The 288358-nt window shown below is 32.3% G+C and overlaps 5 protein-coding genes and 1 non-coding gene across 9 annotated transcripts; 4 read left to right on the top strand and 2 right to left on the bottom strand.

Annotated features, from left to right (window-relative positions):
* The first annotated feature begins 1887 nt into the window (after positions 1–1887).
* Positions 1888–53466, top strand: LOC149484172 (uncharacterized). The gene is made up of 23 exons (XM_089701864.1): positions 1888–2076; positions 30928–30976; positions 31542–31570; positions 31866–31928; positions 32328–32465; positions 32818–33012; positions 34826–34978; positions 36909–37026; positions 37454–37537; positions 39402–39454; positions 39900–40106; positions 40719–40862; positions 41346–41435; positions 41789–42011; positions 42284–42355; positions 43265–43377; positions 43671–43763; positions 45961–46083; positions 47409–47539; positions 48108–48287; positions 51206–51349; positions 52553–52633; positions 53332–53466. The coding sequence occupies exons 1-23, from the start codon at positions 1888–1890 to the stop codon at positions 53399–53401; spliced, it is 2742 nt and encodes a 913-aa protein (XP_089557990.1). The 3' UTR covers positions 53402–53466.
* A 51193-nt stretch (positions 53467–104659) lies between these two features.
* Positions 104660–104778, top strand: LOC149484171 (5S ribosomal RNA). Its single transcript, XR_016316457.1, has one exon. It is a non-coding gene; the product is annotated as a 5S ribosomal RNA (ribosomal RNA).
* Positions 104779–139509: 34731 nt separating this feature from the next.
* On the top strand, positions 139510–141191 carry LOC149484170 (uncharacterized). The gene is made up of 2 exons (XM_089701900.1): positions 139510–141024; positions 141109–141191. The coding sequence occupies exons 1-2, from the start codon at positions 139647–139649 to the stop codon at positions 141189–141191; spliced, it is 1461 nt and encodes a 486-aa protein (XP_089558026.1). The 5' UTR covers positions 139510–139646.
* Positions 141192–157885: 16694 nt separating this feature from the next.
* Positions 157886–285988, top strand: LOC149484167 (uncharacterized). 4 transcript variants are annotated; one of them, XM_089701704.1, is made up of 29 exons: positions 157886–158121; positions 209292–209324; positions 232797–232876; positions 239308–239855; positions 261915–261986; positions 262268–262318; positions 266640–266724; positions 267608–267654; positions 268698–268808; positions 269146–269301; positions 269740–269937; positions 270216–270245; positions 271077–271244; positions 271528–271645; positions 271963–272046; positions 272291–272331; positions 273009–273218; positions 273731–273874; positions 274340–274438; positions 277746–278001; positions 278222–278299; positions 278734–278825; positions 279098–279190; positions 279789–279932; positions 280653–280783; positions 281066–281245; positions 281506–281649; positions 283071–283154; positions 284288–285988. In XM_089701704.1, the coding sequence occupies exons 1-29, from the start codon at positions 158105–158107 to the stop codon at positions 284385–284387; spliced, it is 3594 nt and encodes a 1197-aa protein (XP_089557830.1). In that variant the 5' UTR covers positions 157886–158104; the 3' UTR covers positions 284388–285988. The 4 variants fall into 4 exon arrangements, with proteins under 4 accessions (XP_089557830.1, XP_089557826.1, XP_089557829.1 ...); XM_089701700.1 differs by lacking the exon at positions 278222–278299; XM_089701703.1 differs by lacking the exons at positions 209292–209324; positions 278222–278299.
* Positions 263233–264563, bottom strand: LOC149484169 (uncharacterized). The gene has a single exon (XM_089701707.1). It carries the CDS (start codon positions 264459–264461, stop codon positions 263346–263348), a length of 1116 nt encoding a protein of 371 aa, XP_089557833.1. The 5' UTR covers positions 264462–264563; the 3' UTR covers positions 263233–263345.
* LOC149484168 (cytochrome P450 6B2-like) lies at positions 274872–277158 on the bottom strand. Its single transcript, XM_089701705.1, has 2 exons — positions 275757–277158; positions 274872–275214 (listed from the first exon to the last, which is right to left on the bottom strand). Exons 1-2 carry the CDS (start codon positions 277108–277110, stop codon positions 275039–275041), a joined length of 1530 nt encoding a protein of 509 aa, XP_089557831.1. The 5' UTR covers positions 277111–277158; the 3' UTR covers positions 274872–275038.
* Positions 285989–288358: the final 2370 nt, after the last annotated feature.

The raw sequence follows: 288358 nt of genomic DNA, 5'->3' as shown, positions 1-288358 counted from the left end.
TATTTTTGTTTCTTTGGTAAATGCTGAAAAATGTACAAAATGGTTTTGTTTTAAAAAATGAGCTTTCATTTCCATAATGTTACAGATTTTTTTTACCAAGACTTACGTTACAACTTCAAGCATATTATTATAACAATTTTCGTAATTTTCAATTCATCATAGCTGTTATTATAACATTAGTAATAAAACATTAAATAACAATTTTAGTTCGAATCATCATAAGTCACAAAATATCATCATTTTAAAATAGAATCTTCACAAATATGGATACACTTTGGTTTATAGTTCCAAAGGCACACATACAATACTTAACACTGCGACACGATACAGAAGTCCATTGTGTACAGCAATTTTCCTCTTATGTTACATATATATAGGTTATCGTGTTGCATATAGTACAATGCTTCTCGTCAAGTGTCACCCCTTTCCGTACCGCCATGTTACTTCCGAAAGGTGTTTTTTAGCCTTCACCTGTATAATGTTAATACAAATACGCTATGTATTATTTTTATGCATGTGTAGGATTTTGTTATGGTCCGGGAGCCAGCAGCAGATTTTATGACCAAGTTCCTCTCAAGCGGTAATTAGTAAAATGCATCAAAGTATAGTATTATGAAGCCTCGTGAACGTCAGCTGGAGCTCGGTTGGGGGGAAGAGCAGTTGTAGCCTCCCGTATCAGCTGACGGTTTTTCCACCAAGATACAGCCAGCTGACATATATATTTATCCACAGTTACATATAAGCTATCATCAGGTAAATTTTTGTTTGAGAGGAAATAACGGAAAATAAATTTTTCTTTAAATTTAACTTTCATGTTCGAGACACCAGCTGACGTATAATACACCATGTTGTAACCAGCTGACTATTTTTTTTCGTTGAGATATTGGGTTAGCTACAATTTGACAAATTTTTAGCTGAGAGGAAATGAATGAATGAATGTATTTTTTTTCCTATGTGCGTGGGAGGCTACAACCGCTCACCCCCCCCAACCGAGCGCCAGCTGACGTTCACGAGGCTTTATAATACTATACTCTCATGCGTCTGACGAATTATCTCTTGAGAGGAAATAGTTAACCAAATTTGCACCTGGCTCCCTAACCATTAGGGTTTTGAATCGTGAGTTAGGTAAATGACCAAAACATATTGTGTTGTTTATTTTGAATTAAATATAGACAAAAGAGCATTGATGTTAGAATGATGTGTTGGCTTTGTTTATTAGCGTAGGTATTTGAATTAATAACATTTTATTATGACAGTTACTCTTTTTAACGTTGACACAAAAGCGCTTTTGATTATAACAGACATCACACATTTAATACGAGACTGAAAATAGAAAAAGGATTCAGCACTTCAAAGCATTGCGTGACGTGTTTAAAGTTTCGTTAGCTCGCTTTTGGTACATACTTTCTACATGCAAGCTGGCGCATTCATACCACTTTGATTTATATCGCGTTCGAGATTGAAATAGTTCAAGCATTCCATCCCGCTATAATAACGAATATTAAAGTTTGTATCAAAATGTGTATTATTAACTTTATCCTTAGGGAAAATGGTACAAAACTTCAGCTAAAACTTAGGTAAATAACGTGTAGACCACAAACAAATTAGGGACATTCCGGCGAAAAAATATACGGAAAAATTACACCGCGCGAAATAATTTATCAAACACACGTAACATGAGCTTTTTTAATTTCCGCCTAATCATATTACGTAAGAGGGCACGTATTAATCAATTAACCTTACCTAAAAGTACCCAACATTGAATGAGCACGATATTTAATTTAAAAAATTTCAGTTGGGTGACTTTGGCGCCCAACGTGTATACGAGATAGACTTGTGTGTGCGTGTGTGTGAATAATGTGGAATAGATGATAAGTGGTGGGGACGATGGCGATGGTAATATCACAGACTACGAAGGCGGCGATTGGTGGGTTCCTCGCGCTGATGATTCTGGGCGCAGTGCTGGTAGTTGGAGCGGCGTTTGGCTGGTTCGACCCGAAGAGAGAGGATGAGGACACGCCCGCGAAGATCAGCGCAAGACTGCAAGGGAGAACGTCGTTTGTTACGCATAGAGCTGTGAGTATGGTTTATTTTACTTTAGATAATAATATCATTATTTATCCGATGTTCTAAATAAATAACTTATAAAAAAGTAAAGGTAGGTAAGTCGAAGATTTACTTGATGATAAAGTCATTTAACACTTTGAAGTTTATTTTTAACGATACATTTTTACTTTTTTACTGAAAAAAATACCACCTTCGATTTATAATATTTATAGTCGAATCGCCTGTAAACATTATAATATTAAGAAGCCAGAATTTGTAAAAGACACTTATAATACGCTACTAATAATAAGGCTGTATACATGTATTAGTTCTATAGTAGAGCCATTTTAATAGGCAACATTTGACAGTTCAACAAAATTCAACAACGACGACATAGAATAATATGATATTTCGTTTTGTTAGAACTGCACATTTGCTTAACTTTTTTCAATTACGATAACATATTTATAATAATAATGACCGATACAAGTAATTTTAGGATTTGATTTTACTGATAAACCATTCTAAACATAATAAACAATTTCTGATTTAAAGAACTGACGTTGCTACAATTTTGTGTCAATAAACCTTTTTTCTTTTTAAATACCAGAGACGTTACTCTAAAAATCGAAATCTGACATCTAGAATCGAATGCATTGATTACTTGGGAATAAAAATCATCATAAATTATTGACATGTGTTTCAAGTTCGATTGACAAATGTTTCAAGTCCGTATCGATTAATTCACTTTAATCAATGTTTTTAAGCAGGTTACCACCCTATGAAGATAAAATTGATAGACGTCAAATGTTGCCTATTAAATTGGCTCGACAATAATACTGATTTTTGAAAATTTCATGTCAATAAATACATACCTACTACATAGACTTTTTCCAATAATACTTACTAGAATAATATTATAGCCTTCAAAGTTCACACTGTACGTCGCTACAAATTCGTATAAATTATTTACCACATTGAAAAAGATAAATATGAACTTGACCCAAATCGAGGGCAAGGGGTTACACCCTTGACAAAATAATATGAATTCATCAACTACTCGCAGTCGATAATATAACATCATAAATAGTATCTACCTACTCGTATTTGGTTTTACACGAATACATTCAGGTATAAAATAATAGAATTTATACTAAAGAGCTCTAACGGACCGTAAGGGTGACAAATCAACATCGAGCTATGCTGCGCTGTACTGCGCTGTGCTGTGCTGTGTTTCTTAAGCTACGTTTTTTTAACAATTAAACGATGCTGCGCTGTACTGCGCTGTGCTGTGCTGTGTTTCTTAAGCTACGTTTTTTAACCTTCCTATACTCGCGCGTTGGTCTGTGAGACCGACGAAACACATTTTCGTAATTATTTTTATGCAGGTAAATCCTGTGAAGTCGAGTTCCTTGCTAGTTTCCGGATTTGGGGCTAACTTCATTTTAGTGCAGGTCGCGTGGTCGGCAGAAGTTCACGTGTCATAGCATTTGGCGCCAATCGGTCCATGAGACCGACGCGAGTATAGGTGCAAGTTTTTGTGTAAGTATTAATATTATATATTTTGTACATTTATATATTTTTTCAGACTTTGAATACTTTATGAAGTATGTATAGTAAAATATATGTATGAATGTTGCTCTAAATTACATTTTGTCCAATTTTTTAGGCCATACTTCATGTCAAAATGAACGATGATCAAATCAGATTGTTGCTGGAAGAAACAAGTTCTGGTTCTGCTATGAAGACGAAAATGACAGTGAGGTGGAAGACAACGTGGAGGTACAAGAAAAGACATACGACACCGAGCAAGACGATGACAATGAAGAGATATCTGAAGTTCCCGTGATTTTTACTTGGGAAAAGATGGACAGACAAGGCTCAAAACTAAGCCAAACATAGATAAATATGTGCTTTGATATGTTTATTATTATAACTTAGAAGTTTATTTTGTTTTGAAAAAGAAGTTCTGTTTTTAAAGTGAAACTTTTATTACATCGTCTCAAATAAATGTAATTTTTTACGACATCACATTAGAGACCTCAAAAATAACAGTACTTCTCCACTATTTAATGGATGTTATTATACATATAAACCTTCCTCTTGAATCACTCTATCTATTAATAAATAACCGGCCAAGTGCGAGTCGGACTCGCGCACCGAGGGTTCCGTACAAATAAGTTTAAAATTATTAAAAAATAATATTATGTGATGTAACTAAAAATTTATGGTTTTCGTAATTTTTCCTTTATCTATGCTATAAGTTGCTTAAGACGTTGCTTCGTACCAAATTTCAAGATTCTGAGTTCACGGGAAGCACCCTGTAGGTTTTGATTCCCTTGCAAGTGTTGAAAATTTGCGGCATAAACGGCTGTATCTTTTGATTGCGTTGGCTTAGAAGTTTGATTTTTTCACAGCTTCAAGGGACAGTAGACCTGAGTAATTGATATAAATTTCAAGTATAAATTTAAGGGTCTTGACAGACGGACGGACGGACAGACGTACAACAAAGTGATCCTATAAGGGTTCCGTTTTTTCCTTTTGAGGTACGGAACCCTAAAAAAAACTGCATCAAAATCCGTTGCGTAGTTTCAAAGATTTAAGCGTACAAAGGGACATAGGGACATAGGGACAGAGAAAGCGACTTTGTTTTATAATATGTAGTGATAAGCTCGACACAGCGCAGCATGGCAGAGCTCCATAAAAACATAGCACAGTTCGGCACAGCGCGGCTCAGCATGGCGGGTAGCGCGCCTCGCTCGAGACTGCTGCGTTTTTAAACAGAGCGTAGCCTCACACAGCGCAGCACAGCATGGTTTGTTTGTATCCTCATTAAAATATTAGACGAGCGAGTTGACCAAACACAGCACAGCGCAGTACAGCGCAGCATAGCTCGATGTTGATTTGTCACCCTAACCTTGCACTCTGTAGAGTGCTCAAACGACGGAATAAAATAATATCTATAATATGTCATGGAATATTGAATGGAAACGTTAAGGTAAATAAATAATTTGGAAAATCCAAAAGTGCACGCCTCATAATTTTTTTTTAATAAATATTTATTAATTATTATTTTTGTTTATTTAATAACAATTAAACCACATCGAATCAGACCCTGAAAAATGAAAGGGTTCTATTCCTGAGCATACTCAAGCGTAAGAGAAAAAAAAAGACTCGATTAGTAAAGTATTTCGGTCGCTATCGTGTTAACAAGAAAAAGGATCCGCACATACAGACACACGGACGTCCAAGACAGAACTTTTTTAAACTGTTTTTTAACTAGTTTAAATAACAAAAATGACATCAAAAATATCATGAACGTTAAAAATAGTGTTTTTTCTTAATATGTGTGTGTATGTATTATCTTACAAGTGCAATGTATGATACATAAAGACATTTTAAGTTTGAAAAATCAGATGTTTTGCGCGAAGTGACAGTAGTACCCACCTCAACGCTTCGCTTATGAGGCGTGCAATATAATATTATAATATCCTGAATAGCGATAAAAATCAGTTAAATTGTACGTATGTACAGTCACTTAATACAAAAATCTGATTGTTAAATCACACCATTAAATTTTTCAATTATTTGATCGTGTCGTGCTCTGCTACATTGGACTTTCGGTGCAATTTGCAGGCATTAGTAAGCATTCTGATTGCAATACAGATAAAGCGTAACAAGGCCAGAGTAGGCTATGACCTGAAAACAAATTCTACTTAAGTACGAGTCTACGGTCGGCTCTAGGGTTGCTAATGCGGCGTTATTTTGCACTAGCTTCTTTCGCGTGGATTGATCTACTATTTTTTCAAACTCAAACATTTATTTATTCAATTAGACTTCTTCTAGAAGCACTTATGAATTATTACACCTTTTACTTTTGAATATTTACAACTCCATATTATTAATGCCAAAATAAATCTCTCTGTCGGTAGACAGAAGAGGTATCTTCTTCACGCCTATACCATAGAACCAATTTGGTTAAAATTTGTTACAAAGGTGTTGAGAGACCGAAGAAATAACAAGTTATGTTATATCCTGGAAATCCCACGGGACCGGATCTATGCGGGTTTTCGTTTGATTACGATACTAATGATTACATCGGAAGCCGCGGGCGGAATTCGCATCTACTTATATAATAATACTAGCGGTCCGCCCCGGCTTCTCCCGTGGTACATATGAAAAATAGATGTTGGCCGATTCTCAGACTTACCCGATATGCACAGAAAATTTCATGAGAATCGGTCCACCCGTTTCGGAGGAGTATGCAGACTAACATTGTGACACGAGAATTTTATATATATAAGAGATTATTATTATTCATATTTCAAATAATAGCATACATGTTAAATTAATTTATAAGATAAGCAGTAGTCTATTTAGTACTGATATTGTTTCATACACTACTTGCCAAAGACGTTTAGCTCTAGACTACTTTCGACTACTTGAAAAGAGATACAACTACAATAACAGTAATATTAGAATGTATCTACATTTATAGATACCTTACTTATCTATACATATATATAAAAATGAAACCCGTTTTCCTTGGTCACGGCATCACGCGTGAACGGGTGGACCGATTTCGATAATTCTTTTTTTATTATATTCCTTGAAGTACGAGGATGGTTCTTATGTAGAGAAAATGTACCACGGGCGAAGCCGGGGCGGACCGCTAGTAATATAATATAATCTTGTTTGTTGCATATATATATAAGAAATAGAATGTTGTTAATACAAATTCTTTATGATAGTCTGCTCTACTTCTTCGTAGTTATATAAAAAATTCAATTAAATTCCAGAAATGGACACCCCTGCTAGTAATTTAATAATTTATTCAATAGTAGTATTAAATTTCTAACATATCAAACAGTTTGGGATTATTTTAACGTTATATGGCTTTACTGCGAAGTGCGATGCCTTGTATTTGTTTATATTTATGTAATAAAATTTTACTCATCGGGAACGGCTTGACTGATTTTTATAAAATTTTATCTGATGACAGATCTGAGAATTCGTTGTAAATTATTTTTTATATCTATAAGTGACTGAGAGAACAACGAATGCTGAGTCAGTACTAGTTCATTTAAAAACTATACATTTCTGGTGTTTTGTGATTTCTATTAGGTATATATCTTACTTTCAATCTATTACCTGTAATAGTGATTATTTCCATGCGATTAAATAAAAAAATATAGACACTAACTCTATACATTCATAGTTTATTATTTTTCTTTGGAATATCTAATCCTATAGAGGCTAAAACATAAATCAATACCTCCAGATAAAATAAAAACAACAAAACAATTCTTAAACCCCTACAACAAAATATTGTAAATCGCAAATGAAGCAAAAAGCCTTGAATAAAAATTTATGTTAAATTAATATTTTTAGCGTCCCTTGATTTTCGTGGGGCCGTAAAGATAAGTATCTACGGTAAGCTTTTAAGCAATGTAGCAATTACGTCAACTGTATATTTTTGAATTTTAAACACTTACGGAATAAAACTCGACTCCATTTTATACTTTTTAATAAAAAACTCTATTACATTTGCGTTTCCACTACATTTCACTTTACTGCTAAAATAAATAACGTTGTAAAATGTAAAATAACATTTCATCACGCATAAATTATAGACGTGCTTCAACAATTTAATGAAAATAAGAATTAATTAAAAATTATTTATAAATGAACAAGTTTTTTTGACACAGTAACCTAGTTTTAAACAATGAAACTTAACATCCACATACGACAGTATATTTGTTGGATAGTAGAATGTTGCGTCTATTTTTTTAACGTTTGTCTCGGAATTTCCGTAAAACGATTCTTTAATATGAGCATGATATATCAAAGGGAAATTAGCAGAGTAAAAATTGAAACATTACAATTACTAGCATTTTATAAACGCTTATAATCATCGCCGATATGCTAGAGGTAGTATGAACTTATGAAGATAAATAGACTAAAGATATAATTAATAATAATTATAATAATTATTATTATATAATATAATCTATACTGTATATAATAAATCTGTAGAAGGGTCAATTCTGTACATTGAAAATATTGAAAAAATAAATAGTAGGGGGTGTTACTGGATCGATACCAAACCCAAATATGTGATAAAAAAAATTTTGTCTGTCTGTCTGTCTGTCTGTCTGTATGTGAAGGCATCACGTGAAAACTTACGGTTCGATTTTGATGAAACTTGGTATAATTATACCTTATTATCCTGGGCATAAAATAGGATACTTTTTATCCCGGAAAAATACGTAGAACAAGTAAATTATTAAAAAAACAAAATACCCGACTGCACACTAAAAAAAGAGTGATTGAAATGAATCTAATGATACCGCATACATATTTTTTTAAAGGGAAATTTAGAAAAAATATTATTATGTCTTTATCCCGTGGGACTTTTAGGATAAAATGTATCCTATGACACTCCCGTAATCAAGACAAATCTAACGATACCTCATACATCAAAATCCATCAAGCCGTTTAGGCTACAGGTGGTCACAAAGGAAAAGACATACATACATACTTACATACACTCGAAAAACATTACCCTCCTTCTTTGGCAGTCGGGTAAAAAAAATAAATCTTAATTTTTCCGCGCGGACGGAGTCGCGGGCGGAAGCTAGTTATTTATATATCCCTAAGTCTTAAGTAACTGAAAATTATTATAGACATTAACTCTATCTTGATAGCTTAGCTTTATAGTTATTATTTATGTAATCCTATAACCATAGTATGAACTTATGAAGATAAATAGACTACAGATCTTTGACTTTTTTATCTGTGGCAACAACACAAACAAGCGTTGGAATTTGTATTGAACACTAGTAACACTAAACAACACTATAGATAATAATATAACTACTTAGTACCAGTATCATAATTTAGTGAGAAAAATATTATTTTATTAAATTGCACTGATATTTCTTTCTTTAATTATAACTTTTGTGTTTGCTCATATATTTTTTATTTTCAATATATAGGTACGCATACAAGTCTATAAATAATATACAATTTCATAAACGTGCGGGCCGGAAATAGAATTTAATTAAATTTTAATTATCGTCGAAAACCATTAAAATTTTAATAAAGAGAATGATGTATGAGATTGTATTAATGTTATCTTTAAACGACGTTGTTAAAAATACAATTATATTAATTATAAAACAAAACAAAACTTGGACGCAAAAGCAAACGGACGTGTCACGTATTCTTCATTTATTTTAATTTAAATTCAATTTAAATCAGTATAAAATCAGTGCAAATAATAGGAACGCATAAATTCAAGGAGGTTCGCGTAAAATCACGCATAAGCTTGCCGAGCTACCCCACCAAGCTTCACGTGAGTCACCTGCATAATATTATGTCCATCCTTCTCAAGCTTGACGATTAACCAATCAACATCCGAACCAGCCACTAACTCTGTGCTCCTAGTACTATAACAAAAGGCAAGAGAACACGTCATTGCCCTCTCCTAAAGTATTCTTCAGCGAACTCATTTGTTATTGCCTGCTAATTAGCCAATTGCTTAAAGGACACGCCCCCTGTTTAATTGCAATTAGCGAATCATAATTAACGTGCTAAGACAGTGCTAAGCCACGCCTCCTAACAACACGAATGGTGCGCTTGCGCATCCTAATGTGTGCCTGATTGGATAGATGATTATTACCTCGTTGGATTATAGCACAGGAGCCTGCTAATAGTGTAAGAGCCAGTTTACATTTCGCTATAGAAAGTGCTATTTTTCACTAATACGAATTATAAGCGTTTTGGGATATATTGATACATCCATATATCTATTTGCATATCTGTTTTAATAATCATGGACGTCTCAGGAGATAAGTCATTTTCGGACTCAGAAATTCCCGCTGGTAATACACCACCAAACTTTGTCGCTAAGCGCAATAAGAGAAAACGGGTAACGGAAGAAATTGACTTATCAGATTTAAGAGAAGAGATGAAGCATATGATAGAATCTGTCTTCAAAGCGCAAAAGCAAGGATTTGAAAATAACACCACAGCGCTAACAGAAATAAAACAGACAAACATTAACATTGAAAATGCCCTTGCTTTTTTGACCGCCCAAAACGAGGAGATGAAAAATAAGATCGAAAAGTTAGAAGATAAAATAAAGGAAGACCATAAATACATAATTAGTTTGGAAGACAAAATTGAAAATCTACAACAAGAAAATAGAAAGCCCAATTTCGAATTAAAAAATGTTCCGTCAAAACCAAATGAAACCAAACTTGATTTAGTAGACATGGTTATGTGCCTCTCCAAAACGATTGGGTGTGATTTAAATAAATCTGATATAAAAGATATATACAGAGTACGCGGCAAGAAGCAGGATGCAAAGAATATGCCTATTGTGGTTGAAACTTCTTCAACGATCTTAAAAAACGACATTCTTAAGATGTGCAAGGAATACAATTTTAAAACTAAAAACAAGTTATGTGCAAGGCACTTAGGATTTCGTACTTTTGAAGATACACCCATATACATTTCAAACCAACTAACAGCTAAGGGAGCTCGCCTATATTTCCTAGCTCGAGACTTAGTTAAACAAAAACTGTACAAATATTGCTGGACTGCATATGGAAAAGTGTACATTCGTAAAAATGACACATCTTCAATCATCTTGATAAAGTCTGAGGCACAAGTACAAGATTTAGTGAAGGATAAATGACTATCAATAAGCAACCACTACCGAAGAATCTTTCCAGTATTCTATAGTTCTAAAATTAACTCCACGGTTCTCTTGATCTACCTTCATAATATGTATCCACTACTTAAAATTTTAAGTATAGTATTAAGTTATTCTTTTTTTATAAAATCATTGAAAAAAATTTTGTACTCAATCACACACTCACACATCTCTCACAATTACCCACAAAGTATTATAATATATGAATCACAACCAAACAGTACGACCTCTCGAGTCATAATACCATTCCAAATAAAACACTTTAAATTCATTAATTACCGTCAAATTATTTACAATATATCTGCTGTAAAACACATATCTCTTAAACCTAAGGTGCTTAGTTGCTATATAAAAGCTATCACGAATTATCTAAAACAAAAACTGTATACTTCAACTGGTTATGGATAACTATTTACAAACAATAAATGACATCGACAAAACTAATATAACACTTTCGGTCAAATGCGATATGCATGAATTAGAAAATCATTTTCAAATTAATAAAAAGGACGTGACAATAATTTCACAAAATATTCGAAGTATTTATTCTAATTTCGACGATTTACTAGTTAACCTATCTAATCTCAATTTTAATGCTGATATTTTGGTATTGACTGAATGCCGCTTAAATATTCACAAGAACATTCCACAACTAAATCAGTACACCTGTTTCGAATCCACTAATCACCTTAATCAAAATGACGGAGTCGTGGTCTATGTTAAAGACAATCTTAAGCCTATCATCCAGGAAATTAAATTAATTCATGCATCATGTATCCAAATCAACATTTTAAATACTACTATTTTAGGTATATATCGATCACCCTCCAAAACAAATGCATCTGATTTCATAAACTCATTAGACTCTTACTTAGACACGATTACATCTGAGAATATAATTATAACTGGAGACATAAATATAAATTTGATATCCAAGCAAAATGAAATCTCATATGATACTAATAATAGAGAAAAATATTTGAATATGCTTGCAATGCATGGTATAGTACCTGGTCATAATCTCCCGACTAGAGAAAATAGTTGCTTGGATCACTTTATGATTAAGTTTAATAACAAGAAGTACACTGCTAACATTGCTATTTTTACAACTACTATAACCGACCACTGTTGTACATTTCTAGCACTACGTTCCTTAAAATCAAATAATTATAATAATAAGTCTAATCGAGCAACTTTCGAGTTTACTGATTACGATACGGCATATACAAAATTATTAGAAAAAAATCTATCTGTACTTTTGTTAAGCGAAAATCCGGACATTATTATAGAAAAACTAACTACGCAGATAAGGCATTCACTGACTGAGAGTAAAATAATTAAACATGTACCAAGATCAAAGCGCTGCATCAAACCCTGGATAACACCTGGAATTCTGCGATGTATTAAGAACAGAAATAAATTGCAAGCTAAATCAAAATCGGCTCCTTATGATGAAATTTTAAAAATTTCGTATATTAGATATCGCAATTTCTGTAACAAGTTAATTAAAAAACTAAAACGTAAATATGACATAAAACAGCTGTCTCTGAACAAAAATAATCCTAAAGCACTTTGGAACACAATAAAAAATATAACTTACATTAAAAATAATAAATCTACTAACGATCACTTACTTAAAATTAAACCAACCGCAAATGAAGCAGTCGAATACATCAATGACTATTTTGCGACCATAGGGAAAAATCTAGCAAACAATATAATTAATAATGAGCCACAGATTATGCTACATAACAATAGCCCCGTTCAAAATCGTCACTCGTCTTCCTTTGTACTATTAGATACAAACCCAGCGGAAGTTGAGAGTATCATCTCGAGATTAAAGTCGGAGAGTGCGCCTGGTTGGGACAATATTCCAACAAAATTTCTAAAAATTTCCAAAAATATAATTTCACCTATAATTAGTCATCTTGCAAACCTTTGTTTTAAAACTGGCTCATTTCCCGACATGCTTAAAAGATCTTTAGTAACACCTATTTATAAGGGTGGTGCGAGAGACGATGTCAACAATTATAGGCCCATTTCTGTTTTATCTGCAATCTCAAAAGTAATTGAAAAATTAATAAACACTCGTCTAATAAATTATCTCACTAAATTCAAACTTTTATCACCTAGACAATTTGGTTTCAGGAAAGGGGTCTCAACCGAAAATGCCATTGATTCACTTACAACATTAGTCTCTAAACAACTTGATCATGGTAAAAAGTGTTTATCTGTCTTTTTAGACCTTAAAAAGGCATTTGATACCGTCTCTTTACCCACCCTTATAAACAAACTTGAAAATATAGGTATCAGAGGGACTCCACTTAAACTTTTTAAGAGCTACCTACTAGGCCGTAGCCAAAGTGTTAAAATTCAAAATCTAACAAGTAATTATTCAGACATAACATTTGGAGTTCCACAAGGAAGCGTATTGGGTCCAACGCTGTTTTTAATTTATATTGATAGTTTATTAAATCTAAATATTGAAGGAGGTCAAGTCTTCTCATATGCTGACGACACTGCCATAGTTTTTACAGGTTCATGTTGGGAGACAGTTTTTAATTCTGCTGAAAAAGGACTTTTGGTAGTAGCCAAATGGTTAAAAACAAATCTCTTGACATTGAACGTTAAAAAGACCAATTACGTATGTTTTTCATTAAATAAGAGATCTCAACCAAAAAGTAGCCTAACTTTAAAAATACACCAGGAATGTACAGGAAACTCAACGAACTGCAAATGCGATATCCTTGAGCGATTACGTTCCGTTAAGTATCTGGGAGTCGTTATCGACGACAGGCTTTCGTGGCATGATCAAATTGATTTTGTTAACGGAAGGCTCCGCAAACTTATATGGGTTTTTAAATTACTGCGTGATGTGGCTACAGTAAAACTATTAAATCAAGTATATTTTGCTCTGGCTCAATCTATACTCACCTATTGTATTTCAATATGGGGTGGTGCCAATAAATCTAAAATAATATCTCTTGAGAGGGGCCAGCGATGCTTATTGAAGGTCATGTTCCATAAACCAACTAGATTTCCTACAGAAGATTTATATAAACATTGCGGTCTCTTGTCTGTTAGAAAATTGTATATTTTAAACTCTGTCTTAAAAACTCACAAAAATTTGCTATTTAATCCTTCGCTAGATTTTGATAGAAGAAATGATATTATTAAAATTCCGCATACTAAAACATCCTTTGCTAAATCACAATTCGCTGCTCAATCTTCAAACTTGTACAATAAAATAAATAAAAAATTAAATGTAGGTAAATTGCTCAATAAAAAATGTAAAAAAGTATTAACGGAATGGTTGAAACCTTTAAGCTACTCAGATACCGAAGCTTTGCTCCAATATAAAAAATAAACGTGCTGTCACACACACACACACACACACACACACACACACACACACACACACACACACACACTCGTACACATACACACACACATACACATACATACACACACAGAGATTTTATTGAATTCTTTCTTTTCTTTTATGTTTTTGCATTGTATTCATTCATATTGTATTGTTTCTGTTTCTGTAATCTAGTGTTAAGGAAGAGCGGAACCTCCTGACACAAGCATTTTATTTGCTTACTAGGAGTGTTCCAATCACAAATTTGTTTAAGACGAATGTAAAGGAAACGAAATAAATAATTTTGAATTTTTTTTGAATTTTTGAAAAGCAATAAAAATACTTTTACTTTTGAAAATACCATAAACATGATATAAAATATTTACGACGACGTAATACAATTTTCACGAAGAAATTAATACTATATTAACATTAATTCGGATGCTACATAATATAAAAAAATAAGTTTTTGTTTCGTGTCAGTTAACTATAGCCGTCATGTTGTTTCAACATTGACTTTGCCACAGTCAATAGAAACGCGTCGACGTTCGTTATTAACATAGTTTCACGAAAGAACTGTTAGTATACATAAATTATAACAAGGTATCAGTATGATGAATGATTTGTGTGTAACAATGTTCGTGACTCGAATCGTTAGCGTTTAGGATTCTTAGGCGACCCACGTCGTGACGTCATTATCCCAAATATGGGATTCCTGGTAATGTTACTGCGAATTAAGTACTGATTTGCTATGAATACTTGACGATTTGTGTAATAAAAATATATATGTGTATTGTGTATAAATATAAAAGTATACAAACGTAATACAGATATCCTATCCTATCCTACTAATATTATAAATGCGAAAGTTTGTGAGGATGTGTGTGTGTGTGTTTGTTACTATTTCACGCAAATACTACTGAACCGTTTACAATGAAATTAAGCACACAATATGTAGAGGGTAACTTGGATTAACACATAGGATAGGTAATCCCGGAAATACCACGGGAACGGGAACTATACGGGTTTTTCTTTGAAAACGCGGGCGAAACCGCGGGCGGAAAGCTAGTTATACACTATACAAATATTAATAAAAATAGGTAAGGTGAAAATAAACAGTTAAAAACTTTTTACTTTTCCAATAAAAATATTATAACTTAAATTACACACAGGGAATTGTTAAAAATATTAAGTGCGAGAGCAAAATCGCGAGTAAAGCTACACATATTATATCCAGGGTACGTAATACACATAATATATCCAGGGTTTTGGCAAACACAAAAGATGCGTAAAAATGCGTCATAGTCACTCAGGAGCCATCGAAGTTAATGCAATTCACTTCATAACAAGATTCGCTGAAAACAAGGCAAATCTTCAAAACGGTAAGGATAATGTAATTCAGGGAACCCATGGACGTGTGTATTTGGTTAAATCTATATTGGTATTATTCTAAAACATTAAGGAATATATGAAAATACACTGCAATCTATTATTTCTTTGGTTAGATAAATATTGACTGCTAGGCACTAGCTTATCGCTAACAGTTTCTCCAGTTTAGTCAAAGGAAAACCCGCATAATTCCCGTTCCCGTAGGATTTTCGGGATGAAAACTATCCTATGTATTAATCCAAGTTATTTTCTATGTGTGTGCCAAATTTTATGAAATTCGGTTCAGCAGTTTTTGCGTGAAGGAGTAACAAACGTACAAACATTCGCATTTATAATATTAGTAGGATTGTCATTGGAATTGTCTGTTTTACAGGACATTGGAATAATATGATTTCGGGGAACCGCGATTATGTTTACCTACACAAGTACACAGTACAATGCTTGAGTGGTTTATTTGAAGAGATTTGTTGACATTAATGTACATATTGGTAGTATAGTTACTAGGCTACATTTCTTACTCGTGTTTGTTAAAATGGGGGTAATTTTTGAAATTATTTTGAGAACTAATTTCAATTAATAAAAGCGTTTGAAGTTATTTAGCCATATTATAAAAAAAATACACGACAAGGTAATTGTAGCATAATTTTTTTCTTAGGTAGAATGATTCGAAATGGATTAGTATCAACCAAATAAAAGTGAAATTGTAAAGTCAACAGTTCTAAAACTTTTCCGTGTAAACATACAAATACAATATAATTATAGCCCTTTATTACTTTAGTTCCGGAATGAATGAAAAAATATAAGCACTGGTTTTACCTTGTTTTATAAATAGTTTAATTTCCGGAGGCCTAATAAAGTAAAAATAGGGTTCTTGGAAAAGTCTCGATAAGTGCTGTAGGTGAGAATTTTGTTTAATAAATGGACATCATAAAATATAGAAATAGTCTATGAAATTTTACGCAATAGTAATTTTTTCAACGCTACCAAAATAAGCTAATGTCAAATACTAGCTGTGCCCCCGTGGTTGAACCCTCATTGCTCCGCTGTTGGTCTTAGCGTGATGATATATTATGGCCTTTCTCGATAAATGGACTATCTAACACCAAAATATTTTTTCAAATCGGACCAGTAGTTCCTGAGATTAGCGCGTTCAAACAAACAAACTCTTCAGCTTTATAATATTAGTATAGATTTTATTTAAAACATTTAAATACAATAGTTTAAACAATCAACGTAAAATAAATCTGGAATATAAAGCACTGGCAGAGAGCAGTGGTGGCTCAGTGGTGAGTCACTTAAATATACATTAAAACTAACCTACAAGTATTAATACATTCAAGAGTATCTGTAACTAATGATCTCTTGACCTACGTCCGTCATCAATAACTCCGGTGACAGGTGGAGCCGAAGTTTAGAAAATTGACGAGGTAAAACAATGATAGTCTTTAATGGTTTTTGTATGACAATCGAAAAACTAAATACCAAGCTAAATACTATATTTGAATTTAATGATAACCTACCTTAAATCTCTGTGTATTTTTCTAGGGAGGTGATTCAATTTAGTAGTTTCAATAAAAACCATTTTGTATTTAGAACTAGCTGTACCCCGCGGTTTTACCCGCATTGCTCCGCTCTTGTTGGTCTTAGCGTGATGATATAAAGCCTAAAGCCTTTCTCGATAAATGGGCTATCTAACACCGAAAGGATTTTTCAAATCGGTCCAGTAGTTCCTGATATTAGCGCGTTCAAATAAACAAACTCTTCAGCTTTTTAAGAATATTAGTATAGATTAAGGAATAATACATGATGTGTCGTTATTTTTGATAAACACAAAACAACAGTTGATTCCGATTCTTATGGCTAAATCGTTAAAAATACAGTTTATAGTCGGCTGAAAACCACAATATCGGAATACGTTTAAACTGACCGTTTGAGTTTCTCTCAAAAAATACACAACACATTCGATAAAAGTGGACCATTCGCTTCGTATTCTAGAAAGTTTTTTCCTTTACAATCGAAAGACATTCGAACTTGGATTGTTTCAATACCCTGGCATGGAAGCGTATGAATTATTTATATTATATCTGAGTTTTAGCTCAGGCGTGACTTGCTTTTAGTAAATATTTACGAATATTGCGTGTCTGTTTTCATTAATCTTGTGTCAGCGTTGAAATGTAATGAAAGAGTTTGAAGAAACACGTGGGTTGGCTTGTTTAATTATGTTCGAAATTAATTTTTCCTTTGTACGGTAAAATGTTTCTAAGTGTATACAGGTTTTACTCACATCAGCTAACGTTAATTACGTGTTTCTTTAATAATACTAATTACTCTTTGTTTCCAATAGACTTTCCTGAATTATTGTTGTTATTGTTTACGTTTTTTTTTTATTTACCAATTTAGGAAGCAGTTTATGACTGAATCTATCTTAATCTTAATCTTAATACTATTATAAAGGCGAAAGTTTGTATGGATGTATGGATGTATGGATGTTTGTTACTCTTTCACGTAAAAACTACTGAACCAATACAATGAAATTTAGCACACATATAGAGGGTAACTTGGATTAACACATAGGATAGGTTTTATCCCGGAAATCCCACGGGAACGGGAACTATGCGGGTTTTCCTTTGAAAACGCGGGCGAAGCCGCGGGCGGAAATCTAGTTGTATATATAACATTGTATAAATTGATTTTTACATCTGTTAGTATTTTTAAAAACCCACGGTTTCTACGAACATTTAGTCAGGCTTATGTAATTCGGTCTCTGCACGTAGTGCCTTAAGCTTTCCCTTGAGCTTAAGGAATCACAGTACCAAATACCCATTCAGCCGTTTCAGCAACTTTATCATGGCTATATAACCGAAAGAATCAGGACAAAGTATTAGATTTACAACAGAAATGTGAATGTTACATTTTGTAGTAAATTTTATTCAAAGCATGTATTTATTAAGAATTTATAAATTATAATTAACGTAAAGAAGATTATTCTTTACTTACAAAGTATAAGATAAAAATTTATTTTTGAACGTGTTACGATTAATTGCTATCTCTAATGTCATCTAATTGGTATTCTATTATAGCAACATATTCTTTTCTAATAATTTTTACCATTACAACAAACGATCACCATTCCACGTTAAAAGATTAATACAAGTAAGTTATTATGTCCAGTTTAATTGATCGTAATTCCTTGTCTTATCAGATTACAATCCGTATAAATTATACATTACATCAATTTAGTAGATAAAGCACGATTGATGACCACAAAACAAATTTTTCCAACTTATCTTTGTTGAAGGAATTATACCCAAACTGACTGTTGTCCATCACGGAATACTCTCATTAGGGACTGGGTCAGCCCATGATAATTTGATGATAGTTCTTGAAACTACATTATTGATATTATTGCGATGGCATTTTGTATGTTTGTTTATCAAATATTCAAATATTACTTGCTCATGACGTGGATTACATAACATTGCGTATGTTTGTGAACTTTTATTAAGCTTTTGATACCAGGCTGTATGAGTCATATTCGTACATTCTCGATCAATGCTTTTTATTTTTGATGCGTTACATGTATCTATTTAGAAATTTTACTAGCTTTCCGCCCACGGCTTCGCCCGCATTTTTAAAGAAAAACCTGCATAGTTCCCGTTGTAATCGGTTCAGTAGCATTGCGTGAAAGAGTAACAAACATACATACACATTCATCCTCACAAACTTGTGCATAATATAATATTACAGTTCGTAGGATACGCTTTTTAACGCTAGGCGGACGGAACGGGCGTTTCGAACACTACAATGAGCGTGGTCACGGGGAGACTAGGGTACATGTCTTCAGTCAAATGTTATAAAAATTGTTAATATTTCCTTATTGAATTTGACTGAAAAATAATTTCGTGGAGATATCGGAATATGATACCGTTTATTATACTAAGAATTACGGAGCTTTAACAAATAAGGCAATTAATAAGATGAAATTATTTTCGCTGAGATCAAAGCACAATTTGTATAGAACAGAATTTCATATAATGTGAATTTACTTTGCAGTCATTTCAAATATTTGTATGAGAACGGGACATTACATCTAATTATACTAAATTACATTTTTATGAAGATCTCATTAATAGCTTCTTTTTTATTGTTTTATTTGATGGAATAAATTGCTTTACTTCGAATAGATAAATTGCTTAATTAAATTCTTTAGTAATTGGTGATAATTATATCATACTAGCGGTCCACCCCGGCTTCGCCCGTGGTACATATTTACGTTTTCTCTACATAAAAACCATCCTCGTACTTCAAGGAATATAATATAAAAAGAATTATCGAAATCGGTTCAGCCGTTCTCGAGTTATGCGCTTACCAACACATTTTGCGATTCATTTTTATATGTAAGAAGACTAGCAGTCCGCCCCGGCTTCGCCCGTGGTACATATTTACGTTTTCTCTACATAAGAATTAAGAACCATCCTCGTACTTCAAGGAATATAATAAAAAAAGAATTAACGAAATCGGTTCAGCCGTTCTCAAGTTATGCGCTTACCAACACATTTTGGGATTCATTTTTATATTATAGACTAGCTGTTGCCCGCGACTTCGTCCGCGATTACGTCGTTTTAGGTCATTCGTCGTTTAAAAAAAATACGTGACACTTTATTTTTGAATGTTCTTAATTGTCTCTTAAAAAATTTAACTACATTAAAATTGAACACTCTGAAAATCTTAAAATCGGAGAAAATTGAAAATCTGAGGAAAACATGAAGGAATGTGATTTAAATTCTACATTACTTAGTATTTCAAATAATAATCTAAATTAAATGTAGATTAACAGTTTGAGCGCACCGTTATAGAATATGTACCTAAGTATTAAATTACGTTAGTTTACATAGTAACAAAACAAAAACACGATGACTTTCTTTCGCGCTCGGTACCACAAACTAAGCATGTTAATGGTACGTGGCCCGCGTCACTTGACCCCCCGCGAGTTCCCCTCCTTTGCTATGCGAAAATACATTCGTCGCCCTGCTGTAGGAAAAATTGTAATACTGTGGCCTGGGCGTTATACACGCCCAGGGAGTTCCTGAGTGCCGATAGACGTCCGTCTATCGGCATTTATAACAATCTTATATTAATATCACCATCTTGAGGAAAAGCTTCTAATGTCGATTTAAAACTGCATACATACGAATTAACCTGATGAAACATGTTCTAAAATTGTGAAATGAGTTCAGTTTTAAATTCGAGAAATATTGATAATTCTTGTATTCGACTATTCGTTGTAGTCGAATACAAAATATATTTAAAGAAACTTAGGTTGGCCTTCAGGCAAAAGGGATCCTATCAAATGGTAAACTTGACCTTGTATCTTAAAAGTAAGCATGAAAGGACCTTCTGATAATTGTTGAGCACCAAAGGATCATTTGAAACGCACTACTATAAGAGCGAATATTGTCTAAGAACTGTTTAGATTGCACGTCATGTTCCTCTAAAAGTAGTGATTTCAAAGGTTCCGGTGTATCTTCAAACGAAAGCCGACTCCTTACTCCACTTTAAAGCATTACAAAAATAACATACTACGTTAATATCGCCTATACAGAAGATGATCTGTAATCAATTGTGAGGTTATAAGAAAACCTACTTTTATATTTGTCGGACCCCACCACCGAATTCGTAGATTGATCTTCTATGTTTACCTCTAAGTCATTAAGACTATGCGAAATCTGTCTGCAGTAAGAGGGGCCTCTCGCTATTCGTCCGTTTCCAGAGACCGAATAGTTTCAATTCTTAATCTTTCATTAAACAAACTTAATAATCGTTTTTGTCTCAATTAATTGTAATATTCGCGTCCCTACTCTAGTCATTGCTTATGCTCATGTTCATCTTCAAGAGATCGAATAATATTATGGTGCACCCTATCATTTGTCAAACGGTCTTCATATTGAGTAAAAGTTTCAGATTCTCGAGATAAAATGTGACGGCCGTGATCAGCTGTGAGACGTTATACCCTCTCAGTGAAGGTTTCGGTCTCACGGGATAGTACATGCCGTTCGCGGTCAGCTGTGAGCCGCAATTCTCGTTGTGAAGCGGTTTCAGGTTCTCGGCATAACACGTGTTGTTTTCGGCCTAGAGTATACCTCTAACGATTCTTGAGAACTCTTATTTCTCATTTTCTTAGCTTTGCTCGAATTTCGAGATAAAGATTTTTTAGGTGGCACTGATGCATGAAAATAAAAATTGAGTTAAAACGGACTGAGAGTGTTATAGACAAATATAATCAGAAAGCTTCGAACTCCTAAGCTATCGGAAGTTACACGTGTTATTGTGAGTCAACCATAAAAGATAGACATTTATGATGTCGGGAGATATTTTTTATATAATAAGGAGAACATTTCTTTCATACATGATTTCTGTGTAGCTTTAACCATTAAGGTTGCACACGCGACGAAAGCTTAAAAATGGAGTTACTGCTCTGCTCAGGAATATGAAAAATAATTGTACCAAGTTTCGTTTAAATCCGTCGAGTAGTTTTTGTTTCTATACCGGTTATACGGACAAAAATTTTACTGTTTGCTTCTTTGGCATCAGTGTCGATCCCTAATCACCCCGTGATAGTTATTTAGGAAATATATTTCATGTACAGATTTAATATACCTAAGTATACATAATATATTTAGATTCCAATTTCCATGTAACGTTAAATTCGACTATACAATAACTAACAGACAACGCAGGTTACTCTCGTTTCCGTAAGTTGAGGCGGCTACATATTCGGTCCTCATAACATCACTTTTAGTGAACGAAACGACAGCGCGGTTTAATTCGATGCCAATACCATCAGAAAAAAGGAAATATTTTTAATTGTGAAAAAATATTATGATTTACACTATTTTAATATAAAATATATGGCTGTGAGTGTGTAAAAATAAATCCAGCTAGTGCATAAGTGCACATCACACTTATGTTTATAATTAGCTATACGACATGAAAATATACATATTAATTACCAAGCAATAATCATACAGGTAAATACTGAACAAAAGTATTAACAGTCAAAGTTTATTTTTACTAACATTTAACAACACCCATGTAAATGATGAAGAAATGATAATTATCAACGAACTAACCTTTTCTATAATACTTAACACAGCACATTTTTTAAATAATCTTGCTCAACTCTGCTCAAAAATTTGAGGGTTTTGTTGGAACTGTAATGTGTCAAAACTATGATATATCTAAACTACGATACAACTTGCATGCGGAAATGCTCATTACAATCAGTGAATTTAAAGAATAACTAACAACAACTATTCAATTTTATTGAGCTGATGAATATCTTTTGCCTGGAAGAGATCACCGCCGCCTAATAAATATACTGTGTTTTCTTATAAAATCGTAACATAATTTCTTTTATCTACTAAATTTTAATAAATAAGTTCTTTTTGTTATTTTTATCTAAAAATGATCTTGAGCTTATATTAGGCAAAAGTATACATTAACTTTTTATAATTTCAGGACCGCACCTTAAATGGGGTGCTCGGAAAATATGCCTACGGATTATTAATAGAGAAATGATACCTACACAACAAAGTTATGTTGGTTCCATTTTATTTATAAAATATAATGAAAATGGGCAAATATAAAACATATTATGTAAAATGATTAAAAATAAATAAATGAAGCAACTACGATTCAAAGAAAACATCTTTTTCAGTGTGAAAATGCTCTAAGCAATCCTGGATGATGAGTAGGTATAATATCATGTACTCTCATCCCAGTACGGTCGGTACCTCGATAGCCATAACGATAAATATTATAATCAGATAACAGCAAAGTCAGAATAAAAATCATAACTTGTACAGTTGTGAGTGCAAAATTTATGTTTCATTTGGCAATAACATTTTTTTCGGTACTAAAACGTAGTAGTTTGATATGTGGTTGGCTGCCCCTCCTCTCCTTCCTGAAAAATATCCTCCAAAATTTCCCGAGATACTTCCAATGATTGAACCATACGTTGGACATTAACTTCAGTCAAAAATTGACGAAGCGGATGATTACCTACTAATTTCCACTTAAGGGTGCTATAACAGTTTTTTAACAAAAACCGCTATTTTACGGTACAAGTTTAACTCAAAGCACTTACACGTGAGAACAAAGTAATATCTTAATTTAAAGATAATATATTCAGTTCTACGATCATCTTATAAAAATTGTACGACGTCATACAAAATTGTCACTGAAATACGATTTTCCCAGCACAATGATCGCATAAAATGCAAAAAAATGGGGTCTAAACCGGTACACTTTTAAGAAAATTAAAAGCCTAATCTATCTTCTTACCTATAAATTATTGAGGGATATATAGTCCTTTATAGATTGTGATAATTTTTTTGTATCTAAATCAAAATTTTATTTCAATTATAAGCTAAATTAAAAATACTTGTCGATTTCTTCATACATTTTGCTCTCGCGGGTCGTCAGACCGCGCTCAGAAGCGCTCTTGGAAGGACGGGTGTATCGCTCCTCGTCCCAAAAATAAAAACGAATTAGAAAAAGATTATTGTGCGTATACTGTCGTTTTCGTGATTTGAAATATTTGATACTTTATAAGAGTAAACTGTATAAGTTTCATATTCCAGTTATTTGTAATTTAAAATTAGATATGTTTTAAAAATTATGTTGACTGAGATCCTCTTTTTTTATGGGTTGTTGAACGGATTGGTGGGGTAAAGCAATTTGACAAAACTTAAATCCAAAATGGCGCCGACGAAAATTTGCCATCTTTTCGTCATGGGTGTCATTTTCATGGTTTTTGGGGTAGCTATTAACCAATATGAGGTCAAAAATAAAATCCAAGATGGCGCCGACGAAAATTTTACATCTTTTCATCATGGGTGTCATTTTCATGGTTTTTGGGGTAGCTATTAACTAATATGAGGTCAAAACTAAAATCCAAGATGGCGCCGACGAAAATTTTACATCTTTTCGTCATGGGTGTCATTTTCATGGTTTTTGGGGTAGCTATTAGCCAATATGAGGTCAAAAATAAAATCCAAGATGGCGCCGACGAAAATTTTACATCTTTCCGTGATGGGTGTCATTTTCATGGTTTTTGGGGTGGATATTACGCAATATGAGGTCAGAACTAAAATCCAAGATGGCGCCGGTGAAAATTTGACATCTTTTCGTCATGGGTGTCATTTTCATGGTTTTTGGGGTAGCTATTAACTAATATGAGGTCAAAACTAAAATCCAAGATGGCGCCGACGAAAATTTTACATCTTTTCGTCATGGGTGTCATTTTCATGGTTTTTGGGGTAGCTATTAACCAATATGAGGTCAAAAATAAAATCCAAGATGGCGCCGACGAAAATTTTACATCTTTCCGTGATGGGTGTCATTTTCATGATTTTTGGGGTGGATATTACGCAATATGAGGTCAGAACTAAAATCCAAGATGGCGCCGGTGAAAATTTGACATCTTTTCGTTAAACGAAAGTTATGTTGGTTCCATTTTATTTATAAAATATAATGAAAATGGGCAAATATAAAACATATTATGTAAAATGATTAAAAATAAATAAATGAAGCAACTACGATTCAAAGAAAACATCTTTTTCAGTGTGAAAATGCTCTAAGCAATCCTGGATGATGAGTAGGTATAATATCATGTACTCTCATCCCAGTACGGTCGGTACCTCGATAGCCATAACGATAAATATTATAATCAGATAACAGCAAAGTCAGAATAAAAATCATAACTTGTACAGTTGTGAGTGCAAAATTTATGTTTCATTTGGCAATAACATTTTTTTCGGTACTAAAACGTAGTAGTTTGATATGTGGTTGGCTGCCCCTCCTCTCCTTCCTGAAAAATATCCTCCAAAATTTCCCGAGATACTTCCAATGATTGAACCATACGTTGGACATTAACTTCAGTCAAAAATTGACGAAGCGGATGATTACCTACTAATTTCCACTTAAGGGTGCTATAACAGTTTTTTAACAAAAACCGCTATTTTACGGTACAAGTTTAACTCAAAGCACTTACACGTGAGAACAAAGTAATATCTTAATTTAAAGATAATATATTCAGTTCTACGATCATCTTATAAAAATTGTACGACGTCATACAAAATTGTCACTGAAATACGATTTTCCCAGCACAATGATCGCATAAAATGCAAAAAAATGGGGTCTAAACCGGTACACTTTTAAGAAAATTAAAAGCCTAATCTATCTTCTTACCTATAAATTATTGAGGGATATATAGTCCTTTATAGATTGTGATAATTTTTTTGTATCTAAATCAAAATTTTATTTCAATTATAAGCTAAATTAAAAATACTTGTCGATTTCTTCATACATTTTGCTCTCGCGGGTCGTCAGACCGCGCTCAGAAGCGCTCTTGGAAGGACGGGTGTATCGCTCCTCGTCCCAAAAATAAAAACGAATTAGAAAAAGATTATTGTGCGTATACTGTCGTTTTCGTGATTTGAAATATTTGATACTTTATAAGAGTAAACTGTATAAGTTTCATATTCCAGTTATTTGTAATTTAAAATTAGATATGTTTTAAAAATTATGTTGACTGAGATCCTCTTTTTTTATGGGTTGTTGAACGGATTGGTGGGGTAAAGCAATTTGACAAAACTTAAATCCAAAATGGCGCCGACGAAAATTTGCCATCTTTTCGTCATGGGTGTCATTTTCATGGTTTTTGGGGTAGCTATTAACCAATATGAGGTCAAAAATAAAATCCAAGATGGCGCCGACGAAAATTTTACATCTTTTCATCATGGGTGTCATTTTCATGGTTTTTGGGGTAGCTATTAACTAATATGAGGTCAAAACTAAAATCCAAGATGGCGCCGACGAAAATTTTACATCTTTTCGTCATGGGTGTCATTTTCATGGTTTTTGGGGTAGCTATTAGCCAATATGAGGTCAAAAATAAAATCCAAGATGGCGCCGACGAAAATTTTACATCTTTCCGTGATGGGTGTCATTTTCATGGTTTTTGGGGTGGATATTACGCAATATGAGGTCAGAACTAAAATCCAAGATGGCGCCGGTGAAAATTTGACATCTTTTCGTCATGGGTGTCATTTTCATGGTTTTTGGGGTAGCTATTAACTAATATGAGGTCAAAACTAAAATCCAAGATGGCGCCGACGAAAATTTTACATCTTTTCGTCATGGGTGTCATTTTCATGGTTTTTGGGGTAGCTATTAACCAATATGAGGTCAAAAATAAAATCCAAGATGGCGCCGACGAAAATTTTACATCTTTCCGTGATGGGTGTCATTTTCATGATTTTTGGGGTGGATATTACGCAATATGAGGTCAGAACTAAAATCCAAGATGGCGCCGGTGAAAATTTGACATCTTTTCGTCATGGGTGTCATTTTCATGGTTTTTGGGGTAGCTATTAACCAATATGAGGTCAAAAATAAAATCCAAGATGGCGCCGACGAAAATCTGTTATTTTATTTTAGTTTACTTCTTTATTATTAAGAAAATTACACCTATGACGAAAAGATGTCAAATTTTCGTCGGCGCCATCTTGGATTTTGGTTTTAACCTCATATTCGTTAATAGCTACCCCAAAAACCATGAAAATGACACCCATCACGAAAAAAGTCAAATTTTCGTCGGCGCCATCTTGGATTTTGGTTTTAACCTCATATTGGCTAATAGCTACCCCAAAAACCATGAAAATGACACCCATGACGAAAAGATGTAAAATTTTCGTCGGCGCCATCTTAGATTTTAGTTTTGACCTCATATTTGTTAAGAGCTACTCCAAAACCTTGAAAATGACACCCATGACGAAAAGATGTAAAATTTTCGTCGGCGCCATCTTGGATTTTAGTTTTGACCTCATATTGGTTAATAGCTACCCCCAAAACTACCCACACTTGCAAATGTGTTTGCTACGTAGGAAAAGTTCAGATTTAAGAGTATCCTAGGTAATGTGTTATGTGACGAATACCTATAATTTATTTCATTCCGACTATTTTTCGGAATAACATACATTTACTAAGAATTGTATACAATGCCGGATTTAATACAGTGCCGGTAACATCATATGTATGATAATAATTCTACATTTCTTAAAAAGCTTTGATATTGTATACAATTCATAGATTATTATTCAATGAAATAATGATGTAAAATAGTCACACTTTTTTAAGTTGTTTGAATATACTAACATACTTATTAGGATCGTACCTACTAATAAAAGTAACAAAATGAATTTTTAAAGTTCCTAGTAATCTTCTGGAATCAATTTCAATAAAAATACATTATATCAAAAATTAAAAATAATATCAAGTATGAAGATGGTCTATAAAATGGAATGCGCTATGTTTACGTGAGCGTGATATTGCCGCGAACAAAGTTACGTCGTTAGATACCTAAATTTGAGTAACGCAGATTTGTGACAGCGTCCTTAATCCTTGCTGCCACTATCTTCATCATCAAATCATCAATTTTCAAGTGGTGTTGTAAAATTGTCAGCAGAAATAGTCTTCCAAAGGCGATATAATTTTATGAACATTGAATCTGTAAATAAAAAATCAAACGTTAATAATTGTAAATCAATAAAAAAAGCTACTTACAAATAAAATTTTATCAACAAACTACTGTTCCCAACGCACCTCAAAATCTTGTAAAAGTCAAAAAGAATTCATCATTTTATTATTTCATTCTAAAAGTGTAATATAAAACCATTATAAAACCAATAAAAAACATGAATTGCTATCATTATAAAAATAAATACCTATAAAAGTAACAACTTACCTTTTGTGGGAACGCATGGTGAAAATTCACAAAACACGAAGATTGAATTTGATATTTTTGGTTTTATGACATTTATTTTAATTTTATTTATTTATTTATTCAAATGCTTTATAAATATAAATTTATAAATATAAATTTATAAATAATAAATTTATAAAGAATAGAAACATTCGATCACGAAATTATGTGGGTTCGAGTCCCGCCTCGTGATCGAATTTTTTCTATTCTTTATAAATGTATAAAACACGAAGATTAAAAATGTAACCAATGAACACAATCAATAGTAGATTAATTGTAATGGTGTCTAGTTTGACTTAAAATAATAAACATCTACCCTCACTTTTAAAAATGTAGTATATTCACACGAAATATAAGCGCACCTTATAGGGAAGGGAAGATATGGGTTAAAGAGTTAAATAAATAACATGATTATATTTAAATTATTAATTTTCAACAGTTGTTCAGTAGTGATAACATGTAAATTGATTTGATTTTTACGAAATCTCATAGATGGCGCTGTTTCAAATTTGTCTTTATACTACTAAATTCATTAAACTGTTTCTCTGCCCAAATTACGTAAATGACATAGTTTTTATTTTGTAAAGCTAGATAATAGCATGGCTTACTCGAAACCAACATTTAAACATGAGTCTTTAGATTGTACGCTGTCGTAGTACACGGAATATGTAAGAAAAATAAAGGTTCACAGCTCCTCCCGCGAAGGTGATATCATGATAATATGTTTAAACTATCCTCACCCGACCTCTTAGGAATATTCATGCAAAATTTGAAGTAAATCTATGCAGTACTTTCTGAGATTAGCCCGGAAATACATACAGACAAACAGACAAACAGACAAACCGACAAACAGACAAAAATTCTAAAAACTATATTTTTGGCTTCTATATCGATTATAGATCATGGATCAAGTATTCTTTTAAAAAAATATTCAATGTACAGTTTTGACTTTCCTACGATTTTATTATATGTATAGATAATATTTACATGATGGAAATAGAAAATCGAGTTTAATAATACCTTTATAGGGAGGTTTTATTAAACAAGATTTTGAGGTCAATTAACTTAAGCCAACTAAACTTTTTGGTAAATTTGTTTATATTATTTAGTTAAAAATATGTATTAAAACGTTAAGATAGTTACATATACAACTACGACATTGGGGCCTTCAAGAAAAGAGCTTATTTGTCCATAAAAGGTCGGCAAAGCACCTGTAACACTTCTAGTGTTACAAGTGTTTATGGGCGGTGGTGACCACTTAACATCAGGTGGCCCATCTGCTCCTTTGCTTGCTCTGACATAAAAAAAAATACATCAATGACTTAATGCTTTCAAATCAAATTGATTTACATAAATTATATTATGAAGCTTCGTAAAACCTTTAGGAAAATTACAATATATGGGCGCGTTGTGACCTTTATAAATATAAAGGACGTTTTACATGCGACATTACTTACGTTGACATTCTTAAATTTTATCCCTTAGGAAATGCCGTGATTTCACGGAATATGCTTTATGTTATAACTCATCGTCTTGCTTGACATAAAGACTAGAATAATTTATTATTGCCTTCCCCGAAAGGCTAAACGAAGTAGAATATTAAACTACGTATTTACAAGATTAAGGAAATATTATATTTTATATTATGTCGTTTCTGTTTGTAACAGTTGGCTATCGATAGCTATGTAAATACATACGAGAGCTATGTACATATACCAATATAATAATATCATAAACTTAACTAAATAATAACTAATAAATTAATAATATAATAAACGAAAAAATCTCTATAATATTATAAACTAGTATGGTATAATATTATTGTAGAGATTTTTGTGTTTGTTTGTTTTAATGGATACACTCAAAAAGTACATTAATCCTGAGTGACATCGTATATTTGTTTCCGAACGAACCCGCGGCTAGCAGCTAGTCATTAATAGATGAGACTTAGCTACGGCGTAGCTGGACTAATGTATATAAACGGTATTACTCTCTTTGTCTTTATATTCATTGTTCTGGAAGGCGAGATTGTAATTAATTAAACATTATTTTGTTGAGGAATTCATTATAATCATAACGGATCCTAATAATATGGTAAATTAATACACATTAATATACAAATAACACAATCCTCAATGATTCTGTTGTTTATAGTGATAAATAATTCAATTTTTTATCACTACATATGACAACAAAGTCATCCGTTACATCTGCCTGTGATTGTTCGCAATAAACTCAAAAACTACTGCATCGATTTTTATTATGTTTTTACGAATGGATAGCGTGGTTCCCGAGAAAGGTATATATATATACATATATCATTTGTAAAGTTTTAGAGCAAGCGGGCGTAGCTGCGGGCGAAAAGCTAGTCAAATACAAATAAATAAAATACAATTATTCAATAAAACTTGCCTATCGAAACTTATTCCGAGCGTCAACTTATCAAAAAACACTCCTCGGTATTGGAGCGTACAATCCAACTGATTTGTATTCCGTCCAACATATCGAAATAACCGAAGTGAAATTTAAAGCAGAATAAAAACTGTATGAACAAAAATATTGAAATATATTTTTTTGTTTCAGGTGAATCCAGATGAAAACCGATTACCCGTTATATCCCACTCTTCACCATGTGAGTACTGTTCAGAATTGAATATACTTTTGTTACTTTAAGCCATTTTATGTATTGCTTTTCAATTTAAAACGTTTTAATGCAAAGAGTTCTATGAATGTTTTAAATTCCAAAGTTACTGTGTTACGATTTTACGCTTTACTAAGTCCCATTTTAATAATATTTGCTGCAGAGTTAGATACAGCTAAAGGCATATTTGAATTATATATCTAATAAAAATGTATTTTTTAAAGTGAAATTTTTATTACATCGTCTCAAACTTTTTGGTCTGTGTAGCGCATGTCGCGTGTATCGCGGCTGCCGAGTAGGTATACCTACTCGGCAGCCGACCGACACGCGACATGCGCTACACAAAGCAGTCTTCGGAACCGTTCGAACAGTTTCACTTTTACCGTGGTTTCATAAAACCACACAACATTTTATTTATTCTAATGTATGAAATGTATTACTGGAAGAAACTTGTTTCCCGATACAGGAAATCCTAGTGTTCACATGGAATGCTATTTTAATGTTCTATGATATTTTGGAAAATTAAAATATTGTTTATTGTTTATTATTCCCACAGTTGTTCACAAAGGAGATAAAGGTGACACTGTAAGTATCTGAAATATTTTTATCTAAATATTAGTATCTTAAAATTTCCAGACCTAATTTTAATACGGAATCTCTTGCTTTTATATTATTACTCATATTTTTTGCTTGCTAAAATATCGTAGGTTTAACCCAACGTAGGTGCACCATAAAGTCAACATTTTAACCCATCTTAGATTAGGACTTATATTATCCTAACAAAACAGCCGGATTTCTGGCCAATAAATTCTCGTGAGAACTTGTCTCGTATGTACAATGGAAAAGATGATAATATCGCTGAAAACTCTGTATTGTTTAGAGATTAGCCGACGTGGACGGAGATGTGGGTCCTTCCGGAGATACGAAGGACCGTGCGAACAACGTACGTATACATGAATATATTATAAATATTGTGCAGATTTCGGTGTAAATAGGGTAATGAATCTCATTAGATAAAAATGATGGAGACGTATAATATGTTTTGCAAAGTCTATTATTACATACGTAAGTCCTTATTAATTATTTATCTTAAGCTTTCTAATCTTACTTTATTAGACGACATAACATCATTAAAAACAAAGAAAAAGATAAGAAACTAGAGGTAGTTTTGCTTGACAATCTTTTCAATCACCATCAAGACATGTAACAACTCAGTCTGCCCACAAGTAGAGGCATTGTATAGTTTTCAAAATGTAGAAAGAAATATAATTAGCCGAGCTTTAAATCCTTTAAAATATTTCACTAGAAAACACGATTAAAAGTTAAAATATTTTCACAACAGGTTCAAATATCGTCGCAATGCAAATGCAGTATCAACGACTTATCACAAATGCTTGCTACGATTCCAAGTGTCAGAGGCCCACCAGGGCCTCAGGGCCCTACCGGTGCTGATGGGACCACTGGAGTTCCAGGGAAAACGGTATGAATATGAATTAATGAATAAACAATCAATTGTTTCCACAATGGAATATGTTTTCTATTTGGCTATTAGTATATGGCATTCAAATATTTAAAAAAAATTGACGCCATTCATCTGTATTAATTGTATTAGTGCGTTTGTTATGTAAAACAAGTCATAATAATTAAATGTGGTAACAGAGCAGTTAAGACCTGTCTTCTTTAAATTAAATAATCCTCTTCTTTTTCGAAGTCTTTAAATAGCGTATGATTCAAACGTAATTCAACGACTTTTACTTTTGTAGTTTACTATTATATACCTTATGAAGATATTAAGTTCCACACATTTAACTTAACAAACGTCCACTTGACAGGGTCAAATGGGAGAACAAGGTCCCCCTGGCCCAGCTGGACTAAAAGGTGATAGAGGAGAGACGGGTGAAGCTGGAGCACCTGGTATTGAAGGACAACCAGGGCCAAAGGGTGAACCGGGAGCGGATGGTACACCTGGCCTGCAAGGACCTGCGGGGCCCTCGGGGCCTCCTGGTACCGTTCCTCCGCAATTATTGGTAATAGTTGTTTTTTCTAATTTTATTAAAAAGCTATAGTCAATAGTGTAATAAGTCTTCACTTCTAATTGCACTTGAAGCTCCCAATAATAATATAAGAAGAATTAGTGACTTAATCTAAAATCAAAACCTAATAAAGCCTCAAAATAGAAGCGGAAAAAGAAAAAGACAATATTATTAAGGTCCTAAAAGCAGCAAATTGCTAAATTAAATTTAGCTGCGACCCTTAATGGAAAGTGTTACCATAAGATACTTATAATTTTCGTTTTGCCGGAATTTTAATAGAATTCCAATTTCCACTTATATTTTGTACTAAAAGGTATTTTTAATTGCGTGAGGATACTTTTGAGCCCGGAATAGCAAGTTCTTTAATTATTGACGATGAATGGAATAAAGATCTTTAAATAATTAAACATTATATTTGTTACCTTAGAAATCAGAGAAATCGAATATGAATAATAAGGTTTCATAAATTTTTCATGATGGAATCCTTGTAAGAAACTTCCTCAAGGGAGTAGCATTGTGAAAAAAAATTGTGAAGCTCTTATTTCCGGTAAAAGTAATTTAAAATATGTTTGATTCGGCGTTACATTAAAAATGAATTGTGTACTTTCTTGTTTCTGTATGTTGTATATCAATCAATTTAGTCACGAGAATGGATAATGAAAAAATATTAAGTGTAAGACACCTTTTTTTTATAGAAAAAACTATATGTAAATAACCTAGCACAATCAACAAAATAGAAGGTGATCCTTCTACATACATTTATTATAAGCCTTAATATTATTGCCTCATTGCTATACATAGTAAAAAAGATGTTTATAGTGTTCTCATTTCATTTTCAATTCCCATAATAACAACTGTAGGTACGTACTATTTATAAAAATGCAAATTCACATTTCTTTTCACCGCAGCTGGTCGACCGAGCTATGCTCTCGGGATTGCATCGTTTTTGTGACATTTTTTAGATGAAATCTCAATTTTGTTGTTACCTTCAAAATAATAGGCATGTCGTATAAAATACAGTATGTATAAGACTAATATCAAATCGATATCTTTCAATTACTGATCGATTATCTTATAATAATATATCTAATAATTGATATAAATTGAAATGTAAGGTAATATATACGAGCCTTAATAAATCTAACCTACTTCAAATACAATAATATTACTGTAGCAATACTGTAGAATGAGACATAATAGACACAATATGTCTCTATAGAAATAGTTAATTGAAAGGAGTATTAATTGTTTTATTTCAATGAATACGTCGACTGCTTAATAAGGGCTGATTTTTCAATCCATGGTTAATATTTATTCGTCGAATAACGTATTAAACTGTTAATTGGTAAAAAATGGTAATTTCAAAATTGTATTCTTTGCCCGTCTTTGACAGTTTACGGGTGACATTTTAATATTATCGTGTAATACTATATTGGGCTGATAAGTTTTAACCATGGATTGAAAAATCGGCCCTAAATGAAATCTAGTGTTTTAAATAACAATAGAATTTATAGCTAGTTTAAGTGCCACTTCATTATTATTGAGACCATACATTTGGTGTATAATATGATGTTTTAAAAATAGATGTTATCTGATTTTCAAATTCCCCATATGCACACCAAGTTTCATGAGTATCGGTCAAGCCGTTTCGGAGGAGTTTAACAAGAACTTTATAAATTAGATATTATGTGTAATACTGTTTATTCAGCTAAACTCCAAAACCCACTACCACTATAATATCCTATTTGTATTCATGCATACACGGACCGTTTAACTCCTTCAATCTATCTTACAAGTTTTGATGCAGGAATCAACGGGATTATACGCGGCCGGGGGCGTCCCTGGACCCCCAGGTGATAGAGGTCCGATGGGTCTCCCGGGACCCCAAGGCGAAAGGGGCTACCCGGGCAATAAAGGAGAGAAGGGATTACACGGATCCAAAGGCGACAAAGGGGAACGGGTGAGCCATTTATCATTATGACACTGGCTACACTGGACATGAAATTAATGATTGAGCTGTGAGTTTTGTTTAGTCCGATTTGTGTTGTTTTGATAAGTGATGTTGGCAGTGGCGTGCATTCCATAAAGACATAAAGACACTGCCTACCCTACCATTTACCAAACTCTGATCAATATTTAATATCATAAATGAAATTCACAGCGTCATTAAATTTTATTAATTGCGCAATGTAGTTATGAAATAAAAATATATTTCAAATATATTTTAGATCCATCTATCGGTATTTTGGTAGCATTATTATCTAATTTCTATAACACCGGCTCGGCTCAAGTCACTATTCATGCGCTGCACTAGCGCCGCCACAGGACCCAGTACGTCACGGGACGGCAAAGACACAAACTATCCGTGTCTAAGTTTTTATATGTGTGCTCTGCGTGTCTACGCATATTTTATATGTGTGCGTGCCTATAAACACGGCACACTGATGTAATAAAACCACGCACACAAACACACAAGGTAGGCAGTGTCTTTTTACGAAGATATACGAATTAGGTACGAACCGAATTCGGAACTACATCGAAAGTCGAAACTGAAGTTGAATATGCGACCAATTTAAGAAGTGTGATAATGTATACAATTTTGTAGCGGTAAAGACCATCTGCAAATAGTATCATTATTCGTTTGTTTTGTTTTGGAAATAACAAACGTTTACTTTGAGGTTAAATTTGTTTTTTGAGAAAATTAATAATGTTTACTACGACAATTTGCAAGTGAAGTGTTTTGAGAGTAACTAAATAGATTATGTATATCATCAGTGTATTTTGTAAGATAATAAGGCATACCTAATTTAACGAAAAATTCTTATTTTTGTTTTATGAATAAACTTTTAACAAACAGAGAGTGATAGGAAAAAGGCCGATCTATAAATGGATCTATACCGGAATTTGTAATACACAAAGGTAAAGTTAATCATTAATTACATAATAATATAGAATACTAGTTAGGATATCATTGCTACTTTGACAATTATTTTATAGATAATATGACCTATGTTCGTGATATGTTTTCCATTATTTTGCGGAAATACTATGTATCTCCAATCAAATATCAGTACTGCAATATGAAATATTAGTTTTTATGACTTATTATCATTGCAATATTTCTGCCTACCCTGTCCAAAAACTCTGTGCACGCCCCTGGATGTTGGTCGCGTGTTAATGTAGCACTGACAATGATATGTTAGAGCGTATTTTTTGACGTAGAAATACCAATGTAAAACTTCAAATTTTATCAATATTGGTCTAATTTTATGTTGTGACATTTATCAAAAATATTGTCACAATAACACAGTAAACAGCCAAAAAATCAATGTATGGGTAATGCTTTCTATTCAACAAAGTTGTGGACTCCGATTTCAACAGTTAATAAACAGTATCATTTTTTACAAAACCTTAATTCAATTTAAAAGATCTTGTTGAATAATTGATAATTAAATTCCGTCCTCTCATCCTTTACTTGGCCGAAGTTCAAATATACTTCCGTTTTAATTGCCTCAAGTCTTTGATGTCTAGATCTTCATTACTTTTAAATCTTCTAGAATTTTATTTCTGTCTTCAAGAACGTTAGAGCTTAATTATTATTACATTGTTCTGGAGTTAAAATATTTAGCTGAATCAATTCATTTTGTATTTCGGCACAAAAAGTGATTTATTAACCAATATCTATACCAGCAATCTCGAAATTGCGTAACACAACGTCGTAACAATATAGGAAATCAGAAATCGCAAGTCACACACGTATTCGGGAAATAAACTTCGCAATGCAATAATGGTCCATTTTGACCCTCGTAACGTACCGTTATGTTACTTGGAGCGAAGATTATAACTACGTTATAACCGTGTACCAGCGTTGCGCGTTATTACTGTTATAGGGTTACACGGGGTTGCGAGGGCCGCACGGCGCGAAGGGCGAGCGCGGCCAAGCCGGCAAGGACGGGCTGCCGGGCCTCCCGGGCCCCCACGGCCGACCCGCAGAAAAAGGCGAGAAAGGTAACAAACTAACTCAACCATCAAATTTTATGTTTCACTATGCCTTTTATTTATGCGAGAGAAACGCGTTCGCAACGTTTTAGGGCTTTATTGCAACGATTCGGAAAATCTTTATTTCACTACCGGACCCTTGAGATGGAATTCCGTAGCAGCGCGCATTATTTATTGTAATACTTCGTTTTATATGTTCAATTGTGCCGTTTGTTTTATATTTTGCTTAAAAGAGCTTCCTTTTTCATTTTTTGGCGCATTCCCGTGTTTATGGGAGGTATTAAACGTCTCATTTTCGTGCGTTTTATGCGTCCATGGATGTATTGTTATTCGTTTTGGATTGTTAAATATTTTTTATGTTCTTGTAAACATAAACGTTTGTCATGTATTTTGAGTGGATTGATTCTTGTATTTTTAATGTGGAATATTTTTATAGGTGCTCGCGGTCTACCGGGTCCCCCCGGGCCTCCACTACCGGCTGTGTCTGAGAACTCCGTTTTAGGAGACATCGCTAGATCAGGTTGGAATTAAGTTGGTTCTAGTTCAAATACATCACGTAGTTGATTGCCTCAGTGCAGTAGCTGGAATTTCAATCATGCTTCAAGCGAATTCCTAAAATAGACATAGCATTTACCTAGAAGGATAAAAACTTAATAAAAATAATACACGGTCTCGATAAGTTTCCACAAATCGATTGATGCTTCACACAATTTTCGTGTCAAGTAAGCTAACATTATTAAAACTATGGTTTCAAATGTTAATTAACATCTTTCCGCAACAGCTTCGAATCAAATTAAAAAATTGTGTAGTTTGACCGAGGCCAAAGCTTTTGAAATGAAACTCTGCTAATATACTTTTATATACCTACATAGCTACGTCACATTCATTCTTATTTATAATTCCAATTACTTATGTAATTATCATCGTAAACGTATAATTAATATTGTGATGGTAATAACAAATCAATATGGTACATAATATATCACATAATCATACATTATCAGGAACAAGTCCCACTAAATATACGTGAATTAAATCTATTGAGTTATGGTAATGAATATGGTAATGTTATTAAGGATTGAATTATGCTAACTACTTATTGTATAAAAGCTATGTCACGGGAGACTCGTGTGTACCCGCCCTTATGTGTATTAGTTAATTAGATACACGATACTTGCTTATAAATATAAGATTTCAAAATTTCCTTGTATGTAGAGTAGTGAAAATATTGATTAGATATAATCACATGAATAAGGCGAGTCATTATATTTTAAAGGTCAATAAAATTTGTGTTAAGGTACTCTACGAAGGCCTTATTGTTTTATTCATAAACTGACATCATAATTTTAAGTACTGGCTGGTTTTTATTCTGAAAGTCTCAATTATTTCTATGAGAAGCAAATGAGAAGCTATTATAACGTATTTTTAGTTAGCTAGAGTAAATATACATAATGCCATTTTTACTGATTGTAATCTACATAATCTGAATTTAGATTCAGACTTTAATACTATTTGCATCAATCTTAGCAAATAGTTTTTCATGTAAAAAGCAAAGGATTATTACCAAAGATGAATTAAACTTCTTGAAGCGAAAATAAAACCGAGAAGTGACGAAATCTTCGGAACTTCACGGAGCAGTAAAAGTTTTGATTGCTAGTGTTTTCTATAATAGCTTTGAGTAAATTTTCCAAACTAGTTCCGAAGTTCACGTTCCTTCTATGTCAAATAATTTACTTAGTAACACGTGTTCATACATAATTAAGTTTTCCGGAGGTTTAATAAACTTGCCGTGGATTCATTACAATTCTGAATTATAGGGATAGTTAAATCAAGTTCTGTTATATATTGACTTTTATAATTCTGAATGATTCTTCAGTTAATATCGCCGGAACTTCTTTACTTCTTACATAATGCAAAAAATATTGATCAAAAATTTAATTATACACTGAAATCGTGTAGCCTAGTACCTAAACTCATAAACTAAGAAAATGGAAAGCAAAATATGAAATTTAAATATTTAGGTACGTTCATATTAAATTCAGATCTTCAGCTCCTCTAATTTTCATGTCCCAACACATTAGACATCGGAAGTAGCTTGTTAAATTCAAAATGTTCCACACCACACCGCAAACGCATAATCCATCACTTTACTTCGCCGAATAATGGATAAAGCTACGCTTAATAATATTAACAATTCCCTTATAATTATTCAAAGCGTATTCAATATTCATGAGCATTGAACTTGATGGAAAACCGCAGCCGCTCAAGAGTCAGTAACTCTTCTATACCAAACACGCATGAATTCCCGTTCCCGCACTTTACTAATAACACCCTGTTTTATGAGTTTTCCATAACGTAAACTGAATATAAATGTATTCGTTCAGGGCCGCGGGACGTCGCTAAGCTCAAGGGCGATAAGGGAGACCGAGGCGAGAAGGTAATTATGTGCCAGATGTTACTAATAGCGAGAGATATTTTTTGATGGTTAATATATTTAACTTTATTAAACAGCTAGTCATAATATCATACATAAACTTGGTATATTTAAACAATTTTTTAGTACGAAGACCGAAGTCACCATCTACTGTGATATAATTTTTGATGATGTTTATGTTGAAAAAGCAGAATTCTATGGGCTGGTTTTTCCTTTTAATTTTGTTAAGGACGTTCTTTGTATGATATCAATATGATTCAATCAAAGTCGTAAAGTATGAATCAATACGAGAAAGTCGTCATTAATATTCTTTTAACTTTTTAATTAACATCATTACTTATTCAAACTTTTGAATACAAAAGCTTTGCTAAATTGGTCCTATTAAAATTCTGAATAGTTTTACAGTTCTTGTGCAATTAAGTACTGAGTAAAAATTCATTTTGTTTAGGGTGAAAAGGGGACGCGTGGTATAGAAGGACCACAAGGATTTCCAGGGACTGATGGCAAAGCAGGGGAGCGGGGGGATATTGGGCCATCGGGTTTACCTGGCACTCAGGGGCCACCAGGGTTATCGGGACCAAAAGGTGATAAAGGAGATTCAGGACCACCAGGTCCTGTAGCTATTTCGCGTGATGAAGCTGTTATAATGACAAAGGTAATAGTTATTTTGGATACTCGTAATGACCTAAAGAAAAATCTGTCTGATACAAAAGACATGACTTGGTTTATATTCGCCAATCGTGTTAAGATCAATTCTGTCCATTCAATTGAATACACACAATTGAGTTTCCAATATGTGTTATATTTTTCTGTCACAAACAACCTTACAAACAACATTTTTCGCCATAGCTACAATTTCTGTTCAGACGTAGCCTTATAAAGCGATTGTCAAAAAGGACAAGTTGGCACCGCAGACAATATTTTCTTCGTATAAAGTGTTATATCGCTGCAGTAGTTTCGCAGCAGCGTGGGCTATACGAATGATAAATCTTGCCTCGTTTTTGTCATACTGTAGTCTTTATAGCGGTTTTGATTCAGTTTTATGTTTTTTGTACACACATTGTGACTAAGACAAGTTCAAGTTTTTTTACCATGATTAAGACAAGTAGTTTTTTTCTTCTCAATCAAACAAATTATCTGCATTGTAAAAACTAAAATTAACTTTAATTTCGGTTTATTGTTAAATTAGCACGAAAAATTATCCGTATAGCATATAGTCAGATTTATTATTTATTAACTTCGTTATTAATAATTTTTTATTCATTAGGGTGACAAAGGAGAACCGGGCCCTCGAGGGAAGCGAGGGCATCCAGGCGCACCCGGGCCCCGGGGCCCTCCAGGTTTACCAGGGCCACCCGGAGTTCCGGGAACAAACGGTCTATCTGGTGATATTGGTCTTCCGGGATGGACAGTAAGTTTTTAACAAAAGGATTATAACCTATGTAGTAATTAGTTTAAATTATCCAAAAGTCTAAACCTCTATATTATCTCAAGGTTACATATTTAATGAAATTAATTTAATATCTAGATACTCTTCCTTTTTTCAACAAACGAATTTTTTTTTATTACTATATTTTGGTTTTTATCAATTTTAAATAAAACTATCAACTTCACCCTAGTCTGACCTTTAGTAGATATAATAGAAATAAAATATTATATGTATATTATGATAATAAAAAAATGAAGTAAAATTCTTACCAACCCTTTTCATTGAAAATAAATCCACCATAAACAATTCCAGTAAAAACATTTGTACATTCCCTTTTTTCATTACTTAACATAAATAAAAATCCCTCGCCGATGAAAAAGGGATTACATTGCAATCCATTGATTTAAGCACTTAAGCTAAACTATAAGTCGTAAATCCTAAATCGTATAAAATTGGATTTAATAGGGTCCGCCCGGGATCGCGGGGCCGCCGGGCGCGCAAGGCCTGAAAGGTGAAAAGGGGGAACCGGGCATCGCTTTAGCGGACCTCGAAAAGGTAAATCTGAAATTCAAACACGGTTATCGAGCGGAAACGAATAAATTACCCCACTCCATTAATTATCGCCTTTTTAATGGCTTAGCGTTTATAGCTTTTTAGCGGTTAATAAAGCTAGTTAAAATATAAATTATAACATTGTTCACAGAATATTCTGGGCAATAAATTAATAAATTAATGACTTTATTCGAAAAAATACACTAAAGCTAATCTTAATGCCCTGTTACTAGCATTGGATAATTTATATTTCGTTTTAAAACAATATCAATATTTAATCAAAATTAGGCTCTACCTTTACGATTTTATTTCACTAACCTCTTATTTGTGTCATTGAAATTGAACATATTATTCAGATCAAGGGTGAAAAAGGTGATCGTGGAATAGACGGTACGCCTGGTGGCCCTGGTACGGACGGACCGCGAGGGCCTCCCGGACCCCCGGGCCCTGCGAGCCCCAACGTGCAGTACGTGCCAGTACCAGGGCCTCCAGGGCCCCCGGGGCTGCCGGGTAACGTTAACGAGCATGTTGACACATTGACGGATAGCCCGGGAATCAATCGACTTGAAACCGCTTCCGGTGAGTGTGGGTGTTAATGCCCATTCCGATCATTCGAAGGGCATTTAATTTGTTTGACGATAAATTGAAGTGATTTTGGAGAAAGATGTGTTAAATTGTATGGTAGCAATTTCATTGAAACGCTTGATTTAAACAATTTTTAGCTTTGGTTAATATTATAATTAGTATCTGTTAAATGGAATCCTAATGTTTCCATTTGGTAAAAAAAAAAAATTAAGTACATAAAATGAACGTTAAAAAATATCTCAAAAAAATTATTTTACACTTAACAGGTAAACCAAGGGACCCACTGCAAATACTGAGGAGTATAAATAATTTTATGCAGTTTAGACAGGGACAATATCGTAAGTATTTGTTGCTTCCTTATAACTTGCATTTCAAATTAAGAAATTTTATGGAATATTACAATATATGGAACAGTTTTTATGCCCACGTTCGTTAAATGACTAACTCTATATTTTAGTTTAGAATATAAAAAAAATTTATAACAAAATTAGGTTCATTTTCACTATGATTTTTACCTCTATTTATAGACAAAATTATTAAGTTTCACGATATTTTGCTACTAAGTAATTCAATAATTTTCCGCGCAAAAATTAAAACAATAAAAGCACTTTACGCCATTACAAGCGTTGTAACTAGCCATAATTCACTAAGTAGTGAAGCATTTTAATATGATTAACTGTTACTGAATATGAATGAGACACCATGCTTAGGTTCATCGCATACCGGCATACTACGCATGATGGTCGGTGTTAGAATGGAATTAATTATCATAAACTGTGTCTGCTTGTTTTGATTTTCACAAACGTGTTTAATAATATGATGCATTTTTTTTGTTCTTCTATAAAACCACCGAATAAAAGGTTTTCTGATATACCTACTTAGAAAAGCAAATTCGATTGTCGAATTTGTATCATGAGTGGCGATCCAAGGCTATGCTACGGGTGCTACGGACTACGATGCTACGGATACGAAAAACTTTGATTTATTTTGTCGTATTTTTTATATGTTCGACGTATATAATTAATAATTATAATTAATTAAATATAATTCATAACAATTTTAATTGACTAGCTCCACGTTTATCCAATTTTAATTTTAATACAAAAACTACAACCAGTTTCTAGAAAAAAACCTAATCATGATTAATTGCTTTTTTTATTTATTTTATATAATCTTAAATGCAGTTTCAATATGTACATAGTATAGGTATTTTATGATGTATATTCTTTTGTTTTTTTTTTTATTAGGTCTTGCAGAGCCGCTAGATGTAGTGAATGAAAATGGAGATTACGATGACGAAGAAGACGGGAAAACAATAATCGGCACTATTTTGTTCAAAAACACCGATTCTCTATTACGTGTAAGTATTTTTAAATAGTGTGTCAGTACAAATTCAATAGAACATATTTTAATTTAGTAATAAATTATCAAATTTGATTTGGTTTTGTAAAATGCTCCCATAGAAAATGTAACTTATAATTATATGATGTTGCCTGAATTGTTTTAGTTCTTGTATACTTATATAATATTATAACATCGAGATGCTACGAAGTATAAATAATTTTAATTCACTTTCAAAATTCTTTTTATCTTGAAAATTTATATTGAAAACATAAAAATGTATTTTAATTAAAAATATTTGTGTCAAAATAGTTGGGAGCGAAGAATCCCCGAGGGACTCTGGCGTATGTTATTCAAGAACAGGCATTGTTGATCCGCGTCAATAATGGATGGCAGTATGTTTCTGTAAGTTTTGCTTCTTAATTTAATAATATTATGTATTGAAAGTAGTTCCATTATTTTAATAATATTATTTGTATTGAAATTAGTTTACAAAATGCTTGTGTACACATAATGTAAAAAAAACCTTTAAACATGAAAATATATTCTTACAGTTGAAAATAAGTTATTAAAATTCATGTAAGTTACAAAGAAATCAGAGGCATTAATTAATATCTACATATTAATTAGTTGTGTAGAAAAATCTCTACATTCAAGTCATACTTATGTTCTGTATGTCTATAAGATGCTGAATTGCCTTTTTTAATTTTATGTGATTATAAAAATCAGTTATTATAGGTTGTATTTTCACCACAACAATGAAAACAAAACAGTTATAATCTGAATGGTTATTCTGCAATGCCTTAAAGCAATATCAGTTGTGAATTATGAATTAAACTATTTAGATTAAATACTGAATTCTGCGTTAACCAGATGTGAACAGTAATGTATTACAATTTTAGTAATTTCCGTGTCTAACTCGCTTGGCTGGTTTATGTGGTTTCAATATGTAGTTAATTTGGAATCGTGGCTTGATAATTGGAATGGCAGTTTGTAATAACGGAGGAAGTGATTTTAATTACTAACGTAACGTATTGTTGGCATTTATTTTCGTGCACGAAGAAACTACATAAGTAGACATTTCTATAGGTTATTAGAATTTTACTACAACAAGCTATGTCCTGCGGTTTTATCCGCATTGCTCCGTTCCTATTGGTCTTAGCGTGTTGATATATTATAGCTTATAGCCTTCCTCGATATATGGGCTATCTAACACTGAAAGAGAGTTCCTGAGATTAGCTCGTCCATCCAAACAAACTGTTCAGCTTCATAATACTAATATAGAAGTAGATAACGTTCCATAATAATAAACTACGCTATTCTCGTGACGGAATCAGTAAAGAGTTTTGTTTACGTAAAATATTCGAGGTTCGACGAAATAAAACAGAAAATTTATCTCGACCCAATTACGCAGACATTTTTTCTCAAGTTTACGTAATGCGTTTGTATCATTTTGTCCCAAGGGCACGAAATGGTAAAATATCTGCGCAGTACAACGTATTGTTTTTTGTTATTGCGAGTAATTTGATTTGGATTTTAAGGAAAATACAATTAAAACAAAAACAATAAAATGCCACTGTTTTATTGTGTGTTGTGTAAATCTGAAAAAAAAACTGAAAGTTGAGACAGTATTTTTTAACATTTTTTATTGCGAAGTAAATAAACCTTTAGATAGAATTGAAGATAAACTAATGAAGTTAATTCCTTTATTTATTTAATTCATAACTCTTTAGCGCTTTTAAAATTTAAAAGCGGCTAAGGAGCCGTTTCCGAATCATCATCAAACGTTAAATTTAAATTTAACGAGTTATTAGAAGTAGTTAGCATACTTCGTTAAAAATGGAGTATTGACAATTCAACGCAATAAAACTATATTTGAACACACGATAGTAAATAAACACTTACCTTCGATTATCCGACGATCGCACGATAACTTTCCTTTAATTTGGATTTATAGTAAATTCTGAGAAATGAACATTAATATAAGTGCCTCAGAGAATTCCCTTCGTTCAGTAAACACTCGCATCGCATGTTATATTTCCAAGATATCGGTAATTTTATCAGATAAAAAGGTAAAATCTACTTGATGTTCCATTGGGAAAAGATCCCGTTTCACGGTATAGATTTATTTAAACGAAACCTACGTAAAATCCCATGTGAATAAGTGTTTTCTGTAGCCTTTTTTTGTTTATAAATCATAAAATATAACGTCGCAGGAAAGTAATTGACGGATCACATAAAAATGTTAAACGACACCAACATTTTATAAATTAGCAGCTGTACATTGTACAATGCCACTCTTCACTGTGTTGGCGTAGGTTAGAAATTAGGAATATACATTCTTTGAAGAGGGATTTTTAAGATGTTGATTTTGAGCCCAATTGATAATATATAAGTTAGAGAAGCGTACACAAACTAACTTAACATTTCTTAAACCATAGTTTATGAGTATTATAATATTATTTCATTTAGTATACCAACAGCATTCATTGAGATATTATTTTTACATTTATAGAAGCATTAAAAACTATCATTGCATATGCATAGTACAAATTTATGAAGCAACAAAGTTTATACTAAAATATGATTTCGATCTGAACAGATGGGTTCCCTGCTGGCGGTACACAATCTATCCGGCACAGGGCCAACTCGAACACCCCTCCAGAACATTCTAGGGACATCAAGCTTGGTGCACCAGAAGAATTCCTTGGGGGAAGGCCCCGTGGTACGTATGTTGCATGATAATAAAGTGTAGTGTAATTAATACTTCAAAAATGTCAATATCCTTTGTCTGTGTTTATAGATGTTTTATGAGTAAACTGTTAAAAAATTTGACCTTTGCATTGCATATAAACAACAAGAAAGATTGTAAAATCGTGAATTCGTTGACATAAAAGTGGAAATAAATTACTGATTTTATTCTCATTTATTATCAAAATGTGTAATTTTAAGTACTTACGTTTCAGTCAAAAGTTTAAGTATTTGTGTGCATGCGGAAAACAAAGTTTTTTAAAATTTTGTACACAATTTATCTTATAGCAAAGTAATCAACTGCAAACGAAAGTTCATAATAGATTTGTTGTGAAAAAAAATTCAATCACGGCCAGCCAAACTGCCGTGAGTTGCGTCGTTTTGCATTCTCTTTGCAAAAACCAAACTGTGTCAGCCCAAAGGGGAAAAAGTTCATTCATTTAGAATTTAGATGTATTAATGTTTAGCAAAATAGTACTTACTACACTTGCAATAAGTAGTTTTTATTTTTTATTATTTGGTTCACAAATTGGAATTGACACAAATAGGCTTAAAAACTATTGACATTTGCGGTGTAATCCCTAAATTTGTGGGTACATACATACAATTAAATTGAAAGTTCTATAAAATTATCAATATGTACTAGAATAAGCATACTAAAAATTTCTTACCTTTCCAATATAATTAAATTTTAATTTACCGTTCTTTGTATTCTAAGAAATAGATTGTTATTCTGTTTAATTACGTGAAAATTGAAACTGAAGAAATCACTAGAAGGTCACCTTCGTCTATAAAATTAATTAAGTATGCTTTATAGAGCTTAGTGACTTTTATTCAATACTTCATTATAATGTTAATATTGAACTATTTTCTTATTGCTACAAATTGATTCTCTTATAGATTATTATAATATTCACAGCGAAAGCTTCACTTCAGATATTTAGAAATTAAATTATATTTTTTAGAAGCTAACCCAAAATTTCTGTTTCTGAGCACTTGACATATTGTTTGTATTGTTTTACTTTTTCGTTGTCGTTCATTTTCTCAATTTGACTGTCATCCATCGCTTATGTATCAATTACCTAAAATTATTAATTAATTAATCACCTAGATAATGTACTTTCTGAAGCACAGGAGTGTGCACTTTCTATATTTATACAATACATTAACTATTAGGGCCGGCAACATACTCACAATGTGCATATGCAGGTGCATATGGGCGACGTGGAGCACTTACCAGACGCGTCAGCTCTGTAACCTCCATAAAAAAAAAACTATTAATAATGTAATTGTAAACAGCTCCGTCTAGCCGCTCTGAACGAGCCCCATACTGGGGACATGCACGGAGTCAGCAGTACCAATTACGAGTGCCACAGACAAGCGCAGAGGGCCGGCCTCGATGGCACTTTCCGCGCATTCATCTCGTCCAGGTAAATTCAACTTTATTCTCTTTACACTTACGTTCAATTACCTTTGACAGTGTAGCAACAGCAGAGTCAAAGATTTAATGAATGTTAAATGTGTCATTGAAAGCTTATACATATTCATGCAATTTAGACTTTATGTACGTGAAACGATTTTTACTACGGTAACGTTTTTATTCAGGTGCCGCTTATTTTGTCTGAATTATGATGGATCCTTTTATAAGTATACTAGCGGTCCACCCCGGCTTCGCCCGTGGTACCTACATGTTTACGTTTTTTTTTCATAAAAACTATCCTATCTCTCAAGTTGGATCGAACTGCACATGGTGTGCGAATTTTATTATAATCGGTTAAGTGGTTTAGGAGTCCATTGCGCACATTGTGACACGAGATTTATATATATTAAGATTTAAAAATATCCCTAATTCCCTATATTTCCACACAACTTCTTTCAACATAACCCGTAGCTTCCTTGTAAACAAGGCATTACATAAAGTTTGAATTATTTTTCGTAAATTTTGTCAGAAATCTCAAGTCTCTACGTATAAAAAAACATTCATATTTTTTGTCACAGGGTACAAACAGTGGACTCCATAGTGAGTTGGGTAGACCGGGAAATACCCATAGTGAATATAAAAGGCGATGTCCTCTTCAATTCTTGGAGTGAAATGTTCGACGGGTCTGGCGCGTTGTTCTCTCACGCTCCGAGAATATATAGCTTCAGTGGGAAGAACGTGCTTACTGATAATATATGGTAAGTATTAATGAAAATATGTTCTGTTTATCTTGTGTGTTAGTTAAAATAACGAATGAAGAAAAATGAAGATATGAATACTGAAATTAAAAGCCAAAAGTGTCAAATAGGCCATCAGTGGCTTAATCTGGAAGTGGTGTGAGACTGGCTCGTAAATTAATAAATTATTGAATAAGTTTTTCGTTTTTTAGTTAGACTTATAAAACTAAATAAACACAAGTAATATTATGATAGATTTAAGACAGTATAAGTTTTAACGTTGTTATTGACGTTTTTTTTTTTACCTTTATTAACTAATTTTCGAGAGATTGTTTCTCTGTGTTATTGTGTCGAATAAACTATAAATGACATCGTAAAATACACTTACTTCATTGGTAACAAAGAGATTTCATTTTATAATATTTTAAAATTAATAATTTGTCTGTGTTAGTAATCACTATTCCAGAGTTGGTAAAATTTGAGCACAAAGATTCGAGCGTCCTAGCTCATTGCATAAAACGCGATTTCATACAGCTCATTTGCATTTCCTCGCTAATTTTATATGATAGTCGGAGTTTGATGCAAATTCAGTCCAAGTGCTTCGATGGATGTATTTTTCTTCTTATTTTATACATTTGCTTCTTATATGTAACTACCGTTCATTTATATCTACGTTATTATGAATCTATGTTGATAAAATAGTGCTGTAATTGCTATTTCGGAAATATTAGTTCGTAAATATTTAATAATACGAAGGCATTTTTGCTTATAAAAAATGATATTTTATAGCTGCAGAAAATATTAAATTTCCAAGAGTTTTCAAAAGGAAATATTATAATTATCATCCTATATCTCGATGTGTGAAGTCCCATGTCCCCTAGTGGGGTAAGGGGCAGATGCATTATTCATACATCTGTTTCACTGATCGATTTTCTTTAGGGACAAGTAGGTGATCAGCCTTCTGTGTCCTGCCAGACCGAGACATTTTTTTTTTCTTCGTCTCCACCGGGAATCGAACCCAGGACCCCTCGGTTCTACGCTCACGCGTCAACCACTGTACCAAGGAGGCGGTCGAATCGGTCCTATATCTCGATAGTTCAACAAAAATCAAAGTACATATAAGTACATATCGGTAAAACTAAATAAAATCCGTAAGACAAACCAAAGCTGATGAAACAACTTTATTCAAACGCTTGTTAATCAAAATCTAAAAGCTGACCTCATTCAGACATCCGCACGATAGCTCTTAGAATCGTGAATTCCTCTTTAGTTTGTTGAAAATAGGTCGTGTAAGCTAATTTCCAAATCAGAAATTATTTTCTCTTCCGTCAGTGTATTTGAAATACTGCTAGTATTTCATCATCGTCAAAGGATATTATAGCGAAGGTGTTTTGTTATTAATTCCCTGTTATGGATTAAACTAGATTGACGGCGATATTAACTTCGTGAGATGTGACGTCATTTGGCTGAAACATTTTGCAGTAATAAGAATCTTTCACACATTATTACGCTTCATTTGAATATTTAATCAAATTCTTAACATATACTCGCACTGATTAGAAGAGATAAATGTCCCTTTTGTGAGGTAGATGAATGACTATTATATTTTGAAGGGATCGGAATTTATCAGATGAAATATTGTACGGAATCATTAGATTTTAATTAAGGCTTAATGCTATTGACATATTATATTACTTGTGCTACTTTTGCGAAGCCAGATTATATCACAGTAAGTAATGAGGATACAAAAAGAAATATAATGAAAATTACATTTTAATATTGTTATCCCTTTTCATACTAATTACATAACGTGCATTTCCATGTTCGCGTTTAAATTACGGAGACAAAGAAAAATACTTAGTTGTTTTTGCCGCACTATTTTTATAATAATCCATTTTATAGTCCCTGCGCCCGAAAGCCGTTCGTACGTATTATTATATTCATGAAGGTAAAATTCGCTTACAATTTTATGATGACCCAATTTTGGAAAAGTAAACATTGTACGAGTGTAATTTCTGCTTTGATTATATGTTGTGAGGAGTGGATAGAAAGTTCTGATGACTTGTGAAGTAGGTTCGTATTATGTAACTTAGTCGTACTTTGAAATATTACGATGTACGTGAAACGATTGTTAGTGATTGTATATTATGTATATTTAATGTGGGTTTTTAGGTTATGTTTATGCGTAATTATAAAAAAGTAGAAATGTTCTTTGATAAGAGATAAGCGTTTAATGAACAAGTACTTATTATTTTGATATAATGTTCGGGGTTTTTGTATGTGCTGGATTAACATCTAGGTTTCGTAGTGGTGTTTTTGTTTTGTTTCTGTTTCTAGCTAAACACGAACGTACGAACTCTAAATAGTTAATATGTTTTGATATGTGTTAATAGGTATACATTTCAATCATTTAATCAGTTTTGATAAGCTAAAATACCGACGAAGGCTCTATTGTATTTGTCGTCAATGTATGTTTTTATAGAATTATTAATTGGATATGGATTTCGTTCATTTTGTTCCAGGATTTGCTAATAAAATTAAACGTATCTACTGAGGTTTATGAAAAATTGGCAATCATAAATATTTCCTTACTAACATTATAAATGCCAAAGTATTGATCTGCCTGTCTCTTCTTCACGCCTAAACCACTGAACGGATTTTGATGAAATTTGGTACAGAGTCGAGACGAGGAGGACGTATTACGTAGAGAAAACATTTTAGGGTACTTTTCCACCTTATTGTGCAAGGATGTGTTTGAAAACTCCTATCCGTATCGCTACATTTAGTTGGAATTTTGAAGTGTTTAATGTTTGAAGCGATACTATTGGTTATCTACAAACACATTCCTCACTACACATCCTCGCACATGGTTGGTGGAAAAGCACCCTTAAACATGCGTAGCAACGTTCCACGTATTTAAATATAAATTATGTATCCAGGGCGACTAAAGCAGTATGGCACGGCGCTAGCCCCGGTGGCGAGCCAGCGATGGATGCGTTCTGTGACGCTTGGCACACCAGCAACCCAGAGAAGTTCGGCCTGGCATCCTCGCTTAGATCAAATAAACTTTTAGACCAAGAGACGTGAGTACTTATATAGAGGAAACTATTGTTTCAAACGGTCCTTTTTTGTCAACTAGAGACGACATTTTTTTCAAATTCTCCCGTTATAAGCACAATGGTTGTGTGAGAGAAATTGCTTTTGCAAGATTGCCAATTATTGTGTACTATTTTAAGATATTGATAATTGATTTTAATCACAGGTACATAATTATATTTTAATTATTTTCTTGATAAACGCCGCTGGTTTTGAATACGATGTTCTTTAACTGAAACTTCGAATTATTTTAAAAATGAAGTAGTGAAGAAATTTGGTTTTATCCAATTATAAATATTTAAGTTTTTCATCATAAATCAAATTAAGCTGAAAAACTTTCACAAGAAATAAAACATACACAGTTTTCTACTTAAATAAGCAGATATCCTGAAAAAATTGTTAGAAACTCTCCCTTTGAAAGACGTACAAAGGCAAATGATTTTACTTTCTTAGAAACTGTTCTAGCGTAAATAATTTTTGCACTCAGCTTTGATATAATTGAATATGATTTAATGTTAGCTTACAAATAAAATATTGTTAGGGAAGATATTTATAACATCCTTCAATTAACGAGAATTGAAAGAAAGTATTTTGAATCAAGTACCGCTCGCTATATATTAATTATTTCGACTTATTTTCATTGAAAAATAAATCATTGATATGTTGTAATTATAAAAATGGTTGTGATCGATAGGGCTATATACTACTCAGGTAATGATATTAATCACATCAAACTTAGATTTAACTTTTGTTTTCAGCGGCTTTCTAGTATCTATAAATTAATGTATGTACAATAAATCCATCTATGTATAACTAGTATTAAACTGCACAAAGCCTTTGTTTATCAAGAATATGTAGCTGTCCTCAAATTTTGCAAAATTGGTTCTGTAGTTCCTGTAATAATTCTACCAACAAACAACTAAAATTTCAAAACTTAGACCTCTACATTAGTAGAAAAATCTTAAATATATCGTCTCTATAATCTTAATATATATAAATCTCGTGTCACAATGTTTGTCCTCAATGGACTCCTAAACCACTTAACCGCGGATTATAATAAAATTCGCACACCATGTGCAGTTCGATCCAGCTTGAGAGATAGGATAGTTTAAACATGTAGGTACCACGGGCGAAGCCGGGGCGGACCGCTAGTAATATATAAATATCTGTAAGTATTTTATCTTTTACAGGTATCCTTGCAGTTCAAAACTAATCGTGTTGTGTGTTGAAGCAGCACCAGTTGATACAGTGAGAAGAAAAAAGCGATCCAAGTACGTATTATTATAGTAAAGTAAAAAATATTTATTCAAAAATCAAGCGTACAATCTCCTTGATACTCATGACTATAAGATAAGGCTGTTAACACAGTAAATTGAATATGCATTATTTGAACCAAGATGCCCACACTATATATAACTCGTGGCCCGTATTGTGAGCATCAATACAAAATATAAAGACACAAACAAAACGAGACATGGATGTAAATGAAATGTCGATTTAATAATATCCAAATAATTTGTAATGCTTGTTATTTAGTTTTTTTAGAGAAATTTTCAATAAATACTTTTTTAGCTATTGAAATTCCTAAAGCATTTCGATTAAAGATCAAAAGTCAACCTCTTTGTAAACTTTGTTTAGAATTTGGTAAAGTCTTAAAAGGATTTAAAACGTTATTTATTTATTATCTTTTGGGAACATTAAGATTTCAATTTTCTGTTTCCTTTGTAACTAAACAAAAGAAACTACAATTGTTTTTTTTTTTATATCTCGCAAATTTTCAACGCATTTTATGTCGAAATGATGTACGAATTCTCACGTATGATACGAGCAAGATAACCATTAACCGACCAAATTAAGTGTACTGCTAGTTATTGCAAAGCAATATGAAATATCTTACAATACAATATTTCCGTATTGCTATTAGCATAATTCATTTCAAAGGAAATAATGAAATTCTTTCCTCTGACAGGTACCGCGCAGACAAATTACATTTCCTGAAAGACATCGAACAACGGAACGAAACTAGGGACATATTATAGATGTTGAATATTTATCTGTAAAGTAATCAATTGCCTTTGATATAAAAGATTGTTAAACAATGGCATCCGAGTAGATATTATTTCTTGATTAGTATTGTGATGTTTTAATTGGTTTTTCTTTTGTTGATTGTTTATACATAATCTTTCTTTTCATAAAATAGGATATTTCCTCGTATAATAGTGTTCTGATCTAATAAATTTTATGATTTTTTTTAAGTTGATCGAAATTCTAGATACAAAATTGTTTCATTTTCGATTTAACCAATCATTCAACTAACGCTTTTTCTCTAATATTATTGGTATCTATTATCGTTAAATATCTTAGCAAGTAAATCTTATTAAAATAACTATGTGCTACCAATTTTGCCGATCTTGTATAGTGTTCTAAAATTATTTTAGTGGAATTTTCTTATTATTATTTTTTATTTCTTTTTATAAAATAAATTAAAACCATATTCATAAAATATGCAAGCAAAAACGGAATACGTTGACACGGATGCCATTTTTATTCACAATCTTTAATCACAATGGTAATAAATGAAAATTGTGAAGACTGTAAATATTTTATAAATGTAAGCGATATCTGACAACCCGGTGGAGCATATCGACAATACAAAGCGCTCTTTTATTTATAGCGATCTCCGACTGCGATTTTTTAAGCGACTTTAACGTCTTATAATGTTTTATTGTTCAATATTGAATGCGTACAAACCGATAGTTAACTAGCACAATTTACTGAATACACAATAATATAGTTGCTTTATGTTATTGCAATTCGTCTTTTTATATTCATAAAATACGTTTGTGTTATCTTCTCATCGCAATCTTAATATTCAATTGAATCGCAAAGTCTGTCATTGTAATTAATCATTCCTATCGAACAACGAGCATATCTAAGTGTTATTTTAAAATAAATATATTTGTGACTGTATATTTAATTCCTTCTTATTGAGATAATGATCGTCTTTTTACAATAGGTACTTCAGTGGCCCCGTTTGACCCCTCGTTTGATATTTAAAACTTGGCCTAATTTACACAAACTGACCATTATCAACGTAAACTATTATTTAAACCTTGTTCAACGTTCACCCAGATTTATGTGAAAAAGCTAGATCTTTCAACGACTAATTAATTTCAAGAAACTAGCATTTACTTGGAAGTTTAAAACGTATAGCTCAGCTTTTGGGTAAGTTTAACGTTTTGTTTTGTCCCCGAGGACTTGTGTAGCAACTGCTTCAAATGAATGTTCTTACAAATAAAATACACCGATATTTAACGAAACAAATTGTCCTGTTGGAACTTTACGTACTATTGTTTCTCATGCAAGCAAGACTTGTTTCTTAGCGTTAATGTTTGAAAGGGCTTTTTGTGTTTCTGCTTATTATTGTACATAATATGACGTAACGTATTAGGTATGTGAAATTGGTATTTTCTAATGTTTGATTTGCATAATGTGAAATTGCTTTTATTTTGATAATGCAATGATTTATTTATAGATTAGGTAAGGTATTGATATTGTCTTTGTAAAATATTTATTTTAAATACTTAATTGTTTTATATGACTACTGTCGCGATTCTTACATTGGTTGGCATTTTGCGTAAGAAATTAATCGACTTTACTGTATTTCGAAGTAGTTATTATTTTCGACATGTTTAAGCTATATTAAATTACCAGATAAAATGAAACAAAACAATTTACGTAAATAAACAAAAGTATAAAAGTGGAATTGTTGTATAAATTGCTGACCTATTTAATATTTGCCGATTTCATCGTTTAACTGTAAATACAATGAACGCCGATACAATTACTGAAACATAAAATCTGTAGTCGGAAACCGTACACCATTTACATCGTAAAAATCATTGTAAATAGCTCGCTTAAAATCCATCTTTGTAGATTGTAAATGAATTATTGCTGGGGCATTTTCAAACTTATGAAGATGTTTTTAGAGACTACAATTGAATGTGTAAAATAACACGACTTGTATATACGTCAATATTTTTCTAAATCACCACAGTACAAGTATGTATACAGCCTAAAAGCATCTTTGTAAGGTAATGATGATTGTTTATAGTAATATTGTAGATAGTTGATTGATGCGTACAAAGTGATTTGGAAAGCTCATGGTAATTTTGTTTAGAGTAATGGTTTCATATTTGATTATTGTGTATAGTTTTGTAGGTGGTATTTGTTATGTTGTTATTTATAATTTCCAAATTACTTTGTATGTAAAATGCTTTGGGATAATTTATGAGCATGTAGATGCAAAACTTTTAGTTTTCTTTTTTATTTCCTGAAACTTGCGTTCTTTTAATAATAAATTATATCATTGTATATTTACTTATGAATATTATAATTGAAATAATGTCACATCTAATTATCCCAAGAGGCAATCATGAATGTTCATGTAAATAAAGATTAACCTAGTTTATCGCATTTCAATGTTAATGCTGTTTCCCATAGGTACAAGTTGAACATCTTTGTATTTATCTAAAAGTAACATGAGGGAAAATGGCGGTTGATCCTAATACAATATATCCTTGAAGATTTTTCTAAAATAATTTTATCACATATCATTATATTATGTCAAAATATTCAGTTAAAACTGTGATACGTTTGTTAAGTTTCAAACATTCCTGTTGGTGATCCTTCACGATTATATTTTTACTTTTAATAATACGATGTAATTAATCCAGTGATTTTTATTATAAGGACGCTAGAAGTTTATTGTACCTATACGTACAGATTGTTTTGAAAATAAAGAACTTTTTTAATGTCTTCTTTTATTTACTCCATTTTATAGCTACCTTTAACCCCTCCCATTATGGTATATTCATAAGAAATTGAATGAAATAAGAAGTATAAAATAATTTGGAAAATCCAAAAGTGCACGCCTCATAATTTTTTTTTAATAAATATTTATTAATTATTATTTTTGTTTATTTAATAACAATTAAACCACATCGAATCAGACCCTGAAAAATGAAAGGGTTCTATTCCTGAGCATACTCAAGCGTAAGAGAAAAAAAAAGACTCGATTAGTAAAGTATTTCGGTCGCTATCGTGTTAACAAGAAAAAGGATCCGCACATACAGACACACGGACGTCCAAGACAGAACTTTTTTAAACTGTTTTTTAAATAGTTTAAATAACAAAAATGACATCAAAAATATCATGAACGTTAAAAATAGTGTTTTTTCTTAATATGTGTGTGTATGTATTATCTTACAAGTGCAATGTATGATACATAAAGACATTTTAAGTTTGAAAAATCAGATGTTTTGCGCGAAGTGACAGTAGTACCCACCTCAACGCTTCGCTTATGAGGCGTGCAATATGTTATGATACGACTGTAAATTGACGAAATCCATACTAATATTATAAATGCGAAAGTAACTCTGTCTGTCTGTCTGTTACTCAATCACGCCTTAACTACTGAACCAATTGGCATGAAATTTGGTATAGAGATATTTTGATACCCGAGAAAGGACATAGGATAGGTTTTATCCCGGAAATCCTACGGGAACGGGTTTTTCTTTGAAAACGCGGGCGATGGCGCGGGCGGAAAGCTAGTAAATAAATATGTACACAAAAAGTAAACTTCAACACGTTTACATACGAATAAATCATAGTGATTCTACATTCATAGTCTTCAAATAATACAAACATATTGTTCTGGTTTCTGCATTTATAAGACTTCACTTAGCCTTATAGAGCTCTGTTCTAGTGCCTAAGTGCTCTCATAACCAGCTTATAGTACATTGCAATTACGGACAAAGCAAACACGTCATGTTAATGAATACTGGAGCGCCATTTTAAATAATTAATTACGCATTGAATGATTAATTATTATTGAAGTTCTCGATGTATTTGGAGAATGTTGTTTTTTTTAATAATGAATAAAATAGTACCTAATAGGTAATAATTACATTTTGATTTTAATTTGAGAGTCATGGATTGATACAATGATAGTTGAAGTAGTTAAAGGTAGTACCCACAACAGAGAAAATAGCGTAACGTACCTACCTACATATTATGTAACATGATCCAAAAAAAACATAGAGTTCGTTATAGAATTGAATGAATCGTTAAATAAATTATTATACTAATGAATTAAATCCTCTTTCAGTTAAATTTCTAAACCTTCAAATACTAATCTATGGTCTAAGCAATAAATAATGTAGTCTTATGTTTATATAGAAACTCACGAAGTTTCAGCATTTTCATTACTTAAATCCACGTCCATTACTTATACCTCGTTATTAATATCTAAAAATCTATTAAATAAATCAAATAAAAAATGTGACCGGCTCGTATTCGAAAAACGTTTTTACGACAGGTTTACCCTTTGTTAAAAGCGACATGGACAAACAGACATAAGGGTCTGAGTAATTCATTACTGAATCCGGGACCCATCAGAATAATTAGAAAGGATTTATTTGATATGAATTAATTTGCTCGAAACAGCCTGTTGTTGTAATGGCGTCTCAAAAAATTAATGGCGGCGAGTCGAAGATTTGACGTCCATATTCTTCATTATTAATTGTATCCATTTTTAATTAATAGCGTTCGAGGATCGAGAATACGTAAACTACGTCATTTATTGAATACATTAAATTGTAAAATATGAATAACTAGCTGTTGCCCGCGACTTCGTCCGCGATTCGGTCGTTTTTCGTCATTCGTCGTTTAAAAAAAATACGTGACACTTTATTTTTGAATGTTCTTAATTGTCTCTTACAAAATTTAACTACATTAAAATTGAATACTCTGATAAGAAAATCTTAAAATCATCGAAAATCATAGACATCGAATATCTGAGGAAAACTTGAATGAATGTGATTTAAATTCTACATTTCTTAGTAATTAAAATAATAATCTAAATTAAATGTAGATTAACAGTTTGAGCGCACCATTATAGAATATGTACCTAAGTAATAAATTACGTTAGTTTACATAGTAACTTTACTAAAAACACGATGACTTTCTTTCGCGCTCGGTACCACAAACTAAACATGTTTGTGGTACGTGGCCCGCGTCACTTTACCCCCCACGAGTTCCCCTCCGTTGCTATGCGAAAATACATTCGTCGCCCTACTGTAGGAAAAATTGTAATACTGCGGCCTGGGCGTTATAACACGCTCAGGGAATTCCTGAGTGCTGATAGACTTCCGTCTATCGGCATTTATACCAATTTTATATTAATATCACCATCTTGAGGAAAAGCTTCTAATGTCGATTTAAAACGCATATATACGGATTAACCTGATGAATTAACATGTTCTAAAATTGTGAAATGAGTTCAGTTTTAAATTCGAGAAATATTGATTTATTGTATTCGATTATTCGTCGTAGTCGAATACAAAATATATTTAAAGAAACTTAGGTTGGCCTTCAGGCAAAAGGGATCCTATCAAATGATAAACTTGACCTTGTATCTTAAAAGTAAGAATGAAAGGAGCATCTGATAATTGTTGAGCACCAAAGGATCATTTAAAACGCAATACTATAAGAGCTAATATTGTCTAAGAACTGTTTAGATTGCACATGTTCCTCTAAAACTTAAAAGTAGTGATTTCAAAGGTTCCGGCGTATCTTCAAACGAAAGCCGACTCCTTACTCCACTTTAAAGCATTACAAAAAGAACATACTACGTTAATATCGCCTATACAGAAGATGATCTGTAATCAATTGTGAGGTTATAAGCAAACCCACTTTTATATTATTTTGTCGGACCACACCACCGAATTTGTAGATTGATCTTCTATGTTTACCTCTAAGTCATTAAGACTATGTCGAAATCTGTCTGCAATAAGACGGGCCTCTCGCTATTCGTCCGTTTAAAGAGACCAATAGTTTCAATTCTTAATCTTTCATTAAACAAACTTATTAATCGTTCTTGTCTCAAATAATGGTAATATTCGCGTCCCTACTCTAGTCATTGCTTATGCTCATGTTCATCTTCGAGAGATCGAATAATATTATGGTGCACCCAATTATTTGTCAAACGGTCTTCATATTGAGTAAAAGTTTCAGAATTCTCGAGATAAAATATGACGATCGTGATCAGCTGTGAGACGTAATTCCCTCTCAGTGAGGGTTTCGGTCTCACGGGATAGTACAATATGCCATTTGCGATCAGCTGTGAGACGTTATATATACCCTCAGTGAAGGTTTCGGTCTCACAGAATAGTACATGCCGTTCGCGGTCAGCTGTGAGCCGCAATTCTCGTTGTGAAGCGGTTTCAGGTTCGGCATAACACATGTTGTTTTCGGTCAATAGTAAGCCTCTTATCTCTAACGATCCTTGAGAACTCTTATTTCTCATTTTCTTAACTTTGCTCGAATTTCGATATATAAAGATTTTTTAGGTGGCACTGATGCGGGTGAATAAAAATTAAAACGGACTAAGAGTGTTATAATCTCAATCATCATCATCAATACATATAATAAAATTGTGGAAAAGTGATGTCTGTACAATTAAAATATGTAGAAAAAAATTAGCAGGTGTTATTATTATCGAGAAATCGAGAGAAACCATTTTTTAGGGTTCCGTAGCCAAAATGGCAAAAACGGAACCCTTATAGTTTCGTCATGTCCGTCTGTCCGTCTGTCCGTCTGTCCGTCTGTCACAGCCGATTTACTCGGAAACTATAAGTACTACAGTGATGAAATTTGATGGGAATATGTGTTGTATGAACCGCTACAAAAATATGACACTAAATAGTAAAAAAAAGAATTGGGGGTGGGGCCCCCCATACATGTAACTGAGGGATGAAATTTTTTTTTTCGATGTACATACCCGTGTGGGGTATCAATGGAAAGGTCTTTTAAAATGATATAAAGTTTTCTAAAAAACATTTTTCTTAAAGTGAACGGTTTTTGAGATATCAGCTCTCAAAGTCGTAAAAAGTATGTCCCCCCCCCTCTATTTTTATAACTACGGGGTATAAAATTCTAAAAAAAATAGAGGTGATGCATGCTAATTAACTCTTTCAACGATTTTTGGTTTGATCAAAGTATCTCTTATAGTTTTTGAGATAGGTTGATTTAACTGTAATTTATTATATTTGCTGCTACGGAACCCTTTGTGCGCGAGCCCGACTCGCACTTGGCCGGTTTTTTTCTCTTAAAAGCTCCCCCCCTCCCACTTCCCGAACTCCGATTGACCGTAATTTATTTTTCCTTACATTTTTATCATATCCTTTTCTAATGGGTTTCATCCTACTGCGATTTTTTTTTGTTTCAAAAATTATCTACCCTGGTGTATAGGTAAATTTTCCACATAAAATGTCCTTTAAATTATGTCGTATTATATTTTTAACCCCCGACGCAAAAAGACTGGTGTTATGTGTTTGACCGCTATGTATTTCTGTGTGTGTGTGTGTGTCTGTCTATGACACCGTAGCTGGCTAACAGGTAAACCGAATTAGATGCGGTTTTTTTTGTTAGGCAGAATATTTTCCGACGCTGGTTCTTAGATAAAGTGTATCAAAATTGGTTCATCCACTTATTATACCTACATAGGGGTAAAAGTGGGAATGAAAAAAATGAAAGTTATAATTTATTTTTAAAGATCGTCGGGAAGTTTATGAAATTATTTCTTCCTTTTTCTATACACTTTTCTTCGTCTAAACGGTTTAGTTACGTGCTCTCTCTCTCTTCAGCCTTTAGTTACGTGCGTGAGACAGGAAAGATCTAATTTGGATTTGTTTCTGGATTTGATAAAAACTGAGTATCGATTAAGCTGATCAGTGGCTACTGGCTACACCATAGATTATTAAAAACATCCGTTTAAGAAAGGAAGGAAATAGCATTTGCTCCTCTCCCCCCCCCCCTGGTTCCTAAAAAATAATATGACATAATTTAAAAGAAATTTTACGTAGAATTAGTTAGGCATATCTTTTTTGATTTTCGATATTATATACTAATCATAATTTTTAATTACAATATGTAGTAACTATTTGGTATAGGTTAGGCATTTCATTTCTTGATTTTCTTTAATAATTTGGTACGTAAGTTTTTTAGCTCAGTTTAGTAAGAAATTTTAATAACAATTCTTTTAATTATTTATGGTAGTACAACAGTACAGTATGGTTGTACGTATTTACTCAATAATTGTATGTTAAGTAGTAATTCAGCATGGGCGTAGCCACGGTGGGGCTGGGTGGGGCGCTTACCCTGGCTTTGATCTGGTAGGTACTAATTGTGAAGGGGAGTGGGCGTGGGCGTGGGATTGGGACTGAACGTGGCATATGGCGTGGGAGTGCGAGTGGGCGCGGGAGTGGGAGCATGAAAATAAAAATGATTTTTTATTGTTGCCCCACCCTGAGCCCATGGTCATAGGTCCCATAGTCACTATTCCACGCGAACGAAGTCGCGGGGACAGCTAGTAGACAAATATAATCAGAAAGCTTTGAACTCTTAAGCTCAACCATAAAAGATAGACATTTATGATGTCGGGAGATATTTTTTATATAATATGGAGAACATTTCTTTCATACTTGATTTCTGTGTAGCTTTAACCATTAAGATACACGCATTAAGAACGCACACGCGACGAAAGCTTAAAAATGGAGTTGCTGCTCTGCTCACGAATATGAAAAATAATTGTACCAAGTTTCGTTTAAATCCGTCGAGTAGTTTTTGTTTCTATAACGGTTATACAGACAGACAGACGGACAAACATTTTTGACGTCGATGTCGATCTCTAATCACCTCGTGATAGTTATTTAGGAAATATATTTCATGTGCAGAATTGACCTCTACAGATTTAATATAAGTAGGTATACATATATTTAGATTCCAATTTCCATGTAACGTTAAATTCGACTATATAATAACTAACAGACAACGTTCCGTAAGTTCTAGTCTACTCTCGTTTCCGTAAGTTGAGGCGGCTACATATTCGGTCCTAATAACATGACTTTTTGTGAACGAAACGACAGCGCGGTTTAATTCGATGGCAACACCATCAGAAAAAAGGAAATATTTTTAACTTTGAAAAAATATTATGATTTACACTATTAATACTATTTTAACATTAACACAAAATATAAGACTGTGAGTGTGTAAAAATAAATCCAGCTAGTTTCACATCACACTTATGTTTATAATTAGGTATACGACATGAAAATATATTAATTACCAAGCAATAATCATACAGATAAATACTGAACAAAAGTATTAACAGTCAAAGTATATTTTTACTAACAACATGTAAATGAAGGAATAATAATTATCAACGAACTAACCTTTTTGTATTAGAGTCCCGCCTCGTGATCGAATTATTAAAACACGAAGATTTTTAAAAATGTAACCAATGAACACAATCAATATTAGATTAACTGTAATGGTGTCTAGTTTGACTTAAAATAATATACATCTACCCTCACTTTTAAAAATGTAGTATATTCACACGAATTATATGTATAAGCGCACCTTATAGGGAAGGGAAGATTTATTATGGGTTAAAGAGTTAAATAAATAAATAACATAATTATATTTAAATTATTAATTTTTAACATTGTGTTCAGTAGTGTTAACATGTAAATTGATTTGATTTTTACGAAATCTCATAGATGGCGCTGAATCAAATTTGTCTTTATAGTACTAAGATTCATTAAACAGTTTCTCTGCCCAAATTACGTAAATGACGTAGTTTTTATAGTGTAAAGCTAGATAATAGCATGGCTTACTCAAAAACAACATTTAAACATGAGTCTTTAGATTGTACGCTGTCGTAGTTCACGGAATACGTAAGAAAAGTAAAGGTTCACAGCTCCTCCCCCGGAGGTGATAGCATGATAATATGTTTAAAAAAACCTCACACGACCTGTTAGTAATATTCATGCAAAATTTGAAGTCAATCTATGCAGTACTTTTCGAGATTAGCTCGGACAAACATACAGACAAACAGACAAACAGACAAACAGACAAACAGACAAAAATTCTAAAAACTATATTTTTGGCTTCTATATCGATTATAGATCATGGATTATGTATTCTTTTAAAAAAATATTCAATGTACAGTTTTGACTTTCCTACGATTTTATTATATGTATAGATATTCCAATTATTAAGTAATGCATAAACCATAGAGCTTCAGATAATAAACAGTGTTTAAATATTAATCTTCGTTATAAAACCGAGGCGGTAAAAGAGAACGTGCCGGTCGTGAAATTAAAAGGGATTTGGGGTAAATTAAAGGTGTTAGATTTCGCTGGAAGCAGCCAAAGGACGAGGGATTGCCTACATATTAAATGTATAATATTTTGTGCATATTCTCGTATTTATACGGGTGTTATACCACGGGTATCGTAGTCCATTAATTTTATATTCAGTTTTATTTTTACTGGTTAATTTTTCGCTGTTGCTACATTTTTGTTCATAATGGAAACTCATCTCGTGAATAATGTTTGTTTAAGCACACAGTAAATTTATACAATTAATCATAATATTTTTCTCCTGGAAAATGAAACATGACTATATTATAATATAAACGGACAAAACGAGTAGTAGAGTAGGTATATAATATAATATTTGAACAAATAAAGAATTTAATCAATCCTATAATTAAAATTATTGTAATACCTAACATACATACCTAGCCAACTATACAAAACATGCAAGCTGAACATTAAAATAACCAACAAAATCAACGACTGCCCCAAAAACGCGTGATGTTTACCTTAAAATTCCCAAACCATTTAAGTGCGAGCTAAATATTTTCCGATAAAATTTTTCCCTCCGGACTATGTCACTCCGTCGTGTGCAGCTGTAGTGATATGCAGTCTTTATACCGTATATATTACGTCATAAAAGAATAATGGACGAAAATTGCCAGCACAAAGACACTTTTTGTCCAAGGCTTATGCTGACTTTGTGAGTAAAGAAAGGAACGCTCCGCGATGTTCGTGCTTAAATTAAATAATATATTTTTGTCTTTAACATTGCCAGCTTTGTACAATCCGCGTTATTAATTTCTTTGCTATAATATTATGAATAAATCATTGGTGTAATGTAAGAATTTTAAATAATACGGTATACATTACACCGATATTACAACGGCAATATAAAATTCAATTTCTTTAAAAAAACGTTTTTCATACTGAACAATATTATGGCTATTGCCTTGTCGAGATCGTAAATTTAAAAATAAAGTTGTATTACCCGCTTTCTTTAAACTCATTTATAATTGTTCCCTTTCATGACTTTGTTGTTAGTCACATTTTATTTATGAGCCTTATTAAAATTCTAAAAGAACTCATTGCGTGAAATTCCACGTTACTTTCACAGGCGACCGCTAATATTAAAATTATAAGACCTTATGTGAAATTGTTCGTTCTTCGTTTATTTACGATTCATGAATAAATTTATGGTAAATTGATTAATTTTTATTACTGATTTCGAATAAGCATTGGCACTAAAAATTTAATTTATTAGTCGCAATTATGGAGAATAATAATGAAGAAAAATATTGAAGCGATGTTTATAAAAAGCAACAATAAATGTGTGGTTTATAATTGAATTGATACGGCAATGCTCATACTTCTTAGAATAATAAGTCGAACACTGTAATTTAAACTTGATGTATAAAGTCTCTCAAATATAAGGATAAAAGCTAAAATATTTTCAATCTCTCAATATATCCTTTCTTATGAGAAAATGTCATTCACGAAGTTTTCAGATTCATGACAACCCAGGCTTATGTAGGTTATCTTAGCATACCTATTAGGCTGAGCGTAGCCATCTAGATTTTATATTTATACCTTATACTTTGGACCAAAGAGGGTAGCGTGCTAGAAAACAATTTTCAACGAATTACGTTCATGGATTCGCGCTAAATAATTTGTATTAAAAATTGTTTGCGAGTCTATTTTAAGAACGCTTGTATATTTTAAGCAAATGGAAAATAAAATTTGCAATTGAAATTTTTTTAATCTGTTTTCGTATTAATCCAGCTAGCAACGTCGCTTAGGCTGACTGCGTTTTGTTTTAACTGTAATACAGGAAAAGCACACTTTAATAATTACTAATAACATTTATTTTTATCAGTATACTGTTTCTAAGATTATTTAAGGCTTATTAAGGCGCCATGATTTGCTTTCTTCTGGTTACTACAATGTAGTATTCCACCTGAATTTTCACCTGCGTAATCATAATCATCGCGGTTAAAAATAGCCAATGGCAGTTTTTAGCTCCCTTACTATCTCCAAACAATGAAATCACATCATAAAATCGCTCCGTTGCAACCTGAAAGGAAGACAAGCAAACATTCAAACACACTTATTTATGATAATATTATACTAAGCATAGTAAGTTGGGATGTGAATATTATTTACTTTGCATTCGCAAAAAAAAACTATACCGTACACAGCCAATGTACCAGGGCACCATAAAAAAGCGGGAGCAAAACAATTCCCGCTAAACGCTGAAATCAAATCAAATAGAGCGTTCGGTAAATCGAGAATAGACCCGCGGTACTGTGGCTCTCACGCGTCCACACACAAATTGGATTATACGATGAAAGGACTAAAATGTTGCCACCAAACAAATTGCTTGTGTCAGGTTAATGGTCAAACAGTGGAACGCAAAACAGGTGGGATCGACGGAGATTGAAATTGTTCGAATTCATTTAAGACGGGCTTTGGTTCTTCCGTTAGCGATATTAAAACAAAAGAGTTTTTAAATTTCTATTTACTAATGCTTCTGCAATAGCTTGTAGTAATATTGGTTCCAATCAATCACATAATGAACCGGCACATATTATAACAATATTATCATAGATTGAAATGTGCTTCCCGGAATTATCTTGCTTCGCGTTGAAGCCACATAATATATTTGCCTATAAATATAATATATTATAAGACCTTTTAAATTACGTGGGTAATTTATTATATTGACTCTGATTTATTTATATATTAAATACTCGTATTACTAATGAACGATATCTATTTACATAATATAAAATAGAAAATCAATTCAAAACCCACACTAATAAGAATTCTATATTCATATATCTAAAAAGGTGATGAGGGCGTAGTGTACAGCTATATATAAAAAAAATATACTAAAAAATAGAAAATAGAAAGGTATTCTCAATACGAGTAGGCGCAACACATTACTCTACGTCATTATTTCAGTTTCTTCTGAGAAACTTCATGTGATCATTCATATTTATAGCACTACAAACCCACCATATTCTTAAGCTCTACCAACCTACATTATATTTCTAATACTTGAAGGGAACTCAAAAGAATCAGTTTTATAACCAGTTTCCCAATCTATGCGTACAAAGTAATTGGAGGACCATATTTTCCACGTGTGCACATCAAACGCATAGCTCCAACATTTGACATCGCATAGCTCAAACCTTGATCAAACTCGACGAAGTGATGTATAATCGGTATGCCTTGTACACTCCTGTATGCTTCGAGGTAGCTTCAATGAATTTATATTGTACCGCATACCGCACAGTATCGGTAAGATTACCATCTTATCGAGCACAGATTGAGATTGCTCTGCCATGCGTCGTACGTTCGTGCTTCGGAAAAATTGAAGAAGCATTTATGTTCGTCGCAATTTTAGCTAGCACTGACGATAATGCTTCAGTCGATAGTGCATTTTATGCTCTATATACTTGTAGTATATAGACTTTATGCTTGACGTTATTTACATTTTATAATTGATGAAGAACTGTATGAATAACAATGTAAAACTTTGTATGATATACATGGTAAAAGACCACGTAATGCATAATATTATTATAACTAGTTTTATAGCAAACTTCGACTACTTTATTTGGCCATAGTAATACATTAAAATGAAATTCCGCTATCGCATAATAGTTTTTATATTTCACATGCGAAACATTTCAGAAACTATGTCAGTTCAACCTCAATTTGGCCTCCGATCCACAAAATTAAGCCTCTTACCTGTAAATGTGGCTTTTAGAATACGAATTTCGCATTTAATTCACCTCACCATTCAGGAACGCACGTAACTTTCATAATTTCAATGTAGGAGATTAATCGTCGTTCGGAATGCAGGCATTTAATTGAAACTGCTGTCACTTTGTGGTCATCATTGTCCGTCTGTGAATGAAATGTAATGTGTACCATTAACGGGTTTACATTGCGTTTTCAGTGTAATTGTATGCAATTTTCGCGTTGTCGCGTTGTATTTGGGGTTTCTTTGTGATCTACAGAAAGGACATGTAGGGTCAATTTCAACGTCATCTTACATATTTGTGATATATTTTTTTAACTTAAAGTAAAAATTAAAAATCAAATTTCGAAAGGTTTCTATTTTTCTATCATGTTATAGTTTATTGTATTTTTATTGCGTTATATTATTAGAATTATATCATTGCTAATTTATCAAGTAAGAAATACTCATACGGGTTTGCAGATCAAAGGTTCGCAAATATTTCAACATTTTTATTACCGCTATACGATATGGTTTCCTCCCAAATTTCGCAATAGGTCAGAAAATTCACGGAAGGTTTCTTTGCCGCGTGTCAAAACATGCGACACGGTTGTATATTTTGATTGCATTAAAAACCACAAATTATTTCATATCTTGGAAGTATTTCAATTCTGATTCATCATTAATTTCTTTTTAAATATTTTATTGGATAGATAAAATTATCCTATTTTAGATTGAGGTTTTTGTTGCTAAAAAGTCAAATTAATTTATAATTCATTTTTCACACATACATTTTTTTAATAGACATAGAGCGAAATATTAATGGTTAATATAATTACATTGTTATTTTTTTGTATTGCTATTGAACTTTTGTACTTATATAGTGTATCGGAAAGGCAAAGCCTCCTGAAACACAGCGAAAGCTATATTAGGAGTCTTGTGCAATGTATTCTGGTTCAATAAATGATTTTTATTTTTTATTTATTTTTTTACTATTCAATGAATGGAACCTTTAAAGACTAATTTATTTCGTTGCTAAAAAGCATCAAAAATATATAAAATGTGGTAAAGTTTTCTCGAATGTTGCCGAAATGCATTAAGCTTCAGACACTTCGATTCAACAGCATAGGCAGTATGAGCATACTTTTTTCAATTAAGAGCGATAACTTTTTTAAATATTCGAAAAACTTCAGAACCTCTTGACCCAGTCGCGAATACATTTGATCGAAATAAAATACTAGAGAATATTTAAAAATAATATTGTTAAAATTTAACGGCAATTTATAAAAATAATATACTGAAATAAATATTGCTCTGAACAATCCAGATACTAAAATTGTTAAAAAGTACATAAAAGTATTATTAAATTACAGTTTAAAATATTTTAAAACATATTTTTGTTTTATATAACATGAAAAAACGCTACAAGCAAAGAAGTATAAATTCTTTCCTTAGAATGTAACAAATAGTAGTTAAATATTATTTACTGAAAATTTTGTAAATAGGATATAAAAAACATGCTTTCTAATAACACGTGAGATCATTATTGAATAAATCCCGTGCCACTGGTGGCCATCCTGCAGATGCATTTTGCCCGGCAGCGATCTATTTTTTTTTTATTAACACGCAAAATATAATACTTGCCAAACAAAATTAACTCTGAAACTAAAAGCAATAAAACTCAAATTAAATATTAATAAAACCCAGATATTTTATTACCCGCCTAACCACTGCGTTAATTTATACCGAACCATATGAGCGAACACCTGAGCGGTTTCATTGTTTACTTTTACTACGAGTACCAAATTCGAGCCCAAATAAATGTTCAGTAAGAACTGAGGGACGTTAATTAAGTTCTTGGCTTTTACGGGCTACAACCTAATGAGTATTTGCGGGAGGAATTTTGCTTCGACGAACGGCAATGTACTGATTTGAACGTTATGAAAATGCTGGCCTCTTAGAGCATTTATTGCGTTTTTTGTTTGCTATTGTTAAAGCGGTTTTTAGTGGGTAAACTGAGAAATCGTTGGTATTGATTGATTATGTGTTAACAATAGTTTTGGTATTGGAAGTAAATTTAATTTTATAATTGGGTAAGTAAATGAAATTTTAATTGTGGTAATACATTAAAGTTACGATTACAAATATACGTGATACAGCTTACTAAATATATTTATACTTGCCTACGCGAAAAAGGGAACTTTCCGTACGAATATTTATTTGTATTTTATCCTACAACTTGGAAAATTGTAATACAGATAGAAATGTGTATAAATTAGTCTTCAATTACTTGATATCGGCAGTGAATAATAAATGGCCTTCAAATTAATTTCAATTATATTTTAATAACGGTTTATTTGTATAAGTTTTTCTTTTACACACTGGTATATTATGTACAGCAATGTTAGTAGGTACAATAGATTGCAAGTTACGCTTCGAAACTCAAGCTTCAAAGTTTGTGGAATCAAAAATTTTAGTTTTGGAAAAGCTTCATATTGCGTGGAATCTTCCTCTCAAGCTATTAAAGTTACTCGTTCATCTTTTTCGGCATTAATAACATATTCTTAATAGTGCTAAGTAAATAACAGACAAATTTTGAATTGGCTAGTTATGATTTGATTCCTTAACAAAATCTGCTGCATGGAAAACGTATCGGAAATAATAAAATCAAACGACCGTGAGTAACTGTTTCATTTATTTCTAGAAACATTTGTATCGAAAATCGCATATAGTTTCCGTCTGACATTCAATTTAAAACGTGCGCATAAAGTTCCAATTGCTGCGAATAGCTCGATTTTAAAGTGTAAGGAAACTTTATTGTTTGATTTTACAGTTACATCGCTGGTTATTTTTGTTCCTTTTTGTTCCACTCGACTGTACCTGTGTATTTCGTTCAATAGAAAGCTTATAATGGAAATAATAATGTACATTGTTATTGAAAAATGCATTTTACTATTGCATTATGAGATCGTAGTCCCCTTACAACGAGTAAAGCCCATTTAAATATATAGGCTCCTTAAATATATCAATCGTCATAAAATATAGAAATTAACTTGATTAGTTCAGCTCTACGTAGAGATAATAAAAGTGTATAAAAGTGCATTTTGCATAAAAGTGTAAAAAGTGAAGTCCCATGTCCCCAAGTGGGGTAAGGGGCAGATGCATTATACATCCGTTTCACTGATCGATTTTCTTTAGGGACAAGTAGGTGATCAGAACAAGAAATTTTTTTTTCTTCGTCTCCACCGGGAATCGAACCCAGGTCCCCTCGGTGCTACGCTCACGCGTCAACCACTGTACCTGAACACGGTGAGACACTAACCAATTATGTTTTAAATTATATTAAAACTTTAATAAATCACCCGTCACTATTTATCAAAAGAATCTTATCACCACCGTTGTAAATTACAAAAATAACACCACTACATAAACAACTGTTCTAATTCCTGAACGCTCTCAATAAATCGTCAAAACATTCAATCAAAGCAGCGACACAGTATAATTGGCAATCAACACGTAACCAAATGTAAACTAAGACTAAATATGTATAAATAAAAATGTTTATCGCGATGAACTGCGCATAGTTAAAACCGTTTTAGAAGCGCCCGTAAATACAGCTGTCAGGGGTAGCGATTGTACGGAATGGCATTTAGACATGCGATGAAAAATCGGTCAAGTTTACATCATGTCTTTAGCGTGGCCTTTAAAATTAAACGCATTTAAAGTAAATATTTCAAACAAAATTGAGGTGGGAAAAACCCCGTGTATTTAAATATACGTAGATGTATCGGTATATCGTAGCAGTTGTAGCACCGTTCGTAGGCTTGTAAGCTACGAATGTAGAGCTACATTTATAAAAATTTCACAGTAATAATGTTGTTGAAATGTAACACATGCCATGTTTAGGTCTCAAAATATATTGATATATTTAAAAAACAACATAGTATCCAACATCTTCATGGTGTTCTTCCGTCTCATGGCGCAGTCGTCAGAACACAATATAATATCCAAGATAATTTAAAAAATCCTAGGAAATATTAGATAAATAACGTCAAGCTGCGAAGTATCACATTAATATTGACAATAAATCTTGTGCAAGAAAAATCTTGGGAGCACATAATTATATTAAAAGATTTTCCTCTTAAGATACTCACATATCCAAAGTGAAATATTAATAATTCTTATTAGCAAAATATACTCTCTACTCAAACTTGAGGTTATATAATCTTATTCTAAACCTTACAATGAAGATCCTATTTGCATCAGATAACACAGTTAACCTTTGTATAGGAAATTGATTGTTAATACAACAGAAATAGCGTGCACGTTCGCGATCACAACTTAATTGCTGTTCAATATCGGATTGATAGGTCGAAGGTGCTTCTAGGAAACGCATGTTTTACCTCACATTTATACTATTAACTATATACATAGTTATACACGAGCCAGATAATATGATTATTTCTTAGAAATTCAAATGGAAACTAATTTTGCCTGGTGCCTTGCAAATTGCATATTCTATTTTATTTTCTTTATTGGAAAACATACAGAGACAAAGACAGAGATATATAAAAATTGGTTGTCTGTAAAGTCAGTTTACTGACGATAGTTGAACGTGACAACGGCCGATTGTGCTTCTTTGTCGCTCGTTCCGCGCACTCGCTTGCACTTCAAGCCTTACGGAACGCCTCAGAGCGCGAGGTAACGCCGCATGAGTCATGTTTTTTCGTGCGTGCAGCCGGCTATCGAATTATTAGACGTTGTCACGTCAAAAAAATCTTATGAACTAAAGATACATGAAAATGCCTCCTTAGAGTGTTTTCACTGTGAACATATAATATTATTTTTGCCAATACCCAGCAGTAGGAGAGACAAGGAAAAAACCACAAAAACCAATCGTTAATTAATATTTTCATGTGTACATAAAGACGGAGGTAAATACGTATTTGCAAAATTCGTTTGAAGTATTGATTTATACATCATAGATTTGTATGGATTGTGCGGATTGAAATTCAAACAAGGAATATTTATAGTAAATCACTCTCCGAAATAACATCAATTAATCGGTACATTAAACAAACATGGAATTAATTTTTAAGTCAGATTATGCTACACGAAGGAAGATAGAAATGTAATACACCAGATATAGTAAGTATCATTTCTTAATAGGATTCAAGTCAAGCTACTGACGCTGAGCAAATTAGATATCGTTATTTGTTTATTGAAGTATTGATTGATACAGTATAGAAGATGAGAAGAATATTCATAGTTAAAGACAGGCTCATACATGTAATGATGATGTGTGATAATAAAAAAATCCAATTTCTCCAGTTTACCACTTTTGGTCAGTATTTAAACAATAGTGGTTTTCTTATCGATTACGTTTAAGATAATATTTTAAAATAAAGCATCATAAGATCACAAACTACGTATTGATTGACCTGGTAAGTTAGTTAGGATATTCAATATTAACTGAACAACGGCTAACTTCGTGTATTTAGTACATTGTTAACTATTAGAGAATAACTTCCAACATGCACAATGCATATATTATAACGCATATTATTAAGGTTAAGGTTTTGCCTTTGCTTATTCTATTTTAATGAAATAACAATATAACTTGAAGGTAGCAAAAAGTATAAGATTATTTTTTGATACCTTCATACGACTGAACATTACATGGTTGATGGTACGTATGTTAAACGAAGGAAAGCTTTTTGCGTTCAGTGACGTCAGCGTTTTAAGTTCCTATGGAAATCTAAAGAGATTAAAATCTTTGACAATTACAACGTAATTTGTTATATGTTATAACAATTACACATTTGATATTAATGTAGGCTTTCGCAATATTATATGTAAAAAAATTGGTTGTTTGTAAAGTAGGTTTACGATCGAGATGTTTACATAATAACGTCTTATTGGTGGCAGCGCTCGAGATGAGACGGGAGATCGGTCCGTCTCTCTCTCATTATACCTGCGATCGCGCTCGTGAGGTTTTGGTGTGACACAAGTTTCTGAACATGTCATCCGACTAAAACTATTTTAAAAACGTTATCACGTCAATACACCCTTTATATAACATAACGTATAAAAACGCATAAAATATTATTTTAATAATTCAATTTACAGCATTTTTGGGAAACAAATAAACGTAGATCATTATAAAATGAACGCCAATCAAGGTTTTTATTTATCATGCCTCGTAAATCTTTCGTATAACAAAATGCCTCTCGTTAACAAGAATTTCTTTGTCCTATTTATATATGAGACTAAAAATATTATTTAATAATTTTAAAAGATGGCATAAGGATATCGTTTATACTGAACATTCTATTAACTTCATAACTTTTAAAAAGGAACTGAAGTTTCAAACAAATAATTATTTTAATTCAGATTTTAATGTTACATCTCATAAATTTCTTGTTTAAAACTGAACCTAAAACATAAATTAATACGAGTTGTACATAATATAGACTAATAACACATAGTTATTTGAACATATACCCTTTGACAACAAAATATAAAACGAAACCTATAATCAAATTCACTTCACATAGTACCTTAAATAGTTCTGAATATTATACAAAAAAATTCAAAGTACGGCACGAGAGAAATTCAAGGAATTAATAAGCCCTTTCGTGAGGGTAGGATTTTGTGAAATTTACCACAGAAATAGTCCTTAGAACTTAATCTTTGACTAAGGCATTCGTGTGGGTTGCCTGAGTTGAACAAATATGTTTGTTGGAAACCGTTTTGCATACCACTATTATAATAATATAAGTTTTGGAGCTGTATTTTTACGGGTATTTTAGATATAATAGTTTGTAAGGAATATATTATTTGAGTTGTTGGTTTTGTGACGATATTTTTTTAAATGAACTCTCTTCAAAACTGAAGTATGTGTATGAAGTATATCTATACCTTCTATACTCGTAATATTATTGCTTTTAAAATAAATCTTATATTCTGTAATAATTGAATGGTTTAGCTTAAAGAAAATAATGAAATTTACCGAAGTTAATCAACATTGAAAAATCACTCCTTGAATTTATAAAGGACATCGAATATTATTGTTAAGCATCAATTTTAAATACGTGGCTGTCTAAATATTTTAAAATCCAGAGGAAAATCTCACGAACCTTCAGTAAAATTTTCACTGAAACGCGCGTCGTTTTGACATTCAAATATTCCTTCACAAATGACATACCAACACAAATTCGAAATCGATTCTTTTGAAATACGAATTTGACGTTATTTCATGTTATGGAAATATTCAACTTGTTATCAGTTTATTGTATCTAACAAAGATATGATATTAGATATTAGGTAGGTCCTTACAGAGCGAGCAGCCTTGCGAAGCAATTAAAAGAAAGAAGAAATAAATAAATTAATTGTCATCAACACCTTAAACCACACGTTAAGTACACAACACACACTAACATAACAAAAAACTAGTAATAATGCATCTATATGTTAGATCTGTAAAACTAACCACCGGATTTTGATGCAGTTTTTTTTCAAAGGAAAACCCGCATTGTTCCCGTTCCCGTGGGATTTCCAGTATAAAACCTATCCTATGTGTTAATCCAAGTTACCCTCTATATGTGTACTAAATTTCATTGTAATCGGTTCCGTAGTATTTGCGTGAAAGAGTAACAAACACACACACATCCTCACAAACTTTCGCATTTATAATATTAGTAGGATAGGATAGGATTAGGTTTTAGACAAAGCGGGCAAAGCCACGGGCGGAATGCTAGTATTATAACATCGCAACAACCCTGAGTCTATCAGTGCGGTTTATTTTAAGAAATTCCACTTACTTTATGAGTCTTAATAAAGTGTTTGCTTTATTGTTACGACTAATGAGATTCCGGGTTTAAATGACGTCGATCCAGAAATGTGAGAAATGGGCTTAGTTAGATGATAATGAAATACTGTTGCGAATTCATACCAAAAGTAGGAAATAAAAATCTAAATTTAATAATAATGACTGCGAGTATAATTACTTTTACATTACTTTAAAAATAGGGTGTCTGTTGAGCACACGCGTCAGAAGTGAAACTTCTTTGGCAAGATTCAAGGATACCAAGGTCGTCACCTCCACGACGTGGCGGTATTTCCATGACGCGACTTTGAAATTTTACTTTCATCGCGCTTAAAGAAGTTTCACTTATGTACGACGAATATAACTCGACCTTATGTAAAATCGAAAAAGGTCGCAATTAATTTATAATTTCCAAATATAAACAAAAAATATTTAAATGATACAAATCTAAATTAATGCAATATTATCTAAAATCTCATATAATTAATGAAATATGTCATTAATCCGGCTCATAGTAATACAGTGTAGCGGAATTTGCGGCATGAAACTACGAATACCGCCCTGAAATGCCGAAGTGGTTATCTCAATTTCATATTGCAAATATATGTTTATTAGATTTACTCATACTGTAACAATTCGATCACATATATGTTTGGATTGTTAACACTGTTTAAATGAATGCATTATTGCATAGATTCTGAGTTTTGAATTGTATTGAAGAATATGTAGTCGTGGAAATTCAACGTAATCCTACTTTTTTTTATTGAGAACTAGCGGTCCGCCCCGGCTTCGCCCGTGGTACATGTTTACGTTTTCTCTACATAAGAACCATTCTCGTACTTCAAGGAATATAATAAAAAAAGAATTATCGAAATCGGTCCACCCGTTCTCGAGTTATGCGCTTACCAACACATTTTGCGATTCATTTTTATATATAAGAAGAAGAAGATAGGGAAACGCTTGACCACAATCTCGGCTGATGTTAAGCTAAGATGTGGTCTAAGATGTGGTACCTGTTCACTCTACGCTTGAAGACCCCCATATTGAAATCATCGGGGAACACAGATTCAGGAAGCATGTTCCAGTCCCTCGTGGTTTGGATAATTACTTATATTAGGTATGTATGTGTTAACGGGAAAACCATCGAACGGACTTTAATATTACTTGGCATTATAACTTATGTTTCAGAATAACACGTGAGCTTTAGCCCGCGACTTCGTCCGTTAATTTACTGCTTATTGGTATTGAATAGTTAGTAATTTAAATTGACCTATAAGTATTTATAGTTTATCAAAATTATCTTGGAGAAAGTGTTCGTTATTTGGACTACTCTAGCATTGTTATTCCAATAAAAGCATTAGAATATAATTTCTTGTAGCAGCTAATAAAAGTTAATTTTGTACGTCGAGGAAAATGATTAATCATGAATGTGTGAGATGATTTATTACAAGAACAGCTGTTCCGTTTCCGTACTAACAACTCTTTCATTTCTCAATATTTGCTTCTTTTGGGTTCTTTGTAATATGATATTTTGTAATGAAATAAAAATAATATGTAGATACTACACATTTGTTCTTTTTAAATCTGTTTGTAAATCGTAATATTACTATTATACTAGGTTTCTCCATCCGAAGATATATTTTAACTGTAATGGTTCAAGATATTATTAATATTTTATTTATTTTGTATTAGCGGTCCGCCCCGGCTTTACCCGTGGTACAATGTTTACGTTATCTCTCCATAAGAACTATCTTCGTACTTCAAGGATTATTATAAAAAAAAGAATTAACGAAATCGGTTCAGCGGTTCACGTGTTATAGATAGATTTAGATTATGCTTATTAGATAGATTATGCTTCCGCTTTAAAAATTTGAATTATAATATCCACGATAAAACATACTCATAATCCATTAGCTTCATTGCTTTAGATTTTCAAAGTTTAAATGAACACCAAATCCTTCGTTCCAATTCAGGCCAAATTCGTGTCAAAAGTGATTTATAACGGTGTTTGTTACATGGAATTTATTAAATAAAGGATGTACGTACAGTCATTAGTTTTAATTAAGATGTTCGTAAGGCGTTGTTGAATTTCGTTGCCCATTATATCGGTTATTAATTGATACGTTTGTTAAAGCTAACATAATAATATTGTACATCTAATGTGGCGTAGAATAATATTTTAATATTGTGTGCCTAATTAGAATTTTGGTATTTCCAACACATTAAATAATTTTATATTATATTAGTTTTGCCCCGTGGTTTTACCCGCATTGCTCAGCTTCCATATTTTGTTTTATCGTGATAGTAATATAATATACCCTGTAGCCTTTCGCAATTAATGGGCTATCTAAGTGACATATCACACTAGCGGATTGCGAGCGGTTTCAAAGCGGAGCGGGTGCGCAACGAATACGTTGCGGGCGCGCAACGAACACGCCGCGGTTGCGCAGCGAATTCGTTTCGGACGCGTGGCAGATGCGCAACGTTTACGTCGCAGTCATGTACACTCATTAACAAAATGGAATCCGTGCTGGTTGTTACTTAAAACTTGTGATAGTATAATGATTATGAGATCATTATTTTTTACGAGTTTCATAACATGTTAATGTTTAGGGTATTTTTTTATCCATTAAATCTTGGTCGAAATGCAATCAGATAACTTAATTGCTCATAAAGAAAGTTCATTAGTGAAATAAATGTTAAAGCTCCTTAACTAAAACAGGTCTATCTTATTATTAGGTAAATAGGTAGCAGTGAGTAGAAAATTTTATCAAGCAACCAGCAACTCACTAGTCCTAGTAATTCAATTTTATAGCACCTTTTTTAACAACTCCAGTTGTTACTATTACATCTTTAGTTAAGTAAGTGCATTTCCACAGTACGGTTAAAAAATTGAGTGCTACAGAAACGATGGAAATATTGAATGGAAGTTAGGCAAGGCGGAAGAGCTGGCTTTTGTGCGAGAGTATACAAAATGGCGTCGACGCTTCTATTCGCAGCGAAATCGTTGCGCGTCCGCGACGTGTTCGCTGCGCATCCGCGGCGTGTTCGTTGCGCGCCCGCAACGTATTCGTTGCGCACCCGCTCCGCTTTGAAACCGCTCGCAATCCGCTAGTGTGATATGTCACTAACACTGAAATAATTTTTCAAATCCACCCGTTATTCCTGAGATAAGCACATTCAAGCAATCGAACAAACTCTTCAACTTTATAATATTAGTATTGATAAGAACTTTCCAATTGTTCTAGAACATTATACCATCATGGTCATATACAGAAATATGGTTAGGGAGCCAGGTGCAAATTTGGTTCATTATTTCCTCTCAAGAGATAATTCGTCAGACGCATGAGAGTATAGTATTATAAAGCCTCGTGAACGTCAGCTGGCGCTCGGTTGGGGGGGTGAGCGGTTGTAGCCTCCCACGCACATAGGAAAAAAAATACATTCATTCATTCATTTCCTCTCAGCTAAAAATTTGTCAAATTGTAGCTAACCCAATATCTCAACGAAAAAAAATAGTCAGCTGGTTACAACATGGTGTATTATACGTCAGCTGGTGTCTCGAACATGAAAGTTAAATTTAAAGAAAAATTTATTTTCCGTTATTTCCTCTCAAACAAAAATTTACCTGATGATAGCTTATATGTAACTGTGGATAAATATATATGTCAGCTGGCTGTATCTTGGTGGAAAACCCGTCAGCTGATACGGGAGGCTACAACCGCTCTTCCCCCCAACCGAGCTCCAGCTGACGTTCACGAGGCTTCATAATACTATACTTTGATGCATTTTACTAATTACCGCTTGAGAGGAACTTGGTCATAAAATCTGCTGCTGGCTCCCGGACCAATAGCCGTCAATTCAAACTCAAACTAAACTCAAATATCTATCCTTTTCATATCAATCTTTCAAGGGCTCTTTCAATGTCAACTCATATTGTTTGTTATTATGAAGCCTTATAATTTACTAATTGACTTCCCGTTATTATAAACGACAATAATACACAATTTACTGTATTTAGAACATCCGTAACTTACAATCTGATTAATTATTGTTTATCAAATACAGGCAAACGCTTTTTATTATAATGCTCTTTAAAGTATGTGTTGCTCATTGAGTTACTATGTACTACGTACTAGAGAGGGCATCGCTTCTACACTATTTGTAACAAGAGTTAGAGCCAAGCGTCTCAAACATCGCTTATATCTATGACTAACTACAGTCGCACAGATTTTGTTCGTTGTGTCCTCTCTATACGTAGTAATAATACCTCAATGGTGTTGCTGCCATTTACTACATTGATTCATACTCAGTATTAATTAATGTAGTAAAATTATAATTAAGAGAGGACATGCAATGCAAAAATTAAGAAATGTAATATTCCTAATTTTTAAATACAAGTTCACACTCAAATTTTCAGTGCGTATTGCACCCCACTGCAGTGATTTATAAATGTTTTTAAAGAATATCATATTAAAAGGGGCTACTTGAATTTATATTTCTTTAAACACATAAGTTAATAGGGTAAGGTTTTTAGTTTACAGAAGTTACACAAACTTTAGCAACAAGCATACATTATGCCGTCAATTCGTTAGTTGCTATCACATGCTTCACCTGCATCTGATAGTATCATAATGATAGTTTATTAGCAGTAGCTTTCGCGGTATAAATTAAGATTTAGGGGCCCGGATACAAACGTCCATTCAACCTGTATGTACCATCTAATAACTTCACAAAAATAAATCATTTTACTTATCACTTTTGTGAGAAGCAATGAATATGGGTCCATCAAGTTAGGTTATACATATTATAATAATTATAGTCGGTTTTTTTTTTTTTTTAGTGGGGAAATCTTGCATAGATACCCACGGCCTCCGGGGAAGAGGCCGTGGGTTATGTCGGATTCCTACCGACCAAAACCCCACTGTGTTCCGTCAAGCCGCATCAACGACGGGGCCACGGGTATGTGTAGAATTCATCCGTGACCGGTTAATTAGTTTGCGATATCACTGAAGACGTATTAAAAAGTACGCGTTTTCTTAAAATACAAAATAAATAAATAGCCTTTTATTCAGATCCACATTACAATTATATGATTCTAATACAAATAAAACTTAAAATCTAATGTAAACCTTAATCAAGTCTCTTATTTGAATTTTGCTTATTTTTTGTAGATCTATTTGCCAGTCGACAAAGGCCTCCTCCAACCGTTTCAACTCATGTCTTTCTTGGGCCACTCTAATCCATGTGACGTAAAATACAAAAGGCTAGACCAAATTCGATCGCTATAGCTGATAAGTGAGTGGCTAAGACATTTGTAAAGCGAATAATGTGAATTTCGCCCACCTTACGATTAAATTTCATTTCTATTCTTTATTTTTTTTTTTTTCTATAATATAAGCTTTAATTCAAAGGAGTGTATTTTTATAAAACTTATTCTATTTTATGTTTGTTCTTTTTTCATTACTTTGCTTTCATTAAACGCCTGACCGGTGTTTCTTGGTAATTCTTTTTATTATCTCCTAGGCACATATATATTTGATACTAAGGCAATTGTCATCTACATTAATCTAGGAGCCTAGGATAAAGATAGCATTGTTATCTCTAATAATAAATGTCCACTCTTGTCCCTTAATAGATCTGTTCTTTTATTTCTTTTTAGAACACATGCTATATGTCTTAGGATTCTTTCAACGTTTTTATCTTACTCGCTCTGCTGTACGATGTCTTGAGATAGTGTATTACCTATCACAGATATTTGAGGGATGAGATGTCATTTATAAAGAATAGTTATGAGTTATAGTTAGTATAAAGATGGAAGATAAAAGAGACATTTTTCATTATTATTATTGTTTTCAGAGGTTCGATTTATGACTAAGTTCTTTATAAAATTATAATGTGTACATTACAATGTTACTGCAATTACTGACCAAGTTATTAAAAAATCAATGAAACAACGTAGTAATTATTTTAAGATTTTGATTTCAAAATTTATATGAACTGTCTTGTTTTAATAGAACACAGATTTACCAACGTAAACATTAGGTACTCATCACAATAAATATCTAAAGAAACTATCATATTAAGAACTAATTAATTGATAATAAGGTCCGAAAGCACTAGGTTTCACACAAGAGGCTCACCCATTATCAACAAAGGTTACTAAGAACAATAGCCTATTATCTTAATCGGGTCTATTTACTTCGCCTTCCAAATACGTAGTTAGAGAATTACACGTGATTAAGTAGTATAGTTATGCATAATCACATCGTTAAAATGTTTTTGTGCAAGTATTATTATTTTATTAAATTTATGAAAGAAGGTGTGATTTTCTAGATTGTTTCACATTACGCTATGTGTTAAAATTGGTATTTTATTCATAGGTTCTTTATGGTAGTAATGCATTTAAGTGTTTTAATTTAATTATTTACAATAATTTTTAATTATTGTAAGGATACTTTCGCAATTAAATAGTAAAAAAATCTTTTATTTTGTATGATTTGTTCTAAGAGTCAACTCACAATTTTTAAATCAAATAAAAAGATCCACCCTGTAATTGTATTTACGTTTGTATAATATTTAAATGAATGAAACAAGTAATAAAATTTGCACTCTAATAATTCCATATAAAACTCGAATTCCGTTGATCAAACATTATGTTCACAATTAAAGTAATTGGCCCAATAACTCACGTGGCAGTTCAAAAAGAAAACGACTTAGTTAATAAAAGTTGAATTATGAAAAACGTGAGAAATATCCGCGGACCTTTAGATTATTTGAGCAAATTTAACGATTCCTTCAATATTTGCTTATTCCCATTAAAACTTTTCCAAAGGTAGCTCGGTAATTGGCGCCAAGAATTTTTCACGTCGGAAACAGATGGTTTCATTTAGAATTAAAAGTTTGACTAATTAGTTAAGAAGCTCTTAGGAATAGATTATATTGTTAAAACTTCAAAGGCTAAGTTGGGCCTTTTTCACGGCGATTGCTTGATGAGCTTTAAATTTGTTCGCGGTTATTGTAATTAGCCTATTAAAACATACAAAAAGCCGTTAAATATTAATTCTGCGCTCCGCGGTTTCACCCACGTGGCTCCGCTCCTGTTGGTCTTAGCGTGATGATATATAGTCTATAGCCTTCCTCGATGAATGGGCTATCTAACACTGAAAGAATTATTTCTTTTAAATTTCTTGAGATTAGCGCGTTCAAACAAACAAACAAACAAACTCTTCAGCTTTATAATATTAGTAAAGATGTATTCATCAAACTTAAAATATTGAGCGAGAAACAAGGAAAAGGAATCTTATATTCTTAATTATAGCGAGAAATGCCTCCCCCTTTTTCACAAACGCATATCGTAAATTACCTGCCGCTCCAGTTATATTTCTTTCTTACCGAGAAATCTCAGTATAATTTCATTCTTTATTTACTCAGCTCGCATTTTAAACGAAACTATATCTCGTTTAATTGTAAACGACAAACACAGCGCAAATAAAATCCAACTACAACCATAGTTGCATTATTTAAAACTGTTATCACACCCTCGAGCTTAGGAACAATGAGCGTTGTTAGAAAAATATAAACTTTCAACATTATAAGTATATTCGCTAAAGTGTGCCAAATGAACAACATCTTCATTCTTTTTTACGGCCCGGTTTAAACCCTTGAAAGCAATTTAAGAGATGTTTCAATAATCTTGGGAGTAAAGAGCTTTTAAGATGTGAACTTGAAACACCATTCATCATTCGATCCCTTGATTTTTCCTCTTTTCAGCTTATATTTAAAAAAGGCTTTTTAGTCAAAAATTCGTCTTTGAACCGTTATAAAATGATCATGATAAAAATGCTGGATAATATTGATGAAATTGAAAAAGGAATTCATGATTTATTTATTTGATTTATTTATTTATTTGACACTTCATTACACACATTATTTTATAAAATATAAAAGTAAATAATAAATCACAAAGTTACAGCTTTAATATGTGTAACGGGGCGGCCTTATCACTTCAGAGTGATCTCTACCAGGCGACCCCTCAGGCAAAGGACAAGTGTTTGCTGTATAAAGGGAGGCATCAAAATTTATTAAAAAAAAAAAAAACTAAACAATATTTTACAAACATACATATTACTTAATAATTAATAATATATACCTACTAAATGATAAACATACACATATAAAAAAAATAGTTATTAATTACTAAAGTATTAAGGTCACTACTCGGAGCCATATTCCAGATCTAAATAATATTTATGTATTAGACGTTTATAAGAAGTTAAAGATTGTGCACGTCTTATATCCACAGGTAAAGAGTTCCACAATCTTACAGCGGTTGAAGCAAATGAATAACTTAGGAATTCAGTTTTTTGAGTAGCCACACGCAGTGTGAGTCTTTCTTTCGACCGTAGAGTATAAGTTTCATTCTGGAGGAATTCAAAGTTATTCTTAAGATATGCAGGCGATTTAGGGTCAAAAAGTACTATTTATATGCTATTCAACGATTTATTAGCATACATAACATTATATTATCCATTGAAAGTGTATTGGGATAGCTATTTAAATATATTTATTAGTAAGATATAATATCTACTACTATCTACTTATGAGATACAAAATAAATCAATTGATATAATGTAAATCAGATATCAGATGAAAGTAAACTTAACTGTGATATGTAAGCAGACAGCTTAAAGTTTGCTTTTCTAATTTATTTAGTTTTGTTTCATAAATAAATTATATTCCTTAAATTCTTGACTAAGTTATACAATCGGAATAGTCAAAAGTATGTATTTATTTCTCACTAGCGGTCCTCCCCGGCTTCGCCCGTGGTAGGTACATATTTCGCAATAAACGGTAGCCTATGTCCTTTCTCGGGTATCAAAATATCTCCATACCAAATTTCATGCAAATTGGTTCAGTAGTTAAGGCGTGATTGAGTAACAGACAGACAGACAGAGTTACTTTCGCATTTATAATATTAAGTATGATTTCAGACATGTCCTAGTTACCAAACTTCAATTAACGAAAGCATAATTCGATACAATTCTCATCCATATTCATTCTGAAATAAGAATAACGGTCTAGATTCGAGTAAAGCGAAGAAATAACAATGAAAATCGCTTTTACATACGCGACAATTAATTAAAACTTCGCCAACAATATATCGCGTCGCAGTGGAACCGATAAATTTTCATTAACATCTTTATAGCTTCGATTTTAAAAATGCAAAATTGTTTCTCATTTAGAAAAGAAGCGTTGAATTAAATCGCAATCAATTTTAAGATGAATCAAAGGGAAGTTGGACAAAAAATGTTCAATTAAATGCATTGGATCCAGTTGTACTGATATAAATGGCGAACGACGGATGCAAACTGTTTTATTTCTCTGAATGTAGCTCAATTACCACTTGAATGTTGAATCCAATTTTTAGCGCTTCTGTTTTGGTGGTCGAAATTATGAGTGCAATTATTGTTGTTTGTTCTTAAAATACAGGTGGTTTATTGTTTCTAGAAGTTGGTTCTTTTTTGGACTTTGAGCACAATAAAGTATTTGACTTACACTTTTTAAAGTGTAATAAAAAAAGTAGAGTACGTTAAGGCCACGCCACATTACCGCCGCGTAAAATTCAGTATTCAGTCATCGATTTCTTTCTTTGATTTGCAAAAATTGCCACCCTTATATTAGAAGGATGGATTAAATGATATTGTATTTTATGTTGACGTAAATAAAGTATAGTAGAATAATAAAATATGGTATCATAATATGGACTACTTAATAAGACTTTCATAATTTTATTACGGGCCCCTGCGCCTTGTTACTAACTAAATATCGGCAAAGTTTAAATCCCATGTTGATGGAATGCTAATGGAGGCATTATAGCATTCTTCGGATCTCGCTCATAATGTAGATTCTTAAAATATTTACCCTGTAAAATAATTTCACTGATATACATTTTTATGAGTTACCTATCTGAAGAATATGTATTTTTTTTTTTCGTAAGCTTATTCAATTAAAAAATCAGAAGCTTGACGGACTTTTGGGCATTTAAATCCAAATATCATAATTTATATAACATTAGAATATAAAATTTGTAACGCCCAATTTAAACCAACAAACATAACAATAGAGAATAATAATATTATATAGAAAAACATATTATGCATAAATTTTAGAAATACTGTACCTACTACTGGAAATTCCATTCCTCGAAATTCAAAGCTTTCCATGACCCCATGAAACCGCAATACAATTACTCAACCCATCAGACAAAGAAACGTCAATACATTTGAACGTATTCAGAATCAATGAGGTAAGTCGTATACATTATTGAAGTAACCCATTTATATCCGTATGCACTAAAGTTACCAAACTTGCTATTCTGATGTGGAGTTGCAAACTTGGTTTGCTATAAACGTATTGCCAACGTATTTAGTGAAGTTGAAATGACTTGATGTAATTATCGCGGAGCGTTTGATGGTTTCAAATGCTGAATTAATTAAATACTACGTAATACATTATGGGGATCCTAACTAATGTTATAAATGCGAAAGTAACTCTGTTTGTCTCTTCTTCAGGCTTTAGTAACGGAACCGATTTGAATGACAGGTAAGTACTGCGATGGTTGGAGACCTGAAAGTATAAATAGGTGTTATTTTGAAAATCCCACAGGAACGGGAACTATGAAGGTTTTCCTTTCATATGCGAGTGAATAATATATACCGTAGAATAAGAATAATACGTATAAGTTAGCCTTATGGTATTAGTGGTTATGTTGAGTTAGCCTTATAGTATTAGTATTAGAATGATTCATATACAATGCTGGTAGTTATGTCGTGGTCATATCGTAAATTTGCTCATTTCATGATATGATTGGCCATTTCACGATCAAAATTATTTGATCATATCGTAAAATAGTTACATTAATCATTGGTAGAGGCGCTGCAAGCTCTGTGTTTATGTGATAAGATGGCGGCCGCTGGCGAAAATTTAATTATTCGCAGTTAAAAACTTCATAATTCGTTTAATAACAATATGAAGAAAGTCATAGCAAAGAATTTACGACGGTTCGAGTACTATGGAAATTGTGGATATCTTATATTATGTATTGAAGAAAAAGTGCGTCTTAAATAAAATAATTTAAGACGCATTTTTTTCTTTTAGGATATATATTTATATATCCTACTATAGTATTATAATTATTGTTTGTTTTTTAAAAAGCGATCCGCTTCTGGCACTCGACGGCGGCACGCTCGCTCGGCTCGTGCGTTGTTTATCAAAGTCTAACCTAACCTAACCTGATTTTTATTGCAAAAACGATTCGCTTCTAGCATTCGCCGGCCGCTGCCGCGGCACTAACTTAAATGAAATTAAACAAGTTTTTAGAATATTCTGAATTTTTTTAATATTTTATGGACTCTTTATATTTTATACGATCTGGCCAAATGTGGATGGCCAAATCGTGAAACGTTGACGATTTAACGATCTGATCAAACTATGTTGGCCATTTCATGAAATTTGCGACCATTTCGTGAAATGATCGATCATATCATGAAATGAGCAAATCTACGATATGGCCACGACAGTGACATATAAATATAATTTACTTATTAAGTAACATACACGTGTCTTATTTCATTATTATACCGCTATCATTATTATTTTTATAAAATTATATCTTTCCACAAAAATGTCGTACTCATAAAACCAGATACTGTAAATATTAATCAAATAAATATTTCCTTTTCATGAATATACACTTTATTTGAATTAGACGAGATCCGAGAGATAAAAGAAAAATATATTCATTTCAACATCATTTACTTTTTAGGTAGGTACCTACCTATCTGTATACTTCCTAAAAAATGTAATTGATTTGTATTTGACGTTGGTTAAGTGGTAACTTTTTAGTAATCTGTAGCTCAATACGGTCCTTTTTCCAACAAAGTGATCCCTTGTATCAAAAATTGGCTCAAAGAATATCTACAATGGCCACAACAGACGCTGTAATTCTGTACCTGCTCAGTTTATGTGGATTTCCGCAAATCGCTCCACTGAAGCTTTGTATTTCCCAATCCGACTGCCCAGTAGAGCGTTAAAGACTTTATTTTACCTGAATTATTGTTACTTCAACTATTTTCGGAAGTTTGAATCGAAGATTCCAGAATCAAAAGATTTACAACCACATTCTTAAAGATTCCTTCATCAATATTTCTATTACTATTTATATTTTTTTGTAGAAAAAAGACAAGTGTCGTTAAGGCATTTGACTGAATCAGTGTTACCTCAACTTTTGGATGTTCAGAATCGAAGATTCCAGAATCAAAAGATTTACAACCACATTCTTTAAAGGTTCCTTCATGATATTCATCAATATGTTTATTATTTTTTTTTTGTAGTAAAAGACAAGTGTCGTAAAGGCATTTGATTTATACAACGTTATATAAGAGAGATCTGAAAATAGTTTTCTATTTCACGTGTTTTTCTTCACCTGACAACTGAGAACAGTAGAGTTACATAAACCTTATTTGGCGATAGTCTTCACGTTTCAATTGTGAAAAATGATCCTATTATAATAAAACTATTGTGTTTTTGTTGATATTTTCATCTCTTCTTTATATTGAGATAACATATTTTATGCTAAGACACAACAATTGTTGAGCCTCTATCCAGTTCATGTCTTTATTTATTTATTCATATATAGGATAAACAACAAGGTAAAACTGAGACAGTTAAGACTATTCTTAATTATAATCGTATGAAATTAAATATTTAAATGGTGGTTTAAATCTTATATATAAAAATGAATGTACGAGGATGGTTTTTATGTAGAGAAAACGTAAATATGTACCACGGGCGAAGCCGGGGCGGACCACTAGTCTTATATATAAAAATGAATCGCAAAATGTGTTGGTAAGCGCATAACTCGAGAACGGCTGAACCGATTTCGCTAATTCTTTTTTTATAATATTCCTTGAAGTATGAGGATGGTTCTTATGGAGAGAAAATGTTAACACGTACCACAGGCGAAGCCGGGGCGGACCGCTAGTAATATATAATTTCACTACCTACATACCTTCTATTTCAAATATCCAATCTATCTATATTCTTCTTCAGGCATAAAAAACGCAACAAAAAGATAACAGACAGATCAACTTTCGTATTCATAATATTTATTATTCATAATAGGATATCGTATAAGTTATTCCATTTTACGCTTATTTTTTACAGATATACACGTGTATTAGAAATGAGTAGGTATAATATTTTTCTATTTTAATAGGAATCTATAATTCTTTTGAGCGATGTTCAAATAAATTTTGTAACGAACACAGAACTAATATTTGCTTTAAACTGCATGCTGCATGAATGATAATGCAGCTGAATTGATTAATATGCGTTCTAATAATATTGTGGTAACTAGCTGTCCCGATAAACGTTGTTTTGCTCTATTACCCTTTTTATGTTTTTACTCCATAGGAACCTTCCTTATGACTTAACAAAAATGTTAAAAAATTGAGATATCGAACCAATCTCGAGTTTAACGCTTAGCAACACATTTGGCGATTCATTTTTAGTTCGCTTAAATTAGCTTCACCTACATGTTTCTATGTAACTGACTCCTTTGAAATCTATTTCGATCCACTTTTAACGGACTGATTTAATTCAAACTTTGTATACTTACTACACAGATCGGTGATAATACAATAATTTCCTCATATTAAACTGTATTTTCTACTTTTTTTTAAACATATGTTTTTATTAACATAACATCATGTTAATGATATGTAAAATTTCGAATCTTAATAGAATCTTTGCTATCAAAATATGCCAAAACAAAACACTTCTTCAGTCTCATTATTCATTCGGGCGCTCACTCAAACTTTACGATCCCGAACATTTAGTATGCACAACTTTGCGTCAAGTTATAAACAAAACGTTATTATGACAGATAGGTGAGTTTTGGACAATTTAAAGGGCGGAACTTTTTTAATTCCACCTGTTAATCTATTCGTGTCACATAATATCAAAGGTTGGAAAATATTGCAGAAATTAGAGGCACTTTTTACTTTTTTTGTATGTTTCCTGTAAAGCTTGCGTTTTACAATGGGGTAACAAAATAAGGTAAACAATATAAGGTATCAAATTAGATTAATAAACTAAAATAATCTGCGTTGTTTATTTAACATACCATTAATTAAACGTAATTTAATTTAAGACTTACAAATCCTTCGGTCTTTACAAAAACATTAGAGCAAATGAGATGTATAATATCATCTTTTACAGGCTAAATTATTTCCTAACGCTATCGTCACATTATATAAAGAGCAATAAAGAGTCATTTCAGAGCATATTTGATATTAAAATATGAAAATGATTTGAGTACCTACACTTTCGTTGCCAGGCAAAGCCTATTTATAAACACGAATATTGCGAAAAAAGCTACAATTTGATTACATATTTGTACCAAATCGTTTAATTTATCACAAATGGATTCAATAAAGAAATTTTCGATAGTATATCTTATAAACGATGTCGTAAAACGTTTAAATCGAACAAAAAGCTCTCGCAGCGTCCTTTATTGGTCCTGAATAAACAGTGATAACCAATATAACAAAATGTTAGGTTCGAAGATAAATACCGACGGAAACATAATAGCATGGATTAGGCTACATATTATCTTCTTTTACGTAAATCTTTTGGCTTTGTGTAGAACTCCTTATTATCTTAATATATATAAATCTCGTGTCACAATGTTTGTCCTCAATGGACTCCTAAACCACTAAACCGATTATAATAAAATTCACACTCCATGTGCAGTTCGATCCAACTTGAGAGATAGGATAGTTTAAACATGTAGGTACCACGGGCGAAGCCGGGGCGGACCACTAGTTTTATTATAATAATATGTTTTTTCTTACGTTTAAGCTAATTAATAACCTAGAAAAGATTCAGTTAGTTAATAGCTAATATTTTAGAGATTTTATTTATTGAAGCGGTTCAACTTTAGCATCTGTGTTTCTGACATCTCCTTAAACTATTTTCTCGTCTATTTGTAATTTGTTTGACCTTTGGAAATATTTGTATGAAGATCCAGCCTTTGTTTTCAACAATTATATTTGTATGTTTGCGAAATCCTTTACCGTAATTATGAACATTGCTAATTGACGAACTACCGAACATTCTGGATCCAGTTGTAGCTTACAGAACCGTATAGTTAACTCCACATTGATATACAGCAACAACTACTTCGTATTTATCTTCAACAAAGTTGCAACTAACAAATTCCTCTTTATTTCGCAATTGTTTAGTTGTAAACTGAAATATTCAGCAAGCTATGATATACTCTTATATATAAGAAATATATAAGAGTATATACTTCGTATTGTAGTATATCTAAAATAATCTATATAATATATAAAAATGAAACCCGTTTTCCTTAGTCACGGTATCACGCGTGAACGGGTGGACCGATTTCGATAATTCTTATAATATTCCTTGAAGTACGAGGATGGTTCTTATGGAGAGAAAATGTAAACATGTACCACGGGCGAAGCCGGGGCGGACCGCTAGTGTTATATAGAACGGATTCTGTGTATCTTTTTTCTGCATTTGTTGCGATTTAACTCAATCGCAACAACGATTAAAAAGATAATCACCAAGCAAATCAAACGCTGAAAAATCGACAGCTGAAATTGAGACAGCTCAAGCAATTAACATAGAGACAATGCGAAGCTGGGTCTATAGTTTAGTTTTTACAAACTTCCCAAACATTTAATATTGTACAATGTACATATCCGATTTATACGATAATTCATAAAACATTTAAAGCGGTCGAATGCAGCACTTAAACAGCTGAAACGAGGTGACAAATTTTAATGTTTCAAAAGGGTTAGAGCATAAAAAAGAAGTGAAAAATGTTCGGGTTGGACGTATCATTCATGATTCATAACGGCCTCGGTGACTTCGGGGCAAGGTCTCTTTACATAAGCAAATTGGTCACAATGACCCCTTGTAGCTGGTTTTGTTTAGACACCGATGTCGCGAGGGTTAACATTTTTACCCTCGTAAATAGTTTGCTCTTCTGATAAATTAAGGCGCTTTGAATTTGGTAGGATTATGGCGTGGAAAATAATTTATTTTTGTAAGTGATTCAAAATATATCACGTTGATAATGTGAATTTAATCAAATATAATATTATGCTTTGCATGTTCTTTTTCGCTGCTATACATATTTAATATTAATTAATACAATTCATTGTAAAAAATCCATATTATTTATTTATTGTTATATTATTTAAATTTCCCTGAATAAATAGTGCAATTGCAAAACGATTGTAAACCAAAGCAAATACCTTCACATATGCAGGTATAACCATGCATTAAATCGAACACATTTATAGGAAATTCAATTTGAGTTACACCAATACAGAACTATAGAAATATATTTCGAACGAATTCTAGCAGCGACAATTCAATTTAGTAGGAAACTTCATTCCATACCGCATTCTAACGGTTATTTTATTTAGAATCCCAATTTAGAGGAGGCATCTTCGTACATTGGACCGACTGGGATATTATACCGATTTTATTTTCCTCCAGTTCCTTGAAGCGTATTGCTGTTTCCCCAAAGGGTTTAGTACGTGCGAACAATATTCAACGCGAATCTGATGACAAATCTACATCAAAATACCCATTGTGTACTTGGGTTTACATTGAACAATCTACACTGCAATGAAAAGTTCGATCAGCTCGAACACTGATCAAATACTATCTGACCTCACCTTTACATTGTGTAAAGAAATAGTATGCATTTCTCCAAGCGAAAATAGCTCTCTAGATCAAGTATACGAACCATTGTAATATTATGGATGTCTTAGAAAAGTTAGTTCCAATGTTCGTATGCAGAGTATATAAAAAGCTTGATAAAGATTTTAGACAAAATTAATATTTGTTCGTGTATCTTTCTTAGAGCTATTGAAACGAAGACTTCTCATATAAATTATTCTTAGATAGGTCAAATAAAAACAATAAAACTTTCCGGTATAATTTTCTAGATCGCATTTTTGGCACGCGTGTTGTGGGTACTCTTCTAAAAGAGACTTGAAATGAGAATAAGTGTGAAAGAGAGAGTAGCAAAGGCTTAGAAACAATTCATAGCAATACATCTATATTGAACCATAATATATATTATGCCTTAGGAAAGTTCGTATACAAGTTTAATGTGAAATTTGAATCGAGTTTAAGGTTTTCAATTGCGTTGCTACGTGGCATGGATGGTTTTGTTACATATTGTTCAATTTAAGTTATGCTATTACGTATGAAGTTGGAATATTACATTATTTTAATATCCTTTGTTATCCGGTTTGAATGATTTATTGGTTTTGAGGTTATTTAATAGGTTTTAACTTGATTTACATATATTATAATATTATATAAAATGCCAATCACTGTTTATATCATAGATATAAGTTTTTTGTTATTTATATATATATATATATATATATATATATTTACATCATACAATCTTTTTGGCGTCATGCATGTCGTGCATCATTACGACGTCCCCCAGTTTCGCTTGCTTTTTTTAACATGTGTTAATGAATATTGCTTAGTTTTTCAATAGCCAGCTCCGTGGGGTACGTCATTTTCGGATAATTAAATTTTTCGCGATATTCTTCTTGCGTTCGTGCCGCAACATTTTTGAGCCCCGAACCATGGTCATAAATTATAGGCGTCCTGGATATATTGATCGTGATTTACCTATTGCATCGACTATCTAGCGTCCTCATTGATAGCATGAACGGCATTTGTGAGTGCGACGTTGCCAGATTTCGGTTTACTATATTGCACGCCTCATAAGCGAAGCGTTGAGGTGGGTACTACTGTCACTTCGCGCAAAACATCTGATTTTTCAAACTTAAAATGTCTATAAGTATCATACATTGCACTTGTAAGATAATACATACACACACATATTAAGAAAAAACACTATTTTTAACGTTCATGATATTTTTGATGTCATTTTTGTTATTTAAACTAGTTAAAAAACAGTTTAAAAAAGTTCTGTCTTGGACGTCCGTGTGTCTGTATGTGCGGATCCTTTTTCTTGTTAACACGATAGCGACCGAAATACTTTACTAATCGAGTCTCTCTTTTTTTCTCTTACGCTTGAGTATGCTCAGGAATAGAACCCTTTCATTTTTCAGGGTCTGATTCGATGTGGTTTAATTGTTATTAAATAAACAAAAATAATAATTAATAAATATTTATTAAAAAAAATTATGAGGCGTGCACTTTTGGATTTTCCAAATTATCTTTCTTTTATTAACGCTTGTCTTTTCATTTATACCAATTTAGTCAGATCTATACATATACGGATGCACATTATTTTTATATCATTAAAAAATAATCTATCTACACGTATTAGTAACAATGGATTTTGATAAAGTTTAGTACACAAATCTATACTAATATTATAAAGCTGAAGAGTTTGTTTGTTTGTTTGTTTGTTTGAACGCGCTAATCTCGGGAACTACTGGTCCGATTTGAAAAATTCTTTCGGTGTTAGACAGACCATTTATCGATTAAGGTTATAGGCTATCATCACGCTACGACTAACAGGAGTGGAGTCACGGGGGTGAAACCGCGCGGAGCAGCTAGTAGTTTATAATAAGATAAAGAAAATTAAGCTCCTGTCTGTAATTTTTACATGAAAAATCGCAGGTAGTTGCTAAAATAACAAGCATTTAATTATGTACATGTTTATCTTGTCTATTTTTTATAAATTTAAGACAAGTAGGTAGGTAATAACTTCATTTGTGGGTCAATAGGTATATATAGGTATGATAAAAATCGGGATTGTATCCTACCATGGCCTGAACCAATATTATATATGGATGTCAAATATTATATACGGACGTCCAATATCTATATACGGACGTCCAAAATCTATATACGGACGCCTAATAGCTATATACGGACGCCTAATAGCTATATACGGACGTTCAATAACCTGACTACTTTAATTGTAAAAATACGGCACTATTTGCGGCAGTACTATTTGGCTACTAACAAGCTACTGTATGATGGAAATACTGTTACCAATCGTGTTGCATCACTTGCACCATATTGGATTATTCCCATTTGTCCCCACAGATTTCCCAGGGATCAATGGGAATTATTGGCATTTAGTAGGAAGAAATATTTTTAGAGAGAAGAAGAAAGATTTTGAGAATATCCCACTAGATTTGAATTGAACATTCAAATCTAGTGGGATATAGCAATTGGACGTCCGTATATATAGCTATTGAGCGTCCGTATATAGCTATTGGCCGTCCGTATAAAGCTATTGTACGTCCGTTCAATATAAACATATTATTTATGTTGTTATATTAACTAAAAGTTACGTTCGTGGTCTTTTCGCTTTAAATCTTATGGCTTATAAAGAATTTCACCCACTACCGTCGCTTAAATTTCCTCCAATTTGGTAACATTTTTCATTACTGCTCCACTCCTATTAGCTTTAGCGTGATATTATATAGCTTTTGGACTTCCTCAATAAATGAGCTATCCAACACTGAAAGAATCAAATTAATCAAATCGTACTAGTAGTTCCTGAGATTAGCGCGTTCAACCAAACAAACGAACTCTTCTGCCCCGTAGGTGATAGCTTGATAATATGTAGCCTATAACCTCTTAGTAATATTCATGAAAAATTTCAAGTAAATCCATGCAGGAGTTTTTGAGTTTATCCCGGACGTACATACAGACAAAAATTCTAAAAACTATATTTTTGGCTTTTATATCGATTGTAGATCACGCCTCAAGTATTATTTAAAAAAAATATTCAATGTACAGTTTTGACTTTCCTACGATTTTATTATAAAATAAAATAAATGAATTAAAAAAAAATGTTGTGTGGTTTTATGAAACCACGGTAAAAGTGAAACTTTCCGAACACTGCTTTATACCTACTCGGCAGCCGACCGTCACGCGACATGCGCTACACAGACCAAAAAGTTTGAGACGATGTAATAAAAGTTTCACTTTAAAATTGTTTTATTTCAGGCATGTAAATCCCATATTGTTTTTTATTATATGTATAGATATGGATTTACTAAACATTTTTGGCAGCTTTATCATCAGCAAACTCGGGCTCCTAATGATACGCAACGCGTACACCTCCTACGGCGAATATTGCAGTCAGTGGTAAATATTATGATTGTGATTTATTGTTGCGAACGAGCTGGCAACGTCGCAGTTGTGGACGCCAAATACGCGGAGTCGGAGTCAGGAAATCCCCGAGTTATACGACTGTAAATATACGCGCGACAGCAGCGCCTCATCTGCGCTAAGATTTCTTCTCGAACTTTTTAATATATTATTGCAGCCATTTAAGCGATATTTTGGCATCTAGCGATATTTGTCCTACGGTTTGTTAGGACCAATAGGACGTAAATGCCACTGGCTATCAAAGTGGCGTCCAGTATTCGGACGCCAAAAGCAGGTGGACGCCAGTTTAAATGCATTTTTGTCTTCAGAGGACGGCTGTTTGTTTGAGGGATAAATATATATATATATATATATATATATATATATATATATAAAAGCTACCACTGCACCTCTGCTGCACTGCTGACCGCCTCCTTGGCACAGTGGTTGATGCGTCATCGTAGCACCGAGGGATCCTGGGTTCGATTCCGATGGAGGCGAAGAAAAAAAAATGGGTCGGTCTGGTAGGACACAGAAGGCTGATCACATACTTGTCCCTAAAGAAAATAGATCAGTGAAACAGATGACTTCACTTACCACTGCACATTTGCAGAGGCTTTCAACGCATTCATTCAGTTAAAGGAATGAGGTGTAATTAAATTTATTAGGTAAGTACTTTATATATAATATTACAATACGCTTCATATTTCGTATGAAATCCACTCACAATTTAAACATGTAACGTAAAATTCATCAAATTCCACTTACACAAATAATAATATTCAAAATGTTAACCACATTAATTTCCAATGAAAATTTTCCATCAAAACTTCCACAACAACGATTAAAAGTTGCCAAACATTCTCGACTCATTTCGTTATATCCACTTGATTGCTTTCTACATAAAAATTTAGAGGAATAAGGACAAACGTTCGCTTTGGGCGTTGAATTATTCAAAGTGAGAGGGAAACAGTATATTTACATAAGCAAATTGGGTAGAGCGTGGACTCAGCTTAACTCAGACGACAGGTGTGACCAGTCTAAACGTTGTAAACATTATAAATGGGATATTAAATTGTTTTCTTTCATCTGTTGTGTCAATTTATGTGGAGTAAAGGTCGTCAAACATTTTTAAGGTTAAGTCTTGGTACGCCTAAAGCAAATTGAAGAAGTTAGATGGTGGACGTATTTTTAAATAAACGACAATTATGTATATCAGCCTAAGCCCGTGGTTTCACTTATAAACTTCAAACAGGCTATGTACTTTACATTCGGTAAATTTTCTCGACTAAAATCCATCTCTAAGCCAAACCCATAACCAAACTGAAATATTTATGTAAAATAGCGACAAAACATATTTAATAATTAATAATTTCATAATAGTAATAGAATTTCAATAAAAACAGAAAAATATACTAAGGAAGAGACAATCAACACTATGTCTCAAGAAGTAGAGATGTTTTAATTATATTATAAAGATAATAAACATAAAGTGACCGAGTTCATAGAAATAGCAACAGAAAGAAGCTTGAAGATATCGCACGTGTACATAAATGGTTGTTATACCTGCAGATTCCAGAAACCTAAGTACCTATGTTAAGAGGTATAAGAGCAGTACTTACTTAGTACACTACTAATTTAGATACGTAGCGTATCGTTCTTGAAATAGAGGAGACCTCGGGCGATCGACAGTTTTTGATAGGCTTCTTGATATTTGTTCATAAAATATATTTCATAAAAAAGAGCGTGTGTGCCGAGCACACGTGTCAGAAGTCAGACTGAAGAAACTTATTTGGCAAGATTCAAAGTTACCAAAATCGTCACATTACTCCATGACGTGACGGTATTGCCATGACGCGACCTTGAAATTTTACTCTCAACGCACTTATAGAAGTTTCACTTCAAAAATACGTCTTCCCAGGTTGGTGAAGGTCGATCTCCAACCGGCTCTATATTAAGTGTAGAGTGTTGAAAATTGAGTTTGATAAGAAATTATCCACGATGGGCAAGAAAACAAGTTTTAAACAAGATTTAGATGTAGTAAAAATGTTGTACAGATCCTAAGAATCAGAGCTTACAAAACTTTTCTATTAGAAGTCGATAGTAAAGCTATAAGTCTGGAAAAATTCTGACCAATCTAAGTGTTAAAATTCGTAAAAAATACCTAAAATATGAGATGTGTTCATTTATTACGAAATAAAATTTACTACAAATTAAAACAGAATACTCCAGTCATGCTAACAAGAATCAAGAATTCGCATTGTCTGTTACTTTTTATTAGGTGTTAAACATTCGTTCTGAGAGCCGTTTTTATTACAGCAGACCTAAACATTTCACCGCATTGCGAATCCCTTGTTCCAACTTTCCTAAAAGGCTTTGCTCACAAAAATACAAAACTAGCAATCGATCTTTAAGACAGTTGCGTGCAAGTTATTTAAATAGAGCTACGGTGACTCGACACTTTTCTATGGACGTAATGACGGTCATAAAAGGGAGTAAGTTTATTATAATGTAGATTAAACCAACAATAGCTTAATGGTGGTAATAATTTAGAACTTCCGTGGTGGTGATTGCGTATTTATGTGTTTAATGAAACTATGCATTTTAATTTCGTCACCGTTTTGATTTTTTGTTTCTTTTTATATTGTTGTGGTTCAAATGTATCAAATCTTGGTGATATATTGAATATATTATTAAATGTTAAACAAGTTAATGGCTAATATACAGAAATCTGATCATTTGTTTCAAAATAAAATGTCACTTGACTTTTACATCGTTATTTTTGTAACGCCAAAAACTTTTTTTTGCGTTACAAAAATTTCCTATCATTAAAATCCAGAAATAGATCTTAAAGGTAAATTAGAGTGGAAATAATTGATACGGAGGCTTCCGAGAAAATTGGACTCCACTTGGCTGTGAGAGGCGGAAAAGCGAAACGGTTTCTGAAATTCCATTATTTGTATGAATGAACGTTCTACAATATCTCTAAGCGCCTTCGGTTGTTTTACAAAAACCTTTTCAAGTAACCACACAATGAACTCTCGAGACCCAGGCGCACACCCGTAAATAACAAAAAACCTTTGAAGTGTTTGAATTTTTTTCCGAATCAATAACACGTTACATGACAAAGCGGCTTTCTTTTCCTTTTCAAATCGAATCGAAAGCAATATCGTTGTAGTAACAAGCTGAGGAATATCAACAACGCTGGTGTTGACATGTAGAGACAATCGTTCAGTTAGCATGTATTTTTTATTGCGTCGTATTATGTTTCAGGGACTTAAAATGATACGCATTCTTTTTACACTCTTCCTTGTACCATTCAGCATCTGTGGAAATACAATGTAATAAGTATAACAATAATATATAAGCATAAGCATTACAATTCACAAAGCATTACTCTTACAGAAATTTGAACATTACAAAAATATTATACCAATCTGAATACATCAAAGCTTTTTTATACAACATAAATATTATCAGGATAAAAAAGATTTTAAATCATAAGATTATGATGGAAAATCAAAAAATGTAGAGGGGCTAGTGTACTTATTTTTAATTTTAAATCTAATAAGCAAGGTTGGGCTTTGCACATAATAATTTTGATATTTCGTATGCAAAACTATTATTTGCGAAACACTAATGCTACCTAAATATCTGCTAAATCTATTGGCTATTAACAAGTTATCAGAAACATTACACCTATTCATATGTTTATGCAACCATGCTAATATTTATATGTATAAGTAATACTATCTTTAAAACTGATGATTTGTTTAAAGCCCGTCAAATTATTGCACGAAAATCGCTGTACAGATAAGATTTCTGTATTCCACTATCAAGTTTTGTTGTCACGACAAGACACTTCCTACGTCCTTTTTCAAGACTTGAACTTCACCTACCAATTACATCTTCTTCAAATGAATTTTACTGATAGACAGAGTAACTTTTTCATAATAATATGACTAAGAATATCTTGATCCAAAACACTACCATAAAAAGCCAACCCTCAAAACGTTGCGTAATATTTAATCAATAGCAACACTTCATCCTAAGTTTATAGTTAAGACCGTCTCATATAATCCTCGCTGAGTTAATATAAGGGACAGCCATTGTATAGAGTGATGTAGATTTACCCTTACTAAATTACATGACACACGGCCTGTTAATTTTAGATATTCCGTCTTGAGCTGTGATATGGGTATCAATTTTCTTTAACGTCTATACTGTGTTGCGTAATACACGTTTAACGCTCCATTTCGTGATTCTTTTGGATATTGTTTATGAATAATGAACAAATTGGAGTTCGAAATTATCCTTATTGTTTATTAAAGTGGAAGTTTTTCCAGAACTCGAATGTTTTTTTATTTAATGAATTGTGCACAATTTGTAAATTATTCTGTGTATTCTTTCAAATTTACTTTTTAAAGCCAAATTTTTAATATTTTTAACCGTAAAATCATTTTCCTGTCCCCATTTCTACCAGGCAGTTCATAAAATGACCGACAGCTGAAGAATACGGCATGTTCTACTCTTCTCCTAATAAGACTATAATTATATTATGCAGTGGTATATGTATACATATTTTAAAGTTAGATAAAGTTGGCTAGAACTAAAACAAAATATTATCCATATATTTAAAGATAGATATGCAAAATCCAATCTAAAGATCACAAAGGCCATGAAGGTAGTTTGAAATTAAAGAATCTAAATAAACCCTGATAGAGAGAAAGAATTCAAGCAATGATCAGCATATTCAACTTCGACGTCATAAATACTGGCATTTCACTCCATGCTATTATAATCCTTATTCTTCGACAATACGTACCAAATTCGCGAGAACAGCTCTCGTCCATTTTACCATAATTTGTACTTCGCATTACCTAGGTTTGAGTACCGTTAGAGATCCTAACATTAATTATAGATTCATATATTGTTTTACCGAAATGTATTTGCTCTGGACTTTTGTAATTATGCATGGATGTAATGGAATTAGTGCGATGAAGTCGTTACATTTTATTTACAATCGTGGCAATTATTTTTAATTTTAAACAATTCTGCTCTCTACTATTTAAATAGTTCAAAGTAGAAAAGAGCTATATTTCCATACTTTCTAGTATTTCTCGGAATTAGTTTAATCATCGTTACAACAGCTGCAATTAAGAAAGCGTAATATGCATTTAAATGAAATAAATGGTTATGATCAGCAAAGTACCGAGAAATTTGTTAGCAATCTCTATCAGTAGGAGAAACTTCATTTTAATATTCCAATCATTTACCAGGCTTAAATAATCCGGTGTTCAAGTGAAAAATGTGAAATTCGCTTTAAAAATATTAATCTTTTGATAAATAAGCAGTATTCTGCCATAATCGAAAAATTCCGAACGTACCCCTTTCGCAATTTATCATTGCTCTTTGTCACGGCGGGTCTAGGTGTAAAAAAACTCAGGATAAATTTGCGAGTCACCTCTTCCTCGTTTGTCAAACAAAGGCTTGATATTTAAATTTGCATTTTAATTCGCTTCTATCCTTTTAGCGATAAGAGCGAAAATTGTCTGCAGGTTCGAAAGTGTTGCTTTCAGCTCTGCTGTTTCGGAAATACGTAAGTCTATACAGGCATAGTTCTCAATATTATGAATTCCTTTTTAAAATCGCATCTATAACTTCTGTTTGTCGAATGCTTAGAACTTTTAAATACTTGTTATATTAGTATTACTAATACTAATTTAATTTAATTAGAAAAATGTGTAATATACAACATTTACAATTACTTTAAACTTAGTTACTTTAAATGATCAGTATGTACAAACTAAAGCATTCTAAATTTACAAATGGAAAAGGTTCTTTCATATACAAGGTGACGCCTGTTTTTGCCTCATTGTAATAAATAATGTATAACCCTTCGTCAATCTAAAAACATCCACAACAAGCCACATCTTATGAAACCTTTTACTCAATTACATTAAGTGAGATGAGGGTATAAAGGATGTCACTTGATAACATCCCCAGATTTCTATAAGAATTCGAATTCATAGTAGCTCTGAAAGGTTTGGAAAAACTTGGGAGTGGTGACGGTACAGATGTTTAGAAGTTTTACTTTTTATAAATAATAATAAAATAAATATGCTCTATTTATTTTTCTCTACCGTTTTCTATATTGCCAGTACCATCCTTATTTAAGTTGAATCATAGAAATAAATTAATTGGATTGCTTGTTTCTTTCTATGGTAAAAATATGTAGGGTTTCATTTGATTGATTATAAGAATCAATATTATAATGTATGGATTCGAGTATATTAGCATTTATAATATTTATCACAATACTTACAACTTAACAAACAACTAATGGTGGTTTTATTAAATACATGACTACTTAAAAGTGAAGTCGCGTGTTCCCAAGTGGGGTGCATTTTGCATACTTACATCTGTTTCACTGATTGATTTTTCTTTAGAGATAAGTAGGTGATCAGCTTTCTGTGTCCTGCCAGACTGAGAAATTTTTTTTCTTCGTCTCCACCCAACCCAGGACCTCTCGGTTAGAACCGTGAGGTCTTGGGTTCGATTCCCGGTTCACGTATCAACCACTGTACTTATGAGGTGGTCACATATTACTACTTACTACTAAATAATTATTACAATAACAACAATAATATAAAAATAAGTACTATGTAGCTATGTTTTAAATTGAATGCAGTCTTTGGCAATTATAACCACACACAAATATTCATTCAAAAGCTTAATATAGAAGTGGAAACATTCAAAGCCTTATTAAAACGGAAACTTCCAATTTGTAATTAAAGTGCTTGCTGCGGTTTGTCTGTTTATTTCGCTTTTGCTTATTAATAAAATTTATGTTTTGTTCTGTTAATTTAATGATATTACCAAATAATTATTGCATTGTGAAATATACGTTAAAAATTAATTAGTTACATATCGACTATTAACTATATTTGAAATCACAAAATCACAGCACTTTAGTTACCGAAATCTGTCGTGTTTTTTGAAATCGGAGAGTATTAAGATACTACCATTACAAATAATGCACCAAATATATTTTGTAAAATTTTTCATCTATCTTTCAAAGAATACGCTGATTTTTCTTTCAAATTATTTTACGCCTGTATAAACGAGATCATCTCTTGCATTTACAGATTATGAAAATATGAATGTTATTCATCAACCACATGAAAAAGACTCGAAGGTCTCTGTGGAAATCTTGGCTCTAGAATACTCCATGGAAATGTATATTTATATATTGTACTTCGCGTTTGATTATAGCTGAAAGCCCAAAATATTATTGCAAATTACTTTTCTTGATATTGCTCTATAATATTTTAATGCAACAAACAATACTATATGAATTAACTAGCAGTGCTCCGCGGTTTTACCCGCTTGCTCCGCTCCTATTGGTCTTAGCCTTCCTCGATAAATAGACTATCTAACAGTGTTTTGTGTTGTGTGTTTCTTCAAATTGGACCCATGGTTCTTGAGATTAGCACGTTGAAGGAAACAAACAAACAAATTAACTCTTCAGCTTTACAATATTAGTATTAATGTGTTAATCGTCAAGTTAATTACATGTTTTGTAAAACTATGTTGATTATTATAATATATTTAAAACGCATATTTTCATCATTAAAAATATAGAATATTTTTAATGATGAAGCAGTACAATTGTTAACATTAACAAATTGTTCTTATAATGACTTTCCTCATTATTATTTTTACACCAAGAAGTACGGTAGTATACATATAATTTGTAATAACAGCATAGACATCACGAAAACCTAAACATTCTTCAAATAAAGCTTCTAATGTTTTCGTTAAGTATATGTTCGAAGCAAATGACTTGCGTGTCGGTTTTTACTGGGATACTCCCCTTCTCCAAAATGACGAATCGTTTCAAGTATTTTAATACACATTCTACGTTGTTTTCCGTACAAATCAATACTGTAATTTTTAAGGAGCGATCTTTCATAATAATATGTTTACACTGTTTTCATGAATGAATTTTTAAAGCTTACATCGTCATACTGTTATACTCCAATGATTCGAATTATTATGGAATTTGTAATAAATTACTTACTTACTATAAAAAGACGTGTGGCACTCGGGGACTGCCGCGGTAAAGCTATTGCATAGCATGCCTTCAAGCCACACCTCCGAGCCCGTCGGAGTGGGGAGCATGAGGTTTTTTCGTTACGGAATTTCTCGATTCGGTCCCCGCGCTCAAGGCCCGCGATAGAAGCTAATAAATAGCTTAAAAAAATGCTCCTGCAAATAATCAGCTAGCGAAATTTACGTCATATTTCATCCTCATTCGGCAATCTATTGTTACCACACCACTTTATAGGGATAAAAATAAATACGTGACCAAAGTTTTTATTACTAAAATTTTGGTTCGCATCATAAATAACCTTCGCCATAACTGTGTCGCAGACATTTAAAAATCCATCAATGAAAGTTGCAAGTCATATACGATTCATTTACATCATGTCAGAGAAAGACAGTTCCCTTATGAGAATTAAAAAATACATTTAAGCATTGCGTCCCTTGAAAATGGGAAATAAGGAGAGTATTTTTTCCTCTACGAATACAAATATTATATTATATTGTAGGTATTGACTATGTGATTTAATAGTGATTTTAAAGTTAGGTATATTAAGCATTTTAAAGTATGCTCTTTTGCCATCTTTCATTCATTTACAATACAGTGGTTCCCTTTTAAAATATTCTATTTTAAATTTGTTTTTGAGAATTTGTTGAAAATATTATATTTCCCGAAATATAATTTATAATTATTTCTCCATAAAATATTAAAATGGCTCTACTCATGTATTTTCTCTATATTTTTAGATGAAAAAGGTATCTGTACAACAAATTATATAATATTCCTCCTTTGTGTGTAAATAGGTAAAAAATATTATATGACGCACAATACAGGTATTACATAGCTCAAGTTTACTAGCTAGACAATTGGAACTAGGTCAAGCGTAAGCAAGCAAGTACACATAATATTAAGTCTACTTAGTGAATATTAATTCTAGCTATTCTATATACTACTAGCGGTCCGCTCCGGCTTCACCAGTGGTACATATTTACGTTTTCTCTACATAAGAACGATCCTCGTACTTCAAGGAATATTATAAAAAAATAATGATCGAAATCGCTCTACCTGTTCACGCGTGGACCAAGGAAAACGGGTTTCATTTTTATATACAGGGTGTAATCGTTAAGTGTGTACAGGCGATTATTCCGTAACAATACAAATAATAATTTCAGATACATTATCGCCAACGTCCATACCACGTTGAATACACCGGTTCTCGTCCGATCACCGAAGTTAAGCAACGTCGGGCGCGGTCAGTACTTGGATGGGTGACCGCCTGGGAACACCGCGTGATGTTGGCTTTTTGCCCTTTTTCGCATATTATATCACACAATTGCTGATTTTTATTTATTTAGTTTATTTTTTGGATTGGTTGTTAAAAGCGCTAATTTTCGGAACAACCGGTACGAGTTGAAAAGTTATTTTTTTTGTTGGATAGATAACCATAAAAATTCACGCTAAAACTGATTGTAACGGTGCATCAATGAAAAATTAAAAAAAAAAAGAAACGAAATTTCCTTGAATTCGTTGAGACTAAATTAATTAGGAGGGAAACTTAACTAGAAGTAAAAGCTCCAACTCTTCTATCTTTCTTTTCCGTGGATTTAAAGAATTCGTTCCTAAACTTCCAGGCCATCAATAAAGAGCGTATTTTTATAAATATAATAAATCTTATATAAGTGTCAAAACTAATTAGGTACCCTTCCATTTACGCCACCGTAAATTAATAATGTAGGCGGTGTCGTCTGATCTTCTAATTGTTTTGAATTATTTATTTAACTTGACAAGTAATTAGAACTTCGTTTGTTCTTCGTTTAAGTAAATTTCTTTTGAATTATTCCGTGAGTCAAGTGAAGTTTTAATGTGTTTCGAACTATGGATGAATATGTATGAAGTTGGAGCTTTATGTTTGACTCGCAGCTTATAGATAATTTCGTTAATGATTTCGTGCTAAGAATGTATTTTAGTTGTGATTGTTTCTTTAATTTATTGGTTATATATAAAGTTTTATAGAGACAATAAATAATGCGTTTTTATGTTACAACTAGCTGACCCGACAGGCGTTGTCCTGTCTTCGACCGAACTGTCATGTACCTATAAAATAATAATAAAAAATGCCGTTCACTTGTCATTTATTTCATTAGTGTGTTTTTTAATAACTCAGGGCCCGGAACCACAGACACAATAGAAAATCTATTGTGTCGTGGACCAATCGGGCCACTTGAGGCTCAATGGGTTAAGTTTTTCATTCATAAGATCCTTCGTGAAGCTGTGACCAATAATTACAAATAGTGCGTTTAATGTAGAACCAAGATGTTTCGAACAGCCTTCCTCCTTGCTCTGTGGTCTGTCGAGACACCTATTAACAAGAAACTATTTGATCTTATGATCTAAAAATAGCTCACAAGCAAACGAAAAGTATCAAAAAACTCAATCAATCAATAGTATCCGACAATATCACTAGCCGCAAACCAATTACAAAGATGGATCACACAAACTGCGTAGAGAGCTGCCAATTTGTACGCCGTATATTTTAATCCGGATTTACGCATGTCCAATGAATGAATGGCCCAATTTCTAACGATTGGGGCAATTCTAGAAACCCTGAGAGCAAACAAAGCGCTGTAGGTTGCGTTTGACTTTACAATATCTGCGCAAACCTCCGTGTATGCCTTTCATGAAAGTTTAATCCTGGTTTCTACGCGTTATTGGATTTGAATCATTGTTTAATTTTATAATTGTTTCTTCTAAAGGAGGGACGCATGCTTTACCGCAAATTATATTTAAAATTGGAGAACTTGGTTGAACTTTGAAAGACATTTTTAATTAATTTTTATTTTTTGTAATTATAGGTGTATTTTTACAAGTGGTAGTAATATATTTCATGCCATATAACACCAATATGGAACAGTATTTTTTCTTTAAGTCGTATAGATATTCTCCATGTTGTGTTTTACATATTTGGATAAAAAATTTAAAATTAAAATGCTCCCAAATACGTAATAATGAGCAAAAAGGTAATTAATATATTTTTATTACTTTTCATGGATGAAGTAATGAAACATTTTGAATAAAATTTGCTTTATTTTTCTTCAAGAAATATTCGACCAGACTTCTCACAATCATAATCAACCTATAAAATTCATAACTACCACAAATCTTTGGAAAATTTTAGTAAGCTACATAATATAAAATTCCATGTTGAAGTTCACCTATAAATAAATTCCTCCTCTCAATATGTCACTTGATAATCATTTTCCTGCAACCTCTAAAACTTTTAATGTGGTACATATTAACGCGCAGAGCATTCCGGCACATTACACTGATTTTCTAGCCTCATTCGAGTCCAGTAATGTTCAAGCTATCCTTGTATCAGAAACCTGGCTGAAGCCCTCCTTACCTTCCTCCTGTTACTCCCTACCCGGTTTCCATCTGATACGTAACGATCGTGCCTGCAGGGGCGGAGGTGGTGTCGCTATTTATTTACGCAATCACATACCGTTCACTATTATCAGCTCTTCGCCAGAACCCACACCTGCAGCTGCGATCGAATACCTTATCCTAGAGGTCTGCATTTCCCACACTAAAATTCTTTTAGGTGTTATGTACAGTCCTTCCTCTTCCGTTGACTATTTTCCTTCTTTCGATGATCTCCTTCTAAATTTGTCTCCTTCTTACAGTCACACCATAATTATGGGTGACTTCAATACCTGCTTACTAAAAAATGACTCTCGCTCTAATAAACTATTATCCATTGTAGACTCCTATAATCTTCACATCCTCCCTCTTAATCCCACGCATCATTTCCCTAACTGTGCACCTTCCTTGCTTGATCTTATAATTGTATCCAACACAGACTTCATCTCTAAGCATGGACAGTGTGCAGCAGATGCGTTCTCCTATCACAATCTTATTTTCCTTTCCTACAAACTCCGTCCCCCCAAATCCAAGCCCCAAATTGCTATGCATCGAAGTTTTGGTCGTATTAATCATGAAGGTCTCTGTGCTGATGCGATTAAGATGGATTGGAATGCTGTACAATGCTGTGAGAACCTTAATGAAAAAGTAATGTTATTTAACTCCTTTCTTACGCAGCTGTACGACATCCATGCCCCAGCGCGTCCAGTGAAGCTTAAACACTTGCCTGCACCTTGGCTCACTGAGGAAATTAAATCGCAACTAAATTTAAAAAACCAAGCCAAATCTCAATTAAAATCGTGTCCTTCTGATGAGGCGAGGGAGAGGTATATAAGACTGAGGAATCGATGCAATACTGTGTGCCGGGATGCACAGCGCCGCCATATTCATACATCTATTGAAAATGGTGACCCATGTTTTGTATGGAAATTTCTCAAAACGATTGGAGTAGGCAAACAACCTAAAGCCTCGTCTACGAACCTGAATATCGACCAGTTAAATACACATTTTTCCACTCCTCCCGTTCTGTTTGACAGTGTCGATAAACAGGCTACCCTTGATTTCCTTTCTTCCTTACCTCTTTCTTCTAAACAACCTTTCAACATTTCACCTTTCACCGAATGCGATGTTAAGAAGAACATATTATCCATATCTTCTAAAGCTGTCGGTTGTGATAACATTAGCCGTGCTATGATCGTTCCTATCCTTGACATCATCCTTCCTACTATCACCAACATCCTTAACCACTCTATTTCTTCCAGCACATTCCCTGAAGTTTGGAAAGATGCAAATGTTATCCCACTCCCAAAGAAGTTGAATGCTAGCTCACTGTCCGATTACCGTCCTATTTCCATTCTCCCTTTCCTCTCTAAAGTTCTTGAAAGACTTATCCATCACCAATTAAGTATCTTCCTAAACTCGAATTCCATACTCAATCCTCTACAATCCGGTTTCCGCCCCGGGCATAGTACGGCTACTGCTTTAGTAAAAATAACTGATGACATCCGGTTAGGTATGGATAATAAGCAGCTCACGTTACTAACTTTGCTTGACTTTAGTAATGCATTTAACTGTATTGACTATGACGTACTTCTGAGTGTGCTGCGTTCTATTAATATTTCTGCTTCGGTGTTAGAGTGGTTCCGTAGCTTTTTGTATGGTCGCCGGCAGAGGATAAAGCTAGATGAATCCATTTCATCCTGGAGTTATCTGACTGCAGGTGTACCACAAGGCGGCGTCCTCTCTCCTCTTCTTTTTTCACTCTTCATTAACTCCATTACGAACAACATCTCATCCCGGTTCCACATGTATGCTGATGATCTTCAGATTTATACGCATTTTCCTCTGTCTGATTTGCCTACAGCCATAAACTCAACTAATACTGATCTCGATTTTATCGTTAGGTGGAGCAAGCTGTACGGCCTTAAAATTAATCCCCACAAAACGCAAACCATTATTATCGGTAGTCCGCAGTTCATGTCTAAAATCGTGTGGGATAATTTACCTTCCATTTACGTTGACAACACTAAGATCCCTTACAGTCCGTCTGTCAAAAATCTCGGTGTCCATATAGACCTTACACTTTCCTGGCATGAACACATGAAAAATGTCAGTAAAAAGTTATTTGCGGCATACCACTCCCTTAAGCGATTACGAAACTTTCTTCCGATTCCGACCAAAATTTTGTTAGCACAATCACTCCTTCTCCCTATCCTCGACTACGCCGATGTCAGTTTCTGTGACCTTACTGAGATACAGCTCGATAAGTTTGAGCGATTTCAGAACTTGTGCATCCGTTTTATCTTCGGGTTGCGTAAGTATGACCATGTCTCTGCTTATCGTCGCAGGCTGAAATGGCTGCCTATCAGATATCGCCGGGATGCTCATGTGCTGCATCTGTTGTATGGAATATTATTCGATCCCAGAACCCCACCCTACTTAAAAAACAACTTTGAGTACGCAAGTAACCACGGATTAAATCTTAGATCCAGTGATACTTATCTCCTTAATGTACCCATACATAAAACTAAATTTTTCAATTCCTCATTTACAGTGAAGGCTATTAGACTATGGAATGACTTACCAATAGCTATACGCAAAGCGAGTTCCATTGATGCTTTCAAAAACTTGCTTTTTAATTACTACATATCTTTAATTAAGTGATGACCTTATATATTTATGTATTTTCTCTCATCTATTAGTACGTATTATACATATTTATTTATTCTTTATCTTTTTATTGCTTCAGTGCTTCAGTATACACCACCTACCTGTATTCGTTGTTTTTGTCATTGCTTTCCTTGGTTGGGTTACCTGGAAGAGATGGCTCTGTAGCCATAAGGTCGCCCATTGTGCAATTTATGTGTATTCTATTTTATGTAATGTCTGTAATTTGGTGTGTACAATAAAGTTCTCATTCATTCATTCATTCATTCATTCATTCATTCATTCATTCATTCATTCATTCAATAAATTTAACACATCAAGTTACCTCGATTACACTTCGTCCTCTTTTATAGCCTATAAAGAACATGTTAATATTCAATAGGGAGATTTTATAAGAAAAGTTTTCTCGTTAGTTCAGCCCGCTATGGCTTGCTCAAGCTCTACACACCACATGTTCCGACTCTTTGCAATTAGTTATTTTCAAGACGTGAGAAACATTTATATGGCTTCGGTTTTTCGCAACGGAAAACTATACGCAAATCAATTAAAATCGAGCTACGCATAATTAAAGGCGGTTTGTATTTTATAATGCAGTGTTCTGGTGAGCGAAACTGGTATTTTGAACGCCTATGTATTTTTCAAAACTTACGAATACATACTTGTTTTGTCAATATGTCTTTTAGCATGGTGTTTACGATAGATATGAATATTAATAAATCTACTAGGTACTCTAGCCTCTGTCTTTTATGTAAGTAATAGGATATAGTAGAGCCTATAAAATGTATCGATAGTTTTCCCGCATTTATCCCAGTTCATTGATTAAACCTACAAAACTTAAAATTTTCAACACACTCATTATTATGCACTGATAAATAAATACCAAATAATATAAACCTGAATTAATTTCACAAAACGAAATGAAATAAACGTCGACAGAGGGAATGAAAAACATTTTACGCGTATGCTGCAAATGTTAGCGAATCGTCTGATTATTTGGGTTAATATCGGCCGGACTGTGACCGGCTCATTAGTTTATTTGCCAAACGCGATGTTTTCAGCTAAAACAACTGGCTGCCGAGCCAAATGGTCGGATATGATCATAACCGATGCTAAAATACGAGGTGAAAACGTTCATGACAGATACATTTATTTACGAAGCCCGTCTGTCAGATGGTACGTTTAAGGACTTCACTCATTACAACGTATCATAAATAGGAACGCTACCAACTACAACTTATCATAAAAATACCGTAAAAAGAATGTGTTGGGATGGGAAAGCAACACAATGTACTACGCCCACTAGAGCGTTATAACCGTATCTATGTTCAAAATATTCTAGACGACAATAATTATTATTGACGCTCCGTGTATGGCACGTAACGGTGTTGATCGCTGGGCATAGTCTCATTCATACTTTTCAATATTTTTTTTTGTCTATTACCTTCCTGTTACGGTCATAGTATAATACGTTGTAGTGGGTAGAGTCCTTTAACGACAGGCTAGGGCGCAAACGGAGAAATTTTGGCGGGAAATTTCGTGCCGTTCCACTAATGGAACAGTCCAGAAACTGTCAACTGTAGCAAAAACGTGAGCCTTGTGTTAATTTGTATCTTTTCCTTGCTAATATGCTTATCCTCTATGCGAAAGTGTTTTTGTTGGTCTTTCTTTTTTATCTATCGATTTAATACTGTAATAATTGTAATTTGTAGAAAGAAACTAGTACGTGGTATTTGTATAGGTAATTAAATATAGAGACGAAACTTGCAAGCTTATAATATTATGGCGAGGTGTGGTATTAGCCACTTTTTACCGCATTGAAAATATTGATTGCAAAATCTTTATGCCATACGATTCAGGTACTTTTATTTAATTTATTTACTGGACGATTTGGGCTCTCTCTTGAAAGGATTTTGTTTTCTGGTCTGCTAGACTGTAGTTTCATATCTCCACTGCAGACGTCTGATTATTTTACTTAGAGGTCGTAAAAAATGTAGACTATGATTTTTTAATTTAACGCAAGTCAAAGATTTATTTGACTTGCGTTAAATTACGATTAAATGCTAAAAATAAAAGAAAAGTACTTCTGAACATTTCGTCGAACAGTATGTAATCCTAAACCAAGCAAAGTCATCACTATGGAAACTAGACAATTACTGGTATTTAAAGTTATTTTTGTCTAGTACTGAAAGGTCCTTCATATTTACCCTTATTTTAAGCTTTATGTTATTATCTCCATTATTTTCTGAGCTTAATATTTTCATGTTTTTTTTTCTAAATTTGTCCATAAGCTTTTTTAAATTGCTTTTAGGTCGCTTGGAAGGGATCAGATTTTTCTATATCTGCCATCTCGCACATGGATGCCGGAAAAATAGATACATTTATAGCCATGTTTCAATAGTCAATATTAATTATTATTATATGAAAAACGTAAAGAAAATAATACAAAGGATTACTAGTTTTTAAAGTAGTGTACTAGCTTTATCTTACATAAATTTGTATATTGTAAAAGTTGTTCACTGTATCTAAAGATGGGCGGTCTGAGTAAAAGTTACATTTAGATTCACGTGTGTATCTTATCTTTTTAATATACCAATAGAATGCAATGCTTAAAATATAATATTATCTTGCAATAGTATTGCGTTGTTAATTAGAATATTCATTACTATATTTCCAACCGCGGCTTCGCCTGCGTTTAAAAAAAAATAGCCCGAATAGTTCCCGTTCATCTGGGATTTCCTGGATAAAAAGTAGTTTCTTAGTTATTCCGGGTCTTAAGCTACCTACATATGTACCAAATTTCATTGTAATCGGTTCAGTAGTATTTGCGAGAAAGCGTAACAAACATCCATCCATACTCACAAACTTTTGCATTAATTATAATATTAGTAGGACAAGTTTATTACTAAGAACCCATTTCAGAACTATGTAGGTATTATTAAAATAAACACTATATCGAATAACTAGTTAGTACGTGTTAGTAAATTTCAGGTTTGAAGACCAACCAAGTTTCTACTAGATTTAGGGCAAATACGATACACTTAAACAACTATTGAGAACTAAAACACTTCATGCAATATGAGATGTTACACTATTATTAATTGCTATTAAATATAAAATAATAATATAATAGATATGCTATCTATTATATTATTTTCTATATAAATTCGAAAGTAACTCTACCTGTCTGTATGTCATTTCTTCACGGCTTAACTACTAGACCGATTTGGATGAAATTTGGTACATAGAGCTCGAGATCTGATAAAGGACAAAGGATAGGTTTTCAGAAAGGAACTATGCAAAGGTTTTTTTTAACGGAAAGTTAGTAGCATTTACATAAATGATTATGTGAAAATGAAAAGCAATTTCCTTTTGAATGTTCTCTACAAAATAATATGTCGAGTAACATTTCAGTTCAAAGCTTGTCTGCGTCCATTAAGAGGTACTAGAGCTGAAATGGTTCTATAATATTAGTTTCAGATATATTCCATAATTCACAATATAGTCTGTAATAAATAATACTTAATAATAACCTTGTCATGCTGAATAGTTTGGTTATTTGTATATTAAGCCAGCTTGAATTATTTCGCAAATATAAGCAAGTACAAAAGATTACAATAATTAATTATAATTAAACTATCTAAGAATACTGAGCATGAAAATCTCAGTTTATTATACACTTTCTCAGTCAATATTAAACTCTTGTTCGTAACTACGAATAGCATAGTAACTACTAATTAGAATCTTAACTGATAAAGTTATCGGGAAACGAAAATAACAATATTAAGATTACTTATTGTGCATTAAAATTACATATTAAAGTTTCATGCTGAAGTTAGAACAACATAATTAAGTCCACACACCACGTGAAACAGACATACAATTTGGCAATACGAGTCGAAACACTGACATTCGGAACTCCAATAAACTACATCATTTCGGGCACGCTAATTTAACTCAAACATCGTCAACAAAAGCAACTCCAATGCAGAAGTTCCAAGAGCAAATCTACTTACGTGGCTTCTATAGTGTTTTGTACAGATTCAGTTACACTGGCTTCCCGGCTAACACAGAAGAAATCGATGCCAAGAGCACAAGTTTTGGATTCTGTAAAAGTTAATACGAGAACGCCGTTTTGCTGAGTTAGTACTGAAGGAAGTTGAGAATGAATTGAATTCGCGGTATACGTTTTAAGCACGTCGTTATTTGTATAATTACAATGAAGTAGCTGATTTCAGATAATTTGTTGGTGAAAAATATCTAATTATTAAATAATGTTTCTGTTTTCGTAATTGAACAGCTGAAAGGACTTTAATATATTTTTACACACCTATAATGGATGCAGGCCGCCGGTGAGCGGGCGTGGTGGAAAACCCTGAGGGAGGCCTTTGTCCAGCAGTGGACGTCCCACGGCTGACACGACGACGACGACACCTATAATAATTAACCTGATGATAAAAAGACAAAGTATAGTTTAATATTATATTAACAGACCTTTCGTAAGATATTATACTGTAGAAAAGTTCTATATCAGTAGGTATTTTAAACGTAAAACGAGTTCAAATTCGATAATAAATGAAATCAGGATCAGAATATTTGATTTCGTATACTTAAATCTTAAATAGACATCGGTAAAACAACTCGGAATTATCCTTAAAATTTAAATTCATCAAATTAGAAACCAAAAACGGAAGAAAGTATATCGAAGCCAAATTATATTTTTTATTGCTTCTTCTATCTCAGTGTCTACGAGATCCAGTTAAATTTATTGCGTTTTTAATGACGCCTGAAATTTGAGCAGCTCAAGGCTGTGGTTGAAATAAAAATGTGATATGGCTGGCCTATTTTATATTACGGGGAATATTTTAGTCGTTATCGAGTTCAAATGTATATTTTATTGCATGCAAGCTTCGACTAGATAGTTAAAATAGTGCCTGATTCGGTTAATGTCGATTCTCATTGTAAATGTAGCTTCTTGAGTGCTTGAAATCTACACATATTTACACATTTATAGGGGTGTGCTAAAGATATAGTTGAAATGACAGGAAATTAAATAAAATCAGTGATATTGTAAGCAAACCGTATATACAAGGTTACTTGTAAAACACCAGCAACCTTGCAGGACAAGATAGCTAACATCATTAGTAACAACATTTGTTCTACGACTTTTGATAATTTGTTAGATTATATTTTCATACAAAAATAAATATTCATTTAATTTTCCGTTTGAAAATTATAAACTCTACGTGCATCCCAAAAATTACGTAAAAAAAAGCGAACGAGAGGGGGAAGGGGGCGTCGCGTCGTCTTTTCGATAATGAATAGAACATAGACTTACAAATGTTAGGAGAGTACAATAAAAGCTTAAAAAATCATTTAAAAATAATTTATTGCGTTAAGCCAAAAGTCATAGAACAAAATATGTTGTTAATTATGATGTTAGCTATCTTGTCCTGCGAGGTTGCTGGTGTTTTACAAGTAACCCTGTATAATACATTCATTGTGATTTTATTGTGGATGATGATAGCGTTTATTGCAAACAGCAGAATCTTTATGGACAAAATATGAAATTCCAGCTACAAAAATATTAGCCTACAAAAAATCGTCTACATAATCATACTATGCAAAATAATAAAATTAATTATCGACTCACAAACGATACGAAAAACAATTAAGAAATACGCGGCCAATAAATAACTATTATAAATTGCATCTCCAAAATGGACATCACTTACCACGCAACTTTTGTAATGAATTAATTACTCGCAATATGGACCGGCTCCAATTTTATGAGTAACTTTATTAAAATTTCTCAAAACTTATGACAAAAGTTCATTTTGATCGGTACTAGAGTCCCGCAAATTGGAGCGAATTTTCTAATTTCGCCTGTCATTTGCGTTAATGACGTCATTACGTGGACCTTAGGTGTTCTCAAGATGTTATTACTCAAGTTTTGAGAAAGTTTTATACTGAAAATATAGGGGAATAGTGTTTCTAGCTTGAGTTATGAGAAATTTTCATACTGCGATATGATTTTTACGAAGTTGAGAATACTCGTGTTCTTGTTTGTTTTTTGCGTTTTATGAAAGTATTAAAGTTTGCTATAAACTGCTGGAAATGTGATATACAAAATAAATACAAAATAAAAATAAAGTCTTTAATTTTTGAATGCTCATATTATGATACATAATTGGTACCGGGCCAGTACAATATTTTTGCACGCCTGTCGAAAAAGAAGTTCTTTCCTAGAGACCATCTTAATTATTAAATTAAGAAGTTAAGTTAAGTTATCTAGGTGTGCACTTGGACAATCAGCTGAACTGGAAACATCATATTAAATTATTGTCGTCTCGTACTCGCAAACTTATGGTTATATTTAAAAAGCTTCGTTCAATAGCTGACCAAGATGTAGTTAAAAAGGTTTATTATGCAATATGCCAATCGATATTATGCTATTGTATTCAATCGTGGGGTGGAGCGGCTAAAACGATAATGTTGAAAGTAGAAAGAGCACAAAGAGCGATATTAAAAGTCATGATAGCTAAACCCATATATTATCCCACTACAGCCCTTTACAATGAATGTAAGTTACTATCAATTAGAAAGCTCTTCATACTTATCTGTGTTCTTGCTTTCCATAAGCAGACAAATTGGCATGAAATAAAAGTTGAAAAAAGGCGCAAGGATAAAGTTTTCAACTTACCATTTGTTCGCACTGCAGCTGCAAAACGATTCCATGACTTTTTGAGCCCACTTCTATATAATAAAATTAATAAAATATTAAACGTTCGCAATTTGACCTTATCAGAATTGAAAATTAAAATTACCAATTTGTTACTTACCTTGTCTTACAGCGAAACTGAAGATTTTATGAAAGTTTAATCCCAATCACGCATAAAATATATATAAAGAATCCGCATATTCACCAATCTCTCAAACAACCGAACATACACAACACACACGCACACTCACAAACACCAACACTTACACACACACACACACTTACACACACACACTTACACACACGCACACACAGACACACCAACACAAACTGCATGCCCGAAATGTTATTATTAACCTTATTTAAAAAATCAATTTGTTTCTTATTATTCTGTACTTTATAAAATATGTAAAGTCTACTAGTATATAAGTTAACTAAACAATACTGGCTAAGTCGACTGGAGAGGAAGGCGTCGATCGTCTCTAGCACAGGTATGTTCCTAGTTGAGGCGATCGTCGTGTCTAATTTGTTTTTGTATTTATGTATTGTTTCGAAATAAACGATTTTTATTTATTTATTATTTAAACACTTGGAAGATTCAGATAAATGTTTAGTAAGAATTCAAAATTTATAATGAGACTAGTCTTAGTTGTTAGTATTAAACTTCAATTGCAGTCTTCGTCTTTTGTTTTAGAATCCTTATTCATTGCTGTGCTTTTGTATGTGTAACATTACTTACTACAAGCTTTTGTCTGTTTAAATGCTTTTGTTTACTTTGTTTACATAATATTACCAGAACAATATTTGCGTACACAGTACGTTTATTCCTACTACCTAAATAAATATTTAGAATTGGAGCAATTTGAAAAACTATTTATTTGAAAAGGTTTAATATGAAAACAATTAACCTATACCTACGCTTACTCTTACTTACGCTTACTTTACGAGCTCCTGATTTCTCAGGTATAATATTTTCATATTTAATTAATTTTTATTCCGGGTTGCTTGATAGAAACTAGTTACGAAACTTGTACTTCGAGATTTGAACTGTTGTTCTTAATTATAACATTCATAGAACAAATTAACGTCTTAAGCACATCAGTCATTAGTATTAATTTTATTAATATGCAAATAACATGACTTTTAATTCCATTTGATTTAAAATATATAAATTATTATGTATTATAAATTTGTAAATGCCATGAATTTTGCTCCATCTTCTCTTAAACATATTATACATATCCTTATTTGTTTTCTCCAAAAGCTCTAGCAAGTCCCAATTTAATCTGTTTCGACAAAAACGTAATGTAGCTCTCAACAACCAGGTTTTTGAGTGCACTCAGACTTTATACCAAAAGCAAGGTTACGTGATGGCTTTATTGTGAAAAATTTTCTGCTTTTTCATATGTAGGTAATATATTATCATGCAGCCTTATTCCCAATTCTTATAACTCCTTATGTCAAGATTAAGATTTATTATTATGTAGTATGCCACTTTTGCATTTATATAATAAAGACTAAATCAAAACTTTTTAATTAATTTTCGATTTTTTTTGTTTGCGTTCGTTTCAGACTTTCCAATGCGACCAATCACTAGCGGCCTGAGTAAGCGTAGGTATAGGAGGTATTGAATTTTATTAGGGTAGTTACGATACTTGAACTTTTTAACTAACTACACTAATAAAATTAAATTCCCCGTAAACGCCTCCATGGTGGAATCTGGTTTTTTTTATCAATGATAGACCTAATTATGAGCAATCTATCGGTACCGGTCACAAGTTGCACTTTTGAGTTTTTTGGAAGAAAAAAATAAAAAGATCAAGTTCAGTAACTCAAACTACCCTAATATAATATTTTGACAATCGATTCCTCCTAAAGGCTTCCATGGAGGAATGTGTTTATTTTACCAATTATAGACCTAATTAAGAGCAATCTATCAGTACCGGTCACAAGTTGCACTTTTGAGTTTTTTGGAAGAAAAAAATAAAAAGATCAAGTTCAGTAACTCAAACTACCCTAATATAATATTTTAACAATCGATTCCTCCTAAAGGCTTCCATGGAGGAATGTGTTTATTTTACCAATTATAGACCTAATTAAGAGTAATCTATCAGTACCGGTCACAAGTTGCACTTTTGAGTTTTTTGGAAGAAAAAAATAAAAAGATCAAGTTCAGTAACTACCCTAATCAAAATTCAATTCCCCGTAAACGCCTCCGTCGTGGAATCTGGTATTTTTATCAATGATAGACCTAATTATGAGCAATCTATCTGTACCGGTCACAAGTTGCACTTTTGAGTTTTTTGGAAGAAAAAAATAAAAAGATCAAGTTCAGTAAGTCAAACTACCCTAATATAATATTTTGACAATCGATTCCTCCTAAAGGCTTCCATGGAGGAATGTGTTTATTTTACCAATTATAGACCTAATTAAGAGCAATCTATCAGTACCGGTCACAAGTTGCACATTTGAGTTTTTTGGAAGAAAGAAATATTTTTTGATCGATTGATGTGTAGTATGGGGAAATTGTTTGAGCGAAAATCATTTTTTACTGCGTATAACTCAGAAACGGTAGGATATAGGAAAAAATGATTTAGGTACAACTTGTAGATAATTTTATGGCCTTTCAACTTTTCCTTGAAAGTTTTTCTCTATCATGTACCGTTTTTGAGATTTAAGCGAGAAATGAAAAAATGGTCCCATTTCCCCCCTCCCCCCGCTCCGGGGCTCCTCCTAGTGTCCCGGGGTTTTAGTATGTTTATTACCTAGGGACTCTTGACATGTTTCCGAAAAAACATCTTACGTTACTAACTCACGCACTCTAGAACTTTTTATTCAATGGACTAATATAGGCTTTTGACTAGTCTTTTTCGCTATTGACCATCCTATGCAATACCGATAGTAGAATTATAAAAGTCAAAGCACAGCAAAGTAAGAATGCTTAGCGTACTGTATGTGCGGATTAATTTCATTTAATCTTCTTAGCTTAACCCAATTCACATTGCATGATACACAATAACTAAGGATATTTACCGCATATCCCTAAAGTACATCTAGCCACAGGATTAGTTGAGAATTATCTGCTAAGCATCAAAGTTCGGCGATTAGCGTAAGATGGATTAAATTAATTCCTGAGAATTCTGCAGACAGGATAAATTCGAATCAAACGGAACATCTGGGGACTTAGTCTGTTCTATTATTTACATGAACTTACCTTTAGGTGCATTATTGATTAAATCATTTCCGTGCTTTTTTTGACTCATTAAAACATCCTTGATATTATTATCTATATATTTATCTCTTATTAGGGGTCGGCCCGGCTTCGCCCGTGGTTAACGTTTTCACTTTTCTGTACTTCAAGGAATATTATAAAAAAGAATTAACGAAATCGGTTCAGCCGTTCTCGAGTTTTGCGCTTACCAACACATTTGGCGATTCAGTTTTATTAAAAAGATGTACATTGGTTAAAATTCATGCTAATGTGTTTTTATTCGTATTTTTTAACGTTAAGTTTAATAAAATCTATCTTTTAATGTAAGAGAAGCCTGCAAGAGACAATACATCGCTTAGCGATGAAGTTCCTTAGATATCTGTTCGTGACATTTTCTGCAATCATTCAATAAACTTATATAATTACGCTCTATTCATTTTAAATATCACTTTCCAGCTGTTATGCTCATACCACAATGTTCTAGACGTTATAATATTAAAAAAAAAAAACTTTAAATAGATATTATTATAATGTAACAGATAATAAATTATTCGTCACTTTTAGTTTCCGCCTCGACTAGCGCGTAATCAAGAAATATCCGTTCTATCTAGTACTGAAAAATTCCTATTATCTTGTCACGTCAACATGAAATGTGGGTGAAAAACCCCACAAAAACGTGTTTAGTCGAAACTTCGGTTAAACCATTTTGTGGAGGGTAATGTGATAGTGAGGCAATCATGCCGAGGTCAGCCAATCTGGAAGAGGTGATGTGCTAGTATAAAACCAGATTTTTCTAGTTTTAACCGAAATGACAGAGAAAAGTTAATGTGGAAAAAATTACGCGATTAAAGATGGGAAGTGAGTAAAATGTCTTTAAAAACTGAAGGAGCAATTCACTTTCAAAACGTTTAAGATTTATAAGCCTAATGAGTATAGTGGTTTTGTAAGTGAAATTCTACACAATCTTACAGTACCTACCTAACTTACACAAAATTCATTTCGACTGTTTGCAAAAAAGTTTCTAAAACCGAACCTATGATAAAATTTGATGAAGAGCTTGCAATCGAATGTAATATTACTTAAAACGAAAGTTTTAGTTTAGGTACCTACCTACTGTATAATTTAACGAATGTATGAAAGTAATCACAATATGATGTCAATGTGTTAGTATCTGTTCACTTAACTAAGATTCTACTCAATTATAGGTACGGTTTTCAATGAATTCTTATAGAATAAATTTCATCAACAACAATTCACAAAAAACAATTACAAAATGTCAATATACTTCCTCTTCTTACAAAGCATTTAATATTACATGATACCGATAATCAGTAAAGTTTACCAACCATAATCCTTGAAGTATTTAAGTTACCCATAGGTATCACAAACGAATTGGAGTAAATTACATAGCAACCGTATCTACCCCCGCAATTAGATATGATTTATAAGCCGTGACTTCTGACTTCAAGCGTACTCATTTGAATCGGGGCCTGGGGACTCACAAAGAGCGTGAAATTACTAATTAAGAGTCACGTGTCGTGAACCAGCTAGTTTTTAGGACGTTTATATCTTGCGTTATTTAAATTTTATATTTATTTGTTTTACAATAAGTTTAAACTAGTTTGTGATTAAAGCAATCCTTGTAAGCAAAATAAATGCTTGAGTATGGCGGTTCCGCTCTTCTTTAACACTATATTATTATATTGAAATAAAATAGAACGATTCAATGTAACGCAAACAAAGTTATGTAGGTACCTGTTCTGTATTTTATTTTTATTTAGCTTATTCACAAAGGTGTATTTTTTCCGTTTTTATTTTTTCATTGCTCTTACTGATCGAAATGTATTTATCGGTTAACTAACGCAGGTAATCTTCCTGCATAAATTGGATAGAAAACAAAAATTATGTTACATTTCAGGCTAGTAGGTCTTGACGTAAGTACGTTGAGCCAAAAATCAAATACCTTATTAAACCCGTCAGCTTATATTATGTAGATATAGATTACAAGCGAAAGTACCTATAAAGTAAAATTAAATAATGGAGGAGGAGGAACAGCTTTTCTATTCCAATGTTCTGAAAACATTGTTTTCTTTTTCAGTTACCTTGGATCAGATTTATAAGGAAAAAATATTGCAAATACAGCAACCTATAGAACGTAGTTAATGGAAGTGGAAATCTTTAATGTAATGATTTCTTTTATTAGAGTTATTTTTAACTGAACAGTCTAAAATAAAAATGTTACGTACACAAAGCATGTACTTATTTCATCACTGTATTTCTATTTCAATTCTCCTAATGTAAAATTTTACTCTCGATTTTTCGGTAAACAAATCACCGTCCAAACAATTTCAAAACTAAAAACTTTGTTACTAAAATATTTTAATGTTATTTTTATTTGAAAATGAAACTTGATGAATTTTTCGTTTAATTTATATATTGTTTTATTCCAAGCACGATATCGTATGTCATGTCGTTACCTGAAGATGTAAAAGACAGTTATCTAATGCTAAAGTGGATTCCATAGAGAAAATTTTAAGTTCATAGATAGTGACTTACTTGTAAATCGCAGATCTAATAAATGCAAAATCTGCTCAATATTAAATAGATCTATTTATATACTTTTTAATTCATAAAATATAAATTACAGACGGTCTTCTAAAAGCTCTGTTATGATTTATTTTTAACTTACTTGAGAGTTTTGTGTATTTAGTATCTAAATAATATGTATATGAATAATTTATATAGATTTTATTAACTTTATTTTATGAAAAAGAAAAGTTACGCCTGGTAGAGCAAAATATTTTAAATTTTACCGACATTTACAGATTCATAATGTTATTACTGAAATCAATCTTATAAAAAATTTAAATTACTTTATAATAAAGGAGCTTTGTATAATATTGATATTATATTTACGCCTCAAGGCTTGAGATAACCGAGCTAGTAACAAGAGTTAGAGATACTGTAGGAAGATGTTTGTACCCACACTTATACAAACCATGGATAATCACTTAATAGTTTATACATTTATACATTATACATCCAGAAATTGTTGTATATCATCACTACATCTTAATATATATAAATCTCGTGTCACAATGTTTGTCCTCAATGGACTCCTAAACCACTTAACCGATTATAATAAAATTCGCACACCATGTGTAGTTCGATCCAACTTGAGAGATAGGATAGTTTTAAACATGTAGGTACCACGGGCGGAGCCGGGGCGGACCGCTAGTATTATTATATAACAAAGTCGCTTTCTCTGTCCTTATGTCACTATGTATGCTTATGTCTTTAAAACTACGCAACGGATTTTGATGCGGTTTATTTAAGTAGTTTATAGTGATTCAAGAGGAAGTTTTTAGTATATAATTTATTAGGTTTTAGACAAAGCGGGCAAAGCCGAGGTCAGAAAGCTAGTTTATAATATAACAACGCACATTCACTGACAGGGAATAAGTCTTGTAATAGTATTCATATCCGCAACGTTATAGTTGAATTAATTTAAAGTAGACATAAATAAATAAAAAATACTTTCATCTTATTTTTATTTTTATGTTGGTAGGTAGTAAACCTTAGCTTAAAAATATTATCATTTCTAAATTTAGGAAAACGCCATCTGTCTTAAGTGTAGAGAACTATTATCTACACCCTTCTAAGCGGGTTCAAATTAAATATTATGAATGTATAAAGTCTGCTCTATATTATTTGAATTTCTTTATTTTTATCCATAACTTTTATTTGGTGTGTTGCGTGTTCTCTATATTTTTTTTTTAATATTGATTATTATAAGCACCCAAACGAAGACAATAATTGGTTATTGGAATTAATATTATGCAAAATATTTTCATATAGGTACTACAAGACGTACTCTTTTTACTATAAATAGCAAAATATACAATTTGCTTGCGGTTACACCGTTTACCGTACAACCTTAAGGCTACAATATATAACAATTATCTTGAGCACTGCAATAAAACGCTATGCAACATAATCAAGCTGGCAATAATTCTTTTAGCACAGAATTATTTCCCCCAAGCATTTGCTTCACAATTATCAGACCGGTAACTAACAGTGCGTTATCCGATGGGTAAATTATAGTAGCAAAGATCGCGTCGACAGAAAAATGTATGGAATAACGTGTAATTTTAGCTCGGTTACCATAAATAACTACCCTCTATTATTACAAAGACCTTAATCAAATGATAACATCTCAACACTCTGAGGCGCGACTTAATCCCACCGTTTTCAGCTTACTTTTGCTTTACGAGGTAATTTTGCTTGCTCAAATTACGCGTTATATTTTCGGAAGGGGAGGTTATATCTTTTACTAGCAGTATTATTTGGGTAATCCTGGTAGTATAAAATAGGATTTTGCATATTGATGTTATTACGGGATTGTTTTATGCCTGTTACCTGCGGTCATCGTCATTAGTAGGTATAGATAAGTATTTTAATTTTTAAGGCATATTGTATTAACTTTCTGGTTATCCTTATCGTAACTTTATTGTTACAATTATTAATACAATAAGATAATAGTTATTGCATTATAATAATAATTATGTTGGATACAGACCTTTATAAATAAATTCACATTACACTTCAAACATAAAAACAAACTTCTTAAAGTAATTGCATTGACACCAATGTCTTGGTTTAGCGTAGATTTCCCAGAGGCTTGTACCAATCCAGATGTACAGTCAAATACTTAGAATATTTTAAGAAACTTGGTTACAGTCATAATGCATATTAGTAAAGCGACAGAATTTTCTGAATCTGTTCCGAAAGTTCATAAGATAAGTAACGTGTACTTGCTCTAGGAACTCATTAAACTAATTTTTTTGGTTGTATTGTTCTAAGTGGTCTACACCACTCGAATACCTACGTATTCGAAAGAAAAGGTCGTTTTAACACTTTGATATCAATAATAACTTAATTAAAATAAGGATCCTATTATTATCTATGTTTCTATAAAAACTAATCAATAATTCAATCATTTAATTTTTGTATGTACCTATATTAAAAAATAATTTCGCAAATACTAGTAGAAATTGGCAATTGATAAAATAAATTGCTTCATTAAAGGTTTTATACCGACATATTATAAAACATAATTTTGCTGATCTAAAATAAATAATTATCTATATTAATAACCAAATTCAATGAACGTTAAACAGCAATCCTAATTAGACGATGTCCTACTAATATTATAAATGCGAAAGTTTGTGATGATGGATGTATGTGTATGTGTGTGTATGTTTGTTACCCTTTCACGCAAATTCTACGGAACCGATTACAATGAAATTTAGCTCACGTATAGGGGGTAACTTGGATTAACACATATGATAAGTTTTATCCCGGAAATAACACGGGAACGGGAACAATGCGGGTTTTTCTTTGAAAACGCGGGCGAAGCTGCGGGCAGAAAGCTAGTTCTATATAAATAAACATTTTGAGAGTAATGTATAGTGTAGTCGATGTTTCTGATCAATATTGAGTAATTCTTAAATTAGCGGACATGTTATTTATTACAGCGACCCAGATTTAACGACAGTCGATAAATATAAGTCAACGATTAAAGTCGAGATGAATAATTTTAAAATGCATTACTGTTTGATCCTGGATTTTGTATTTATAGCACTTTAAATACTCATTTTTTAACGTCGGTCAATATGGACAGTGTTAAGTTTTTATTTATAGTATTTATATTATTTTATGGATACTTGAAAGTAAGATGATTTGTTTGTGTGGAACATGCGATAAATGATGAGGTATCACTTTTCTTAAGAGATTGTGTTATGACTGCTTTTTAAATTGAGTATGAACAATTTGATTGACGGTTTTTAAATGTTTTACAAAATGCACATTTACATGCAACGAAATAATGTGTTTGTGAAGAGAGTTACATAAGCAAAATTATTAGATACTAGCGGTCCGCCCCGGCTTCGCCCGTGGTACATATTTACGTTTTCTCTACATAAAAACCATCCTCGTACTTCAAGGAATATAATAAAAAAAGAATTATCGAAATCGGTTCAGCCGTTCTCGAGTTATGCGCTTACCAACACATTTTGCGATTCATTTTTATATTATATAAGATTTATTTGATATCTTAAAATATAGTTCTCGTACAAATATCAAAGTTATAATAGACATTAATTAATTATTTATAATTTATTGAAACTTAACTGTACCTAGCAAAGCTGTTCATGATAAATATTGATTTTATCATCAAATTTTAAAACTTCTAAATTTTGATAATTAAACTCAATTTATAATGTTTATGAATGTTTTATGTTTTGAAAATTTTTAATAATATAAATATAATCAATACGCAGGTGAAACCGCGATGCACAGTTAGTAACAAATAAATGCAAACACAATCACAGGGTTTATCTCGTTGTAATGACATCATTACATTTGATAGGCTCACGATTTATGAAGTGATTGAATGCATTGATTTTGTATTTCTCTAATTTCCCATAAATGGTCGTATGAAGTGAGTCTATGTTGTAGCTATTTTCTATAAAAGGACAAGATAATATAATAAGCAACACGCTGCTTTTTCATGTTTATTAATAAAATGCTATTCTAACTTTTCCGTTGTAATTGAACATAATATGAAAAAAACATAAAAAGCCCGTTCCCATATTATACAATACTAGCTGTGCTCTGCGGTTTTACCCGCAGTGCTCTGCTCCTGTTGGTCTTAGCGAGATGATATTAAATAGCCTATAGCATTCCTCGATGAATGGGCAATCTAAAACCAAAGAATTTTTCACATCGGACCAGCAGTTCCCGAGATTAGCGCGTTCAAACAAACAAACGAACAAACTCTTCAGTTTTTTAATGATAAAGTACATAGATTTCATATTTTTTTTTTATATTTTTGTTCAAATATTTAAATCAGTAGAGATTAGAGCCACAGAGTAATAATTAAATTTGGATTTTTATATTATAAAATCTGAAACGAATAAATTATAATTTTCCTTAAGAAGCGGAAGGGGAAACGGTTATACTATTCTTGGACCCATCTGTTTTAATGCTACACCCAATTATCTATTCCTTTATGAAATAATAAAATATAATATTTTCATAAATTTTCCTAATTACTTAAAATACTCAATGAAGCAAGCAACGCATAAAATAATCGCCGCTCTGTTAATAAAATTCTAATGTTAAACGTTTCACGGTCCCGCAGGACAGGCATTGCCTAGTGCGGGAACCAATGACTTTATTTCCTGAATTTTAACGATTTTTCTTTAAGAAACTGTATAAAGCACTATGTGATGAATGTATGATTTATGTACGTATCTTAAAGAATAGAGAATTATTTATTTATTTATTTATTTAAGTAAGCCATACCGAAACAAAAGAGAAACACTGGTGAGATTTATTAATCAAATATTCTGGTATTGTAGGCAATGAGAAAGCTGACGTTCTGGCTAAATCTGCCATTCAACATGGTACTCTGGAGCATTACTCGAATTATGCCCACGATCTCTCTTCTCTTTCTAAGGATCGCTTGGATCATACATGGAACAGTCAGTGGAAAAATTCAACCAAAGGGAAATTTTATAGAGATATCCAACCCTCAATTCCACGTAAGCCCTGGTTCTTCCGTTTCCCTAATATAGACAAGCCTACTGTTTCCACCATTTGCCGCCTCCGTTTGGGTCACAATACCACTCCTAATCATTTATTTAAAATTCATGTTCGTGACCATTCTCTCTGTGAGTGTGGTATAGACGAAGGAAGTTATGACCATTTATTCTTTGTTTGCCCTAAGCTCCGTATCTCACTTCTGGATATCCTTCCCCCAGATGTTCCCCTCCCTACTAATTTTAAGTGTTTACTTTGCCTTGTCCCTACCTCATTTGTGAATACCCTATCAAAATTTATCAATTTTAACAATCTAAAATTTGGAACTCCCACTGACTACCTATAACCTATTTTATGTTATGCTTTTGTGATGTGTTGTGTTGTCTATAACTAATATTTGTTCTTTGTCAGGTTATACAGCTCCATGTAAGAAGTCTTTCAGTAAATAAAAAGTAAATCATCTCAACCGTGATTTTTCCTCAGCACAGAGCACGCTTAACATGAGCATTAACTTAAACTGACCATCCGTTCAAAACTTGACATTGGCAGAATCCGTCCTCACTGGGATCGGGAGTTACCATTTGAAAAAGAAGAAGAAGAAGAAGATTAATCAAATAATTTGCTTAACTTAAAATAGTAGAAGTACCTTCTTAAAACCATTTGTATTTCATTTTAATACATAAAGAAAACGGAATTTTTAAAAATGATAATACGAATGGTATTTCCTTAAAAATTAAAATCAAAATAATGAAGGTCACCGCAAGGCGCAAACCTTTCTTAAAAAGGTTCGTTAATTTTTGCATTTAATTAGCGGTCAGAATGAGAATGACCATTAAAACGTTGTTTTAAAAAATTGTTTCGTAGTTATTAACTTAACAATTAATTTTGTACGCACTGACAGTGTAATTTTATGTGATTTATGTTTACTGACAGCATTTCTGTAAATATTGGTCAGTGCTATGTAATCAATTTGAGGCTACCTTCAAATAATAATCGATTTAAAATTATTATTAATTAACGTTCGTTTTCGAAGGACGAAGCTCTCGTTATTTTCATAAATTGGTGTGATTTAATAAGATTGAAGCTAGATAATTGTGTGTTATTTTGTAGAGTTCTACGCAATATGGCAATATTATAAAGAATTGTAAATCCATAAAAGAGTCGTTTAAAATATTGCAACATATAAAAAATAAATAATTTAACAGCATATCCCTCAATGAATCTGATGAAGGGTAAACCTTTGGTTAAATATAAATTAACGAATTCCTAAAAAATTAGAAGAATGTTGACCCATTAAAAATGAGTAACGAATGTTTAAAATTAATTTCGTTGGAGAGGGTTCAAATTGCATAGTAATTAACGGCGCGGAAACGATAAAATTCTTCACAACCGATGTGCTCTGGCGGCCCTTTAAATGTTTATATGACGCCCTCCCTAGCTAATTAATTTATTTAGGACAATCTTTAATAACGTGACCTAATATTTCATCATTAGGGCAATAAAGGCATCCTAATTCCTTTGTGTAATGAGTATACTCGTAAACAAAAGTATAGTACCGTTTGTTGTGTTTATTAAAAGGCTAATTGAAGCGGCTTTTTCTCTTTAGTACCTATTTATTTTTTATACGATTAATTAGTAGATAGTATAGAAACTTATATACATTATGTCACAACGGTGGATTTTATGTCAGACTGTGGCATACTTACCTTATACCACTGAGAAAATATTATATAATATTATTATTCCCATGGAATTTCCCAAATTTCCTTTGACAACAGGCACGAAGCCGCGGGCGAAAAACCAATACATTGTAACTGAAAACTAATCAGTTAATCCTGTGTAAGAAACAGAAAGGTATATTCCTTAACAAGAATAACTTTATGTCTATTTAATAACGATCTTATAAAGTAGACGTCAGACTTTAGCAAAGAATCTAAACAATCAGGTGCCAAGTAATCTAGAACAAGTTTCCCCCTGTAACAATATAATATGTATAACAAAGGGAACCGCGATAATCCGAACTATATTAAAACAACGCAAAGTTAATTAACATCTGACAACAATACGCAAAGTTTCGCGCGGTTCAAAAGTATGAAAATTGCAATATTCGCAAGATGCTCCACGGCTCATAACGCGCTGGTATTTGTAAATGTGTGTTTCGTGACACGCCTCGAGAATACAGGATGTTGATGTGAAGTCTTACTGAAATGTTGGGTAATTTATTTCTGCAGTAAGGCAATTGCGGATTTAACGAGTAAAAATGGGTATAACGGGCGTGGTTCAGCTGCTGTCTGGTTTCGGTTTGGATTAAGCCATGTTCCTTTTTATGTACCACTTGGGCATTTAGTCATATAATCAGTACGAGTTAAAATAAGACGTGCTTTGAAAAAAAAATGGTAATAAGGAACGAATAAATGACACAATAACAACTCCACATAGGTACTGCGTCCTGTGTGGCTTTGGCTTTTAATTTATTTTTTGGTTGTTTTTAAATATCAAAATGTTTTAATAAAATGTAATTTCTATCTCGATTAGAATTTTATCCACTGTTCCAGCCTGTTTATTTATAAAACATTTTCCCATTTCAAACGTTTTTCAAGTGAACAATACGGTTTTCAATTTCACCTATGTCAAAGGTGCACTCAAGTCTGCTATAGCCTTAGATGAAATGGCATATTGCCAACACAGTTGTGCCTGTATCGCTTATTGTGTTTAATTGAATATTAATTCAGCAGACGCTGCCAAGTTTATTTAATTGGAAAACGTGCTAAGTTGCTGGTCAATTGATTGTATGAGTAGTGAGTGTACGTATTGATGAGCCTGCAAAGGCAAGTGTTTAACGGAGTGAGTTTCAATGATCTTGGTCTGCTTTTAATAGTGTAAATATGTTATGGAATATCGTAGTTGATTTTTGATAAACAAACTGGAGTAATTAGGATTGCTTTTGCTATTTACAACTTTTGAGATTGAACATGTGAATTCGGTTTATAGTTTTAATTACAATGAACTTGTTTGTATCAAGATTTCATATAGGTGAATGCTGTTCATTATTTTAGTTAGTCTAACTCTTATAGGTTATAATCCATATTAATATTATAAATGCGAAAGTAACTCTGTCTGTCTGTCTGTTACTCAATCACGCCTTAACTACTTAACAAATTTGCATTAAATTTGGTATAGAAATATTTTGATACCCGAGAAAGGACATAGGCTACTTTTTATCCCGGGAAATACGATAGGTTTTTACCCCGGAAAACCCACAGGAACGGGAACTATACGGGTTTTTCTTTGACTGCGCGGGTGAAGCTGCGGGTGGAAAGCTAGTATCTTATATTTTAGCAAAAACTTACTAGTGAAGTAAGGGTAAAATCACGAAGATTCAAAATAGTTTGAAAGTACTCGAATGCATCACTCATCCATACAATATCAAGCTCTAGATACAAAAGATGAATATCGTTAACAAGAAAATAATCGTATGAGCATAGAAAACTTTCGTTCGCTGCAAGATATAAGTTTTAATTAGTATGTTAATTAAACAGAACACGAAAAAGAAACCTATATTCAAAGAAGCTTACAGTATTGTAACCTTAGAAAAAATATAAAATAACTTTTCTGGAACATCGAAAATCATCTTTAGATTAAATATTAAATTATTTTTGGACTTCTACGTAATTTATATCAAAATTAGTTTTCACTGTATTTATTAGAATTCAGTTTTTAATAACAAGGTTCACTGTCAATTTACATATTATTAATTATTTTATATCAAACGTGTCCAAGTTTTGTTAAAATTCGTAATAAGCAAAGTACTTACGTACCTACACACCAATCGCGATTTGCGATACTCTTACTTTTAACAGACTGTAGTACATGTTCAACAACACTAATAGTATTTAATGCTTCAAATTTCGATGTTTATAACTAAAATAATACTCCCGAAGCTACAAATTTGCATCTCCTCCAAATACCAATTGTAAATACACATAAGCGTCTAATAATTGGAACACTTCAGACTGAATAATAGAAGGTGCGGCGGAGTCACATTAGTCCTGTAATGGCAACGTCCTATTTACGATGCATTGGGAACATTGCTATCATATGAACGTCTGTGATGGGAGACTGGGAGTAACTGAAACAGGAGTGCCATAATGTCTATTCGAAATGTAGAGTGGAACAAATTTACTGAGGAAATGTAGTAATAGTGCATCACTATGTATTTCGTAGTTGTTGAAGTGCATTGAAAGAAAGAAATCTTTCATTCCAACTTGAAATTAAGGGAACCGACAAATTTAAGAATAAGAACGTTCAATGAGCTTTGATATCTGTATGACTAAAAAGTAGTCAACTAAGTGTTGGTGTGTTGAAAATTGTTGTTGAAATTGATAAATTTAGATAAACTTGCCCCATTTATATTACTATAACTATAAAACTAATAAAACACTCTTAGAGTCTTTTCAAACAAATAACATAATTATTTACATAATGATCATTAATTACTAAAAGCTTATCTTTGCAATTCATGGAAATAACAATTTCCACCTCAGTTCATTAGTTACACTACACTTACCTACTCCAATAAATCAATATACCTAATAGTTCAAATTTAATAAGATAAAAGCCACTTCATGTACAAGGAGCTTATGGAAGTATCATTGAATATGTAAACACCTCAGTAATATGTTTGAATATATTATTCAGATCACGAATAAGCTAACAGGTTACTAATATCTAATTGATTGTGCGAGTAATGTAGTTAACTCCCAGAGGATTATCTGTTAGATATAGAACTGGTGTGTTCATGTAATTTTATTGGAATTGTAATCATTACTGTTTATGCCAATTATAATAGGTACTAATTGTGTTGTGTTGTTGTTGTGTTTATAACTATAAACATAAACAGCTTGTTTTCACTTAATATAAACTGTTGTGTGTTAGATTTTAGTGTTAGATTTTACGCGAGTAAAATCGTGTTTTAAATCCGTTAGAATCTTTAATTTCTAAACTGCTGTGCTTTTATTGAAAAACAATTGGCTAAAGAGAAATTTTCAGGTGTCCGTAACTTGGTGTATGTTACCTACATGGTATTTTATAGGACAGTCCTTATGTATTGTTTTTAATCGATTTAAAATATTGTCTTAAGTTACGCTTTGTCAATTGTAACACTAGTCAGTGAAACAAACAATCTAAAATGGCAGCTTTAACCCTACAGTAATCGCGTATCTAAAAGTGACGTGTGAGGTCGCGTGGACTACATTGGTATACCATTTTAAAACGAAAAAAAGTACACAAATAAATTAAAAAGTCTGTTTATTTATTTATAAATCTTCATTTCTATATATTTTCTATTTAAAATATATAACATAAATTTAATTATGATTAGAAAAAACAACTGCAACAAAAATACCTTTTATTCAGTCGTAATATTACATAATTCACATTATATGAGATCAAAAAAATATATATCCATGTTACATAAAAATCCTAGTCTAATCTACTGATTATCAAAATACTTTTTGCAAACAAAATAAGCATACAATTTCAAAATGGTTATTATAATATTCTACAGATCCAAGTTAAAAAAAAATCACTACATTCAAATAATTGACAGCATAAATCTCATTCTAAGCTATACCACACCCCGGACACTCCTAACAAAATTATCGTTTTGACAGTCAAACTGTAGAGACTGCAAATGTGTGCGTAAACGCTTTATGGTTGGCACATTTGTGACTAGCGTAAAAAAAAATTCGCGTATTTCTTAATCAATCAATTCTTAATCAAATACATCCGTAAACAGCACAATTTCTAACCATTTTCTACGAAAAACGATAATCACAAATCCAAAATAATAAAATTACTTTAAGTCAATTTGATTAATGTTGTCAATCTTCGTTGCGTATCGTCCACCGGAAGGAAGTTAGCGCGGAAAGTTTATTTTTTTTAATTATTAATATCCCAAAAAATTGCTCCTTAAATGCTCCATCAGAATCTGTAATTGCTCCACTTCTATAAATATTAGTTTATTTATAATTAATTTTTAAAAAATCCAAATACTGAAAACTTGATTTCCCTATAGAATGAAAAATATTCACTTTTCATAGAAAATTTTTTTGCAAAAAAATTGCTCCCGATTTGCTCTATCAATTACAAAAAAAAATTATTTAATTTTGATAATTTTTACAATAGTTGACTGAAAATGTTTGCATAGTAAACTATAACTGCGCTGTGACGTCATCAATTATTGTCGTTGCGACGCATAAGGGCCATATTTACATGTATCAGCACTGCAGCGATATCTGTAGACCTTAATGTGTTTTCTTATTTATATTATTTACTAGATTTCTGCCCGCCGCTTCGCCCGCGTTTTCAAAGGAAAACCCGCATAGTTCCCGCAAACGATAGCAACTTGACACCGAAAGATGAAACAAGCGACTGAAACACAAATTAATTAAAAATTACTTGAAGTTTTAATAATACGAATAAACGTAATATGCGAGTTTAGGGATGGGTAGGGAAATGTTTATAAACATACCTATAATAAGAATGATTTTAAATACATAATAATATCTGTTTCTTTCAACTTTTGCTAGATGAAACTCAATAATTAATTTATGTAATAAGTAAAATTTTTATGTTAAACCTATTGTCAAAAATAATTCTTTATATAATTATAAAGAACTAGCTTTCCGCCCTCGGCTTCGCCCGCGTTTTCAAAGAAAAACCCGTTCCCGTAGGATTTCCGGGATAAAACCTATCCTCGGGTATCAAAATATCTCTATACCAAATTTCATGCAAATTGGTTCAGTAGTTAAGGCGTGATTGAGTAACAGACAGACAGACAGAGTTACTTTCGCATTTATAATATTAGTATGGATTATTTATACTCTAGTGAAAAATTTTCCGGTGATTATATTATAAAAGTAGGGCTCAATTCGCGAACCCTACTTCTAAATAATTACCACTCTTCAATAATTTAAAACTCCTTGACTGAATCCCTTCACACCCTGAAATAAAAAGTGCATATTAATTTTTCTTATAGTAAACAGAAATTCAAATTCAATTATTAATACCAATTTAATACTTTGATGATGATTGACAGTAGAAATATGTATTAATTGTTCATTATTATTGAATAAAATAGTACTTACACTTGTTATTCAATTGTTGACTCAATCACTATCCATACTAATACTTATTATAAATGCGAAAGTAACTCTGTCTGTTACTCAATCACGCCTAAACTACTGAACCAATTTTCATGAAATTATGTATGGAGATATTTTGATACCCGAGAAAGGACATAGGCTATCTCGAGAAAATGACGCAATCCCGGAAATCCCACGGGAACGGGAACTATGCGGGTTTTTCTTTGACTGCGCGGGCGAAGCCGCGGGCGGAAATCTAGTAAATAATATAAATAAGAAAACATAAACATTAAGGTCTACAGATAATAAATAAATTCTTTATAAATTCTTTATTTGACAACAAAAAATATACATGTACATATGCAATTATTATAGGATAACTTACATATAAGTAAAACATAAACCGTAGCTGTAGGTACAATTAATTGCAATATTTGAACAATGTCTCCTATGCTAGGAAATGTCCTGTGTTACAGGAGATATCGCTGCAGTGCTGATACATGTAAATATGGCCCTTATGCGTCGCAACGACAATAATTGATGACGTCACAGCGCAGTTATAGTTTACTATGCAAACATTTTCAGTCAACTATTGTAAAAATTATCAAAATTAAATAATTTTTTTTTGTAATTGATAGAGCAAATCGGGAGCAATTTTTTTGCAAAAAAATTTTCTATGAAAAGTGAATATTTTTCATTCTATAGGGAAATCAAGTTTTCAGTATTTGGATTTTTTTTTAAATTAATTATAAATAAACTAATATTTATAGAAGTGGAGCAATTACAGATTCTGATGGAGCATTTAAGGAGCAATTTTCTGAAATATTAATAATTAAAAAAAATAAACTTTCCGCGCTAACTTCCTTCCGGTGTATCGTCCTTGTAGAAAAATGTGCACCTTTTATAGCCTGATCGTGCGGGGTGAGGTAAGTGTTAAATTTTGGCGGGAGGCGGAGAGTGTCCGTTCTGTAGCGTTTAGCTACTATTATGTATTCTGTGGCTATACTATAACATTCCTAATCCAGACATCCAGTCGTTGAGTCACCAAAGCTTCGCTATAAAGTGAATAAATACCACATTACCATCACTAACATGTTCTAACAACCTCATGTAATGTTAATCACGGTGTATTATTACAATTTATACCATAAAAATTCACGTCTTGTTTGACTGCCTATCTTTTTGCCACTATGTGATTGCAATGTTTTTATATTGCATGGTAATGCGAATACGCTTACTAATAATTGCTAGATGCTGTTAGTCCAGTGTGAGCGAAGCGATGGGAATTAGCTGTTAAAAAAATGTTACATTATTCTCACTATTTTGAATTACAGTGTGGATAGTGTGATTAAACAGACTTGTTATAGTCGATAATTTTTCAATAAGCCAGCTCTCTTTAGACCTCAACCTCTGTTTAGACTAGAATAAACTAGCTTTACGCCCGCGGATTGTCCCACGTATCAAAAAAAATTCCCATATAAATTAGTTATTTCACATAGGAAACCTCGGGGATCTATGGGTAAAAAGTAGCCCATGTTAATTTCGAACTATCTCCAGATACTCGTCGAAACTGAACTAATAAAAATTTTTAAATGGCTCCGCTGCGACGTGAAAACATAGATAATATAAATTATAATAACTACTCTAAATGAAAATAAGAAAAAAAATTAAGCGGCTAAAGAATATGCATCATAATACCGAATAGATAGACTCAAATTAACACTCAATTTTCTGACGATAGAGCTAAGAACAATTTGTATACCTAATCTTTAAAATCCACCATTGTAAAAGTGCGATGAAATGGAAGGTTCACGTCATTTTTTCTGGCGATATTATCTGAGAACTTCACGAGCGCGAGCTTTTTTAAAGTGAAACTTTTATTACATCGTCTCAAACTTTTTGGTCTGTGTAGCGCATGTCGCGTGACGGTCGGCTGCCGAGTAGGTATAAAGCAGTGTTCGGAAAGTTTCACTTTTACCGTGGTTTCATAAAACCACACAACATTTTAGTTTTTTTAATATTGTTACTTTTTAAATAAACAAATCTACTATCTTTCAGTATACACATTACACACGTCTTAAATATTTCAATGAAGAGTCACGTACAAAGCCTAAGAATTTATAGAGCAATACTTAGAAAAATGTGATGTGTATCTCACAATATGGTACGACTACACTGGGCTACACTTATTCGTATTTATGTTTTATATCTGAGCACTATGTTTACTTTTATTACAGAAGGGGTTAAAGAGATACGAAACGGGAGCCAATATGGTGTATCGGAAATCGCTTTACTGTGGCATTTTATGGGCTGAGAAGTTTCAGCAATTTATATTGCCCGAATTATATACATAATATTATGTAGTTTCCTTGAAGATTTAGCACCAATAAGCAAACTACGTAATATTACTGTAAAACTATTGGTTACACGATACCACATTCTTTATAAATAGATATTGTTGATGGTAATTGTTTTAGCCACAAAACCTCAAACTCCCATATATTAACTTTTTTCCATTATTCCAGCCATACATCCACAAATATTGTACCTCATGAAATATTTATAACGTGTACAAGACAGAACAAACTATAACTTTCTGAGTAGTTTCAAAATAAACAACTGATGAGATCGTGTTCTATCGAACGAGCCTGAATAAGCAAGGGAATACTCCGGGAAATATTTTAATAATGAACCCAATAGAGAATAGAATTTTATATTGTTAACTTCAATACTTAATACTAAAGATAATACGGCTTTATTGAATGCATTGAGACATTCTGAGCCTTAGTTATAGTAGATTTACCACATGCTGAGATGTCTGCAGATCTTTTAATTAGTTTGTAACTTAATTAACTATTATTACGTAACTAGTTTTTTATACTTAATTAGCTGTGCCCCGCGGTTTCACCCGCATTGCTCCGCTTTTGTTGGTCTTGGGGTGATGATAACCTTCCTTGATATCTAACACCAAAATAATTTTTCAAATCGGACCAGTAGTTCCTGAAATTAGCGCGTTCAAACAAACAAACGAACTCTTCATAGTATAGATGTGATGTTCAGTCTTCATTACGTCTATCATCAAACTGTAAATAAAAACTGAATTGAAACATTAAAAAAGTCCAACACATGTATTTCTCTTCTATTAAAACTATATCTCTGCATAGCAAAGCTCAGATATAAATGCCATCAATCGTGATGATTCAGTCATGCCGGTCACAATTGAACAATTATATTCAGCTTGATGTTGCATTAACAGCACGAATTACAATGTCCTAAGCGTGAAATAGCTGATATAATCTATCATTTATCTACACGACTACTAATTTTATTGTCCTTTAACAGGGATGTAAGAAACGTTTATTTATTCTAATGTGATTGGATTTTATGAGCCAATATATTTATACAAAGATAAAGGAATAACATTGCAAAAATGATATCTGTTATTATATAAATTGATTATGTTTCATATTCATCAAAAATATTGTAAACATGAATTAAACTTTGAACAATATATCATTCATTAAAATATTGTTTATCTCAATAAAACACTCTTTTGCTCCTGAGTAATTGATCTACACAGTACACAATATAATATGTATGTATTAATAATACATAAATTAATTTTTAAGCCCTTAAAATATTTCAGCCAATATTAGGTACGTATATACCGTTTTAAGGTCACTTGAATTTTTTGGTATTTATTGTTGATTGAAAAAACATCAACAATAAATACCAAAATAGGTCAATGATTCAATAAAAAAGGTTTCCACTTTTAAATAGCGTCGCTGAATCTTTCACCTTTGCTTACAAGGTTACAACTTACAACTATACATTTTTCATGAAGCCGGTATGGCCTTTTACAGTTTATACATGAACAAACTCATACCATACATAATGCAATTGATCACTTGAAAACAAGATAAACATGGAAACTGGAATGGAGAAATTTGTGCTGGTTAATTTATGTATGACACAAAACAAGCCAGCATGCTTGTGAAAATATTGAGGTGTTGCAGAACTACGCGAGTATCAAAAATATATTATTGTGTGTTATTATTGTGTGTTTTCTGAAGAAAGATGACTGATCTTGTGAGTTACGAAATAAATTGAAAATAATAATATTATTGGGCTATTAAGTAATTAAACCAAAATAACGTTGTTATTAGTGCGTTCAAGATCTACATTTGTATAGTTTTAATTATTATTAATCTCGCTCTATTGTAAAAATACGTTTTATCTAAGTACTACGTTTTGATGATACTATGCATTGCCGTAGAGTCCGTAGACATATTATATCAGAATAACATATTTTTTAAAGTTACTTATAGTTAAACTTACTTTCAACCGTGGGTGAAACCGCGTGTCATAGTTTTAAGGTAAAACATTGTATTTATTCTCTATAATAATGAAAAAATTTCATCAGCTGTTGGTTGGATTGTTACCAATGCTTACCACAAAAAAAAAACATATTTAAACTACAAAATAACGCTTTTATTGCGTATCCCTTAGCGTATCCATTGTTTCCTACTATAATGACACGATCAGTTAGTAGGTGATCAATCAAATTTAAATGATATCAACATAGTGACACCATGAATGATAAATTGACTTTAATAGTTTCTTATAGCTCTAATGGGCGCTTACACCAAATTTACTGCTTGAGGCGTGGTTCTAATTGTGTTAATATTCTTCTCAATGTGAGAAAGTTTAATTCTTAACTGTTGCTTTATTCAATCATGAATTGATTTGCGATTGCTTATTGTGTAATGAAATTTATTTACATTCAGATTTTGACACACTGCATTCATTAGCTCTTAAGCTGGTTTAAAGTAAGCGTTATAAGCGGGATACTACAGTAAGTCTAGCAATAATAAATCGATCAATCATATTAATGGATACCACTGGATACTAATACCCTATTTGCAGGTAAAAAATATCGATCTGACCTGTGAAGCAAATGCGCAAATCATACTATGCGATTAAACCAAGAATAGGAATGTTAATGACCTTCATGTGTCATTACAAAAATGTATTTGTCTCACTCTTACATAATTAAAATACTAAACGCTTTGCTTACCTAAATTTTCTACAAAATATAATAGGTATAATATTTCATTCAGTTAAAAAATAATATATTGTTTAATGTACCTATTAGATTTTTTTTTGTAATAATACCCTTTCTCATTCTTTTTCCGTTCGCTGCGCAATCTGCGTGAAAGGACGCTAGCCGCCATGACGCAAGACGCCATCTTGTTGTTAGTTTGCCGTGTAGTGTGCTGAGCACACAACGTGTTTGTGGACGGATATTATTTCTTTTTTAATATTTTTGTTAAATTATTGTTATTCTGATAGTTTTGTTATTATTGGTATTTGTTTTTGTTGTTGTGTTATGCATTTTGCTCAAAAATGAGTAAAAAGGGCGTTGTTTTACATGGAAGAGCTCGGGAGATTATACACAATGTGGACAAATACTTTGAGAACGAGAAACAGCACAATTTAGAATTGATACAACGATTAAAGGAGGCACGAATTCTGTGTGGACCAGAAGGAAATATAATTTTGAATCATAAAGTTTACGTTAAAATTTTGCAAACGCTGCAAAATTCAAATAAAGTGGGAGAGCGAGTTCATTTGGCTACTGGTATAAATAAAAATACGTTAACACGAATCCGACGCGAGACGAGAGATGCGCATGCTAGCAGTAGTAAGATAACGACACCAAAAAGAAAAGTTCGCGGTAAATCAGTAGTTTGCGAAAGTTTTGAAATTGCAGCACTACACAACATCATAAATACAATTTACACGGTTAAAAAAGAAATGCCTACATTAAATAAAATATTTGCTACTGCTAAGGAAGAATTACAGTATCCAGGTAGTAAAAATACATTAAGACGCATATTGGTCGGGTCATTAGGATACAAATTTAGAAGGTGTCCGAGTAATAGATTTGCTCTTATACAAAGACCTTATATTGCAGCTTGGCGTGCAAAATATTTGAGACGTATTCGTCAAAACGATGCGATGGGAGCTGAAAAGAAACCAATCATATATTTAGGTGAAACATGGATTCACGCTCTGTATGCTGGGAATAAATTTTGGCAGACAAGCACAGTATCTGGTATCAAAAAAAATTATAGCGCAAAACCACGTTGGATTATCACACACGCGGGGGGTGAAGACGGTTTCATAGACGGAGCACTTTTCATGTTCAAGTCCGAATTAAAAACGGGAGATAACCAGGACACATTGAATGGTGGCGTATTTATAAATTGGATTAATGAAAGCTTAATACCCAATATTCCGAAAAATTCTATAATCGTAATGGACAATGCACCTTACCACAACATGGAGTATTCTAAGCCTCCGAATATGACCGCGAAAAAAGAAGAAATGCAGTCATGGTTAACAGAGAATAATATAGAATTCGACGAAAACTTCACGAAAGCGGAGCTGTATGAGTTAATAAAAAAGCACAAACCTGAAAAAAACTATGTTATTGATAATATGTTAAATTGCCATGGGTTTGAAGTTTTGAGGCTGCCACCTTACAATTGTGACTTGAATCCAATTGAATTTATTTGGCACCTAATAAAGCGTAGAGTGGCAGCCAAAAACGTAAAACATTTGGAAAGTGAAATGGAGGGTTTGATGCTGGAAGCAATTGCTTCTATTACGAGTGACGACTGGAAGAAAGAATTAAATCATGTTAAACGAATCGAAAATGAGTACTGGCAGAGAGAGATATTGGAAGACGATGATAACTTTAGTTCATTTATAAATACAGGTAACAATGTGCCTTTAATTTTATATATTATTTGACGGTATAAATAAAACAATACCTACATTTATCAATAATTTAATTTTACAGGGGATAGCAGTAGTGATGACGACGGCGATGACTACTCGGACAGTGATGCTGGGATGAGCGGAATTGAAGCGGATTCTGATTAATTTTGTTCTTAATTTTTTTTTGTAAATAAAATTTATTAGAAAAACATCTTGTTTTGCTCACCTTACCTACGTGGTTTGAATTGACAGCTATGACGTCAGAGGATGGCGCAAAGTCGATCCTATTTTTTTGATCGAATAGTACGGGCAATAAAATGACATTGTAATTTTGTTTATAAAATCGTAAATATATCCTTTTATTATAGATTAAATTATTATTAGTGTTCATAATTCGCAATACTTTCTCTGTCATTGTTATACAAAAATAACAATGCTTTATAATTTTCAGCTGCAAATAAATCCAATCTAAAAACACATAACACGAATAGCTCCATTATTATTTTTCCTATCTCGCTGAAACGTATCTCTATGAATAATGAAGCGCCATCACAAATAAATGTGGTGTCGCGTTGCACTAATCCATACTAATATTATAAATGCGAAAGTAACTCTGTCTGTCTGTCTGTTACTCAATCACGCCTAAACTACTGAACCAATTTTCATGAAATTTGGTATGGTGATATTTTGATACCCGAGAAAGGACATAGGCTACTTTTTATCCCGGGAAAATGACGCAATCCCGGAAATCCCACGGGAACGGGAACTATGCGGGTTTTTCTTTGACTGCGCGGGCAAAGCCGCGGGCGGAAACCTAGTATCTTTATAAGCGTATATAAAATTAGACAATGACCTCACTGCCGCTAAATTTCGTACTGAATTTAATTTGCGGTCTCCATGTCCCACGATGTGCCACTTTGATAATTTGAAATGTTTATAGGGTTGTGCTTTGGAACTAGTGCAATTAGTTTTGGCCGTTTATCCCAATCCTCTAGCAAAAAAGCTTTGTACAACCAACTATGAATAGGAATGTCAATGACCTTTACGTTACTTTTAAATGAAAAAATGTTATGAAAAATACGCCTCTTTGGTGCTCATCAAACAAACGTTATTGTTTAGCATAAATTAATGATTGGAATTAGAACTATGACGTCATAATATGGCGCTAAGTCGATTCTATTCTTAGTTGAATCGTATAGTACCTACGAACATAATATTTTACAATCCTTAAAACTTTACGGCGTTTTTCAGTTTAGAATCATTCGAATGTATTATTTTTTCAGTCAGTATGTTAAATCTATCTATTGATCTAATTACATAATTTTGCACACACTATATAATATGTTTATAATAGATACTTTAGATAAATTTGCCCGGACATGTGCATTCTTTTACTAGTTAGATTTAGTTATTAAATAGTTTATGACTATTCGTCGTAAAACTGTTTAATTAAAACGAATTAAAATTCACTAATTATACCAACACCCGCATGTGCAAAGAAGTAGCTACAATATTAATTATTATTATTATTTATAGTAAGACAATAATAACACATTTGTTACATCGTAACTTAATCTCTTATTACCCAAATGGAAATCAAAATATTGGTCTGAAGACTGAAGCGATCACAAAATTCACTCACATTTTCATTGACCTATAAAATATCGGGAACATTGAAGCAGCAAAGTTTGTAACTCAAACAAGAAGTAAATTCCAACATTTCGAAGTACGTAACAAAGAACACATATCCGTGTTTACCGCATTTTCGGTTGAAACAACAATTGTTTGAGTTTACACGGGATTATCTGAAAATTTCAGACCATATTGACGCTCTTCAAACGTTGTTTTACATTACTACAGATAGTAAAATACCTACCATGCTAGTAGGTGCTGAAGTCTTGTCTATTTGGAATTCATATTTCATAAAAGATTATTAAGAAAAAAGAGGACAGAAGATATTATTATGAACTATGGAATTATATTGATAAAGCTGCCACCTTTACAAAAGTACATATTTATTAAACATTCATTTATTTTTTAGCTTAAAATATAATATGTGAACGTGAATCTCTGTTCTATAATATAATATAGGTAGTATGTGTTGTTAATATTTTTCGCCGAAGCCCAAATCATTCAAGACAATCAATTTTAATTCAGTACCTATAGATATAACATGTTATTCCTCACAAACTATTACGATATAAAGTTTGATAATTAATCAGAGATTAGGTTATTAATTTATACCAACCCTTATCCCTTTGAACGTGATTGATAAGTACATAATAATGACTATTGTAATATTAATGTTTATATGTCGCTTATAAATCCGGACGATCGTGACCCGCGTAGTGCGACAATATTGGGTAATACTCAGACTTGAAATATTTAGCCATATTTAGTCATGACAACAAATACATTCATTTAGTTACTGTTATAGAATTTATATTTATCCAAAATAATTTCGATTCAAAACTTCGTCCTTACGAAGTTTTGAATGTTTTGAATGTTGTTATTTGCATATAGGCCGTAAGTGTTGGTCAGTGAATAACATTTTCAGATGACTTTTTATCGTAACCACTACCTATATATAATTTGTGGTCCATGGATAATACTTATGTAAAGTTCAAGACTATTTATTACAAAGAAGGTGTCATTTAGTAACTTCCAAGAATCGCATGTGGACCACCCACAATCATAACGTAAATGAAATTGTATAATATTTAATTATTTGCATCAAGTTTCTGGATTGACAATTGATCATTGATAAAGCTTATGTCTGCAGATACAAAAAAATATTTAAGCAGGAGTTAAGTATGGTTTGAGACGTTCTTAACGTCAAATACTCAAGTCAGAAATCGGCCGTAAAACTCGAAATCACCCAAATTTCTGTAAATAAAATGAATACTTGTAAATTATGAATTATTTGTTATTCATATTTAATTGGATTTTTTGCTAATAGCTTACAAAACCAATATGTTTGATATCAAAACGAAAGTTAAAAATGCCGATTACAAATAATAATTTTCGTAGTTTTTTTTTTCTAATATTCTTTACCTACATACCAGTTTAACGTTTGCGGCATGCAATTAAAACAGTAATTGTTACTTATAATGTTAGTACGAAGCATTTCTCTTCATAGAATGATTCTTCTCAGTAACACCATGTACGGTGATAAGGTAATTCATTTTATCGCTACCGATCTGAATATCAATGAATGCTACATTGTTGTTCGTGGGCCCCTGTCAGTTAGGGCTGTCACTAAATTAAAATATTCAATTTATATTTGGTAAACTTTTCGACGATTTTGTTGTAAAGTTGAAAATGTATTGGAAATATATTCAATTTAATATCACCGATAAAATATGAATTTATTGTTAATGCTTGTTGCGGTTAAATGCGTATTTTACTGAGTATGTTCCTGTACTTTTGTCTTGTATTTATTAACAGTTACTTATTTAAGCTCTAAACTAAGGGTTAATTATACAAATTTTATCATATCTGAATCGTAGTCTTGGCATATTTTTACGAACAATTTTAAATGAAAAATGAATTCGAATTTACCTTTTTTGCCAACCCTATTGTCACCTGTAATAAAAATAATGACTATCAACTACAGGAAATCATAAAACCGAGCAATTCGAACGTGACGATTGATATATTTTACCGTTAGTATTGGAAACAGTTTATAAACTATTACTGCGGATCCTTTGTGCTTTCGTAGTACAGTCAACAACGAAAGTTACTGAAAATTGCAGCATAAAATTATTATAGAGTACCTATTATTTTTCATGCAAAATCATAATAAGTGATTAGTAATGTGAGTTAGATTACACTAACTTTCGAATTAATCTTTATACCTATATAATTAATATAGGTACTTTATAATATTATACATATTGCTAGACTTGATCGGCGTTTCGTAGGTCTTCGATCAAACGGAAAGTGTGATTTTTTCTTGTTATTTTATTAATTTTAGGTTTAATGATTTTTGTTAAAAATGCATTTTTAGAAAATAATAACCATTGCACCCAAATGTGCAGACATATTAAATAGAAGTTCATACATCAATTACTTATCTTTTGTATTTGTTTAATGGAAATGGAAATGTTTTTAAAACAAGTAGGACATAGGTAACAGAAATATGTAAGTCATGGTATCTTTTATTGATACCACGATTATGTAAATATAATATTATCTATTGATAAATCTTACCTATTAATACATATGAAAGAAATTTAAAATATGCTAGTAACGACATAAAAATATAAGTGTCAAAGGCGTAATGACGAAAATCCGCTTACAAGAATGTCCTATTACAATGATAATGAGACGATACACATTCATTAATTGAACATGTCCCCATTTCCTCGATCACCACGTGGCAAGAACGCCATAAAATTTACTATTAAAATTAATCCGATGATGGCATGCCGGCTGTCACTGTGCATTTACCATACAAGTAATCCACATGTGTGCTTGATTTCTCGCGTGATTGTCTTTTTGGGTCGTTAATTCAATGTGTATCATCCAAAAAATTGTTGTCAACAATGAGTTATGCTTCAAACTGCATCAGTTCAAAATATTTATTATGTTATTCTTTTTCGTTCACAAATAATTCTTCCAATTTCTTTTAAATAAGGTAAGACCTACATCTCAGTATCATCTCATCTAATACAATTTTAATTATTCAGCCTTTGCATGAATTCGTAAAGGTATGTGTAAGATGTTTGTTGGTCTAGTATAAAAAAAAAAACCAAATTGTTTAATGGCATATGGTACGTATATTTATCGTGGCCCTGCCTTTTTATCTCGCCTCTATAGAAGCCTTAGCTTCCGCGTACAGCCTGTAACAGTACACCATAAATAAATAAACCACTATAATATCCTGTCACACATAAATTAGAAGCCTGTGTCAAGTAAATACAGTCAGTACATAGTGCATATTCGTGAGGTCGCTTTGAGTAACAAAGGCTTTAATGTCACCACGTTTTCTATTCTTGTTCGACGCTTAATGAGATTTCTCTTAGAGTTAGCTAATAAAACGGCTCTGTTATTACACACTGAGCATATTACTTTTAACCTTTTGGATGTAATAAGTAACTAGGTGACGCATTGTATATTAAGCAAAATTAATGCGTATGAATATGATATCGTTGTGTGAAAGTGCTACACAAAAACATATTATTATTAATTATTATAAGTCTCACCGCTTGAGCATTTTTTTTTCGAGGACAATTTATTTAAATAACAAACAATTTAACATAGGTAAATACATGAGCAGTATTACACAACAAAACATTGTATGAAACTGTATATTAAAGGAACAAATCTGACCAGAAAAGAATTCAATTAAAAAGGCACTTCCAGTTTAATTTTTAAGCTCAAACTCCACATACTTTTTATTCACTTAACACTCTTGTGTAAAGAGCTTTCAGGCTACGAAGCTCCAAAGATCCTGCGCCAAAGACCGCACACCAAGGCGTTATCATAGTTTATTTCTCGTACCAACACGACTAAACAAGCCATCCAGTGTAACTTGACCTATGCCATCTCACCCGCCCATATACATCGGTACGAAGGAATGGTTTATTGTAACGAGCCAAGGGTCTCGCTAGGCTGGTCAGTGTTGGGTAGTACGACAAGGTAGTACATGTTTATAGCACCCGTTGCAACCGCGCATTTGATGTTCAATTTTATGCGATATACACAATGTTACGATTAGTCGATTTTATCATGTGGATAATGGATATTAGGTTCATTATTGGAAACTGATACGTGGTTGTAGAATGATCTGTTAGAACATAGTTACAAAGAGATTAAGTTTCATAACTTCATTTTAATTTATTTTAAAAATAGAACAACGAATAATAACGTACATAATACAACGTAATAATATACACTATCTACGCTGCTCTTGTAATGCACCACAACTTTCGATGTTATCCTTTTTCCGGGAGGTCGGGGGGGGATAGCATAAAATCATAAAACTTCTTCTCTCTGTTTAGTCTACTATAAACATTCACACATAAATTCAATTACATTATTAAAATTAAATCAAGAAATCGTAAAAATTACCACTTCATTTTCAAACAAGAATATTTTCTTCCTCTAGGTTAATTTTAGATTAGGAAAAAAGCATCTATGGATATAATGTGGATGTAATTAATAGAATGAGCGTAGTTAAAATCAGTCACGATGTAATTACATAAATTAGTAATATATAAGAGGTAAAAAAATAGATCAAGAAATTGTTATTTTTTACGTACAAATAATTATACAATATTATAGAAATATATTATTCTCTTGGAGGTAAAAACGAAATAAAGATTTGAAATACAAATTACCGTAATTAACTAAATAAGATTGATCGGAGCAAAAAATACCTCAAGAAAAAAAGTTCCAGATATTAATCGAAACTATTTGTAAATATTATAATATCGCTAGGAGGTTTCGCTAATCTTTAAATTTAACCACTTTGATAAACATACTTAGCTATAAATATAATTTTACTAGTACGTTTTACGACAATATGATGAATCCTAATGCCATGCAAGCTTACAATTTACAAAGTCAATGCTAAATATCTGATCTAAAAGGGAGGCGGAAATAAATTTTAATAATTTTTCCCAGACTCACTTTTGTCCTGATTAGCCTAGTCTTAACACTATGAATAAAGTTTTGCGCATTGTTATACAAAAATATTTGTATTATAAACAACCCAGTCATCATGGTTACATAGTTTATTGGTAAACATCGCAATATGTGTCGATACATGTTAAAAACAACATGTCCATAATAAAACGCATATTATTGCTTTTGTTACGAAATTTACAACCATTAAAGTATCATTTCGACAAACAACAGACTATTTATCCAAGGCAATGTACGCAAAAAGTTATAAACGATTCCACGAATAAAAGCGCAATGATACATTGAGAATACGTCTGATTTCACTCAAGTTAAATCATGTAAAAAAACCGGCCAAGCGCGTGTTGAACTCTCACACGAAGGGTTCCGCACTATCAAGCAAAAATACGAAAAAAAAAAACAAATTTATTGTATGGGGACTCCCCTTAATATATATATTATTTTTTGTATTTTTTGTTTCAGTTTCAAAATTTCAGCTTTATAGATGAAAGACAGACAGACAGCGGAGGCTCAGTGTAAATAGGGTCCCATTTTACCCTTTGGGTACGGAACCCTAAAAATAAATACGATTACGTTTTGCTATACTGAATAAAGAATGCATCATTAACGTATATTTTATTAAGTTTCACGTAAAGGCAGATGACAGTTTTTATTTATTTTGAAAAGATTATAAGTACATGAATAAGTTTCCTTTGCTACTGTATCAACATTTTATTGACACTGTTTTATCGCTAATGGGCTATGTTATATTTTTATTCTAACGAGTCTTTCTATAGCATAAGTAAAAGTTTATTTAACGTTCAATATTACGGATTTAAAATATCCGAATAAAAGTTTAAAATAGTCTGATATTTGAGTCGAGTCGATCTTTTATCAAATTAAAGATATTCAGTATATTTGTTTTTATTTACTTTAAATTTTATTATTTCATACTTTGCAGCTTCGTCTTCGTTATTTATACAAAAGGAACCTAAAGTAATTACTAAATGTAGCTCGCTGTTTCAGATTACAATTGCGTCGAAGCTATCGTAATGTAGGAATCTAATCTTTTTGAAACATGCATCGAATGAGTTGATAGTCATGTTATTAATGATAAGGATTAACATCCAATTCACGACTTTTGTAATGAATCCAGTAAATAATTCTATGAATTATTATAAAAATAACAATAAGATGAAATTCAATGTATCGCAATTTTTTGCCTTGAAATTTTAATTTGCATTATATACAATATCGAACACGATTGTCTCTTTTTTATTGGCAGATATCTATGTCATATCAAGATATACTTGCGTAAAACCAGACTAGAACGTAGAGTATTTTTCGTTGTTCTAAGTGCGTTCGATACGTTCGATCGTGCGTTTTATAATAATAATAATAGAACAACACTGAATACAAGTTAGAACACGAAAGAATGCTCTTGCTCTAGCTCTAGCTCTATGTTCGTTTGGTCTGGCACTGAGAGATAGGATTGTCAAGTCAAATACATATGTATATACAGGGTGTCCCAAAAAGTAGTGATGAACGCAAGTTGGGAGGTAGAGGACCTAGAGGGCTATCCGAATCACCCCCATGTATGTTATGCGATTTTTCGTATTTTCGGAGTTATGACGTTTTTTTCAATTTTTCTGCTATCGCCGAGTACGATGATATTTTCACTCATGGTGACGTGAATTATTGCGCTAGATGCTTAATTTTTTTTGTGTGCTAAGCTGAAAGATAGGTCAATTCAGTATGGTAACATTTATTATCGTTAAATCTTCAAATGGAATAAAAAAAAGAGTTAAATGTCAAGAAAGATAAAATTATCCAGTATGTTCAAAACTTCAAGGGCCCATAAAAAAATAAAATCACATGAAAAAAGTTTTCCATTTGGCTTTTAAAAACTTGCTCTATCTATTGGGTAGCTACCCTAAAAATTTCATTTTATTATTCAGAAGGTTTCAATCGAAAAATTGAAATCTAATGTGGTAAGTGCAAATATTTTATTAACATGATGATCATTAAAACTATTAAATAGGTGTTTAATTACCAGAAATTTTTAAAATAACCCAGCTATGGCTCAATGCAAGTGCGACATCACCTTAAAAAGTTGTCTTTTAAATGTCTGAATGCCCTTTTATCATTTTTAATGGTTTCTTCTGCTACTATGAATTTCGGGGTTATTTCGTCCAAATTGTGGCATTCTTTCAAGTAGCCGAGGTCTTTTTAGTATCCCCATTGAAACAATTCAATGGGGTTTAGGTCGAGGGACCGTGGAGGCCAGGATTTAAGGCAGGCGTCACCGGCGCATGCGCAGGCTGCAACGACCAATCTATCTTTCAGGGTATCTTTGCCCTTTAGCCTGGCCTGCACGGTCCCCGGACATAAACCCTATTAATTTTTTTCCGTGGGGATACTACAAAGACGAGATAATTTGGACGAAATAACCCCGAAGCAGAAGAAACCATTAAAAATGATAAAAGGGCATTCAGATATTTAAAAGACAACTTTTTACGATGATGTCGCACTTGCACTGAGCAACAGCAGGGTTATTTTAAAAATTTCTGGTAATTAAACACCTTGTTATTGGTTTTAATTTGTTTTTATTAATCATCATGTAAATTCAATTTTTTCACTTGCCTCATTTAGATTTGAATTTTTCTATTGAAGCATTCTGAATAATAAAATGAAATTTTCAGGGTAGCTACCTGATAGATAGAGCAAGTTTTTAAAAGCCAAATGGAAAACTTTTTTTATGTGATTTTATTTTTTTACGGGCCCTTGAAGTGGTGAACATACTCGGTAATTTTATCTTTCTTGGCATTTAATTCTTTTTTTATTCCATTCAAAGTTCTAACTATAGTAAATGTTACCATACTTAATAATAGGCCTATCTTTCAGCTTAGCACAAAAAAAAATCAAGCATATTCCGCAATAATTGACGTCACCATGAGTGAAAATATCATCGTACTCGGCGATAGCAGAAAAATTGAAAAAAACGTCATAACTCCGAAAATACGAAAAATCGCATAACATACATGGGGGTGATTCGGATAGCCCTCTAGGTCCTCTACCTCCCAACTTGCGTTCATCACTACTTTTTGGGACACCCTGTATAGTATTCTTTAGCTCTTTTAGTTCAATGTTTAATTCGCAAACAAAATCATTTTCCGCTTAATTAAATTTGTTTACATTAATGTCAAACCCGTAATTCTGTCTGAGTGTTCCCTTGGGATAGCTAAGGCAAGGAAATTATGGTAAAGCAATCGTTTAAACTAATTTATGTAGTGTTTAATTAGGCAATAAAATTTAAATGTGTACAGGATGAGGACATTTAAATAAAAGCATTATGAGACTATATTGATGGTAAACACGTCGGCAAATGCGTACATAAGATTTTTTCAAGTAAAATATTAATTAGTATATCGCTGTTTCAGTAATCAATGTGGATGCAGTTTACTGGGACTTCAATATATAAAATACTTCTAAAAACCAAAGCTTAGCTTATTAATGTCCTTTTTACGATATTAGCTTGCCCTCTATGTTCTGTAAGATAAATTTATTTGTAAAATAATATCATATTAGACGCAGAATAACTGTAGATTTAATTACTGAAGCTCAAAATAGAATGAACTCTTATACATCGCTATAATTGATTACAATCATATTATGTTCTTATTTAATTTGTAGGCTTGTCTCTCTATACATTAATCTTGAAAGTATCCAAGCTTTTAGTAGATTAGTTTTACCAAACTTACTTTTATTTTGTTAGAATTAGTACGTATTTTTAGAGCTTTATTTTAAATATTATTTATCTATGCTGACCCGTGTGGAGACTTGTCAAACGAATTTGTTTTACATTTGGCTTCAAAAGTAACATAGTTTAATAAAATTAACCCCCATTTTTACAAGGAATTTCTAGAAAGTATGTCCTTGATCTAACCCTAACTATAAACACAAGCATGTTGCAATAATTCAAGTTTTAAGTATAATAATTAACTACTTTTGCGCTGTACGTTAATCATTGATGTCAGTTAAACTACTATTAATTATTAAAAATGTGTGGCGAATTTGACCAATATTAACAAAGGCTGGTTTGACAACGGATCAAACGATTCAACCTGTATTAAATACATTTAGATTTTAGAACTATTTAAGGTATACCGGGTGTGCGGTACCGGCCCATGACACGTTTCAGGCCACAGCAATCAAAGTTGTAATTAGCAGCTAGTGAAACAGCAAATTAAACGTCCTTTCATGTGACAAATTTACGCGAGTATCGCACAGGGGGTTTATTTGTGAAGCATGCGTTAATGCGTATTTAAATAATTTATTATGGGCCTTCTCTACAATGGGCAGCGCTGGGCGAGTAGAAGTAGAGGGCCTAAATATCTATGAGCGAAATTCATTGTAGTTGTTTATTAGTAATCGCTGTAGGTAATGGGGGCAAACATCAACTATTCTTTGTTGGGCCAACGGTACCCATTTTGAAGAGGGCCCATGACAGGGAATTGCTCTATTCTAACATGAGCTACGTAAAGATCGATTCATGGATTAAGCAATTTCTATAGAATTTAGTCTTACGGTTAACGGAATTTTTAGCATTGATACCTTTACTCCCATTGCTTTGATGAGAAAGCTCAACGATCGCTCAAATTCAAATTGCCTTTATTTGCTGCTCACTAGTTTATTGTAATAAATATGACCTTTTTTAATTTTTGTTTATTAGGTGTTTTATCTGTGCAAAAGCTTAAAACCGAATTTTCATCAAAACTCTTTACGATAATAAGTTGAATATTCGCATATACCTCTCTCATTGATACCAGCATATTTCGCAAGATTTTATTTGCCATTTGATTTCAATAATAATGTAATCTCTCTCAAAGTAAATGCTTGCTTCATGAGCTTACCAACAATAAGATATGCTTAGCTGTACAATGATTACGTATTCAATTTAAACGGATGCATATATCAGTAGTACTTGCATAAGGTACGTGATTGACTGTTTCGTCAATAGCCCTATTGTAAACGTCGATATATAATAGTTGTATGTTAAATTCCGAACACAATGTAACGGTAAATAATGTCCATTTATGATAATATATTTAGTTACTAGTTTTGAAAGATTTGTGGTGTCATGTATCTTAGAGAGCCGTTAGTTATCTCGTAAATGCTCTGGAAGATTTTATAAAAAAAAAATAAAAAAAATATCCATACTAATATTATAAATGCGAAAGTAACTCTGTCTGTCTGTCTGTTACTCAATCACGCCTAAACTACTGAACCAATTTGCATGAAATTTGGTATGGAGATATTTTGATACCCGAGAAAGGACATAGGCTGCCTTTTATTGCGAAATATGTACCACGGGCGAAGCCGGGGCGGACCTCTAGTTGATTATAAATTAATTTTTAGAAAACCAAAGTTTGACTCTTCGGCATACAAAATCTAAAGATTTTGACTTATTTTTATAAAAGAACGATTTGATCGCAAAAGGAATACACCCGTTGTTATGGTGTACCCGAGGTAGCTAATAACGAATTTTTTTTCGTATCTGGTAAAGCATTTTTATAAGAGCCGCCGAATAGCTTCATAAGCTAATTGTGTTTTCAGTATAATATTGTAGAAATTAACAGTGAAAACATTCATAATAATACTAACTACTAACTAACTTCTTTTACGTCTTTGAACAAAATAAACTACAGTAGTCTAAATTGCATTGCTTAATATGTCTTAGAATGTAAATAATACTGATTGTCAATTTTATTTTCTCTACGTGCTTTTTTTTATGTTATTAATTCTAGTGTTATTGTTGCTATTTTCTTGTCGTGGTGCTTTCATAATTATCTCTTACGGTTCTTTATGTTTTATGTGTGTGTGTGTGTTGTGCTGTCCTTGATAAATAAATGTTTCTTTCTTTCTTTCTTTCTTTCTTTCTAAATCTATCTTGCCAGTAAAAGTAAAAATGATCGCGAAACAATTTGTCTAAAAACAAAACTGCTATTAATGACTCAGGCAGAAATAATAACGCTATCGAGTAATTTGAGAATAACACTGCGTACGCGGTCATGTGGACATTTCAAATCTGACGAGGAAATTTGTGAAATTAGATGCCCATCTAGTATTTAGCTGTGGCAATTGGTTTTATGTTTTGTGGTCGTAATTAGGCACGTAATTAAGCAAACAGCGGTGGGTAATTTTGTGGTGACGCTGATAATGTTGTTGCTAATTTCAATTTTGCTTTGGATTCATTTTGCGAATACTTATTTCAATTTATTTGTGCCAATGTTAATTGAAGTTCAATACACTTTTATCGTAAAAATGGTAACGTAATTTATGTACCGATAAGGTAGACTAATGAAATATAATTTATAGTGTCGTTTAATTTAAATAATATGAAATTGCTTTAAATTTGCTCTTTCTGTTTCCATTAATCTGTGTGTTTTAAACGAATATTCTAAGGATTGCAAATATATAATAATAATTGACGTTGTTAAAACGAGAAATCTTTATTTAATCAATTTCATGTAATTCATCAATTTTGTTGTCGTAATAAGGTTTTCTGTTGAACGAATAAATTTCATCAGTTTTATTAAAATTTTACCAGATATTAAAACAATTCTCTCACGTATCTTCTAGTGTTTGATTTTACACGAGTACATTTAGAAATTGAAGATTTTAACGGATTTTAAACGCGGTTTATTCATTATAATATCATTATTTTCCCGACGTTAAACATTTCTCTCAAAACAAAGGAATCATCGACCTTTAACTATAGGGTTGCCAATAATAGTGCATACATTTCTAACTTCTTTTTGCTAATTAATACATTAGTCATTGGCATAGAACCAGGTTTTTCTTATGATAAAGATAAACAGAAAATATGACGTCTACTAGTAATTGCAAAAGCGTCTAAATACAAAGTAATGCTTGTTATTTCTTTCAGGATTGGGTGATGACTGACAAAAATATGAATATATTTGAATATTATATTCATTTGGAAATGGTCCACGCTGCTGCTTTAAGCGCCGAGTACAAGAGTGTTCACAATTACTAATAATTAATAAAGTTTGCAGGAAAGTTCTGCTTTGTATTGTCTTTTATTATCTTTGTATCAAAATAAATCTATTTTGTTTAGATTTGGATTATCTATTTTATTATATTGTATAGAAAGTAATGTTATCTAGATAATATGAAATAAGAATATTTGTTCTACTATTTCAATGGAAAATTAATTCAGCATTCCGAGCATTATTCAATCAAATTATTCAATTATCAAGTAATTAAAATTAATTAAAAAAAAAAAACAAATTAAAATTAATTACTTTATACTTATCACGGTGTTTCAAAAATGGCTGTATATTGCGTAATTGGTAAAAATATTTCAGATAATCTATCTTCATTATTCATAACCTTTTGTTTATAAAGTCTGCCAGTAAAAAGTTATAGGTATGATTGTATATTACAAAGACTCTTGATGTGTTCTAAAAATTATAATCATGTTTATGACAAACGATAAAGTATTAGATAAACCAAAACAGATACATAAAATTAAACTTAGTTGAAAATTTTAAATCATGCAGAAAATTTATTCGTATATAAAATTCTCGTGTCACAATGTTAGTCTGCATACTCCTCCGAAACGGGTGGACCGATTCTCATGAAATTTTCTGTGCATATCGGGTAAGTCTGAGAATCGGCCAACATCTAGTTTTCATATGTACCACGGGCGAAGCCGGGCCGGACCGCTAGTCGTAAGTATATAAAATTCTCGTACTCCTCCGAATCGGCTGGAACGCTTCTCACGCTTTTGTACGATTTTGCCAATATCTACTTTTCATACCCCTAGTTTTTCGATAAGGATATTATTATAGCCTTATCGAAAAACTTTTGCCGGATAAGCTACTATATAGAGCAATTAATAAAATACGGTAATTGTTGACAATGAATTCGTTTCTTCCGAAACAATTAATATTGGGCTATCTCTTTAACCTTTTACATCTCATAATCTTGTCTACAAATAATATAGATAAACGTTTGTAATGTCTAAACATACAAAAATAAGTAAGTTCTTTAAAAAAAGAGCGTTTGTGCCGAGCACACGTGTCAGAAGTTCTTTGGCCAATCAAAGATACCAAAATGTCACCATCATGACGGTATTGCCATGACGCGATCTTGAAATTTTACTCTCAACGCGCTTAAAGAAGTTTCACTTTAAAACGTATGCATTTACATCAAGAGGTTTTAAAAGTATAATTGTACCGAATCTATTGCTTTTGAGCGTATATTTAGATGTATCTATGAACGACCGAGAATTGAATATTTAAAAAACAATACTCAAGTATGTAACGGCTGCGAAACATCAAAAATAGTTTTTAACCTGATGCTTTCAGACCTAACTATTTACAGCTAGATTACTCACGCGCGAAAACGAAATGTGAAAATACATTTTAAAGTCGTCATATTTTACACAACTTTCAACAATATTTTAATGTTCCTTTATTGCTTCATCTATTTTTTATGTTTGATATAAAAAGCAGTTGCGTTGGTGTAATAGAAATCGATATTCTACTGTTTAGTGTATTTTTGTTTTGTGTACCAATGCTGTATGGTATGTGATGTATAATATTATGTAGTTTACCATTATATTGCATTGATAACTAATTTTAACCTTAATAAATATGTTAGAGTCTAACATAAATCTACATTATAATTAAATGAAATTATAAATTCAATATAGGAAAATACTATGAGTATTTAATTCCGATATACCTACTATTTTACAATTGATGCTTTTATTGGACAGTTTCTACATAGGAAAACTCTTGCAATTATTTTCCAATAACGTGAACATTTTTTATTTTATAATATAATTTAATAACAATCTCAGTATCCTTCAGATCTCAAAAAGATAATTCCACGAATTTTTATGTTTAGTGAAGGTACTTTCTTACTTTACTATTCTAAAGGAGAAGTAGATAATTAAAAATTTAATTAAAATTCCCTTAAACACGAAATATTATTTACTATTTATTTAAATAAATCTATTCAATAACGTTTAAGTACTGGATAATTAAATGAACATTTTACAGATCAAGCTATTGGTTCAGTGACCCGTATTACGCTCGTTTGATTTCATTGCCTTTATTCTTATTCATTGAAATGTGACATCCAGATTTACATTTTCTTTAAAATATAAATAACTAATAAGAAACTAAAAAAAATAAAAATAAAATAATAAATAAACTAATAATTTTTTTCTTTATATTTTAGTGGAACAAAAATTATAATATTTTAATGATAGAGCACGTAAAAATAACGAATTTTATACAACTTTTATTGATATAATACTGCATTTTATTGATATTCTAATAAGCAAATACAATAAATGTTATAAATAACATGCTTTCCCTTACCTTACTTAGGTACCTATTTTAACAAGCTTAATTAAATGCCAGAACTCAAACCTAAAAATTATTATTTATTCAACTTTTTTACAAGAGCTTTTGAAACTTCGTTCGGTTAAAAAGGTAAATACGCATATGAATCAATTTATTTGATTTAAATGCTAAATAACATTTTGTATTACATCCATGGGGAATAATCAATAAATATTATAAAGAAAAAAAAATAAACAACCAAATTGTTTTACCTTTAAAGAAATCAGTCTGTGGCTCTACTTAAAAAAATTACTTACACTTATAAACTAGAATAAAACAATGCTATACATTATTTAATCATAATATTATAATAGATAGGTACATGCATATGTTGTTACAATATAGGTACTGAAGCCCCTTAAAAAGAAATAAAAGCACGTGCTTAGTATCAAAACATCCTTTTAACCCGATGAAAGGCGTCGATCGTTACGCAGCGAAACTTTTTCAATATCATCTCGATAACAATAGCCTCCTTTTTATTTCGCCCACCCGTATTGAATTTATCCTCAGATAATGATATCAATACATCTCAAGCGATTTAAGCGCTGCGGACCAAAAAAATCACATCCACAATGCACTTTTCTTTTCAATATCTCATATATCTAATGACAGTACGAAAATACATGTATCGTCCCATATTCTGGATGATCTCGTCGCGTATCCGAACCAAATTGGTATCTAAATCCGTGGGTGAAAGTCTCTTTTTCCGTATCTGATGGAGCGGTTTGGAAGGGCGGCCGTCGCGAAAGCCACGTGCATCACAACTTGCGTTTAGTTCTTCACGAACTGTGTGGGAGGTTAGTACGTTACATGTATAAAATGTTTCCTTAGTGTCATGCGCTTTATCGTAAGCGATTTCGCCGCGGTCGAGGGCCACGTGATTTTGACAGAACTGTGAAACACCGGTTGATATGACGGTGTGTTGTGAGTGTATCGATAACAATTAGCCAATGTTTTGAATGATGTTCAAGTGATTTGAGGATATTTCAAGTGTACACGATTGTTTCAATGATGGAGAGCGCTCGGTACGTATTTGATTGTTTATTGATTGGTATCACTTTCTTTGTTACGCTCTTGTGTTACAATGGGAAATTGAATTAAATGTTTGCGATCGTTTAATTGATTGTTTACAATTGTTTATTAGACTTGTGTATTAAATTGAACACGTGTAGTTTAAATTAAACATATAATTGTCTAAGATAGAGCTTTCTCTACATTAGAAAATTATGTAGTAATTTTCAGATATATACTTAAATGCAGTAGCTTATTATAATATTAATAACAATTCAATATTAATGAACGTTTGCGAATAAGGTGGCTCATCCTCATTGTTTATAGATAGATATCTTCTGCGCATGCTCGTTACTATGTCAACAAACTTTACACTTAGATATAACATGTATAAATAAATAATTAATTATTACCTAACAATATCTGGACCATACAATTTGATTCTGCAGTTACACCCTTAATCTCTTTGTGTGTATTTGATAGGTATAATCTACATAAAAATATAGTACTTTCATTTTAATAATAGTAAATTAATAATGTTTATTCTTTCCTTTTCCCTTCATTTCTTTCTTTTCTATAGATATTATAACTTCTAATTTGATATATTTTGCCTCCTCACTTATAAATAATTCAAACCCTTCGAACAATAGAGAATTATTAACAATAGTTTTGGTGATTTATTACTACCGCAAGAAATGTTTTGTATTCATTGTCTTAACTCGCTTTTTGCGTACATCCGAAATTACATAATTTGCATATAAATGTTGAATTAGATTGTATTTTTGTTTCCGCCTAGTTTGAAGTGTGAAAAATCAGCGCTAATCCTTCTCGCACTTACGGCTCTATATAAGATAGGTGTTTGATTATTTTACATATTTTATTAAGTACTAGCTACGCCCCGCGGTTTCACCCGCGTAGCTCTGCTCCTGTTGGTCTTAGACTTATGATATGTATATAGCCCATAGCCTTCCTCGATAAATAGGCTATCTAACACCGAAATAATTTTACAAATCGGACCATTAGTTCCTGAGATTTTTGTGTTCAAACAAACAAGAAAACTCTCACGAAAATATATTCAATTAAAACTAATTAATTGGTACACTCATTTCAAATCTGTAAAGATTATTTCGCTGATCGAATACACCGCGCTTTGAATAATTATGTTAATTTAAATGATTTTCCAAACTAATTACATTCTATACCAATTAGTATAAATTACATAAGTTTATAGTAAAACATTTCTTATTACCGTCATACTTGGGCTTATATAGTAAGCTTCTATTTCTATATTCTAGTATTATAGTTTCTTTTTAGAAAGCTTTTTTGTTCAGTATTGTTTTAATGTTCAGTATACCAGCTGTAAGTACAGCTGTTTATGGTTTCTGTATCATATTTGGATGTGTTTTTATTCTTTGTCTGTCTGGAATATTGTGTCCTTGAAAATATCACATAACTATTTGACGACGCGGTTGGCGCAGTGGTAAAGTAACTGCCTACTGAGCCGACGGTCCCGGGTTCGATCCCCGGTCAGGGCAAATATTTGTGTGATGAACTCAAATATTTGTTCTTGGGTCTGGGTGTTATTATCTATATATGTATTTATTAAATATTATATTTATCGTCGCCTAGTACCCACAACACAAGCCTTAATTGAGCTTACTGTGGGACTAGGTCGATTTGTGTAATAATGTCCTATGATATTTATTTATTATTATTTTATTTATTATTTACTATTATCAATGATGATAAAAAGATAATTTACTACATAAAAATGCTTTTATTCCATATTTTAATATACCTACTCAAAAAGGGGGAGTTACGAATGTGTATCTGTTCACATTACTTAGTTTAAATCTGGTCTATGGTATACCTACCTATAGTACCTATACTAACATTATAATATAATATGCAATTAAATAACATTATGGATGGAGTTTAATTGTACCTATATGTATGGATGTAGATTGTATGTATATATGTTTGCCCTTTCACGAAAAAAAAAGACGTGTGGCACTCGGGGACTGCCGCGGTAAAGCTATTGCATAGCATGCCTTCAAGCCACACCTCCGAGCCCGTCGGAGTGGGGAGCGTGAGGTTACGGTCGTTACGGAATTTCTCGATTCGGTCCCCGCGCTCAAGGCCCGCGATAGATCATAGAAGCTATGCAATAGCTTAAAACTTTACAGAAATATAGATGATATTATATCAGAATGATCCATGAGCTATAAGAAACTTGATTTTGCCAGCGGGTTATTCCGCGGGTGAAACCGCACCGCATACCTAGTAAGTATATTTAATATATAACATCAACTTATGAATAGTTTAAAGCCATATTATATTATTACTTAAAACAGTATTCTTCAGTTATTTTCATTTGCCACATCATGTTTTCTACTGAACCTTTATCAAAACTTTGATCTATTATATCCGGGGTTTTAATCTTGACCCATCGCCTTATAAGCTTACATACTATTATCCTAAATAATTTAGTTGCAATTTAATGAGGGTCGAGAATCATTAGGCAGAAGGATCAAAGGACCGCGGCAGACTTCGTAATATAGTACGAAATCTTTTGCAGATTTTTATGACGTCATACAGTTTCTTATTTAGCAGCTCTGTTTTGAAATTTGATATTTGGTTTTATAGAATTCAAATGCTTTATGAATGACCTTTATTGAAGGGCTCGAATCCCGCCTCGTGGCAGAATTTTTCTATTCTTTGAAAATATCTCAACTCAGTTGTGTCTATGATAAACAACGTAACGTAGGTTTTAAACAAATCATAAATCATCAAAATCCTAAAGGAAATGTAAAAACAATACAATGACATTGAATTGAACTTCAAATTTCAGAGCTTTTAATTTAAATATGTACCTACTAAAGAATTAAGCAGCAATCAGAAATAAGATTTTCCTTTGTTCAGTAGTTATGTTTTATAGCCCTATAATGTCAGCACTTGTGTCGCATGCACTAGTTCCATGGTATATGGATCGGTTTCGTCATCTGTACTGTTTCTCACCAGTCATTCGTATTGAAACTAATAACATTGAAATGAAAATGATATATATTTAAGGAAATGGAACGTCGCGGTTAATGAAAAATTTCTATTACGTGAATACGAAGATATTATTTTCATTGTGATTACTTAATATTTCTAAGTAATATAGGGTGGATGGAACACCAAGTAACATACTTATGTTGTTTTTCTGCGAATGGCTTGACTCTCTAAAAGATCGTTATTTCTTGTTTGTTCATCTACGCTAACAAGCTCATTGCTCTTTTCCGACCGCCAAAATAAATATTTTTCACACTAGTACTGAGCTCGTGTCGAATTTAATTGCAAACGCAAATATTCTTGGACAGACTCAAATCAACACATTATTTATAAATTACAGTACTTTTTATATTATGTACTTACAAATCTAAGAACTACAATATTTCACCTCATAAATAAAGGTAGTATTTTGATTTTTTTAATGTAGAGACGAGACGAGATTTTAAAGCAATATTGATTAATAGGTAGTTTATTGTATTTCTGTCTTTTTTTACATATTATATAATAGCTGTATTAGTAAAAATTTATCACTTTGTCTCAGTAAAAAATACAAATAAAAGTATGATCGTGCCTTGACGTCATATTTGCAATACGATAAGTCGATTTACGCGCATTAGCAGCTTTGAAAAATGGGTGGCCGTTTATAAGTAGGATGAAAATTAATCGTTTCCACAAGGCCTTTGCAGTCAAGGTAGGTTAACGACCTTTCACGCTAATAACATTTTTATTAATCAAATAAAACACTATATTTCACGGTATATTCGTAAGTTATATTTGCAATAGATTCGTACCCGTGTTTACAATTCTTGAGATCTTTTAAAAGAAAATAAGTGTGTATAAAATAGAATAGATTGATGTTTTTCCTCATATTTGTCAAAGGTTATCGCCCTACACTCAAGGGTTTTCTAGTGGAACAAATAACATATGAAAAAGGGTAAGTTAAAGAGGTAAATCTATAAAGATGAATCAAGTGTTTACAATTTGTTCTAGACGCTTAATATGAGATGACAAGATATTGATAATAAAGGATAATATACGTGAAGCAACTGACAGTAAATAATTATACCCAAGGTTTCTGTCTGGGCGGTACCAGAGTTTAATTCATCTTCAGATATCTATAAAACAATATTATACCTACGTGTTTTGTTGCGTAATTTAAGTAATAAATTGTTTTATAAAAAACTAATTAGGTATTTTGTTTTCGAGAAAATATTAGCCTGTATTTAAACTAATTTGTAAAACAAATTGAAATGCCCACGCAAAATTATACAATTTTAATATAAATCCTCTTTTGAAACAGCCATTTCAACTCATTCTGTATAATTACAAAATTTTCTTTCTTCGAAGTACCTACTATTACCTACATTCTTGTAATAACGTTTTTTATTGTGATCTTTGATCCGATGTCTCCTATAAGCGTGTGACTAATCAAGGCCTATTATAGATTTGATTACTTTAGTTATTACTGTTTGAAAAAACGTATCGGATGAAATCGAAACTGTTGATTACGGATTACATCTTTGTTTGCTTTTGAATGCCATTGACATTGTGTGGGGGGTGTATATGAACTGAACGAATTGAAGTAATAGCGTTAACATAACAAAATTGTTCGTGATGTTTTTGTTAATTTTAAAAACGTTTTATGTCTATCATATTACCTATAGGGTATCTATCAGTTCTATGTATTTTTTTTATATTTTATTTATTGATTTCTATCAACCATACCGAAATTAAATATGGTAGGTTCAATATTAACACACAATAATATATATTACCCATAAAGTGAATTAGAAACAAAGCTAGTGTCGATGAAGAATAATATTGTTTTTTAGCTATTGATTTTCAGCATTATTTTCAGTCTATCCTATTCATCTAAAAATGTTTGAAAAACCAAAATAAATTAAAATCATATGTTTGTAATTCACAAGCTCCTTATACACATACTTAAACACAGCAATCAAACGTCTACAAGTAGGAAATCAGAACCTCAATTTCGTATGAATTTTTATTTTACGAATTTAATGAGCGCCCAAATGAGATGAGTCAGGTGCCTCAGATGGCGACCCTACGTGCTGCGAATACTGCAAAAACGTTCACGTTACATCGATAAAAGAACGTTATGAAAATTTAAATATATGACCCACTTTATAGTAATGGACGTTTCCGAACGAACTTAAAATAGTGCGCGTAAATCATATAGGATGCGCTTCATTGGACTATTTTTAATGAGGGACTTCTAATGTGCGGTTTTCATACTGATGACGTGTGGTTTGTATTTTAGTGTGTTAATTAACTGTTGTTTATATTAGAGGATAAATCCTAATAATATTAATATTATAAATGCGAAAGTTTGAGAGGATGGATGTGTATGTTTGTTCCTCTTTCACGCAAATACTACTGAACCGAATACAATGAAATTTAGCACACATATAGAGGGTAACTTGAATTAACACAAGGGATAGGTATTATCCCGGAAGTCCCACGGGAACCGGAACTATACGGGTTTTTCTTTGAAAACGCGGGCGAAGCCGCGGGTGGAAAGCTAGTATTCTATAATAGCGCTTTTGTTATAGGATTATATGTATCTGAATATAGTTGAGATCGAACATTTCTATGATTTTCCTGTAAGTAATCATTTTGTGAAAGTGTGAGTCTATAATTGACTATAACGCTGTTATTTTATAATGAATTCCTTATAATTTCAAGTAATAAAGCATGAAATAAAGTCTTTGTTCTATTATTTCTTGTCTTAATTAGCTCTGCGACCCAAACAGAGTCTAGGCTTCGCGACTCGAGTCTATTATTTTCAAAAGCTATTAGTTTATAATGTTTTACATTATAAGTAAATATTCTTTGGCATTCATTAATATATTTCGAAAACTCTTCTTTTCTAATTATAAGCAAAAAATATATTAAATATTGTATGAGATATTACTTACAATTAGGTATTATCATTTAATTAATCTATTAAATTGAATAATAAACTTTTACCGTTTCACGCGTTTGTCCAAACATTTGGTTATTTCCTTCTGAACAGTACCTTCAACTAAGAAAAATGATAGAGAAATGAGAATTACGTTTCGTGAAAACAAGTGAAGTGAGATAATTCAAATCTTCATCTTGTTAAATGGGTGTAAGGGCTTCGAGCTTTGAATTTTGAGTTCCCTCGAGTCGAGTAAAGTTTTAAGTTATAACAAGGAGGTAATAACGCTTCTGTGACAAACGGCGTCGCGTGATATACATAGTTAGTTGTACAATAAAAGTTATATTGGAGTTTTATTGTTTTGCTTTTCACGTATGTTGTGTATTGAATTCAACGGTGCTGTTAAGTGTTCACATATACATAGATAGCTAAGAGGTGTTGTATCTTTTATCAAAATAGCATTTTCTTGTTTGTCTTTTACGAGTTAACGTTCAATATACAAACAGCAATTTAGGTTAATAGACGATATTATTTAGATTTGTAGATAGGTATTATTTCAGGTAATAAAGCATGAATTTACCTACGTAAGAAACGAAGTCGATTGAGTAGTTACTAAAAGAATAATAATTATCTACTCACAAAAATATAAATAGTAGGAGTAGAAACTGAAGGACACTGCTTTATACATATCAATTGAAATATGTGGGAATATAATAGGGCCCTTATATTTTCACTCCTTTGACATATTATATCAAAGAGTTTACCTTTGTGACACTAATTAAGAATGAACCTCTTGAAATTTATGGAAGATTACAGCAACTCCTGAGATTTCTTAAACGCCCTAATTTCGTCTTTCCAATTGTCAAATAACATGTGCGATATATTATAACCTTAGATTATTACAAATATAATTATTATACGATGTGTGAATTTCATTATTTGGTACGGGGCGTTTAAAATTAATGGAAAGTAGTCAAAGTAAATACTAAACTAATGAAAACATAACATGCGTATTCGTTATTTTATAAGAGCAAAATGGTAGCTAATAACAAAAAAGTGATGGTTTATTCTATACGCATTTTTACTTATTAAAAAAAACAATAATTAGACTTCATATGAGCACTTTTGAATCGTCATACCTTCTTTTCCGTAAAACATAACATAAAAGCTTCGTATCTATTTAGTATAGTGCAAAGAAGCTAGTTTCCCTCATTAGTTCTCTGGCTAGGAAAAATGTGCGGAAAATTTTGAGATACTCATACTTTACTTATGTTACCAGCTACCACAAGTAGGTCATATGCATTGTGGCCGCGTTGAATTATTAAAGTAGAACAAAACATTTCTTATAAACTACGTGCATAAACTCGTAGAAAAGAACTACAAAACATGCAAGAGGCAATCCGTAATGAAGCGAAGAAAAAGGAAATTTTCAACAAAGCAAATTATATTGTAGCTTCGCAACTTTACGCTGTCTCAACTTTATGTTGCAATAATTATAATAAATAACACACTTGAAAACTAAAATGTTTTATATTACTATTAATATGAAACAGATATTACATTTGCTAAGTAGATGTGTAAGATAAATGATTCAATCTGTCTATTTTATTATCAAAAGTTCTTCGAACGCGTGAGTAAGCTAGCAAGTGTAGGCAATGAGCGTCACAGCGTTCGGTCATCGGTAAGTTTGATTCATAAACAAGATGAACTGAAACATTTGCGCAAATAGTTTTATGGCTCAGTACAAAAATGTCAGACCACGAAACAGGACCGTGACGTGCATACCTTTTTAATTATCCCAGTTCAATGCCTCCGTTTATTTCAGGAATGTTTTCGCGAACATTGACTCTAGTTATGATTGTAAATATGCTGAGGCATTTTCCATCGGCTATTAATCATGTAGAATCGGTTCCTGGGTTTGGTTCATTGATCTATATGTATAAGTAAATTATTTCTGTACACAATTATTAGTCTTCACGGAGCGCGCTAATATTTTGTAGGATTATGCCCATTGTGTTCTTAGCGTACCCACAAAAAATTATTCGCTCTATATTAATTATTGGCTACGACTGGGTAATCAAATTAATTTTTAGACGACACACAAATTTTATATAACCTTGTCCTTTTGTCTGTTTCGTACTTATATTTATTAGCTTAGATGTTACTAAAGCAATTGCTTATTTCCAAATTAATTATTAATAAATTTATTTCTAATAATATAAAGACAGCAAAATAGTAATGCTTTCGAATGTCAAATGAAGCCTGATACTAACGTATTTTAAATGTATCTAGCTTATTAATTAAAAAATGATATTATCTAACAAGCGGTCCATAAAATCTCCATTTAAATTATAATAACAATCAAAATTTATTTCTTTAACCTTTTCAACGTCTTCACGAACAATTTATCTCAAATATGTATCATCAATAAGAAAGTTAAGAGTAATTAAATGCAATCATTACGTTGAATAAGTATTAATTATTTATACGCCTACTTGATTTGAAACACATTATACTACATCCCACGCGTTCATGTCAAACTTCTGTTATGCGGGCTACTCACATACCTGCAGCAGGGGCAATATTGGAATTGCACCCTTAATTGTGATGTGTATTGGCAAGCAAGGACAATTTAAACCGGCAACTCACCTACCTGCAGCAGGGGCAATATTTGAATTTCAACCTTCATTGGCTCCTTAAATGTGATGTGTATTGGCAAGCAGGGGCAATTTAGAGAACAGCTGAAATTGCTTCGACTGCCGTGCAACCGAGATTGTTCCAATATTGCCCCTGCGGCTGGTACGTGAGTAACCGGCTTTATTATATTAATATTCTATCAGATTTTATGCGTTTATGTAAATATTTTATTAAATGTGGGCGCCATTGAAAATGTGTGTGTATTGATACCGATTTTCGGTCTCATTATCAAGGATTAAACTATTGGTTTGAGATTTAATTATGTTAAATCGGTAGTGAGGTTAATAGTAGAATGAGTGAAGGAACTATATTATGTAATTAATCTGGTTCATAACATGATGTGGCTCATTATAATTCGGTTTATTGACACAGTTGGTTTTCAATGTTAAATCCAATTTGAATATAGTAGAATAAATACGATTGTAGTCGTGAAGAAAAGCTTGTGAAATTATGAAATTATATAAACAAGTCTAACCAGAGTTTGAGTCGCACACGCTGATATAATTTGAACTTTTATTTTTAGTATTTGGTATTATTTAAAACACAGGTCAAAAAAAGAAGGCGAAAGTCTTAAAATAGGTAATTAAATATTAAAACCATTTGTCTATTGTCAAAAAAGCTTGCAAACAAATACAAATAATATCAAACTGTTTGTGTAAAATAATTATAGTTGTGTAAGAAACGATACTTTACCACATAATTTATTACCAAGATACAAATTGAAATATTTGGGTTATTGTGTTAGTGATAACGACTGCTCTCTCCAATTTTATCATCACGAGGACGTTTGCTTATCTCCGCATAACTAATACGAGAAAAAGCTTTTGCAAAACAAAACTTAAATATAAATGACTAATATTTGAATAATTTATATAGATATTTATTTAATTATTTATCTTTGACTTACAGTACAATACATACCAACACGCACAAAAATAGTACATAATATTATTATAACTGTGACATTAATATACCCATCATATTATGTACTACGTTACATAGGGGAGATATTTATGGTTGGTAATACAGTTTTTTTTTAGTTTAACTTATTTACGTATTATGTAGGTACTTTGTAGGAATAAAATACGCAACTGAGGAAGCTTTGTGTTCCAAGTTAAACAAGTACAGGATTGCGAAAGATGCGGGTTACAACCTTTAATCATTTGTTAGAAAACATTTGTTTCGATTAAGAATTTTGCCTTCCGGGATTATCAACATTTACAACAAAAATGCACTTCGTGTTTGAAGGAAAGTGAAACGATTTATTTTATCACAGTTAAAATATGATCGATGCAAAGATTTTGGCTTCATACCAGAACGCAGTAAACTACAAAATTATAATATTATACCCTACAGTATATTTAGGTACCATGTTTGACAATTTCTTAAACGTTTAAATTGGTTTTATTTCATTGTGAAACCGTATAACAGGTTGGCATTCAATAATTTATGGAATCTCAAGTATAAAATACAATACAAAACTTTAATTTATCACTATTACCATGACACTCCTTATTTTATTAATGTGCATACATTCAATGCATAGAGTAAATAAAGAATGACAGTTTATTTAAACTTATAGGCGTGCCGCTGTATAGGTCGGTCATTCACGCGTCAGATGTAGATTTCTTATTAATAGATTATAGTGTAAGAGCTAGTGAAGAAATATTATTTTTTAACACGTACTTGTTTATACGATAAATTTACATTGAAATATTATTTGTACTTCGTTTTATTGAATATAAATACCACTCCTATAGATATACAACATCGTTTGATGTGCGATAAAATATGACTGAATATGAATTATTTAAATAATTGAATTGATTTAGAACGAATAATGTATGTAAAATAATAATTACAAATGCCTAGCTTTAAGTATACTTTGAGTCATATGTAATAAATTTAAAATGTGGAATCGTATATTATTATGATACATGATGTTACATATTTATTTTGTAAAATTATTATATTGTAAAACTGACATGATTTAAAAGAGCAACTATGGAGTTTCTTGCCGGTTCTTCTCCGTAGATACTATGCTTTCCGAGTCGGTGGTAAATGTTAAAAATATGTAATTTCGTTTCAAAAGTGCTTCTAGAAGAAGTCTAATTGAATAAATAAATGTTTGAGTTTGAGTTTGAGTTCGTACCTCGTATCTTACACTATGTTGAACGAATTTCCGATCTATTTTAGATTAAGTCAATATGAGAATGTTATCAGGAACTATGATGAGTTCTTAGTTTTATCGGCATTTTTTAAATGTGTGTTTGAATAACTAAATAAATACTTTGACCTAATTTATTTCCAGTTTTATGAAACAAGAAAAGGTGTAGATATAAAGTCAATATATGTAATAGGACTCTAATATTATGGTTAATAGGTAAATGCGAAATCACTCAGGTGATTGTTCAATATAGACTTTTAAATGAAGTAATAGTTTTAGTTACTGTTATAATCATCAGGGAATATTGCAATTGTTAAAGTGATACAGTCGACATTAAAATTAGTAAGTGGACTAAAATATCAAACTACTTTTACTTTACTCCTGTTCAAGAGAGATTATAGTACATATTATACATACTTCTATATTTGGTCGGTTTATCTTTACGGGTAAATACAAGTTCAACCTTTTATTACCAGATTGGTACTTATCGATACGTAAAGAGAGTGATTCTATAAATAGTTTTAAGAGATGAAATGATTTATTTTTAAGCGTAGAAGACGAGTAGGTACATTTAACTTGGTCGTTTTATTTCTACCGTCTTAATTATCGAGGTTATAAAGGCTATAAGAAGAGACCTGGTATATTAAAAGCAGGTAATTAATAGTACTAAAGTGAGAAGCTTTTTACTCGTTGTTGTTTTGAGTTCGATTTATTATACGTTTAAAGAATTAATTTTGATAATGGTGGTCAATAGTCAATACAATATCGATAAAATAGTTTCCTAAATCAAAAATTTCTTCATATGATTGAAATTATTAAGAGCTCTAACGCATTTTGAATTGTGTTATTTATGAATGCTAATTCAAGAGTTGCGGTAAAACGATTATTTAACCGCAAATATGTATTAAAATAAAGCAAAGACATTCCTTAACATGTGACTTCTTAAGATGTCTGTTCAAAACGAGTAAAATATATGAAGACATTCTATTAAGCGGACGTAGATATTTAACTTCTTAGTCAGCGTCAATTAAAACACGAGATTTTAGATATTTTCAGGAATCCGCGTGTGCTTGCAGTTTTAATTTATCTTCGTTAAGATAGCCGAATAAATGCTATTAACTTTTATGCGTTTATAAGATGAGTCACTCACAAATGTGAAAAAAATGGTCATAAAATATGAGCAGTAATACGGTCCATTTGTAAGCAAAAGTAGTTCACATAATAAAGTCTTATGAATCAAAGTTAAATTTAGCCAATTTATACTTTCCTCAATTTCTTCTGTAGAATTCATGTTTGCATTTTTATGGCCACTTCATTGAGCTTGAAACAATGCTCTTAAAGTTAATTTTGATCTGTATCCGAGAATTTAATCTTGTCTTCGAGCCTATCTGGTAGTATGATTACAACATTTGGTTCCATAGCATTCATTATAATATATTAGAGCATTAAAAACTCAACAAGTATGATTAAGATACGTCATTCCTCTCAGATTAAGTTATTCCATTGCAGATACTCATTTCCACTTCAGTTAATTCTCCAAACAATCTAAATATCATTTTCCTCGATTGAAGTAAATAAATATTAACTGCAGTGATTCCAGTAAAAGTAATATATTTTACTGTCAAAGGTCAGAATGTGATTGAAATGAAATTGATTTATTGCCCGAGATGATAAAATTAAACTACCCGTGGCTTTTAATGTCGGTATTTAGTTTAAAAACTGTAGAATTTTTATTGCTGTTATTCTTATTACATGCAATTTTTTTTATAACATTATGAAGTACCTTCTGTCTATCTAATCTATTTAGTTACAGTATTATTTGGTCATATTTAAATGAAGAAAAGTTATATTTTGTTTATTGTCTAGGCATGTCACATCAACAATTTAACGAAAAACAACGTCTGCAATGGGTAATTTACTGTCAAAGAACTGCAACTTCAAAGGTTCCAAATTTTAGGCTTTCTCACGTCTGCCCCAATTGTAGTTTCTTTGCACATTTTTAATTGCCTGTCATTAAAAATAGTCCCAAAATGCGGAGTAAAACAGCATTTTTGAGATAGTCCGGTAGGTACCTAAGTTTAAAATTGAAATTTCTAGGTTAGACTTAAATTAGTTATTTGTGAAGTTCACTATTAAATAAGAATAACAACAAATATATTTAAAAAATTCACTTAAATCTTTTATCACTTAACTTTATCACAGAAACTTTGTACCTTTTGTATCAACTCTACATCAAAATAGAGCGTTGTTAAGTATGCAATTTATACTTAATTATCTGTAACAAAATACAATATAATACGTATTTCATCACATAATGATCCAATATAATCGATAAATTGAAAAATAAGTATTCAAATAACGTATGTTAAATTTAAATTGTTTATGGGTGAAGTGTGGAGCATAGAGTGTTTCAAACTTATCTTTACGAACTCAGGACGTTCTTTAAATAATTAGATTTTCTGCATGCCCTTTAAAAGCTCTCATTCAAGAAGTTAGTCAAGACACTGATACTGAGTGGCGCATTGCAATTTGCAACAGAGTACGAAACTAAATTGAGTCAGTAAAGAAACGTTGAGCAAACAAACCAAGTTTCTTGCTAATTAGGTTTCAGGAGCAAAAAATTGATTTAGAATTATGGACTTTGTAACTAAGTTGTTAGTAGTGTTTGTTAGGAAATTGATTAATTGAAAAGTTGAAAAGTTATTTTAAGGGACAATATTTTTATACTATGTATTTGGTATTTTTAACGGCCAAAGAATTGGTAGCGTAACATCATGACCATCTTTAGATAATAATATTTTGTGTGACAATAATTGAGTATATAAAAATAAAAATGTGGCATAATGCTATGAAAATTTACTTTTCATTTTTCGTATTTTATGTTAGGTAATAATAGGTATTATTATTTTTATTACACGGAACAGATTCAGCATAGTAAAAAGTGAAATTGCGTTTTTATTATGTAAAACAAATTTAACAATTAATCACGGGATCTGTTTTATAGCAAACTAGCGGTCCGCCCCGGCTTCGCCCGTGGTACATATTTACGTTTTCTCTACATAAAAACCATCCTCGTACTTCAAGGAATATAATAAAAAAAGAATTATCGAAATCGGTTCAGCCGTTCTCGAGTTATGCGCTTACCAACACATTTTGCGATTCATTTTTATATATAAGATTATCAAACCGCAGGTGCTATAAAAATCAGTTTAAACAGATTTATGAGTCCAGTAAAATAGCCTTAGTTACTTGGAAGCTAATAACTGTGAAGACAGTTTGCGGTGAGCGGTTTTATCGTGAACTATTAAATCTACCTACATGTCTGCAGAGGAAAAACATTTAACATTATAATATAAAGAATATAATTCGACACATTAGTAGATACATAGGTACTTATTATTTTAGTAAGTAGACAGGTTCGTCATAATATTATGAAAAATACAACATAACTTATGTTATTTATATAATTCATAGCTACAAAGATTTTATCAATATAAAAAGAGCGTATGTGCCGAACACACGTGTCAGAAGTGAAACTTCTTTGACAAGATTCAAAGATACTAAAATCGTCGTCTTACTCCATTAACGTGACGGTTTTTCCATGACCTAGAAATTTTACTCTCAACGCACCTGAAGTAGTTCCACTTCAATAAACGAATTAAATAAAGTAAACAAAATCAAGGCATATTTCTATGTTAAAAATTTTACTAAAGTTTCATTCAATTAAATTTAATGCAGAAAGTGTGGAAAGTCTTGATTCAACAAACATTTATAGTCAAACACTTTACCCAGTTGTAATAAACACTAACACTTTCTAGTACACAGCTTGCTAAAAATACATGCAAGTAACTTATTTGATCTCTCTCATATCACTTCGACCATCAGTTTTAAAATAAATATTAGCATCTCAATATTTATGCTGTAAATAATGACGGAGCTAGTTTCATTACAAATTCAAATTGGTTCTCTAAAGACGATGGTTGGAGACAAGACAAATTGTTTCACGAGAACTGCTTTTAATGAAATTTTGCTAATACTTTAATTCAGGGAAAATTCCTCGTCACCAAGCTAATAATTATCAGTTATTACTGTTGAGTTTGTCAGATTTATTAGTGTTGGAATGAAGTATGTTTTCCTTCGATACCGAGAATAATCTCGGTATCGAAGGAAAACATACTTCTAATAATAAATCATTCAAAGGAAAACATACTTCTAATAATAAAGGTTGGCTATCTATAAAGATAGCCAACCTTTATTATGTAAATTTATCAGCTAAATTATAGCTACTCATAATGCAAGGTTTTCAACAAGTTTTATAAAACGATCGATTTATAAACTTACTTTAAGAAAAGGAGGAGATTCTGAATTCAACTGTATTTTTTGTGTCTGAGCCTGTGCCGACTCTCAATTTGATCTTTTTTTTTGTTTGAGAGCTGGTGTCTTCTTATTATTAAATTTTTTAATTTAGTTAACATTTAAATATTAATCCCAAAAATATATTTGATATCAAATTTTGTTATAGGTACCTACTTTTAAAACTGACTGCAACCAGTCGTTTATAATGAATTTGGTTTTAATAACGTTTCAGATGTAGCTTAATAAACTAGTTTCAAAATAGTAATCTGAGCCAGTTATAACTAAGCTCTATTTAATATTGAAACAGTTTAACATTTGATTAAAATGACATTAATAAAGTGCCAACTAATCTACGATACCGTAAATTACATCGTGTCAATGGATAGATTAAATAAAATATATATTTAGTTATAAGAATTTATACAGTACTAGCTTTCCGCCCGCCGCTTCGCCTGCAGTTTCAAAGAAAAACCCGCATAGTTTCCGGTCCCGTGTAATTTCCTATTTTTTTAATCCAGGTTACCCTCTATATGTGTGCTAAATTTCATTGTAATCGGTTCAGTAGTATTTGCGTGAAAGAGTAACAAACACACACATCCTCAAAAACTTTCGCATTTATAATATTAGTAGGAGTAGGATTTTCTTGTGTTTGATTTCACGCGAGTATTATACACAGAAAGACTTTAGGGTTAAATAAATAATAACATAATGGATAAATCGTGTTTAAAATCCGTTAAAGTATCTCTAAAAGAATTTATTAAACCACACAATGTAGGTACATATTATACACTGTACAGTCTTCAAGAAATTAATAATTGCGACCTTATTATGAAAAATCGAAAGAGATAATTATTTAAATTGTATTTGTTTCAAGAAAAGCTGTTTTTGTTATGAATATAGCTTCTAGAGGGCCACTAGAGATTGACGCAGACACGTCTGAGGAGTCAGACCTAGTTTTCGGCTGTCACATAAAAGGACAAAGTACTACTTAGGCGAACTCTTGAAATAAATATTATGATGATATCTTCACCATTTCTTTCTTTTATAAATTTTCGTACTTCTAATTGCGGATTCGTTTATTTTCTGTATTCGTTTGTTGGGAAAAAAATGTTGTTTACCTATTATAAAAGGTTATCTCTCTAAATAGAATTTAGTGTTTGTTTAAACATGCATAATTATTATAACAATTACATACATCTGTTTTATAAATAAATAGGTAACATAATAATATATAACTATTTTATTCATATCTAACGTAGAATACTCAATACAACATATTGAGAGTTACATACATATTGATAAAAAATTGGTTGTCTGTAAAGTCGGTTTACTGACGATAGTTGAACGTGACAACGGCCGATTGTGCTTCTTTGTCGCTCGTTCCGCGCTCTCGCTTGCACTTCAAGCCTTACGGAACGCCTCAGAGCGCGAGGTAACGCCGCATGAGTCATGTTTTTTCCTGCGTGCAGCCGGCTATCGAATTATAAGACGTTGTCACGTCAAAAACTAAAACTTGTAGATCAGACAACAGAAATATTTTTCACGGTTTATAATATTCAAATTCATAAGAACAAAGGTACGTTAAAAGGAATGCAAGAGTACGTTTAATAAATGTTTCAGTAGATTCCTGCTCCGTTGAATCCGAGGCGTTGATAGAAATAATGTTAACTGGATAAAGCGATTTATTATCTATTTCTGTTTTGTTTGTAAAGAGTACAGACTAATACAGATCTATTTTTATTCGTTTTCCTGTTGTAAATGATAAAAGGGAAGTGAATGAAGCAATGATAGTGGGATTTGCATAATCGATTTTGTGTTTGAAAACTCGTTAACATGAGAGTTAAATTCAGTACTTACTACTTACATTAGGTATTAGGTAATTGTGTTGATATGAAATGAATAAACATAGTATTGTTGATAGAATGCTAAATAGATAGTAGATACATACCTACTTAGTTTATTACACATCGTACCTAAGGAATATCAGCACATCCATACTAATATCACAGCTAATATTATAAATGCGAAAGTAACTCTGTCTGTCTGTCTGTTACTCAATCACGCCTAAACTACAGAACTAATTTGCATGAAATTTGGTATGGAGATATTTTGATACCCGAGAAAGGACATAGGCTACCTTTTATTGCGAAATATATACCACGGACGAAGCCGGGGCGAACCTCTAGTTTTCAATAATTTTATAAAATTTAATCATAACTGACTTCATGAAATAACTATTTCCCAGCATTGGTTCCTAGAAATACGAATCTATTTCTGCTATTTAAATACGAAATTAATTCAGAACCTAAATAGCGTTAAACCTTTTACTGGTTGAATATTTTTCATTGTTTATCTCCAAACAAAATCGTTTCAGGATTGCTATTTAAAAAGGGTACCTAGACCTCATTTACATGCCTAGCGAAGCGGCCTTTGTCTTTAAAGTTGCAATTAATTATTCCATTTTATGTAAATTGTTTCTGGGACGCGTTCGTTCGGACCGGCCCGCGCGCGCCGGCCGCGGCCGTTTTGTTACACTCAAGCGTGTGATAGTTTGAATTGTATGCAACACGACCATAGATATAATAAACTAGATACAACTGTATAATGAAATGAAATTTGGCAGTCAGTATGTTACATTAGTAAAAATAAAATAGTGCTTTTTTGACGTAAGAATTTCCTAAGTAAGTAACTGATCACAGTCTATTATTATTGTTAAATAAGAAAATTAACTGTATATTGAGAGATTGGAATGGAAATTAGCACGAAATTTTGGGATCCATTTGCTTGATAATATTTAAATCGATAAAATAAATACATTTAAAATAAAGGACATAGTTACCAAAATGAAAAATCTAATCAATTTGAATTCTTTACTGTGTTGATATAGGTCAACATTACAGAAGATCCTTTTGTATTAATAATAAGCAAGTATGTAATAACATACACCCAAAGCTGGTTTCTTCGTGAAATAATAATGAAATCTCCGCAAAGCCTTCTCAAATTCCGGGCATTATTATGGTGGTGACCCGAACATTATGGAAAGTCAAATAATAATATTTTCATGTCTTATATTTTGTTATTTAAGAGTTCACTTTCTATAATGTATTGTCACATCATTTTTCTATTTTATAGACACAGTTTTAATATCTGATGTAAATCAAGAGATGAAAAAATCCATAGAAAATATCTACGTTTAATTTTATGTACAGGAAGTACCTACAGTATTATGATAAATTATAACGTACCTCGATGTATCTATTAATTGTAACTTTTATAGGGCTAGTAAACAATTTGCAGAGACCTAATAATCAGAAAACCCACAATCAGATTTATCTTGCATAAACGTGGTTTTTAATTTGTATACTTGATATTATAACCTTTAAAATATGTAGGTACTATTTTTTACAATCGAAACATAAATATTAAGCAGGTACTAAAAATGTACATAAAATGAATTTCATTTCAATTCTATTTATCAGTATATTATGTGTTCTTTTATCTTTCTCTCCATGTTTATTTTTATAACTTTTAAATTAACAATTCCAAATGATTAAAATGTAAAAACCAACACGAATGCTCACGATAAATAGATAAAGCACCAAAAACGATTAATTTACGCATTCCTAATGTCATTCTTGGTTGAACTTTCCCAAATAAATAGTTCAACCACGTTCAACCGCACATGTTTAAGGCCCTCCGTACACGAGGCTACTCAAATCTTCGATACTCGACGATTTTAGTCTCCAAGCGACTACCGCCATAAAAATCTATTGAGGCTCTTAAACTAGTCGCGTCGCTGACACCGTTGGGTGTTTGGCGATAGTGTAAAAGCAAAAGCGTCGAGTATAGGAGATTTGAGTTGCCTTGTCTACGAAGGAGCGGCTTTTACATTTTGTTCTTCGTGTTAATAGAGTGCGACTCGATTCATTTATCTGTTTACTGATTTATTATCCCATTTGCTTGTGCATGATAGTATGGGATTAGCTATAAAAATTCTTGCTTTAAATGGTTGGCTATTCACGACTTTACCTTCGAGGTTTCGATAGAGTATAATATAGACTATAGAGTCTATCGAAATGTTTTTATGGGTCTTTTGTTTGCAATAAATTGTCTTGTTTTATGCGGTATATTTTCTGGTTTTTAAAAGGCAAAAATACATCGAAATATCTCATAAGTAAGTAGTTAAGCATAACAGAAACAATCTTTGTTTACTATCACTTTTATGTTCATTTAATCGTACCGATTTCCATATGATCATTCTGAGGATATAGGCAATGAGATTTGAAATTGTATCTCACTGAAAACTTGATTAAAAATCGTCATTAAAACCACATCTGTTGACCTTCCAACATACGAAGATCATTTGAAATAATATTTTCTACTAGATCGGTTACAGTCTTAGTCATACGACGTCCTTGTCGCAAGACAGTTACAATCATATCGATCGTGACATAACAAAGGTCAACGACACCGCAGATAGCGAATATATTACGAGCATAGTATAAAGAAAACAAGTAGGCCGTCTCCCGGCGTTTAGGAGCGCACGTTACCTAAACTCGCGAGGTGCAGGGTTGTCACTTGTCACATTGAAATGTATAAACAAACACCGTCCGAACTCCGAACAGACGGTCAATGAAAAGTAACCGAGCGGCGTTGTGTGCTTGCGTCTTGCGTACGTACATGAACGGACGGCGTGGCCAAGCGCTCCGCGTATATACAAACGGCGCGATGTACCTTTGTTCGAAGATAACTTACTTGTTCTCTTTATACTATGTTACGAGTGTCCCTAATTATTTCGCGGCGATAACAATGATTAACAACAAAAAAACTAGCGCGGATGCTGTTTAGAAACATTTGTCGTTAATCTATAGTTGATTTAATGAGCGGCGACGTAATTGATGTGTGCTATCAATTTATAGGTTGGCTAGTTAACCGTTTATGTATGTGCGGTTTTACATTTGTTTTAAATGCTCAATTTGTTATTGATTACACGAGGGTTAAGAAATTCTCAATGTGTGTATGATACGCTTTTAAATGCCTTTAATCGTTTACTTAGTGTTTATGTATTTCTTTTTCATATGATGCGTGTTGTGCATCTCTTTTTTGAATTGGATAGTACATCATATTGCAACTTTTTGAATATTTAAATTAAATCTACTCCAGGTGGCAAGTATGTACATTAATCTTTTATGACATAACATTCATACGATAGTTTAAAATTTAAATATAGATAAGTCGCGTTTATCTTGTCTTGCGATCGTTTAGCCTTAAGCTAATACAATTCCTGCATTAAAATTACCAAACAAATCACATACGATACCTCATGCTGTTACTATAGATGAAGTAATTAAAATCTGAAATTTTATCATAATTCTAACGCTCGAGCGATACAAAATTAGAAAATGATGGAAAAACTTTATCTCAGAGTAAAAATTCAAATCCTGGTAGCGAGTGGAAAGCTTCGCTGTCATATTTTCAAAACTTTGCATGTGCTTCATCATATTTGATTTACGTCGTAGGTACGAAAACTTTTTTCTCTTAAATTTTAACGTAGAGCGTTGTGCCGGTTTGTTATAGCCATAGATATATATTCTTTACTGTTTTAGCACGTTTTATTTAAACAAACTTCTTGTTTTATTGGTGTTGTTTGCCTCAAAAGATAGCTCTCCACATTTTGCTATGAAAAGTTATTTATTTGCTTTTTTAAAAAATCATACCATTCTCGTATCATCAGTTTCATACATTATATTATTGTTCTATGCACTCATACGTATTCATCAAAAACATTATCATAAGTACACAACGAGGTTTTTTCTTGGAAGTATTCCACTCATCAAACGTTCCACGTTCTATCGCAGACGTTCTTAAACTGGTCCAACGTTTTTTCCAATTTCCAAAAAAATACTATTAACTCCACTATTTCGCGCAGACAAAAGCTGACATACGCAGACTAAACATAATGTAAAACCAATATTGATCCAGCGGTAAGAACCCATAAACCCACTTCCAACAGGAGCGGGACCACCCATGCAATTTCGTAGAACGGCACTCGCAGACAGACAAACAAAACAAATGTGAATGATGCGATAATCTATTTCCGTGTAGACGATTCGTTTGTGATGTGGCTAATGTGGACCATTTATTGTACATTTGTTTATCCGTAATTGAAAGATTAATTGGCCCTTTAATTGAATTCGAAAATAGCATTCGTAATACGCTATTTATTGGGGTAGTGCAGTCATGTTTCAATGATAATTAGGTCAGGAGTGAAATATAGTTCGCGTACAAAAGTATGTGTATTATAATCTCGTTATTGTCTAAGCTTCATAACGTGTATACGGTCGGTAAAATCGTACCCGAATGTGACTTTTTATGATAGCTTAGATGTTGATGACTTCATTTTATTGTTAGTCTCAAATGTCCAAATACTTTTCCACGAATGTATATTTTTAAGAAATGATTTGTTTTTATATTTAGCCTTTAAATTTATTCTTTAACAATAAGAAAGCTTAAGCAAGATTTAAATAAAATAACAAACACGTAAAGATAATTCAAAACGTTGCAATTACATAACAGTATCGCTAGACATTTACGAGGCATCACGGCGACTTCCGCACTGTGGCTGGGAATTTCGCTCTCACAATGCTTTATTTGTCTAACTGTATTGTTTAGATAAATCATACTGAAATACATTTGATTTCTATTATAAAGTTATTCTTTAGAAAAAAGATAACCTAATTGAATAATTTGATCGAGATATTGTTCATACGATAATGTAAACATACAATTTTTAACACGCACTTGTTTATTTATAATGTCTTTATAGTTAGTTCATATAATCTTTTTATAGTTGTTTCAGAATATACCAAGATCTTATCTAAATAGACAGCAAAGTTTAATAAAAATTTGTGTAAAAAATTCAAAAAGGCTGCGATTTTCCGAAAAATGGTCCGTCCAACATAAATTAAATATCTCGGTTTTGTATTACGATAGAAAAACAATACAAGAATTCAGTAAGTATGCTTACTATTATCGTCTTGCGGAACACATACGTCGCAGTAGTGAAATAAGATCACTGAAATAGACAACGGATTGTGTTCTATTGGACACTGTATAGAATCACTGGGGAATTCTAGAAGCGTATAGATATGTGATCTTGGACTTTGACTTGGACGAATTTGAGCATTTTCAATACAGTATTCTAGCATTCAGTAGCATAAGTACCTAATAATTACCTTAAAAAAAAAGAAGGAATGTGATTTTTGAAATGATTTAATTATGAAAATTTTTTACCTTTTTCGAATTCAAACTAAAATTACTTTGAAATAATTAAAATCGAAACATGCAGTAAAATACTTTAGAAAGCTTATGCGCCTGTCGGAGTGGGTAGCGTGAGGTTTTTCGTCACTAAATTTCTGGATTCGGTCCCCGCGCTCAAGGCCCGCGATAGAAGCTATGCAATAGCTTAAAAATTTCAATTAGGAGCATCTTAATCTATTCAATAATAGCTATCATATGCAAAACATTTCATCTAACATATCATATTGACCTCTCTTTATTAGGATTTACAACACAATAGTGCCTATACATAAACTACACAAACTATGTGTTGAAACGCATACAAAACTGTAGTAAAATGATTTGTAACGGTCGTATTAGTAACGTAACTTCTAACTTCAAAGTTACTTAGCGGTATTACACTAATTGGCTAATTTGCTAGCGAATATTACGTAAATTGTACGATGAAAACTTTTAGCAAACGCTAAACATGCTTCTTAAGAAGTTAATTGTGTTTTTACATGATAATGTTCCACAGATTCTCTTATATTTTGGTTTCGAAAATCTTCAATTACCAATAACTGACTATTTATTAATTTTCTTAGTAAACAGATCTCATTAACAGAAATTGCCTATACCTAACCTTTTATTTTGAAGTCAAAAATGTAGTCGTTCTTAGGTTAACTCTATAAATTGTATTGTCAGTATATTGATTTAATAATATTATTAAGGTGTCGTCACGTAAATAAAAACAAAAGGAATTTGTATGCGAAACATTTATTTCATTTAATACCATTATTCATTTAGTACCTATAATTATTACCCTGTCAACAGTGAAAAATCTGTCCACCTAGAGTTCTTTTAAGTACCATATATAGGCGACGAAACACGTCCGCAATCTCACATACATTACAATCACAATTACTCGCTAAATACCAAACAATTACGAGAAAAAGTCGCATCTTTGTCAATATAAACTGCAAAACAATGACGCGAGGTGAAGCGAGAGATTAAAATTCCTTTCCGAGCAATTGTAAAGAGGCAAAAACTGGGAATGATGCCAACCAGTTTCTTTTTGAAGACGAATCGACTGTATGCACTTATTGAGGGCAGCTTGGTGACATAAACGTTGTACTTATAGTCTAGGAGGCTGTTGCACTATTTGTGAAGAATATACGTAATATGTAAAAATATTATATTTTTATCAAAATATTTGAAAGTGGTAACTTGAAAAATGGATTAATAGTCCAATAATAATTTATAAAAATATGTGTGGCACTCGAGATGGCACGGTAAAGCTATTGCATAGCATCGCTGTGCCGGTTGGAGTGGGGGGCGTTAGGTTTTTTCGTTACGGAATTTTTATATTCGGTCACCGCGCTCAACGTCTGAGATAAAAGCTATGCAATAGCTTAAAATAAATTTGCAATACCAATATTGTTATTTGTTACTATAATTAAAATAACAAGCTAAAAATGATGAAACAAGGTAATACAAGAAATAAAGAAAATATAATTACACTAACTACAATGCTTACGCTACCTTAAACATTACTAATTGCATCAATATTCAATATTAGCGCAATTATATGAAATTTATAATACCAATACTGATATTCTATCAAGCAAGGAAAAATACATTATTTACATATTAACACAGCTATCTCCTACACTACAACGCTTACATGATTCAAAGCTTACGCTATCTCAAGCATTACCAGTTGCATCAATAGTTACGCTACTATTCTTGACAAACGCAATGTGTTATCAATCACATTTGAAGTGTCGTTAATTTAATGGCCACACCCGAGATTTGACCAATTTATTTTGGCTTTCCGAACCGGTGGTAAATGGTAAATATTAATCTATTTTACGACGAGACAAAAGTAGTATTGGAAAAAGTCTGATTGAATAAATATGGGATTTTTTTTTGTTTGAAGTTTATTCTTTGTAATAGGAGTTAAAATGTGCTTATAGGAATCTTAATTTGCCTTATCCATATACCTATAGTAATCAGTAAGCTATTAATCCATACTATTAATATTAGAAATGCGAAAGTAACTCTGTCTGTCTGTCTGTTACTCAATCACGCCTTAACTACTGAATCAATTTGCATGAAATTTGGTATAGAGATATTTTGATACCCCAGAAAGGACATAGGATAGGTTTTATCCCGGAAATCCTACGGGAACGGGTTTTTCTTTGAAAACGCGGGCGAAGCCGCGGGCGGAAAGCTAGTGAAGAAATAAAGAAGTAACAGCTGGTGTAATTATTACGAAATAATATGTACACGTAATTATGAAATCGTATGCCCCATATTCCCCTGGGAAATACAGCTTCGTATTTGTTTATCCAGGTTATAATTATAATTTTACCTTTTACTTTTCATATATCATACTAATTATCTGAAATATTTACTCATTTAACTCGACTTCTTTCAGAAGCTCTTTTAACAGTTACAATTAGGTACTATCAGTTCTGAAAAGTAAATAATATAGTATAATTACAGATATGTAAAATTTCAACTATCATAACAATCTAAATAAACTTACCAATGGTTAAGTACTCAAAATCGATTATGAAGCCCATTTTCACCAGCCATTTAATATACGATCATAATATGAATTACTTGTTATATCACAAAGAATAATAGAACAATTAAGACCACCACGTGATAGATAATAACCCCAGAACTATATTACTAAGGTTATGTGCATACCAATTGCGCCTAATTACAGCTCATTCATAGACACTTGCCATTGGTAATGCGGCTAACACAATCGACATCAATTATACTCTAATTCACTTGATTGATTAAGTTTAATAAGCTCTATATTATAGTAATGTATTGGCTAACGAGCCGATCTCTGGCTGATGAAATAGAATTGTCAGTAATCATTGATACGCATAATTATGTTAGTATTCATGATTTCGAGGAAAAGGTAAAACAATCACATGTAGAAGTTTTACATATTTGGAATATCATTTGAATAGATAATATTTAAGCCTAGTTATCGCTATAAGTAAAGGGAATCTGCATTCAATAGATAGAAGAATTAATCTTAATGTTATTATAATAATAAACCGGCGGAGAGACAGAGGTTTTGAACTTGTGAACTAATTGGCTAGTCACTTTTCTGGCGTGACGTTACGTCATTTGGTTTTGTTTTCTTTCATTCTCATATAAGATAACTATTTAATATACCCCTGAGCCTGGCAAATGAGGCTGAGTCGATAGAAATGCCTACAATAGTAGGTAAAAATATATTATATTCTGTGCATTTATATTCATTGCAAGAGCGGCATTTCATTTCCACACGCATCTTCAAGCTAAACTTATAATAGGTACCTAGGTAGGTTGGTAATCAATATCAACCAACACCAACAAGACATATTATGTTTAGTTCCCACCCTTGCAAAATTTCAACATAATAGGCTTACGCCTTCAGCGACATTATTATAAACCTGTCTATAAAGATCCTTAAAAGCGGTTACATCCACTCAATATTCAGATCGAAGGCATCACGGCTAACAAGCCCTTTTCCCAGCTCCATTGTTCGGCAGTTAGTCTGTAAGCCTACACAAAGCGTTGTTAGAGCCTTCTTCCAACTAGTATAGACGTATAGTCTTACCTTCATTTACATAAATAGTATATTGCCTGTATTGAATGGGTGTTGAAATATTTATAGTGCAGAGAGGCGTGCAGCAAAAGCTTCATTGTGAAGAATGTGGTGTGAAAGCATTCGGTTAATGATGCGAACTAATAGCGAACTAAATAGTTAATACTTATTACGTAACTCACTCATTAATACAGTGGTATACATGTGTGGAATACATGCTAGTTTTAGCAATCCCGGTGAAAATATAAATACTTTCTACAATTCGCAGAATGTAAAATGAATTTGGAACGTACAAAATACACATAACTTATTTCGATTTTATAATTATACTAGCGGTCCGCCCCGGCTTCGCCCGTGGTACATATTTACGTTTTCTCTACATAAAAACCATCCTCGTACTTCAAGGAATATAATAAAAAAAGAATTATCGAAATCGGTTCAGCCGTTCTCGAGTTATGCGCTTACCAACACATTTTGCGATTCATTTTTATATATAAGATTAATAACATTATACTAATCATTTAAACATAATCTGTTCTGCTAATTCGGTATCCGTAAATGTTGAATGCAATCAATAAAGTTCAACATAACATGCAATAATAAATACACGAGAACCATACAATATACACGATGTCTTAACATTCCTTCCGCTTCATGTGATTTAGTATAGGTATTTCAATGTATAAATAAACAAAGATTGTATCACTCACATAATTATAGGAACACAACTATGAAACACTAGCTTTCCGCCCGCGGCTTCGCCCGCGTTTTAAAAGAAAACCCTGTATAGTACCCGTTCCCGTGGGATTTCCGGGATAAAACCTATCCTATGTGTTAATCCAAGTTACCCTCTATATGTGTGCTAAATTTCATTGTAATCGGTTCAGTAGTATTTGCGTGAAAGAGTAACAAACACACACACACATCCTCACAAACTTTCGCATTTATAATATTGGTAAGATTAAGTTTATAAAATATACAAAATTTACGTATCAGTATAGTAAAGGTAGGCACCTGTATCATGCTCCAATTTAATATAACTTAATAAACCCAGGTAATTACACTATCCTTCAGTGTTTTAAACGAGAATTTCATATCGTAAAATGTTCTTATAATGAAACCACTTTCCTTAATTTACATGAAAAGTGTTAGTGCTGAACTGTTTTCTTCAAAGAGATTTTAATATTCCAACTTTCTTAAAGGCGAAACGAAGTCAGTAAATGCTCTTTTTAAATACCGTTTTGTAAGAATAACAAAGGCTTAGCTTTGCTGTTATGGAAGTACTAAATAAAGGAAATGAAGGTATAAAATCTTGATTGAAACGTCAATTTCTATCATCAATGGAAGAGCAATCTTGTTCAATCATAAAACTAAAAGTCATAAAGATATAAATAAAAATTGATCTCTTAGTTCTTCCGGTTATATTTTTCTCATACTTCAATCAGTGTTGCATATATTTAGAACAGAGATGCAATATTTAGTTTTACTGTAGGGATTCAAATTAGTTTTGGCAAACTGAAGAAAGATAAGTAGTTTTGTACGTGACTAATACCTTCTAGTGGATTTTACACGAACATAACTTTGTTGCGCGTTGTGGATATTTTAAAATTTTGCAATTTACATTTGAATTTTGAACTAAATAATATTGTTTATTTTATGCCTAGTGCTTTTAACATTAGTTTAAAAACTGAAGAGGACATTAAAAAAAAAACATTTAACAAGGAAAACCTGTAGGAAAATACATAAAATGGTAGGTTCATAATATTATTATCACATTTGGTTGTCTATCTTACAAGCGAAAGGACAGAAGAATTAATAATTATTTTAAAACTTGCTTCCGCCCACGACTTTGTACGTGCATCCCCGTTTTTCTCCGTTCCCGCAAGAATTTCGGGAAATCCTTTCTTATTGGATGCCTACGTCCTAACATCTACCTGCATGCCAAATTTCAGCCCGATACGTCCAGTGGTTTGGGCTGTGCGTTGATAGATCACTATATCAGTCACCTTTGAGTTTTATAATATATATATAGATTCTTTAAACCAACATAATTATCTCCTAACATCAAATTATCCTCAGTGATCGTCAGCACACAACGCCACTCGCTAAAGGGAATCTTAAAGCAAATGCGGGTACCATTCACGTTACCTGAAGTACAACGATAATGTCTGAAACGAATGCAAGTACATAAATTATTCAAACACCGGGTCGATACACCCGCCATGCCCAGGGAAACACTTATGACTTATTCAGCATTCGTCTAAGAATAGCCCTTAATTGTAGTAATAAAAACAGGAATTTCTATCAGCTGGCCTGCATCGATTGATCGGATTTGAGTCGAGTTTTTTTCCGTACGTGATGCAAATGTTAATGTGGTTTTTAGCTCGTCTATAAAGGCTAGTGTTTTGTGCTCGTATAATATTTGCTCATAATGTAGGCAAAAAGCAATCGATTGATACGTCCGAATCGATTTGATTTATGTGACATTGTGTGTGGTTTTTACGGCTTTGATATCAATATGTTTGCTGTATATAAATGTTTGCGATTGCACTTTTATCTTAACAATATTAATGGTAATTTGAGATTGTGTTCTTCTTTTTAAACGAGAATAGAATTAAGACGAAAGAGTAAAATATAAAGTGTTATAAAAGAATATTGTACTTAAAGAACATATCATGATTAACCAAAAACATAATATCATCAGCGATAAATTACTATACCGAACAGAAATGTTACGATTTAATAAATTATTACACATGAAACTCGCCATATTAATATTTAACGTTTCCGCAATACGGAAATGTATGAAGTTCTAATTAGCTCAGAGTTACGTTAAATCTAATATATTATGAAGTTAAAGCGTAAACCACTGACGATCAAATATTTCAATATACGAACTCCGGTTTTATCACATCGTAAATCAGGAACATTTACATGATTGAAATCAGTTGATTTGAATACTCAATCGAGATTTACGATAATCATTTAAACATGCGTTTTGTCAATTTTATCGATTTCTTCTGCATAATGATATTTTATCGCTATTTTTATTGGAACTTAATAAGTTTAATTTAATATTAATATACCTCCAAACTAGATATAATAAATTATTTGTTTTTTTCCTGTAAGACAATAAATTCAGGAAACTTCCAACTAATCTAACAACATTCAAAGTGAATTAAGTTCCTGAAATGAAACGATTCTGATTCGATAAAAGTATCTATTCATATACTATTTACCAACGCACAAATTTAGATATTTACAGTAAGTTTTTATACATTACTATGTAACTATGTATCAGCTCAATTTTGAAGCATCAATCACATTTATTTGGATCTATGCCTTATACGTACACAGAGATTTTTTTTGATCTTTAAAGAAAATGAAGTCTGAGCTACTTTAAGTCGATCAATTAAAGCTTTTTATTAGCTTTTCTAATTCTTAGATTAAATAAGAATGTAGGCGGAATTAAAAATTCGTATAAAAATTTACAAAATCTTATTTCGTTGTACAAAGCAAAATTGCGTTCTAAAATATTTGGGTCGTCCTTAAAGGGCAAATAGTCAACTCGTTGTGAATTCTTTACTGCCCGTTAAAATGTCAGTAAACTGTTTAATGATATTATTAAACGGTTTGTGGGAATGTTTATCAATGCTACTAGTGATGTAGGAAGATTCAGTATGCACTTTATCGAAAGTTTTAGCTGTTATTTTGGTAAAATGTTTGTACATCAAGTTTTAGGGCTTAGGTTTTTACAAGTTTACAGTTTACAAGTATTAGTAAAACAGATGTAAAATCACATTTTTTAAACAGCATTTAAAAATATATTTTTCTGCACCTTCGGAACTTCTTTAAACGGTCAAGGGCTCATGAAATGATCTGAAAAAAACAGATTTTCTTAATCCTTCTGCGAAAGCATGTGTAACATACTCTACAAATAACAGCTTCAATTAATGGAAACAAAGCAAACCAACTATAAAAAAAGTTCCTCGTTATAAATGCAGTTAAAACTATCGACATCCACGGAACAGCACTATTTGCCTCATCACTCCTTGTGAACTACGGAAAGCAGCCAACACTTAAATATTTATGGCACATCCTTTGGTCCGAATGGTAGCTTGAATAAATAAAGAAATGCGACGTCACGAACCACCGCTGACCTAATAAGAACTCATTAAATTGTAAAACGGCCAATCTGCGTTTATTTTATAACGTGGCTGTTACCCTAAATTTAGAATATTTGGTTGTAGTTTTAATGAATATTTGAAACTTATATGTAAATGTTGAGTCAAAAACCAGGTATTAGTTTTCTCATAGGTCATCCTACTTCCTATCTACTGCAAATAATAATCATCTATTATGAACGTGAAAGTTTTGAAAGAATGTATGATTGTAGAGACAATTTTTGGTAGGCACTCTTTCGCGCTACAACAGCATGGATTTTGATGGTACTTATGGTAGTGATGTAGAGTGATGTAGCTTATATTCCCGAATAACATGAGCTATAGATACACTTGCTTTTGCCTAATAAGACTGGCAAGTATCAGCGGCCCAGTTAGTCCTCATATTGTATGAATGTTAACTATTTAGGGCCCCTATGAGGGCTTACACGATAATTCACCGCGTAATTGCGGTTTGGTTGACTTAACAATATGTCGTTATGGCTTTAGTTCTAGAAAATGTTTTCGTCAGGGTATTTTGGTTCATCGATTCTCAATGCTTCGTTTTACGATCTTTATATTAAGAGGAGTCATAGGATTTGACCACCATTTTTTGACATATTTATTTGTTACAATTATATGTATGTTACAAGTTTATGAAGGTATAGCCATGACGCAAACTTGAAATTTTATTCTCAACGCGCCTATAGAAATTTCACTTCAAACATTAAAAATATATTATATTATATTACACTAGATTTCCGCCCGCGGCTTCGCCCGCGTTTGCAAAGGAAAACCCGCATAGTTCCCGTTCCCGTGGGATTTCCGGGATAAAAACTATCCTATGTGTTAATCGAAGTTACCCTCTATATGTGTGCTAAATTTCATTGTAATCGGTTCAGTAGTTTTTACGTGAAAGAGTAACAAACATCCATACATTCATACATCCATACATCCTTACAAACTTTCGCCTTTATAATATACTAGCAATGCCCTGCGGTTTCACCCGCATAGATAGCGATATCGTTACAGTGAAAAGTCTACTATAGGTCGGACTATAGGTTTAATTTTTAATCACATGAAAATCACCTTTACCCCGTCCCGCACTACGGCCTTTTTTTATTTTTTGTTTTAGTGGGGAAATCTTTCATAGATACCCACGGCCTCCGGGGAAGGGGCGGTGGGTTATGTCGGATTCCTACCGACCAAAACCCCACTGTGTTCCGTCAATATTGGTAGAATTCCTCCGTGACCCCCGCACTACGGCCTGCTCGAACAGTATACCTACTATTTTCTGTAGATTGACACTTTTAAAAATTCGTTATATCTTTTGAATGGAATATCCAATTCTTTTCATTTAAAAATTATTTTGCTGGTATTGAAACAGTCTATAATAAAACATCATTTAATGGGATAAGGATTAATATATGTGTATGGATAACATGGTTTGATTACTGTCGGCACTTCTATTTACTTTGAAAACGTAAAAAAGTTGTTGTAGTAACATAACTACTGAAGATGGACATATGGTATCGCGGACTTTCTTGTAGATATTGATCCATTCTATAATACCGTAGAACATTTTTTTGTTCTATCTTCAATAGATTCCGCAGCGCACGCGATGACAGAAGTTTTATTGAGGATTTTTTTACACCTTGGGTTACATTATTGCATTTTTGGTAAGGATCTCTAATTTTTTTGAAAATGCAATATAGCCTATGTTGCTCAGTAAAGATGCAGCTTTCTAATGGTGAAAGAATTTTTGAAATCGGTCCAGTAGTTTTTGCGTGAAAACCATACATACATACATACATACATACATACTTACAAACTTTTCCTCTTTATAATATTAGTATAGATTAGTATAGATATTAGATTAGATATTAGATAATACCGTAACAAAGTAAGCGGTGTTTAAACTCAACAAAAACCCTCCTGTACGTGACTCTAACCTCCTTCAGATATAAAATTTTATGGGATCATTTTCGGCGTATAGATTGGCCGATTTCTAATTCAACCTCTTTTTAGGTAAGGTATTCTCTCCTAATTTATTAATAACATTTTATTTTTGCTACATAAAGTCGTAAACGTGGGTATTAAGGGTGGGTAATGGATTATTGATTTATTAGGAATGTTTTTGTCTTTTAGGAATTATTTCGTATGGTCAATTTTGGCTAATTAGTTTCTACAGTCAAAAACCGGCAACTCTCCAACTTTCTCAAGTAAAATACATAACATTGTACAAAGTTTTTACGGTAATAATTCCTACGGATAACACGCGTCCTTATTAAGGGTGCGTATAAAGCAAAATTACCAATCTTCTATTAGATGATACGTGTAATATTCAAGACCAAATCTAAAAAATAAAATATATATCAAACTAGATGATATGTTCAACGATTCTGTTCAATCAAAAACATAAAATATTAACCACTTTTATCGTGACAAAACCAAACGTTTATCTCGAGAAAAAAAGAGCGCCAAAAGTGGTTTATCGCAGATAAAACCAAAACTAAAAGTAATTACACAAAATGCTCTGACAAATATCTTGCAAATGTTTTAATATAATTGTTTATGAAAAAAAAATCATAATAAGTATTACCATGTCAAGTAGAAAACGTAAAAGTGTGAAAATTAGAGCTAACTTGGTGATTTTTTTTTATCGAGTCAATTTTAATATTTTATGTTTTTGATTAAACAGAATCGTTGAACATATCATCTAGTTTGATATATATTTTATTTTTTAGATTTGGTCTTGAATATTACACGTATCATCTAATAGAAGATTGGTAATTTTGCTTTATACGCACCCTTAACAAGCGAGTAAAAAGATTTTTCTTGTCTTTTTTAACTACGGCGGGCCCATGTCCCGGCTAACAATTCTGAAAAAACTTACAACATAAATTTAATTCGGGACATCCCGGCATCATCCCGTACTCCATTTGACTGATGGGAAAATCTCGCTATCAAAAAGAGACAGTTTTCAATTTATCTTAACAGGGTATAAGAAAAAATCCAGTCAAAGGCCTTCACAAGCGGGTAGTTGGAACATGGAAATATAAAAGGTTCCTTCTCATTCTGAAACTGAAAACTTAATTAAAAACTGTATTGTGTGTGCTTTATTTTTCTGCTTGCCTCATTCTCTATGGAAAATTTAATCGAGATTATAAAATGCTAGTCGTACATGATAAACAATGGTATGGTCATTATCTGTATGACAATGCATTTTTATTGTGTGGATGAAAGTATTTACTATGGTATATCAATCGTGCAAACAGTATGAAAGAAAACTTTATAATTAACTAGCGGTCCGCCCCGGCTTCGCCCGTGGTACATAATATTTACGTTTTTTCTACATAAGAACCATCCTCGTACTTCAAGGAATATAATAAAAAAAGAATTATCGAAATCGGTTCAGCCGTTCTCGAGTTATGCGCTTACCAACACATTTTGCGATTCATTTTTATATATAAGAATAATGCACCTACCGTATTGTCATCATCATATTCATAACCTATAACCACAACTATACAAAAAGCACACATTAGTATATATAGTTATTTTGTATAGTTGTGGTATAACGCACATGTATAATTAAATAATAATTATTTAAATTAATTAACATTAATTATCACCCTGGATCTGTATTATCTAATTTTACAAATAAAATAAAGAGCGTGTGTGAAATTTCTTTGGCAAGATTCAAAGATACCAAAATCATCGCCTTACTCCATGACGTAACGGTATTGCCATGACGCGACCTTAAAATTTTACTCTCAATGCACTTAAAGAAGTTTCACTTCAAAAAATAAGCGTCACTTTATTTAATTTTCTTTACTGACAAGTCGAATCAGTCCTCTGCCAGTTCTAGATTATTTGTTCGATTTCATCAGGACCTGGACATCTCGGTGTTTCGCTCACTCTTTGACCACTGAAAGAAAGAAGAAGCATTCTTAGTCGTCAGATCATAAATATTCAGGGCACTTTTCACACACGGCACGATCTGATCCCATACTAATCTTTCGCTTGTGTTATGGAAACCAGATAGCTGATAAACATACATATTATATAGTTTTAAAATAAATACTTATATAGATAATTAACACCCAGACACAGAACAAACATCTATGTTCATCACACAAATATTTGCCCCGGGTGGGAATCGAACCCACGACCTCTGGCTTGGAAGGCAGGGTCACTACCAACCACGCCAACCGGACAGTTGTCTAGTACGTAGTAGCAGAATACTCCAGTATCCACACGATTTCATATGAAATCAAAACCCATAACCTACAACGAATTCCTTATTCAGCGTTTCATTTCACTCCCGCTGACATCGCATTTTGTTTACAAAACACACAGACCTTTCATATCCCACGTTATTATGTCAATGAGATAACCTAAATACCGAAACATGCTCTAAGCTTGCTAGGAAATGATGCCTTGATGTTATTTATACGCAATCTTGTAAAATGTGTTATTATGGCATGACCTAAGAAAGGAGGTAAACATTAGCTGGTTGCGTTTTAAGATTGAATTTTATAATAATACGATTACTGAAGTTTATGTATAATTATTGTGTCTTTAGACATCATCTGAGGAAATGAGACTTAAATTGCCAAAACTTACATATTTTGTGCTCCTTTATATGAAAAATGTCACCGTAATTAGAGCAATAGTACTTGTAATAGTTTTACGCTCGTCCTACATTGTAAGACCTATATTTATTATTCAAAGGGTATTTTTATGATAATAAGATCAATATAGGTCTCAAATTTAGCAGCTAGGTATTTAAAAAGTTCATCGGCAAATCAAATCTCACGCATATAGCGACAAATTGTGATTCACATTTGACGCACTTCCGATAATATGAATGCTAGTTTCTACAAGCATTTCCAATAGTTCATTTATAACAAGCCCACAATATACAAACATACACCTGTTTGACATACTTCTATGTTCCTACCATTGTTTTCAAATAGTAATTTGTATGTAGGCGCAAATGAATCGTTCAAAGCGCAGAACATTCATGTCACGCATATTTTGACGGCATTTTCGGTATCTGATTATGAAAACAATTGTTAACAATTTCTTTTTAGCGACCGAACATTGTTACTTTGTCAGTTTTTACACTTGAACACAATCTTTATATGCATTTCTGCATTTGTTTAACATTTTTAGCATTTGTTTTTACTAATAGTTTGTTTTAATACTTCATCATACTTTGTAGTAATTGTAGATTAATTTTTATTAATAAGTATTTGCCTCTATAAAAGATTTAAAACAAACAGATTGAAAACTATACACAATTACACATTATTGCAGATAATTAAAACGTAAGAGACGACAAAAGCCAAAATAATTTCAAAAAATCTTAAAAGCTGCTTATGTCTATAAAACTTACTACTGAGGATTAAAAAGCAAACTGCAGATAAAGAGGAATATTAATAATAATTGTTCCTAATAAGTACTGTTAGAGTGGACTGTAATTAACAGTACTTGTACTGTAATCTCTTATCCATACTGATAATAATCACCTGAATGAAATTATAAATGCTCCTGTTTCGAATAATTAATTAAATACCTTGACTGTTCGTGTCGGAATGTATTTTTCGAAATGGTTTATAGTTCATAGTACGTTGTAAAACGTTGAGTGTTACTTTTTTATTGAAACTATGAAAAAATTAAAAAATGCATTATTATTTTTTATGTGAGAATTGGTTATCGCATATTGTTTTCGTTTAACAATTAAACGAGAATCTCTACCTTCAAAATATTTTTTCCATATACTCAATATTATACGTGCTCTATAGAAAACACCACACCACACAAGAGTTTAAATGAACAGGTAACTAAAACCAACAAACAAATGAGCCTTAAAACCATTCAAAAATAACTTTAATAATATCGCAGAATTAACAGTTAACAAACGAATTTCGGTTTTACAATGTTGAACTCATTCAATTAACATCTGCACTAATGTTGAAAGTTCGTGACAGTTTAACCGTTCCGTTACATTTATACAATCAAACTTTAGTTAAAACTCAGAAATACTCCAATTAAGTAGTCCAAAGCTTTTGCGAACATGGCAATATGCGCCGCGTTTTAATATGCACAAAGCTGAAATACACTAATAATAAATTATTTACTTAAGGCGGCGTGAATGCGCTCACTGAATTCGAAATATAGAGTTCAAATATTAATAAACCTTTGAAACTCATTTAAAATGCTTTAATGTGTTATCAACTTTTATTCAACTATGAACTATGATAAACATTTATCGGGATGCATTTATTGATAACATTATTTTTGCTGTTAGAAAGTAATAAAAAGTATTGGGGAAACATTATATGAGATGAGCCATGGACTTTCCTGTCGCTTTACTAATTGCGACAAGATACAGTTAAATGAACTCTACAAATCCACATCTAAGAACTTTTTGCAATTATTGATACGAACTGAAGTTATGCCAAACCGTCAAATAGTTGTGTAGTTATCTTTTCTTCACAAGATTTTATGTACTGACTTATGGAATATAAAAATGAAATACCAAAAGTAGTGAAATTGAACGTAATTAAATAGTCGTCAATAAAGCAATCAAAGCCAGAAGAAATCCAAAACACTTCGCATTCACTGAACGAAGTAAGAACACTCAATGTCACATCATTATGAAGTTGCAAAGACGTTGCACAGAAAAATCAATAGGAAGGAAAAAGTTAGAAAGCCACCGGATGTATTGACAATTCACGCAAAGCCGTGAATAAAATCGTTGTTAGCCAAGTGTGTGAACGAATGTGTTAAAGGGCAAACACAATAACAAGTAGCACGGTACGACTCAAGTAGTTTTAACAAGCGGGCGGTAAACGGGGCAAATATTTGCTAACTCTCGATCGTAGAACGAATATATTCGTTGTGTTAGTGTGCACGCAGAAATGACCCGTATTACGACAGTGCAGGTGAGAGAATTGCATGCTGGATACATACGAAAATTCGCCCGAAATATCGGCATGTTTGATAGCTTTGTCTCCTTTTGTGGATCTCGTAGTCGATAGAGTTTGCATGCAGATTTTTCATATTCGAGCTATAATAATATATTTACGCTGTATGAACTTGATGGAAGTTTTGCATTTATTTAACGTTTATTTATGCTATGAAATCTGTATGGGTACCCACTTTAATTCTTTAGGTACTTGCCTAACCATTTGAAAACAATAAATATAAACTTCGCAATATACATTTTGATATTTTATCTTTTTTCATCAACGAGTAAGCTTAACCCTTAATTACTCGCGTCCATATAGTTACACTTACGCTCGCGTGGGGTATATTTTACCCCAATTTTAAAGGTACAATAAAACATATTTTTAATGACATAATTTTATTTTTATTATAAAAATTAGAAAGAGACAACATTGTTCTAAATTATGATACTATCTTTAATCAATATAAATATAATAAACTTTTAAATATGAAACTTTAAATATAGGACCTTTTTATTCAATACATTTATCACATATCATAGTGGAATGGTCGTGACAAACTTGCTGGTGGAATTTGGCACACATAAATCTTATTTTTTTATCCTTTGACCTTGGACAGATATGGCACCTTTTATAAGTTGTCGATGGACCACCTCTGGAAGTGGGGCTAGGATCCTGAACTTGAGCATTTTTTTAGCCGTTTTTGTATCGCCCTAGGCAGTGTGGTAAATATAACCATAGGCAATCTTTTTGTTCGTCTGCCGACGTTATAGTTAGTACACATTTGGTTGAGTTGTGGTCACTCTGGATCACGTCCTCGTCTACCTGATCTTCATCGGAACTATCTATGATGCTTTCTTCGTCGTCTTCCAAACGCTCAACAATCTGGTAGTCAGAAAGACGCTTACTTGCCATTTTAGGCATTCTAACCTAAAACAAATAAACATAAAACAAAGATAAGTAAAAAAACGAACCATTTAGTATATGTACTGCACATTATAAAATAAAAATACACATACTCACTCGTCCAAAAAAGTTGCACGAATACTCGCGTGGGGCAATATATACCCCAGACGCGATCTCCTGACACAACCACACGACATGGAGCGGCGCTCGCCAGTGATTCACGGCAGGGGAAGGTATTTAGGCAGCTACTAAGAAAAGCACGCAGGTAGCTTTAAAAATGGCGGAGATACGACGCTTCAAATACGCCGTGGGGTTAGATATACCCCACGCGAGTAATTAAGGGTTAATTTTAGTGTATCGTCGCTACCTCTATGCCCAACCTTATTTATTGTTACCTAAAACAAGTAAAAATTAATACTGAATACAAAATTACATATCATGATACAAACTACCTGGCTTAACGTTCAAACCAGCCTAACCTATCACTTGAGCTGATATTAATAATAATCTGAAATCACCCACCATTAAAAGTGTACACAACCTGTCGCAAGCATTACGATTAGATATAGTTATTATAAAGTGTTACAACCTGACAAATTGGCTGGAAGATTATCTTGTGGTTGTGTCATATCCAAGCACATTGATTACTGATGGTAAAAGTTGTTTGAGTAAATCTTGATATCTATATTTAGTTTGTAAAGCTTATGATGTTTATTCTGCGGGAGTGCTAGTATATTATGATGCATCGTTTCTTATGAGGATGATAGTTATGGTATTATATGAGAAAGTCGTATGACAATGTAAGTAGGCTGCAGAGCTGGAATACGTTACTAAAACTACGAACCAAATGAAATGGAATCGGGTTAATCTATTATTGTATTCGAAATTAAATTCAAAAAATAATAAATGAATAAAATCATTATGTCTGTGACTTTATACTTAAATTTAAAACAAAACAATAAGCCGTAACAATTGTCCGTCTTAATAATTTCAATTCTGAAACACTCACTAAACCAAAAGCTCTTATACGTATAATACGTACATCGAAAGTTAAATGATTTCATGCCGCCACACATGAGTCCATATACATGTTCATTATAAACACATACAATCTTTACAAGTAGGCAACGATGCAAAAAGTAGTAAATTTCGCACAGAATATTGTATCGTAGAAGCCGCATCAGATAGCGTCGCGGCCATAATGGATGATATTATTGACACCGATGTCAATATGTAAATGAAGTGCACGATAGCTTTATTGCATATTCAGATATTGGGAAATTTAAAACACCCTTTATATTGGATTTTATTTTTAATTTCCAATCAATAAACGGCGGTAAAAGGAATTTAGTATTTACAGTTTGCCAAATTATACGTTCGATGATTTCATCTGTTATTATATTATAATCACTAATCTATGTACTTTATTTGAATATTATTTTACTAATTTACAGGGGGAAATTTATTGAGATATACCGTCTTAAATTCTTTACTCGTTTGTGATAAACATATACCCTCCTGGCTCCTTACACGGTTTAATTACTCACTACTTACTCAAAGAGTTCATTAATCTAAATTTCGTAAAGTCCATGATCTCGTTGATTATTATAAAAGCATGTTATTTCTATCACGCTATGGCTAATGGCTATATTATGTTACCTTTATTAATAAATGAATCAGCATTTCCTAATATAAGATAGCTCTATTAAATAAACACGGAAAACAAAATATTATATCAAGACTCGCTCACCCAGAGTATAGTTTCACGAAGAAATAATAATGCCTTCGTTGCAGTAGACCAAGAAATAAAATATTGAATACGTCGATTGCCATCTTCACTGGGGAAGCGCTCAAGTGGAAAAATATTTCTGTATCAATAAGATAAGCCAGGCAATCTCCTGTTGGCTGATCGATAGAAAACGTACTGCGGACGTTTTGTGGCTATAGTTGCACCATTTTCGAGAACGTTCAAGTGATTAATCTATACTAATATTATAAAGCTGAAGAGTTTTGTTTGAACGCGTTAATCTCAGGAACTACTGGTCCGATTTGAAAAATTCTTTCGGTGTAAGATAGCCCATTTGTCGAGAAAGGCTATAGGCTATACATATATCATCACGCTATGCTTAGACCAACAGGAGCGGAGCAATGCGGGTGAAACCGCGGGGCACAGCTAGTTGCGTATAAGAATTATAATCAATGTGTTTCGTAATCTATTTCATTACCTATGTCTTGTGGTAGCCTTTGCGCGCGTATTCTTGACATCCTGATAATAGTTATCGATAGGTACAAATACTTAGTTCAACCACTTCAAATTCACATACTTCTTTTCTAAATTCTCTTCAGTGTTATTATTTTACGAAATTAATGAAACAACATTACAGTCCTCGTTTATCATGGCCAAGAAACGTAAAAAAATTTGCAAATCATTTGATAAGTGTGATTTCATTAACAATTAATAGGTATTCATTTTAATAATATTCCATTTGCTTATCAGTGCTGGAAGCTTTCGTGATAACAATACGTTTTATATTCACGAGTTTTTCGAAAATTATGCTCACAAGTTATACCAAAATTAACCTCACCACTACAGACCACTGCTTATAAATGTGTTTGACACAGTTAATTATTTAACTTTAACAACACAATTTATATGCACTAGAACACTCACTCCCACGTATTTATAAAAACACGTGGAAACACATTTTCCACGTCATATTAACGTAGCAAAAGTTTAACAATAACAGGATTGCGGTACGGACTGCAATTGGTTTTGTTCCTGTCCGCACTAGACAGTGCAATTACTTGAAAATTTTTAAAGCAAACTACTTTTTATCGCTTTAAGTTATTTCAGTGCTGCAGCGGTTTATTGGCTGTAAGACGGTCCCGAGTTCTATAAATTTCGTTATAAGTTTATTATTTGAGTAGACAATATGAATTTTTAGGTTATACGTATTAGTAATTCTAACAAATATCTCTAAACATTTGGTTTTTTTTTAATTCAGCAGAACATAATGTTTAATTGCCTTCATAATATAATGCTAAAGAGTCTTACTGTTAATCCAATACTAAATTATGATGCAATTTTGAAACTTTAACTCTAAAATCTAGAGGAAGCTTTGACACATATACATATACATTTCGATCATCTTAATTACTCAAGTGCGCACACCTAAATAATTACTCAATTTTACAAATAAATTAATAATTCACAACTATTATAATATAATATCTACATGAAAATGTATATGAAGAGTGATACCTATATTTTCGTAATTTTGTTCATGACAGAGCCTTAGGTATTTTACGGATATAAGCCATCATCTTCTCTAGGAACTAGGAAGCTCTTAAATAGACCTACAAACTTTTTGCGCACGTATTTTCCCGAGAAAGATTAAAAAGTTTCATAACACGAGGGAAAAGCTGTTGTACTATTCTATATTCTATTTTGTACATGGACTTAATATAACATTTATAAGTATAATATATAACAATGCAATATTAATAAATTTATAAAAAAATATATTACTGTTAATGATCGAACTTCCATTCGAACTTCTAATAAAAACACTTTAAAAGCAAATCCCTTGTATCTATTCCTAGCTTTAATATTCATCTATATGTTATTATAAATCTACATTTAACCACGAAAAAATAAAGCTATATTTTATAGTTGTATCTCCTCATCTAATTTTAATATCCTAACATTAGTATAATATGCGGTATTTTATTAGAAATAAAAGCAGATAAACTGTAGCAATTTTCTAAGAAATACTTCAATAATTATACCGAGATTCGCTGTGAGCACAATCAAGTGTTTTGCTAAGGATTCTTGGTAGACAATAGAGAGGCTACGGCAGCTCTATATCTAAATAGCTCTTTTCTCAAACCTCAATACTGAACGATCCTCTTATTTTGTAAACATTTCAGTTCCGTTTTCAACTGTTATTGGAGTTTCAAAGAATTGAGAATAAAACCGATTGAGACAATCTATATTTGTTTTACAATCCAGTGGTATTTATCGTTGTATATTCGCTTTGTATTTCATTTATTCGTTGCATTTTGAAATAATGGATTAAAGAGTTTCGTGTTTATCTTTTCAAAAATTGCACAGAACCAATTGGTTTTAAGGGTTTTTTTTACTAGATACTGTTGTTGCATAAAATTGCTTCTCAAAATATTTATGATTCATAATAAACCGATCATCTGACTATAGGCCTATTTCCATCTTACCCTTCCTGTCCAAAATCCTAGAGCGTCTTATACAACAACAACTCAGTTCCTTCCTTAATAAAAATTCCCTTCTTAATCCTTTCCAATCTGGTTTCCGCCCCGGTCATAGTACGACTACTGCCCTCCTTAAAATCACGGATGACATACGTTGGGGTATGGACAATAAGATGCTCACAGTTCTTGTACTCTTAGACTTTAGCAACGCTTTTAATACCGTGGACTTTGATTTATTGTTGGCCATGCTTCAATCAATCAACCTATCTCCCAATGTCCTAGAATGGTTCCAGAGCTACTTGGCTGGTCGTCAGCAACGCGTTCTTGTTGACAATTCCTTCTCAACGTGGCGCAATGTGACTGCTGGCGTGCCGCAGGGAGGTGTGCTTTCTCCTTTACTGTTCGCTATGTTTATCAACTTTTTAACTCCCCATCTGACTTCCTTATATCATCTTTATGCAGATGACCTCCAAATATACGCGCAGTCGTCTTTAGATGAACTTAATTCTGCAATTAATAGCATTAACGATAACTTAAACAAGGTGTTCGACTGGACTGTGTGCTACGGCCTCAAGCTTAACCCTCTAAAATCACAAGCTATTATCATTGGAAGCCAGAGTCTTGTGGCTAGAATAAACTGGACTACTTTACCACCTATAATTATTAATAACGTAATCGTGCCTTATAGTAGATCTGTTAAGAACTTGGGTTTATATATGGATGAAACACTGTCTTGGTCTGTACACCTTAAAAATATCAGCAGAAAAATATTTTATACAGCGTCTAGTTTAAGAAGGTTGGGCAATTTCTTACCTATTCCCACCAAAATTATGCTTGCTCAGACCCTGATGCTACCAACACTAGATTATGCTGACGTTTGCTTCTCAAACCTTACTCAGGAGCAACTTAATAAACTCGAACGCTTACAGAACCTTGCGGTGCGCTTCGTTTTTGGGTTAAGGAAATTTGATCATGTCACAGCCTTCCGGAAGCAGCTTCAGTGGTTACCCATACGACTTCGTCGTAACGCTCATGTCCTCTCTCTCCTTTACTCCATCCTATTTGATCCCCGTATCCCATGCTACTTAAAAGATAATTTTGAATTTTTATCTGCCAGGAGTTTGAACCTACGATCTAATGATAACCTAATGCTACGTGTTCCAGTGCACCATACTAATTTCTACAACGCCTCTTTCACCGTAAAAGCCGTTCAACTCTGGAATGACTTACCTACTAGCATAAGGAAAGCACAAACGCTCCACTCTTTTAAAAATATGGTTAAGTGTCACTATTTGCAAACCTGTTAATTATTTTTATTATTAATTATTGTCATTTTTTTTTTCTTGCTTGTTTTTTTTTACTGTTTTTTTCATGTGTTTTTATTTGTCATAATTTTGTTGTTGTCTTTTATTTTATTATGTGATGTCCTTTTTTATTTCTATTGTGTACAATCTACCTTAATTTTCTTTTTTTTCCAATACATTGGCTGCTCGGGTTGCTTGGAAGAAATTGCTTGAAGCAATAAAGCCGCCCTTTGCATCTAATGTCCTGTCTGTGTGTGTGAAATTTGTATTTGTGTTGTATGCAATAAAGATTATAAATAAATAAATAAATAAATAAACCTGTTTGTAAATATATCAATCTTCTAATTATAACAAATTTGTAATAATAATTTTAACGAAAACAAAACAATAGGACCTTATAATATACTCCTACAATTCCCTAATATTGTGATAACGTCAGCAAAGGGCGCTTCTCCTTTCCCGCAGAGACAAAACGTGCTCACTGCTCAGCTTAGTAACGTAAGTAGCATGTGTATTGGATTTGCACTCTTGTATTTTTTTATTTATTTATTCAATACAAACTCTTTTAAAAACTTACAAACAGTCAGACCTTACTCTACAATGTTTTTCAATATATTTTTGGATAGGTTATCCATATTTATACACAAGAAATCCTGCTCGTCTTAAATTTAGTTTTTAGTTGAGAGGCGTATGTTGTAAATAAATAAACAAGGATTATAGAATAACTCTAATCCATAAAGAACCCTTATAAAAAACGCTAATCACACTTCCACGGTAACCGTCACGTCCAGATAATACGATAAAAGTTACAAGCAAAACTCATTTACCAGTAATATTACCTATACAAATATTCTGGGCCCTCTTCACAAAGCGTTGCGTTGCTTCACTGCGTTGGGCGAGTAGAGGCAATCACGATAGAGTAGAGGGCCTATTTGTCTATGATCGGCCGTCATTGTAGATATTTATTCTTTATTCAAACGGCAAACATCGACGATTATTTGTTGGGCCAGCGCTGCCCACTGTGAAGATGGCCCATTCGATTATTTACAAAAGAATAGCCGCCCACGGTCACTTTTTTCTGACAGATATCATCATAGTTTTGTTTGTTTGGCCTCGCCTTAATCGCTTATCTGTCAAATCGTAATCATCCATCAAAATACCTTCGTGAGCTTTATTGTTTAAAGTCGCGATTGTGTCAATCTTTTATATTTACTTTTACTTTGTCAGCAGTTAAGTACTATTTGTTCTTACGTAAAGGAATCAGTAATATGGGTACTATAATTTCTTACTATGTTCTACATTTACATTAACAATGTTGCTGTAATTTACGGTTATATCAATAACAGTAAATTTATTTGACACGAATTTCGATTCTAATAAAGACATGACTGATTCAGCCACAATTACCAGAAAATTATCCTTCATATTAAAACTATTCATTAGTTTAAGCTCAGGAAATTTTCGATATCTTCATATAACACATGTTCACAGTATAAATAAGTAGCAGAAACCTTATTACATGGTGATGTTAACACCTGTCTAGAGGAAATTGGAGAGAGATTGATTAATGTAACACGCGACGGGAAACCATGTAATCCTTTTCACGAAACCACATAAGTTTTATTCGCTCATACAAAAATGGTTTAACTACGACGTATGAAACGTACAAAATATTCAAGATAGTAAGTAATTTTCAAATAAATATTATCTACAAAAAAGGTCGACATTTCTAGGAAGCAAGGTGACTCCAGATTCTAAAATAGGATCAAATTACAACAAATTTTCCATCGAACACTAAAAGATTCATCATTTGGTTGAAAAGTGAAAACCCCGGAGTTATCGAGTAACGAAATAAAATAAAAAAAATAGTCGAACCTCCTTTCGTTATTCAAAAAATAGAATTCACTAATATTTCAAATATTCTAGAAGAGTCGAGAGAAAATTAGTCTATGAAATACGTAAGTATTTCAAATAATTCTTTGATTAGATGTTCTATTGAAATTAGCTTTTATTTTAAAGAGCCATTCCTTGATTGAATTTTGTATACAAATTGTAGTTTACATATTTAGTTTCTTGAAAAATTAAAGCATAATTTTCTTTTCTTTGTCTTTTTTAAATTCAGTTTATGTTTCGTTCAATAATAATAGAACAAAATATAAAGGTATAGAGACAAAACTCCGCCATTTTAAATATTGCTCCAAAACATAATCCAAACATGTCGAAAAATCCTATTATGGCACTATCCGACAAAAACAGTATACACAGGACTGCGTATAAATTACTTGAAGATAATAGATTTCACAAATATGCAGCGGTTTTTCATTGCATTAACCGTTGTGCCCAACGGATGGCCGACATTAAACATTATGATAGGGTCACTAGCGCCGTTAACCTGTGGTTTAGGTTATGTTACATTATTACCAATTGACACTTTTATGTATTCCATAAACTCTTATAAAATGGTATAATAATGGCTCGTCACTGTGTTATTTTATATACTTTATTTGATTGTTTGAAACGAAGTGGATGATGTTACAAAGTGTTTTATGTTCGTTCAACGGAATTTATCGTTTTGAAAGGGAAAATTTGTGTTTTACATTGTTTGATATTGTATTTAAATACCGTATAATCAAGTATCAGTACTTATACGCATAATTTTTTAAGTAGAGAGCCAATTGTTTATATCGCCATATTGGAAACTATTTACCACTTGTTTGACCTTTTCGAATCTATGGAAAGATTGTCATAATAACATTAATCCTAATTAAATTGTTGTAATACGAACAATGTCATATTAAGGTTCCTATTTTACCAAATTCGATTTCAGTACAATAAGTTACAAGTTATTGATGTATATCTAAAAACACAATCATAATACCTAACATTAAGTACCTAGTAGCCGTATTACATATCTAGTTGAGAAATCGAATCAACTTGTTCACCGCTTCAGTACAAACAAATAAGCCATTCAAACCTTCCATTAAGTCAGGTGGGCGATATTTATAGCTCGCCATAATGCTTCATTTGGTTTTCCCTTACATAAATGTACTACAAAGTTACGAACACTGCGTGTGAAATGTCTAAATGTTGGTCTCAATGCACGCGAGAATGTGACATCGACACGCTAATATATCCATTTGGGCATATATCACACGTATAATCCCATAAGATTCGGTGGTATCTGAATTAATAAGCGACTTCCCAGTAAGTACGGTTAGCAGATTCAGCAGGTTAACCCTCGGGAGTTGAGCGGATTATTAATGTTATATAACCTACTCGAACGGCTCTTAAAATTTACATACGATTGCACTTAACTTTAATACTCTAGGTTTAAACTGATAGAGATTGAATAATGAAGTTTTAAACAGAAATTGTGTATATTATAAGTCATACAGGTCAATGGAACAAGTTATTTTATAATATTAGCTCAATACTACTACTTTTGACAACTACCCACTAGGCATGAAGATAAAGTTACAATGAGAAATCGGAGATTTAATGTCATTCAATTCTTATTCTTTTTATAGACGTGTGCATAAAGTTTAAAAAATCATAAATCAAAATCACAATACATTTTCATAACATACATCAAATTCTGGCTTACCAAATTTCGAAGTGTGTTTCTTCTATAAGACATAAAGTATTCCTAGAATATCAACAAATTTGAACACCGTCAGCTTAATAAATCCATGTATCAAATCACGATTTTTAAAACTTATGTCTTCAAACGCGAAAGCTTCAGTCAGCAATTCTTATTTCCTGCAAAAAAACATGTACTTAACGTTAATGTTCGGTGTAATAGATAGGTAAATCTGTAATACAACTAATAATATGCAAAATGTACGTTAACATTACATAAAAAAGAACTGTACTAATTTACGTGGAACGTGAAATGCTTATATCACAGGCCATATATATAAAAGGTAAATTAAAGTCCTCATCAATTAACCTATTTGAGAAAAAAAAAAGGATGGCAAGTTGGACATAGTTGTATGTTTTTGAATTGTTCATTAGTGTCGCTGTAATAATTTATTCGTGAATAAATAACACATTCACTCTTGTAACTTTTATCCATATATTTTCTTCGTGTGCATATGTTTCTCTTATAGAAGTATTTATTCTAAATATTTCATACTAAAGGTATTTAGTGTAGGACGTTCTTTCTGTTTATTCAAGCATGTTCGCACACGAATCAATTATCACGCATTGTGAAAGCTGTCTAAGTGTATGGGAAAAGGTTGTAGAAAAGCCACAGGTCAAATTGTGTTCAATTTCATAAAGGGAATAATTGTTGTCCAATTTTGTATGTATTCACTAATTATTATGCTTACACGAGGCAATAAAAACTTCTAAAGAAATTTTATCGCAATTACCGAATGTCAAGAGATTACCTTAAATATTAAACTTCAAAAGAAAATCGTTGAAAAGAGAGAATTAATTAAAACAGCTATAACAGATGTGTAGGAAATTAAATTTTGTTTATGTAGTTGTGACCGTTATTTGTTATTTTATGATCATCGAATTATAAAGCGGCTTTCTATTAACAATGATTTACTTTTCACTAAAAACGTCGAATAGATAATTGAAATAGGCATTTGAATAGACGAATAACTTACGCGGTTAATTCTTATTTGCAGCTATGAATTTATCGTTAACAGATTATAGGAAAAATGTGTCGATATTTTACATTTTACTTACTAGACATTAAAATATATCTGTAACACTCGATAAGATGTCATTCAAAAGCTAATATTAATACATTTCTTCACTTCTTCAAATGCTTTATGACAATATGCACGTATATGAGTACAATTTAAACGACCGTATCTTAACAAAATCTTATATATAAAAATGAATCGCAAAATGTGTTGGTAAGCGCATAACTCGAGAACGGCTGAACCGATTTCGATAATTCTTTTTTTATTATATTCCTTGAACTACGAGGATGGTTCTTATGTAGAGAAAACGTAAATATTATGTACCACGGGCGAAGCCGGGGCGGACCGCTAGTTTATTATATATATGAATAGTCCAACTTGCACTTAACTTTATATAAATTAACATTTTACATAATATGGGCTTTTCTATGCGTTATTTCTCACTAGCGAATTCTTAAACGCAATAAAACCTCATGCTTTTTTGCTAGTAGGTATATACTAATAAATAAGTAAAAGCATAAGTTTTTTTTCTCTGCTTGTACATTATTTCTTTCTTGTTATTTTAGTCACGTCAGAAATCGCTCTCACATAAATATAAACCAAATTTTTATAGGCGGAAGTATGCGAGTACAACGTCTACAATTTATCATTGCCCGGTCCGCCCCGGCTTCGTCAGTGGTACATAATACACAGATATTAAATAGCCAGAATTTTTAAAACGGTCCACTAGTTTCTGTAATTAGCGCGTTCAAACAAACACACAAACTCTTCAGTTTTTTTTATTATTTGAATCATATTTATTTATGCGTGCGTAATAAAATGTAAGTAGTATTTTAATTCTAAAGACTTAGCGCTAAAATAAGGCTAAATTACTTATTATTCATACAATCGACTTTCAATAGCATTTGATATGAATTGAATTGAATCGTATGTCATAATAAATATGGTTGGTTTCATGACGGATTCACACTCGTACCCATCATTCAGTCCCATATATTTTATGCCTTAGTTTTATGCCATAATTTATAAGACCCTTGAGAGACGTAATAAACAGATTTAATAATGACGTGGTCAACAAAAAATTATCAAATAATAGACAAAGATCACTGTGAAGAGTTTGCCTTTTAAAATTCAAACGATTTCATTTGCAATTTGTATTCTTCTAAATATAACGTTTTCAGAAACAAAAAAGATAATCAGAGAACATAATAATCATATAGGTAATAATAGTAAGTATTATGTTCGTCTCATAAAAATATTACGCTTCTATATTACCACAGAATACTTAATAGTAGCTAATGACATTACACTTCTATGAGGATTCTTCTTTGAGGATCAACATAACCTGTTACATTCAAAGAACACGCATTAAAACATATTCTAGCATGCATCAGTCAAAGCAAATGCACCCGCATGCCATATAAGGGTGAGATAAACGGTATATAATATCTTCATTGCTATCGGAAATAGAGGCTATTAAACAAGCATATGGAGTACTTATTTCGAGTCAATTATACTACCGAGAGGTTAATAGTAAAGTCGTCCATCACAGATTATCAACGCGTTTTATAGGGCGTCATAAAACACAACTTGAGTACTGTGATTGTAATAATTTGAGTAATTTCCTTTGTAACGTGCTATCGGAAGGAACGTCTGCTAATATTTATACAAACATTTTAAATAATACAGAAGGAATACAGTCAATATTCATAACTATTTTAATTAATCTTTACTAATATTATAATGCTGAAGAGTGTGTTTGTTTGTTTGAACGAGGTTATTTCAGGAACTGCTGATCCGATTTGAAAAATTATTTCGGTGTTACGCTAGGACCAAATGGAGCGGAGTACTGTGGGTAAAACCGCGGGGCACAGCTAGTAAACCATAACTTCAGAATAGATTTAATTAAAACAACATAAAAGTGGATACGTCTAGTAAACCATTTACAATTAATATTTAACAAATCCGCTTATCTAGCCAAAGGTATTACAGTATTACATATTATACAGTATTTCATCGGATCAATTAACAATAACTAAATTTGAATTAAACCTAAAATTTAATTGCGTTAAACATATCGTATTTAACACGTTTGCATCGTTATAGAGTATAGTTTAATTAATTTATAATATTGGTTTTAATATTTAGTTTTCCGCACAAATAAGTAACTAGCTGTCCTGGCAAACGTTGTTCTGCCTTACTCTTATCGCTTAGGGGTATGAAAATAGATGTTGGCCGATTCACAGATCTATCCGATAGGCGTAAAATTTCATGAGAGTCGGTCCAGTCGTTTCGAAGTTTTATGGTAGTTAACATTTAACATTGTAACACAAGTATATATAGAGATGATACAAATGGAAACTGGGTCAAGAAACTCAGAACTTGATACCGTCCATTAGTATTAAAAACAAAAGAAAGTATTTATAGGTACACGTTAACCGCACTGCATACATGATGTCTCCTGAAGGCAACTATTTTTCCTTATTGCAAAAAAGTACCGATTAGTTCCGCTAAGGAATTAGCTTGTCACATTGTATGGAGACAGTACACCATTTATCTTTTGGTGACAACGAGCTGTGTCGCCAGCCAACAGCGTTACTGCCTCACTTCTCAAACTACAAACAACGAACAAATTTGAACCTTATCCCCTCGCATTAAGCTTGGCAAATTGTAACCAAAATGTATAGTCACATAAATCGTGAGATATCTCAAGTGGTACACCGTGTTGGTAAATTCGTAGTACGGATACGGAATAAATCTTCCGATATTGAGGTGTTGACGTTTTAATTATAAGGTGTTATAACAGTTTGTGCGATAAAATATTATGTTTACTAATAAACTTTTGTTACTTCCAGATTTTCTCCGATCTCGAGACATCAAGTCATAAGGTATGCTTTCCTTCAGTATAATACAAGACGTCATAAAAATATAATCATTAAAATTTATAATGATTAAATATAATTTACTAAAATTACTTAAAGTTAGCATTCGTTAATAAACAGTTTGCAGTGCTCTACAAGTTCAAAATAATTATAAATGCAATTTTTTTTATTACTCTTTCAAAGTATGTTTAGCACAAAATATGTTTAAAAGGCTGTTTATGATTGTTCAATCACCACACATTTTGAAAGTATCTAATTGCTCATAAAAACTTAAAATTAAATCACAAGGGATGCCATTATTGCCTATAATCAATTTATGATAAACACAATTTTAAATTACGAAAGTTTTAATTGAACACAACAGCTGTGTAATCTTGAGAAATCGTTGAACATTAGTTAATCACTTGCATTTTCACTCAAAGCGATTATATTACAATTTACAATATACTAAATCCATTCGGGCGTAACTTCGAGGTGCTCATCAGCCTATTAGCCGAGTAATTAACTGCAAATTCTATTCATGAGTTACAAACTTTCAGAATGTTGTAATGGACTTTGAATCTTTGAAACAAAAGACTAACAAGGGCTTTTGTTCCTTGAGTACTCTATACTATTTGATTAAATGTCCTCTCATTGGTTAACTGAATGAGGATTTCAATTGCATTTTATTTCACTTTAATGAATGCTGATAGTTCTGTTGCAGTTTAGTTAAAGCCCGCATTGTCTTCTTTTTCTATTGAATTGAAATCAATATTGGAAGTGACTTACAGATTAGCTATGTATCCGCTTTTCCAATTTAAAATTTAGTAGTGAACGTGTAATATACAAGGCATTTTTTGTATTTACAAAATATATTACAGTCAGCTTATGTATTAATATAATGGAACGCATTATGTGTTTTGTCTGTATCTATACTATAATATTATAAATGCGAAAGTAACTCTGTCTGTCTGTCTGTTACTCAATCACGCCTAAACTACTGAACCAATTTTCATAAAATTTGGTATGGAGATATTTTGATACCCGAGAAAGGACATAGGCTACTTTTTATCCCGGGAAAATGACGCAATCCCGGAAATCCCACGGGAACGGGAACTATGCGGGTTTTTCTTTGACTGCGCGGGCGAAGCCGCGGGCGGAAACCTAGTTATTTATAATGTAAAAAATACAGTAAAGTCTTATTCATGAATAAATGGCAAGGCAAAGTTACATATATGTAACATAATAATAGTTTCAACTTGCGCTATTCAAACCATTTCACCTGAAGGAATATTCATAAGAAAATGAGTTGAAAAACATAATATTTGTATAAAGTTAAACAAAGGTAAACGTTATTAATTTTCTCGCGAGACGACCGCAAAATGCCATTAGTTCCATCCTCACAATATAAAAGAAACTCGAAGGAATAAATTAAACAGTAGCATTGCAACCAGCAATTCAACATTTTTCCATTAAAATTTCTTAGTCACGAACGGACAAACTTCTTTGTATGCTGACTTCATGGCAACATTTCACAGTGTTGAATATTCAATCGTGAAAAAAGACCGTTTCCATTTATTCCAGTTGTTCTATTAAGTATAAATAGTTTTAGCAATTAAAGCCATCCATTAAGGGCCAGATCTAATCTCTGTTGCAATGAGTAACGCTTGACCATTGATTTATGGATGCGGATAAAAAAACCGGCCCTGGTACATCAGCTAAGTTACCGTAACCTAGTTTATTAATTATAATAACAGTTAGCGTATATTTGATTGTAGAGGTTTTACTAGTTTGGGCAAGGTGGCTCTTAAATTAATAAAGAATATGTCGGTACAAGAGCGATTTGCGATTTCCAATATACAGGGTGTCCCACTGTTGGTATACTAAGCTCAAAGGAGGTTATAGTTTTGCATACGCTGAGTACGTAAAAAATAATTTAAAAAATCCAGACGCATTTTTTTTTCAAATAGATGAATTCTTAAAACTCTATGTGTACACCCAAAACAAGCAACCTGCCCAACTTTGCCACCAGCACGTGAGCTATCGTTTAAGATTATGTTTTCATAGACAAAATGCTCATATTAGAGAAGCAGTATATGCCGGCTGCGCGAAACTAGAGAAGAAAACATGGATTTTCAGGAAAAATTTAGCAAAAAATTTTGGACCCAATTTTTTTTAAGTATTTTTTACGTGATCAGTGTATGCAAAACTACAAGTTCCTTTGCGCTTAGTATACCAATAGTGGGACACCCTGTATACCTACGTACCATTCAAGTATGGAACTATACCTGAAATTTCTACGTCATCTCGGTCAAAAATATCGTAGTCTACATCAAATATTATGTACTATAACTTTTATATTGTCAGCGACACTTGGGTGTAGGCACTTAGGTGAAGTTTAAATGAATTAAATCTAGAAATATTTTCCTTGATTATTTTGGTATTATACTATTTTGATCACATTTATAGTTACTGCGTTTCACACGCGAAATATATTTGTGTTCTATATGTTAAGTCTGTTCTTCATTCATTATATTCTATGTACAATAAGTATGGTGACTACTTGGTGTTAGAATTTTTAATATAACAACTTCCGACTTAGCTCACCAGTTAAAGTCATTGTAATAAATAATTTTAATTTATTTTACTCATTCATTGTTTTACATGACAATAAGGTAATAGGAATATTTATAAGGCTTTTATACATATTAATAATAATTATATATTGCAATCCCTCTACAAATATATATTAGCTCTGAACGCTTCGAATCCTATAGGTAATATTAGTATCTTGCTACCCAAGTCGTAGTTTACAAGAAAACAATATATTTACGAAAATATTGATCCCCAATCAGTATTATAATAACAGACAATCCATATTTAAATTATCATAATTATGATATGACAGAATCACTTAACCAAAATAAAAGTAGTGATAGCGCAATTCTTAAAGATATTAGGTTAAGGTTAGCTTCATAAAAGGCTACCTGATATCTGTCTGTCTGTTACTCAATCACGCCTAAACTACTGAACCAATTTTTATGAAATTTGGTATGGAGATATTTTGATACCCGAGAAAGGACATAGGCTACTTTTTATCCCGGGAAAATGACGCAATCCCGGAAATCCCACGGGAACGGGAACTATGCAGGTTTTTCTTTGACTGCGCGGGCGAAGCCGCGGGCGGAAAGCTAGTTCTATATATTTTGATATTAATCCATAATTCCGTCACAAGAGTTTTTCCTTTCACTATTCAATCCTTAAAAATTTTGTAAACGTTATAGCTATTCGTCAAAAAATAATATCGAGGCCTACTTTTAGTACTTTAATCATATAGTATAGTTACGTAAACCCTAGAAACTCCAAATCAAATGGCCCGTGGAATATATTGTACTCAGTTGGATAATAAATGTTATAAATGGTATATAAATAGGATGAATTCCACGTCTTTAATAGCTTTGCAAAAAAATTAGTTACGTTTCGAATGAACCCAAAATGTGAGAATATTACTTTCTTAAATTAAAATTTTCAAAGTGGTTTCCTTAATTTTTTATACATAATTGACCGATATGATTTTATCAGAATTCGTTATTATTATCACTATTAAACATTGATAAGACAGTAAATAGAAAGCAGTGCCTTTATTATAGTCCTTTCCACCTAAGATGATTTCTGTGACACATGGATTTTTGACACGTGTAGAGATGTCTTTACTGAAATCATATCAATTGTTTTCGATAATCGATAATATTTTATATGGAAATGAAATCGATTTGAATAAAGTACCAAAATTAGTTTTTTCGGCATTTCGCCAACAATTAACTAAGGAAACATAGCAAACAACAGCAACAAAAAGTCAACAATAACAATTAGTAACAATAACAGAATACCACGTAAAGTATCATTATAAAAATGAAACTTGTATGCACTCGTACAGACGATTGACTCGATTGACAAACGATCACAAGATGGGCGCCGATTATATGATTTTCCAACTCTATGATTTTTCAACGATCCATTTCATGTACACAAATTGCGTAGGTATTATATTTTTGTGTTATTTTATTTTATTTTTCATTATATTAAACTAAACAATACTGTTTTCGATTTATAAGTCTAAGATGTTTTATTTTTATATTTTTGGCAATAATTCCGCCATAAAATAAAAATATTATGCACTAAAATTATTTTGGCGTTTTAAACATAAAATACGTAATTCGGAACACGATGAAGTGTCACAGGAATCATCATAGGTGAAAAGGACTATAATAGACTACGGACAATTTATCTTTTATATTTTTACAGTCTCACTAAGTAGGTACTTATTATAAATATCCATTAATAACATATACGATGATAAGGCATATTAATGCATAAATATATTATGTCTCTAAAGTAATACTCATGACAGCACAATTCTATTCTAATCCACACTGACCAGACACTAGGGTGTGAACAAAAATGTCACAAAATACTGCGTATAATACAAAGCAATTAATAACGCGCTCCGTATGAGGGACAGGTAATTATCTACACATGAAAACAATGGGTGCGTGGTCCTGACGGGCCATTAGACGAGCAATCAACTACGGCATATAGCTGCCTCGAAAAACACGTACGGGTAATAGAATGTATTGGGAATTTGGTGGTTGATACTAGCTTAACTTACTAGCTAGTAATGACGTCATTGGAAAGATTAGACGGGTATTTTGAAGCGTGATGATCGTATGGTTATTTTTTAAACGAAGTTATTTCTTTTTTTTGTTTTTGGAATGGATATTATTATATTAAAATATACATGCTATAATTAATATATTATAAATTCAACGAATGAAATAAACATTCATCTACTATGTCACACCGAATTTATAACGTAGGTACACCAATTTATGCATTAATAACACTATAATAAACACATAAAACACACCTGACCCCTTAATCAAAATGAATTACGTCATCCGCTGCACAATCAGCCTAAAAATGTAAAGCAAAGACACACTAGCTTTATTCACTCGCTAATGGAAGCTAGTGAATAGGTACTAAATCCCCAGGGTCTGTACATGCCCTTATATCCTATTTGCGACTCTAGAAGCGATCCAAATACGCTGGCAACGCGAATTGAACATTTGCATTGTGGATTTGTGTCTGTACACAGGATCGTCTTTGTAACGTACATTGCTAAAATACGAAAGCAAAATTAAGATCTTGAAGATGGATAACGTATTGGATTATCGAGTACCAATGACTATTTGAAGTTAAAAGACTTGTTATTATGTAGGTATGTACTATTTTTATGAATTTTTTTTAATACTGTTAAAAGTATAAATACTTATATTAAAGAGGTACATATAATTCGTGAAACTGATTTATTTTTGAACATTTGAATATTAAACATAACGCCATCTAGTTTAAAAGTAGGTAAAGATTGTCTAATCTAGTCGCCTAATAAAGATGCTTATAAATATTGCTTTATATATAAATCTCGTGTCACAATGTTTGTCCTCAATGGAACGGTCCTAGGTCCTAAACCACTTAACCGATTAAAATAAAATTCGCACACCATGTGCAGTTCGATCCAACTTGAGAGATAGGATAGGTTTTATGAAAAAAAACGTAAACATGTAGGTACCACGGGTGAAGCCGGGGCGAACCGCTAGTTGTTTTATATGTAAATACATGTATTTTATGCATACGTATGAACACTCTATGTCTCTTAAAAAATCTAAAATTTTATTCGATAATCTATCCCACATTTTCGGAATAAGCACAGCTGCATCGTTAAATATTATCTTTAGAACAGATTCCGGACTTAACTTTTCCAATATAAATTTGAATACATTTCACTTCACCAGCAAAAACAATTCCATACAACATTCCATTAAGATATTTTTGCCAATAACTTCGTACACAAAACAATATAAATATTAGATTGAATCGCAACTGTATATTTGGAGATTCTCTAGAGATACACAAAGTCTTATAAGACGAACTCGACAGATAGAAATAGTGTTGTAAGGCTGCGTTTCCACTAAAGCTGTGCGAAGAAAATTTATGGTGCAAGGATAATATGAAGCTCAAAATTATAGAACTAATTAATGTGTTGTATGCGTTGTGTGTATGTATATAATCAATGTATATAAACTGAAATATGTATGTAAATGTATATAATGTATATAAATGTGTTGTATGTATATAATCTTGCACTGCTGAGCCTTTTCCACTAGAGCTGTGCTGACTGAGGCGAGGTAAATGAAGCGATACTATTGGTTCTTTAAAAAAACTTCCCTCGCTACGCATCCTCGCACATCTCTTGTGGAAACGCAGCCTAATAGGACAGCGGCTTACAAAGGGACTGTGATTTGCATTGTTTTTTTCCTATAAAAAATTCTGGGAACGATGAATGCGTTCTGTAACTGTGTATAGCTTTTAGTGATGTTAAGATTTATATTGGACTTTTATGTGCTAGCGTAAATTTTAGCTGCAATTCCATTAACATTTTTAAATCGAGTCACAGGTCAGGTATTGTTGCAATAGAAATTTAGTTTAAAAAGTTTTTTTTGCAATATATTAAAATGATTTAAATTTTAAACTATATTATAATAGTTTTTTTGAGCTTTAAATAACAAAACAATACCACTGAAACTTGTATATTTAATTTAATATTGTAACTATTTGCAAGTGATTTTACTAATTAATTATTATCTTAGTTTAGCTATTTGCTACATATCCATTAGTTGGAATTAGGTCGAAAACTGGTCTAGACTGAGCTTGTATGTCCTAATTGACTTGACAGATGTAGTGACTAACATGTCTAGTACTCAATACCTTAAGCTTTAATGTTTATTATAATTATATTAGTTATAACATTCTAATGGCATGACCTAGCTAATTATATATTACAAATGAACAAAATTAATATTGTCAGTCTAATACATCGTCAAAAGTAATGTTATATAATATCATTAGGCATGATAAAATTTAAATAAGCGGAATAAATATATTATCCTATGACCCTATGTTATGATTTTTTTATCCATTCTTTAAAAAAATGGTATTGATCCCTTTTTCCCTTTACTTTAGTACCTACTTTATATTCAAACTAGTGGTCCGCCCCGGCTTCGCCCGTGGTACCTACATGTTTAAACTATCCTATCTCTCAAGTTGGATTGAACTGCACATGGTGTGCGAATTTTATTATAATCGGTTAAGTGGTTTAGGAGTCCATTGAGGACAAACATTGTGACACGAGATTTATATATATTAAGATGTATATAAAGTAGGTACTTAAGTATTAGAAATTATTAAAATTTCAAAGCTGTTTTTAAGCTTATGACAAAAGCTCTAAACAACGTGTCAATAGAAGATAGTACGATTACTACGAATAATAACAAATTACCTAATTACTATAATTTACGATTAAACCTTGCTTTAAAAGAAACCCTATTGAAGAGAACGTCTGACTTTTCTTCCTCTATAATAATGAATTCATTACACATCATCCATCATTACTTCCACGTTCTCAAGATGTCTACTTCCATATTACTGTATTTATTAAGACATTACTCACAAAACAATAAACACAATCATAATGTGTTGGGCGATTACTACGCCATGCTGAGTCACTGGCATTGTTAATGTACATGTCTTCTTTGATTAATATCCATTTAACCCGTAAGAGATCTAAAAATCGATGCTTCTTATTAGACTACGACGTACATAAACTACTAGGTACTGTTATAACTCAGTTGACAGATAATCACTATCAATGTAAGCCAAGACAGGGTTAAGTAAAAGATTATTGTGAGTAAATATAAAAGAAAATCTATCTATCTGTGAAATTGTTTTCCCGACTGACCCCAATGCTGCTGAATATTGCCTGTTTATAATATGTAGTAATGTAGATAGTAACTGATTATTATATAAGGTTTCTTAGATTTAAGTTCGTTTGTTTGTAATGTTTGTGTCCGTTTGGAGATTAAGATAAAATAAAGTATATGAGACTCGCATGTGAAAAAAGTCATATATTCATCAATCGTATTTCTTATGAGGTTTATCTAAAACAGTTTTAAATATCTACAAGACCTACTAAAACGTTTCTAGATTTGAAAGTACCTACGTGAGTTTAAAATTATAGCTTTTTGGTTTTACAATGACCAAGTCAATATGTTCTTTTAACATTATATGCGGTGAAACATATCAAGGTATGGATATCTTATATATAAAATTCTCGTGTCACAGTGTTAGTCTGCATACTCCTCCGAAACGGGTGGACCGATTCTCATGAAATTTTCTGTGCATATCGGGTAAGTCTGAGAATCGGCCAACATCTATTTTTCATATGTACCACGGGCGAAGCCGGGGCGGGCCGCTAGTCTTATATATAAAATTCTCGTGTCACAATGTTAGTCTACATACTCCTCCGAAACGGGTGGACCGATTCTCATGAAATTTTCTGTGCATATCGGGTAAGTCTGAGAATCGGCCAACATCTATTTTTCATACGTACCACGGGCGAAGCCGGGGCGGACCGCTAGTCTTTATATACATTGATGGAAATATATTTACAAATAAATGATTTCCATATTATTATTAACGCGCATACCCTTCGTGAGAAATATGATACATTTGCTTGTAAATCAGGCGTATGCATCTTTGATCTTTTTTCAGAGCCCTTCAGCGATAATTAACGGCTAATAATAAATCTAACTGCGCTAATCAAGTTGTGTGGAGCTCACAGCTGCGTTTAATTTGTCTGAACATTTCTTTGTGCTTACTTGTGAAGCTTTCGTAATGGTGCGTTCATATTGGTGTCGTTCTAAAACAGTTTTATGGGGAAGTTATGTATTTATTTGATAATTAGTTCGGTCGGTTTATTAAATGTACAATGTTACCTTATTTAATTTGAAAATAAACAACCTTTCACCCTGCGACTTCGCTCTCATTTTTTTCTTGCATCGAACTCTTTTTTCTCTTATAAGAGGTGTTTTACATATACCATGTTCATATAAAAGCACTAGCGATCGGCCCCGGCTCTCTAGCTACATATAATATAGCTTATAGCGATTCCACGATCAATAGGAGGAATCTTTGAAATCAGTCGTGTAGTTCCTGATATAAGCAGGTTCAAACAAACAAACAAAACTATTCTACTTCTAGGTCATAACTGAGAATAATACGTAAAAATAACAATATGCAAGCACCCTAACTTCTCCTATAATGAACTTCTTCAATCTTTGCTCCTTTTGCCAATTATTAACAACTGAAGACTGTTCTCAAACGCTCGGACGGTTTTTAAAATTACAGATGGCTTGATTTATCTTGAACACTAGATAAGTTGAGCACGTTCCAATGGTTTTATTTATGGATATTTAATTGCCTCACACAAACAACAGTGTAGATAAATAAATTGTACATTTTTTTAGTTTAAATAGAATAATAGGTACTATGTGTAATACTCTCTATTAAGTTGATCTCTTGTAAGTATCGACACGTTTTTAATATGTCGTATAGAATGATGAATAGATTTAGATCGCTGGCAGGTATGTGAAATACGATAACTTTATTTTAATTATTGAAGTAATTTTATAAAAGTAGGTACCTACTTCTATAACATAATAATAACAACGACAAATGATACAATCACAAGCTATAATAATAATAATACCTTCAATATGGAAAAGTCATATTCATTCCATAAAATATTGAGGTTAGGAAAAATAAATATTTGAAGTGTAAAAATGGAGGTAAAAATAACAATTTATTTGTTAAGTATTTCTTGAAGAAGTCTCCCTCTCCTCAAGGGACTTAAGAGATTGTACAACTATTTTGTATTAAAAATATACTGGATATTATGTTTATCTAGGCTAACCTGAATAAATGATTTCAGAGAGCGCGAAAATAAGAGGGACATACATTTATTAAATAGACTAAAATTTTGTAGGTTATTTATAAAAATAATGATCACAATTCTAATTATCACCTAGATAAATATTAAACATTTGTATGACTATAAATAATATTTATTAAACGAAATAAAATTATGCCTTAATTAATGATCTATTAGAGTTTCATTGTACAGATACATATTAAATTCCAATTACAGAAAGAATTTTTTTGTTATTATAACATTTTTATTATGGAGTTCCGTAGGACGGTCTCTTGAGAGTAACACAGGAAGCAATGGGAAATTCTTACGAAGTATAAAGAGATTGAGAAAAAACCAAAGCCTTACATTTACATTTGTATTGTAATAAAAATTAAGAATAAGGGAACTACAGACTACATTACGTACTTGTACCTAATATGAAATTCGCCTCAGCAACAATATTAACAAGTTTATCTTGCTCCGATAGCTAATTGAACCATTGTGACAAACGGAATGCCAGACATATTGTTATCTCCCTACAACCGGACAACCACACATGATGATCCCTCCGCTCCCATTATTCCACATCCAGACCCGTGTGTATTGTTAACTGAAGGCAGTATCAGGGGTCAACCTTAAGTGGTGGCTCCGACCTACCATACAGTCACGTAATAGTGTTATGTTGTCTTTGTAAACGCTCAGCTGTGAACGAAATATTTCACCGTTTCCCGTAGCGTAGGTATAACAACGTCTGGTTGCTTGTATTGGAAAATTTAAGACCGGTTTACTTACTATTGGCCTTTAAATCTGGTTTACTATTAACTTCATTACATAATTTCAGGTTCGTCACTACAGGTATTTTGTTTTTCTAATTCTGAAAATTGCCTATTAGAAAATTCATAAATAATGTTTATTTTGTTAATTTATTTTAGTAAATTTTAAATCCATACTAATATTTTAAATGCGAAAGTAACTCTGTCTGTCTGTCTGTTACTCAATCACGCCTAAACTACTGAACCAATTTTCATGAAATTTGGTATGGAGATATTTTGATACCCGAGAAAGGACATAGGCTACTTTTTATCCCGGGAAAATGACGCAATCCCGGAAATCCCACGGGAACGGGAACTATGCGGGTTTTTCTTTGACTGCGCGGGCGAAGCCGCGGGCGGAAACCTAGTTTCAAATAAATGTAAAAGCTTTTAGTACATTTATATAATTGTGGTTAAAATGGGCAATGAAATTAAATGTACTAAATAAACATAATTATAAATTAGTAACTATTCCATCGTATCGATAACAATATTGTAATCGTATCACGGGTCATTCGTATTTAATTATAATGTTTGTTAAATTAATTAAAACAAACATTAATATTAAATGGTGCCACACAAGTAATTTGCAAGTGGGTCGCGGCTTATTTATTAAGTGAGGCAATATTATTCATAATGCAATAAATATTATATACATAGAGGCTTTTAATTTAAATGTGTAGCACATTTGAGTTATCACTCTAATATTATAACTTGACTGACACTGAGTTCTAATAGATGAGTGATTAGCGCTTATAATAAATATGTTAATTTATTGTCGCTTTTGAGTCCCTATATTTTGAAGATTTGAACTAGGTTTCATTATTTGTTTTAAAATGTACAATATGGCCCAAGAAAAGTAACATTAAACAAAAACGAAACTAGAATAAGGTGATCAATTTAATATTTTGCCCTATAATATTAACTTTATTATTGCTCTCTGTAAATATGTATGAAATAATACACATACCTACAACAGATTTAATACCATTTAATACCCATTAATCGCAAAGAGAACTACAAAATGTCGCGCCACATTTTAAGTATAAAGACAGAATTTCGAGTGGCTATCGCATGACCGACTATACTACGCTTTACAATTTAACCGATTTCCATACAAATTAAACTGAATACAGCTCTGAATACGTAAGCGCTGTCATTACGCACTGCATCCTCTCTGATTGAAATTTTAAGTACTAACTCGACCGTAATCCGTTGTTCGCTAACAGAAATTAATTACTGATACATTGTTTCCGATATTATTTATTGGAGACTGGACAGTAGAATAATTGTATCATGTTTTAAGTTAGCCTTCAGAACATTGTATCAGTTTTGTTTGCTTTATGAGAGTCAGATCTTAAATGTTAGTTTCTTATGAAAGCTGAAGTATCTACTAAATTATATTGGTGAAAGTTTAACTGGTAGATAGCTTGGTAACTGAAATTTAATAAAATGATAGACTACTAATTATGTAAGCTATTTTTTTATGATGATCATTAATCTATACGTAAGTAGCAATTTTTCATTGAACCTATAAAATAGAATAAAGCCGCAATTTCAGAATTCAATTTAATTCTGAAATTGCGATTGATCTCAAATTTTCATTTACGCATAGGCAATAACAATAAAATTTGCGCACCATAAAAATGTGAGAGTATCGAAGATAACTGGAATTAATAGAAGAAAGGAGCTATAAATATAATTACCTACGTTCTGTAGATAACATAATCATGAATGACAACAAAAATAGAAATTTAATTAAAACTCAGTTCAAAAAACATGTACGGTTAAAAAGGAATATGAGACAAAATATAACGTAGGCGGAGCCGCAGGCAACGGATAGCAAAATTATTATATTTTCCATCCATGTTTAATATGTTCAAACGCGAACATCTGCCAATTTTAGAACTTGCAAGGGAAATAAGAGTAAGTGAAACGATTATAAAGAAAACACCGTGTTCAAATATTGACTCATTTTTTATGCATACGGGCCTTGCATACAAATGTTAAATGAAAAAAAGGTATTTAGCTATTGTTCGACCTTTTTGCCTTGTGTGAGCGGCAGCTCACAAATAAATACCAAGTGTTTCGACATCGTATTGAATACTAATTATTTACTAAGGTATTCCTGCTTTTAATGGTTATTGTGTACTAAAAGAACTTTTATGGATGTTTATGTGATTCATGTTATATGTTAATTGTATGTACGGGTGGTCTTATAATATAATAGTCAGGTCATAAAATATATAACAATTTGATTAAAATAAAGTTTAAATTTACATTAATTTTACGTTTGCATCTTATGGTCGATTGATAAAATATATTTGCATGCTTAATTTAAGCACCCATCTTCTAAACTTTATTTATTTATTTGATGAAGCTTAGGAAGTGAACAGTTAAGAATATTATCTAAGGTCGAGTTATTTTTCAACGGGATTCAACTTACCTCTTTTTTATACCGATTTTTGAATTTAAAGTAGATATTTAATAATACTATTAGCTACAATTACAAGGTTTTAAAAGGTTAACATCTTACACAGACAAGTTGAAAGCTCACTCAAACACGTCGACACATATTTATTACCCCACTAGTTCGCAAATGCTTTCGTACCAATAAGATTTGTATAGTTCGATAAATTGCATGTTGACACGCTGTATGGCACGTTCCAAAACGCTAATTGGCTCGCCCATTCAAGATTTTGAACAGAAATAATGTAAATGTAAGCTTATATTTTCATGAGTCATTACTTTCGTCATAAGTAATTATAAACAGCGAGTTGTATGGCTTGACATAATTGCAATAAGTGACGTGATCGTTGAAGCATATTCGTGATATTGTTTCGAAATGTTTGCAATCCAATAAATGGAAGTAAAGTTGTAGTATTTAAGCTTCTGATAGATAACGCTGCAAATATTTAAGCACTTTAGACAAACAAACTCATTGAAATGAAATTAAAATTAAAATTATGATTATCAAACCTTGGTTTAAGTAACAATAACATATTATGATACTCTATTCTTAAAATTAATGCAATTCCAAATGTTCTAAAGTGTATAAAGTTAGTTAAATAAGAAACTATCAGAATGTATATCTGAATAATCTGACACTGATTAATAATAGAATATAGTTCTGTTACTTGAGCCTTTTGTTAAAATCGGAGAGGTGACAAATTCGGCTGTATTATTTATGCTTGAAACTTTATTTAAGTAACTCTATCCCATTTTCTTCTTTTCCATGACTTAAATGCTAAAAAACGCTTGCTACTCCGTCATTTTATTTGAAACTTAATTGGACATTAATTAGTTAATTAATTCGATTTACATTTACAAATCTTTGAACCTGCGGATTACGTCAAAAATTAACCATTCGTAAATCGAGCGAATTTCACTGTTTCCGAACGGATAATCCTTCGCTGTAACTAAAAGAGGATTCGGCAACCGCAAATTAAAATCCCTAAAATAGTTTTATAAATGAAAGTTAATTCGTTAAAGCGAGGGAAGTCAATCCAGCTAAATTATTAAGACTTAAGTAGGATCTAATCCTGTGAAGCGATAGAAGCTTGAATAAATCAACGCTGAACGAGCTTTAAAATCGCTCACGTGAAAATCTTCGGAAGACGCTATAAAACTTGATTTTACTTCGATGAACTTTATTTATGACTTGCTGTTATCTGGACTGGATTTATTTGAATTTTTAATAGAGTTGATTTTTACAATTTTAATTTTAATATCTGATATCTGTTATGAGTAGAGCCCACGCAAATACAATAAGTAGCTTCTTTAAAGCTGTTAAAGGAGTCGTAAAAACTACATACCTAGAGTATAATGTATCAATAAATGAAGCCAAATGAACAGTAACCTTAAAAATTTACGGTATTGTATTTTGTACTCTACAAAGGAGTAAATATTAGAACCAAGAATAACACGTAATTACCACAATACAAAGAAAAACCCAACTATTGAAAGCCTATCTAGTCCATTGCATTACTTGAACGAGTAATAAAGAGCAGTTTCCTTAATCACTAATTATCCCAGAGATAACAGGTCAGGCTATTAAATCACTGTTGATTAAGACTCAGCCCATCTGACGTAAAGCTGTAATAAAAACTAGATTGGAGCATCGACACATTGTTGTACCCAGATTTAGCCTCGAGGGACCATTGTTACGTATCAATTACGTATCAGGGATCCTTGGTCAGTTTAAAAACCCTTAAACTTGTTCGATGTAATCAGAAATTACATAAAGGTTAAAGAGGTTAATGGTCTGTACTTTGTTCTGAAGACAGCTTTGAGACAATGTAAGGTTTATAAACTTTATTATTTTTAAAGTTATTAATTACTTTAAGAGAATTTATTAAATGTCACTCTTGTTTGAAGTATAGAGTACAATAATTTTCATTGAACATTTTTCCTTCATTAAATAACTGAATATCTTTTGTAGTGCCATCAGAAAACTCATAGATTGCATAACGTTTGATATAATAATTTTACCCTGTTAATGAATGCTGAATTTTTGCACATTTTTCATGTCATCATATATTTATACGCAAAATTATTATAATATATTATAGAAACCGAATATTAAGAATTATATAGGTGTTCTTTCGCATGAACTAATAAATTCTAAGATTTGATTACTTTTTATGTGTTACGTGTATCGTGAATTTATGATTTTTATTAACTTTCAACGATACCCCACAGTGTATTTTTATCAAGCCATTTACAACACAGTGCCAAGAATAGATGCATTAACATAAAGTAAGAAACCTACTTAATTGCATTGTAAATAATGCGCTTATTAATTTGAATGCCTGTTGGTATACCCAAAACAATACAATAAATACACAATCCTCTACAATTTATCAGTTTGTAAAGAACCCGTTATATATTATAGGTTCGGACTTAGCCGTTCCTTTATTTTGCGTGAATGTCTTAAGGGGATCTTGTCTGTAACACGACTCCCTCGAGCGAGATGTTATTTTTGTGGGTCTGCCGGGAAATTCATCGGTCTTCATAATTTATGGAAATGCCGACAGGCAGTTCAGAAATATTATAGAAAAAGTTCATATATTACTAACGATTTCTTTAAAGACAAGTCTCTATTAAATTGAAATGAACCAGAATAAAAGTATGTTTTTCGTGTTATCAAATTAGAAGGAGTTACTTGTATGACAGTTTTGTGTTAAGAACAATGAACGTTTTAAAAATATTTAAAATTTTCTATAATATTACATACATTTTTCACATTTTTTTAATATTATCTTCATTATGTCTATAAATCATGGCGTATTATCCAAATCCAAAGCTTTGCTCAAAAGCTGGATGTACTATCCGGGCACTTGAGAATTTATAAACATACGGACACATGAAATGTATCATAATACTAGTACCATAACAACCAAAAAAACTATAGAATACGATCTGTCAATTATTAAAAAAATATTTTGAAGTAAAAATCGAACTCATGGCATAAACAGTAGCATCCTACCACAACTCCAATAAATCTCTAATCATAAAAATTGAATGGCTCATAAAACTACCTCTTAACCCATATCTATAGTTAATATAAAGCTTATCTTATTATAAAGCTGAACAGTTTGTTTGTTTGTTTGAACGCGCTAATTTCGGGAACTACTGGTCCGATTTGAAAAATTCTTTCGGAGATAGCACATTTTTCGAGGAAGGCTATAAGGCTATATATCATCACGCTAAGACCAACAAGAGCGTAGCAATACGGGTAAAACCGCAGGGCGTAGCTAGGCTATACAATAAACACCACATAAATAGATAATCGACTATCGAAAAATACATACTTCACACATAATTTAAAGTTATTCCATGAAATAAATGTTAATTTAAATGCAAATAGCTGCATTTATTGCGTAGGTGTGGGATAGTCAGTCAATTATACTGCCATCGATAGTTGGTATTTGAATCTAAACATTATCTGCTAAAGATAAATCCCTTTGAATAATGGTACGTATAATTACCTCGCTAATACTATTACCTATATTATAAGCTGTGAAATAATGAATGTGAGAGATAATATTATTGGTTTTATTGTGTGACAAAAAGATACCTACTTAGATAAAATTTATAATTTGTATTAGCTGCATAAATACATAGAGGAGAGACCTGACTCTTATGAACTTTCTTTTGAATTATAAATCTAGAGATATCAATGTATTTATGCGAATTAGGACTTTATTATTACAGGAGTAATAAATCTTAATATTGCATCGTTATTTAATTCAATATAAATCGAAACCTTTGGAAATTAAAATATTATTCTTATGAAGTTGTATTAATATATTAACAACTAGCGGTCCGCCCCGGCTTCGCCCGTGGTACATATTTACGTTTTCTCTACGTAAGAACCATCCTCGTACTTCAAGGAATATAATAAAAAAAGAATTAACGAAATCGGTTCAGCCGTTCTCAAGTTATGCGCTTACCAACACATTTTGGGATTCATTTTTATATTATAGATTCTCGTGTCACAATGTTAGTCTGCATACTCCTCCGAAACGGGTGGACCGATTCTCATGAAATTTTCTGTGCATATCGGGTAAGTCTGAGAATCGGCCAACATCTATTTTTCATATGTACCACGGGCGAAGCCGGGGCGGACCGCTAGTTTTTATATATAAGAAGATTACATTAATAATAGTTTAAATTCAACTCTCATGCAAGAACAATGACATTCGTTGTATAAGGGCCGTGTCAAACACACCGTCTGTCAGAGGTCAATAGAATTAAGGTCGAGACATACCGTTACAACGCTAATATCATAAATAATTTCATACAAAGGTATAGAAAAATTATTGAACTCTCACCTAACATTAATTTGTATTGAGTATGAAATATTGAGCTCGTAAATTATGAATTATGTAAGTAAGATGTACGGTTCAAATCTTTGTTTATGTTACTGTTATTTATTGTTATAGAAGACAGTGTTGCTTAGGTTACACTTACATCTGTAAGCTTTTACCACGTGGGGTAGTGAACTTGAACAAATAATAGTATACAGGAGAAATATAAAAATAACTAGAATATAGTGGCAAAGTAAACAAAGCTTATAATAATTAATAACAATGAAATAAACACTTTTTTCATTTAGATTAGTCAGTGATAACCTAAAAATTGTGCTAGTACCAAATAAATAAATTATGCGTTAATATTTTTCGTGCAGATATAGTCCATTTAAATCGATGACCTTACCTTCTAATGGAACCTCTATCTTTTAAATCATTTCCACCTAGAACTCTTAAAAGGACATAATAATGGTAAATTTTAAAAATATGTTATGACGATTCAAAATTATTTCTAGAAGAAGCCTAACTGAATAAAATATAAATGTTAGAATTTGAGTTTGAATAAATACAAAGAGACAAAAACAAACACATTAAAAATACACTAAAAGTATTATCTATTTGGAATCATGTTAAACAGGCGCCAAATGGTAACTAAACGCACTAAACGAACATTAAAACTAGTGCGCCTATAAATTAATTATCGCGGCAATTACTCTGCGTCTTGTTTACAGTCTTAACTTGTTAAGTGATTACGAATCCGCAACATGATAGGTCAATAGCATTGGATTCCTGGCGATTAAGCATGTTAACTAGTGTTAAATACAAAGACGACATACATCATCATTCATATTAAGTCTTGTTGTAATATTTTTAAACGTTAAAGACTCAAAGCTCTTTATTATATGCAAATTGCTTCATTGAACATAATCAGGGCAATGAATCAGACTTCATTACTCAACGTATACGCAAAACCTTATGCAAGTAGCGAATAAACCTACACCCACCATCCTTAAACTAATAACTCTCTTTAGTTTAGGAACTAATGAGTTTGTAGGCACTATCTAACGTTATGTTACATTAGATACGTTCTTACTACTTACATTATTACGTTTATTATATCAAATCCTGCATTAATTTCTTAGCAAATCTTCATATCAATTATTCCTTTTAAAACATACTTCTAATATAAATAGACTTTAATGGAAATACATAATTAACAATATCCCACAAAGATTTACATTTTCACAATCTGAGGTAAAAACGTCGCTCTATTTAAACGCTAATTGATAACTACCGGCTTAATATTTTAAACATACCAAAAACATCAAAGCTTTGTCTATTCCGGATTCGTCATGTGCACGTGACAGACTGAAATTCCAAATATTTGCCAGACCGGTAACAGCTGACAGATGCAGTGCGTTAGAAATATGCCGGTTACAAAAAAGTTGCAATATTCTAAAGGTTTGTCGTCCTTTGATTATATACGTCAACGTATATCGAATCGAGATAGTGACTTGCTTAGAAGAGATACACATATTCAGCTGCATTTTAAAGGTACTGTTTGTGCTTCGTAATTTTGATCACTGATATAATATGAGTAATAGCTATCTAAGAACAAGAAACAAAAAATAATAATTGACAAAGATAAAATACTAAAGAGGTGTCAACTATTCGGATACAGAATTATCAATATTATGAGGAAGAATCCTCTGTTAATTGGAGTTAGTCTATAAATTAAAATTAATAATATAACTTGACTTTTAATCGCATGACAATGTGTGAAACCATAATATTATTATGCCTAATTATTATATTTGTTAATATTACAAAATTAAGGAAATGCCTCAATTTAATAATTAAACGCATATTATATTTAATAGAATACTACGTTAATTTCTCTAAACCATAATGAACGTTTAGATCACGCTTCGACCTGTATTTGAACCCGTGACCCCACATTTGGTAACCCATCCACAAGTCAAACTGTGAAATTATAGCTCGTAGCTTTTGTAAGTTTGAGTAACATTTGTATAATAGATACTTGATTCGAAACGCTTATTAAACGTTAAATTTGACTTTCTTCTGTTGTAATGAAGTACATTGTAAGTTGATAAGTGTTCCAGGAAGAGCCTGATTTCTTACTTTAAAAAAAATACTCAAAATGAAATTAAAGTAGATTTAAAATATTATGGTTAAGTCTATTTAATAGCAGTGGTTACTGTTACAAAATATTGTAAACTATTTGATAAAGCCTATAAAGATCTTAACAAGGAATTATATTAGTTCTATTGTCCTACTAGTTTTAGCCCGCGGCTTCGCGTGGTACTCGGGTAAAAGGTAAATTAATCTACCTCAGTACCAAATTTCATATACCAATCAGTTGTTTTAGCGTGAAAGAGTTACAAACATTCTTACAAGCTTTAACATTAACAATATAAGTAGGTTGATGATGAATTTATTTAAAATACCCTTAAATGGTATCAAATACTTACATAAACTAAATATGCACTGAATATCTCTAATGATATTAACCTTTACGTGTAGTCCCCGATCTTTACCTTTTGAAGCCATTAGGTGGAATGGCTGAAGCAATGACATTATTATTGGAAAAGCACTATTACTTAACAACAAGCCAATATTCATTATGCCGTTGTGCTCGATAAGCCAATTAACATACGAAAATAGTCGCACATTATCACGTGATCATAGTAATTTGGAAGCCAGTTAAACTTCCCTTACGTTTAAGCAATAATATTGATACTGTATGAAATTTTGTTGTTCCTACGCATAACACTATTTTGGCAATAACGCTACTTTGGCATGTACGAGTATGAAGACTTTTTTGCAATATTTATAGTTTCCCAACTTCTGTTTAGCTCAACTGCTAATTACGATGACAAACAACTTTTGGTCTAAAAGCCCGTGGGAGATCGTCCTTCACCGATCTGATAACCAGATGAGACGTATTTTTTATTAAATATTTTTATAAACGAATATGCCTTTAATTGCTTGCCTATCGAAATGTGGTCATGGCTATTTTTAATTATATTAACTTTTATCGATATATTTTCATCACCTTCATACTTTTGATAACCAAATGAAATTTATTTGACTTAGTTTTTGATACACAGAATATGCCTAGGTATGCTTAAGTCAAAATAGGTGAAAAAAAAAGCCTAGGCATATTCTGTGTATCAAAAACTATCAGTCAAATAAATTTCATTTGGTTATCAAAAGTATGAAGGTGATGAAAAAAAACGATAAAAGTTAATTGAATTAAAAATAGCCATGACCACTTTTCGATAGGCAAGCAATTATAGGCATATTTGTTTATAAAAAATATTTAATAAAAAATACGTCTCATCTGGTTATCAGATCGGTGAAGGACGATCTCCCACGGGCTCTCCTACTATTTTAAAAATGCAAAAATAATAAGACAAAACATTTTCAAATAGCAAATCGTGAAGCTTATAAGGCTTCTTAGGCACATAATACAGAAAAATGGCAAGAAAGCTACAAAAAAATACCACCTACAATATCGAAAACTCTACATACAATACCATTTTTCAATCCATTAAGTTTATATCTAAACTCACAAAGAGGGTAATGTAATCAATTACAAGTATATAAATGAAAAAGCGACCGCTGTCGACCCTCACCACTGTGTGATTGATTGGCACTCATGACTTCTGTTTCCTCACGATAATTAATACGGAGTGCAAAACCGAACTCAGTTTAATTAATTGCAAAAAACGGAACAATGATTGGTTTCGTTTAACTCTATAACGCTTTGAAGTGTTGGGGTAAATGGGTATTGTGAGTTGATTGTTTGATATTAAAATATATTTATTTATCAGTTTTATTGATTTTATATTTAAATAAACATAATAATATGTACTGCCTGTATGCTGTACCCTCATAGGAGGTCCGTGTCCCAGCAGTGGGAACATATCTGATGAAATTCATGACGATAATACAAGTGTTAATCGTAACTATACCTAACAAACAAGGAACAATTATTATAAAGTATGATACCTACAGTTAATATTATCAAAAATCTCTCTCTCTCTCTCTCTCTTATTAAATAACTTCGATCAGAAATCACACTCAATGTACTAAACAGTTCACACTAAAACTTAATTGTAGTATAGTCAGTTGATTTGCGTTTTTAACATACGAACACAAGAAGATTAAAACACTTACATGATATAGTAATATAATAATTAGTATTGATAAAGAGGTCAACATAAATTGGTCGCTTAATATCTACAATATTAAGTGTGACACAGCTTATTAGTTCAAACTCATTAACATGTACCTCATATAAATACAATACAAACTGTCATTTCACAGTGTATTACATTCAGTATAAATAAAGCCTTGCAAATGCCTACCATTATAGTATTGCTTAATTCTCTTACATAAAGCTAAGGTACAACCTTTGTATAGGCCTCGGGTATAATTCAAATTAATAATCTTGTGAATTGTCAATTCATTACATAGAGATAATATATGTACTATGATTCATTACGGCAAACAAGCCAGTGTAGTAATAGGAAAATGTGTTATGAATAATATTAACACTAAGATATTTGAATAATATTTAATATATATTAGTAATAAATAGAAGAGAATATTTATTGGTTTACTAGTAAAATGTAACCTCTTACAAAAATTTGTGTAATTAGTTTAGTGTGTATAATTTTTTCCAATATACAAAAAGTTGTCAAACTTTCGCTTGTTGCTTTAAAATGATAAACTTGTACATGAAGTTGAAAGTAAAATTTCAAGGTTGCGTCTTGGCAATACCGTCACGTCATGGAGAATTGGCGACGATTCTGGTATCTTTGAATCTTGCCAAAGAAGTTTTACTTCTCACACGTGTGCTCGGCACACACGCTCTTTTTTATATGTACTTATATACTGTAATATTTCATGCCTTCAAAGTTCAGAAGCTTCTTAACCATCCATATTATTACAATTTAATACAAGAATAACACAACCACTAATTACTGTAATCGTTGTAAGCAATCAATGAATAAAATCATTGTTTATTTACTATTCTATACACAATAAGGATTCACAATTCAATTGTAAATATCCTAATAATATGTAAAGTAGGTAAGCTAAATTTAAATCGAAGCTCAATAATATTATTTAGGGCTACAGAATTGTGAATTCGTCGATTAAACATTGGTCCAACCGCCATTGGACTTGCAAATAGTCAATTTTTCTCTTAACACCCCTTTAAATAAAGCTGAATATTTTGATTGTTTATTCTCGTTTTCAATAATGTAAGTAAATAAATATATGAATTCGTGTTGATATAGTATAGTTGCCATTATATATATGGAAACACAATTTTTTAAATCGATCAATTCGTTTTTGACTTCAATTGTAAAAAAAAATCGGACATTTTATTTGAAATATAGGTGAAAGAGTAAAATTATTTATTATGTTCGTTAAACTTAAAATAAAATTGTTAAGTGAAGTGAAGTCCCATGTCCCCAAGTGGGGTAAGGGGCAGATGCATTATACATCTTTTTCACTGATCGATTTTCTTTAGGGACAAATAGGTGATCAGTCTTCTGTGTCCTACCAGACTAAGACATTTTTTTTTCTTCGTCTCCACCGGGACTCGAACCCAGGACCCCTCGGTGGCTCACGCGTCAACCACTGTACCACAGAGGCGGTCAAAAAAAATTGTTAAAGCATTAATATATTATAAGCAATAGCTACGATTTTAATGAAATACCGTACCTGAAGAAAATAATATGTAGATACAAATGACTGAAAATTTCATTAATATTCAAAAGTATATAATTCAAAAGCATACATACAATAACTTTAATAAGTTATTAAATGACCTTTAAATTTAGCCGTTAATGTTTTGTTACTACATAATTAAAAAACAAAAAAAAAGTAAATACCTATACTTTGTATAAAATAATACAGGAATTTTTATGACAATAGAATTTTTATTTATGTATTTCATGTTTCCTTTCAGATGGTTGTGGCTGACTCTGCTTATTCACACGACGATTTGCTCAGCAAATGATGGCATTTTTGGATCGAAATTCCCGAACGGTAAGATATAAAAATTATAACTTTTTAAGTATAAATACTTAATATTTATAGCGCTTACTCCTGTTTTTCATAATACGTAGAGATTGTTATGGAATAAGATTTACTCAATTAGATAAAGATTTATAAAGATTAATATAATTTAATTTATTCGTAATTTAGTTTCTTTTCTAAGCAATAAATATAAAAAATAATAATTTACTTACACATTAATAACTATTAATTTATTGTTACGTGTTAGAAAACACAGAAATGCTACGTTTAAATTATTTAAAGATCATTTTATTTGATGCAGCTTCCGTACGCAATAACTCTTATTATACGAGCATTTTTATGGCCGGTACGGTTTAAATCTTAACGTTGATTACTTTTTAACGTTAAATAGTGATGTGTAAATCAATGGTTAAGTTGGTTGTGTTTAATTAAGCTTTTTCTATCATTTGGCTGTCTAATAAATGTATTACTACTAGCGCCATCTGTTTCTTGCGTGTGACACTTGAATTCACAAATTCAGTACAATTTAATTTTGTAATACATTTTGGTTTTGAATTTAATTTAATCAATCTTAATATATACCTGTTGTGTTTAACTCTTTATTATAATGAACAAGTGACATTACATTTTTATAAAGTATATCCAAGTACCCACATTATAATAATTAATATTACTTACATACAACATCTTCCCCTTTCAATAAGATATAACACAAGGATAATAAAATAATTTGCTGACGAACGATACTAATTTTACAATGAACCTTATATATACACTTAAGCAATAGAGTACATTCATTACAGTAAGTTTAGCTAAACAATCAATTAGTTTGCAATAATCTATATCTATCCATTAGTGCAAAACATAACATCATGTATGATGATATTCTATAGACATTAATTATAAATCATCTCAGCTAGTAACATTAAACAAAATTTAATGATAACCATTCAATCATAAATTTAACACATTACTCGCACTTAACCTATAAATACTTTAACACACAAGCCAAACAATAGTAGAACATTCGATATTTCGATATACACATATTCCTATACTACATCATCCGATACTATTTCTTTTTTTTTTTTTTTTTTTTTTTTATTGTTACATATTAAACTAAAACATTAATTACATATATAGTTAATAAAGAAATCTATCTGGAGGACGCACTACTCTTCCAGAACGAGTACAATAAAATTTTGTATTTTGCGACACCTCAGTAGGAGAAGAATTAATCTTGTTATTTTGGACATAACTTTCATCAAAATCATCATAATCGCCGATAGGACGCCTATAATCAGGTTTCTTACTTTTATTTAAAACAGGCTCGTTCTGATCGACGCCAGTCTTAATAATTTGCTGCCTATTCCTCCTATACCGTGCGCCGTCCGGCGTGCGCACCCAGTACGATCGCGGCTCCGCGGCCGGACCCTCCACGCGCGCCGGCACCCAGCGGCTGTGACTCATTCCCTGCCCATCACGAATACGTACAAAATCATTGTTATTTAACGGCTTTAATTTTCGCGTATGCTGATTGTAGAACGAGCTCGATTTTTTAGTTTTTTCTGCACGTTTTATTGCTACTTTCCCTCTGGAAGGAAGCTTCGGTCTTAAAAGATTCGAACAAACAGGTAGCCTAGTATTTAAACGCCTACCCATCAAAAGCTGAGCCGATGAATAAATCTCCCCTGATATAGGCGTATTTCTAAAATTTAATAAAGCTAGATACGGATCTGTGCCGTCCTGTTCGGCTTTAATTAATAATTTTTTAACAGTTTGTACGTTACGTTCGGCTAAACCATTAGATCGGGGATAATAAGGCGAACTCGTTACATGTCGAAATCCCCAAGCCTCACTGAAATTCTTAAACTCCCCAGATGTAAACTGCAGGCCGTTGTCCGAAATTAACCGCTTCGGGATACCGTGACGAGAAAACATATCCTTTAACTGTTTAATTACCGAACCGGAGGTAATATCTCTCAATGAAGCGACCTCCACGTATTTCGAATAGTAGTCTACGACCAAAATGAAATATTTATTTTTAATCTGAAAAATGTCAGCGGCTAGCACTTCCCACGGAGTGTCCGGTTGCGGGTGCGGCAGCAGCGGCTCGCGCGGCTGCTCGGCGCGGTGCTGCGCGCACACGCCGCAGCGCCGCACGGCCCGCTCGATGTCCGCCGACATGCCCGGCCACCACATCACGTCGCGAGCTCGGTTTTTACACTTATCGATACCTAGATGGCCCTCGTGAATTCTATTAATCATTTCTTTTCTAAGACTCGTTGGTATAATTACTCTGTGATTTTTGAACGCTATATTTTTAATAACGTGAAATTCATCTCTTATATCCCAATACACCTTCGCGCTTCCATCTAACAACGCTTTCGTGTGAGGCCAACCAGTTTTATAATAATCCATCGCTTTGCAGAGCCCCACATCATTCCTAGTCTCATTCTCCACTAACTTCAGTTTTTCATCACTGAAACCGGTATTTTGAATAATAAGATTCACATGTCCTTCCACATCCTTTTGAATGTTATCTTCAGTACTATGTAAATTATCTAATTTAGTTCTCGACAATGTGTCCGCTATAAACATGAGTTTGCCTGGAACATAACATACATTTAACGAATATCGTTGTAATTTTAATAACAGTCTTTGCAACCTAATAGGTATATCATTCAGTGGTTTTTTGAAAATAGATTCTAAAGGTTTGTGATCGCTTTCCACTATAACGTTAGTATGTCCATAAACAAATTGATGGAATTTCGAACACCCATATACTATCGCCAACATCTCCTTCTCTATTTGCGCCCAGCGACTCTCGGCAGGTGTTAAAGCGCGCGCCGCGAACGCCACGGGCCGCCCCTCTTGCAGCAAACACGCTCCGAGACCGAACGCACTCGCATCGACGGAGACGGTAACTTGTTTATTTGGATCATAAAATCTCAAAGAAGGCGCATTCATTAAGGACGTTTTAATTTTATTATAAGCTTTAGTATGTATTTCGTGCCAATCGAATTGTACATTATTTTTTAGTAATGATCGCAACGGTTCCACTAATTTAGCATAATTAGGAATAAATCGAGATACATAATTGGACATCCCTAAAAACCTCTCTAACTCTTTTCTGTTTACAGGTATACTCATGTCTCTTATTACACGAATTCTATCTGGATCCGGCTTAATCCCATTTGAATTAAAAATATGCCCTAGGAATTTAACTTCTCTCACCCCAAATTTACATTTATCCCGGTTGAACCTTACCCCATTTGCCACAGCACACTGCAGCACCTTATGTAACCGCTCGTCATGCTCCTCTTTTGTCTTACCGTACACCAACACATCGTCGACGTACGTTTCAACGCCTTCACATGCAAACAATCTATGCATTACACTATGAAAAACCTCACACGCACTACTAATTCCGAAAGGCAATCGTAAAAATCTATATCTCCCGAAAGGTGTTGCAAAAGTACATAGCTTAGAACTATCATAATCCAATTTTAACATATAAAATCCTTTACTAGCGTCCAAAACGGAAAAATAATTAGCTCCAGACAAATTTGCAATTATTTCATCAAGCGTAGGCAATTGAAAATGACATCTTTTAATTGCCTCATTTAAAAACTTAGGGTCTAAACATATGCGTAATTTACCATCCGGTTTTTCCACTAATACTATATTTGACACCCAATCGGTGGGTTCACTAACAGGCATTATAATGTTAAGCTGTTGTAAGCGATTGAGCTCCTCCTTTAACTTAGGTCTTAATTTAATAGGTATTTTTCTTGCACTCCGTACTACGGGAGGAACCCTCTCGTCTACAATAATTCTATGAAAACCTGGTAATTCTCCTATTCCTTCAAACACAGATTTATATTGCACGAAAAAGTCTATATTACAATTTTTTATCTCATTAATTCTCATAATCATATTTAATTTGACACAAGCATCTCTCGATAACAAGTTACTGCAATTTAGATTTAAAACAAATATTTTTTCATGTATTTTTAAAGACTTATATGTAATCGAGGCCATAAAGTAACCAATAACACTTAATTTATTTTTACTCACCTCTTTAAGAATTACATTAGTTTTCAATAAATCTCTTTTACTAAATCCTGAGGATAAATAGCTAGACAATGACATTACACAAACATCGGCTCCACTATCTAACTTAAACATCACCGCTTTGCCATTTACATAAACATAATCGAACCAAGCGTGTCCGTCTATCGTGTTTATTTCAATACCGTTTATTATATATTCCTCACCTGAACCCTCTGACGTCGGGGTCGAACGATTCACTTCGCGTAACGATACCGCACTATACCTACAACACTTTGCAAAATGTCCACGTTTATCACATCTATAACAACTTACGTTAAAAGCGGGACACTTATTATATTGATGCATACGATCACAATAGGCGCACTTCGGACGCGTACGCCGCACCTGATGACCTTGATGCTGCGGCGCGGCAAGCGCGCGCTGCGGCCGCGCCGGCCAGGCGGGCCCGTGCCAGCCGCCGCTCGCCCTCGCTCGCGCGCCGCGCGAACTCACCGCCTCCACCTCGACGTCACGACCGACCATTGAACGCGCACTCCTCACTTCATTCATACAACTCGATGAACTTCCCGGAATTTGTGTATCAATTACAATTTTATTAGCAGGCGGCGCGGGCGCGTCGACTCGGCCCGCTTGATGACACGCAGCCTCCGCCGCTCGACACCACGATTCTGCGTCATTCAATTCCAAATCCTTTTTTCTTAAAAGACGCTCCCTTAACTGTGCATCTCGTATTCCTCGTATTAACTGCGTTAAAATGAGGCTATCTCTTAGTTGCCCAAATGAACACACTTTACTTTGTATTTTTAAACGTGCAAAATAACATTCGAAAGATTCATCTGCGTTTTGATAACACTCGAAAAACAAATGACGCTCGTAATTAATATTCTTCTTCGGGTCTAAACGTTCTTGAAACTTCAAACATAATACGTCATATTTGTTAATCTCACTACTTTGAAAATCGAGTTCTTCATATATTTCACGTCCACATTTACCAATTGAATGTAAAAATAAAGCACACTTCTCACGTCCAGGGGCATTTTCTCTTCCAGATGCAATTAAATACCAATCAAAACATTTCTTCCAATCTCGCCAATTCTCCGCCATATTGCCATGACTTAACATTGCCGCTGGCTGTTGTATCGCATTATTGATGCAACTTAAATCTTTATCACTCTTTGCCATGTTCACAAATACTTATTAACTTTTTTAATGAACAATATCTCATTTGTATATACTAATTATTCACTTAATTTGCAATTATTTTCACACCTGACACCATGTTGTGTTTAACTCTTTATTATAATGAACAAGTGACATTACATTTTTATAAAGTATATCCAAGTACCCACATTATAATAATTAATATTACTTACATACAACAATACCTACCTATAGGTAAAAATATCGTGGAAGCTTCAAAAAGCTTTTACAAAATAATTATAAATCCACATCTCTGATCAACAAAAACACCAATCCTTATCAATTAAAATACTATCCATAGTTTTAAAACCATATTGTATATAAATTACATGAATCATGTTAATATGTACGTAAATATATCATAATATCCATGCCCGTATATCGCTTGAAACGTATCCACTATCCTGCAATCTACCATCACTACATCGCACACTATGCAAGTACAAAGCAGGTCGTTAATTATCTCTACGTTCGCGTTTGTATGAACAGCTTCTCGAATCTTCGATTTAGGAGATAGAAAAGAGGCCTAAAATAATCAATAAGGGTGGTTTATTCACTATACAACTGTATAAATCGGATAAAAGTTTATTTCACTTAATTTCTTTATAGAGCATGTAAGAGGTTAGTTATTGAATTCATTTCATTCAATATTACTCGTTAAAATTTTATTTCATATTTAGGAACAATAAATAATTTAATATCAATTCCCAATATTGATGTGCCTACATAATATTAAAGCAAATTAAACTAATGGTAAATTATGATGTTAATAATTTATATTATTAATTATAACTCAACAATAACGTATTGCATAATATGAGTATTAATAGGTACTCATTTCGCACGAATGCTTCGTGTATAGTTTATTTTTAAATTAAAAATGAATTACCCTGCAACTTGTTCTTTTCATATAAATGCTTTTAATTTACGAGCACTATCGAGCATAATCTTTATTGACAATGAAACTTATTAATTACGCTAGAAAGAAATAAGATTTTTTTCTAATAGTAAAAGTGTGGGCTATATATATAATGAATAAATAATAAACAAACTTTAAAAATAATCCCATCAAACAGCGGCGAGCGATTCAACCGAAAAAATAAACTGAACACGCGTCAGAGCGCCAATAAAACAAACATAAATTTATCGCTTTCGTTTTTCAGATATCCCCGAGTACGACTTGCTGCACGCTATCGGGGTTCCATTTAGCAATCCGAAGACCCAGTACTTCGATGAGGGCCTCGATGGTTTTCCGGCTTACGGGCTAAAGCCGGGATCCGATATTAAATCTCCGTATCGCCTCTTTATGCCGGAGAAACTTTACGCTGAATTCTCAATAACTGCAACTGTACGACCGGCGAATAAAGATGGCGGGTTCCTCTTTTCAGTAGTCAACCCTTTGGAAACAGTGGTTCAATTAGGTGTCCAGCTGATCCCCAGCGGGCCCGGTTTGACCAATATCTCTCTCTTGTACACAGATGCGAATATTTACGCTCTATCGCAGACAATTGCGTCATTCGTTGTACCATCATTTTCGAAGAAATGGACGCGATTTGCGTTAAGGGTTACTAATGATAATATCACACTATTTCTGAATTGCGTAGAATTTGATAGCGTGTCTGTAAAGAGGAACCCGCCTGAATTGGTATTCGATTCGGCATCGACGCTGTATGTTGGGCAAGCTGGGCCGATCATAAGAGGCGCATTTCATGTAAGTATTTTATCTAATATTCAAAATTATTAAATTATATACTAATAAAATTGATTGTGATGAATTAATATTTAATTTTTACTTTCTTATAGGTATTACATTAAAATATTTCTCGGCTGACAAGTTATCAACCCGTATTGCACATCGTTAATATTGTTACTAGAAACGTTCTGAAGTTCGGTTCAAAATTTGTTCAAAATCAATATACCTCTTATATCGGATTTCCTCAAGTCTATGTAGTTAGCAATGTTAGGTAACAATCAGTATCGATCCATCGTCCATTACTAGTTGGAAACTTTTTTATTAAGTTGCGAGAGACTTAGAAGGTATCGGTTCCGTCCAACTACTTTATGTAATTACGTGTTAACTAACTACGAGTGATTACAATTTCTTATTTGTATTTTTCCTGTTGGGAGATCATTTGTTTTAGTTTGTTTTTCTTATAGTATCTCGTATTTGCTTGTTATGCAACAGATGGTTTTGAAGATAGAACTTGAAAACTGATAGATACCTATCTAAAAAAAGTTAATAGTTTTAGTTTTAAACTTCCTACTGTGTCAAACGATTACCTATATAAAATGTTTATTTTATTGAGCTTCAAGTATTCTAGAATAAACAGTATCAAAAAATAAAGAGATAAATAGTTTTAATCTTGTATTCAAATTAAATCTATAATCTCAACCCACAGCATTAGTAATACGGAACAATTTACCCCATTCCCAAATACGAACACCATCAATCACTATTGCAGACCCAAACATTCCTTTATTTCGCGTTACGTCGCAAGATTGTAAGGGATGCCTTTATCACATGCTTTAGTAGACAGAGCCTTTCCGGATAGGCAGATAAACACAATTCTATTGAACCTTTGGGTGCGGCGTTATTGCTTTCACACCTACATTTGCCTCTACGCTTATGTCATAGTAAAAAGAGAGAAGTATGTTATCTTCGAACAAAAGTACATCATGCCGTTTGTATGTACGCGGAGCGCTTGGCCATGCGCCCAGTTCATGTACGTATCCAAGCTTAACGCACACACACAACGCCACTCAGTTCCTTCTCATGGACCGTTCTCGTAAGGGCCGCGCCATTGCTGTGATCGGTCGGTGTTTGTTTATACAATTATTTAAAATATCATTGTGACAGGTGAAAACCTTGTGCCTAGCGAGTTTAGGTACCGTGCGCTCCTAAAAGCCAGGAGTTGTCCTACTTCTCTCTTTATACTATGCCTCTACGCTTATGTAGGTACACATTTGCACGTACTCCATCTATCTTCCGAATCTGAGGGTCTAGAATAATTTCATTTATTCTGTAGTTCTGAATCTTGAACACAATACGCTATATCAAAAGGTCAAACTTGGGAGTGAATAGAAATATTACTGGATAAATATTCAAACATTTGTCGTTATGTTATACGAAAATAGGATGGAGCAAACAGGATAACTAACATAATTCGCATGGTTACTATATTCTTTTAATTAATTAATATAGAATGCTTTCTGACGATAATACCACAATATAGGTATATGATATTATAATATATCATTCCAATCATTAAGTTCGATTTAAATTAACGTATTCGTATTTAAATTAACAATAGGTACTTAACCTATTGTTAATTTAAATGCACATTCTTAATAATAAATCTTTATCTTATTAACCAATAATTTAAAAAATATTATATTTTAAATTATTCCAGTCTTATCTTAAAACTAAATTAAATTCAACTCACGCCCCTGATTGATTTCTCAAACAGATCCGTTTAGCACGTAAATGACTATATCGCAAATTAATCGATTGCATTCTATTTCAATTCAGTTTAAAGCGCAGATAAATGCAAATAACTTACCGAATCGCAAGATTATTGAACAAACATTAAACTATTTAAATGTAGCCTTCAGAGTGTAGCTTAAATAAATAATTCTGTTTGCATTCTCTGTTGTTCTATGATGTTATATCTGATTGGACGGCAAATGTATTTTGAATAAATACCGACCGGCTTTATGTGGAATATTTGAACAGTTTACTTAATAGGGGAAGTGCAAGGGTCTACATTTTGTGTTAGTTCAGTTTGCGTATTTCTCAGTTGAACTCTGAAGTAGGTATGTTCAATGTATTATTGATTGCGTTAGGTATTTAAATAGGTCTTGTGGTAATGAGTTATTAATTTAGTTTCATTTTGGCATATTCCGTTGATATTAGAAATAATTTTATTGCCTACATTTTATTCTTAATCTATTTCACATCTTACAGATTATTTTTTACCGGAAGATTTTAGGCGTAAAGTCACGTGCTCAAGCCAGTAAAATGTAAGACAAAAATAAGGATAAATGATAAATTTCAGCTTTGTTAAAACTTTCTACTCACAAAATGAAAGTGTTTTAATTTCGCTTGATTAAATATTGAATTTTAAGTCTTTGTAACATATTGAATTTCATCTTGTATTAGTATTTAGTCTCACAAAATATAAAAATAGTAAGTAATCCAAGATATCTCGTAATATATTGTAACCCACGCTTACATGAATTTTCTCTTTCTGTTATTAAATTCTATGACCTAGACATGCCTCAAGTATTTAGAATTCCTTCACTAAACATAATACAACGGAGTTATTTCATCACTTCATTTTACATTTATTTTAATAATAATGGAAATACGAATTAAATTATCGCTGATGATACATGGATAATATATTATGTACCTATATATGTACTTATTTTTAAGTGTGATACAGCGTATAAGTGATCTTTTCTGTTTGTTAACTAAAAATGCATGATTTCCTGACTTAATGACAATGACCAATGAAACGTTGAAATTAAATAATCCTAAAAATTATTCGTAATTGTTTTAATTAATATTTGCAATTTATACCAAAATAAAGAATTCAGCTTCTGAAACAACTTAAACGAAGAAACTCAAGAATTATGCCTAAATATTGCACCTTATTAAATATGTTTTTAATCCAATCCAATTAATCCTTTATAAAATAACTCTTAGCAACACACAATAATAGATATATAATACCGCTAAACGCGATATGCAAAATAGAATCTCGAAACTCCTCAAGAAGTTTACCTGGAAACGAGCGTTCCCGTGCAGTGCCAAGAAAAACAGGCGAGTTCGCAACACTCCCCAAACTTCAGCTCGTTAGCATTTTGGCTTAGATGCACGAATTACTTACCGAAATTTAATTTGTTACTTTTAAAGTATCGTGTTTGGGTATTTATGATGTAAATATTATAATGCTGTCGGCAATGTTGATAGATATATTTATGTTATAATGCTGTCGGCAATAATTGACCGACCGGTTGGCTTGGTTGGTAGTAGTGGCCCTGCCTTCCAAGCCAGAGGTCGTGGGTTCGATTCCCACCCGGGGCAAATATTTGTGTGATGAACATAGATGTTTGCTCTGTGTCTGGGTGTTAATTATCTATATAAGTATTTATTTAGAATTATATAATTCTGTATGTAAATCAGCCGTCTGGTTTCCATAACACAAGCGAAAAAATTATCCTGAAATATTTATTTATAATGCCGTCGACTTATATTATAATCGCTACTCGAACGGCTAACTATTTATAAAGATAAAATAATTAAGCCTATTACTTTAAGTATCTCAACCTTTTATTGAAGTCGATCAATAATAGTTATTCGTGGTGTAAATTCGTTATTCTGCGATCGTCAAATAAATTAAAGTCTCTTGTTTTTCAGTTAATTAATGAAGCTCTACAAGCTTGTAACATACATTGTGTAGCTAATATACCCAAAAATCTCACCGCGAATCATGACAACTATAAATCAGCACTAGCACATTATACAGCAGGATTTTCTCGAGAATGTGTTGCCAAAACCGTGTGTAATCTTACAATCTCAAGTTATTACGAAATATCATACACCAACAATGTTTGTGTCGTCAAATATGCATGCGCCAGGAATTGAACGAGGGACGCTCGAGGCAACCTCTCAGACACGGTGGGAAATGTTTTTTGATTGCATGCACTTGAATATTTCAGGGAAATATTTGTGAAATGCATTCGCTTATTGCGTCGATATTGGATAAATTGAATATTGTTTTATGTATTAGTGGAGGAGCTAGCAACAATTTTCATGCGATGAATTATTATAAAAAATCTTCTGTATATTTTTTTTAATAAATCAAGTATATATAATAAAGTAATGTAACGTAATCTTATACCATTACTTAAATAAACAAATAATAAGCATCAAGAAAGTTCGGTACGTATAATTTATGAAACTTTTAATAAAACAATGTCGCAATTATAATACTTAGGTACTCAAGTTAAAAATTTATCATGCCTGTAGCTAAAAAACTTTAAAAGTACTTTTTATTACTAAGTTTTAGTTATTATAAGTATTTTATACACAAACAATTGGTTTATTTATTAGCTTTATACATAAAACTCCTTTATAGTATTGAAAATATGTTAGTGTTTTGTTAGACATGCTATTGGAAATAACGAAGTTCCGACTTAATTTCTCGATCTAATTTTCGCCATCGGCAACTGAGATGAAGGTTAAGTCTCTTATTATTTGTGTCAAAAGCTTCTATAATGATTGGTAAATTCATTATTATATTCAATTGCGAAATATACGTTTTATTAAGATTGTGTCAATTTATTGAATATACTTTATTCCTTCAATCAAAAAAAATATAACTTTAAACGAAAGAGCAATCGTGAACTATTTCCTAGAAAAAACGAAATCTAGCTATCGACTTAAAGTTAATCCAATTTGTTTGAACATTGTTAAGCAGCAGAAGGCAATTCTCATAGTCGTAAACAATGAAAAAACTGAAATGTTTCTTTTTCTTTTTATAAATATATTTTGAGTATCAAATAATAATACGTACTAAAAAATCTGTCTATCCTAGAAAATAACATGAATTCTAGAGTAAGCTCCTAGCCTACTCTGTGTAAACTGCTTAAAATGAAATGTAACTATAAATACTACTACTACTACTACTATAAATATAATCCCCCCTGATAATAATCGAACTTTACCTTCTATTTTAGTTTTGTAGCATTCTTAGTCTAATGTTTAAAACGTTTCAAGTATTTATAGGCATTATAAGTAAGGCTTTAAGACATTGTTTTTTCAACATTCAAATCAAATCAATTCAAATCAAGTTTCAGTCCAGTAGACATATCATGTAAATAGTTATCGAACGGTGCACTAAATAATGACCATTATGTTTATCCTCTTTGCGTGGGGTATGTTATTTGTAGTGGTGTTATTTGAAGAGCGGGGGTTGAGTAAAGTGTCGAAAGCTCGTGATGTTTGAACTCGTTTGAAGATTTCCCAGACGTCCCTGTGTTTTGGTAACAGGTGACTTGTTAATAGATAGCTGTTACATACCTATGTTTTTTATGCATGGTTTTACTCGCATTGCTCCGTTCTTATTGGTCTTTGCGTGATAATAATATATATTATATATAGCCTTCCTAGATATATGAACTATATAACAGTGATATATTTTTTCAAAACGGACTGGTGTTTTCTTAGATAAACAAAAAAATCTCTACCTTCATAATCCATACTAATATTATAAATGCGAAAGTAACTCTGTCTGTCTGTTTGTTACTCAATCACGCCTTAACTACTGAACCAATTTGCATGAAATTTGGTATGGAGATATTTTGATACCCGAGAAAGGACATAGGCTACCTTTTATTGCGAAATATGAACCACGGGCGAAGCCGGGGCGGACCTCTAGTATTAGCATAAATAAAGACGCATGATAAACATGGAATTAAGATCCTACTACAATTATATAAAGACGACTCTATTCTAACTAGTAATTTTAGTTGAAGAAGCTTAATGAACACTTAGCTTCCATGTTTTATTCTATTAAGAATTGATCAAAAATAAAAGCACTTCTAGCTAGACTATTTTTGTCTATTGTGTCTATGATCTATCTTTACCTACATAATATTGTTATAAGCCTTATTACTTACTTGGAATCTCACATTATGTAGGTTGAAAGTATTGAAATCGGTTCATACTAACGACGTAATTAACAAAAAATAAATCTTAAAATTTTGAAATAAAGTAAACTAATTTAATAAAATTTTTAAAACAAAAGCTATCTTTTTGTTCGATTTTTAACACAAAACAATTACATATTTTCTTTTCCCGCTTTACAAAATTACTTAATGCTTCTGCTTTGTATTTTGACTTGAATATTTGGCAAATGTTTAGCGTGGGAAGTGGACTACATCTTCATCTCAGTCTAGATCCGTCGCTGGTTCCGCGCACACGTTGTATTCAATTTCTAACTGGTAACTTTGTTAATGACAGCTGTCAACGCGACTTTGACATTGATTTTGGCGCGAACCGCGCGCGCCTTTTATACGTGAGCCGCGAGGGACGGAGTGTCAAATAAGGCCGATGATACGTATAAACCGTTAAAAGTTTACTAAAATATAAAGCGTACTTTAGCATACGTAGAAATTCTGTATTAAATTAAATCTTGAATATTATGTTTTACTGTTTATAGATTAAAACAAAACATCGCCGTCTACAACTAATAAGGATAGGTACTAATAAGAGACAATTAACATATTATTGGCAATTATTGAAAATAAATACAAATGACATCATAATATCATTCTTTCAAAAGACTGTTCGAATATATTGCAGGTACACATCAAACAACTTTACAAGATCATCTTGCAAAGCCAAAAATCTTATGTTTTTGTACAGGCTTTATAGAATACTAGCAATGCCCTGCGGTTTCACCCGCATAGATAGCGATATCGTTACAGTGAAAAGTCTACTATAGGTCGGACTATAGGTTTAATTTTTAATCACATGAAAATCACCTTTACCCCGTCCCGCACTACGGCCTTTTTTTTAAGCTATTGCATAGCTTCTATCGCGGGCCTTGAGCGCGGGGACCGAATCCAGAAATTGCGTAACGAAAAACCTCACGCTCCCTACTCCGACGGGCGCGGAGGTGTGGCTTGAAGGCATGCTACGCAATAGCTTTACCGCGGCAGTCCCCGAGTGCCACACGTCTTTTTGTTTTAGTGGGGAAATCTTTCATAGATACCCACGGCCTCCAGGGGAGGGGCCGTGGGTTATGTCGGATTCCTACCGACCAAAACCCCACTGTGTTCCGTCAAGACGCATATTGGTAGAATTCCTCCGTGACCCCCGCACTACGGCCTGCTCGAACAGTATACCTACTATTTTCTGTAGATTGACACTTTTAAAAATTCGTTATATCTTTTGAATGGAATATGCAATTCTTTTCATTTAAAAATTATTTTGCTGGTATTGAAACAGTCTATAATAAAACATCATTTAATGGGATAAGGATTAATATATGTGTATGGATAACATGGTTTGATTACTGTCGGCACTTCTATTTAGTTTGAAAACGTAAAAAAGTTGTTGTAGTAACATAACTACTGAAGATGGACATATGGTATCGCGGACTTTCTTGTAGATATTGATCCATTCTATAATACCGTAGAACATTTTTTTGTTCTATCTTCAATAGATTCCGCAGCGCACGCGATGACAGAAGTTTTATTGAGGATTTTTTTACACCTTGCGTTACATTATTGCATTTTTGGTAAGGATCTCTAATTTTTTTGAAAATGCAATATAGCCTATGTTGCTCAGTAAAGATGCAGCTTTCTAATGGTGAAAGAATTTTTGAAATCGGTCCAGTAGTTTTTGCGTGAAAACCATACATACATACATACATACTTACAAACTTTTCCTCTTTATAATATTAGTATAGAAATACCAAAATATATGATGTAATGTTTATAGCCTTCCCAGTAATCTCTTTGAAGACCCTCGTCTAAAATATACGCATAGTTTTAGAGGAATGTAAGCCCAGGTAAGGCACGTTTGCTTACGGACTTAAATGTTTTCCCCGAAAGATTAAATAGTTATGTTAGTAAATATTTTCGGCGTGGATATATTTTTACTTGAACTATTATTTTTTATATAATAATATTATCATAATATAATGTAGGGTTTCACTCGAGTATCCAAATAAAAAACAGACATGCATCTATTCAAACAAACAGCCTCTCGCTTTTTTAATGTAGTTATCAAGTAAATAGAGATATCACGTGTATAAATTACACATCATTTACAATATAAATAATGTTTCAACATCACAATAACAGCTCAGAAATAAATGCAATAATATATTTTTCATTTCGAGACATTTGCATATATTTTATATTTACGAAATAGGTCATATCTCGATAAAGCAAATATACACTTTAGGAAAGTTTAAAACCAATCCGATCAATAAAATAAACTAACTCCTGTAACATGAATATATTTTATAGATCCATAGTATACAGAGAACTACTATGATAGATGAAGAGAACTACTATACTAGAATTATAATTAGGACTCTATCTTATATTGCAGTAATTGCTCTATCGTACAAAGCAAAAGAAACATAATATTATAACGTATATTCAGATTGACAGATCGTCATAGACTATAGACGTTAATTAATACATCTGTCTTTAAAATCTTGCCTTTTATCCCTTGTTTTAATAGCATTTTTCAAACATAAACAAACACACTGATTAAGGTAGTTCAATAAGCTCTATTTAAATTACGTAATTTATAAAAATATTTATTCGAATCATAGTTCTGTTCAGATAACGAGGTCGGTTCCCAGTCTAGGTGACGCCATTATTAACTTTAACAGCATTTGTGAACCTTTCTTGTGAGCGTGCCAAAAATTTGAATTTCACTAACGCATTGCCTTAACGATGTATAAGACATGGTTGCCATACACAATGTGGAACCCTTTTTTTTAATTCTTATCGAATAGGGGTAGTGTTGTAAACAATTATTATTTATGGTATGAAAGCAATAATAAGCTAATAGAATTATAATTAGGAATCTATCAATAAACAATTTCGCAGAAATGCTATAATATGATACAAAATATACTATAATATTATAATGTATAGCTTTAATAAAATCTTATTTTTATTTTATGAAAAGACTTCATATATTTATTGATGGACTTCTTATTACACATACCAAACAGAACAATATTTATATAAGGTATTTATGTAATGATTAAAGACACAACGATAGAGACACAATTATGAAATTTTTAATTTTAATATATTATTGGCACTTGAATTATGTGTATTATATTATGCATACTTAATTGCACTAAAAACTATGATACCTACTATTCTATTCATCAGAAGATTTAGTAACCATACAAACCTTATAGGTATTCATATTATTATGTCTAAAAGCCAAAACACGACAGAGCTTCCTTCAACTTTGCTAAGCTTATCTCGTTATCGAACTTTTTGGAATTGTTTTTGACTTGTGTCAATATCTTTAGTACGACAACCTTATGAAATAAACATCTTAACTTTACTAAACTAAATCCCGAGCGTTAGCCGATTGTAGCTTATTCTAAAGAGTTACGTCCCGTTCCTTAATAAGTAAACTCCTTGGAGTTATATGGGCTTCTAGATCGGGGTCAGCATCACAGACAACTCGTCGCCAGAGATATCGACTTCGTTACAGCTGATGTTGCCAGATTTTAGTTCTGACTTAGCGAGCGTAGCGATGTGCCGAAGCACGCGATTTTAATACGCGTACGCATAGCGGTTTAAACTTTTGTGTGGTTATAAATAATCATTATTGTTTTTATACGTAATTTCAATTTTAATATCAGTGACAAATATTTGTGATACCTACTCATCTTGTTTATGAAAATAATGTTACTTATATTTTACATAATCGTGTTTTTATGATGAATTTATTCAAGACGTGTTATTGTGATGTGTTACGCTGTATTCCATGCTATTGCAATATCACTACATAGTATAAAACAAAGTCGCTTTCCCTGTCCCTATGTCCCTATGTCCCTATGTCCCTTTGTACGCTTAAATCTTTGAAACTACGCAACGGATTTTGATGCGGTTTTTTTTAATAGATAGAGTGATTCAAGAGGAAGGTTTATATGTATAATAAGATCCATTAAGTAGTGGAGAAGTACTGTTATTTTTGAGGTTTCTAATGTGATGTCGTAAAAAATTACATTTATTCCGCTTACATTGCAAACGCAGGCTGAACCCTACGAGTTTTATCAAAATAATGTACTAAGTATTATACACATTGAAAAGGTCTACAGAAAAGTCCGCGATGGTATATGTCTATCTCTTATGGATAACCCACAATAACTTTTTTTTGTCATTTACTTTTTACGACAAATAATGGCTAATTTTCGAAGCGATTTTAACCAATACAGCATTAATCCTTAACCAATTAAATACCATGGATACATTGTTCATTTAATATAGATCTATATGGCCCTTTACACCGTATGATTTAAGTGAATATTTTCGAAGATATTACAGATTTAAAAATTGCGGGACGTAGCGTTTGCGGCCGCCCGGCTATGTATTTTATACCCGTGCGATGCCGGAGCGGGCCGCTATATTTTTATACCTATACAACGTTCACAATTTTTCTGTAGTGTATTTAGTATCAGCATTGCACCCGTGCGAAGCCGGGGCGGGTCGCTAGTTTGATTATAAAAACATCCAACAGTTTAATATAGCATTACAATGCTTATATATTCTCATATTATTTTCTTAGTATAGCACCGACACAATATTATTATAACACAGGTTGAATATGTAGGTAGGCACAAAAATAGGTAGCTCTAACCTACACACACACACACACCATACTAGCCTCACATACGTGGGCTCTCATTAAAGTATAACATTTGTAACTATGAAAGTACAAAATTATTTTAAATAAAATGCAAAATGGCTTCTAAACTCGATGCAAAATAACCAATTACTGAATACCTAATAAACATTTCAATCTGCCCTTTAAAATAAAGTCGATATCGTTTATTCAATGTAACTAAAATAAAATCATAAATTGAAAGCTTTCAATAAAGTATCGGCAAATAATAAAGCCTTGAACTCTTGGTCATAATGAAATTTAAAATGTTTGCAAAGAGGGTTGGAAAATTATCTAAATATTTTGTAACACCCAAATTATTAAAGGGAAATTATTATATTTAATAGATAAAAAATACATTTAAAATCATAGAGATAGTATGTACTACGTTATCTCGATGTTTAAAATTGCGTTACAGGTGCTACTAATGTGAAATAATTTATAGCCTCAGTTTTATTGGTTGTAGGTAGGGATGTAACGATACATGATTTTGCCGATACGATACCGATACCGATATTTGTAGTAATGTATCGGCGATACCGATACCGATACCGATATCGATGGCTTGGTAGAAAAATAAATAGTGAATTATGCATATAAAGTTACCAACATTTAACAGAGACAACTGTTAATCGTATTCTTTTAAATAAAATGCCAAATCAAAAAACAACAAAACCATTTATTTTAGTAGGTATTATTATTTTACGAAGTCAGTTAAACTTTAAGTAATACACATACAATCAGTACCTAATAAAAGTTTACTATAATTGGTAGAGTTTTTTCAGAAAACAAAGTGCGCACGCGCGGGCGGCCTCCCGCATCGTTCATTGGGCGCGGATTTTTGAATTATTTGATATCAAAAAAATTGGTTGTTTGTAAAGTAGGTTTACGATCGAGATGTTTACGTGATAACATAATGCAGTGGCAGCGCTCGAGATGAAACGGGAGATCGGTCCGACTCTCTCTCGTTATACCTGCGATCGCGCTCGTGAGGTTTTGGTGTGACACAAGTTTATGAACATGTCACCCGACTAAAACGATTTTAAAAACGTTATCACGTTAAAAATTAAAAAAATTCAAAATTATCTATTTCTTTCCTTTACATATATATATAATAAACAAATTTGTGATTGGAACACTCCTAGTAAGCAAATAAAATGCTTGTGTCAGGAGGTTCCGCTCTTCCTTAACACTATTACAGAATCAGAAATAAAACAATATGAATGAATACAATGCAAAAACATAAAAGAAAAGAAAGAATTTAATAAAAAAATATCGGTATCGGTTGATTTATTATCGGCGATACCGATATATCGGCTTGCCGATATATCGGCCGATATATCGGTATCGGTATCGGTATCGTTACATCCCTAGTTGTAGGTTTCTTTACCTATTGTACTTACATAATGTATGCAGGTGTTTGTTGCGTCAATACAGACTCATCTACTCTCTTTAATCTTTCAATTACATCTATAGAATACAAAGACCTTATGTTTCGTATATTGTATCTTAATAACCATCTGTAACAATTATTTGAAACGTCAATCGTCAATCGAAAATGAAGTTAATCGAATTCTTTTGCTCTATAAAAAGGGAACAAAACCTTTGTACTTATATAAAAAAAAGACGGGTTGCACTCCGGGAGTGCCGGCAGAAGTGAAAACTTGATTATTAACGTTGAGCATGTTTGATATTTTGGAATGGTATCCGTCTTACGCTTTTTCGATCTGAGGTCACGTGTCCTGACGCGTGTTTAAGATTTTATACCCATTACAGAAAAAGTGCTCAACGCCGCTAAAGAAGTTTTCACTTCAACAATAAGTAGGATTTAATCTCCTTTTGATCTTGTGTAGGTATCTATTGTAAATTGTAATGTATGGAAAATTTATACATTCCTACGCACTAAGTGTATTTCTGAAGTAAATTGAAGATACTTACCTGTTTGGTTGTCTGGCACAAAGCACTCAAAGCAATTCTATTAGACGTGATATGTATTGAAAGCTATAATGATAGTTTATAACAAATGGATTTCTGATATTGTATAGGTCTCATAGCAACAAACAGAATCGACCTCAAAGACGTAATTCAAGGACATCTTAGCAGTTGATACATACCGATTTAATGAAGAATAAGTCTGTTTAAAAACTATTTAACATCCAAAAAAATAATTTTGAAACTTTCACTGCACTTCCATCATAATGTCATATTTTACAAAAATAAGATGAAGGCTCTGTGTAAAGTCAGTTTTATTTATAATAAAAATTTAAGAATGAACAGCTTATTCGGCCAAATTGTTCGAAACGATATAAATCATCAGTTAATACATTATCATTATTATAATATACTAGCGATCCGCCCCGGCTTCGCCCGTGGTACATATGAAAAATAGATGTTGGCCGATTCTCAGACTTACCCGATATGCACAGAAAATTTCATGAGAATCGGTCCACCCGTTTCGGAGGAGTATGCAGACTAACATTGTGACACGAGAATTTTATATATAAGATAAGATTATGTTACCAACGCGAACCTGTAAAAGAATCAAGAAAATGCTTTGCTGTAACGATCATTAATACCTATATTCTATATGTATCTTCATAGATAAAGAATCGTGAGTAATGCCACTCAATATTAGAAATGTATCAATTATAATTTTTAGAATAGTGAAATTATAAAATTAATTATTAACAGTAACAGATTAATACAGCTGTTAAACTTTAAACTCGTGTCCAATTAAATTAAATAATCTCTACAAAACTTGAAAGCTAACGACTTAAAACAACTTAAAGTTTTAAAGTAGGTATGGCAATAGGTACGCAACCTGTCTAGACTTCATAACTTTTAAATTTCAGTCAAGTACCATTATAAATGTTCAATTGAACTTGTATATTGTTATAGGTCGGTTAAAAAGTTTCGTTTCGTTTAATTATTGATTGTCTTTTGTTTCATCATTTTTCGTAAAAAACATGCTTTTAGTTTATAGGCATAGAGCATGGAACGTCTGTATTCAATTTGTAGAGCCTTTATTTTTCTAATATAATAGAAAAACATCTATCTATATTTAACAAACAATGGTATCTAATAGATACCTTTTGTTTGTTAAATAACGAAAATTTTGTACAAACAATTTAAAATCCCTAATTAATGGTGATAAAATACATATTTAAAAACCTCTGAAATATGTAGAGCAAAAATTAAGAGCAAACGCTTATGTAATTTACTCAAAATAATACGAATTATTATTACAATATTAATTCTTAACCTTTCAATATTTTCCCGTTAATAGCATTTATTTTATAATCCAAAACTCGTGTATCTACTTACTTAGGTTATAAAAATATGGTTTCTTGTAAGTTCGTGTGGGTGCAAAAACTTTCCAAGCGCCTGGCACCTACGCCCTGTGAAAATCATTTGTACAATATTGCATTTTATTTTTTCCAGGCGTTAATTATTTCATGTCTTCATATTTTTATAAACAACTTTTAACTGCGTTGTTATGACTTCTGAATAAATATTGTATGATGCTCTGAAATTGTAATAATAGGAAATTTAAAGAAAAATCCAACAAAATTCAATCGCAATGCTAAATAGAAAATTAATAGTACCTAAATTATGGCGTGCAGTTAAACTTGCAAGTCTGAACATTAACTTAACAATATAAAAACAATCATTTGAAAGTTTAAATCGTATTTACTAAAATGAAACCTTGTGCCAAAGAACTGTGATGAGTGAAATATATGACTCTATAGTGATATCTTTGAAACCGAATTTAACTGAACTTCAAAATGGCTATGGTGATATCAAATAAAACCAAAATGTGTATGTGTTCATTTGTTTTGCTAATAATACTGGGTGTTGGAATTGCTGTGATATCTACTATGGGAGTTTTGGATGGAACGGAACATAATAAGGCTGGAACGGCTGAAAAATATAGTCAGTGGAAGTCAGCGCCTCGGATAGTTGAAAGTGTGAGTACCTACTGTAGCAAAAATATTTTATTTAATTGTTATTCGTTGTTGATAGATCATTTTAATGTTACGTACGTACCATATATTACTTAACACTTACCTTACGATATAAAATATGATGCCATTCATTGCGAGAACAACTTTCGATACCTATCTTTTTATTTATTTGGTACCTATTTGTTTTGTAACTTTTTTGCAGACATGACCGACCCTACAACGTTATTATAACTCAAACAATTTACAAAGACCCTTCATATATTATGATACTTTAAACGTACGGAGGGAAAATTACACACGAGAATAAAGCAAGGGGTCTTGATACAGTGGTCCGTGGTTACGTGGTGGTGCGCTAGTGGAAATCTTGTGACCTATAAAATTAATGGCATTCGTATGTTTTCTGAAATGGCCCGGAATAGATGGTAGCTCTTAATCTTCGAGACCTAACTTAGCTTTATATTTGTACTCTTTTCGCAGCAGCATTTTTAATTAATTTATTTCATAACGTTACAGACACATTTTAATGGGAATTGTGAAGATATCCTGACTATATTATTATTTGTGCCAATTTACACTTGTATTGTTTAGTTTTCCAATAATGTATTTTAAAGTCTTAGATATATTTTTAATGTACTTTTCTCAGTGTATCCAAAGCCTTATCACTTACTCATTACATTATAAAATTATTTTACATCTACCCACACTAACTCGCATAGCTACTTATTACATTCTGTACCCTATTGCAAAGACAGAGAATACAACTACCATGCTTAACTACACAAATCGTAAAATTATAAATTTCTTCATTACTCAAAACAAGCGTTTATCTTTACAGTTTGAGTGCATTATAATATTATTTGTAGCCTTCAATAGTTTTGTGGTGACATTACATATATATTACACTAAAGTGTTATTAAATCATTTATTTGTATTGCAGTTTGTTAAACATCCAAAACAGATTTCGATCTCTTCACTAATGCTGTGGTATTATAATATTATGTTTGGCAAAAAATCAAAAAAGTTAATTATGGATTATTTTTTGATACTAAATATAACAATTATAGATTATTCAATTGCTTTGTGTTTAATGGAAATTAAAATTCAGTCATCTTCATCATGTGTGTTCAACGGTTACGGGGCCTTGAGATTTAATTTTATAAATCATGATATTTCTGGTAAGTCAAGTTATTACCTCGTTAATTATTTTTTATTCAAAGTTCAGTTGCATAAAGATAAATGTCGTTTCACTAGACTTTTGATACCAGAAAATGACATAAACTATACTTATAACTTGAAACAGTTTATGTTAAAAATCTATCGATATAAGTTATTGGACCTGTTTGTGAGTATTTATTCATCTTGCTCGAATAACATAATTTTATATCCAAATTATTTATTTGTTACACAAATTGCATTTTACCAAATTTCCGTCTTAAACTCATGCCTAAGGATTAATTATTACTATTTTCTGGTGACAAATTTTTATTCCGGCCTAATGTTCATCTGCATTCTTACTGTGTTCGTCACTTATGTAACGTATATAGTGTTATTTATTAAGGAACGTAAAATTAAAACCATTTATAATACACCGCTAACTAAAACTTATATTGTATATTCCATTACTTTTAATAATATAAAACTATTCTGTATGGGCGGATTGAATTTAATTATCTTGCATCACATAATAATATTTCAAATGTATAAGTGGCGAAATAAATATTGCGTATATTTTATAATAACGTTCTTCTTATATTTTATGGCTCATAAAAAACTGAACCTAATACCTACATAAACAAAATTCGATCGTAATAATTTAAATATCATAAACGACATTGACTACTCGAATGATATCAAATGTACTTTGTTAGACGATACAAGTCTGCTTAAAACTATACTTCCACATAATATATTTGATTCATTGTGTATAATAACGATAAACATAAGAAGTATACATCGCAACTTGGACGAGTTTTTAGTTTTTATCAGTAGTCTCAATGTTAAAATTGACATTATTGTTTGTACAGAATGTTGGATAAATAGTGACTCAGTGCTTCCTAATATTAATAATTACAATTTATTTTACACACAAAAAAGTTTTAATCAAAACGATGGTGTTATGGTATTTGTTAGAGATGAGATCCCCGCCGTAGTCATGGAACCTAACTTTGAAGAGGGTAACTGCCTCCTAGTACAAATTAAACCATCGATATCTCTGATATGCTCTTACAGACCCCCGTGTTTTCAGAATGCTTCCATTTACCTTGAATCACTTGACCTGTTATTACGTACCATTAACTCGGAGACAGTTATCTTAACCGGAGATATTAATATAAATATTATGCCCAACGCTAATAACAGATTTTCTACTGACTACTTAAACTTAATCGCCTCGCATGGACTGTTACAATGTATTGACAAGCCAACACGATCTACCACTTGCCTTGATCATTTCATGGTTAAATCAAAAAATAAATTGGAAACATTCATCTTTCCACCGTTTACGGATCATTGTCCAATTATTTTATTTATATCGAAAACAAATGTTACAAAACTTGAATTAAATAAAAAAATTACACGTATTGATTATGATAAAGCCCATAAACTGATTCAGAAAATGAACTGGAATGATCTTTATGAGGTCAAAGATACTAATATTGCTACTGAGTTGCTGATATCCAAATTACAAACAATAATCGCAGATAGTTCTTCTACTATTACTATTTCAAAAAGAAAAGCACCAATTAAACCGTGGATTACGAGAGGTATTATAAAGTGTATAAGAAAACGGGACAAAATGCACATCAAAGTTAAAAAAAATCCAAGTGATGTGATTCTGAAGGATAATTATACTAGGTATAGAAATATTTGCTCTAAGATAATTAAAAAACTTAAAAAAGACTATTTTAGAAATAAATTAGAACGGAGTTTGGGAAATATCAAAGAATCGTGGAGTGTCATAAAAGAATACTGCTTTCTAAACGCTAAGAGAGAACTATCATCTGAACTTTTAAACTGTCATAGCACACCGTTGGAGTCTTTAAACACTGTTAACCAATATTTTACAACAGTTGGGAGTAAGCTTGCAGAAGCAATCCTTCATAACCTGAAAAGGAACGAAAAAGATCTAGCACGGGAAGCTTCTCACCTCACAGGACCGGTTCACTCAATGGTGGTCACAAACACTGATTATATAGAAGTAAATAAATTAATATCGTCACTAAAAGTAGACAGTGCTCCTGGCCACGACAATATCACCACAAAATTCATTAAGGACTTTAAAATATATCTATCTGAACCAATTTCTTATGTTTGTAACTTAAGTCTTGAGTCTGGAGTTTTTCCGAGGACTTTAAAAAAAGCAGTTGTGGTACCCATTTATAAAGGTGGATTAAAATCTGAACCAACTAACTACAGGCCAATATCTCTTTTAAGTGTACTGTCGAAGATCCTTGAAAAGCTTTTTAATAATAGATTAGTCACATATTTGGAAAGAAAATCACTCCTAAACGACAATCAATTCGGATTTCGCAAGGGCCGTTCAACCGAGGATGCAATCCTGCATCTTACATCACTAATCACATCATATGTGGATAATGGTTACAAGTGTCTCAGTGTGTTCCTTGATTTGCGTAAGGCTTTTGACACGGTGTCGGTCCCTATCTTAATTTCAAGGCTTGAAAACCTTGGTATAAGAGGTGTAGCTATCGACTGGCTGCAAGACTATCTGACTAATAGAGAGCAAGTGGTGCGCCTTGATAATTTAACGAGCAGCAATGCAGCTTGCACATACGGTGTTCCACAGGGGAGCACACTGGGACCTACGTTGTTTTTAGCGTACATAAACGAGTTATGTAGTCTCCCTTTACATTCTGCAAACACAATCATGTATGCTGATGATACAGTAGTTATCTTCCACGCCAAATCGTGGAGTGATTTGAAATTGATAACTGAAAAAGAGATGTGCAAAATCACTGCTTGGTTAGAAGATAGCCTGTTGTCAATAAATGTTGAAAAAACTAACTACATCTGTTTTGGTAAAAGAATTTCTTCCATGCCTGGTAATCAATACAAAATTACTCTACATTCATTCCCCTGCAATAGGACATTAACATCAACTCCTCAGAATACTATTTGCACATGTGAAGAAATTAAAAGAACCTACGAAACAAGATATCTAGGTGTAATAATGGATGACAAATTAAGATGGGAACAACATATAAATAGCACAGTAAAAAGAATCAGAAGACTTATATTCGTGTTCAAAAATCTTCGGTCTATTGCCAACACTACTCTGCTCATCCAGGTATACAATGCTCTTTGCCACTGTATACTAACTTATTGTATATCTGTCTGGGGAGGAGCCTGCAAAACTCTAATGCTGCCTGTAGAAAGGGCGCAAAGGGCTGTTCTTAAGGTTATGTTCTACCTTAATTATAAACATCCTACAACTGATATATACAACAAATCAAATGTTCTTAGTGTTCGAAAATCTTATATTTACCAGTGCATCCGCAGAAAACATCGCATGATAGATCTTTCTAATACAGAGGTAAAGAGACTTAATCGGCTACCTATCCCCTCAACCTCATCCAAATTCGCTCAACATCAATATGAATTCTTAGCAACAAAATTGTATAATTTGTTAAATAGTAAATACAACGTTAGGGTTTTAAATCATAATAAAATTAAACGAGTTGTGAAAGATTGGCTAAAAGATATGGATTACGAAGAAACAGAAAAATTAATGATAGTAAATCACTAGGACGTATTCAACCACCCACCCACATGTCATACGTACTAACTTACTCACATGCTCTACACAAACACACACATGCACACACACAAACACATACACACATGCAAACACACACACACACACACACACACACACACACACTATATATATATATTTATTATATGCGAACAGATACGTGCACACAATATTTATAATGGGAATGACTTCTTAAAATTGAAATATTAACTTCAGTTTTTCCTTTTTTTTTTGTATAGATATAGTTATATTTTTTTTTTCTCCTTTTATCTATTTTTACTGTATAAACATAAAACTGTGAGTTTGCAGAAACATATAAATATAATATAGATATAAAGACTGGGAAGAAACTGGCCTTCGAAACACAGTTTACCACTAGTTCGAAGGTCAGGGTCTGAACATAATGCTGTACCTGTTTCTTGAAAATAAATTTTTTTTTTTTTTTTTTAATTAAATATTGTAAATAGAGGTATATTTTTTTAAAAGCTTGTTGACGAATGAACGTTAAATAAAATTTTACTATCTTTATTACAAAATATTATGGTCTAGAATAGATAGATATTTTTACGTATTTAATTATCTATACCTACCTGAAAACATTATTTTGGAGTATTGGGAGTTTTCTATAGAGTATAAAACATTTCCGATCTTATACCTGAAGACAGAGACCGTACCCTTTACTTTCTTTTCAATACAGCGGAATAAAACAACATCTTACCTATTCAATGTTTACACGCAGATAGGTATGTGAGGCAATCTCTTGCTTTTCATAACCTGAAAGGAATCCCATAGGATCGAAACGCATGTGAAACGAATGACTTTTCGAGTATCATGGAAACTATCATAGATACTATATCATAGAATTTACTTGAATATCTCTCTCTCTTACTGTCTCTACTTCTTCTTTTATCAAACTAAATTACTGTACTGATTTGTCTATTTATTCCTTAAATTCGTAGAAAAACTTTCAACAGAAATATGAGAATAGATATAACAAATTAATAATTTAAGCTTTTTTATAATTACGAGAGCGTTTATTTACATTCTTTGATAGATCCAATAAACGATAATAACGTATTATGTGTATATACATTGTATGTATGTGCGATTTACCATTCTACTGCAATTAATGTCATATAATCCGATACAATAGGGGAAACACGCAATATATCATACTAAATACTATTGTTGGTCTAATAGTTCAACAATAGGCCGGTAATATATGCTATGAGCTCTAATATAATGGGAATGGGCGTTTTGAAGAACTATCTGTATTGATTCATGTGTGAACCTTTCCCTATAATATTTATTTCTATAGTAAAAGCGGAACTGTTATAGTCATTTTATCGTCTTTGCAGAAGTATAGAATCAAGCAACGAACAAATAAAAATATAACACCTTCAAAGGTGGAATGAATATGATAGCGATTCATTTCAAAAATTCAATTAGTTTTCACAACCAAATATGGCAACAAACTCGTTAAAACTTAAAACGTTTTGTCCCGGTGTATCCCACATCTGACCACGAAATATTATTTACTCTGTGCCTTTGATGTCACGAAAATGGGCTGTATACCTCGACGTATTTTTTAATTAAAATCCGAAATCGAAAAATTGTTTCAGGCTAGGTATACCTTTTGTATGAAGTTGATTAGTTGAAAAATTCACGACTTAAATTAAACTGGCAAACTGGTTCGTCGAATATGTGGTATTTGCCAATTTTTATTGCTACATATTTTTTATTTATTTTTAGTACGCTATTCTATGTGTATAATAAAAACTTTGAACTCTATAACTAGCGTACAAAATCTCTACCATCTCATACAATATATTTTAATTTATAGCAACAGTAAAAAATATTCCAGACTTTCATATTTAAAATTGTTGGATCGAAATTGCTAATTAATAGAAATCGCCGATTCGGCATAAAGTAAGTTTTTAATTACTTTTCATTATATTTTCAGCGAGACAGCGTTTAATATTTGCTTAATATCTGAATGAGTACTTAATTGGACCTCATTAAATAGAATATTAATTCAAGAAGTTAAACATTCTGCATCGCATAAGATCCATTTCTGCATTACGATTCAAGTCGTGCGATCGTAATGGTATCAATTCTGATTTATGACGGCAATCGCATTCAGGGAATCGCACGTCCATTATAAACTGACCTGTGATTACCGATTATTCGCTGAGTTCTTACAGGAATATGTCAGGTGACAATATAATGTGGTTGTTAGGGCTTCTCTTACAGTGGTTCGTTTTAAAATTAGTGTAACGCAGCGCACGCGTTGATTGACACGGACGCACGCATCTCTGCCATTTGCAGATTTATTAGTCCTTTACAGCATGCGAAATACATTCAACGTTATAATTTTATAACCGGTTTATAAGTTTAATGTTTAGAGAGAATTTTGGAAGGAGCTTCTGATCGATCGTAACAGAATTGTTACTTCAAATTATTTACGGGAGTTTTTAATATACTTTTCAATAAATGTGTTTTACGTGTTAATGGAAACTAGTGCATTGCGATAATTTGTCAGCCGATATGAAACCTGTGTGGAATCAAGTGTTAACAATTATTATACTACAGGGTGCTTTTCAAGAACTCAAGCTCTTTGGTTCACCTTCACAAGCAGAAATACAATGCGTGAATACGTTTGAGGTAAGTTCTTTTATATTATCTATCTTTATTTTGGAATTCCGTAACAGCTGACAGCCTGACAGTGTCCACGCTTGCTGCTTAGTGGCCGGAAAAGGATAAAAGGTTTTGAAAATAATAAAAATAAATTGATGTTTCGTAATAAAAATATTGCTTTGAAACGGATTTCTGTATTATAAAGTTCTTAATTATCTTTGGTTTAATGTCATTTTTATAATTTATCTTATGTTATATTAGTTTTAAACATATTTTTTATATCTAAATCGTTTCTATAATTTTGACAGGAAATAGGTAAAGGCAGTGGAGGAGACGAGATTTATATAGACAATTATTTGGTGACTATTATTTTATTTTACTTTTTGTTTGTTTCGTTCCGATATTGACCTTATTCAATATTTATGATTTGAATGTGTTTTTTTATGATTTTCTTTTATTATTAAACTTGAATAAGGTTGATATTGTTTCCTAACATTACTCACATGTAGTGTAAAACACTTGTGTGCATATATATGTGTTGTATTTTTTGCTGCACGAACTAACTAATTAATATTTCCAATACCTTCCTGAAAACGATTTCAATGATAGGTAAAATAATTCAATAAAAAAATTCTGCAAAAAATATTCTGGACTATAACATGCCAAAAATCTTATAAAAACTCTTGTATTTACGTTTAAAATACATACAATAATTATGTCATTTCTTTTAAATACGCGAAAAAAAACGTCATTATTAATTATACTGTCTTCACATATTTTTATAAAAGATGCCATTATATTGCAGTTATCGGCGCGTTTATTCGTTAAATAACAATAAAGACTGACATAACATAAATGGTTAGATTGTTTAAGATAAGCCTCATTCTTAAGATAAGCTTTAGGCATTCATATTGTTGAAGTCATTGACCGCGTTTCGTTTAATTGAACAATATTGTACAATTAAGAACCAAGGCTGTTTATTATAATATGTATTAAAAGTATCGATTTATTTTTAACTAGTTGCTCGTCGCGGTTGTGTCCGATTTGAACCGGAAATATCAATAAAAATTGGAGCTTATATGAATACTAGAAAATGCAGCTTCCTATTCTCTGTTTGCAAAATATCTTGAAGATGAAATTCATTGTAATTGTCGTATAAATACGTTTGAACATAAACCTTATTGTACTAAAAAACCAAAATAACAGAAACAGTCGAAGGCAAATAAATTTTATTTTTTTATTTTATTTTTTTTTATTTATTTTTTTTTTTTTTATTTATTTGTTTATTTCAGGCAACAAATGTAGTTACAGTTAAAGGTCTTAATATAACTTTAAAACTACGGCCCATATGAACTTAAAACTACTTAAATACTAAAATAATACACGCTATGTCTTCGGCGTGTGACGCGATTCCGGGGGGCCGGGTATCCGTCCGCGGAAGCGGCGAAACACAACTCCCTGCGGCCAAAACCCTTCGTCCATGTAGACGCTCAGCTTGGCGGTCGGCACTCTCACCACGAAGGAGTTGAAGCTCACTTTATGGCGAGACTCCAGCCGTTCCACTCGCAGACTCAAACCTGTCTTCGCATGCAAGTACTCGACAACATCTTCAGTCTTGGTACAGTAGTGCACACGAGACACGTAGAGCGGCGTCGTCGGCACCTCTGCGCGCATCCGCAAGTTTGGATCCCTCGTTGCGGTGCCACACTTGTTCTGACGAGTCAGCTTCCTTTTCTTATGTACTTTTGTGAAGCCATCCTCGTCGACGCCCTTCGTTTTTGAAGGTAAACTTTTTCGCACGGGTGCGTTTACTCCTTTTGATTGTTTTGGGGTCGCAGTCATTTTTGCGGCTGCGGCGGCGTAGTCACGTTGAGGAGCAGCTGGCAACGTGACATGCGATGTCTTCTCCGGGGGAGAGGTAACGGGAGCGGGGCGCGGGGCATCACTCGGGTCATCGGCGGTCGGCGACACGACAACATCAGCGGTTAAAATGCCGACGTATGCATTTTGCGCTCCGCGTCGTGCATTCACATATGACGGCACGGGTGACCTACATATTGCATGCGCATCGCGATATGTCGCTAACTCGACTCGTAAATCGGAGATGGTCTTCTCTGAAGCCTCCAACTTGGTGTGTACCTCGGCCAGACTCGCCTTAAGGAATGTGATGTCCTTAAGGAGCCTCGTAACATCGACGTGATCGAATCCCACCGGTGGAAGTTTATGCAACTCCTTTGCGACGAAATCGGGCACGTCATCGGGATCAGTCACCTTCAATAGGCTGATGATGTCCTGTATACATTTTTCACCCCCGTTCCTGCGGCGGGACGGCATCGTGGCAATCTTGTCCAGCGTTTGGTAGAGTAGCACCTTGCCACTGCTGATTTCCTCCTCGTTAAAGTTAGTTTTGCAGATTTGCATGATGCTAACCTCGTCCATTGTATCGATGGCATTTTGGATGAACGCCAACAGCTCATTTACAATGAGTGTTTTACAACTCATTATAAAAGTTCATGCAGCGGCAAAGCCGCGCGTAGCGCGAATGTGAATTCCTTACTGTGCTAGCACTAATCACGTCCGATTCCGAACGCGTCTAGCGCACGACTGATGAATGCAATTAATGTTCTTATAAAGCCATGCCCCATTAACGGTCTGGCGTCACATAATATGAATTCAAAGATACATTTTAAACCAACAAAGCAAAATCTACTAGATATTTTCTATGAACATCCGATAAACAGACTCAAGCCTACAAGCCTCAATTTCTTTTCCAACATAAAACGAATTATTATAGACTCTTATTGGTGAGACTTGTTGTCAACCGCTAAAAAACGACATAACTCCAGTTATTCCTTGAAAACTTATATGTCCTGAATATTAAACGGTCCCCGGTTATCAAGCACGTTATCGTTCATTTAAATCTATAATACTTATTTACGTGCAAATATTCCTTCGAAAACCTCAAAATAATTCCCGACGCGGAACGATATTTACTTTACCGCTAAATGTAAACAAATAAGTCGTTATGCAAACATTTAGCCGGGCACTGGCTTGCTATCGTTAAAGCTTCGGTTATGTTGAAAATTCTCGTTATTTTTATTGATAATTAATATTATGATTGGTATTTAATGAAAGAAATAATTGCGTCTGTAGCCAATTGACTGGAGCTCGTGTATGTATTGAAATACATACACTGAAGTGTGTGTGTACTGCAGATCACACGTGTCAGAAGTGAAAGTTCTTCACGTGAAAATTCAAATATACAAAAAGCGGCGCCTTACTCCATGACGTGATGGTAGTACCATGACGCGACCTTGAAATTTTACTCTCAACTGAAGTTTCAGTTCAAAAAATATAAGGCGCATTTCAACTAAAATCATCTTTGAAATTGTAATCTATAAACTAAACACTAAACCGCAGAATGTTGGTTAAATTAGGCTTAAACTAAACTTTCATACAACATATTCAATGTACCGTTAATACATTTAAAACCACGTGTCAAATTTCTATAATATCTACGAAAATAATCCAATACCGCTTATCGCTCTTATCACTATAACCACAACAGAAATAGATAGCAAAATTGTGCCATATATGTCCTGAACAATTGTTTGATTTTCGTTAGGCGCCATGTTTTAACAGGTCAATAGTGGTCATAAATACGATGATAGTATGTCACTGAAGTATTTCATTGAGCGTTTCTCCTTATTTTTAAAGCTTGAACTTTGAAATAAGGCGTAGAGCTATATATAGAGTAAGTGTAGAGTTCGTATCTAGCATAATTAGATCATAGATATTTTTTTTTAGATAAGTTCAAATGTATAAATTTGGACATTGCATCGATTATTATAAAAAATAAACACATAATAATTACCTTTTAAGTTATGTGTATACACAAACAAATTAGAGTTAAAAAAGATCTTAAACATACTTCATAAGCAGAAATATAAATAAAAGCTTGAAATTATTGAAGTGTAAAATAATAACATAAAATTTATTATTCCTACAGTAATATAATAATTAAATCCTATTTTCACGTACTTATAGGAAATGGGTACTTATTTAACTGTATTTATTCGACTTGAAGCAAATTTGTTAAGTACCTATACCAAGTTAATTTTACTCCGCTGATGAAAACCAGAATAAACACGAACTAACATGTGTGAAAGCTATTTTAGTTAATTATTTAATTAGGTACTATTCGAATCTTCTACAGGGATCTAACTTTATTTTTACACGTTTCTATAAATACATTATACTAAAAATACAACGGTTATCTAAATGAGAGTAATGGAATAAAAACGTTCATTAAAAACAAATTGAAAAAAATGGTCTGACTTAAAATAACTGATTGTCATAACATAACTCACGATAAATTGAAGTCATGCTTTGATTTCTCATACAAAAATTTATCTAACAATGTCAAAAACTAAATGCCACCTAGTATAAGCACAAATTCACCGCTTCATGTGACCGTCTCCGCATTGTACGTCTAAATCGTCTAATCCCCTACAAACAATCTCAAACTCAAATAAAACAAACGAAAACAAAGCATTTTGCAATCGTGCAAAAAATCTGAGCAACGAGCTCACGCTTTAGAAGATAAACAGACTGTAAGCCGCTTAATTATGGCAGCAGATGTATTTAAACATGCATTCTATGTAATTAATTGTTTCACAGGTGGACCAGGAAGAGGGGGACGTGGAGGGGTCTGGGAGGTACGGGACCATCCCGCCGTTCCCACCGCCGCCCCCCGGTCTAAATGGTAATAGGACACGTAATGTCTTTAAGAGTTTTAGTTTGTATGGAGACCAGCAAAACCTATGCTCTTAATGTCCAGAGGGAACGCTGAGTAATGTAGAAGAAATGTAATTAGTAGTAGGTACATACATACATAGTTAGGTAGTGTAGTATAGCATACTCGAATGTCTATACTAAAAGCTTTTGATTAGTAGGTACACAAAGTCTTCGAAATTAAGTTTGAAAATGTCAATTGTTTATTTTACCTTTTCAATTTAGTCTTAATTACGATCCATATTGGTACCTAAAAGTGATGTGACACATAAAAATATATAAATTTAATTTCAAAGTGAATAAAGAGCGTTAACAATTAGGAATCAATAACATAATATCCCCAGTTCAAACATACCCGAACCCGATCTTAAAGTAACACAAATAATTGAAAGTCTAATCCCATAGTTCAAGACTCATAGGGGAAGTATAACTCTTTAGGCGTTAAGATCGTGCGGTTCCCATGTTTGTTTGGATTAACGACTGTTTGTTCAAACGATACGCAATTGCTGTGGGTGACTTATCAACTCATGCAGAACTTAGAAACGTACTAAAATGTTTACTTATAGTTAGGGTAATGGGAGCTTAAGGAGTGTAAGAGAAATTTAGTTCAAGAGTGCTTGTATAAATGTATGACTTTAAATACACTAGGAAGTAGGATTGTATGAACACTAGTTGCGCAAACATTATAATATTTACATGTAGGGAGGAACTAATCACGAAATATTGGAAGCGTATACACTTTCGAGTTGAAATAGATATATACTCTATGTTCTCATTTTTAACTTTAAATACTTATGTATTGATTAATGATGAAAAAGGAAATTATATTAATTGTATTTTTTGTTTGTTTTCAGGCTATCCACCAATATTACGAGGCGAAAAGGGAGAAAGAGGACCAAGGGCAAGATTTTTGTTTTATAATTCAATATTAATCCCTTTAAATTATTCTGGTTTAAATATAATAAAGGAAATCACACTTCTATTGAACATATTTATTTATTGAACTTGTTACGAATTTGGGGGTTAATAATCCCTTAAAAAATTAATGTAAGCGGATGTAAATAATGCATAATAAGTATGTCATATTGTTTATTAATTACAACCTGCATTTTTCCCAGTTAAAAATAATATTTAACATTTGTATAGCAATGATAAAGTGATAAATAATAAATAAAAATAATGTAATCGCAAAATTTACGGATACCGCACAAAGGAATCCCAGTGTTTTGTTTTACGATTTATTGATGTTACACCCTTTAGCAGTGTGTTTTAGTGTATACGACATCAGATACGATATTATAGCTAACGAAGTATTTTATTGGAGCTAAAAACATGGAAAATACCTTTTATTATAATATTAAATTAAACTTTCAATTAAATAGGAAATAAATGTTTCGTCGGAAATACATTAAATACAACCATTTGCTTGAAAATAGTTTCTTTCACAGCTCTAAAGTTTTAACTCAAATGGTACACATACTGTGGTACGAAGCACTTAAAACTAGTTTTCTTATCGATTTAAACGAGTAGGAATGAACGACTGAAACTTTCTTTTCAAATCCGCCGAGGCTCGTCTTCCAATCGTACTTTACAAGTACATATGTATATGTCTATTACTGCATATACGAGAAGGGATTGAATGTAGTCGTATCGTAAAGAGTAAATAGTCGTATTCCGGGATTAAACAATGATGTAGAGCTATTAGCAAACACTTAACACTGTATGTTGATTGTAACACCAGGCATTCGCAAACGATACGCGGTAACATTGGCTAAATTGATGTAACAAGAGATTACAAAATTGGCAATTTACCTAGTCTATTTAATTCGATTAACTTATACTGCTACAACGAAATTAATCGATATTATGAACGCTTTATTCAAATGATAGGGAACATTTATTTCGAATTTCATAATTATAAAATAATTTTTATCTATACTATAGGGCCCTCCAGGAGAATCTATACGTGGCCCTCCGGGACCTCCAGGCCCTCCAGGGCCTCCAGGAACTCCAGGCGCAACAACAATTGCTGAATCATCAGGATCTGGAGACGATGTAAGCGTTATGTTATATAATATATCCTCTATCATACTTTTCAATTTTCTAAAAATGTAAGGTATTTTTTAAACAACATATTTTGTCTTTTTCATGCAATTCATTCATTCGGATGTCCTTAGGTGACGAGCGTGAAGGTTGGTAATAAAACTATGTATGTTCAACCATCCCCAGACTTTTTCTAGTTACAATTAGGATTGTTTAACGAGCGTAAAGTAATAAATATAATTAAACACGCTAATTAATGTTAATCGTTGTTATTAAGATATTTTTATTATAATTCTACTATCATACAAAATATCTATATTTTCACATTAAAATTAATAATTTCTCACAGCAAATCTTCGGCGAAAACTACGTATCACTCGGACAATGTGGTTGCAATTCAAGTACCATACTGGCTCTATTAGAAACAGCTCCCGAACTGCAGGGACCACCAGGGCCCCCGGGCTTAATTGGTGCGGATGGACGAACGGGCCCTCCAGGAATACCCGTGAGTACACAAAGAAGTTCATTTTCCTTAGAAATGTTACCGTATCTCTTCTAATAATATAATTGAATGTTCTTTCCGAGAAAAATGTGAATAGCAAGTTGAATTATATATTTTCAAAAGGTTGACGTCATCAGGAATTAGTACACATTAATTTTAGTTTTTATTATACTTACATATGTATATTGTATGTGTATTACGCATATTAAATATTGACGTGATGCTTTTATATCGTTTCATAATATTGTGTATAGCTTTCAATTATTTTGTTGACAAAAATTAGTGTTTATTTCAGTATCATAGAGCATTGAATGCAATTTATAATTATTTTAAGCTACTTGTGGCACCGCCACGGTAAAGCGAAGGACGTGGGTTTGAATCCCGCTTAGCGATCGAATTTTGTATATTCTCTAAATGTTTAAAAAAAAACATTAATTCTAGGGACAAATGGGCCCTGCGGGTGAACGTGGTGCTATGGGACCAAGAGGAGAGAAGGGTGATCGAGGTGATGATGGTGTTCGGGGACCAGAAGGCCAGCCCGGTCAAAAGGGAGAGCCTGGTGTCGATGGAAGGCCTGGCAGCCCGGGGCCACCGGGCCCTCCTGGGAACCCTGGTTCCTCTGATTACAATAACTTTGAAGTAAGCTTACTCAAACGTTAAATAATTTAAAAGTGTGTTGTAAAACTCTATAACTATGTTCTTATCTTTGTATATCTATTATCTTCTTTCTTTAAATGCTTCTTCAAATCTTATGCCTCATAATAGTATTATAATATCATTTGACTCAATATAAATTTACTCAAAAGCATAGCTAAGCATTAAGATGTTGCAGTAATCTAATTCATTGACACATTAAACATAATTTGGTGTTAATGATCGTTTTATGAATTTCATACAACCTTTTCTTTTATTTATAGTCCAATTGGAAGCCTAGACAGATTTACAAGGTAAGATAAATGTTTAAACAACGTAGATAACCACTTTATTATTAATACTAATACTAATTTAATATAAGCATTCATTGCATGCATTGTAGTCATACACATTATTTATTACACATCATATTTCACTAAAAAGTGTATAATTTCAGAAATTTTAAAATTAAACGCACAATAGTATAATTGTCTATATTAAAAGAAATAATTATATAAAATAACACTTTTAAACGCCCGAAATACAATTATTATAAGATACAAAACAATAATGATTTATAAGCCAGATATTATAAGTTTTTATACAAATTTCAGTACCAATAAAATTTAATGACCCAAGAAAACTTTGTCTTTCGTAAACAGGCGAGACAAACTTTACAGCGGCTTCCTCTTGATAGATACGAGAATATACGACACTATAAAGATAAGGAAATTGATTCTCCCTGTTTGTGGTCAAACTTCTGCTTATCCAACAATAATATGCGTTAAAAGTTGTATGATATAGAAGTTATTGCGGCTTAAAGAAGTGTACTTGTTTGGAAGTTTGAGTTACACAATACACATGCATATTGACTTGTATTTTCTAGAAGCTGACGGTCTTACTATAAAACTTAATTTACCCGTATTCAACACATACTTGAATAAACTAACTCTTGAATGAATTGAATTTATTTTTAACGTATTCAAAAACAGCTTTAAACAAGGTGACATCGATTTTTCAGATTATCTTTTTGTAGTAAGACCATTACGTCTTAATTAGTATTCGTATCTAATATTATCCAATAATGTTAACATTATGAAATCCCTTATTTAAATATCATATGATTTATGTTTATTTTTTTATAGGAATCATTATTGGGTTCCTACGGAGGGGCTATAGGCAGACCTGGAGCGCCAGGGCCAAAAGGGGATGCGGGACAGCCAGGCCCTATAGGACTTCAGGGTGAACGAGGATTTCCAGGCCCTAAAGGTGAAAGAGGACTTGTGGGGCAGACCGGACCGAAAGGTGACCGTGTAAGTTATTTTGATGATCCTTATTAATATTTATTTATTTAAAAAATATTTCTTGATCAATTAAAATAAACAGAATTACAACTTGAGTGTGATTACAAGTTATTTGGTATTGTTTGCTATAATTTTAAAGAAAAAGAATGAGCATTTTTGATAAGTTGAACTTTGAATACCTGCCATAGCTGTTGAATACTCTGATTAAATAGTGATAGAATAGGAAATACAGGCCTCTACAAATACATAAAACAAAACATTCTGTAAAATACATTTATTGTTTCTACTATAGGGCTATTCTGGTCCAAAAGGAGATAGAGGAGTTAAAGGCGATCGTGGTGACCCTGGACATGACGGACGTCCCGGTCTACCTGGTGCTAATGGTCGACTTGGTGATAAGGGTGAAAAAGGTTAGTAACTAAATAAATAATGTAAGTTAATACAATGTAATGCAGTGTCTAATTAAATTCAATTTTGAAATATCTTTCAATAGTTTAGAAAATGTTGTAAAGAAAACACAGTTTCTTTATTGTATCAGTAAAAGGAAAAATGTCATTTAATTAACCATAAGCGACGATTACAAGGGTCCTATTTCCTAATAATGATCAAATTAAACGAATACATTTTTTTCTAACTCTACCATGTTTATGATATTTGCATAGTTTTGTAACTAGAATTTCATAATGCATATAATATTATTTTATGAACTGTTATTCTTTTATTTTAGGAGAACGAGGTACTCCTGGTCCGCCAGGACCATCAGCTTTGCCGTTGGGTTTCACAACTGAAGATTCGGAATTCTTTACAGCGGGTAAAGTATAACTATTTCGTCCGTTCGAAATAGTTATATTATATTGCTTTAGCTAGATTTATTTAAATGTTTAGACGATTCCGTTCTAGCCGATCAAAATAACTGCATAGGCATACTAAAATTGATGTTTTCAAAGTCTGTTGTGTCTTATACGAATGAACCCACATCTTTTTACTATTATTTTAAACAGTAATAGAATAAAATAAAAATTGTACCTACTATACATTTTTTTAATTATTTTTAGGACGACTCTCATCTGCATCCAAAGGCGAAAAGGGAGAAAAGGTAATACATTATTCATTAAAAATGTGATAAAATTTCAAAATCCAAGTTTATTTGGGCATTTTGTGCAACGAACTATATCTTCAACACAATGATAATAGTCGAATCCATAGTGTAGACATTGGTGATTGGAAGAGTATTACACCACTTAGAAGAGTTATTAGGTGACATACCTAATTAGAAATGTAATCTAGGACGCAGGAGAGGAGATGAATATTTTATAGACTTTATTATATTTACTCAACTTTGGTTAATGCGAACTAAAAGATTAAAATGACGATAAAATTTTATGTGTTGTTTTGATCTTATTAAATAATTGTATTAATAAAATAAATGTATTAATAATGACATGAATCATAATAATTATTAGTTAAACAACTAATCATACTTTATCTACGCAATTAGTAACTATTATTATTATAAAATAAATCATTATATTCATCGATTGGCTTGTTGTATTGTTGACCTATAAATTAAGAACGCTATCAACTATCATTTGAACTAATGAAAACTGAGGAATAAATAAATTATACATATATATAAGTAAAACAAATTTGGTTCTTGTATGCAATTGTCATGAATTAGATCAAATGTGTGCAATGATCATTAATTATTTTAAATCAATAACCTCGTTTTATCTCGTATACTTTTTGTCTTGTATATTGTAAAATCTTAAACAGGGTGAAAAAGGAAGCGGTGGTAATGATGGATTACCAGGCATGCCCGGTAAAGACGGGACCCCTGGAGAGCGCGGTGACATCGGACCTTCTGGAATGCCGGGTCAATCGGGCCCCGCAGGGCCTCCTGGCTTGAAGGGCGAGAGAGGAGAACGGGGACCTCCTGGCCCTGTGACTATCGCTTCAGCTGGTTCTGATATCATTACTGTTAAGGTAATTTTTAAAATAATTTGACTAATACTTTCACCAAATAAAACAAGAATCAACAAAGATGAAAATATCGCTAAAACACACAAAATATCCCAATATCAAAATGGGAATACATATTTACAAAAGGCGGTCTTATCACTAACAAGTACATGTAACAAGTACATGTAATACTGAAAAAAAATTACTATTAATTGTCCACTTTTTATTATTATAAGGAGTCGAAAATGTTAACCACGTTGAAATAAATGCTTATGATTATTTTTTCTGGAAACAGTTTTTTCATTGTGTTCGTTATATGCTTTGTTATTCACGTATGTCGTCATAAGAACGTTGTGTTTTTTCTCGATTATCAATCATTTGACACAAGCGTTGCCCCTTGCCATTGCCAACTCTTTTTTCAACTGTTTTTTCATATTTGTAACGCTAATACAACAAACCAAAAATTGTTAAATTATTTGAATCATTAACTGTATTCAATAAATTATAACATTCTTACGTTACGTTTTTTATAACAGGGTGACAAAGGCGATTTAGGACCGCGAGGCAGAAGAGGACGACCAGGGCCGCCGGGGCCTCGGGGCCTTCAAGGTCTGCAAGGGCTCCCTGGACCACCGGGAAAACCTGGTGAAAAGGGTGATATAGGCCTGCCCGGCTGGATGGTAAGTTGTTAACACACCAAAAAATATAATTGTAAAATACTGCGTTAAAGACTCGAACTTAGAAGTTCGAAGGTAGGTATCTACATATAAATGAAAATAACAACATATACAATTATATTTCATAACTATATTTGAAGTCCTTTACTGTTAAAACGAATAAATAAAATTATTTTAATGTTGATATTTGTATGTATGTGTGATGTAATTATATTATTTCTTAATCATTCCTAATTATAATACAAGAACAATATAAAACTTGTTATAAAACTAATTTATTATTATTTTTTATATACTTACTGTTTTGCTAAGCAAATAAAGTAAATAAAAACTTATTATTTTCTATCATGCTGCACAGAACAACAAGGTTGGTACAAATTGGATAAGCAAAAGTTTTTAGCAAAAAAAAAATGCAAACATTTTGTTGATGTTGTCGTTTTACATTACATGTTGTTTTTATATATTTAGGGTCGGCCAGGTACGCTAGGGCCTCCAGGCAACCCGGGCCCTATAGGTCCTAAAGGTGAAAAGGGTGACCCTGGTGTCAGTCTTTCAGATATTTCCATGGTAAGTACATTTAAAACAGTTTTAATAATTATAATATTTTGGTAACTTGTATCGGTGTAATGAATAATATTATATTTATTGCAAAATTATTATACAACTAAATTGCAACATTAGACAACGTTACAAAATATTATTGAATATATTGTATTAAATATAAAAACGATATTAATATCGTTTGTAATATAATATTGAATTGCTTTCATAATATATTTTGAAGTTTGAATGTAACCACAAAATATGATATGCCACCTATAGAATTTCTATTTAAAGGCATGACAAGAACGACAGCTAACAATACATGCAAATTTAATCGATATTTATTAAATAGTGTTATTTGCTTTGTATTTACATAATTAATTAAACAAAAATATTGTAACATTCAATAATTGTTGCAATGGTCCATATAAATTATATAATATAAATAAAAAACAAATGTCATTTTAAACGCACCGAGACTTTACAAACTCGTGTAAATATAATTATAATGACTTATTTACTACTGTATAATAAAAGCAGAACGATACAACACGACACTGATAGCACGAAATTAAATGTCATGGTTATAAAAAAGTAGTTATATCAATTTTATTTATTTTAAAGCTATTTATTTGTTCGTTTTCTTAGCTTAAGAGGCAGCCCTCCGATGAAATTTTCTGAGACGATTCCCGTTGGATCCGACTTTGGTTTTAGAATGGTTTCTGGTGTAGTTTCAACGTCAAACTTTTGTAGTATCGCAGCAAGACCGGCCATTGATTGCATGTACCCCAACCTCGCAGCTGCAACAAAGTAGAATTATTGAAATCTCATGACACTTACTACTTATAAGAACTTGTACATTCCGAAGTATTTCCAATTTCCATTTACTTATTTTAATTTACCTCGTTTATGTTATTTATGTCGTCATATTTGGCTAAAAATAAATTTTAATTATTCGCTTATCTCTAAAAGTACATATGGTACTAAATATAGCGAGAAGTATAAACCAAAATAAAAGTGAGAATTTTTTATTTTAACCGTGTCGTTAAAATTGAATTGAAGGTGAAATCAATCTTGGTATTATATTTAATAGACAAATTGAAAAATGACAAAATAACCTCTATTATTACAGTGTTTTAAATAACTTTATATGATGTAACATCCGAACGAATAGACAGACAAATACGGTTTTTATCGCATCGTATCATTTGCGTGATCTTCGTGTTTTGCTCTGATTATAGAGTATATACTATGCATGGGTGATGATGGGTCATTTGATAAAATTGTTCTTATTTGCCATTTTTGCTTACTCTAGTAAAGAAAACTATTAAAATAAACTCACCAACGCATGCTCGTGGTCCATCACCAAAAGGTATAAATATACTATTTTTCATGTCCTTACTTGATGTAAATCTATCTGGATTAAACGTATTAGGATCTTTGAAGTATTTTGCATCGTTAAATATTGCTCTTAATGGAATAACTACTGTGACGTTTTTATCGATAGTCAAATCGATCTCGGGTATAGTATATTGTGCAGCACTCTTTCTCATTAAAAAAGCTACAGGTGGATACATCCTTAAGGATTCATAAAATGCTTTTTCCAAATATTTCATTTCATTTATTGCATCATAAGTAATTTTATTATTATGTTTCTTTAAGACTTCATCGATTTCTTCCTGCACTTTTCGCTGATAGTCCTGGTTAAAAGCTAACTGATGCAATGTATGACTGGAAGCCGTCGACGACGTTTCGAAACCGGCTGCAAAAAATACAAAGACTTGCGCTATCAATAAACTATCACTTAAATCCAATTCTACCATTTTAGCTGTCCCATCTGGATTTTTTTCTTCCAAAGATTCACCGACAATCTTTCCTTTCTTTCTCAATTCAAGCATTAAGTCAATAAAATCGTTCTGCCCCGATGGCTCATAATTTCTTTTCTGCAACACTGATTTCACTAAATAGTTCATTGAATCTTCCAATTCAGAAGCTAAAAAATGCAAACGTTTACACATATTTGGAAATATGAATTTTAATGCACCACGGGTAGCATCGCGCGGTGTGCGTATAAAAATCCTCCTCCCCAACTTCCTGAATTCAGAATTGTTGTCGTTCAATGTGTCCATGTTAATACCGAAACCACAGGCGCCAATAAAATCCGTGGTATACCTCGCCATTAATTCGCGAACATCATATGAATCTAATTTGGCAACTTCGTCAGCAAGCATTTGTAATTTTTCTGCTCTTTCCGTAATAAATGAAAACATAGCCCTAATCTTTGCAGTACTGAAAGCCAACGAAAATCGCTGCCTCATTAATTTCCACAAATCTCCGTCAGCAAAGAATAAATTTTGCATGAGAGGTTCTATTACTTGCGTGTTAGGCATAAGTCCTCTGTAATAAAATTTGTTGAAATCTGTCACAAGAATACGTTTCATAATTTCTGGATCTCGTATAATCAGTTCCGGCCTCGTTCCTCTAAAAAATCCGACAACTTTTTCTTCCGGATACTTGAGATATGTTTCTTCAGCGATCGTGGCCATACTAGTTTTTTGTATAAATTGGTTAAGATTATTTCCTACAAATGCAATGGGAGGATCATTTTTCACACCCCTTTTCTTCCAGTAATTAAACGTTCGTCTACCATAGAAGTACAAGGCGACCAAGGCAAATATCACAATGTAGAACAACATTTATTTTGTTCGTTATAACACTATGAAAACAACACAACCGCATGTGCCCGGTACTTAACACTTAGTGCATGTTTTTAGTAAGCAATAGTACGCAAGTACACATTATTGAAAGTGACTCGTTTGTGACCGTTGCTTATCAAATTGATTACATGAGAACAAAACAAACAAGAAGTTTTTTATAATTACTTTTAAATTATAATATAATTAATTTAATTAAAATAATCTTCTTGGATATCTCTTATCTTAAACAATCTTTAGACGTTGTTTTTAAAAGGACCTTTTAAAAGGTTATTTAAATCATAAAAAGGTTATACCTATTTTTATTTTCGATATAATATATGGAATATATTATTGTATAATATGAATATATTAATATTAATATATTATATTTAAGTTAATTAAAGGAGTAATTGTGATTATTCTGGTGTGAATTTTACAATTTCTTTTGTAAATCGGCTAACGTTATACTTAATCTTATTAGTATAGGTAGGTATTCGTTTCATTTAAAATTACTACATTATATTTTTATATAAATGATTTTGAATTAGCGCAAATGTAATTTTAATATAGTAAATTCGTTAATTCTCTACGAAATATCTAATAAAACGAAAACTTAAGATTTTCTTTTATATCAGTTAAAAGGTGAAAAGGGTGACCGTGGTAATGACGGTTTACCCGGGCCGAAAGGAGCAGAGGGACCGCCGGGCCCCCCGGGCATGGCTCCCAAATCCGACGTAGTCCAGTACATCCCGGGGCCTCCCGGGCCTCCTGGCCAACCGGGGCTGCCAGGGCCACCAGGCATATCTATTGTTGGACCTAAGGGTGAACCAGGATTGAGTTACTTCGAAGAGAACCCCGTTCACGGCAGTACCAAATATTTTGGAAGACCTGGTAATTTCTATTTTATTTAAATATCGATGATTTATGCATTAGAATATGTTCTAATGTATAAATCATCGATATTTAAATTAACAAATACTATGGTATTTAACAGAAATATTATGTTAAAATATAATTTATTTTCTATTATTAAATATGATAATATTTTAAAATTACATTTATGTACTTGCTCATGATGATTTTTTTATATTAACATGCTGCTGTATAATAGTACAAAAAAGTCCGTTTGACGAAATTAAAGCTCTAAGAGAATTAAAAGAGCTTAAGGAAAAAGGCAGAGACAAAAACGGTAAGTAATATTTTATTAACCTTCACTGGTTGCGAGGTAGGTACTTACTTAATGATCTAAGGTAGTTACAGATAGAAGGCTTATAAATTAATGAATAATTAATAATAACATGTTGAAAAGTCTTTTTCAGTGAAATTTTATATTTATATTTTTTATAAACTGCTACGAATTACGTGATAAAATTAATTATATTTCACATTTAATCACTTCGTCATTAGAAATATAAAATTAGTTCATACTAGAACTATTAGGTACTAGGTAGTAACTAGTTAGTCACCTGCTAGTAATTTTAGTAGTAATAATTACGTCCTTTTAAAAAAAAATTACCGACTTCATTATCTCTTGTGTGACATTGTCCTATTAATATAAATTGATAGGTACATTTACTTTATTTTATTTTACTACGATTCTTTACTACAAATATTATCCTATAGGACCTCCTTTGGATACAAGGAGCCACGCTGATGAATCAAGCAAAACTGTCCCCGGAGCAGCTGTCTTCCGCACTACTGAAGAAATGATGCGGGTAGGTAAATATAATAAGGAATGATATAGGAAATAATTATCTTTAAAAAGTAAGCTTTGCATGCATGCAAGCATTATTGGAATAAATAGGCATGTGAAAATCGTGAGTCTTCTATACAATTTCAACATTTTGTCGAGAAAAAATAAAATTCCCTTAATTTATTCTGATTAATTCATTATTGTTTTTAGTTAAAATTTCACTATAAACTATTATGACGTAAGTAATAGGTAGGTAGGTATACATATTATTTAATATAGATAATTTACTTACAGCTGGCTGTATCAAGCCCTGTGGGAGCATTAGCCTATGTTATGGAAGAACAAGCTCTATTCGTCAAAGTGAACTCAGGCTGGCAATACGTTTTGGTATGTACTTTATTATATCAAATTATTTTTATCGTCATAAGACCAAAAAAAAGCCTAGCCTCTGGAATTAAAATATTGATTTGATGAAAACAACGTACGCCCCTTTTCAAACGAATGTAGAATGCGATGTGTATTCTTCGTCTATAAAGACGAAGAAGAATTTTTACTGATCGTCAAGTATAGCTATAGAGCTATACTCAGACGATCAATAAAAAATAATTAAACTCGAAAGTTTGTCAGAATATATGCCTGTTTGTTACTGTTTAGCGTAAAAATAGATAACGGAATTTATGAAATTTGCTACAGCCTTAGATTACAGTCTCGATTACCACATGGGCTCTACCACACGCTCTATTACGCGTGTTCTAGTATCCATACTAATATTATAAATGCGAAAGTAACTCTGTCTGTCTGTCTGTTACTCAATCACGCCTTAACTACTGAACCAATTTTCATGAAATTTGATATAGAGATATTTTGATACCCGATAAAGGACAAAGGATAGGTTTTATCCTACGGGAACGGGTTTTTCTTTGAAAATGCGGGCGAAACCGCGGGCGGAAAGCTAGTAAGCTATAAACCATTATTCTTACCACAGCTAGGATCACTAGTAACACAAGCAGCTCCTCTCACGACCACGACAGCGCCAGTACCCGCCCCGATGCCGGCGGCCAGCTTGGTACATGTGCCGCATATATCTAACTTCGTAGAGAATTCACCACCGGTAGCTAGTGGACCTACAGTAAGTACCTACTTTTAAACCAATAGATAAATAAATATAAAAATGATATTCTGTTAATGACTGGATAACTTAACTTAACTAACAATCATTCTTTTTGCAATCTAATCGTATTGAAATTCTTTAATACCAGCCAAATTATAATATCTTGAAAAGCATTTAGGGATGAAACATCATGAGACGCTACTGTAATGTAAAATTAATTTGTATAGAAATTTTTATAGAAATTTAATTAAACATTTCAACGGACAAAATAATTATTTGGTACCTGGTAAACAAACTAACTATACAGAGTGTCCCGCTATTGGTATACTAAGCGCGAAGGAACTTGTAGTTTTGCATACACTGATCACGTAAAAAATACTTTAAAAAAAAATTACGTCCAAAACTTTTTGTTAAATTTTTCCTGAAAATCCATGTTTTCTTCTCTAGCTTCGCGCAGCCGGCATATACCGATTCTCTAATATGAGCATTTTATCTATGAAAACATAATCTTAAACGATAGCTCACGTGCTGGTGGCAAAGTTGGGCGGCTCGCTTGTTATGAGTGTACACATAGAGTTTTAAGAATTCATCTATTTGAAAAAAAAATGCGTCTGGAATTTTTTAATTATTTTTTACGTACTCAGCGTATGCAAAACTATAACCTCCTTTGAGCTTAGTATACCAACAGTGGGACACCCTGTATAGTTCTTTTAGTAAATAGTTTGTAAATTTCCACAGCTAAAACTAGCAGCCCTGAACGAGCCTCTATCAGGTGACATGCACGGAGTACGGCGAGCTGACTACGCGTGCTACCGGCAGGCGAGACGCGCTGGCCTGAAAGGAACCTTCAGAGCTTTCCTTACTAGCAGGTGAGTGAAGTTCGCGCGAGTTAAACCGCTCTGAAGTGCGTCATAAGTGGCGATGTAACAACTGTCCTACGGTCACACTCTGGCGTCTGGTCTGACCATATAAAAAGAGCGGAAATTTTCATCTTTTTTTCAAATTAAAGCAAAATATTTACGTTAATATTTAAAAATTTATATTTAAATTCCATCATAAAGTCTACTTATCATGGAAGTTTAAAATATACGATAATAAACATAATATTCATACTAACATAAGTAGATACTTAATACAATAACTTTTCACAGGATACAAAATTTAGATTCCATAGTGCGATATGCGGATCGTCACTTGCCCGTCGTCAACACATATGGAGAGATTTTGTTCAAGGCATTCTCTGAAATATTTGACGGGAACGGCGGCATTATAGCGGGAACGCCGAGAATCTTCAGCTTCAGCGGGAAGAACATCATGATGGACGCTAATTGGTGAGATTTATTCTTCGAGGATAAAATTGCCGTTTATTTTTGTTCTATTTGTATTATTGTTTAAGCTTAAATATTTGCAGCTAAAATTTTTATAACTATTATTTGTTTTCTTCATTAAAATATTTACAACCATTTTGGGTTTTCTTCATCGGTATTTAAAAGTAACAATGCATACTTTATACTTATACACCTACAGTATCTTATTATGTTATTTATTTTATCATAAAATAGTGGTATTATACGATAATTATTATGTCCAGGCCGCACAAACTAGTCTGGCACGGTTCGCACGCAAGCGGCGAGCGCGCACTCGACACGTTCTGTGACGAGTGGCAGAGCGGTGAGCCGGCGACACGTGGCATGGCCGCCTCGCTGTATTCTCACAAGCTGCTGTCACAAGAAAGGTAGGGCTATATTATCATCATAATCATTATCGCCATCATTGCCATAATCGGTGTTGTCTTCATCATCATCGTCGTCATCGCCATTATCAACAGTGTATCGTTTACGATACGTTTTGCGACGAGCGGTATGGCCGCCTCACTGTACTCGCACAAGCTGTCTATTTCTCGTGCAATCTATTTATTAATCACCATCTGCCTCGTCTTCATCATCATAGTAAACTTCGTCATCATCACTATCATCTTAATATTATATATCTTAATATATATAAATCTCGTGTCACAATGTTTGTCCTCAATGGACTCCTAAACCACTTAACCGATTATAATAAAATTCGCACACCATGTGCAGTTCGATCCAACTTGAGAGATAGGATAGTTTAAACATGTAGGTACCACGGGCGAAGCCGGGGCGCCGGGCGGACCGCTAGTCAGTCTATATGGCGCGATCGATACGTTCTGCGACGAGTAGTAGAGCAGCGAGCTGGCTATACGCGGCACGTCGCATCGTCGACATCATCTTCACCGTCGTCATCGTCAGTCTATATGACACGCTTATCGTCATGATTTGCATCGTCTTCATCGTCATCGTCTTATTTTGTATTGATAGTTCCTAGATATTTCCATACAAAATACGTTAACAATTTTTGGAAACGTAAAAAACATCTTATTTTTATGAAGACCCGACTTCCAATAATATCTACTATCATAAAATATATCTTCTACGTCTCCTTATATCGGTATTATTGCTTACAATACGATTGACAAAGATACAATCGATATGTATTTTTAAATTAGCAAGAGTCAAATATTTATTATTTAACAATTTGAGTGCACATAGAGGTGATAATTTGACCTCCAGACGCAAGTTGATAGTGCAATGTGCATTCCTCTAGTCTCTCCTAATTATTTTTTATATTTATTTTTTATCTTTGATGATAAACAAGTCAACAAATAAAAAATACTAGCTTTCCGCCTGCGGCTGCGCCCGCGTAGTCAAAGAAAAACCCGCATAGTTCCCGCTCTCGTGGGATTTTCGGCATAAAACCTAATTCCTATGTCCTTCCTCAGGTTTCAAGATGACCACTGTACCAAATGTGTAGTAAATCCATTCAGTACTTTTTGAAATTATCCCGGAAGTACATACAGACAAACAGACAAAAATTCTAAAAACTATGTTTCTGGCTTCTATATCGATTATAGATCACGGCCCAAGTATTCTTTAAAAAAAATATTCAATGTACAGTTTTGACTTTCCTACGATTTTATTATATGTAAGTTTAGATTATTTCCCTGTCTAATTACGTCTTTATTTATTTAAATAACAACTCAATAACAAAAACTCAAAGCAATGTATCTAATAATGATAATTATTCCCATCTAGTAAATTGCATCTTATTACATATTATTGTTTTATTTTACAGATACGCTTGTAACAATCGCTTCGCAGTGCTATGTATTCAGGCCACCGCTCATGGCAACGACAGGCGAAAAAGAGACACCTTGAGGTAATTTAACACACTAAAAAAATATTTTGTAAGGTGTTTATCTTCTAAAAATAGATTTCAGGTAAAAACAAGATCAAGAAAACTCGTAACATATCGTAGAAAAAATAATAAATGACTTCTATTAAATAGTTATGTAATTTCTAGAAATAGGTTTTAAGTAAAAACAACTACAAAAAAAATTACACGAGTTTCCAGAACAGACTTGCGTGTCATAATCGTATTCAATTATCTTCACGTATATTTTTTGTAGCTACAATTGTTTTCAATATATTAACCGTAACAATAATTGAGAAATAGATGAAAATAATGCGCGCAGACATGTCAGAAAAAATTAGAGCATAATCTTATAATATAACTAGCGGTCCGCCCCGGCTTCGCCCGTGGTACATATTTATGTTTTCTCTACATAAGAATCATCCTGGTACTTCAAGGAATATAATAAAAAAAGAATTATCGAAATCGGTCCACCCGTTCTCGAGTTATGCGCTTACCAACACATTTTGCGATTCATTTTTATGTTATAGAATTAATTTAATGTTTGAGAAATAATTATTTCTTCTTATATTTCAAGTTAATATTAGTTTAACTTGAAATATAAGGTAGTCTACTAGAAAAAGGAAAGGTAAATTCGACCTTTGTAATCTATTTCGTTTTCAAATAACTCGAACGTTTGTATTATTTCAATTTATAGCAATAACAAGTCAAGATTTTTACTCGTTTATATTTTATTCTTAACAAATGTTGTACAAAAAAGACATTGAAATATAATATATATAATTATTTTTCATAATATGTCATACATATTTAAATAGCTATTATTAAACCTGCAAAATTATTTTTCTCCAGTATTATATATAACTAGCGGTCCGCCCCGGCTTCGCCCGTGGTACATATTTACTTTTTCTCTACATAAGAACCATCCTCGTACTTCAAGGAATATAATAAAAAAAGTATTATCGAAATCGGTTCAGCCGTTCTCGAGTTATGCGCTTACCAACACATTTTGCGATTCATTTTTATATATAAGAAGATATATTGTTGTATTACTTAAATGTATGTGTTATTCATCCTTATAAAATTATCTAAACTAGGAAAAAACATATATTTCATTTAAGAAACAATATTATTTTCAGGTACAATTCGACACTAGACGATGAAGACTATCTTTACAATGCGGATGAATATCAAGAACTACTCAACGATATATTTGCTCAACCGTTTAGAGAGAACTAGACAAATGTATAAATGAAATTGATGTATTATTTATTATTGAAGTCATTATATGTATCAGAATTTAATAAAATTATATAATTTAATATCAAAGTTGAACTGTAGATGCTATTATATAGACATAAAATCTATGATGATTCTCTGAAAATATTAATGTTATTGATAAATTATTAAAAATGACTACTCACTGCTACCAAGTTAACATTTACTATTTTAAAGGAATATTTAAAATGCATTAATATTCAGTAGAAATATAATTATTTCCGACATATTGTCGTTTATTATGCAACTAACTAAAAACAATTTGCGTCATTGTTTAACACTTTATACATAAGTAATAATATTATATAATATTATCTTTAGTCTTTATTCTATTTATTTAATTATAATTAACAAAATATTATGTATTTCTAATAATTTGTAAACATTTTTGTACAGCAATTTCCAAACGGCTGGTTTTAATTGAATTCCTATTAATTAATAAAATTATAATAATATTAAAACACAATATATAAAACATCAATGTATCATTATAATGTATCCAATATTCACGGGTACCTACCATCAGAATGAAGCAAGAATGAAGATACCCGGTAGGCTTGCGTGGGGACACAGTTCCAACACGCAGAGGCCCTTAAGAGAACTTTAATGTGTCGACACCTGCCGTAGCCTGCCCATGACTGCACTATAGAAATACAGTCTTGGGGCTGTATTATGACCTCTTATTTCCAGACAGTTTACGCCCTGAATTGAACTGACTGGCAAATTCATATTATGATCGCAACAACCAGCCATGCCTATTGGCTATGGCCCGATGTAGGGTTATAGGGTTAACGTTTATTGTGGTCTTTAATATGGCCAATCTTATATCCATTTATTGTTCTAACATCATTGAATAAATCTATAAGTTTAAATTGGTATATTAGCAAATTGATTCAAATAATTATCACGTCTTTTGTTGTGATAATTTGTTAATTCGTGAACATAAAAATGAGACTGTAAATATTAATTTTAATTTCTTAATAATTAAGATGTTTTAAGCTTTATGTAAATTATTGTAATTAAATAACTGGCGAATAAGAAATTGTAAAATTTTAAATTATCTATTGAAAATCGTGTCAATATTTCTTCTTAAGTTTTTCGGAGTTTAAAACAAAGTTGAGATAATTTTATCTGATATTAAAAGAATCAAAATTTATGAAAGTACTTAGACTATTTCTTTAAATTAAAATAAATTTAGTTCCATACAATAGAAAGGCTTAATGACCGAGCACATAAGCATTTATAAGCACAAAATCTAAAATCTATCTATAGAAGATTGAATAGAAACATTTCAGTATAAAAACTAGAATAAATCAACGATTTCCCTGCTTTTAGCTTTCTAAGGAATAAACATTATATTGCTTTTATGTGCCATTTTAATAACCAATATGATAAAGTCTGAAATATCTGCACAAGTATGATGTAAATTACTTAGCTAAGTGCATTATAGTATTACAAAATAATGTTTACCATTAGCTGTTAGTGTTAAGTCCTAGTCGCAATGCTGTTTTACTGTTTTTGTATAAATTTCCTTTAGTGTAAAAGTATATATATTAAATTAATTACGAGCCGTTATTGCATTATTTTCGTTGCATAATAAAGTGAACCAAAAAAAAATATAATTGTAAGAAATATTTTACAATTTAAAAGAATAAAAATAACGATAAACTCACAATTACATTAAAAAATGCACTTTCAAGGAACGATGTAAATTATTTTATAGTTTCTGTAATTAGTTTTCCATTAAAAAAATAATCTTTAAAATACGCCAAAGATAATAAAAATTATATAACCAAGGGATTATTTTACGAAAATAGTAAAATGGATCATAATAATAAGACATGACATACCAATAAGCATTTATACGTATTTAAGAGATAAGCTTTTTCGACATCGAAATGAAGTGTATTATTCGACTGTATTTATACAATTTCTGAATAAATGTTTTAATAACATTTAATTTGTGGTTTTATTCATAATATTTCTCAGTTCCTCTTCCTCTTACAGACACATGTGTCATTATAATATGATTTCTTGCTTAAATTACAGGCGGGTCGAAAGTCGATCATTACATGAACCAAAGTATTAAGTGTCTATTTACTTGGTATAACTAGTAACTACTCTACATCCTATCCTATATTATCCTAAATCCTAATTCTTGGTTATGGGATATTTATCATGAGATATACATAGTAAGCTTTAGTAAGCGTCATACAACGCTAAATACAAAATTACCAAATTTACAATATACTTAAATGATGCATCTATTACAACATTTGGTGAGATAATATTTGATCAAACTTTACAAGACATATTATGATATTTACATATTTACACATGAATAAAATACATATTACACGATAATAATATTATGGCATAATCAATCTTTTGGGAATGTTTTAGTTGTTTTTTCTTATATCGCAGTACCTATCGCTTCCAATCAGGGTGCTGTTAGACATGTAGCTGTTTAGCTACATTAACACACATACCTAAACCACGTTATTAGAGATAATTTTTAATCATAATATTGTATACACACACACACATTTTAATGTATACACAGATTTTGTTGCGATCATCAATTGTTGATAGCTGTGTCAAAATATGATTAAAAATTATCTCTAATAACGTGGTTTATGTGTGTTAATGTAGCTAAACAGCTACAGCACCCTGATTGGAAGCGATACTGCGCCAAATAAAATGTAAAACAGGACAGGACAATACTTGCAAACATCTAAAGGCCCATGCAAAAGGCCCGTGCACAGCAAAATTCATGAATAAAAACCCCATGAATATTCACGTTACGTATATTTGACGACTCACTTGATAAGCGAGTTATTTGATAACTAATGCAGAACTGAATTTCGAGCGTAATCGAATCTTGCAAAAGCCCGTGTGCTAATTTTCAGCACCGGTCGTGGTGCGAGCTGCAATTGACAGATTAATTGCTTCCCATTCAGGTAAAGACTTTCATAGCAGAATTCCGGAACGTTTATTCTAGTAAGTTGTAGTTAAGTTGATTACAGTGAATCTGTGCTTTATCTCGCATGCGCTAGACGTTTGCTTTAAGACAATTTCCTTCTGTATACTAACATTTTGCACAGATATAGTTTACAATTTTGAAATATTGTGTGCGAGAGGCAAATCGCAATGATGGTGAATATAAGCAGAAATTTTATGTAGGCGCAAATAATTTAACGTCATAATGAACATTTTTACGTCGGAATAATACATCATAGACTATCGAATCGATGCAAATAATATAAAATCACAACGAGAATTAGGAACACTACAATAACAAGATTCTAACTAAACCAGGTGAAGCTAAACAGAAGCTAAAAAAACAAACTCAGCACTGTAGTCAAAAGCTCTGAATATTAAACAGACATTAGAAGCTTAGGGTAATTTTAAAGCAGAGCGAACTAAAAGCCAAGCGAAATCCCGATCGAATATAGCCTAGATTGGAGTCGAATTTACGAATATTCAGGTTTCTCGGATCCAGGTAATTAGAGCCAATCTAAGGCGATCTGGCCACTCTGTGATCTGTTTGATACGGATCATCCAATTCCCCACTTATTTAACCTCCATTGAGTACTATCACATTTTATCACCTTTCAATAAAGTTCTTAATTTACTCTTTGCTCTATCTGATTAAGTAATATGGCTGATTTCGGAAATGGAGTAGAAGGATTAGGTATTACTGTGACTATTATAGTGAATAATAATAATTAATCCTAGTGAATAATATAAAAGTATTGGTAATGTATGAAAGTATTAAAGCCAAAGAGATTAAGTTATTACAAAATAAATTTAAAGATCAATATATGCCATAAATAATTAATTCTATAGATAGCATAAATTAATACAAAACTTGTATAATAAGTTGTAATGATTGTTATTTCACAAAAAAATTAATATACCGCCCGAATTGA

This window comes from Colias philodice, chromosome 12 (genome assembly GCF_061535455.1).
Source record: "Colias philodice isolate Cphi_HAF_F1 chromosome 12, ilColPhil1 Martin Lab GWU primary, whole genome shotgun sequence".
NCBI classification, from domain to species: Eukaryota; Metazoa; Arthropoda; class Insecta; order Lepidoptera; family Pieridae; genus Colias; species Colias philodice.
This window is presented reverse-complemented; position numbering and strand designations above follow the sequence as displayed.

Excerpts from the sequence above, each read along its gene's own strand:
- LOC149484172 (XM_089701864.1), top strand. The coding sequence starts at position 1,888 with ATGGCGATGGTAATATCACAGACTACGAAGGCGGCGATTGGTGGGTTC. Across the intron at positions 42,012-42,283 it reads TCGACTTGAAACCGCTTCCG|GTAAACCAAGGGACCCACTG; the intron begins GTGAGTGTGGGT and ends TACACTTAACAG. Across the intron at positions 43,764-45,960 it reads ATGGATGGCAGTATGTTTCT|ATGGGTTCCCTGCTGGCGGT; the intron begins GTAAGTTTTGCT and ends CGATCTGAACAG.
- LOC149484170 (XM_089701900.1), top strand. The coding sequence starts at position 139,647 with ATGAGTAAAAAGGGCGTTGTTTTACATGGAAGAGCTCGGGAGATTATA. Across the intron at positions 141,025-141,108 it reads TAGTTCATTTATAAATACAG|GGGATAGCAGTAGTGATGAC; the intron begins GTAACAATGTGC and ends TTAATTTTACAG.
- LOC149484167 (XM_089701704.1), top strand. Across the intron at positions 239,856-261,914 it reads TCATAAGAGGCGCATTTCAT|GGTGCTTTTCAAGAACTCAA; the intron begins GTAAGTATTTTA and ends ATTATACTACAG. Across the intron at positions 261,987-262,267 it reads AATGCGTGAATACGTTTGAG|GAAATAGGTAAAGGCAGTGG; the intron begins GTAAGTTCTTTT and ends TAATTTTGACAG.
- LOC149484169 (XM_089701707.1), bottom strand. The coding sequence starts at position 264,461 with ATGAGTTGTAAAACACTCATTGTAAATGAGCTGTTGGCGTTCATCCAA.
- LOC149484168 (XM_089701705.1), bottom strand. The coding sequence starts at position 277,110 with ATGTTGTTCTACATTGTGATATTTGCCTTGGTCGCCTTGTACTTCTAT. Across the intron at positions 275,215-275,756 it reads TGGACCACGAGCATGCGTTG|CTGCGAGGTTGGGGTACATG; the intron begins GTGAGTTTATTT and ends ACTTTGTTGCAG.